Source organism: Giraffa tippelskirchi, chromosome 4, assembly GCF_054371585.1.
Source record: "Giraffa tippelskirchi isolate mGirTip1 chromosome 4, T2T-mGirTip1v1.2.pri, whole genome shotgun sequence".
Taxonomy (NCBI): Eukaryota; Metazoa; Chordata; class Mammalia; order Artiodactyla; family Giraffidae; genus Giraffa; species Giraffa tippelskirchi.
This window is the reverse complement of record NC_137278.1, coordinates 196378497-196640941: the sequence shown is the minus strand read 5'-3', so window position 1 is coordinate 196640941 and position 262445 is coordinate 196378497. Positions and strand designations below refer to the sequence as shown.

At 52.0% G+C, this 262445-nt stretch overlaps 19 protein-coding genes, 2 long non-coding RNA genes and 3 other non-coding genes across 84 annotated transcripts; 16 read left to right on the top strand and 8 right to left on the bottom strand.

Annotated features, from left to right (window-relative positions):
- Positions 1-14044: 14044 nt before the first annotated feature.
- Positions 14045-18947, bottom strand: MLF2 (myeloid leukemia factor 2). 3 transcript variants are annotated; one of them, XM_081588116.1, is made up of 10 exons: positions 18767-18947; positions 18100-18177; positions 17715-17841; positions 17621-17623; positions 17425-17460; positions 16793-16846; positions 16341-16469; positions 16032-16191; positions 15086-15307; positions 14045-14555 (listed from the first exon to the last, which is right to left on the bottom strand). In XM_081588116.1, exons 2-9 carry the CDS (start codon positions 18147-18149, stop codon positions 15120-15122), a joined length of 747 nt encoding a protein of 248 aa, XP_081444242.1. In that variant the 5' UTR covers positions 18150-18177; positions 18767-18947; the 3' UTR covers positions 14045-14555; positions 15086-15119. The 3 variants fall into 3 exon arrangements, with proteins under 3 accessions (XP_081444242.1, XP_081444241.1, XP_081444240.1); XM_081588115.1 differs by lacking the exon at positions 17621-17623 and having other exon boundaries at positions 18100-18329; XM_081588114.1 differs by lacking the exon at positions 17621-17623.
- PTMS (parathymosin) lies at positions 18186-36475 on the top strand. The gene is made up of 8 exons (XM_081590528.1): positions 18186-18201; positions 18714-18815; positions 18905-19120; positions 31671-32125; positions 35241-35312; positions 35487-35565; positions 35691-35752; positions 35928-36475. Exons 1-8 carry the CDS (start codon positions 18186-18188, stop codon positions 35976-35978), a joined length of 1053 nt encoding a protein of 350 aa, XP_081446654.1. The 3' UTR covers positions 35979-36475.
- Positions 36476-37956: 1481 nt separating this feature from the next.
- Positions 37957-44481, top strand: LAG3 (lymphocyte activating 3). Of its 2 annotated transcripts, XM_081588112.1 has the most exons (8): positions 37957-38370; positions 38663-38810; positions 39171-39430; positions 40072-40335; positions 40721-40996; positions 43282-43524; positions 43847-43974; positions 44255-44481. In XM_081588112.1, the coding sequence occupies exons 1-8, from the start codon at positions 38310-38312 to the stop codon at positions 44423-44425; spliced, it is 1551 nt and encodes a 516-aa protein (XP_081444238.1). In that variant the 5' UTR covers positions 37957-38309; the 3' UTR covers positions 44426-44481. The 2 variants fall into 2 exon arrangements, with proteins under 2 accessions (XP_081444238.1, XP_081444239.1); XM_081588113.1 differs by lacking the exon at positions 40072-40335.
- Positions 44482-55127: 10646 nt separating this feature from the next.
- CD4 (CD4 molecule) lies at positions 55128-79403 on the top strand. Of its 3 annotated transcripts, XR_014081650.1 has the most exons (11): positions 55128-55178; positions 62906-63011; positions 63136-63300; positions 72347-72505; positions 73156-73389; positions 74387-74725; positions 75900-76100; positions 76826-76947; positions 77289-77356; positions 77663-78730; positions 78882-79403. XR_014081650.1 is itself a non-coding variant. In XM_081588110.1 (10 exons), the coding sequence occupies exons 2-10, from the start codon at positions 62963-62965 to the stop codon at positions 77691-77693; spliced, it is 1368 nt and encodes a 455-aa protein (XP_081444236.1). In that variant the 5' UTR covers positions 55128-55178; positions 62906-62962; the 3' UTR covers positions 77694-79403. The 3 variants fall into 3 exon arrangements, 2 of the variants coding, with proteins under 2 accessions (XP_081444236.1, XP_081444237.1); XM_081588110.1 differs by having other exon boundaries at positions 77663-79403; XM_081588111.1 differs by lacking the exon at positions 76826-76947 and having other exon boundaries at positions 77663-79403.
- LOC145544818 (uncharacterized) lies at positions 72109-74240 on the bottom strand. Its single transcript, XR_014081651.1, has 2 exons — positions 74096-74240; positions 72109-73985 (listed from the first exon to the last, which is right to left on the bottom strand). It is a non-coding gene; the product is annotated as an uncharacterized LOC145544818 (long non-coding RNA).
- A 1031-nt stretch (positions 79404-80434) lies between the features above and the next one.
- On the top strand, positions 80435-86272 carry GPR162 (G protein-coupled receptor 162). 2 transcript variants are annotated; one of them, XM_081588108.1, is made up of 5 exons: positions 80435-80513; positions 82046-83343; positions 84297-84486; positions 85076-85233; positions 85518-86272. In XM_081588108.1, exons 2-5 carry the CDS (start codon positions 82477-82479, stop codon positions 86067-86069), a joined length of 1767 nt encoding a protein of 588 aa, XP_081444234.1. In that variant the 5' UTR covers positions 80435-80513; positions 82046-82476; the 3' UTR covers positions 86070-86272. The 2 variants fall into 2 exon arrangements, with proteins under 2 accessions (XP_081444234.1, XP_081444235.1); XM_081588109.1 differs by lacking the exon at positions 80435-80513 and adding an exon at positions 80973-80993.
- A 1331-nt stretch (positions 86273-87603) lies between these two features.
- On the top strand, positions 87604-100949 carry P3H3 (prolyl 3-hydroxylase 3). 3 transcript variants are annotated; one of them, XM_081588106.1, is made up of 16 exons: positions 87604-87908; positions 88017-88119; positions 88948-89100; positions 89438-89639; positions 89736-89867; positions 90335-90471; positions 92209-92298; positions 93506-93558; positions 93721-93788; positions 93883-94007; positions 98072-98173; positions 98441-98591; positions 98794-98911; positions 98986-99061; positions 100127-100267; positions 100415-100949. In XM_081588106.1, the coding sequence occupies exons 1-16, from the start codon at positions 87646-87648 to the stop codon at positions 100568-100570; spliced, it is 2070 nt and encodes a 689-aa protein (XP_081444232.1). In that variant the 5' UTR covers positions 87604-87645; the 3' UTR covers positions 100571-100949. The 3 variants fall into 3 exon arrangements, with proteins under 3 accessions (XP_081444232.1, XP_081444231.1, XP_081444233.1); XM_081588105.1 differs by having other exon boundaries at positions 87604-88119; XM_081588107.1 differs by lacking the exons at positions 100127-100267; positions 100415-100949 and adding an exon at positions 99305-99426 and having other exon boundaries at positions 87604-88119.
- A 1093-nt stretch (positions 100950-102042) lies between these two features.
- On the top strand, positions 102043-108461 carry GNB3 (G protein subunit beta 3). Of its 3 annotated transcripts, none has more exons than XM_081588092.1 (10): positions 102043-102130; positions 102356-102445; positions 102708-102746; positions 104536-104642; positions 104741-104804; positions 104921-105083; positions 105161-105227; positions 105317-105518; positions 106855-107071; positions 107849-108461. In XM_081588092.1, the coding sequence occupies exons 2-10, from the start codon at positions 102389-102391 to the stop codon at positions 107953-107955; spliced, it is 1023 nt and encodes a 340-aa protein (XP_081444218.1). In that variant the 5' UTR covers positions 102043-102130; positions 102356-102388; the 3' UTR covers positions 107956-108461. The 3 variants fall into 3 exon arrangements, with proteins under 3 accessions (XP_081444218.1, XP_081444219.1, XP_081444217.1); XM_081588093.1 differs by having other exon boundaries at positions 102078-102130; positions 105161-105224; XM_081588091.1 differs by lacking the exons at positions 102043-102130; positions 102356-102445 and having other exon boundaries at positions 102541-102746.
- Positions 108462-110076: 1615 nt separating this feature from the next.
- On the bottom strand, positions 110077-113383 carry CDCA3 (cell division cycle associated 3). Of its 11 annotated transcripts, none has more exons than XM_081588101.1 (7): positions 113152-113383; positions 112283-112596; positions 111915-112188; positions 111536-111662; positions 111025-111318; positions 110556-110659; positions 110077-110426 (listed from the first exon to the last, which is right to left on the bottom strand). In XM_081588101.1, exons 3-7 carry the CDS (start codon positions 112032-112034, stop codon positions 110274-110276), a joined length of 798 nt encoding a protein of 265 aa, XP_081444227.1. In that variant the 5' UTR covers positions 112035-112188; positions 112283-112596; positions 113152-113383; the 3' UTR covers positions 110077-110273. The 11 variants fall into 11 exon arrangements, with proteins under 11 accessions (XP_081444227.1, XP_081444221.1, XP_081444224.1 ...); XM_081588095.1 differs by having other exon boundaries at positions 111915-112089; XM_081588098.1 differs by having other exon boundaries at positions 111915-112089; positions 113231-113383.
- A 48-nt stretch (positions 113384-113431) lies between these two features.
- USP5 (ubiquitin specific peptidase 5) lies at positions 113432-126910 on the top strand. Of its 10 annotated transcripts, none has more exons than XM_081588086.1 (20): positions 113432-113603; positions 116320-116445; positions 116706-116772; positions 117029-117162; positions 117309-117454; positions 117731-117915; positions 118361-118455; positions 119253-119446; positions 120180-120251; positions 120517-120589; positions 120735-120860; positions 121692-121845; positions 122156-122330; positions 122954-123042; positions 123837-123959; positions 124526-124669; positions 124760-124905; positions 125119-125272; positions 125526-125610; positions 126229-126910. In XM_081588086.1, exons 1-20 carry the CDS (start codon positions 113493-113495, stop codon positions 126320-126322), a joined length of 2493 nt encoding a protein of 830 aa, XP_081444212.1. In that variant the 5' UTR covers positions 113432-113492; the 3' UTR covers positions 126323-126910. The 10 variants fall into 10 exon arrangements, with proteins under 10 accessions (XP_081444212.1, XP_081444209.1, XP_081444210.1 ...); XM_081588083.1 differs by having other exon boundaries at positions 124760-124961; positions 125097-125272; XM_081588084.1 differs by having other exon boundaries at positions 123837-124028.
- Positions 123403-127708, bottom strand: LOC145544814 (uncharacterized). The gene is made up of 2 exons (XR_014081649.1): positions 127638-127708; positions 123403-125341 (listed from the first exon to the last, which is right to left on the bottom strand). It is a non-coding gene; the product is annotated as an uncharacterized LOC145544814 (long non-coding RNA).
- An 84-nt stretch (positions 127709-127792) lies between these two features.
- Positions 127793-131264, top strand: TPI1 (triosephosphate isomerase 1). Of its 2 annotated transcripts, none has more exons than XM_081588080.1 (7): positions 127793-128004; positions 129230-129311; positions 129427-129511; positions 129586-129718; positions 129994-130079; positions 130459-130546; positions 130674-131264. In XM_081588080.1, the coding sequence occupies exons 1-7, from the start codon at positions 127845-127847 to the stop codon at positions 130790-130792; spliced, it is 753 nt and encodes a 250-aa protein (XP_081444206.1). In that variant the 5' UTR covers positions 127793-127844; the 3' UTR covers positions 130793-131264. The 2 variants fall into 2 exon arrangements, with proteins under 2 accessions (XP_081444206.1, XP_081444205.1); XM_081588079.1 differs by having other exon boundaries at positions 127793-128070; positions 129188-129311.
- Positions 131265-131365: 101 nt separating this feature from the next.
- Positions 131366-152130, bottom strand: SPSB2 (splA/ryanodine receptor domain and SOCS box containing 2). Of its 15 annotated transcripts, none has more exons than XM_081588073.1 (4): positions 138280-138396; positions 136011-136106; positions 132722-133469; positions 131366-131760 (listed from the first exon to the last, which is right to left on the bottom strand). In XM_081588073.1, the coding sequence occupies exons 3-4, from the start codon at positions 133383-133385 to the stop codon at positions 131633-131635; spliced, it is 792 nt and encodes a 263-aa protein (XP_081444199.1). In that variant the 5' UTR covers positions 133386-133469; positions 136011-136106; positions 138280-138396; the 3' UTR covers positions 131366-131632. The 15 variants fall into 15 exon arrangements, with proteins under 15 accessions (XP_081444199.1, XP_081444204.1, XP_081444197.1 ...); XM_081588078.1 differs by having other exon boundaries at positions 131366-131757; XM_081588071.1 differs by lacking the exon at positions 138280-138396 and adding an exon at positions 136678-137396.
- Positions 152131-152216: 86 nt separating this feature from the next.
- On the top strand, positions 152217-159668 carry LRRC23 (leucine rich repeat containing 23). Of its 6 annotated transcripts, none has more exons than XM_081588059.1 (8): positions 152217-152419; positions 152911-153083; positions 153168-153277; positions 153725-153978; positions 154799-154929; positions 156487-156623; positions 158557-158854; positions 159433-159668. In XM_081588059.1, exons 2-7 carry the CDS (start codon positions 152961-152963, stop codon positions 158828-158830), a joined length of 1029 nt encoding a protein of 342 aa, XP_081444185.1. In that variant the 5' UTR covers positions 152217-152419; positions 152911-152960; the 3' UTR covers positions 158831-158854; positions 159433-159668. The 6 variants fall into 6 exon arrangements, with proteins under 6 accessions (XP_081444185.1, XP_081444188.1, XP_081444184.1 ...); XM_081588062.1 differs by having other exon boundaries at positions 159429-159668; XM_081588058.1 differs by having other exon boundaries at positions 159344-159668.
- Positions 159669-160015: 347 nt separating this feature from the next.
- Positions 160016-168126, top strand: ENO2 (enolase 2). 3 transcript variants are annotated; one of them, XM_081588055.1, is made up of 12 exons: positions 160016-160127; positions 161259-161358; positions 161808-161903; positions 162033-162091; positions 162387-162456; positions 162923-163056; positions 163281-163503; positions 164378-164575; positions 166157-166358; positions 166620-166728; positions 166890-166948; positions 167256-168126. In XM_081588055.1, exons 2-12 carry the CDS (start codon positions 161274-161276, stop codon positions 167323-167325), a joined length of 1305 nt encoding a protein of 434 aa, XP_081444181.1. In that variant the 5' UTR covers positions 160016-160127; positions 161259-161273; the 3' UTR covers positions 167326-168126. The 3 variants fall into 3 exon arrangements, with proteins under 3 accessions (XP_081444181.1, XP_081444182.1, XP_081444183.1); XM_081588056.1 differs by lacking the exons at positions 160016-160127; positions 162033-162091; positions 162387-162456 and having other exon boundaries at positions 161265-161358; XM_081588057.1 differs by lacking the exons at positions 160016-160127; positions 161259-161358; positions 161808-161903 and having other exon boundaries at positions 162081-162114.
- A 4638-nt stretch (positions 168127-172764) lies between these two features.
- Positions 172765-185093, top strand: ATN1 (atrophin 1). 2 transcript variants are annotated; one of them, XM_081588050.1, is made up of 10 exons: positions 172765-172993; positions 177858-178045; positions 178299-178436; positions 178577-178690; positions 179403-181390; positions 181542-181764; positions 182127-182823; positions 183739-183882; positions 184130-184310; positions 184489-185093. In XM_081588050.1, exons 2-10 carry the CDS (start codon positions 178019-178021, stop codon positions 184520-184522), a joined length of 3546 nt encoding a protein of 1181 aa, XP_081444176.1. In that variant the 5' UTR covers positions 172765-172993; positions 177858-178018; the 3' UTR covers positions 184523-185093. The 2 variants fall into 2 exon arrangements, with proteins under 2 accessions (XP_081444176.1, XP_081444175.1); XM_081588049.1 differs by having other exon boundaries at positions 179400-181390.
- A 675-nt stretch (positions 185094-185768) lies between these two features.
- Positions 185769-187776, top strand: C4H12orf57 (chromosome 4 C12orf57 homolog). Of its 2 annotated transcripts, XM_081588053.1 has the most exons (4): positions 185769-185971; positions 186089-186316; positions 186590-186766; positions 187546-187776. In XM_081588053.1, the coding sequence occupies exons 2-4, from the start codon at positions 186265-186267 to the stop codon at positions 187695-187697; spliced, it is 381 nt and encodes a 126-aa protein (XP_081444179.1). In that variant the 5' UTR covers positions 185769-185971; positions 186089-186264; the 3' UTR covers positions 187698-187776. The 2 variants fall into 2 exon arrangements, with proteins under 2 accessions (XP_081444179.1, XP_081444180.1); XM_081588054.1 differs by lacking the exon at positions 185769-185971 and having other exon boundaries at positions 186110-186316; positions 186590-186679.
- LOC145504074 (U7 small nuclear RNA) lies at positions 185930-185991 on the top strand. The gene has a single exon (XR_014052056.1). It is a non-coding gene; the product is annotated as a U7 small nuclear RNA (small nuclear RNA).
- A 381-nt stretch (positions 187777-188157) lies between the features above and the next one.
- PTPN6 (protein tyrosine phosphatase non-receptor type 6) lies at positions 188158-204013 on the top strand. Of its 2 annotated transcripts, none has more exons than XM_081588051.1 (16): positions 188158-188467; positions 194722-194844; positions 195023-195217; positions 197742-197931; positions 198080-198196; positions 198282-198395; positions 198551-198647; positions 198945-199024; positions 199189-199338; positions 200335-200466; positions 200584-200738; positions 202703-202770; positions 202869-203020; positions 203118-203209; positions 203530-203670; positions 203839-204013. In XM_081588051.1, exons 1-15 carry the CDS (start codon positions 188454-188456, stop codon positions 203642-203644), a joined length of 1794 nt encoding a protein of 597 aa, XP_081444177.1. In that variant the 5' UTR covers positions 188158-188453; the 3' UTR covers positions 203645-203670; positions 203839-204013. The 2 variants fall into 2 exon arrangements, with proteins under 2 accessions (XP_081444177.1, XP_081444178.1); XM_081588052.1 differs by lacking the exon at positions 188158-188467 and adding an exon at positions 194491-194646.
- A 4780-nt stretch (positions 204014-208793) lies between these two features.
- Positions 208794-213434, bottom strand: PHB2 (prohibitin 2). 5 transcript variants are annotated; one of them, XM_081588047.1, is made up of 10 exons: positions 213169-213434; positions 212921-213005; positions 212533-212612; positions 211462-211646; positions 210917-211046; positions 210720-210823; positions 210240-210317; positions 209840-209916; positions 209324-209329; positions 208794-209140 (listed from the first exon to the last, which is right to left on the bottom strand). In XM_081588047.1, the coding sequence occupies exons 1-10, from the start codon at positions 213293-213295 to the stop codon at positions 209113-209115; spliced, it is 900 nt and encodes a 299-aa protein (XP_081444173.1). In that variant the 5' UTR covers positions 213296-213434; the 3' UTR covers positions 208794-209112. The 5 variants fall into 5 exon arrangements, with proteins under 5 accessions (XP_081444173.1, XP_081444172.1, XP_081444171.1 ...); XM_081588046.1 differs by lacking the exon at positions 209324-209329 and having other exon boundaries at positions 208794-209134; positions 209820-209916; XM_081588045.1 differs by lacking the exon at positions 209324-209329 and having other exon boundaries at positions 208794-209134; positions 209828-209916.
- Positions 210409-210652, bottom strand: LOC145504139 (small nucleolar RNA U89). The gene has a single exon (XR_014052120.1). It is a non-coding gene; the product is annotated as a small nucleolar RNA U89 (small nucleolar RNA).
- Positions 213435-213671: 237 nt separating the features above from the next.
- On the top strand, positions 213672-219319 carry EMG1 (EMG1 N1-specific pseudouridine methyltransferase). Of its 2 annotated transcripts, XM_081588041.1 has the most exons (6): positions 213672-213845; positions 217733-217834; positions 217947-218088; positions 218416-218474; positions 218557-218706; positions 219041-219319. In XM_081588041.1, the coding sequence occupies exons 1-6, from the start codon at positions 213681-213683 to the stop codon at positions 219152-219154; spliced, it is 732 nt and encodes a 243-aa protein (XP_081444167.1). In that variant the 5' UTR covers positions 213672-213680; the 3' UTR covers positions 219155-219319. The 2 variants fall into 2 exon arrangements, with proteins under 2 accessions (XP_081444167.1, XP_081444168.1); XM_081588042.1 differs by lacking the exon at positions 218557-218706.
- Positions 219320-219515: 196 nt separating this feature from the next.
- Positions 219516-254111, bottom strand: LPCAT3 (lysophosphatidylcholine acyltransferase 3). 2 transcript variants are annotated; one of them, XM_081588039.1, is made up of 13 exons: positions 253883-254111; positions 225460-225567; positions 224594-224700; positions 223833-223926; positions 223675-223712; positions 223121-223299; positions 222196-222304; positions 221553-221639; positions 221189-221355; positions 220633-220780; positions 220397-220555; positions 220159-220281; positions 219516-219918 (listed from the first exon to the last, which is right to left on the bottom strand). In XM_081588039.1, the coding sequence occupies exons 1-12, from the start codon at positions 254025-254027 to the stop codon at positions 220165-220167; spliced, it is 1458 nt and encodes a 485-aa protein (XP_081444165.1). In that variant the 5' UTR covers positions 254028-254111; the 3' UTR covers positions 219516-219918; positions 220159-220164. The 2 variants fall into 2 exon arrangements, with proteins under 2 accessions (XP_081444165.1, XP_081444166.1); XM_081588040.1 differs by having other exon boundaries at positions 225460-225524.
- Positions 254112-255388: 1277 nt separating this feature from the next.
- TRNAG-CCC (transfer RNA glycine (anticodon CCC)) lies at positions 255389-255461 on the top strand. The gene has a single exon. It is a non-coding gene; the product is annotated as a tRNA-Gly (tRNA).
- The last annotated feature ends 6984 nt before the right edge of the window (positions 255462-262445 follow it).

Below are 262445 nucleotides of genomic sequence, written 5' to 3'. Positions count from 1 at the left end.
TTTATACACAAAAAGCAAAGACAATGTCTCTAGTCAGTATTTGATGTGCGTGCGTGCATGTGTGCTCAGTCGTGTCCGGTTCTTCAGGGCCCCATGGACTGTAGCCTGCCAGGCTCCTCTGTCCATGGGATTCTCCAGGCAAGAATACTGGAGTGAGTTGCCATTTCCTTCTCCAGGGGATCTTCCCGACCCAGGTCTCCCGGATTCCTCTTCTCAAACCCATGTCTCTTGCATCTCCTGCATTGGCAGGCAGATTCTTTACCACTGGCACCACCTGGGAAGCCCGTATTTGATGTGATCTTGTTAAAGAGAAGTGAGAAATTCTCTGCTTAGGTGCATCTTCCAACATGGGTGGAGAGACAGTGTTTGAGAGGGGCAAGTCTAGGCAGTGAGTGAGTTCTCTGTTGCTGTGTAACAAATTACCCTGAAACCTAGTGGCTTAAAACAACACACGGTTATTATCTTGGTTTCTACGGCCCGGAAATCTGCACAACTCAGCACTACAGTTTTCTGCTGAGTTTTCAGGGTTGCTTCCAAGGCTACCTCAGGGTGTTAGTGAGGGTGTCTCAGCTCAGGGTTCCAGTGGGTGGGACTTACTTCCCAGCATAGCCAGTGATTGTCAGCAGGATTCCCTACCTCTGGGTGATCAGGCTGAGGTCCTCACTCCTTGGCTGACTGTAGGTCAGAGGCTGCCCCCTTCATCAGAGCAAGAGCCAGAGACCACCTCAGCAAGGTGAAAGCCCCGTCTTCTGTAACCTAATTGAGAAGAAAACATCCCGTCATTCACCTGTCACCAGGTCCAGCCTCGTGCTCATTAGAAGGCAAGGATCTTTGGAAGGCGTGTTGGAGGTGTCCTACCACAAGCAGTGGTCCACCAGCATCAGAATCATCAGGAGAGCTTTCAAAAATGCATATTGCTGGACCCCACTCACACCCCGGTTCCTACTGAATTTGGATCTCTGCAGTTGGACTGGAAATGGGACTTCACTGCTCATTGACTCAGCTCGGAGCTGTGATGGCCCATTTATGTAAGCAGACTTGCCCACATTAGTGCCACCTTGGATCAGCCAAAAAGGCTTCAACTGTAGGGCCTTGGAGGATGGATGAGAAGGCCAGGGGCACCATCTGAGAGAGAAAAATGAGCAAATGTGAAACTCTTGAGTACAGAACTTATCTGTTCTCTGAGGTTCTTAACTATATGGTAACATAATTGAGCGTGTGGTAAGTACTAAGAAGACACGAAAGCCCTTACCAGAGAATCTACTTCTCATCTGGGGTCAGGGAAGCCTCCTACTGAGGATGTGACCTTTAAACTGAAACTAGATACCCAAGTAGCAGTTAACCTGATAAAGAAAGGGGAGGATGAGCATTCTGAGTGGGAGGAATCGTGGGATGAAGGCCGAGAGCTGGAAAGTTTTCTTCCTGTGACCTGCTTTGGCTCCCTAAAGTGAAATGTGCTGTTTGGGGAATGGGACAGGGAATACAGTCCTATGCTTCTACTAATTGTTCATGTATCCAATCAATGGATAAACATATCTTGACCGAAAAATCTGAAATAATACAAATCGTAATGCATATATTATACTTCTGGGCATTGGGATTTTGGGTGACTTTCATCTTTTTGCCCATCTCTATTTTCCAATCTTTCTATGATAATTGCTAATGAAAAATAGTATTTATTATTATTAAGTACTATTAGTAATGTTTATTAAGCACTTACTGTGATCAACCACTCTTAGTGCTTTATGGATATAAACTCATTTAATACAACAACCTTCTGAGGTTAATATCACTACCATCCGCTTCTAAAGATGACGGACGTGGTACAGAGAAGTCGTCTTAACCTGCCTAGGTCACACAGATTGTAAGTAGAGTAGGCTCACCCCACCCTGTCTCTCTCACAGTCCTGGACAGAACACACAGAGCAGTTATCTGAGATCTGTGGTGAACAGTAAACAAGGCAGGGACGACCCTGGTGGTCCAGTGGTTGGGACCCATGCGCTTTCACTGCTGAGGGCCTGGGGTTCGATCCCTGGGAACTGGGGTCCTGCAAGCCACACAGTGCAACCAGAAAAACCCAAAAAGCAAACAAGCAAACAAAAAGTAAATGGTAGTTGGGAGAAAGACACCAGAATTCAAAGTTCCACTAAAGCAGTGGTGAGTTTTCCTTTCCCACCACCCCTCCAGTATCACCTGGAATGAACTCAAAGGCATCCCAAACCTAGAAGTGCACATCTGGTGTGAGCCGAAAGGCTCCCCTTGGAGCCCTCTGCTGCAGATCTAAGAAAGGGGCTCAGACAGTGGGGGGAAGTCCCCTCTTTATTTTCCCCTCCTCCCTACAGCCCCATGGGACACCAGGGTGGCAGTAGCTATAGCAGCACAGTGATAGCAATGGTGGCGGGGCAGGCACTGAAAACTCTGGGAAGGAGAACACTTCTCTCTGACCATTGGAGCTCTGGTCACAAAAATGTGGAGCAAATACCCCCTTCTTTTTCCTTTCTCTCTTCTCTTATTGCTTGACCCAGACACGTGGTGAGAAATGTCCAGCAGAGGGACTTCCCTGGTGGTCCAGTAGCCAAGACCCCCACTACAGGGGGGGGGCCCAAGTTTGATCCCTAGACAGGGAACTGGATCCTATATGCTGCAACTAAAGATCCAAGTGCCACAACTAAGACCTGGATCAGCCAAATAAATGTTTAAAAAACACACACACACAAAACGTCCAGCAGAGCAGAGAAACTAAAACTCTGACTTTGGGGCCAGAGGATTGGAAAGAGAAGCTCCAGAGAACCAGAAAGTACCAGGAGGTCACAGAAAGAGAAATCAAGAGAGCAGCACAGATAGCTCTGTGCAAACTTCTGGGCTCACCTCTGAGCTGTGCAAGCATGAATCTGACCCTGAACAGCTTACCTGAAGCTTTCTGAACTGAGCTATAGGATGGGCAACTGTCCAGGTCTGACTGGCCACTGGGTGGCACACACATAGGACTGATCCAAATAGCACTGCAAACTGAAAATTAAATTGACATTGGAACCACAGTGCAAAAAAGGCAGGTTACTGCTTGACTCTAACCTGGTTGATCACTTGCTGAAACAGAAGATATTCTCTTTAGTATTTTCATAAGACCCAGAGTCTCGAAACTGTATTCACACTTTCAGGGTATGATCTGAAATTACTCAGCATACAAAGAACTCTCCAGGAAAAGACAGAGATGACAGAGGTTTTGGAAGGCAAAGACTCCAAAGCAGTTAGTATAACTATACTGGAAGAAGAAAGGGAGAATGCTCTTGAAACAAATGAAAATATGTTAATAGAAAGTTTCAGCAAAGAAGTAAAAGATACAAAGAAGAAGTAAATGGAGATTTTAGAACTGAAAAATAGGAATAACCAAAATAAAATCTTTGTTGGATAAGTTTTTTTTTTTGCGTTTTAAACGCTCATGTTTTGTTTGTTTCTCACGTTTTGCTCTGAGTTTCTTTTCCACTATTCTGACACCACCGTCTGCCCGGCACCCGCTTGGATAAGTTTTAATAGCAGAATGAAGATGACAGGTGAAAGCGTGAGTTTGAAGGTAGATCAATATAAATTATGCAATCTTGGGAATTCACTAGTGGTCCAGTGGTTAGGACTTGAGCTTTCACTGCCAGGGCCTGGGTTCGATCCCTGATCAGGGAACAAAGATCCCACAAGCTGAGTGGCACAGCCAAAAAAAAATTTGAAATCTAAACAACAGATGAAAAAAAGATAAAAAACAAAAACAACAAAAAAATGACCAGAGCCTCAGGGCCTGTCGAACAATATTAAAAGGTCTAACATTTGCGTCAACAGATTCTCAGAAGGTGAGGCGAAAAATACAGAACAGAAACATTATTAGAATGGAAAATAATTTAAAAAATAATTTGTGTATATGTATAACTGAATCACCTTGCTGTGCACCTGAAACATTGTAAGTCAATTATAGTTCAATAAAATATATACATTTAGAAAAAAAGAAATCATAGCTAAAAATGTCCCAAATTTGCCAAAAGATAAACATCAGTTCAGTTGCTCAGTCATGTCCAACTCTTTGCGACCCCTTGGACTGCAGCACTCTAGGCCTCACTGTCCATCCCCAACTCCCAGAGTTTACTCAAATTCATGTCCATCAAGTCGGTGATGCCATCCAACCATCTCATCCTCTGTTGTCCCCTTCTCTTCTGCCTTCAATCTTTCCCAGCATCAGGGTCTTTTCAAATGAGTCAGATTGTTGCATCAGGTGGCCAAAGTATTGGAGTTTCAGCTTCAGCATCAGTCCTTCCAATGAATATTCAGGACTGATTTCCTTTAGGATGGACTGGTTGTATCTCCTTGCTGTCCAAGGGACTCTCAAGAGTCTTTTCCAACGCCACAGTTCAAAAGCATCAGTTCTTCCGGGCTCAGCTTTCCTTATAGTCCAACTCTCATATCCATATATGACTATTGGAAAAATCATAGTTTTGACTAGATGGATCTTTGTTGGCAAAGTAATGTCTCTGCTTTTTAATATGCTGTCGAGGTTGGTCATAATTTTCTTCCAAGGAGTAAGCATCTTTTATTCGTGGCTGCAATCACCATCTGGAGTTATTTTGGAGCCCCCAAAAATAAAGTCTGTTGCTGTTTCCACTGTTTCCCCATCTATTTGCCATGAAGTGATGGGAACCGATGCCATGATCTTAGTTTTCTGAATGTTGAGTTTTAAGCCAACTTTTTCACTCTCCTCTTTCACTTTCATCAAGAGGCTCTTTAGTTCTTCACTTTCTGCTATAAGGGTTGCATCATCTGCATATCTGTGGTTATTGTTATTTCTCCCGACAATCTTGATTCCAGCTTGTGCTTCACCCAGCCCAGCGTTTCAACTCATGATGTAGTCTGCAATATAAGTTAAATAAGCAGGGTGACAATATACACCCTTGACGTACTCCTTTCCCTATTTGGAACCAGTCTGTTGTTCTATGTCCAGTTCTAACTGTTGCTTCCTGACCTGCATACAGATTTCTCAAGAGGCAGGTGAGGTGGTCTGGTATTCCCATCTCTTGAAGAACATGCCACAGTTTTCTGTGATCCACACAGTCAAAGGCTTTGACGTAGTCAATAAAGCAGAAGTAGATGTTTTTCTGCAACTCTCTTGCTCTTTCGATGATCCAGTGGAGGTTGGCAATTTGATCTCTGGTTCCTCTGCCTTTTCTAAATCCACCTTGAACATCTGGAAGTTCACAGTTCACATACTGTTGAAGCCTGGCTTGGAGAATTTTGAGCATTACTTTACTAGCGTGTGAGATGAGTGCAGTTGTGTGGTAGTTTGAGCATTCTTTGGCATTGCCTTTCTTTGGGATTGGAATAAAAACTGACCTTTTCCAGTCCTGTGGCCACTATTGAGTTTTCCAAATTTATTGGCATATTGAGTGCAGCACTTTCATAGCATCATCTTCTAAGATTTGAAAGAGCTCAACTGGAATTGCATCACCTCCACTAGCTTTGTTTGTAGTGAGAGCTTCCTAAAGCCCACTTGACTTTGCATTCCAGGATGTCTGGCTCTAGGTGAGTGATCACATCATCATGATTATCTGGGTTGTGAAGATCTTTTTTGTATAGTTCTTCTGTGTATTCTTGCCACCTCTTCTTAATATCTTCTGCTTCTGTTAGGTCCATACTATTTCTGTCCTTTATTGTGCCCATCTTTGCATGAAGTGTTCCCTTAGTATCTCTAATTTTGTTGAAGAGATCTCTAGTCTTTCCCATTCTGTTGTTTTCCTCTATTTCTTTGCACTGATCGCTGAGGAAGGCTTTCTTATCTCTCCTTGTTATTCTTTGGAACTCTGCATTCAAATGGGTTTATCTTTCATTTTCTCCTTTGCCTTTAGCTTCTCTTCTTTTCACAGCTATTTGTAAGGCCTCCTCAGACAACCATTTTGCCTTTTCACATTTCTTTTTTTGAGGATGGTCTTGATCCCTGTCTCCTGTACAATGTCACAAACCTTTGTCCATAGTTCATCAGGCACTCTGTCTATCAGATCTAATCCCTGGAATCTATTTGTCACTTCCACTGTATAATCGTAAGGGATTTGATTTATGTCATACCTGAATGGTCTAGTGGTTTTCCCTACTTTCTTCAAAGATAAACATACAGACTCAAGAAACTTGGTGAGAGCAAACAGGATACACTCAAAGAAATCCATGACCAGACATCATAGTCAAATTGCTGAAAATTAAAGACAGAAAAGCATTCTAAGGCCATTCAGAGAAAGACAATGCATTTCATATACAAAAACATATATCAAAAACAATGAATCAGATTACAGGAGATTTCTCATTAGTGACTACAGAAGCCAGAATAAAGTGGAACAATGCTTAAAGTGCTGAAAGAACACTTTCAACTCTGAATTCTGTATCCAGTGAAAATATCACTCAGGAATGAATGTGGAATAAAGACATTCTTGGGTGGAGGAAAAGTATGAGAACTTGTTACCATCAGATCTACTGTTAAAGAAATGCTAAAGGGTGATCTTGAGACAGAAGAGAAATAACAGAAGAGACTTGAGATGTCAAGAATAAAGGAAAAGGTGCTTCCCTGGTGATCCAGTGGTTAAGAATTTATGCTTCCATTGCCCAGAGTCAATCCCTGTTCAGGGAACTAGGTCCTATATGCCGCAGCTAAGGCCCAGCATAGCTAACTAAATAAATTAACAAATATTAAAAAAAAAAAAAAGTAAAAGGATGGGAAAAGAAGTACCATGCAAATACTAATCAAAAGAAAGATGAGGTGGCTGTAGTAATATCAGACAAATTAACTTTAGAGCAAAGAAAATTACCAGGGATGAAGAACACTGAAGAACAATGATAAAAAGTTGTTTTCCAAGGAGACATAATTCTAAATGTCTCTGTGTCTAACTATGGAGCTTCAAAATACACGAAGCAGAAACTGATACATATCAAGGAGAAAATGGACAAGCCCACAGTTACAGCAAAAAAAAAAAGTCAAAACTGCTCTCCCAGTAATCAACAGAACAAGTAAACAGAAAATCAGTGAATATATATATAGCTGTATATGGCAACCCACTCCAGTACACTTGCCTGGGAAATCCCATAGATGGAGGAGCCTGGTAGGCTACAGTCCATGGGTTTGCAAAGAGTCAGACACAACTGAGCAACTTCACTTCATAGAACTGAATGATGCCATCAAACACCAGGAACTAATTAAAATTTCTAGAACACTCCCACAAGACAGTAGAATACACTTCTTTTTTCTCCAAGTGCACACAGAACATTTACCAAGATAGACTATATCCTGGGTCATAAAATTAACAAATTTAAAAGGTCATACAAAGTATATTTTCTGAGCATAATATAATTAAAACTAGAAATCAGTAACAGAAAGATAAAAAGGAAGTTGCCAAACACTTGGAAATTAAACAACACACTTCTAAACCCAGAGTCCAAAAGTGTAGTCTCAAAAGAAATTAGGAAATATTGTGAACTTAACAAAAAGGAAGATATAAAACATTAAAAATATATGTAATCATTAAAGCAGTGATTATAGGAAAAATTAGTGTATCAAATGCTTGTGTTAGAAAGGCCTAAAGTCAACAATCTGTATTTCTCTACCTTGAGAAGGTACATAAAGATGAGCAAAGGCAAGTAGGAGGAAAACCCAAGAGCAGAACATAATGAATATGAAAACCAAAAAAAAAAAAAATCAATGAAACAAACATTGATTCTTTGAAATGATCAATAAAATTGATAAACCTCTAGCCATATGGAACAAAAAGAAAAAAAAAGAGAAAGTACAGATAACCAATATCAGGAATAAAAGGAGATATCACTGCAAACCCCACAAAGATTAAAGGTTAGTAAAGGAATGCTACAAATAATTCTACACACAAATCCAATAGCTTTGATGAACCAGACCAACTCTGAAAGTCACAAGTTACCAAAACACAACCAAGAAGAGAGATGTAAATACAAATGTACAACCAGAAAACTTTCAGAAAATAGCAGAAGAAAATCTTAGTCACATAGCAAGAGTTCAGCAAAGTGTTTCTGGATATGACACCAAAATCATGATGCATAAAAGAAAAAAAAAAGTGAGAAGTTGGACTTCATCAAAATTTAGAATTTTGCTTTGAAAAAGACAACACCAAAAAGAGGAAAAAACAAACTACAGAATGGGAGAAATTACTTGTAAATCCCTATCTAACAAAAGACTTCTAACCAGAATACATAGGAAAGCTTGAAACTCAACAGTAAGAAAATAGCCCAGGTTTGAAAAAAGAGCTGAAAGCCTTAGACACTTTATCAAAGAGGCTATAATGATGACAAACAAGCACACGAAAGGATGTTCAACACTATTAATCACCAGGGAAATACAAATTAAAACCATGGGGAGATGTTTATAAACATTTCACTGTGCATGAAAGAATACCCACACACCTAATAGAAAGGGCAAAATAAAATAGAAACTGACAATACCAACTACTGGCAAGGATACAAAGCAACTGGAACTCTTCTTACATGGCTGGTGGGATTGCAAAATGGTCCAGCCACTCTGGGAAACAGTTTGGCATTTTCTCACAAAGTTAAATACACACTTCCATATGACCTAGAAATCCCATGCCATTTGACTCCTAAAGAAACTAAAACATGTTCACACACGTGTACATGATTTTTTATGGCAGTTCTATTCATAATTGCCAAAAACTGGAAACAACTGGAATGTTCTTTGACAGATGAATGGATGAACAAACTATAAACACACAGTGAAACAGTACTTGGCAGTAGGGAGGAGTGAACTGTTAATACACACAACAGCATGAGTGCATCTAAAAGGCTTTATGCTGAGTATAAGAGTCACTCTGTAAAGGTTACATAGCATAGCAACACCTTTATTGCTGGTTTGGTTCCGGAGTGAGTCAGATGAATTTTTTGGTTTCCCAGTGCACATAAAAATTATGTTTTCACCATACTATAGTCTATTATATGTGCACTGGCATTATGTCTAAAAATTAATTAATTTAAAGGTGCTTTATTTTAAAATGTTTCATGCCTTAATTTAGAAATGCTTCATCCTTAATTTAAAATGCTTCATCGCTAAAAAATGCTAGCCATCATGAGGGCCTCCAGCAAGTCATAATCTTTTTGCAACAGTAACATCAAAGATCACTGAGCGGGGTGTTCCCAGGCGGTCCAGTGGTTAAAACTTCGCCTCCCAATGCAGGGGATGTGAGTTTGATCCCTGGTCAGGGAACTAAGATCCCACATGACTCTTGGCCAAAAAACCAAAACATAAAGAAAAAATAGTGTTGTAACAAGTTCAATAAAGACTTAAAAAAGCTCACTGGCCACCTTTGCAAGATCACCTTTGCAAGTATAATGATAATGAGAAAGTTTGAATGTTGCCAGAATTACCTTCTCCGGTGGCTCAGCAGTAAAGAATCCACCTGCAATGCAGGAACCAGAGGGGACATGTGTTCCATCCCTGGGTCAGGAAGATCCCTTGGAGGAGGCCATGGCAATCCACTCCAGTATTCTTGCCTAGAGAATTCTATGGACAGAGACACCTGGCAGGCTACAGTCCATAGAGTTGCAAAGAGGTGGCACACTGAAGCAACTTAGCACGGCATAGAGACATGCAGTGAGCAAAATCTGTTGGAAAAAATGGTACCATGGCCTTGCTCAGTGCTGGGCTTCCACAAATGTTCAATTTGTTAAGAAAAAAAAAAAAAACACAAAAGAGCAGAATCTGTGAAGTAAATAAAGCAAAGCACAACAAAACAACGTATGCCTGTGTATCATTTCATTATATGACATTCCGGAAATGGCACATTTGTACCAATGATGAACACATCAGTGATTGCCAAGGGTTAGGATTGGGGGAAGGGAGTGGCCACAAAGGAGCAGCCGAAGAGGTTTTGGGGGTGACGAAACTCTTTTTTAGAAATATCGATGTATGTATGTATTTGATTGTACCAGGTCTTAGTTGCAGCCTGTGGGATCTTTGAACTCTTAGTTGCGGCCTGTGGGATCTATTTCTCTGACCAGGGATTGAACCCAGGTCCCCAGCACTGGAAGCTTGGAGTCTTAACCACTGGACCACCAGGAAGTCCTGTGAGGGAATATTTTGATCCTGATAGTGGTGGTGCTTCCACAAGTCTGCACGGGTTCAAACTCATAGAACCCATGCACAGAAATTTTATTGTATGTTAAAAAATATTGAAAAAAAACCACACAAATAAACCAGACCTACTGGGCCACTGGCATCCATCATTTTAAACACTATGCATGATTTGAGTAAATGTTATAAATTTGAAATAAAAAAAAAAAAACATCAAGGAACGTTCTATTTAAAGGACTCCCGTGGGAAATCATGCTGCACAGCACATTAGTATGGTTTGTGTCTGTCTGGACTTTGAGTCCTGGCTCTTCAGTTCTGCTAGGTAGCTGTATGGGGTTCAACAAGTCACCTGTTACTTAAGCAGTGAAGCAGGAGCAGGGGTTTGGAGGGCATCTATAATTGTTGCTAGGCTGCACTGGAATCCTCTTCAACCTTGAGATTCTGCTTTAGTGGGTCTGGGGTGGTGGTTCTGATCAGCTGCCACTTTGGGGAACATCCAGAGAAGGTGATCTCAAAGGTCTCTTTCAACTCTACAACTGTTACTTATATCATATACTGGCTTTGCTTGGAATTAAGGTCTATCTGTGCCAACTTCCCTGTGAATTGGGAATTGCCCCCACTCCGAATCTAGGCTATCTAAGTTCAGCTATGGTTTTCTTAGACTCTAGTTTTGTTTTCTTTGTTCTTTCTTTTTAAAAGATAAGACTTTTAAAATAATGTTATAGGGCTTCCCAGATGGCGCTAGTGTAAAGAAACTGCTTGCCAATGCAGGAGACGAAAGAGACACAGGTTCGATACCTGGGTTTGGAAGATGTCCTGGAGGAGGGCACGGCAACCCATTCCAGTATTCTTGCCTGGAGAATCCCATGGACGGAGGAGCCTGGCAGGCTACAGTCCATGGTGTTTCAAAGAGTCGGACACAACTGAAGTGACTTAGCACACATTGATTTATTTTTGCCTGTGTTGGGTCATAGTCGCTGTGAGGGCCTTTTTTCTCTAGATGGGGTGATCAGGGGCTACTCTCCAGTTGCAGTGTGGAGGCTTCTCATCCCAGTGGCTTCTCTTGTTGTGGAACAAGGGCTCTAGGACGCTTGGGCTTCAGTAGTTGCGGTTTCCGGGCTCTAGAGTGCAGGCTCAGTAGTTGTGGTGCACGGGCTTACTTGATCTGCAGCATGTGTGATCTTCCAGGACTAGGGATCGAGCGTGTGTCCTGCATTGTCAGGTGGGTGCTCTACCACTGAGCCACCAGGGAAGCCCTAGCTCTGTTTTCTTTCATCAAACCATTTCCCACCTCAGTGTCACCTTGACCTTTCCCCCGGTATTTCTGCTCCTTCTTTTAGAGACTCAACCCCACTCCATGGCCCTTTCTCACACCTGTTTCTCTCCCATCCCCCAGCTTCCTGTGTCCAGATGTCCTAGCCTCAGACCTTCAGACACTTGATTGGTCTCCATCTGGAGAAAACTGACATCTCGGGGATAATTGTTCAGACCCTGCACGCTATCCAGGTGGCAGGTAACAGAGCAGATGAGAAGAACGGGCTGGATGCTGGGAGAAACCAGTGGTTTAGTGGTGTCTGACTCTGCGACCCCCTGGACTGTAGCCCGCCAGTCTCCTCTGTCGATGGGATTCTCCAGGCAAGAATACTGGAGTGAGTTGCCATTTCCTTCTCCAAGGGATCTTCCTGATCCAGAGACTGAACTCGGGTCTCCTGCACTGCAGACAGATTCTATACCGTCTGAGCCACCAGATGGTGGACCAAAGGTGCAGGACAGGGGCAGGGTCACAGGGGCGAAATCAGGCGTCTATCTCACACGCTGAGTCAAATGCATCCTCTGTCCTCACGCTCCCCACTCTCCTAATTCTGAGCTATGAATCCATGTCCCCACTGCCTACAGGGCCTGGAAATAGGCCCATTTTACAAAGCAGGACACCTACGCTGAGAGGTGAAGACTCTTCCCCCAGGCTTGCTCCTGCCGGTCTGTACTCTTAATTTCACCCCTCTCTCTAATTCGTAGTCTCCCACCAAGTCTCAGACTCTTCCACCCTGTCATTTTCTCAGGTGGGGGAAATCGTCCAAGTGAGTCTGGCCACGTCCTCTGGACACCTGGCAGGTCGAGGCTGGGTCATGGCAACTGAGCCATTTCAAAGAGCTGACCCGGAAATGAAACATCAGCATTCCTCCTGAGGGCTTTCCTGCTCCCTGACCCTCACCCACCGTGGCACACAGGTCAGGAAAGTGCCAGGGGGCTGGTTTTAGGGCATTTCACTCAATTTTGCTAGTGCCTAGTTTCCCACCATGTATCTTAGCTGAAGAATACCATCACAGGCCTTGCAAATATGAGCTGGATTTGCAGGGTGGTCATCACCCAGGAGCTGGGAGCAGGGGTGAAAATTGATTTATTCATGTGTCTGAAGCCAGGACCCAAACAGCAATGCTTGTGAAACCCTGGATGACTCACCTGGATTGAAACCAGGGCAACCCTTGGCCTGCTCCAGCCCCCACTTAGAACTGTGCCCAGGAGCGTGGGCACTGGAGCTGGAATCCAGGTTGAGAGGTTGGGCTTGAGCTGCAGCCTGAGACGTTGGAGTGAGAAGGGACACCCACAGCTGCGGTCCAGGCAAGGGAGGTCTTGCCCAAGGCCACATGGCTGGGCTGGTGGCAGAGATGAGCTGAGGAGCCTGGGGGCTCCTTCTACACTCCCATGCTCTTTCACCTGCTGCCTCCTCAGGAGATTGATGACAATTCCTCCACTCCCCAGAGGAAGAAACTAGGGGCAACCTGTGGACAGGGCACAGGTTACACTGGAAATTGAGGACTGGGGATGCTTTGAGCTCCAACAATTCAGCATCCCAGGTGGAGATGAATTCTCTCCTGTTTGACTTCTGGGATTTCTGGATCCATTCCTGGTTGGTTCCTTTGACCATGAAAGTGAATATTCAGTGGCTGGGTGACTAAGACTTAGTACCCAATCTGGACAGGACATCAGTGCCTGGTTGCTGACGAGCTCACTTTCGTCTGCCCATTGAGTGTCTGGATGAATCCACTTGAATCTGTTTCCTGTCAAGGACACAGGAAAATCTCCTTCCCAGAGAGGACCCGGTGCTGTTTCTGCCTTTGATTTATCAACTGACAAAGGCAGCAGATGTTTATAAAGCAGAAACCACCCTCAGACTCTCACAGTCACTCTCCATCACTGGTGAGTTCCCGGAAGGGACAGGGTGACCCATTTGCTGAGCCAGGTCAAGCAGGAGCGAATGTCTTGAGAAATTAGAGCTTCTCAAGCTGGTCCAGAGCTGCTCAGGTTCCAGGCTAGTTTTCTTCCTTGGGCTCAAATTCTCAGTAACTGGGGCTGGAGGGTTTGAAGAATGCTGCTGCAAGTTCCTCCCATTTGAAGACTGGAGTGGGGTCCTTCCTGCTCTGTACCCCAAGTGTTCCTGCCCACAGTCCAGGCAAGAAATGCCCAAGCGACAGGGGGCAGAAAACTTGTCGGACACCTACAGGTGCGCCCTGCCCCCAACTCGAGAGCGAGGAAGCCTGCAGGACAGTCACCGTCAGTCTCACCTCCAACCTAGCCTGGCCACATGCACTGTGGCTTCTCATGAAGCATTGACAGCCCCACTGTGGGACCACTGCAGTGCTGGGCTTGAACGAGTTAAGAAGGCCACACACGGAGACAGAGGGAAGGTAAGGCGACTAGAGAAGGAAATGGCAACCCACTCCAGTATTCTTGCCTGGAAAACAGTTCATGGGGTCGCAGAGTCGGACATGACTCAGCGACTAAACACAAGGTGACTAGGAGACAGGAGGGCTGAAACTGAACATGGAAGAGATCAACAAAGCCAGACACAACACCATAAATCAACTATACTTCAATAAAATACGTTAAAAGAAAAAAAAAGTAAAGCCAGAAGCCTACTTGGTCTTTTTCCCATTCTCCTTTATTTCATAAACACCTAGTTACAAGTTGCACAAATCAAAAAATAAAGGCAGAGAGGGTGTGGGGAAGACCTTTGTGATGTGAAGCAGGTGGGAAGGGAGAAAGGGCTGGGGACAGGTCCTCTCCCTCCACACACAGCCCTGGACGAGGACTGTGGCCCCTACAGTAGGGGATCTGAGGAGGAGGTAGGCAGAGAGCAAGGGTCGCTGGGGCCCCTAAACCCAGAGCTCACCCTCAAAGCCCCTTCAATGCATGGCAGGAGTAGAACAGGGAAGGGAAGGAGATTCAGAGATGGAGTAGCAAAGTGAAAAATCAAGTCATTGTGGTAAAGAGGTTCAAGGAAAGGAAAAGGGGCAGTGAAAGGTTCTCCCTGAGACCCCCAGGGAGGGGCTGGGGCCAGCTTGCCTGTTAATTTAATATTAAATTGGGAGTGGGAGTTGAAGAGGAAAAGTTATCTCAGGGGATGACGTCTCAGCCTCTCAGCCTGTACCTGGAGTGGGAAACAGAAACACACAAATTAAAAGGAAGAAAAGATACAGAAACCAGGAGTTCTGTCTTTCTGCAACAATTAAAACTTCTACTTGGGGGCTTCCCTGGTGGTCCAGTGGCTAGGACTCTGTGTTCCCAATGCAGGGGGGCCCGGGCCCGGGTGCCCTCCCTGGTTGGGGAACTAGATCCCACAGGCCACAACCTAAGACCTGGTGCAGCCAAAATAAACAAACATTAAGGGACTTCCCTGGTGGTCCAGTGGCTAAGACTCTGCGCTCCCATGCAGGGGACCTGGGTTTGATCCCTGGTCAGGGAATTAGATCCCACATGCTACAACTAAAACTTGGTAACAGCCAAAAAAAAAATTTTTTTTTTTTAAATAAATAGAAAAAAAAAGAAAACAAACAACCTCTTCTACCATCCAAGGTGGTGGTTGCTGGGTACCTGGGCTGCTTCTGCCTCAAGGCTGAGTGATGCTAACATAGTACACACCTCACCTCCTCCCGTCCCTGCCCGCCTCGTGGTACTTACAAGAGATACAAGAGAGGCTGAGGGCCCAGGGCCCTCACCAGTCGTAGCGGCGGGACTGTCGGGAGGGGGAGTCCTCGGGTCCCTGTATAGCCAGGCGGGGAGGCCCCTCAGCCCTTCGTCCTCCACCCCCGGAAGCCTCGTGCCTCCGAAATTCCAGAGGGCGCTGCTGCCGGAATCGGGAGGTCTCCCTCCGCCACTCGTCATCAAACGCTGCGGCCTCACCTGAAGAGGACACCGAGACCACTCGGGGCACCTGAGTACCACCCCACTTCACAGGCAGACCCCGCGCCTGAAGCAGGCATGCGCCACAGGCTCTGAGACCAAAACCCAAGGAGAAGGCTGAAAGGCTGTGGGGCAGGGAGGTGGGGGGCAGAGGGGAGAGGGGAGGTTGGAGTCATCATTGTTCCCTGAAGCCAGGAGCAGGAAATCAGGAATGGATACTTAGTTAAGGCGCATAATCCCATACACACTGTAAGTATTTAATAAATGTTGGTTGATTTTAAAGAAATAAAGACAAGAAAGGAAGACACTGACGGAATAGGGTAGATTACTATCAATATCTGACTTAGGTGACAGAGTTTGCCCTCCCTGGTGAGGCCACTGCCTGCACTGACTTAGCCCTAAGCTGACAAAAAGGCTCCGAGTAAGTGCAGAACATGGAGCTCATCCATAACGTTGCCCAAGAAACACGTACAAAGGTCGGGAGCATGCGAGCGGGCTCAGTCCTGTCTCTTTGCAACCCCATGGACTGTAGCCCACCAAGCTCCCCTGTCCATGGGATTTTCTAGGCAAGAATACTGGAGTGGGTTGCCATTTCCTTCTCCAGGGGATCTTCCCGACCCAGGGATCGAAGCAGGGAGAAAAAGCTGCCATTTCTCAGCTCACGGGACCGGGGCTAGGGGCTGGTGGCAGGAAGCCGGCAGGCTGGAGCCGGAAGGGGGCTTACTCTCGTCCAGGTTGATGTAGTCCTGCCGCTCCTCCTGGTCTCCCGTGCGGTGGTTTCGGGAACGCTGGAGGATGTGAGCCCGGTCCCGGATGTGATGCCCGATGGACATCTGCTCCAGCCCGCTGTCGGAGTCGCGCACAGTCCGCCGGGTCTCCCGGATCTGGGGGAGGTGGAGCGCCGCACGCTCAGTGGATCCTTCCAAACCTGGCTAGGCCAGCCCGGAAACACCACCCGGGACCCCCTCTTGAAAACAGCCAGCCAGGCCACCCGACCATGCCTCCCTGAGATAGGAGGAGCCCTCCAGCTCACCCCGCCTGGGGCTGAGCGCATCTCTGACGTCTCTTGGTAGACCTTGGGGGCCCCGTCGCCGGTGTTGGAGTAGGAGATGACAGTGGAGGAAGAGAAGGTCTGGCAATTGCCTCCGGCTGTCATGTGCTCCTGGGGAGGGAAGGGAACAGCAAGGCTGAGTGGGCAGGGGCAGGGTTCTGGAGCAGGGATCTTGCCCTGCAGCCCCGGAGCAAATGTGAGGATTCACCATCACCCACCAAATCCCTCTGAGTCCAAAAATAAGCCAGGCGGACCTGGAGAGACAGAGCCTTAACTGCCCATTTCATGAGATGCCCGCCACTGCTTCCCACACAGGACCCTGCGCTCTCTGGTCCCTTGGTCTTATCTAGCTTGCATGCCTCCGTGAGCATGGCCTTCCCCACTCCCACCTCCAGGGACTCGCAGGGGAGGGGGCGGGGGGACAAGACTCTCACCATGTTGCCGATCATGTCGTTCATCATCCCAAACATGTCCATGAAGCCGCCCGACTGGAGCAGAGAGGAAACTGAGTCAGGTTGCCAAGTTCAGGCTCCCACAGGCCACCTGGCTACATGGTCCCTCTCTCCTCTTCCTTTGCATCTGGCAGCGGCTCTTCCTCATTCCTCGTGAGCAGGAGCAGGACAGGTGTGCCTCTTTCCACGCTTCTCTTCCCGCCCACCCTGCCCTCCTCCTCAGGCTCTGTGGCTACTGGGATCCCATTTTTCTCCTGCCTGCCTGACCTATTTCCTCCTACTTTTAGGAAGCAAGTCCGTGTTACTGGAGTCTAACCTATAAAGGGGTTGGTTCTGAAGCTGTAGAAAAATCTCCTACACATCATCTCTAGTTGGCCCTGCAACAGCACCTCCCTCCTCAAAAGAAGACACCTTGCCAGGCACTTATATCTCCCTAATAGGCATGACTCCTAGAAGTACAGGACTCAGCACACAGCAGGCCCAGAGATCTGTGAGCTTATGAAGACTCTAGGGTTACCCATTAGGCTATATTTCAGAGAGGCAAATTTGGAACTAATATCTAAGGGTTACAGAGCATGTTTGAGATGGAAGGATGCAGTGAGATGAAGACTTACCATTCCCAGCATTCCAAAAGGGGAGACAGTCCCAGCCTACGAGAACATGCCAGGAATAGAAATTAGAGGCCACATGCGACCTCACCTTCCCAAAACAAGCCCATGGCCTCCCTTGCTTGTTTCCATCCTCCTCTCAAAGGAGCATCACAAAGCCTGTCTTCCACACCCCTTTCCCCACTCCTAGAAGGCATGCCACTTGCTAAGTCAGCCAGCATGCAAGAAAAATGAAGCACTGCATTAACCACCCTCCCACCTTTCCTTGAGTCTCAGATTTGTGGCGGCACCATTACCTGCATCCTGCGGCTGGCAGGCCGGGTCCCTGGCAGGTTGCCATCTGTGATGCTGAGGAAGGGGCTATATCCAAAACCCCCTGACAACATCCGGTTCATGTGCTGACGGTGAATGGCAAAGGGGTCCCTGTGCAGGGAGAGTACAGAGCAGATGACAGAAGGGGCAACGGTCAGCACCTCCCCAGGCCACCCCCCCACCACCACCAAAGAAAAGACCCATAGGGAACCAGCGGCACAGACATCCCCTCCAAGTCTAAGCTGGAGCTCAGAGTGGCCACCCAGGTGTGATCTGAGCCCGCAACGGGAGCCGAGGTGTCTGTCTCAAATACTCAGACTGAAGTTGACCGATATGTGCGCTGGAGCAAGAAGGGGAGGGGATACTCACATCAGGAACATGGGGTCCTCGGGCTCCACGTCCCTCATGAAGCGGAACATCCTGATTTCAGCTCCAGGGAGCTCCACACTGCGAAGATGTGGAGGCTCAAAGGTTGGAAGCGGCCAGGCTTTTTGCACATCCGCTCAGGGCAGGGACTCTCAGAGCGTGGTCCCTTACAAACACAATAACTGGCCCCCAAACTCCAGGGAGACCCTTCTCCAGGTGTTCAACATCAGCCTCTAGGGAGAGCAGAGCTCTTCAAACCCTCTCTCCGAAGGAGGACCGTGGAAAATTTTCCCGAGCCTGTTTTCTGCCTCCCCCACTCAGAGCCATCCTCTTCCCAAAGCCATAGCCAAAGGCACACTCCCCCAACCCTCGACGCCACCCTTCCGGATGCGAATCTCAAGTGCCGTCCCTCACCCCCGCTCCATGAATGACCCCAACCACCCCGCTCCCTCCTCACACCCTGGCCGCCGCTAGACCTCCCCCGGGTGGGCCTCACCATCCCCGCCGCTCCTGTCGGCGCCCCCTCACCCCGAACCCTGCTTTCCTGCCGGCTGAGTAGGAGAGGCAGGCTTGACCCGCTCCCCTCCCCGCATCCCAGGCTCCCGGGGACCCTGCAGCCCGGCGGGCCGCTCCCGCCCCGAACTGGCTGCCCGCTCCGCTCGAGCCTCACCGGTCCCCGGTCCGGGCTCAGCGGCCCATCCGGCCGGTCTCGCCTGTCGGTGCGCGGCAGGATCGGGGCTAGCGGCCCGGGACGCGGGACTGGTCCGGGCGTGAGCTCCTCGGCCTCCCGCACCGCCTCCTCTCACAGCTGCCACCTCCGTGCCCCCCCGCGCCGTCGGCCCACGGAGCCCGAACCCCAGCCAGGCCCGGACGGAAGTGACGTCACGATGGGACAGCCCACCCCAGGCCGGGCCTGCGGAGCTCCGCCCACCGGCGGGCGTGGGGCGCACGCGGGGCCTGCTCCTAGGCCTAACTGCTGGGGGCCGCGGGGTCCTCCGGGACTCGGGGAGCGGAGGCCTCATTTGTAACCTTGATTTAGGTTCTGTGGCCCCGAGGAGGCTCCCTGTCAGGGTGTGGGGGAAGGAGCAGCGGAGTCCATCGCCGGGAGGGAAAGAGGAGGGAAGAGGACGGGGGCAGATTCCCCCGGGCAGGGCAGGCTCCCAGTGGGTGACGAGGTGGGGCGGATCCCTGGGGAGAGCTTTCAGCATATTTCTACCGGGGAAGCGTTCATCCCGAGCGGGAGGAAGGACGGCAATTCTGCGGGGGAGGCGCTGGGGCCAGTCCCCTCGGGAGGAGGCGCGTTCCGGGCTGGGGCGGCGTCCTCGGAGTGACGTAGCGGGACAGTGATGCCCAGGTCTTCCTCTGGCTTCGAGAACTCGGGCTGGGGCACGGAGGATCCAGGCTAGGGGTCCGGCCGCCAGATGGCGCCCTTCGGCCGGGCTGGAACTGCAGCCCCCGGGGAACTTGCGTTGGCGAGGCTTTGGGGACCCCCCCCGCCCGCCGCCGCCCCCAGTTACCCTGCTGTGAGGAGTCAGACTGGGGAGAGAGTTCTGAAATCTTTTCATTGAATACCAACCTCCCCTTTCTTTTCTCTGAGTATCCTCAGGAGCTCCCAGTCCGCACTGATCTTTCTTGCCTCTAGTCAAGCAGGTTGGTAGGTAGGTCGAAGGAGAAGAGCTCCCCGTTCACCAAACTCACCCAGGGGCAGAGTTGCGAACAGGCCCAGGAGACCTGCCTCGAAGGCCAAAGGCTGACACTTTAACATACTAAATGTGTTGCATAAAATCCAGCCCAACTGGAGAGAAGGGTCCTCCCCCTGGGTGTCCAGGGATTTGGGCTGTCCGGGCTGGACTTTAGACCGGACTCTTCCAGACGCCAGCTCGCCTGGTTCTTGACACTGGCCGCTAGCCAGGTTTGTGCTCTGTGGGCCTGACAGCCAGAGAGACTTGTTCCCATCTCCAGCACTTCCCTGGAGAGGAAGAGGGGTTGGTCCCTGGTGACTCAGGAAAAGGTGGTAAGAGTGGGGCTTCTCAGGTTTCTTTGGACTTGATTATTATTAAAGAGAGTGGAAAACAAAAAACAAAAAAACAATAGTGGCAACAGAGGGGAACAGAGACAAAGAAATTAGAAGCTGGCAGAATGGCAAAGCCAAAGATAGAATAAAAGAAGATGTGTTTTCCATTGATATTTCTGGGGAATAGACTTAGTAAAAGCTTTTGTCTTCCAAATGCTCCATCTCTGAACAGCCCACCATGCCAGTGCTCCTTTCCTCTTGCCTCCAAACAAAAGCAGTGTGACAAGTGGTTAAGAGCTGTCATGGTGAGAGTTCTGCAGCCCAAACTTAGTGAAGTGTGGGCCTCACCTTCCAGCGTCTCCATCCCCATTTCATCATGTCCAACCTACCCAGAGTTGGATAGGAAATGCAGCTAGTCTTCTAGCCTTCTCCTTTGGTCTTCTTCCATTACCTGGTGTTCTCTGTTGTTGTTTAGCCGCTAAGTCGTGTCCGACTCTTTGCGACCCCATAGACTGTAGCCCACCAGGCTCCTCCGTCCATGGGATTTTTCAGGCAAGAATACTGGAGTGGGCTGCCATTTCCTCTTCCAGGAGATCTTGCCGACCCAGGGACTGATTCTATGTCTCCAGTGTCTCATGTATTGTAGGCAGATTCTTTTCCACTGAGCCATTGGGGAAGGTGCCTAGAGCTCTTTTTATTCTTCCTTCCAAGACTTAAGAATCTGATATCAGGTACTTCACTAGCCATCCAGTGGTTATGACTCTGCTTTCACTGCAGTGGCCATGGGTTCCATCCCTGGTCAGGGAACTAAGGACCCAGTATGCCACAAGGAACAGCAAAACAAAACAGAAAACCCTGATATCAGTCATTTTTACTTTTGCATGATTTTTACTCAGTCACCTCCCCTAAGAATAATTACAAATAACAGTTTAGCATCCATCTATGACACAAAACTCTAAACCTAGGCTTTCTCTCAGGTTAAAAAGAGAGCTTTGAAGAGGTGGGGATGAAGGAGGAAATGCAAGAGTTCATTCTCAGCGTGCCCAGCAATGGACCATATAGGCAGCCATCCACTCCAGGAATTGAAGGAATGTAATTTTACAAGCAACCTTTCTGTCCAGACAGAGTTGGTGTCTGTTTTCCTTCTCTGTCACCTTTCTATTCCTTCCCTTCCCTCCCCCACTCACTGACTTCTCTTCCTTCCTTCCTTCTTTCCCGACTTCCCTCCTTTCTTAAGTATGTGTCTGTCCCGTAAACTCTGATGAACAGAAATTCCTCAGTCATCAGAGTTTCCTGTAGATGATAAAATGTAGGAGGGAGGGTGGGCCCAGTCCCGAGTGAGGCTGAACTCGAAGGGAATAAGCATTGTTGGGAGAAAGAGAAAGTTTCTCCTCACTGCTTTATGTGATGAAGCCAAAGTCTGGAAGTCCTTGAGAGGGGAAAGAAAGGGTTAGTCACTCAGTCATGTCAGACTCATTGTGACTCCATGGGCTATAGCCCGCCAGGCTCCTCTGTCCATGGGATTCTCCAGGCACTAATACTAGAATGGGTTGCCATCTCCTTCTCCAGGGGATCTTCCCAACCCGAACTCAGGTTTCCTGCATTGCAGATGGAATCTTTACCATCTGAGCCACTAGGGAAACTCAGAGGGGAGATCTGGGTCAGAAAAATGCCCTTGTCAGATGTGAGGTCTGGCATCTGGAACAATCCCAGGGCAGTTGGTTTCTGGAGCAGAGTGAGGATGGGGTAATGATGGACTTATGGGACACTGGATTCCAACTTGAGCTAACATGAATGGGTGTGACTGAGTGTATGTGTGTATGTGTATTGGGGGAGGGAGATAAACGCTGACATTGAGCACTGAGTTGCCCCAGGAAGAGAGAGTGAGTTGTATAGTGGACACCAGATCAGAATGAGATTGAAAAATGGCTTAGGAACATTTTTTTAAGTCCAGCTTTTCAGTTTGTTTTATATCCATGTCCACTCAACAAATATTTATTGAATACCTACTGTGTGAGGCTTCCCAGTTGGTGATAGTGGTAAAGAACCCGCCTCCCAATGCTGGCAACATAAGAGACATGGGTTCGAGCCCTGGGTTGGCAAGATTCCTTGGAGGAGGGGATGGAAACCCACTCCAGTATTCTTGCCTGAAGAATCCCATGGACAGAGGAGCCTGGAGGGATACAGTCCATGGGGTCACAAAAAGTCGGACACAACTGAACGACTAACACTTTCATTTTTTACTTTCCGGGGGTTAGAATTCCGTGCTTTTGCTGCTGTGGTCCCAGGTTCAATTCCTGGTTGGAGAACTAAGATTCCCTACAAGCCCTGAGGCACGGCCAAAAACAAATAAACAAAATTTTTAAATGACTCCAGATTTTTTATTTTTTTGATCTGGGCAATCTGAATGAGAAATAAATGACCATTCTGTATCAGGACAGGCCTGAGAACACATGGAAATTACGTCTGGCTAAAATTGTGATCCTGACCACGTGGCTACACAGGGTAACTGAGTGGACAGTCTTCTCTTTATTATGATTTTTTTAATCTATGTATTTTATTTTACGGCCACGGCATGTGGCATCTTAGTTCCCGATGAGGGATCAAACCTATGCTCCTTGCTTTGGAAACGCAGAGTCTTAACCACTGGACCACTAGGGAAGTCCCATAGTCTTCTCTTTAGAATTGAGCCACCTGAAGCAGGAGGAGGGCGACAGGAATATAGGAATCCCAAGGCTAGTTCGACTATCAGATATGAGATGTTGGATCACCTTGGGTAGATATGCTAATATTAATGGTTGGCATGAGCACTGGAGTTTTAAGTCTTAAGAACTTCCTGTTGTCCCTTGATCATTTCAAGGAGCCATCCCTAAGGAGGCCATCTATCTCATGATTAACATGGGCTTTAAGGATTGAAGTTTGTGCTACCTGTGTGGTGAAAAGTGAAAGTGAAAGCCACTCAGTGTGTCTGACTCTTTGCGACCCCATGGACTGTACTGGAGTTGGTAGCCTTTCTCTTCTCCAGGGGATCTTCCCAACCCAGGGATTAAACCCAGGTCTCCCACATTGCAGGCGGATTCTTTGCCGGCTGAGCCACAAGGGAAGCCTGTGTGGTAGTTCCTGTCAATAAACATTTATGAAGCTCCTACTATGTGCCAGGCACAGTGCAAGGTGCTGGGGATGAAAGACAAATAAGACATGGTCTCTGCTCAGCAGGGTTCACAGCCCAGTGAGGTGGCCAACATGGAATCAATGATAATCCAGGATGAAAGCCGCCATAGAAAGATAAAGATGTATATTCAAAGGGGAAAGGTGGTTCAGAAAAGGGAGAGGGTGGCTTGGGAACTGGGGCGGAGCAGCCAGGAGAGCATTCTAATTTTTTGGGGGGGGGCCGCCCCGTGTTCACGTGGGACCTTAGTTCCAAGACCACGGATCAAAACTACACCCACTGCATTGGAAGCATGGGGTCTTAACCACTGGCCTGCCAGGAAGTCCCCAGGAGATCATTTTAGGTTGAAGGTAAGATCAAAGCAAAGGCACTGGGACTCCTCTGGCCATCCAGTGGTTAAGACTTCACGCTTAAATGCAGGGGGCGTGGGTTCTATCCCTGGTTGGGGAACTAAGACCCCACATGCTGTGCAGTATGGCCAAAAAATAAAATAAATTAAAAAAAGAAAAAAGCAAAGGCATAGAGGTAGGCTCCATTGGGGAGGAGCTATGAAGAGATTAAAAAAAAAATGCCAAAGCAAAACTTTTGAGGGAAACTTGGTGAGAGCCAAGGCTACAGAGGTTAAAAGGGACCAGACCTTGAAGAGCTGTGTTTACTTCTGAACTTTATCATTGGCATGGAGAAGCTATCAGGAGGTTTTTATGGAGGGAGATGACAATAGTCTATTTGCATTTTGGGTAGAAAGGCAGTTTATACATTTCAGCAAACATTTCTGAGCTACAATATGCCATATACCGAGGTAGGTGTGAAGATCCAAAAAATTTTTTTTTTAATTTATTTAATTGGAGGCTAATTACTTTACAATATTGTAGTGGTTTTTGCCATACATTGACATGACTCAGCCACAGGTTTACCATGGGTTTAAATTCTTAAATCATGATTGAAAACCCAAATGAATTAACCTTAAAGTCAAGTGAATGATGTTGACCCCTACAGTAGGGGCAAGACTGGGCTTGGAGAGAAGAGAAGGAGCTCAAGGAATCTTTAGAAAGTTAAATGTGAGGGATCTAGGGAGGGAAAGAAGAGGCCATGTCTCAGATGACCCCTTGGCATGAATGAATGGGTGGAGGACAGGACCTTTAACTGAAATAGAAAACCAGAGGAACTGCAGTTGGAAGGTGTGGAGTTGAGGCACTGTGGATGATCCAGGGAGAGAAGACAGAAGAGAATTGGAGTCATGATTTGTGCTCAGTAGCGAAGCAGGCACTGGAGGTATGAGTTTGAGAGTCATTGGGGTTTTTCTTGTTGTTGTTTTCAACGGTTTTTAAATTTATTTATTTCAATTTTTGGCTGTACCCTGCAGCATGTGGGATCTTAGTTCCTTGAACAGGAATGACCAGGGATCAAACCTGCACCCCCTGGATTGGAAGGGGGAGTCTTAACCACTGGACTGCCAAGGAAGTCCTTGAGAGTCATCAGGGTTGGAGGTCTGTGTTGGCAGTGGGACTTAAACCATTGGAGGTGCATGATGGAGTCGCTTAGGGAGACTGAGAACAGGACCCCCGAGACCCAAGCATTGGGGTTTCCCAGGTTCACACTAGTGCTAGAGAACCTGCCTGCCAATGCAGGAGACCTGAGACATGGTTTCAATACCTGGGTTGGGAAGATCCCCTGGAAGAGGGCATGGCAGCCTCCTCCAGTATTCTTGCCTGGAAAATCCTGTAGACAGAGGAGCCTGGTGGGCTACGGTCCATAGGGTCGCACAGAGTCGGCACAAATGAAGCGATTCAGCATGTGTGCATGACCAGATCATCTCCTAATTTCTCAGTAACTTAGGCTCTTTGAGAAAAAGTATGTTAATTCCCCTGAGACCCAAGCCACCTGGAAGGGATCAGTTGACCCGGCAATCGCCTCCTCCTGGTTGTGAAGTCCTCTCTCGGCCTTTTACCTGCTGGGCAAAATAAGCCTCTAGCTGTCACTCCTGGTCCATGTCCCCTAGCCTTTTCTATTTTTTTTTCATGATAATTTAGTTTACCTCTGAATATTTTAAATATAATGGAAACAAATATAACAGTTTTGTTTCAAAACTCGAGGTATCAACAATTAAAAGATGGGGATTTTGTAAAAAAAAAAAAAAAAAGTGGTTTATTGAATACTTACAATGTTTACACCTTTAATATTAACTCCACTTAGTTTTAGAGGATGGAAGTGCACAAAACAAGGAGCTGTTGGAAACATCTTCAAAGTGGGAACCACAGCAGATGGAACTGTGGTGCTAGACCTCCACTCCCAGCGGTGGTGGTAGTTCGGTCACTCAGTCGTGTCTGACTCCTGAGACCCTATGGGCTGCAGCCCCCCAGGCTCCTCTGTCCATGGCATTTCCCAGGCAAGAATATTGAAGTGGGTTGTCATTTCCTTCTCCATCCCCTAGCCTTTTCAATTTCACTTTCCTCTCCTCTGGGTCAGCCACACAGTCTATTTCATCTGTGAAAATGTGGAAATTCTGAGCAAACATGCATCTGTGGTAAAGTTCACGACAAGAATGGCCCACAAGACCCTCCAACACAGCAGCCAGAGTTGCTCTTGACTTTTCTATCTACTGAACACTGGGACAGAGATGGAAAGAGGCAGAAAAAGGAGGTTTAGGACCGAGGTCTGAAGTGGTGCTGCACCATATGGTAGTCACTAGGCACAGGTAATATTTAAATTTAATTAAAATTGGGAATTCCCTGGCAGTCCAGTGGTTAAGACTCAGCAACGTCCCTGGTGTGGCCTGGGTTCAACCCCTAGTCAGAGAACTAAAATCCCACAAGTCAATTAGCACAGCTGGAAAAAAGAAAAAAAGAAAAAAGAATGAGGCAGACTTATTTTAAATAAATAATACATTTAATTAAAATTAAAGTAAAAAAATGCAGTTCTTCAGTTGCACCAGCCACATTTCAAGTCTTCAATAACCACACATGGCTTGTGGCCACTGTATTGGAAACTATAGATATAGAACAGTCCCATCACCATAGAAAATTTTACTGGACAGAGTCAGAAAGCATTTATAAATACTACTTTCTTCTGGACTTTTTTGAAGGCCTGTGAAGGCTTTTGGAAAAGAAGAGGGGAAAATTGGAAGAAGGTAGTCAAAGGTATAAGCTTCCAGTTATAAGGTAAATATGAGGATGTAACATACAATGTGATAAATATAATTAGCAGTGTTGCATGTTATACATGTAAGAGTTCTTATCACAATGAAAAAAAGTTTTTTAATTCGTTAATTTTGTATCTGGATTTGATGATGGATATTCACTATTCACTAAACTTGGCCCTTCCCAGGTGGTAAAGAACCTGCTTGCCAAAGCAGGAGACATATGAGACACGAGTTCAATCCCTGGGTTGGGAAGATCCCCTGGAGGAGGGCATGGCAATCACCCCAGTATTCCTGCCTGGAGAATCCCATGGACAGAGGAATCTGGCGGGCCACAGTCCATGGGGTACAAAAGAGTTGAACACAACTGAATCAACTTAGCACACATGCATGCATGTTCACTAAAATTATTGTGGGTATCATTTCACGATACATGTAAAGTCAAATCATTATGCTGTACGCTGTAAACAAACAGTGCTGGATGTCAATTATATCTCAGTAAAACTGAAAGAAAAAAAGAAGGAAAAGCACACATAAAGGGGAGAAACTGAAAGGAGGGCAGCAGAGAATGGGCCAACAGCGAACTCTAAGTGTAAAAGTGAAGGAGGTCATGAAGGACGGCACAGAGAATAAGAAAAGCCAAAGAATCTAGAGGAGAGCTATGATGATAAAACTGATGATTTTTTTAAAGTTTTTTTAAAACTTTATTCATTTTTGGCTGTGCTGGGTCTCTGTTGCTGCACAAGGGCTTTCTCCAGTTGCAGTGAGCAGGGGCTACTCTTTAGTTGCAGTGCTCAGGCTTCTCTTGTTGCAGAGCATAGGCTCTTAGGTGCATGGGGTCAGTATTTGTGGCACATGGGCTTAGCTGCCCCCAGGCATGCGGAATCTTCCCGACCAGGGATCGAATCCACGTATGCTGCATTGGCAGGCAGATTCTTAACCACTGGACCACCAGGGAAGTCCAAAACCAACAATTTTTGCTAGACAGAAAGTTCATGAGGGAGTAGGAAAGCCATAGAAATTTTGATTGTGATGCTGATATCGTAAAAGACAGACTGACCACCAGGACACCAGTAGTTGCTGAGAAGATCCCAAGTCAGAGAGAGGCCAGCCCATACCCTGATGCATGCCCTGTGCTTCCACAGCTGCTCAAGGAAGGAAAGCTGAGAGCACTCTGAGGCAGAATCGAAGATGTGGTGTCAGGGTTGGGAGGTCAAGGATGTACTGAACTTTTGCTCCTTGGTGCCTAGCCTTGTGCCAGACACCCTTCTCAGGAGAAGGAGACATCAGTAAGGGTTGGGGAGTGAGGAAGGCAGTTTGGAGTTGGGAACAATGGGTCTAGAATCCAGAGAGATCAGGGAGGTACCCCAGAAAAGGAGCACCCCTGGACACGGGATAGGGTGCTGTCCGGTGCAAGACAGTGCTGGATACCTGTCCTTTTTCAGGTTTGTACTTTGAATGACCTCTCCCATCTCTTCCTGGAGGGCAGGGAGGGACCATATCTTTTCCATTCAGCTTTGTGTCTCCACCACACAGCACAAGGGCTCATCACCAAGAGGAAGCAAGCAAGTGCAAAAGTGAAAGTCACTCAGTCGTGTCCGACTCTTTGCGACCCCATGGACTATACAGTCCAAGGAATTCTCCAGACCAGAATACTGGAGTGGGTAGCCATTTCCTTCTCCAGGGGATCTTCCCAACCCAGGGATCAAACCCAGGTCTCCCACATTTCAGGCAGATTCTTTACCAACTGAGCCACCAGGGAAGCCCCATCACCAAGAGGGAGCTCAATAAAAGTTTGCTGAAGTTCAAGAGTTCAAGCTTGCTCTAGATGCCAAAAGCATCTAGAAAACTCAGCACTGTTGTAGTTCACACGGATGCGAGTAGAATATGATGAGGGAGACAAACTGACGGGGCATGTTCCTGACAAACCTGGCTTCATGTTGTCATGAAGATATTTCTTGGGACTTCCCTGGAGGTCCAGCAGTCAAGAATCTGCCTTGCAATGCAGGTTCGATCCCTAGTGGGGGAACTAAGATCTGACATCCTGCAACTACTGAGCCCGGAGAAGCGCAACAAAGATCTAGCACAGCACAGAAAAGAAAGGAAGAAAAAAGAAAGATGATTTTTTTAGGAACACTTCTGCGGGTAACATATTCAAAGCAAACTTGACCAAAGTTAGGCTGGTTGAAATCACTAGTAGTCTGTCTCCTCTTGACTCTGACTCTCCCATCTTGAGTTTTGAAAAAAAAATTTTTTTTTTTTAAACAAAGGAAAAATGAGGAATAGCAAATGAGGTCATTGGGAGTGGAGTGAGATGAAGAGCATAGTGAGGAGTGGAGGGGTCCAGCTTTCAGGTTTCTGTCCTCCCACCCTTGAATGATAGCTAACTAGGCCTTCCTTAGCACTTAAACTAACAGATAAATAGGCAAGCTAGGAAAAAAAAAAACCAGGAAGCTAGAGAGGGGGAAGAATTCACTTAAGAATGAGATGGAAATAGTTGGAGTTGAACATCTTCCACACCGTGGTGAGGGAACTGCTAGGATGTCGGAAGGCAGAGTTTCCAGGGGACTCGGGCCTCCTCTTTTCTCACCTGGCCTCCCTTTTCCCACCTCCAGAAAATGTGTAAGAAGCAGAACTTCCCCCCATTCAACTAGTGGAAAATTCTCTGTTGAGCCATGGAGTAAAAGAACTCTAGGAACAGGGAAGGCTCCACAAGGCCTTCAAAAATGGTGCTCTGGAAAGGAGCAAACAGACAGGCTGGCATCATTTAACTCTTGTGGCCCCACAGGCCCAGAGACCCACCCCAAGGAATAGGAGGTGCGCTTTCAGCACCCCACTCATTCCAAATTCATCCTAAGTGTCCCATCTAGCTTTCCTCTCGTGAACCAAGGCTTCGGGAGACTGATCTGCTGTCCAACCAGGCAGCGAGGGCTAAGGGGTGCTTCTCCCAAGCAGAAAGGGACTTAGATCCAGGCCTTCTGCTTTCTAGATCTTTTTCCTTTGGTCCCTGCGGACCCTAGTGTCCAAACTCTTAGATTCTCAAGGCTCTCCCTTGGGCCTTGGGGCAGGATTCCCATTCTCTGCCTCCCCATATCCCTGGAATTTTCCACTGCAGCTGCCTCCGCTCCCAGACACCCCTCCCTGGGCAAAATTCCCGGCTCCCTCCGCCTCCCCTTCCCTAATCACACCTCGATCCCACCCCTCGGTCCTCAGGCCCAGCCCACAGTCCAACCCACAGCCCACACTAACCCCGGTGGTCCCAGTTAGAGAAATGGGAGGCCAGACCCTTATAGAAGGGTGAGAGGGAGGGTCCCAGGCTCTCTCCGGGGCAGGGAGAAAGGACAGTGGAGGGGCTGGCCCCCTGTGGGGCTGGAGTGGGGGGAGTGGCCCTCCTCAAATCCCCATATAAGGCAGGACAAGCAGTGAGGCTCCTGGATTGGCTGATTCAAATGAGCATTCCACCTGGCAACAGGGTTTCTATTGGCTCTCAGGAAAAATAGGAGGAAGGTGGATGGAGGTTGTTGGTGGCGGTGATTGGAGGGGGGGAGGGGAGTGGAGGTGACCGGAGTGGGGGGCGGTTACCAGGGCAACAGGGTAAGAGCCCAGCAGGGTGTCCGAGACAGCAGGCGGGGCTGCGAGGTGGAGAAGGGGGGAAGAGGAAAGGAGGGTGGGAGGGAGAGGAAAGAGACTGACGGGGAGGGAGCCAGACAGGGAGACTGGTGCGGGGTTGGGGGGGAAGGAGGGGGGAGAGGGAGGTAAATGAAGCCAGAGAGAACAGAGATGGAGAGGGTCAGAGATCGCTAAAGACACCAGCGAGTGTGTCAGAGAAACAGAGAGCGAGAGATGGAAAGATCTGAGCAAGATGGACAGAGTTCGTAAAAAACCTGGGTGGGGCTCCAAGATTTTTGAGGAGTCAGAGACTGAGAAACTGATAGAAGAGTCAGAAGGAGAAATTGGGAAGTGTGGACACCAAAGGACCAAAAGAGGGGGTATTTATGGACTCAAAGACTAAATGGTGCCGATGAGTCGGTTATGTCTTTTTTTATTAAGAAAATGAAAATGATGACTGAGGGACAAATGCAGGAGTGCACATACACCAAAGACATCTTGGTCCAAACCCTAGCCTTCCATTCCATCCATCTTCCCCACGACCTTTGCTACACATCCCAGCTGCTGTCCCCTCCTGAAACTCCAAGCTTCTCAAAATGACCCAAAGAGACTGAGACTGAGGGCAAGGAGCTGAGGGTGCGTGGAACAGCTGTGGGCTGGAAACCCCTGCAGAAGAGGCAGATATTAATATAATCCAAAAAGGCTGGGGAAGCAGAAGAGCCACCAAGAGAGGGAAAATGTGGGAAATAAGGACGTGAAGATGAGTTGAGGAAGATGAGCTAAAGATGCAGGGCCGGTGACAGACTCAGATAAGACAAGAACAGTGTTGTCTGGAGAGAGAGGGAAGGCAAACAGAGATGGGAGGTAGAAGAGGGCAACTGAGGAGTGGAGAAGAGGCGGCAGAAGATGAGAGATGTGAGACACAAATGGATGAGAAGGGATGAGGAGAGATGGAAGGACCAGGCAGAGAAAAGTGAGGTGGAATGGGCAAATAAGAAAGGTCGAAGATGAAAAAGGAGAGAGGAGATTGGAAGGCCTCTGAGTTCCCTCAGATCCTAGACAAGAGCAGGAATGGAGGAACCCAGCCGGGGTCACAAATGTCAGACTCGGGCAGGACGGAGGGTGGGCTGCCTTTTCTGCTCTCCCACCCCCACTCAAGGCCACCCAGAGAACGAAGATGCCGGAGGAGAGGGGAAATCCAGCGAGAAGTGGAAGTAGCTCCCGCCCTCTTCCTCCTCTTTCAGCTTTTGGTTTCTCAAATACCTGCCCGGCCTTTCCATCTGCTTTCCCCCCACCCCATCCCTTAGCAAAATCTCAGGGATTTTTTTTTTGGGGGGGTGTCGGCAGGATCCAGGCCATCCCTCCAGTCCGCCCCCAAAAGCCAGACTCGACGTTCGCAAGCAGTGGGTCGGGATTCGGGGAGATCCCTCCCCGCAGGAACCCCACCCCTTCCCACCTCCGCGCCCCACTCCATTCTCCGAGACCACAGTCTCTCCATTTCCCCCTCCTGCTCTAGTGCTCCCTCCCGCCTCACGCGCGCTCCCTCCCCTCGCTCTCATCCTCCTATCCCCACCTCTCCAACCTCCGCTTTCATCCCCCTCCCCTCTCCTCTCCTCCCAGCTCCCGCCTGCCCCACCCCTGGGAAGCCCCTCCCGTCGGGCAGCGCCGCTTTATAAGCGGGTTCCCTGCCCGGGGGCGGCCGCGGCTGGTCGGCGGCAGCTCTGCGGGTGCGGGGGCGGCGAGCCGAGGACCGAGCGACCGCGGCCGGAGCGCGCCGGCCACCGCCCGCACCGCCCTTCCGCCCGCCCTCCGGACGGCCGCAGCCCTGCGGGTCTCCGCTCCAGACCCACCCCCGCCCCACCCCGCGCGCCTCTGCCGCCTCTTCCTGAGCCCCAGCTTGCCGAGCGGCCGCCGCTGCCGCTGTCGCCGCCGCCGCCGCCACCGCGCCAGGTTCCGGCCGCGGCCAGCCTCTGCCGTCCAGGGCCCTTCCGTCCAGGCCCCGGGACCCCGACTCCCCGCCAGCTCCAGCCCCGGCCCCGGCCCCGGCCCCGGCACCATGTCGGAGAAGAGCGTGGAGGCAGCGGCCGAGTTGAGCGCCAAGGTACGGGCGGGGTCGGCTGCGGCCCGGCACCCGCGCGCCCCCCGGGGTCCGCGCGGTCGTGCGCCCCTGGTCGCCCCCGACGGCCTCACACTGCTGCCCGGGCGCGGGGTTCCCGCGGACCCCACTCCGCCCTCCCCCCGCGCCCCAGCCTGGCGCTGCCTGCCCCGCTCCGCGCGGCTCGCGCCAGCGCCCTCTAGCTTCCCGAGCGCCGCGCGCCCGGCTCCCGGCCCGGCCGCTCCGGCCCCGCGCGGTCCCCACCCCTCTCCGGCCCCGGCTCGCGCGCTTCCACCCCGGCCCGTGCCCGTCGGAGCTCTGCGCGTCTCTTCTACCCTGTCCCCTCCCCCGCGTCCCTCTCCGGTTCCCCGTCCCCCGTCTCCCCTTCCAGTCTGACCTCACGTTCCTCTGCTAAGCGGTTTGAGAGCCTCTGGTGTAAACAGGGCTCTCCCGGGAGGCTGCTCCTCGAGGCCCCTCCCCTCGAGGCCCGACCGTCTCTCGCTCCTCTGCTCAGACAGCTACTGCCTCTATTTTCTCCTTCCATCTGTATCCATTCCTTCCTCCACTGGCCTTCAGCTCTCCTAGTCCCCATAACCGTCCTCCAGCATCTCCCCCCACACTTAAACAATCTTGAATTCCTAAATACCAGAAGGGGACCGGCCATAGCCTTCGAAAAACCTGGGGCTGCTTAGCACTGCATGGCATGGCATCGCGCCGCCCCTGCTCTCATCAGCTCCCTTCCCCGGCCCCATCCCTTCGCCCTTGCCTCTCTTCCAGCCTTCCTCTAATTTCCCTAGGGAACCCGCTGAGTGTCGCTTGGGGAAATTAATTCGGCCAGGGTTTGGGGGCTGGGAGCCCGACCTTGGGCGGGGGTGGCTGCTGAGGAGGTCACAGAGGTCTCCCGGAGGCCGGGGAAGTGAAAGGAGGAACCAGTGGGATTGGAGGCAGTGGGAGAGAGGGGCTCCGTGTGAGAGCTGACAAGGTGTGCCAAGCGGCCCTCCGGTGGCATGTGACTTCACTGAGTAGGTGTCTTTGTGTGTCTGAAATCCAGCGAGTGTGTGGGACTGCCCGTGTCAGTTACATGTGTGCATGCGGAGACGTAGCTGTTCCGGGGCCCTGTTGCTGCTTTGTGAGTGCCGAGTGGCTTCACTGTGCCCTTGTGCTGTCTCGAGAGTGTGTGCCAGAATGTCCAAACACCGGGCCATGTGTCTCCGGATCGCGTGGGCGCCCCTCTGTGCCGTCCGTGTGAATCAGTGTCAGCCTGTGTCAGTGTATGTGCCCGTGCTGAGTAAATGAGGCCAGAGAGCTACTTAGCACAAGACCTAGGTCACATACCCCCCTGGAAAAGGGATCATAAAAGGACAGTGACCAGAAGGACAGGACAGGACAGGACCAGACAGGGTAGGAGAGGGCCCGACCCCTTGGACTTTGGCCTCTGGTAGACTCCCTCCCTCCCTGGCACTCACTCTCCCCCACTGCATTAGCCCCATGAGAAACTTGGGCCAGGGCCACGCAGACCTGGTGCTGGGGCCCCCAGAGAGAAGCCAAGGCTCCCCAGGCCAAGGCTGTAGGGGGAAGCCCACCAGGTAGGAAAAATGCTATAGTGACCATCTGGCAGAGAAATGAGGACAGCAAAGTGGCATGGAGAAACGTAGTTGGAGTGAGAGGAGCTAGTGTTTTGTGTGCCCCATAAAGGGAGAAGGGAATTGAGTGTCCCGCCTGGCCAACCACCCCCACACCAAACCTCTGTCCTACCCCCAACCCTGCTCCAGAAAGGACACACCCTCCCAGGGTGATCCACTCACCCAGAAAACTTCCATCCCCATGGAATCAGATATAGAGTTGCACACCAGTACCAGATCCCATCTGATCATCCAGAGCACCACAGTTCCTGCAAAGGGGTGGGGTGGAGAGAGGACTGGAATCTCAATGGGAAGAACCGGTGTGGTGTCCCCAGAGAGTGGGGACCCTTGTGAGCACCTCTCTCAGCCACATCACATGAAGACATCAAAGGTGTGCCTGCTGGGGTCTTGAGGAGGAGAGAGGGACCAGTGTGTGGAGGGAGGGGACTCCAGGCAGGTACCTTATTCTCACCCGCTTTCCCATCCCACCCACACAGACCTTGTGTCTCTTCCTGTACCATGTCCCATAGACTTCCCCTTCCACGTTTCCCTTACTCTACTCCTCCTGCATCCCCCAGAAATGGTCACTCCTGCCCTTCTACACACCAGTGCACATACCACACCACACACTGTGCCCATGCACACACTCCAGGTGGTCGGGAGGAGGAAGCTCCCTGGGCCAAGAGTGGGCAGAGGTGAGAGGGGGCACCGGGAGTTGTCCCCCGGGGGCTCTCCCTATTCCTGTAGTGTTGGGCCAGGTAGGAGCCTGAAGATGAGGGGGGCACACAGACGGGAGAGAAACAAAGGCTTTCGAAGCTGAGGGGGAAGCAGGAAGGGATGCCCAGGAGAGTCCTCCGGAAAAGGCCCCAGAGGTAGACAAAAGGCAGAGCCGGGCCTGCAGTGGGAGGGGGCAGGCGAAGGAGGGACCTCAGGAGGGGGTGGGGCGTCAGGGCTGCGAGCAGATGGAGGGGGATTTGCTTTGCTGAGCTGAACTCTTCAGCCGGTGAGGCTGGGCAGAGCTTGGTGGGGGTGGTGAGCGATTACCTTGACTGCCTCTCCCCTGGCTTCACTCTTCCTCCTCCCTTGGGGAAGCGGCCTGGTCTCAGCCCCTTTGCGGCAGCGGCGACCCTGGGACCTCTGCTGCGTCTCTGAGCCACCCTTGCCACCGTCTCCATTTTCCACCCCTCTAAGCTTACTGGGGCTTCCCTGGTGGCTCGACGGTAAATAATCTGCCTGCAATGTGGGAGACCTGGGTTCAATCCCTGGGTCGGGAAGCTCCCTGGGAGAAGGGAATGGCAACCCAACTCCAGTATTCTTGCCTGGAGAATCCCATGGACTGAGGAGCCTGACGGGCAACAGTCCACGGGGTTGCAAAGAGTCCGAATGGACCGAGCAACTTAACAGACAAGCTCACTGCAGAGGGAGAAGCAGCTGGAGGGAATTAAGGGCAGCAGATCATGTGTGGCCAGAGGAAGGTGACCTCTTTCTCTCTCTTGTAGGACCTGAAGGAGAAGAAAGAAAAGGTGGAGGAGAAGGCAGGCCGGAAAGAGCGCAAGAAAGAAGTGGTGGAGGTGCGCAGGGGTCACCTGCCCCACTGGGCCCCCAGCCACGTTCCCCCGGGGCCCGCCTTTCCGTGACCCCGCCCATCAACTCGCCCCGGCCCCGCCCAGGCCCCTTGCCATTGGCGGGTACGGCGGGTGGAGGCACTGGGCTAGCCTGACACCTCCCTCTCCCGGTCCCCGCAGGAGGAGGAGAACGGTGCCGAGGAGGAGGAAGAAGAAACTGCCGAGGACGGCGAGGAGGAGGATGAAGGGGACGAGGAAGGTGGGGAGGGGCGGGGAACCGTCAGGATGGGTTTGAAGAACTAAAAGCAGGGCTGAGGGCCGCCACAGGGGGTCTCTGCTGGAGCTTCCAGCCCTTCCCCCAATGACCCATTTCTGGCTCCTCAGATGAGGAAGAAGAAGAAGATGAGGACGAAGGGCCCGCGCTGAAGAGAGCTGCTGAAGAGGAGGTTTGGGCTGGGTTGCGGGCTTGAGGGGCTGTCAGGGATGCAGCAGGGCCGGGAGCCCTTGGATTTGGACCGAGCTGCCGGTGGTTCCGGGGTGCAGGGCGGGGTGGGCTGGAGCAGGACAAGGGGCGGTCCCTCTCCCGGTGGACAGCTACCCCAGCTCTTTCCCTCTCCACAGGATGAAGCGGATCCCAAGCGGCAGAAGACAGAAAATGGGGCGTCGGCATGAGCCCCCTGCCAGTGGGCTGGGGGTGGTGGGAGGCCCCTCGGGGCCCGGAGGTGGGGGTGGGGAGCGCCGCGTGCAACCACTCTTCACCTGGCTCCCTGCTCTGGGCCCCGTGCCGGAGTTGCCGCCCTCTCTCCCCCCAACCTTCTCATGCCGCACCTCCATCCTCACTGCCATCTTCCACCCCCTTACCTGCTCCATCTGAGCTCCCCAGCTGGTCCCCAGTCACTCCCTCCCTCTCCCTCCTCTCTTCCCGCCCTTCCCACAGCCAGCCCCTCCCTTCTTCAATAGCCTCTCCTTCCTAACCTCTGCATCCCAGCCTCACGTCATCCTGCCCTGCCCATCCCTACCCTGCCTGATCCCTGGGTCTCCTCCCTCAGATCCCTTTCTCTCAGCGCCAGGACGGGGTGGGGCCAGGGTTGGGGCCGAGCCCCACAGCTGCCCCCCCTCCCCCTTTTTTGTATAATTTAATAAAGAAACGGTCGCGCTTCTGTTTTTAACCTGTCTCCTGCTTTCCCGGACAGAGCAAGGAGGGTGGCCCAGGGCACATTCTGTCTGGACCCTTCCCCTCTATGAAAAAGCAGCAGTACCTTCCTATCACCCCACCCTCCACCCCCTTAAGAAGATAACTGCTGCACTCCGGGGTGGACAGGGGGCGCTGTGGCTCTGAGAGCCGACTGGCGTCCTGGTTTTGAGTTCCTGGTGATGCTCCTCCCAGCCACACACATCAGCTGTGCTGCGAGCCCACACCAGGCTAGACACTGCTGAGCCCAGTGGAAAGCTACCAAGCCCAACGGTGCTGAGCCAGGCACAGAAGTAGCCTCAGAAACAGGAAGTCCCGCCCCTGAAGTGGGAGAGGGCAGGAGGCCTAAATCTTAGCCTCCTTGGACATAGAGTTGGCTGGCACCGAGCAAGTGAGCTACCTCCTGGTCAAGCCGGGAGAACTCCAGGGCCTCTTGTGGCCCAGGCCTGCTTGAGTTCTGGCTCCTTAGCCTGGGCGGGGTAGGGAGCATGAGTTACCCTCTGGCCTTCTCAGGCTTCCTTTCCTAGTTCTGCCTCACTTTTTCCTGAGTTTGAGCTGCAGGATTCCTGCACGTTTTCTGTATCACCCTCTTAGTTCAGAAGCTCTGGATTGGGAGAGCCTGCTGATTACACAGAGGTCTAATCACAGGAGTGTGTGATTCATTGACACCATTCACCCCAAAAGATGAGAAGACTGGGGACTTCATTGGCGGTCCACTGGTTAAGACTACAGGCTTCCACTGTTGGGGGTGAGGGTTTGATCCCTAGTCGGGGAACTAAGATCCCGCATGCTGCATGGCCAAAAAATAACCAAAAAATAAAGATGAGAAGATATGTATAACTCACCTGGCATCAGGACTACACACACACAATTTCTGTCTTCACACTCCCTGACCTTGGCAAATTGTTTAATCTCTGATCCTGCCTCCGTTTGAGCATCTGTACAATGGGGGATAAGATTAGATTTCATGAGTTACTGTACAAAGTGCCCTGCACTGCAATGCCCAGCACATAATAAAAACACAATACAGTGTAGCTGTTCTATCCCCTGTGCTTGGGGTGCCCTTCAGACCTAACATCTTTTAGAGTACAACAAAACTTCTAGGGGTCACTGATGGGTGGGGAGGCAGGTGGACAGGGTAATGAAGTTCTGGAACATTAAGGGATGAGCACCAAGGGAAAGGCTTGCCAAGAAAGTATGAACCTGGGGCCTGGGGAGACAATTCAGAGATGAGCAAGTGGGTACTTCGAGGCAGAAGTGCCCCCAGGAAAGAGAACAGTCAAGGGTGGGGGAGGGGGAGGGGGCGGTGGGGACACCCAGGACTGAGGAAATAAACAAGGGGAGCGCCACCACAAGGGTGGAGGGTAACGCTGCTGGGAATCAGCCCCCTCAGAGTTTCCACTGCGAAGCGAAACCGTGAGCCCAGGGGTGTTGGGGGGGGCAATGGGGAGGGGAAGTGGGGAAGGTGGAGGGAAGGCAGAAGGACAGCGGCCAGGGCCCTGGGAGCAGTAGAACACCCTCCAGCTCAAGACAGCCACCGTGCCTCCACTCTGCCCACACCCTGCCCTTTCCTGGGGACCCCCACCCCTCCCCTAACCCCCGCCTCAGGCTACCTGATCTGGCTGGCTTTCCTCTAGACTCTAGCTTCTGGCCACTGGTTCCTCCCTCTCTCTCCAGGCTTCCATCCCTCTTTTTTCTAGATTCTCTTCCTCTGACTTCCTCCTTGCAGAACCTCTCTTTCAAACTTTAGTCCTTCCCCACTTTCCGACCTCTTCCCTTCGGAGGGCTGTGTGGTCCAGGCCTCGGGGGAGATGCTGTGGGAGGCTCGGTTCCAGGTCTGGCTGTTTCTGCAACTCCTATGGGCGGCTGCAGGTAAGATGGGGACGACTCTCTGGGAGGGTTGACCTCCAGACCCATAGCTTCCAGGGAGCTCTCGGTGACCACACATATGCCAAGGTCCTTAGATTGGGTGGATTCTCCTATGCCTTCCTTGGGGCCATTTTCAGCCCCCAAAGCCTCTCTTCATCCCCTTGGCAGGGGAGGGGCAGAAACCCAAGGTCTCCCTTCTGCCCAGTTTCTCACTCGGAAAACACGGAGGCTCCTTCTCTGCTTTGAAGTCTCTCGGCTCATGGCCCCTCCCCTTGGCCTCTCTTTTCCTCCCCAGTGGAGGCTCCAGAGCCGGGGGCAGAGGTCCCAGTGGTGTGGGCCCAGGAGGGGGCTCCTGCCAAGCTCCCCTGCAGCCCCACAATCCCCCTCCAGGATCTCAGCCTTCCGCGAACAAGACAAGTCACTTGGCAGCATGTACCAGAGAGGTATGCACCCCAAACTGCGATGACAGGGACCCTCAGATTCAGCGGTAATGGCATCTAGATTTAGGCTCTAAAGTCCAAGCCAGCCCTCTGTAAATATAGAAGCGCCCCCCATTCCTACCCCTCCCCCCATCCTCCGCAGACTGCTACCCTCACACCTGCATCCCCAGGCACGCCTGCCTCTCCGGTAGTGGATGGTGCTGGCCCATTCGGAACGAGGGGACAGGATGGTTGGCAGTTCAGAAATCTTCCCTTTGGGTGGGCTCCCTCATCCTCAAGGTGTGGTTGGACTGCCTCTTCCCCAGGGCTTCTTCCCCTCGGATTTCTCAGTCCCATCTTTCTCTCCCGGTCTCTCCCGTCCAGTGGCTCCGCGGCGCCCACCCCCCGGGGTCCCGGGCCCCGCCGCTACACGGTGCTGAGGCTGGCCCCCGGAGGCCTGCGCATCGGCAGGCTGCCCCTGCAGCCCCGCGTGAAGCTGGAAGAAACGGGCCTCCAGCGCGGGGACTTCTCGCTGTGGCTGCGCCCGGCCCGACGCGCCGATGCCGGCGAGTACCACGCCGCCGTGCGCTTCGGGAACCGCGCCCTCGCCTGCCGCCTCCGTCTGCGCGTGGGCCAGGCGGCGGGTAGGTGGGGGCGGGACGCGGGGAGCGGGGCTGGGAGGAGGGCGCCCGGTATCCCGCCGCCCCGGAGGCAGGAAGGGCAGGGCAGAGGCTTTTTGTGCTTCTAAGGATGCGCCCCAGGCCCTGCCGGAGAGCTTCCAGCTGAGGGGCGGAAGGGGGTGGCGAGCCTGCCTGCAGGGTGGGAGGTGCCCCCAGACAAGCACGTGTGTGGAGGGGGTAGGGCTCGGTGGAGAGATCGTATCACCCCTTGAGCTCTCCTTCCCCCACCTACAGCTAGAGTGCCAGGGTGGAGGAGGGGAGGCACCCCTTGGAGGGGAGACTGAAGGGCTGGAGTGACTCAATTTAGATACCTGTAACTCAGAGAGCGGGCTTAGGGAGATCCTCAAGGAAGGCCTGGAGAAGAGGGTAGCCCAAGCCAAGTGAGCTGGAGGCAGGGGGCGGAGGAAGTAGGCACCGGACTCTTGGGCTTGCATTTGAAGCACCTCCAGGGGCCGGGCTCCGGGCTGGGTAGGTGGCCTGAAGGAGGGTTGGAAGGGAGAAGACAAGGAGATCTACAGCCAGGTGCCTGCTTCCGGGAGCTTCCAGCTTAACTGACCTGTCCTGTTGAGCAAGCGGGCTGATCAACCGTATCTGTCTTTGTCCAGTGACGGCCAGCCCCCCAGGGCCTCTGTGGACCTCCAGTTGGGTCGTCTTGAACTGCTCCTTCAGCCGCCCTGACCTCCCAGCCTCTGTTCATTGGTTCCGGGGCCCAGGCAGAGTCCCTGTTCAGGAGTCCCCCCATCACCACTTAGTTGGAAACTTCCTCTTCCTGCCCCAAATCAGTTCCTTGGACTCTGGGACCTGGGGCTGCAGTCTCACCTACAGAGACGGCTTCAATGTCTCCATCACGTACAACCTGGCTGTTCTGGGTAACTCCTCCAGTCTGCCTTCACACTTGACCACAACCCCTTCCTGCCCCCTGACACCTTCTGCTGACTTCTGAGCCCCCAGATCAAGTCTCCGGCAGCGGATGACACCTGTGATTACTCTGGGCCCCTTTGTCTTTCCCTTTACGGCTTTTCCCCTCAAGCTTTTCCCTTGGCCATCCAGCCTCCCTTGCCAGCCTTTGGTCTCCTGCTACTGGCCCGCATTTGGGCATTCTCAGCATCCTTTGTTCATCCACCTTGTTCTGCTCCTTAGCACCCTTCAAACTGGACCACTTCCTTCGTGTTTCTGCCCGCCTCCCCCGCAAATCTAGTACTCCAGCCCCTCTGTACTCTTCAGCTTTAACTCAGGGTTTCCTTTTCTCCGCAGGCCTAGAGCCCGGAGTCCCTCTGACAGTGTACGCTGGAGCCGGTTCCAAGGTGGAGCTGCCCTGCCGCCTGCCTCTGGGTGTAGGGATCCAGTCTTCTCTCACAGCCACGTGGACCCCGCCCAGAGGAGGCCCCGACCTCCTGGTGGCTGGAGACCAGGGCAACTTTACCCTTCGCCTAGAGGCTGTGGATCAGGCCCAGGCCGGGACCTACACCTGCCGTGTCCACCTGCACGGGCGGCAGCTCAGTGCCACTGTCACTTTGGCAGTCATCACAGGTCAGCAAGTGGGACAAGACAAGAAGGGCAGGTTGGTTTGGCAAAAACTGGGCAAGTCCACCTCATGATGCCAGGCCCCTGGGCACAAGTGTGCGGGCTGCCCCCTTGGCCTCTTCTTTTCTCACCCCCATATAACGAACAGAAACTGAAAATCTCCCCTGAGTCACTGGATGAACGTTCCACTCTTCTGTAAGGGACTCCCCGGCTCTGAATTGAGGGGAGGGTCAGAGAAGTTAGGAGAGATCACAAAAGTTTGAATGGTTCCAAAGAGGTGGAATTTTTATTTTCAGAATTCTTGCCCACTTTGGAGCCAGGGATTGAGTTAAAGTTGCAGGAGGCAATCTGGACTGGGGGGAGTTGATAAATCAGTCCCTTAGTCAGCAAATAGGGCTTCCCTGATAGCTCAGTTGGTAAAGAATCCACCTGCAATGCAGGAGACCCAGTTTGATTCCTGGGTCTGGGAGATCCGCTGGAGAAGGGACAGGCTACCCATTCCAGTATTCTTGGGCTTCCCTGTGGCTCAGCTGGTAAAGAATGTGCCTGCAATGCAGGAGACCTGGGTTTGATCCCTGGGTTGGGAAGATCCCCTGGAGAAGGGAAAAGCTACCCACTTCAATATTCTGGCTTGGAAAATTCCATGGACTGTATAGGCCATGGGGTTGCAAAGAGTCGGGGACATGGCTAAACGACTTTCACAGTCAGCAAATATATACCAATAAGGGCTTTTCAAGACAGTGTAAAACAAACATAGAAAACACCAAACTCAGAAAGTATGTGTTGATTGATCGGTAACTATCACAGCTTGGCGGTATCTGCAGTGCTCATCTGTAGCCACTAAATAGTAGTGCCACATAGGTGGCGCTAGTAGTAAACAAGCCGCCTGCCACTGCAGGACACATAAGAGATGCCGGTTCGATCCCTGGGTCGGGAAGATCCCTTGGAGGAGTACAGAGCAACCCACTCCGGTATTCTTGCCTAGAGAATCCCATGGACAGAGGAGCTTGGCAGACTACGGTCCATAGGGTTGCAAAGAGTCGGACATGACTGAAGCAACTTAGCATGTATGTGTGCACATAGTAGGTGCTTAATAATGTATATTGGTTGAATGAATAAATGAATCTATTAATAAATAACCCATATCTTGAAGACCAGGGCTGAATTTCCACTTGTTTCCCATGTGTCTCTACCTAGATATGGTACCCACACTCAGCCTCACTCTGAACCCCATCTTTTCCTCGTACCCAGTCCTCTTGCTAAGTCACTTCTGCATCAGTAACTCCAGTCATGTTCTACTCATCCTGAAACCTGGCCTCCTTCTTCCTAATCAGTTGCCACAGTCTACCAGTTCTTTCTGTCCAAGGTAGTCTTCTTTTTTATTATTACAAATTAAAAAAATATCCACTCATGTGATTGTGGGGTGTGGGGTCTTTGTTGTGGCATGCCAGCTTCTCTCTAGTTGTGGCATCAGAGCTGAATGGTTGTGGTGCAAAGGGTTAGTTGCCATGTGGGCTCTTAGTTCCCTGACCAGGGATCGAACCTGCGTCCCCTGCATTGGAAGGATGATTCTTAATCACCGGACCACCAGGGAGAAATACTGTTGTCTGTGTTTTACAGAGAAGGAACTTTCTCAAAGCCACACAGCTGGGAAGAGCCAGGTTGGGGCTAAACTAGGGTATCTATGCCATCAAGTCTTCAGGGGCCTGTACAGCATGGTCAGCTCAACGTCCTTCATCAGTTGTCTCCTCCTACCCCCATCCCTCACCACATGGCTTCCAGGTGCTTTGGCTCTAGACCTAGGTATTGAACCCAGGTCTCCTGCATTGTAGGTGGATTCTTTCCCATCTGAGCCACCAGGGATCAGTTGGTCTGTTCTCTAGACATTCAGAAATGGGAATAGGGTTCATTTAGGGGACACAGATGTAAGCCATAGCATGGAGGCAGAAAAAGTGCAAGGTCTTCTGGGGACCAACTCACGTGACTGATATTAGGGGCTCTGAGTCTTTGAATATAAGTCATGAAAAAGAATCTGAAAAGATACCCATTTATGTGATCCCTCCGGGCCAGTTTGAGTTTGAACATTCCCCCCAAGACAGTAGGGAGCCTGGAAAGTTTGGTAGCAGAGTGACCTGACAGAGCTTTGTCCTGAGATTAATTTGGCCTTGACCCCATCTCCTCCCCTCAAGTTCACCCAGTCAGAGCCCAGGTGAATCAAGACTTCGGTGGAAACTATGCTTTCAAGGAAGGGGGTTGGGTCCCCCAAAGATCTCTTCCCTCTATTTTTTCAGTCACTCCCAAGCCCTATGGATCATCTGGCAGCCTGAGAAAACCCTTCTGTGAGGTGACTCCGGCATCTGGACAAGAGCGCTTTGTGTGGAGCCCCCTGGACGAGCGATCTCAGAGGAGTTCCTCAGGCCCCTGGCTGCTGACACCAGACACCAGACGCCTCTCTCAGCCCTGGCAGTGCCGTCTGTACCAGGGGCAGAGGCTTCTCGGGACCGCGGTGTACTTCACCGAGCTGTCTCATCCAGGTCCGAGAGCCCACAGCGCCACAGCCCCGACTCCAGACCAGCCCCCTCCATCCCACTTCCAGACCAACCCCCACCCCCACTCTTCCCTTTCCAACCAGGGAGCTGACTACCAGCTCTTGTCAAGGCCCGACCCACTTCCACCACGAATTAGCTGAGTGACCCTGGACAAGTCCCTTAAACTCTCTGGGTTTCACTGTCTGTAAAATATGGGAATGTGGCTAGATGTCCCTCCAGCCGAGACCCCGTGTGTGTGTGTGTGTGTGTGTGTGTGTGTGTGTGTGTGTGTGTGTGTCTCTGTTCCAATCCTGTCCTCTCTCCGTAGGTGCCCAGCGCTCCGGGACAGCCCTGGGGGCGGGGAGAACAGCTCACCTCCCTCTCCTCATCTTTGGTCTCCTCTTCCTGCTTCTGTTGGTGACTGGAGCCTTTAGCTTTCACCTTTGGAGAAGATGGGTGAGTCGGGAACTCCCCTCCCCAGTCCTTGGCATGCTGTCTGGCACCCCTTCTTCAGGAAGATGAGCAAAGTGGACCCTGAACTTGCCTCAGAGTCCCTCTTCCTGAGCCTCTGCACTCCAGGGATGCCTTGTGCCTGAAGGACCCAAGGAAGGCTCATGGGGGCGGGGGGAGGCTGAGAGGGAGGCCTGGAACCAGATGAGCAGGGCGGGGGCTGGGAAGAATAGCTTATTCCCTTTCTCTTCTTCCTCCTCCTACCCTCTATGTCTTCTTCCCGCAGTGGCGACCCAGAAGATTCTCTGCCTTAGAGCGTGGGACTCACCTCTCTCAGGCTTCGAGCAAAACAGGGGAGCTGGAGCCAGAGCTGGAGCCAGAACCAGACCCGGAGGTAGAACTGGAACCGGAACCTGAGCCGGAGTCTCAGCCACAGTTGCAGCCGGAGCAACCCTGACCTGCAGCAGGCAGCCGCCTGCATCTCAATCCAAATAAACTCCCCATCAGCAGCAAGCCTGAGTCTGGCCCCTTCTTGCCTAGGGGATGTTCTGTCTCTGCCCAGCCTCTGGGGCTTCCTTCTCACACTGGCCTTCTGACCTACTTTCCCCAGCCAGGCTCACATCTTCCCTTTTTCTGTTCCTGGTTTCTTGGAGATTCTCTCTTCCTGGTCTCTCTCTCTCTGTCTTGCTCTTTCTCTCTCCTGGGTAGTCCTTTTCCTGAACGTCAGAGAAGCCCTTACTCCTCCAGCCCGTTCCTCTGTCCTTCCGCTCACGTTGTGCTGGCTGCCCTGGTTTCCTTTATATTTTGCTCTTTTGGCCCCCTCATGCGCGCCTGACCCCCAGCACTGTCTTTGGCCCTCTGGCTGCAACACACACACACACACACATACACTCTTGGAGCAGCCCTGCCAGTCGAGTCCTTTCTGAGAGGGGGGTCTCTCAACCTTTCTGGGTGGCAGCCTCCACCCCACCCCCATGTTCCGCAGCCATGGGCAACCTGTCTGGTCCCAGGCGTGAGAACACACTGCCACCCAGCGGTCACTGTGTGTCACACACCACCGGAGGTCACAGAGCCGGGGCAGATTAGCAGTGCAGGGACCCGGGACCAGGGGCTCAGCAGCCGGTGGGCTGGCTCTGTCTCTGTGGCTGCACTGTCCATGATCTGCAAACAAGCGTGATCCGGCAGCTGTCTCCTGCCTTGTGCACCCTCAGGACACATCACTGGGGCCCCAGGGGAGTACTGGGAACAAGTCCCCAAGTGGGGAAGAAAAGCAGACACTGGCTGCCGCTAAAGCTTCAGAGATCAGGAGACCCGGCTTCTGATCCTAGAGGAGCTGATGTGACCAGAGCTAGTCTCTGAGTCTCAGTTTCTTCACCTGTTAAATGGGATGATGACTCACCCAAAGGAGTTGTTGCAAACATCAGATGATAAAAGGGCCAAGCATCCATTTGTGAAGGAGGAGACCAGCAAGCCTGCCTGTCCCCTTCCGTCTGTCTATCTGTCTAAGAGGGGAATGTTCCTCTGGGGCTTGAGAGACAGTGCTTTAGCAGAGCACATGCATACACACACACACACACAGACACACACACACACACACACACACACACACACGGACTCAGCCCAACCGCATCCAGAGGGACCCAACCCTCCGCCTGCAGTGTGTGGGCACCCAGCCTGGACTCAGGCTGAAGGGTCTGTCACCCTGGCTGAAGGAGAAACACAGGGCAAGTGGGCAGGAGTGGTTGTGCAGCGGTGCACGGATGTGGGTTGTTGCAAAGGGACAGCCTGCTGCTGCCCCTGCCCCCACCTCCTGCCACTTCCCGACCTGGTGTGCCCTGCTCAGTGACACAAACACAAACCATGCAGCTGAAGATCTGCCCTGTGGAGGCACAATGGTCAGAGACTTGGGGACAGAACCGGAAGAGGGGCCTCTTCATGGCTGCGGAGCCCTGGTGGGGAGGGGCATCGGTTTGAGGGCACCTGAGGTTCCCAACCTTAGGATGGTGGTGACCCTTGTCTTGTCACAGGCAGAAGTGCACAAAAGAGGCTCTGGGCTGGCCAGGGACAGTGGCACTGTAAGGAGAGGCCCAAAGTCTCTTTGAGCATCCTGTCAAGCACCATCCCCAACCCGTGCTGGGGGGCTGCCAGGAGACCCAAGATCTGCTCTCTGGGCAGGTTTTAAAGGGGCAGGGGTTTCCTGGAAAGTTCTGTGGGTGGCATTTTCCTCTCTACGGGGTGACACCCTCTTGCCCTTTGGGCTTCTGAGAGGAGTCACTGAGGATTCACGGGCTCCGTGCAGGGACTTCCCCGAGTTCCTGCACAAAGGGGACAGGGAGGGGACAGAGGCCACCTGCTCCTCCACCCATTGAGGAAGAGCAGAGCAGAGGGAGGAAGGAAGAGCAGGCAGGGGGTGGGGGCAGGGGACAGCAGCTCTCCTTTGATTAATTCTCCCCTCCCACTGTCTCTGTGGGGTCTCTCCTAGGGGGTCTCACATTCCTCCTCCTGCCCCTCTGGCCCCCAGCCCCACTCCCCATCCAGCAAGATAAACTTTGACCCTTTTTGTGTACTCTTAGAGCCTTCCAGGGATGCAGGCAAATCCATCCTATATTAGCAAGTCTATCTGCAAACCAACGTTCCAGACTGGAGGGAGGGGAAGGGGCGACCAGGAGGCAGGGAGCCCATGGGGGCTGTGAGGGGAATCAGCTTAGGTCCTTGTTAAAAAGGAAGGGGGGAAGTTCCCTGGTGACCGAGTGGTTAGGATTCCAGGGTTTCACTGTGGTGGCCCGGGTTCAAGACCTGATCTGGGAACTGAGATCCCACAAGCTGCACAACACAGCCAAAAAAAAAAAGAAGGAAGGGAGTGTATTAGTTGTTTATTGTCATGTCACAAGGGTTTCAGAGGTAAAGAATCCACCTGCAATACAGGAGTCACAGGAGATGCAGTTGCCATCCCTGGGTCGGGAAGATCCCCTGGAGGAGAGCATGGCAACCCACTCCAGTATTTTTGCCTGGAGAATCTCATGGACAGAGGAGCCCAGTGGGATACAGTCCACAGAGTTGCAAAGAGTCAGACACAACTGAAGCAACTTAGCTCACATACCCTAGATAGAGTCTGTGCTCTACAACAAGAGAAGCTACTGCCGTGAGAAGCCTGTGGACTGCAACTAGAGAGTAGCCCTGGCTCTCCGAAACTAGAGGAAAGCCACGCAGAAATGAAGACCCAGCACAGCCATAAATAAATTTAAAAAAAAAAAATTTTTTTAAATAGTCCACATAAAAAAAATCTTAAAAACAAAAAGGAGGCAGGAATCGTAGGGGCTGTCTTGCACCCTGCCATCCTGGTGGGGAACAGTGCCTGAAGGAGAAATGGGCGAAGACGGGGAAGAGGCCTCTCTGAGTTCCCCATCCTCAGTCCTGCAGGGACCTGACAGCCCCCTCCAGGTCTGCCATCCAGAGTTCTGGAGGCCAAACAAGGTCCAGGGCTTGGCCAAGTTAAGTGTGTCAGCCGAGAGGCCACCCAGTGCTCCTTCAGGTCAGAGTGTCCCCCACCCTGACGTTGTCTTCTCATCTCCTCCAGACAGGACAGTCCCAGAAAGTTCTCTGCCCCATCTATCTCACCAGCCAGAGGTATTGGGGTTCAGGCTCACACAAAGGAGGTGACTTAGGTTTCCCTGCAAGGCCTCACCCCATGACAGCGCTCGGCCTTTGAAGGGAGGGAGGTTGGGGTGGGGGTTGGGCTCTGCCTGCTCCACTCTGCGGCTGACAGTTTCTTCAGGGCCTGCAGCTGCCAGCTGGCTGGGCCCAAGCTGGGCTCAGAAATGTGCCTGCTCACACCGCCTGTGGGGCAGGAGGCCTGGGAGCCACCCTCCCAGAGTTGCATAAAGTCGGGAGGAATGTGGCCAGGGCGGAGGTGGCTCAGCCTTGCCAGACTCTGCCTCCCTAGGAACGGTTTCGGTGGTGACCCCTCCCCACCTCCCCCTGGCCCCCAGCCTCCCCGCCCTGCCCTACCGCCTTGCAGAGGTTGTGAGTGCAGCTGCAGAGTAACTGGTGAGGAGGTCACCGCAGGACCGCACCTGGGACTTCCGACCTTCGGGCTCTGAGAGCCGCCTTACCCCAGCACTCTGTCAGCAGCCTGGCCTCCATGTCTTGCTCCCCCACCCCGACTTGGCCTTCCCTACCACCTGGAGGGAGACAAAACACACTCAGTAAAAATAGCTTCGTATCAGGAACTGTATCAGGAGATTTCTGGAAATCCCCATGCTCCATTGCTACAGTCATGTGAGGGGGCAGAGAGCTTAACTGTGGCTTCTTCTTCTGTAGAGTGAGGATAGTCGCATTTGCTGAAAAGGTCCAGTGTGTGCTAACAAATGTGAAAGAGCTGTGAAATGGAAAATTTCTCTCTAGGTGTGAGGGATTCTGGTGATGCTGCCTCAGAAGCCCCGGATGCCCTGATGGCCTCACAACCCCTCCACTCCCTCAGCCTCATCCTGGCCTTTTTTCTTTCTTTCTTTTTTAATATTTATTTGTTTATTTACTTGTCTGCACTGGGTCTTTAGTTGTGGCACTTGGGATCTTCAATGATCACTGTGGCATGCAGGATGTTTAGTTTAGCACATGGGGTCTAGTTCCCTGACCAGCGATCGAACCTGGGTGCCCTGCACTGGGGGCAAGGAGTCTGAGCCCCTGGACCACCTTTCTTTTTTCAACTGAAGTATTGTTGATTTACAATATTATATTCATCTCAACAGCATTGTGATACAATATTTTTATAGATTATACTTCATTTAAAGTTATTACAACCTACTGTATAGCTTAGAGCACTCTACTCAGTACCCTGTGATGACCTAAATAGGAAGGAAATTCAAAAAAGAGGGAATGTATGTATATGTATGGGTTCGATCCCTAATCAGGAAGATCCTCTGGAGGAGAGCATGGCAATCCACTCCAGCATTCTTTCCTGGAGAATCTCATGGCCAGAGGAGCCTGGTGGGCTACAATCCATGGGTTGGCATAGAGTCGCACAGAGTCAGACATGACTAAAGTGACTTAGCATATGTGCACTCATGTGTAGGTATAGCTGATTCACTTTGCTGTACAGTAGAAACCAAAACATTGTAAAGCAACTACACTCCGATAAAAAATAATTTTAAAAAGTTATTACAAAATGTTGGTTATATTTCCCTGTGCTATACAATATGTTCTTGTTCCTTATTTATTTAATACATAGTAGTTTGTGTCTTTTAACCCCACATTCCCATCTTGGAGGGCTCCCCCATTCTGGCCTTTCTTACTGCAGAGGAGAGGCAGTAGGGTGAGGGGGCACCATCCAGGGAGGTAAGTTCAAATCTATCAGCTGTGATTACTAGCTTTGTGACTGCAGTTCCCTGGTGGCTCAGCAGTAAAGAATCTGCCTGCAATGCAGGAGACACTGGAGACCTGGGTTTGATACCTGAGTCAGGAAGATCCCCTGGAGGAGGAGGAAGTGGCAACCCATTCCAGTATTCTTGCCAGGAAAATCCCAAGGACAGAGGAGCCTGGTGGTCTACAGTCCATGGGGTTGCAAAGAGTTGGATACGATTGAGCGACTGGGCATGAGCAAGTCTCTTAAAATTTTCAAGCCTCAGTTTCCTTATCTGTATGATCTGGAAAATAATACTTATGCCCGATCACTGATGTAACAATTAAATAAAATACACAATTATGGAAATGTTCTAAATGTTCGATACATTTAGAAAAAACTTGCCGTCTCTTCCCCTTTTCTCTTCCTGTTTGAAAATCCCAAGGACCAATGCCTCAAGAGCCAGGTTCTTCAGGCATCACTTCCTGGGAACCCATCTTCACAGGCAGTCATGGGCCACAGACCTGGGTGGCATCACACGATCTGTCTGGTCCATCAGTTGCAAGATAGTGGGCCCTGAGCTCCATCCATCCCTTAGAAGGCTTTGGGTGATTTATTCAGTGTTAGAACAAAACATAAAATTAGTTGCCAACATCAAAATGAGGAGATATTACATAAATGTCTGGTTTTCCACCTTCTCTTGAAATTTTGGCAGAGGCTGGAGACTCTGGGATCACATTCTGGCACAACCTCCACTGTCAGCTTAGCTGGAGCTGTGTGGTTAGTGGCTGCCCTCATTAGCTGAGGCAGGGCCTCGGTTTACCTCGGTCCTCACCTCTCTCTGCTGTTACCACCAGCCTACTCTTCTCAGCTATAATACCAGCAGGCTCCTACAGACATTTAAGTCTGTGACCCTTATTTCAGCCCCTCTGCATTCATTCAGAAAGTATTGAACAGCCCAGGGCTAGGGGGAGGGAGAAGCAGAGAGTTAGGTTTAAGGTGGACAGAGTTTCAGTAGGGGAAGATAAAAAAGTTTTGGAGATGGATGCCAGTGATGGCTGTATAACAGCATGAAGGTACTTAATGCCCACAGAAGCGAACACGTAAAAATGGTTAAAATGGTAAATTTAATGGGATGTGTATTTACCATCATAAATTTAATATTGATCAATATCAATAAAATTTAGTATCTAAAAAAATATTCAAAAGGAATTCCCTGGTGGTCCAGTAGTTAGGACTCCATGCAGGGGATATGGGTTTGATTCCTGGTCGTGGAACTAAGACTCCACATGATGATGTGTGGAGTGGTAAAAAAATATATATATATACATATATATATATATATATATATATATTCGACCAGAATTAACAGTCTACCAGGCCCAAGACACTCTGCTGGGTGCTAAGACAGACAAGGTCCTCCTGCAGCCCCTGAAGTGAAGTGAAGTGAAGTGGAAGTCGCTCAGTTGTGTCTGACTCTTTGCAACCCCCTGGACTGTAGCCCGCCAGGCTCCTCTGTCTGTGGAATTCTACAGGCAAGAATACTGGAGTGGGTTGCCATGTCCTTCTCCAGGGGATTTCCCCACCCAGGGATTGAACCTGGGTCTCCTGCATTGCAGGCGTTTTTACCGTCTGAGCCACCAGGGAGGAAGTCGGTGCAACAGATACTAAACAAGAATTTCATAATTATTTCACTTGGACAGTTGCTTCCATGGGAGAAGCTACACAGTGTTCTGGGAGATCTTACCATAAGGGGACCTTCATTCAACTGGGGCACCTTGGCATCCTTCTCAGACTATGAGGAGGGGTCACGTGGAGGATGAGGGTGTGGAGCAAGATACAAACAGCTGGTCTTGCTGCTGGGGTCAGTTTGCTGCTCGCCACCCCTACCCCTCACCTCTGGATCACTCACCTCCAGGCTTCCTTCAGAGGAGAAATTAATTTCAGTCTCATTTTGGCCTCTGTTGTATTGAATTTTCTTTTACTTTTACCAGGGCCCAAATGGTTACTGGGATATGGTTTCTGGAAGCTTTTCTCAACTCCCCCCGGTTGAAATAAAGCTCCCCAGGACTTCTCTGGTGGTCCAGTGGTTAGGAATCTGCCTTCCAATGCAGGAGTTATGGGAAACTAGAACCCCACATACTGTGGGGCAACTACTGAGCCTGCGGGCTCTGTAGCCCCTGTGCCTAAAGAGCCCACACACTGCATCTAAGATCTGACACAGTCGAATAAATATTTTTCGAAAAAAGAAAGAAAGATTCCCTATGATAAGCTGCCCTAGCACCCTGTATGTCTCCCTTTGTAGCCCTTCTCCAGTTGTGATGGAATTATTAAATACGTAGGGTCCATGCCATAGGCTTGAGAGTAATCATGCTTGGTTTATTTAGCATCAAATCCCTGGGTTCCTTGGGCTTCCCCTGTGGCTCAATGGTAAAGAATCCGCCTGCAATGCAGGAGAGGGAGGAGACGTAGAAGACACAGAAGACACGAGTTTGATCTTTGGGTGGAGAAGATCCCTTGGAGGAGGGCATGGCAACCCACTCCAGTATTCTTGCCTGGAGAATCCCATGGACAGAGGACCTGGTGGGCTGCAGTCTAGGGGGTCACAAAGAGTATGACAGGACTGAAGCAACTAAGCACAACAGCATACCCTGGGTTCCAGCAGATGCCTCGGGCTGGTAAACATGGCGTGCTTGTTGAATATACAAATGAATGGAGAGAATTGGGCCAGGTCAGGGGTCACAATCTTGAATGGTTACTGGAGCCTGCGAGGTCACATAAATGAGAAAAGCAGGCAGGCGGTATGTAAGATGGATGTTTGCATTCCTGCCCAAAGGAGAACACCCACACTCCCTTGAGGGACATGCCATAGAGCTTGCACCTAACACCTGCACTTACAAACTTATATCCATTAACCAAAATGGCGTCATTCAGGGACTTCCCTGGTGGTCCAGTGGCTAAGACTCCTTGCTGTCAATGTAGGGGACCCAGATTTCATCCCTGGTCAGGGAACCAGATCCCACATGAAGCAACTAAGAGTTTGTACGCCTCAACTGAAGCCCCCGAGTGTTGCGACAAAGACCAGCCCAGGCAAATAAAAAAATATTAAAAAAAAAAGCCTGGAGTCATTTAGCCATACCCAGCTGCAAAGGAGGCTGGGAAATATAATTTAAATATAACATAAATCTGGGCAACTATGAGCTCAGCCAAAAATGGAGGCTTCTATTATCAGGAAGAAGGAGAAAATAGGTTTGGGGGACAACTAAAGGTCTGTGCAGAGAGATAACTAAGACCTGAAGAGTGGATACAAAATTTCCAGATTAGTGGGGTTCTCACTGTGTGATCCATGGGGAACCCTGAGACCCTTTCAGGGAGTCTGCCAGATCAAGCCATTTTCATAAAAATAATAGGACATTATTTGTCCTTGTCACTATGTTGACATTGCAGAGATGTTGCAAAAACAATCTAGGTTAGACTGCTGCCTTAGCACAAACCAAGGCGGTGGCGCCAAATGATGCTAAGGGCATTGTAGTTTCCACTGTCAGGCACTTGCAGCAAAAAAATAAGAAAGAAAAGAAAAAAACTAATGCCAGTTTCGATTTAGAATGCTCTTGATGAAGCAATATATGAGTGAGTGAGTGAAGTCACTCAGTGGTGTCCGACTCTGTGACCCCATGGACTGTAGCAGGCTCCTCCGTCCATGGGATTTTCCAAGCAGGAATACTGGAGTGGATTGCCATTTCCTTCTCCAGGAGATCTTCCCAACCCAGGGATTGAACCCAGGTCTCCCGCACTGTAGGCAGACGCTTTACTGTCTGAGCCACCAGGAAAGTCTGAAGCAGTATATATACTAATGTTATTAACTCTCAACCTTCGGGTATACTGTGTTATGAAAGGAGAAGCAGCAGAAAGCACTTCAGCTGCAACAAAGCACAATGGTTGTCTCAGCAGAAACACTTGTATTAGTTGTTGGAGTTGAAAACTGAACTAGCCACTTTTGTTGGCAGTAGGGGAATGCCATGATGACAGGCGCGTACTGGAATGATCACTCAGGCTGTTGAGCAGATGGTGGTCTGCAGGAAGGCAGGAGGGAGAGACCAGGAGACCAGGGAGAGGCAGGAGCTGTTGACTAAGTGAAGGATGAAGATGGCACCTTGGACTGGAATGGTGGCAGTGGGGCAGAGTAACTCTGACAGACTTCAGAGCTACTTAGAAGGTGATGTCCAGGGGAATTGGGAAACAAATTCTCGGGAGGTGCTGGCTGAGGAATGAGTCAGAGATTACACACAGGGACTTCCCTGGCGGTCCAGGGGTGAAGAATCTGCCTTGCAATGCAGGAGACGCGGGTTCAATCCCTAGTTGGGGAATTAACATCCCACATGTTGCCTGGAGAAGACCCTTGAGAGTCCCTTGGACAGCAAGGAGATCAAATCAGTCAATCTAAAGGAAATCCACCCTGAATAGTCATTTGAAGGACTGATGTTGAAGCTGAAGATCCAATCCTTTGGCCACCCGATGTAAAGAACTGACTCACTGAAAAAGACCCTGATACTGGGAAAGATCGAAAGCAAAAGGAGAAGAGGGCAGCAGAGGATGAGATGGTTGGATGACATCACTAACTCAATGGACACGAGTCTGAGCAAACTCTGGGGATAATTAAGGACCAGGGAGCCTAGCGTACTTAGTCCATGGGGTCGCAGAGCTGGACATGACTTAGCAACTGAACACCAAGGTCATGTGGTATGGCAAAAAAAAACAAGACCAGCAACACAAAAACTCAACCAAACAAACAAAAAAATCAAATTAAAAAAAAAGGGAGAGTGGGGGGCGCTTTCCTGGTGATCCAGTGGTTAAGAATCCGCCTTGCCATGCAGGGGCTGCGGGTTTGATCCCTGGGTGGGGAACTAAGATCCCACAGGCCATGAAGAAACTAGGTGCTCATGCTACAACTCCTGAGCCCGAGAACCATAATGAAAGATCCTGCATGCCCCAACTAAGACCTGAAGTAGCCAGATAAACAAATATTAAAACAGAGATTACACCCAGTTCCTTGGGCCTGCGCTGCCGAGGGGATGGTGGGCCCCTCACTGAGTGGGAAACTTGAACAAGGAGTAGGTTTGGAGGGTAGCAGTACGGAGGCGATGGGTTTGGTTTGGGAAGCTATGCGTTGGGTTTGAGTTTGCTATGTCTGCTGAACATCCAAACGGAGAGACCCCCATCTGGTGCTCATGAGAGATCTGAACCAGAAAGAAATATTTGCAGGTTGGCCAGCAATGAAGGCTCAGAGGAAAGAAGCCCAATCCACGGTCACTCTGGTTGTCTTAGGTGCCCGTTCTTAGTCCAGGCCCTTTCTACCATGTGGGCCCAACTATGATGCCTTTGGTGAGGGAGCCCCGGAAGCACCTGCTGAACAGATATCCTCTGGCCCTGGAGCTAGATGCTGTGTGGGGCTGACCACAGCAGCTATTGTAGATCCTCCATCTGCCTCCCACTTCTTTCCCTGAAGCCCTGGCCAGTGTAATATCACTGATCTAATCAGTATTTTCTTGCTAGCCACCAAAAGCACTTTGACGATTTTTCTTGCCATCCACCGAGAACCCGGGCTCCAGCCGGGTTCCGCTGAATTTTTTCCCTTGACTTTGCCATTTTCTTTCTGACATCTTCCCCAAGAGGCAGGGGGTGGGGACCCCAGCCCTAGGTGGTGACGTTGGGGGCTGGCCCAGGCCTGGGGAGTGGAGGAGACTCGCTACCAGGCTTCCTGTCTCTCCGTCTAAACGTATCTCTGTCTGCAGAAGTAACAGGCATCCTCCCCAACCCTCACAGAGACACACCTGTGCAAGAAGCAGAAGGGAAGAGAGACCCAGGCCGGGAGGTAAGAGGGACAGACCAGGCTTCGTTCCTTTCTGAGGGTCGGGGAGGGGAGGGGAGCGAGGCAGGAGATGTGTTGGCATTACAGGTCTTGCCCAGAGCTCCAGCCACCTTCTCTGGCATTTCCCGAGCCGCACTCTCCCCTTGAAAATGTGAGCTTGCAGAAGCCAAGGGACGCTGCCACGTTTCTCTTCACAGCCCCACTGCACACAGCTCAGTTCCTGGGGTGGAAGGGTGTTTACTCGGACTTGGAGATCAGAGAAGAAATGGGCGCCTGAGGGCCCCAGGCTGAAAAAGGCCACTGGTCATGGGGAGTAGAGGAGATAAAGACAGGGAGAGGGGAAAACCAGGAAAAAAAGAGGAAAGAAGAAATGGCAGAGACATGAAAACAATCCACAAATATTAAAGAGGGAGGAGGCCTAGGAAAAAGAAAGGAAAAGAGAAAACAATATAAAAGCAAGAAAAAGAGAAGTAGAATCTGGTCTAGAGACATTTCTCCCCTCATATTAATTTTCCCAATGACTCGCTCACCAAAAACTCACACCAGAAATCATATTTGCAGCATTTCATAAGCCGTATGACTGATGCAGGCTCCTTCGACTCTCAGTTTATGTTTGTTTCTACACTTTTGTTTGCTTTTCGTGCCTTTTTAGGATTTTTGAACAGTATATCTAAAGATACTTCCACTTTAGCTTTAAAATGATTAATGAGATGATTGAAAGCTAAAATTCCGAGAAAGGGGTGAAACCAAGCTCCTGGGTATGACATGCGGTAAAAGGGAGAGATACGTATTTTTAGGCCACCACGTCATTAGAAAAATTGGTTCTAAGAAATCAGTGTTACGTGTCTCGGTTGCTCTAGAAAAGGAGGCTGGTGGGTGGGTTAGAGAAGGACTTGCAGACCATCCCTGGGCTTGGTGGGGTGCGTGTGGGGGTTACATAGGAGGTGATACCTCTCAAGCAGAACGCTCCAAAGGACCCCAGCCTCCCACCTCCCGGTCCTCAGCCCTCTCCTCCTGAGGCCTCCTTGGCCTCCAGCCCTGTTCCCCAGGGTGTCCACTGTCCTCCCATCCTGGCTGGATTCTGTGTGTGTGTGGATGGGGGCCTCCTCCCTACAGCCAGATCCCTCAGAACAGAAAGGCCCCGTTGTCACTCACTCAAACACTGCGCTCTGGGTGGGACAGCTCTTGCTGAATGTTCGGGATGGGCTTTTCGGGGTGCAGGGCCGAGGGTAGAGCGTGATGCCGGGGAGGTCACCACACTGCGTGTTTGACGATTTCTTGCGCTGTGTAGAGTCTGGGCTGGAACAAAATGGCCGCCCTCCTCACCTCAGAAGAAGGGTTTCCCAGAGAACCGTGGGATGTCTCCCTCCTTCAGTGTGGGGGCCCTCAGGCAGAAGAGGCCCACCTGAGATAAGACTCCCTCGCATCAACCGGTTCTGGGCAGAAGCCCCATAGCCCTTGGGCCCTGATCCTGGCCCTGGCGATGGCATCAAGGAACTGGGTAGACAAGGGCCTGGCCGCTTTAGAGCCTCAGTGAGTCTTGGTTGAATGAAATGCCTTTGATGAGGGTGGGTGTGTGGAGGAGGCAGGCAAGGGGCTGGGGTTTGTGGAATCCTTGGCTGAAGTCGGCTCTGCACCTCTCCGGGGATCGTGGAAGGAGAGGGGGCGCTCCGTTCCCCCCATGTGGGCGGTGGAGGCAAAGGAGAGGATGGTGGAGGTTTGCAGCCACCGAACCACAAGGGTCCCTTCGAGGGACCATGTCTCTAGGAAGTTAATTTCGCAGCAGATGGGGCGCGTGCAGTAGGGGGCACATCCGCGGCGGGCTGGAGGGGGCTGATGGGGGCCGTGTGGAGGAGATAAAAGTGCCTGCGGGACCACAGACCGTCACTGCGGTGGGGCTGTGCCCTCTTCCCCCAGCCCCGAGCCTCGCTTCTCAGCCCTGCCCGGGGTGGGGGGCGGCTGGGGCCCCGAGGGCAAGCAGTGCGTTGCCCCCTTGGCTTCTCCTTGCCTGTCTTTCCATGTCCTGCTCCAGGCCTTTGTCTTGTGTCTCAGAATCTTCTTCCCTTTGCTCTACCTCGTTTGTGCTACCCCGGGCACTGTGTGTGATCGTGAATTGTGTAAATGTAGCTGCTGCTTTAATGAGCTAATCTGAGTCCCTCCCTGCCTTTCTCTTTTCCTCCCATCCTCCCAACATCCTCCCTTGGATCTTCTGTGTGTTCCTCTGAAGAATCTGTCCTTTTTCCTTTGTCCACCCCTCAGCCATCTCCTTGGCATCTATCCTGGGCCCCAGGCTGTAGTCTTCAGGCTCCCTTCACACTGAAGCTTGTGGGAGGCTGCAACCCTCCACCCAGAGGCCAGGATGCTGGTTTCCAGGCCAGGAGGGACTGGAGCTTAGTGGCTGCTGGAGAGAGAAGGGATTCTGAGGGAGAAGAAGCAAGGGGCCCTGCAGGCGAGCCAGGAGAGCCAGAATTGCCTCCTAGCAGAGCTGGAGAGACAGACACAGGCAGCTGAAGGTAGAGGTGAGGGGAAGCACAGATGTGAGCAGAGAAACAGGGAGAGAGAGAGGAGCCAAGGCCGCGGGGACCAGTGGGCCCTCCTGCCGGCCTCAGGACCCTGCGGTGTACACTGTACAGGATGCTACTGTACCGGGGCAGAGCGCTTCTGGGGAGGCTGAGGATGTGGGGATCAAAGGCCAGATCTCTGGGGCGGCAGCGGAAGCCCCAGGCATCAAAGCAAACAGCAGCTGGAAACCCAGAACCTCCTCCACCGACCAAGTTGAACCCTGGGGTGGTGGGTTGGGGCAACACAGGGAACTGGGTGTGGGAAGTGGGCCTTGCACTGAGGCCAGGATCACGGAGTGGGGAGGAAAATTTGGCCACACTTGGGGAGGGACAAGAATGTCCCTAGTCTTGCTCAGATGTGTAAGCTAACTCTGAACCTCAGGGAAAGGCATCTCACATGGAGACTCCCTCACTCTGCTCACCCAGGACACGGTGAGTCTAGGATGAGCGGACAGTGGGACTTACTTTCAGATGTAAGAGTGCCCCGCCCTACTCTCTCACCTCAGCCTCCTGCTGTGTGCCTTGTGGTCCAAGGCCAACTAGTAAACAATTTCACCCATGACTAAGCCTCCCTCTTCCTTTCCTGGAAACTTCCTCCTCTTCCTTCTTCTTTTTTTTTTTTTTTTAAAGATTGATTGATTTATTTTATTTTTTGGCTGTGGTGGGTCTTTGTTGCCACATGCAGGCTTTCTCTAGCTGTGATGAGCGGGGACTACTCTCTAGTTGCGGTGCGTGGGTTTCTTACTGCGATGGCTTCTCTTGTTGCAGAGCTTGGGCTCTAGACATAGGCTCAGAAGTTGTTGCGCACAGGCTTAGTTGCTCCGTGGCACATGGAATCTTTCCAGACCAGAGACCGAACTGTGCCCTTTGCATTGCAAGGCAGATTTTTAACAACTGGACCACCAGGGAAGCCCCCCAAACCTCCTTCTTGACCACTCATCTTCCTATTTACCTTGTTTTAAAAAAAATCGATCAAGTACCTACCAGGCATTAGGCCCTGAGTAGTTCCTCTTTCAGGCAGATGAAGCAACATCAGGTTGGCCCTTTCCCCTTCAGGACTCTGCCCGCTGCTTTGGCATCCGGTGCCTCAACACTTCTTGAAGAGGAGGCCTCCCCTGCACAAACCTCACTAGGAGGGTCAAGCCCTCAGCACGCATTCAAGTGCTGCGTCCTTATCATGGATCAGTGGCCAACAGGAAACGGAATCCATCTCAGATAGTTCAAGACCACCTGCAGAAAGACATGTTGAGGTACCAAATGCCAAAGCAGTGGGCGGAGTCCTGAAGGGGAAAGGGCCAACCTGGTGTTTCTGGAACCCAGTGGGGGCTTGAGTTGCTATTAGGAGGCCACAGCAGGAGCTGTGGTCACCATGGGAAGGAAAGGGCAAGGGAGGGAATACAGCTGATGCCAGAAAATATGCCCTGAGCCAGGAGAGAACAAGGATAAAACACCCCAACCTCTGTCCCTGGCCCTCTCATCTCTTGGGGGTGCTTCTCATTGGCCAACCCCAACCAGGAGCTGAAGGGCAAGGGAGCCTGGGTGACACAGTGTATAAGGTGTGCAGTGGTCAGCCTTCTTGTGAAGAGCAGGGCAGAGATCACGGAGAATGCCTGGGGGTCGAGGGTGTGGGCTTCTCTGGTGGTCAAGTGATTAAGACTCTGTGCTTCCAATGCAGGAGGCACAGGTTTGATCTCTGACTGGGAAATAAGGTCCTACAGGCTTCATGTTGTGGTCAAAAAATTTAAAAAATAAAAGAAAGAAGGTGGGGGAAGTGGGAGGGAGGTTCAAGAGGAAGGGGACATATGTATACCTATGGCTGATTCGTGTTGATGTATGGCAGAAACCAACACAACATTGTAAAGCTATTATCCTCCAATTAAAAATAAATTAATTTTAAAAGGAAAGAAGAAAGAAAAGAGAATGTCTGAGAGGATGGACGCAAGAGTAGGCCGTGTGGATGGGGACGACTTGGCTTCATCCAGGCCAGGTTTGGGTGTGTACAGACACTTTTTAGTAACAGAATTACCATGTTGAGTCCAGAAAAAAGTAATCAGTGATTTCCCCTCTCTGTCCAGTTCAATTTGGTTTAAGTTAACCAAACACATCCCAAGACCTTTCTCTGTGCTCCAAATGGGGCCAGAGGTGGCCTTGCTGGCTGGACCATCATCTCCGGCCTAGAGATCATGTTGGTGAGAGGAGAGTTGTTATTGTTCAGTTGCCCAGTTGTGTCCAACTCTTTGTGACCCCTTGGACTGCAGCACGCCAGGTTTCCCTGTCCCTCACCACCTCCTGGAGTTTGCCCAAGTTCATGTCCATTACATTGATGATGCCATCCACCCATCTCATCCTCTTATGCCCTCTTCTCCTCCTGCCCTCAATCTTTCCCAGCATCAGGTTCTTTTCCAACGGTTCGCATCAGATGGCCAAAGTATTGGAGCTTCAGCTTCAACATCAGTCCTTCCAATGAATATTCAGGGTTGATCTCCCTTAAGATTGACTGTTGGTGGAGGAAAGGCGGGAACTGAAACTATGGTAGAAGGTGGGATGTGCCCATAAGGGGGTCAAGTTCAGAGTGGGAGACTGGGAGTTCAGAGCAGACAGCTCACTGAAAGGTGGTCCCCAGCCAAGAGAAAGACCAGGCTGGGGTGGGGGTGGGGGGAGAAAAGTAGGTCTGGATACTTTTAAAAAACAATTTTTAAAAAAAATTAGTTTATTTTCTATTTTTTAACTTTACAATATTGTATTTGTTTTGCCATACATTGACATTAATCCACCATGGGTGTACATGTTTTCCACTTCCAGAACCCCTCTTCCACCTCCCTCCCGATCCCATCCCTCTGAGTCATCCCGGTGCACCAGCCCCGAGCATCCTGTATCATGCATTGAACCTGGACTGGCGATTCGTTTCACATATGATAATTTACATGCTTGCATACCATTCTCCCATATCATCCTGCCCTCTCCCTCTCCCATAGAGTCCATAATACTGTTCTATTTATCTGTGTCTCTTTTGATGTCTCGCATACAGGGTTATCTTTACCGATTGACTAAATACCATATCTATGTGTTAGTATCCTGTATTGGTGTTTTTCTTTCTGGCTTACTTCACTCTGTATAATAGGCTCCAGTTTCATCCACCTCATTAGAACTGATTCTAACGTATTCTTTTTAATGGCTGAGTAATATTCCATCGTGTATATGTACCACAGCTTCCTTATCCATTCATCTGCTGATGAGCATCTAGGCTGCTTCCATGTCCTGGCTATTATAAACAGTGCTGTGATGAACATTGGGGTACACATGTCTCTTTCAAGTCTGGTTCCCAGACCAGGCTGGGGTGGGGGTGGGGGGAGAAAAGTAGATCTGGATACTTTTAAAAAACAATTGAAGTACAGTTGATTTACAATGTTGTATTAGTTCCTGGTGTACAGCAAAGTGATTCAGTTATATATACTATACTCTTTTTCATATTCTTTTCCATTATGATTTATTACAGGATACTGAATATAGTTTCCTGTGCTATACAGTAACACCTTGTTGTTTATCCAACCTGTATGTAATAGTTTGCCTCTGCTAGTCTCCCAGACTTCCAGTCCAACCCTCCACCACCCCCTCAAAGACACTTGAGCCTGGTCCTGCCTGCCTGCGAGGCACTGTCTGGTGGCCTTCCTTTTGGCTCTACTTCCTCTATGTCATGTGGTCCCCTTACCATCTGATTGAGCTTCCTAAAACTCTCAAAGACCTCGTCACATCTCTACTCCAAAATGAGTAGCGGCTCCCAGCGCCCTGCAGAGCCAAGCCCTAACTCTCTGGCCTGCCCAGCAAGATTCCAGATCAGGCTCCACCCGCCAAGACTTCCCTCCACAGCCACATGCCCCGCTCCGCCCCCACTCTGCAGACTGTGGTGGGATGCCCTCCCCTTTCCTTTCCAGCTGGCTCGGGATTGTCAGACTTGAGAGTGCACCAGTCCCCCAGAGGGTTGTGAACGCAGACGGCTGCACCCAACCCCAGCTCCTGATCCCGGAGGTCTGGGGTGGGCCCCAGAGTTTGCGTGTCTCACAAGTTCTCAGCTGATCACACGTGGAGAATCACTGCTCCAACCCAGTGCCGCCCATTCCTCCAGGTCCACGCAGAGCCCTTCCCTGACCCCCTCCCCTACGGCCCTGTCTGTCTTCCAAGCCCACAGAAACTCCAGAGCATCACCTATTTGCTTGTCCCACTCAGAGGCCTTCTAGGGAATCACCCTCTGCCCTTTCCCTGACCACATCCCTCATGCTGAATCAGACCCCAGGTCCTGGGGGTTTTCTTTCAGAACTCCTCCCTTAAGTCTGTCTCTGAGTTCAGGCCTCATCTTCTCTCACCAGGATTCTTGCAATCCTGCCTCCCATGCTTGACCTCCTCCAGGTCCTCTTCTGCTCAGCAGCTGGAGGGATCCATCCTGTAAGTCTACTCCTGTCCTTCTCTAAGTAAAGCTCCCTCAAGTGCCCAGTTTCATGGCACTCTGGGGCCTTCATGACCTGGCCTGACTCCCTAGTCCCAGTTCCTACCAATTTGCCACCTTCTCTGAGAATTCTTTTCTTCTTTTTAAAAAACTTTAATTCACACCAAAGGCTGTTGACTCATTTTATTTTGTAATTCATTGATTGATTAATTAATTTTTGGCTGTGCTGGGTCTTCATTGTTGTGCACAGACTTTAGTTGCAATGAGTGGGGGCTACCCTCTAGCTGCGGTGTGAGGGTTTCTCATTCTGGTGGCTTTTCTTGTTGTGGAGCACGGGCTGTAGGGCATGTGAGCTTCAGTAGCTATAGCACATGGGCTCAGTGGTTGCAGCTCCCAGGCTCTAGAGCACAGGCTTAATAATTGTGGTGCCAGGGCTTAGTTGCTTCATGGCATGTAGAATCTTCCTGGACCAGGGATTGAACCCATGTCCCTTGCCTTGGCAGGTGGATTCTTAACCACTGGATCATGAGGGAAGTCTTTTGAGAATCCTTTTCTGATTCCCCCTGGCAAAAAACCCACCCCTGGTCCGGGCACAGTATGCATGGCACGTAACCCGTGGGTGTCTTGTTCAGAGGCCTGCACGTCTAGGTTCCCGCCTGGCTGTCTCAGTCATGAAGGGGACCCAGCCAGGTGAACGCCTGCCAACTGCTGATTGTTGTCTCCCCCAGGCCCTGCCCTTTCTTCGGGGGAAGGCTCAGGTCCCTGCCTGCCTCAGCAAAGCCACAATGGGCCCGGGGACCTCTCTTAAGCACCTGTTCTTGGTGCTGCAACTGGGTGAGTGCTCAGACTTGGGGTCAGGGTGCAGGTGGTTTGGGAGGAGGGGCTGGTTGGGGAAATGCCAGGTGGGGGATGGGGCAACCACAGCCTCAAGGCCTGACCCCCCTGTTTTTCCACCTAGTGATGCTCCCAGCTGGCACTCAGGGAAAAACAGTGGTGCTGGGTAAGGCAGAAGACCAGGCAGAGCTGCCCTGCCAGGCTTCCCAGAAGAAGAACATGCCCTTCAGCTGGAGAGATTCTTACCAGTCCAAGATTATGGGGAATCATGGCTCCTTCTTGCACAAAGGTAGGTGGGCCCTGCTCCCTGTTTAGAGAAGAGAGCCCTGGGGATGAACGCCTCTGTGGCAGGGCCCAGCTCATAGTAAACTCTGAGGTTCTGGAGGGTTCTGCCGTCAACCAGAGGGACTCCCCAAGTCCGGAACTGCCCTCTGCCAGCTACTGGTGGGCTAGGGAATGGCTTCTGGTGGTCTATTATAGTATCATTATTCTAATATCAATGGTCTTATTGTAATGGATATTAGACAAATAGCTATCATTTGAAACCCATGATTTCATGAATATTGTTGTTACAGACCAATGATGATACTTTGTTTACTTCCATTAAGAGCAACAGAATGTTTTTTTCCTAGCTTTTTATTTTTTTACTGTATAGCACAGGGAACTTTATTCAATATGCTCTGATAAACCATGATGGAAAAGAATACTTAAAAAGAATGTATGTATATACATGTATAACTGATTCACTTTATTGCACAACAGAAATTAACGAAACGTTGTAAACAACTATACTTCAATTAAGAAAAGAAACTTCCTTCCTGCATGAGCAGGAGTAAAGAGATGTACTCTCATAGAAGCTGAGAGAAGACTACATTTCTACTTACTTTAATTACTTCTCTCTTTTCAACATACACATAGTGTTTAGGTCTAAAGCTGTCCACCTAGTGCCAGTTGGAGCAGTAAACAGTAACTCTTTGAAATAGCCTTTATATGCAGAGCTCATGTCATGGAAACATCAAGATGCCCCTGAACACAGTTTATGGCTTTTTTTAAAATTTTAATTGGAAGCTAATTACTTTACAATATTGTGGTGGTTTTTGTCATACATTCACATGAATCAGCCATGGGTGTACATGTGTTCCCCCATCCTGACCCTCTCCATCCCATTCCTCAGGGTCATCCCAGTGCACCTGTCCTGAGCACCCTGTCTCATGCATCGAACCTAGACTGGAGATCTATTTCACATATGATAATACACATGCTTCAGTGCTATTCTCTCAGATCATCCCACCCTTGCTTCCTCCCACAGAGTCCAAAAGTCTGTTCTTTACATCTGTGTCTCTGTTGCTGTCTCGCATATAGGGTCATCGTTACCATCTTTCTAAATTCCATATATATACGTTAATATACTGTATTGGTGTTTCTCTTTCTGACTTACTTCGCTCTGTATAATAGGCTCCAGTTTCATCCACCCCATTAGAACTGATTCAAATGCATTCTTTTTAATAGCTGAGTAATATTCCATTGTGTATATGTACCACAGCTTTCTTATCCATTCGTCTGCCGATGGACATCTAGGTTGCTTCCATGTCCTGGCTATTGTAAACAGTGCTGCGATGAACATCGGGGTACACGTGTCTTTTTCAATTCTGGTTTCCTCGGTTGTATGCCCAGCGGTGGGATTGCTGGGTCGTGTGGCAGTTCTATTTCCAGTTTTTTTAAGGAATCTCCACACTGTTCTCCCTAGTGGCTGTACTAGTTTGCATTCCCAGCAACAATGTAAGAGGGTTCTTTTTTCTCCTCACCCTTTCCTGCATTTATTGTTTGTAGACTTTTGGATAGCAGCCATTCTGACTGGCATGAGATGGTACCTCATTGTGGTTTTGATTTGCATACACAGAAGAACTGTACAAAAAAGATCTTCACAACCCAGATAATCACGATGGTGTGATCACTCACCTAGAGCCAGACATCCTGGAATGTGAAGTGAAGTGGGCCTTAGAAAGCATCACTACGAACAAAGCTAGTAGAGGTGGTGGAATGCCAATTGAGCTATTTCAAATCCTCAAAGATGATGCTGTGAAAGTGCTGCACTCGATATGCCAGCAAATCTGGAAAACTCAGCAGTGGCCACAGGATTAGAAAAGGTCAGCTTTCATTCCAATCCCAAAGAAAGGCAATGCCAAAGAATGCTCGAACTACCACACAATTGCACTCATCTCACATACTAGCAAAATAATGCTCAAAATTCTCCAAGCCAGGCTTCAGCAGTACGTGAACCGTGAACTTCCAGATGCTCAAGCTGGTTTTAGAAAAGGCAGAGGAACCAGAGATCAAATTGCCAACATCCGCTGGATCATCGAAAAAGTAAGAGAGTTCCAGAAAAACATCTATTTCTGCTTTATTGACTATGCCAAAGCCTTTGACTGTGTGGATCTCAATAAACTGTGGAAACTTCTGAAAGAGATGGGAATACCAGACCACCTGACCTGCCTCTTGAGAAACCTGTATGCAGGTGAGGAAGCAACAGTTAGAACTGGACATGGAACAACAGACTGGTTCCAAATAGGAAAAGGAGTATGTCAAGGCTGTATATTGTCACCCTGCTTATTTAACTTATATGCAGAGTACATCATGAGAAACGCTGGGCTGGAAGAAGCACAAGCTGGAATCAAGATTTCTGGGAGAAATATCAATAACCTCAGATATGCAGATGACACCACCCTTATGGCAGAAAGTGAAGAGGAACTGAGGAGCTTCTTGATGAAAGTGAAAGAGGAGAGTGAAAAAGTTGGCTTAAAGCTCAACGTTCAGAAAACTAAGATCATGGCATCTGGTCCCATCACTTCATGGGAAATAGATAGGGAAACAGTGGAAACAGTGTCAGACTTTATTTTTTTGGGCTCCAAAATCACTGCTGATGGTGATTGCAGCCATGAAATTAAAAGACGCTTGCTCCTTGGAAGGAAGGTTATGACCAACCTAGATAGCTTATTTAAAAGCAGAGACATTACTTTGCCAACAAAGGTCCGTCTAGTCAAGGCTATGGTTTTTCCAGTGGTCATGTATGGATGTGAGAGTTGGACGATGAAGAAAGCTGAGCGCCGAAGAGTTGATGCTTTTGAACTGTGGTGTTGGAGAAGACTCTTGAGAGTCCCTTGGACTGAAAGGAGATCCAACCAGTCCATCCCAAAGATCAGTCCTGGGTGTTCATTGGAAGGACTGATGTTGAAGCTGAAACTCCAATACTTTGGCCACTTCATGCAAAGAGTTGACTCATTGGAAAAGACCCTAATGCTGGGAAGGATTGGGGGCAGGAGGAGAAGGGGATGACAGAGGATGAGATGGTTGGATGGCATCACTAACTCGATGGACATGGGTTTGGGTAAACTCCGGGTGTTGGTGATGGACAGGGAGGCCTGGCGTGCTGCGATTCATGGCGTCGCAAAGAGTCGGACACGACTGAGCAACTGAACTGAACTGATAATGAGTGATGCTGAGCATCTTTTCATGTGTTTGTTAGCCATCTGTATGTCTTTGGAGAAATGTCTGTTTAGTTCTTTGGCCCATTTTTTTATTGGGTTGCTTATTTTTCTGGAATTGAGCTGCAGGAGTTGCTTGTGTATTTTTGAGATTAGTTCTTTATCAGTTGCTTCATTTGCTATTATTTTCTCCTACTCTGAAGGCTGTCTTTTCACCTTGCTTGTAGTTTCCTTTGTTGTGCAAAATCTTTTAAGTTTAATTAGGTCCCATTTGTTCATTTTTGCTTTTATTTCCATTACCCTGGGAGGTGGGTCATAGAGGATCCTGCTATGATTTACGTCAGGGAGTGTTTTGCCTATGTTTTCCTCTAGGAGTTTTATAGTTTCTGGTCTTACATTTAGATATTTAATCCATTTTGAGTTTATTTTTGTGTATGGTATTAGAAAGTGTTCTAGTTTCATTCTTTTACAAGTGGTTGACCAGTTTTCCCAGCAACACTTATTAAAGAGATTGTCATTTCTCCATTGTGTATTCTTGCCTCCTTTGTCAAAGATAAGGTGTCCATAGGTGCGTGGATTTATCTCTGGGCTTTCTATTTTGTTCCATTGATCTATATTTCTGTCTTTGTGCCAGTACCATACTGTTTTGATGACTGTTGCTTTGTAGTATAGCCTGAAGTCAAGCAGGTTGATTCCTCCAGTTCCATTCTTCTTTCTCAAGATTGCTTTGGCTATTCGAGGTTTTTTGTATTTCCATACAAACTGTGAAATTATTTGTTCTAGTTCTCTGAAAAATACCATTGGTAGTTTGATAGGGATTGCATTGAATGTATAGATTGCTTTGGGTAGTATACTTATATGCACTATATTGATTCTTCTGATCCATGAACATGGTATATTTCTCCATCTATTTGTGTCATCTTTGATTTCTTTCATCAGCGTTTTATAGTTTTCTATAGATAGGTCTTTTGTTTCTTTAGGTAGATTTTTCCTGAGTATTTTATTCTTTTCATTGCAATGGTGAATGGAATTGTTTCCTTAATTTCTCTTTCTGTTTTCTCATTGTTATTGTATAGGAATGCAAGGGATTTCTGTGTGATAATTTTATATCCTGCAACTTTACTATATTCATTGATTAATTAATTTATTTTTGGCTGTACTAGGTCATTGTTGCCGCTTGGGCTTTTCTCTAGTTGTCGCGAGTGGGGGGCTACTCTCTAGTTTAGACATGTGGGCTTCTCATTTCACAGGCTTCTCTTGTTGTGGAGCACAGTCTCTAGGCGAGGGCTTCATTAGTTGCGGCTCATGGGCTCTAGAGCACAGGCTCAGTAGTTGTGGCACATGAGCTTAGTTGCTCTGTGGCATGTGGGATCTTCCTGGACCAGAGATCATACCTGTGTCTCTTGCATTGGAAGGCAGATTCTTTACCACTGAGCTACCAGGGAAGCCCTGGAAATTTCTTTAGCAAGCTAAACTTGCAACAACCTAGCAGTTGTACTCCTAGATACTTACCCCTCAGAGAAAGAAAGACTTATGATCACACAGAAATCTGTGTAAAATTGTTGACAGCAGCTTTATTAGTAGTAGCCAACAACTAAAAATAACCTAGATGTCCTTTAATGGGTGAATGGTTGTATACGTGCTATGGACTATTTTTCAGCAGTAAAAAGAATGAACTATAGTTTCAGACCACAACCTAGATGACTCTTCAGAGGATTATGCTGTATGGGAATAAAAAGCCAATCCCACAAAATAACACACTATATAATTTCATTTATGTAACATTCTCAGAATGACAAATTACAGAAATGGAGAACAGATTAGTGATTGGCAGGAGTCAGGGCGATGGGGTCTGGGAGGGAAGAGGATTTGGCTAGAAAAGGGTAACATCTTTATAGTGCTAGAAATGTTCTGCATCTTGAATTGTGTCAATGCCAATATTCTGGCAGCGATACTGTACTATAGTTTTGCAAGCTGTTACCTTTGGGGTGAGCTGGGTCAAGGGTATTCCAGATATTTCTGCACTATTTCTTACGGTTGCATGATTTTCTCAGAAGAAAATGTTTAAAGAATCATCAGAGTAAAATGATTAGCTTTCATAATGTCAAAACAAAACAAACAGAATGAAGAAGCTCCACACACACACACACTTAGAAGGATGTCAAGCACATTTTGTTAAGTGGAAAGTAAGCTATGTATGTATCAATAATAGAGTCCCATTTTAATTTAAAAATTCAACGTGGGGGCTTCCCTGGTGGTCCAATGGCTAAGACTCAGTGTTCCCAATGCAAGGGGCCTGGGTTTGATTCCTGGTCAGGGAACTAGATCCCCCATGTGGCAACTAAGAGCCAGTGTAGCCAAAATAATATTAAATAAAAATAAATACTAAAAAAAAAAAGGAAAATTCAATGTGCGTAAATATATGTCTACACAAACAGAAAAAAGCATGAAGATATCCACACTAAGCTGTTTACTGTAGTATTGAGGGTGGGCAAGGAAGAAGAGAGGTGTTGAGACTGTGAGTCTGTATAATTTTTGTAGTTCAAATAACTAACTGGAAAAGTAAAGATGATCTTAACACAACTAATATACATAACATAACATAAAATACATAAAACTTAACACATATACTTAACACAACATAACATACATAAAAATGTATATTATGAATGTTTTCCATTTCATTGAAAATTATTTATAAATGTAATTTTTAGTGCTCACCTAATAGTCCATCAGGTTAGTATCCTCTACTATGCAGCCATTATCTTTTCATCTAATTTTGCACCCTATTAGGAACACTGTAATTATTATTTTTGTACCCACATTTTGGCTTGAATTTTAAACTTATTAAGGATAAAGTTCTAGAAATGAAATTAAGGATATGAGCTTAAAAAAAATTAGTTGGTGTATACAGCCAGATTGCTTCCAGAAAGGTTCTATTCATTTACAGTAAGTCTAGATAATAATGTCACTGTGTGTGTCTCTCACTGGAGCCCTTGCTGGCACTGAATACTAATATTCAAAACTTTCTCTCTTTTATTTTTTGCTAATTTTAATAATTGAAAAACATATCATTGTTGTTTTAATTTGCATTTCTATGATCGCCTGTGAGCTTGAAACAATGTGCTCTTTTCTAAAAATTCTCACCTCTTTTGTGTCGATGGTTTGTTCTGTTCCTAAGATCTGAACTTCTTCCAGAATGGCTTCCCTTGCCAACTTCCTGATCTCTGACAACAGCAGGATCACTCTCCTGACCACTCCCAATTTCTGAACCAGAGTTGATTTTTACCCCCCTACTTCAAACCCTGATTTCCCCTCAGTCCCTGCCTAGGGCCATTCCTTCCTCTGGAAGTGTTCTTCCGTTTCACCTTCTTTGTTCTCATGGGAACACCGCCATCATTAGCCAAGGCCACCTATCCCTCCCCTGAGTTACAGTGGGAGCTTCCTGGCAATTCCCTTTGCTACTGGTCTCTCCTACTTTGCTTCTCTTCCTCCTACAGCAGCGATGATTCCCAACACAGTGCCAGTCACTCCCTATTCCACTAGGCTAAGCCTGGAAGAGCCTCTGCCAGACGTTCATTCCCTCAGTATGGCTTCCCGCAGCTCCCCAGCAGGACACCTCACACCCAGGTATTCTCCTCACTGCTTTGAGGTGGCTGCCTGTATGACTTTCCTGGAACTTTACCCCCTTCCTAGACATTCTTGCTGCAACACTTTCCTCTAGCTTACTTTTTTTTTAAGAGAAAAATATTTATTTATTTGGCTGTGCCGAGTCTTAGCTGTGGCATGCAGGATCTTCAGTCTCTGTCTGGCCTGCGGGATTTGGAGTTGAGGCAGGCAGAATCTTACTTTAGTTGAGGCATGTGAACTCTTAGTTGTGTCATGTGGGACCTAGTTCCCCAACCAGGGATCGAACCCAGGCCCCCAGCACTGGGAGTGTGGAGTCTTAGCCACCAGATCACCAGGGAAGTCCCCTGCCTACCCTTCTTTTAAGGCTTTGTTCTGTACTGGTCTCCTCCAAGAATTGATCTCAGACTCTCTCACACTCTTAGAAATTTCACAAAGTAGAATCGCTTTTACAAAGTATAGAACAGTCAGGACAAGGGGGTCTTGATGAGATCCAGAAGAGCTTTTAACAGGGAAGCAAGGAGGACAAGTTATTTTAGGGAAAGGGTGTTAGATTTCATTTGTAACCAGTTGAGTTTTGGGGTGACGGCAGGACATCCAGATGAAGTCATTCCTTGGGCCACTGGAAACGTGGGCCCAGGAGGAAGGCGAGAGGTTGGGGCTGGGAGTTATCTGCTGAGCAGACAGGGGATGCAGTGGAAGTTTTTTTTTTTTTTAATATTGATTTTTATTTACTTGTCTGTGCTGGGTCTTAGCTGTGGCATGTTGGATCTAGTTCCCTGCCCAGGGATTGAACTTCCTGCATTGGGAGCTCAGAGTCTTAGCCACTGGACCACCAGGGAAGTCCTGCAACAGACTGAATTTTAACCCTGGCTCTACCACTTACTGGAGTCAAAATTTGAATGGTAGAAAAAGGCATGAAATGAAAAGCTCTCCCACACCTGTCTCATGGGGTTCACTTCCTCTCCCCAGGGACAACCGAGGCGACCATTTCCTTGTGTTCACCTCTAGAAATATTTGTTCGTTTGCAAGATAGATGGATAGACAGATAGAAATATAGGTAGGTAGATGATAAATAACATTCCCCCTCCTTTTCAAACAGTGGTAGCTTTGAAAATATCTTGCTTTATTCAGTTAACAGTGTTTCTTAGATATTATTCCATCTCAGAATATAAACAGCCTCCTCATTCTTCTCTTATAGCATTCCACCGAAAGGGTGAGTCTAACTGATTTGACCTCTTCTTTCATGGTGGACATTTCGTTCTGTATGTGCATTCGTAATTCTGGAAGTATTATAAATTACCTTCCAGGGGAATGGATAAATTGTGAGATTGGGATTGACATATACACACTACTATATATAAAACAGATAGCTAAGAAGGACCTACAGCATAGCACAGGGAACTCTACTCAATACTCTGTAACAATCTGTATGGAAAAAGAATTTTTAAAAAGAGTGGCTATATGTATGTGTATAGCTGAATCACTTTGCTGTACAGGAGAAATTAACACAGCATTTTTAAATCAACTGTACTTCAATAAAATCTTAAAAAATAAGAACAAAACAAATTACTTTCCAAAGAAATTGCATTGTGTTTATGTTCCTGCCGATAATGTGTAAGCAAGAGTTTGGACAACTACTTAATTTCTCTGAGCCTCTGTTTGCTTATCTGTAAGATAAGCAAAATGGTACCTATTTCTCAGACTTGTGACGATTACCTGAGATGATGTGTGTAAAGTGTTGGCCTGTAGGAGCTGGTGGAGCTTCCCAGGTGGCTCAGTGGTAAAGAATCCACCTGCCAATGCAGGAGACTCAGGAGACATGGGTTAGATCCCTGGGTAGGGAAGATCCCCTGGAGGAGGGCACGGCAACCCACTCCAGTATTCTTGCCTGGAGAATCCCGTGGACAGAGGAGCCTGGTGGGCTACAGTCCATGGAGTCTCAAAGAGTCAAACATGACTGAATTGACTTAGCGTACACACATATAGAGGCTGGTGCTCTCTAAGGGAGGTTATGATTTTATTTGGGGTTAGTGAGATGCTGTCCTGGCCAGGTAAAGGAATGTGTTTGGACCTTCTCGCTAGTCTGGGGTTCTTAGATTAGGATGAGGGCAGATTCTATCGGAGATCAGCAACTCAAATCAGAAGTGTCGTGGGCACCATCCTCGCCAGAGATGCGCTGTCTCCAGGGTACCCCAACCTCCTCCATACGGGATCTGCTCCCAGGTAACAGCAAACTGAGCCTTCGAGCGGACTCCAAAAAAAACCTGTGGGACCAAGGATCTTTTCCTCTGATCATCAAGGATCTCCAAGTAACTGACTCGGGGACTTATACCTGTGAAGTGGACAACAAGAAGCTCGAGGTGGAACTGCAGGTGTTCAGACGTGAGTGGGGCAGCCTGGGACCTCCAGCCAACTTCCCTTCCTCCTTGACTCATATCCCTGCACCCAAACTAGGGCCTGAGCTGCTGGCATTTCAACAGTCTGAAGACAGATCAGACAGGCCACTGTGTCTTCTCAGTGCCTCCTCAGGCCTTGGGTCAGGCAAGCAGAGACAGAGACCTGGGGGTGAGCGGGAGGTGCAGGGGCAGAAAGGCAGGAGACAGAGGGAGTGAGGGAGACAAGGAAGAGAGGAGAGCAGGAGGGGAGAGGAAACCCTGCCTTGGGATGGAGGTGGACAGAAGGGAGATGTTGGAACAAGGGTAACTGCAGATTCTCAGATGGCTCAGTGGTAAAGAATCCGCCTGCCAATGCAGGAGACGCAGGTTTGATCCCTGGATCGGGAAGATCCCCTGGAGAAGGAAATGGCAGCCCCCTCTAGTGTTCTTGCCTGGGAAATCCCATGGACAGAGAAGCCTGGTGGGCTACATACAGTCCATGGGGTCACAAAGAGTCGGACACAGCTTAGCGACTGAAACAACAAATGGACAACAGAGCAATACCCTAGGCTTCCTGGCTTCTTCTCTTCTTCTTGGGGAGATGGTGTGTGTGTGTGTGTGTGTGTGTGTGACACAGTTTGCCTGCTCCCCTTACAGTGACTGGCATCTCGGACACCCGTGTTCTGCTGGGACAGAGCCTGACCATGACTTTGGAGAGTCCCCCTGGGAGCAACCCTTCAGTGCAATGGAAGGGTCCAGGGAATAATAGGAAGGGAGACCTCAAGAGCCTGTCACTACCCCAGGTGGGGCTGCAGGACAGTGGTACCTGGATGTGCAATATCTACCAGAGCCAGCAGACACTGGAGATCAAAATACCCATCCTGGTGCTGGGTAAGACGGGCTCTCCCCTCCCCTGCAGGCACCGCCTGCCTGCCAGACCTTCCTCTGCCCTCACTGCTCTGCTCTGGGGGGGTCTGGTGTGGGGGGAAAGGGAGGCTGAAGCCAGGATCCCCTGGAGCAGAAGTCTGCCCTAAGGGACATGCTGGCCCTCTCTTCCTCACAAGCCACTCCTTGGGGGAGTGGACATGGAAGGAGGAAGGGACAGGGGGTGTAAGGATGTCAGGGACCCCAGAGACCCAGGAGGAAGCCCCAAAGGAGGGCTGTCAAGGGCATCTGTCTTCTTGGTTGCCTCAGCTTCCCCCTCCCACCAAGTTGCAAGTCCACTAACTCAGAGATGCTCACAGCAACAAGCCAGCCCTGATGAAACTTGATGTTGCAGGTTCAGAGTCCTGAGTAGGCACTGGGAGGGAAAAAAAAAGAGCCCAGAGGGCAGGTGCTACCCCAGACCCTGTCCTCTGGGTGACTTGCGTGACACACAGGAGGGTAGCATGGTGATGAAGTTTATGGACTCTGTCTGAAATCCTGGCTCTGACTTGACTGTGTGGCCCTGGGCAGGTCACTGAAACTCTGTGCCTTGGTTTCTGCATCTGCAAAATGGGAATGATCTAACCTACCTTGTCGTGTCATGCGGACAAGTAATGTATGACGTGCCCTTATAACAGTGCCTGGCACGTAGTCAGCCAGTGTCTGCGCTTACCTTGAGAAGGGTGACGAATGTTGTACCCATGTGGTACAGGCCCGATGCCCTCTGTGCTCCGGGATCCTGAGGAGGGAGAGGACCCCTGTGGCTGAGCTGTTCTAGGAGGGCTTCTCCGGGGAGGGGGAGCTGCTGTGGCACCTACCTGGAGTGCAGAGCAGAGAGAGGAGAGGAGATGTAGAAGAGAATTGAAGGGCTCGAGTGGCAGCCTAAGTGTTTGGACTCACCTGGCCCCCTTTCCTGCGCCTGCCTCGCCCTGTATGGACCCAGGTTCTCTCCCTCCCCCTCCAGCCTTCCAGAAGGCCCCTGAAACAGTCTATGTGAAGGAGGGGGAGCAGGCGGAGTTTTCCTTCCCACTCACCTTCGAGGATGAAAATCTGAGCGGGGAGCTCAGTTGGCAGCAGGTGAACGGGGATTCTTCCTCCCAACCCTGGGTCACCTTCACCTTGATGAACAGAGATGTGAAGGTGCACAAGACTCACAAGGACCTCAAGCTCCTCGTAGGGGAGAGGCTACCGCTGCGTCTCACTCTGCTGCGGACTTTGCCTCAGTACGCTGGTTCTGGAATCCTGACCCTGGATCTCACCAAGGGGAAGTTGCGTCAGGAAGTGAGCCTCGTGGTGATGAGAGGTGAGGAGCTAGGCTGAGATGGCCAGGGCGGGGTCAGGGGCCAAGGGACCTGGCTCAGGGCCCCTCCAAGTCACGACAGACCCTTCAAGAGGGTGCTTAGGCCCTGGATGCCTGATGGAGCCCATCAAGGGCCCTCTGGTTTGGGGAATTTAAAAAAAAAAAATGTGGTTGTGCTGGGTCTTCATTGTGACATGCAGGGTTTTTCTAAATGAGGCACAAGGACTTCTCTAGAGCATGAGCTCTAGAGCATTGCAAGTCAGTTGTTGCAACTTGAAGGGTTTAGTTGCTCTGCTGCATGTGGGATCTTAGTTCCCTGACCAGGGATCCAACCTGCGTCCCTTGCATTGGGAGGCAGATTCTGAAGTCCCTGGGGGTTGGTTTTGAACTGAGGTTGGAATCCTCTGTCCCTCCCTGACATCCAAGAGCCGGCCTAGGGTGGGCTCCACTAGAATTCCCAAGGGCCTCACTGAGAACCAGGCTCTAGTTCTACCTCTGCTGGGACCCTCTCAGACCCTAACTAAACCCCTCCCTTCTGTGGGTCATTTTTGTCCTGGGGAAGATAACAATATGACGGTGATGGTGACAATATCAGGTGTCATATTGAGTTCTTCCCCTCCTTATCTCCTTAATTATCATAACAACTTCACCAATAATAATGGCTTAGATAGGATGTTTCCTACAAGCCAGGCCCCATTCAAGTGCTCTACGAGTATCTTTCCATTGAACTATTGTGTGGGGCTCTCCCTGGTGGCCCAGGTGGTAGAGAATCTGCGCGCAATGCAGGAGACCTGGGTTTGATCCTGGGTGGGGAAGATTCCCTGGAGAAGGGAATGGCAACCCACTCCAGAATTCTTGTCTGGAGAATCCCATGGACAGAGGAGCCTAGTGGGCTACAGTCCATGGGATCACAAAAAGTCGTTCACCACTGAGCGATTAACACTTCCCTTCAGGTTGGTAAGTAACTTGTTCAGAGACTCACAGATCGTAAGCAGCAGGGCTAGGGTTTAAATCTAAGGTTGTTGGACCTCAAAAGTGGTGTTTCCTCCATTATAACTGTATGAGAATGTGCTCTGAGAGGCTAGCAGAGTGGTGCTGATGTAAAGCATCATCGTCATTGTTCTGTGGAATTCCTGGAGGTCCAGGATCCCGGTCTCAGGCTATTGTCCCTCTGCAGTGACTAAGTCCCCAAACAGTCTGACCTGTGAGGTGCTGGGACCCAGCTCGCCAAGGCTGACCCTGACCTTGAAGATGGGGAACCAGAGTGTGACGCGCTCAAATCAGTCGAAGTCGGTGACAGCGCTGGAGCCTGAGGCTGGGATGTGGCAGTGTCTGCTGAGTGACAAGGGCAAAGTCCTGCTGGAATCCAAGATCGAGGGTGAGTCAGGGTCCACATCCCATGGCCTAACCCTGAGCCCCTGCCTCCTCAGCTGGGGGACCCTCCCAGGGCTGGTGGAGTCCACCCAGCCTCCCAACTGCTCTGAGATGGGTAGGGTGGTAGGTAAGGGGCCCGGAGGACACAGGGGTGATAAAGTGAAATGGGGCGTGGCCCTGGGCTCTTATAGTCCTACAAGTTCCCACTTCCTTAATGTCTACCACTCAGGAATGGAGCTCATCTGACCAAGATCCCCCCTCCCTGGCTCCTCTTCAGACCCAGACATACATGCACACACAAACATACAGACATTCGTGTGGACAGCAAGGGTGGGGACTGTTGGTCTAGCTTCCCAGAAAGCAGAGTGGTGTCCAACCTTAAAACCCCTTCCCCAAGGGAGCTTTGGGGTAGAATGGATACATGTAAATCTATAGCTGAGTTCCTTCCCTCTTCACCTGAAACTGTCACAACATTGTCTTTTTTTAATTTTATTTTTAAACACCAAAAAGTAAAATGTTAAACAACAACAACAACAAAAAGTCTTTCCCCAGCCTTTCCCTTCCAGTCCTGGTGGCCCCTGAGGGGCCCATGCATCCTGCCCGCCTCTCCCAGCCCAAGGACCAGCCCAAGTGTGGCTGGGCAGTGAGACCCTCTCTTCTGGGCCACCTTGTGTGCCCCTTGCCCTGATGGTGGGCAAGGAGCTGAACACGCCTCTCTCTGTCTTGCAGTCTTGCCTCCAGAGCTCACCCAGGCCTGGCCAAAGCTCCTGCTCATGGTGTTGGGGGGAATCATAGGTCTATTGCTTCTCATTGGCTCCTGCATCTTCTGTGTTAAATGCTGGCGCCGCAGGGTGAGTGAGCCCTCCCAGATGTCCTCACGCCCCCATGGGACACTCAAGACCCTGAGGCCGGTCCGGCCACGAGGGTGTCCTGTGTCTGTGACCTGGTTTTCCTCTGGCTCCCTCTGCCCACTGCTCACTCCCTCACTGCTGGCTGGGCCCCGTCCCAGATCCCATGAGGAGGGAGAGAAGGGAAGGCGCAGAGTCAATTCTGGGACAGATGGCCTCCTCGGCCACAGCCCCGGCCTCTCCCCTCCCAGCTTCCCCACCCCACCCCTGCGCCTCTGTTCCAAGGGGCGGCTCCCTTTCAGAGGCCCAGGGCCCTCATGACTCGCCTTCTTCTCCCTGGTCAGCGCCAGGCAGAACGGATGTCTCAAATCAAGAGGCTCCTTAGTGAGAAGAAGACCTGCCAGTGCCCCCAGTAAGGAACTGGGAGGGGGGCAAAGAGGGAGGGGAGGGTGGAGGAGGGAGGAGGGGAGGAGACACAGGCTACAGGGAGGCAGGCTAGAGGGAGGCGGTGCAGAGGAGAGAAGCGGGTGGAGATGGCCCAGGAGGTAGGAAGCAGGCAGGAGGAGGGAGGACCAAGGTGAGGGGCAGGGAGCCTGGGGTGTGGCTGGAAGCCAGTCCTGAGCTGGAAGAGAAAAGTAGGCTCTGGGAACCGCAGAGGGCCTGGAAACCAAAGGTCTGTGAGGCACAGACTTGTTCCTCTTATTCTTCGTCCCTCCAGCCGGCTCCAGAAGACCTACAGTCTCACCTGAGGCCCTGACCAGGAGGAGTTTCTCACCTGCAACCTCCCCACCTGGCTCCACTGCCCCCCAACCCCAGCCCTGCCACATCTCCTATCAGGCCCCTGGGTCTGGGGACCAGATGAATGTAGCCGGGGCCTCTGGCCACCTCCTGCCCTCCTGGTCAAGGGTGCCTTGGGTCTGCTCTTCCAGATGCTCTCCTCCTCTTCCCCACTTTCTTTCTACTCCAACCCTAACCCTTCTCTGATGACTTCTCTCTCAACTCTCTCCCTCACCACTGGCTCGGATCCCGGGCAGCATGAGGGACCAGCCCTGCCTGGCCTGGAGGGTGAGGCTGGGTGTCTGCAGCAAGAAGCCCAAGACTGTCGTTGTAGGGGGAGAGGATCCTGGGACCAGAGAGGGCGGGGACTAGCCCAGGATCACACAGCTAGTCAAGGACAGATTCAGATCCAAAGGTTCCTCCTGACTGCCTGCCAGCAGCATTTCATTCTGCCTGCATCTCACTCTGCCTTGGCAGAACCACAGACTCACATCCTGATCTGGACACAAACAGGCACCCTGGGCACACTTGTGCACAGACATGATTCCTTATCGCCCCAGCAGAACGGCTCTGTTTACAAACCAGTTCCTTTGTTTGTCTATGGGCTTCCCTGGTGGCTCAGACACTAAAGAATCTGCTTGCCAGTGCAGGAGACCCGGGGTTGATCCCTGGGTTGGGAAGATCCCCTGGAGAAGAAAATGGCAACTCACTCCAGTATTCTTGCTTGGAGAATCCCATGGACAGAGGAGCCTGGCAGGCTACTGTCCACAGGGTTGCAAAGAGTCGGACACGACTGACTGACTAACAGTGTGTATTTCAGCCTCACAAAAATCCTGCAAGGCTGGTAGTGACAGGACCGAGACTAGCACCTCCAGTTTATAGACCAGAAACAGAAGGCAGAGAGGTACATGATTGCTTAGGTTCACACAGCTAGTATGTGGACTAGCCCAGGTCTCTTGACTGCTAGTTCCACTGCTATGTCTTGAACAGAGGGACAAATACCATGCAGGTCTCTGCAGCTGGCTGGTCATACATGCCCGGTATGTCCCTTGTCCCTCCATGGGAGCCCTTCCTGGCAGGGAGTTTGCCTCAGAGAGTTCAGGATCAGGCAGGAGGGCCTCCCTGCCTAGAATCCCTCCTTTGTCCCCTGCTGGCTGCAGAATCCTGTTACCAGGGAACAAAACCTGCAGTTCTTCTAATCAGGGCACAGGCCCTGTGGGAGAGAGTGTCCAGTGACCACCACTCACACTCTAGAACCTTCTGGAAGGTGAGTTTTGCCCGGGGGAGGGGTGGGGAGCTGGCTGGAAACTGAACCCTCTGAGGGCACCTCCTATGAAGGGTGATACCCCTGGGCCTCAGTCTCCCCACCCTGCACCCCCTTCTTCCTTCTCCCAAATGACTCAGGATACAAGAAAATCTTGGGGTTACAAATTTGCTTCTTCCTCTTCTCGATCCATTTCTCTCAGGATCCCCAGCTTCCTCTGCCCCACTCTCCTCCCTTCCCTTTCTCATCACCTCCTGCAATCCCTACCCTTTTCCCTTCTTTTCCTTCCAATTTGCCTCTTTCAGGAAGAACACCCAGCTGTCGCCAGGGGTCCCCATGGCTTGCTTGTATTCCTGACCTGTCCCCACCCCTGCCTCCCTGAGCTGAGAGAAAAATACAACAAACTTACTTTAAGGAAGATGCTCTTCATTTGTGTGTGTGTGTGTGTGTGTGAGAGAGAGAGAGAGAGAGAGAAAGGTGGGGAGATATTGCTTGCCAAGTCTCTTCAGTTGTGTCCTACTCTTTGCGACCCCGTGGACTGTAGCCCGCCAGGCTCCTCTCTCCATGGGATACTCCAGGCACTTTCCTGGAGTAGGTTGCCATGCCCTCCTCCAGGGGATCTTCCCGATCTAGGGATGGAATCTTTGAGGGGGAGGCAGAGATGAACTCTTTCCTGGGAATCTGGAATCTTCTGATCTGTGGGTCAGACCCAGAGGACAGGTTGCCAGGTTTCCCTGGGGAAGGAAAAATCCTCTGGAGGTAGTTAGCCATCTCCCCACTCCAAAGGGCCCTGAGTGTGCGTGCGCGTGTGTGTTCCACCGAAGGGGAGAGACTGCAGGGGCCGTGTGTGCGCGCCACGTGAGAAACTGAGATGTGTGCGTGAGAACTGTGTGTGTCCCCCACACAAGTGTGAGTTTGTGTTCCAGGAGGAGGCAGCAGTGTATTGGGGGGAGGTGCATCTTTCCATCCCCCTGTCCCCCCCCCATCCCACGAGCAGCCCCAGCATGGCCACCGCCCCTCACTCCAGCAGCCTCCATCCAGCACACACCCGCGTGAGCCTTCATCCTGGGAGCAGCCCTTACAGATACACTGGGTGACACACGCGTCCTCCTCCCCGGGCCATACCAGCGGCCTCTTGGAGCCTGAGTTTGCGGGGAAAACCGGGTAGGGTGGGGGCAGGACTCGAGCCGGGTCACCAATGAAGCCGGTTCCCTCCCAGCACCTGCCTAGCCCCTCCCCCGCCAGGTCTCCACAGTCCGGTCCCCCGGCCCGCGCTCGCCCCGGTCCCCCCGGGCTGGCCTCCATCCCCACCCAGGGCTGCGGGCAGTGGCGGGACCCCGGGAGAGACGGGCCGGCGGGCATCTAGGGGGCCGAGCCGAGAGGCTGGGACGGGCGGGAGGAGGGAGGCCCCGGGGGAGGAGGGAGGAGGGCTGAGGGCGGCGAGCTGGAGCCGGCAGGCGGCGGGAGCCCGGGCGAGCCGCGTCGCTCGGGTGTGCGGTCTCCATGGCAGTGCTGGGCGCAGCTCGAGGTAAGGCGACCCCGGCCCGCTCCCTCGCGGGCCTCTCCCCTCTCTCCCCGCGCCCCCCCCCCGCCTCGGCTCCTTTCCCCTCCGGCTGGCCCCTCCTCCCCGGCCACCTGCTGTCTCTGCCCTGGAGACCGCGGTGGGTGGCAGGCAGGAGGGAGGAGCCGCCTGACCTTACCCCTTCACCCCGAAGGGCGAGGGACCCCTGTCCGTCCCGGAGTCCCTCCGCACGCCCTCCCACCTTCCTCTGATCTCTCTCCGTCCTTCACCTCCTCTCTCTGTCCTTCACATCCTTCCTGCCTGGCTCCCTCTCTGAGTCCCCGCTGTTTCTTCCCGAGCCCACCCTCTGGACCTGGGTGGGGGTGGGTGGGAAGGGGTCCAAGGCTGTAGTTGGGGGGGTGCGCTCCTGACCAATTCCCTGTATCTTCCTCTGGCTGGCCATTGCCATGGCAACTAGGGTGTACTGGGCTCCCTGGGAAGACAAAGGTGGGGGATGGACGAAGGACCTCAGGGGGAGGGAGCAAGGGTCTAAGGGTCTACAGGAAACAGACTTTCCACTGCTGTGCCCCATTTTTACTCCGTTTACCCCAAAGCCGCTATGCCCATCTTTCCTGCCTCCACTCTATCCAGGGTTTCCTCTTAGCCTCCTCACCGGGGCTCAGTAAGGCTCAGAGTCAACACATCCAGGACACCTTCCTTACCATCAGAGTGAGACGGAGGCTCGGGGCAGGGGAGAAAAGAGTGGGGGTCCACGGGGTGGTGGGGAGTCTGAACCTTATTGAACACCGGGCTTCTCTTCTCAGCCTCCCTCCCCCTGCTCCCTCCCTCCACCCACCCCCGCCTCTCCAGGGGTCTCCCGTTTCCTTCTATTTTCAGATACTATCACTTTGCCCCCTCTTTCTCTCTCTTCTGCTCAAACTCTCCTCCTTCCCCCTGTTTCCCCCTCTTTCCATTTCTGGATGCTTCTGATGTCAGCGGTTTCCCTGCCTTTGGGTTCCCTAACCAACCCCCCTCAGTCCCTGCCTCCTTTCTCCCGTCTTCCCAGATCCCCGGTGAGTGGGAGGGTGTTCGTGCAGGCTTGGGGAGATGGGGCTGAGCATCAGGACCCCTGGATCCAGGAGTCTGGAAAGCGGGGGAGGGGCCATACACCCTATCCCAGTTTCCCGTGAGCCCTCAGGAAGAAACAAGTCGTGCCTCTGCCGACGTGGCTCTGGGGAGAGACTCAGGATGTGAAGATAGCGGTTGAGTAGTATTGAGCAGAGGACAGAAAGAGGGACCTGGGAGGGAGGAAAAATGGCTGACGATGGATGGGAGATGGGAAGTCAGAATACCCTCTTTCCTGGAGGTCTGGAAGGCAGGGCTCTTATCCGTGGGGAGTGTTGGAGTGACCGTCTGGTTTAGGGCAGGAGAGTGTTCTGAACAACCCTGTGACCCTGAGTTACCAGTCGTTTCTATAATTTCAAGAGAAGGGAGGATTCAGAGCCACTTGGAGACCAGCCCAGGCTCTGCCCCTTCCACACCTCATCTCTCCCTTGCAGTGAGTCCAGGAGGCTGAGCACCATCCCCAGGATCCTTGGGGGCATCCAGAAGACCCAGAGTGGTCAAGAACCAGAGGAAGAAGAGAGCTGGAAGTCCTGGCATGAGGACTGGGACTCCCCAGCCAGCCTCCTAGTGGGGGAGCTATCAGCTTGCCTCCCCATTAACGACAAGGATACTTCTGGAAGGGCCCCACCCAACATGGAGGCTGAGGACCACCTCTGCTGACCCTCAGTCTCCTCCCCCGCCCTCCCCACCAGGCCTCAGCTGGGTCAGTCATGCAATGCTGAGCAAGAGGGGCGGCCTAGGGGCGGCCCACCTCATTCCAGGGCAAGGACTGTGGGCGTCATGGGGGTGTGTGTGAGTGGGGCTCCTGGGTGAGACCCAGCCCCCACCCCCAGGAGTTCAAGGGGGGTGGGGGGACCAAGGAAGGATGGCTCCGGGTGGAGCGGGGGCAGAGGAGGCCTCCCTCCGCTCGAACGCACTGTCCTGGCTGGCCTGCGGGCTGCTGGCACTGCTGGCCAATGCCTGGATCATCCTTAGCATCTCGGCCAAGCAGCAGAAGCACAAGCCGCTGGAGCTGCTGCTCTGCTTCCTGGCGGGCACGCACATCCTCATGGCAGCCGTGCCCCTCACCACCTTCGCTGTGGTGCAGCTGCGGCGCCAGGCCTCCTCCGACTATGACTGGAATGAGAGCATCTGCAAGGTCTTCGTGTCCACCTACTACACGCTGGCCCTGGCCACCTGCTTCACTGTGGCCTCCCTCTCCTACCACCGCATGTGGATGGTGCGTTGGCCTGTCAACTACCGCCTCAGCAATGCCAAGAAGCAGGCGCTGCATGCCGTCATGGGCATCTGGATGGTCAGCTTCATCCTCTCCACCCTGCCCTCCATCGGCTGGCACAACAATGGCGAGCGCTACTACGCCCGCGGCTGCCAGTTCATCGTCTCCAAGATTGGCCTGGGCTTTGGTGTCTGCTTCAGCCTCCTGCTGCTTGGGGGCATCGTCATGGGGCTGGTCTGTGTGGCCATCACCTTCTACCAGACGCTGTGGGCCCGGCCCCGGAGGGCTCGACAGGCCCGGAGAGCGGGGGGTGGGGGTGGGGCCAGGGGGAGTGGGCCAGGGGGCTTGGGTACCCGTCCGGCCTTTGAGGTGCCAGCCATTGTGGTGGAGGATGCCCGGGGGAAGCGGCGATCCTCCCTGGACGGCTCCGAGTCGGCCAAGACATCTCTGCAGGTCACCAACTTGGTCAGCGCCATCGTCTTTCTCTATGACTCCCTCACAGGGGTGCCCATCTTGGTGAGACTGGGGTTCCCCCCAACCCACTCTCTCTCTGATATCCAGACCCCAGCATGATCACCTGAACTCTGACTCCATCAGCCACACAAGCAGCTCCATCATCCATCTTCTCATCTGCTCAGCCCCGCTGAGCAGTCGCCACTGTCCTTCTCATCTCCTAGTTCCAGCTATCCCCAGCTCTGTAGCATGTTCTCTGGTGACTAGTACTCAACTCCATCACCTGTGCTTCTGTCCCACTCCCTGTCCTCTGGCTTCATCATCTGTCTTACAGTGTCACTATTCAGCCCTCTAGAACTATCAACCCAGCTGTTAGGCTCCTCTCTCCACCCCCGAATTCCCTCTGGACACAATAGTGTCTTGAGCACCCCTAGGTTGCAACCCCACAGAGCTCACCCCACCCCACCCTCAGCTTTCTGCACCGCTGGGTGTGTGTGCACAGTTGCTCAGTTGTGTCCGACTCTTTGTGACCCCATGGACTGTAGCCTACAGGCTTCTCTGTCCATGGGACTCTCCAGGCAAGAATACTGGAGTGGGTTGCCATGCCCTCCTCCAGGGGGTCTTCCCCACCCAGGGATCGAACTCATGTCTTTTACATCTCCTGCATTGGCAGGCGGGTTCTTTACCACTAGTACCCCCTGGGAAGCCCTGTGCATCCCCCAACTAGTCCTTATTTCTGAATTTCAACTTGTCTTCGAGTTTCCTATGCCACCTCTGCTCCTCCTCTCTAGACCCCTGGGCTTTCTCTCTAGTACTCTCTCCCGATCTTCCTCCCACTCGGTTCTCCATCTTCACTCCAACTTTGCCTCTGTGCTCATCCTATGTGATCTGGGCCATCCGTTCCTGACTTCCTACCTCTCGCCTCCCTCAGCTGCACTAGGATGTGGGGTCTGGGTGAGGAGGAGCCACCTCGACTCTGGGCCCTGACCTGGAGCCCTTCCCCCTCCTCCTGCCAGGTGGTGAGCTTCTTCTCCCTGAAATCGGACTCAGCTCCCCCCTGGATGGTGCTCGCTGTGCTGTGGTGCTCCATGGCACAGACGCTGTTGCTGCCGTCCTTCATTTGGTCCTGCGAGCGCTACCGCGCCGACGTGCGCACGGTGTGGGAGCAGTGCGTGGCTATCATGTCCGAGGAAGACGGCGACGACGGTCAGAGGAGGGGCTGGGCTTTCGCTTTGCCTAGGCATCGGCTCCCTTTCCTGCCCATTTCTACCAGCTCATCTCGGGGGTGGGGACGGGCTGCTCTGGAGTGCCCCCTGCTGGACAGAACCTGCGGTTTCCCCTGGGTGGACTCCTGATTCCCTCACCCCAAGCATCTCGCCGTGCACACCCAATGATTCCTCCACTCTACTCCCCCTGGAAGCCCACACTACCCAGCCCTGCCTCCGCCAGGGAGAGAGACCGAGAAACAGTCCAGAGTCCTAACACAGCCATAAAGGAAAGCTATGGAACCAAGAGGAAGCTAAGCCTCCCGAGAGAGACTTCCCAACTACAGTAGGGAGAGCGCCTGGGGGTGGTTGGGTAACTATTTCAAGTAAGTGTGCCTATGTGTATGAATCACTAGAGATTCAGCACTGAACGCAACAGACACTAGCCACTCTTGCTTCTTCTTGGAGCTCACAGACTAATGGAAACAGGAGGATTCTCCAGGGAGCTTCTCAGGGAGTGGGAGCTCTTAAAGAGGGTGGGGAGGTGGGCATTCCCTGCCTCGAACCACTCTGCCCCTTTTCTCTTCTAGATGGAGGCTGTGATGACTACACGGATGGCCGAGTGTGCAAAGTTCGCTTTGATGCCAACGGGGCCACAGGGCCAGGGGGCAGGGACCCTACCCAAGTAAAGTTGCTACCTGGACGGCACATGCTCTTTCCCCCTCTCGAGAAGGTCCACTACTTACAGGTATGGGACCCGGCAGTACGCGTCCCGTTCCAGGCATCCCCTCACTAATTTTCTCCAGTCTGTTATCCATCACCTCCTCCTCCCTGGCCTGCAGGGCATGGACTGGGAGGTGAAAGGAAGGCCTGGTTAGGGCGGTTCCCCATCAGTCAGACCGCTCTGAACCACGTCTGCCCCTCAGAGGATGTTTTGCAAAAGTCTAGGGGGTGGAGCCACCTTGCAGGTCCCCACTTTGGTCCCCCCTTTGTCCCTGCAGCACCTGAGGGTCTATTTGCTCCTCTCTCCAGGTCCCTCTGTCCCGCCGTCTGTCCCACGATGAGACCAACATCTTCACTACTCCTCGAGCACCAGGCTCCTTTCTGCACAAGTGGTCCTCCTCTGATGACATCCGGGTCCTCCCAGCCCAGAGCCGGGCCCTTGGGAGCCCCGCTGAGCACCTGGGACCAAGGCAGAGGCTGGAGGACGAGGAGGATGAGGAGGAGGCTGGAGGCGGGGGGCTGGCCACCCTCCGCCAGTTCCTGGAGGGTGGGGTTCTGGGCTCAGGTGGGGGACCCCCACGGGGTCCAGGCTTCTTCCGAGAGGAGATCACCACCTTCATTGATGAGACACCTCTGCCTTCTCCAGCCGCCTCACCGGGGCCCTCTCCTCGCCGGCCCAGGCCTCTGGGGATCTCACCCCGCCGACTCTCCCTGGGGTCCCCTGATAGCCGAGCCATTGGACTTCCTTTGGGGCTCAGTGCAGGGCGACGCTGCTCCCTGACAGGAGGTGAAGGGAGCACAAAAGGTTGGGGAGGATCCTGGGGCCCAGGGAACCCTATCTTCCCCCAGCTGACCCTGTGAGCCCAAGTGGGCCTGCTGGACTCAGAGAAGGGGGCCTGGGTGGGGAACACCTTGTTCCATCCCTGAGCCTCCAGACTCTGGGGAGATGGGCAGGAACCAGGGCCCAGGAACGCCGGCTGGCTCCCATCCCAGTCACCAGACACCCGCCTCACCTGCCATTCTCCCTAGCAAAATGTATTAAAGTCGAAGTGTTACCATGGAAACCTGTGTGTCCAGTGTGCTGTGGTGGCAGAGGGGATGGTCAGAGGCTTCGGTGGGTGGAGTGGCTCATGAAGGACTAAATAGAGCAGGGGCAGCGGACGGAGACCCAGAAATAACACCTGGAGAGAGACAAGTATGCAACAGTCACAGAGATGGGCTTCTGGGAGCATCTCGGGCTCGGGTTGGGGGAGCTTGGGGATACACTTGAATTTGCTGGTTTGGGGCGTGAAGGATCTTTGCTGAGATCTGTGAAGGTGGTTTTAGGGGTTGTCTGTCTTTTCCATGGGCTTCCCTGGTGGCTCAGAATGTAAAGAATCTGCCTGCAATGCAGGAGACCTGAGTTTGATCCCTGGGTCGGGAAGATCCTCTGGAGAAGGAAATGGCAACCCACTCCAGTATTCTGGCCTGGAGAATCCCATGGACAGAGGAGCCTGGCAGGCCACATTGGATGCCTCAGCTCTCCTCCTTCCCCCAAATGTGTATGCGCCTACTTTCTGGGCAGGAAAGCGTTTGAGCAGACTTGGTGTCAAGCCTGGAGTTTACCCTCTGCCCTGCAGCATTCTGAGACAGAATAAGAGACACAGATGCATAGAACAATTTTATGGACTCTGAGGGAGAAGGTGAGGGTGGGACGTTCTGGGAGAATAGCATTGAAACATGTATATTATCATATGTGAAACAGAACACCATTCCATGTTCGATGCATGAGAGACAAGGGCTCAGGGCCGGGGCAATGGGATGACCCAGAGGGATGGGATGGGGAGGGAGGTGGGTGGGGGGTCCAGGAAGGGGAACACATGTAAACCCATGGCTGATTCATGTCAATGTATGGCAAAAACTATTACAATATTGTAAAGTAATTAGCCCCCAACTAAAATAAATAAATTTATAAAAAAAATAATAAAAATAAAAAAGTGAAAAAAAAAAATAAAGCTCTTTTTCTTCTGCAAGTGCGGGTGGGTGTGCGGGAGGCTTCCACCCTCCTTTTCCTGGGCCCAGAGTAGAGGAGGGCTCAGTCCATCATAGCGATTCCCTCACGATGGGCCCCCGGAGTTGGAGTCAGAGGTCCTAAGAGGTTCCTCAGGCCTGCTCTCTCCACCGTCTGTTTCTCTCTGGACGCCACCCCGCTTGTCCTAAAGCCCACGTTCTCCACGTTCTGCCGCCGCTGCCGGGCGTCCTCTGACTCGTCTCTCTCTCACGCCTGCCTCTCCGGGTTGGGGCTCGGGTGCATCAGCTAACGGCGGCGCTCCTCCCTCCTCCCCTCCCTCCTCTCCATCCCTCCTTCCTTTCCCCTCCCTCTTCCTTCCCCCTTTTCCTCCCTTTCGCTCTCCGCTCCCGCAGTTCCCTCCTGCAGCCGGCCGGCGGCTCTGGCACGATGCTCCGGCTCCTCCGGTGGCTGCTGCTCCTGTTGCTCCTGCCTCCCCCGGGGTCCCCCGAGCCCCCCGGCCTGGCCCCGCCGTCCCCAGGGGCGCCTCCCCAGGCCCCTGACTTGCTCTACGCGGACGGGCTGCGTGCCTACGCGGCGGGGGCCTGGGCGCCGGCGGTGGCGCTGCTGCGGGAAGCGCTGCGGAGCCGGGCGGCGCTGGGCCGCGCGCGGCGGGACTGCGGCGCGCACTGCGCAGCCGAGCCGGAGGTCTCGCTCCCCGCCGCCCCGGGGCCCGACTCCGGGCCGGGGGCCTGGGAGCCGCTGCTCCTCCGCGCGGCGCTGCGGCGCGCCGAGTGCCTCACCCAGTGCGGGGCGCGGAGGCTGGGCCCCGGGGGCGCGGCGCGGCTCCGCATGGGGAGCGCGATCCGGGACGCCTTCCGCCGGCGGGAGCCCTACAACTACCTGCAGAGGGCTTACTACCAGGTGCGCGGCCCGCCCCGGGCCCCAAGGGTTCTCCTCCCGCTCCCGGGAAGGGGCGGCGAACGGGCGGCGGGACTCGGGTGGGGCTGTGTGCTCAAGACCTCGCCTTTGGAGTCGGTCCTGGCAAACCGCGACTAGTACCTACAGAGTGGGGCACGGCCTCGGAAGGGTGGGAGCAAAGTTGGAAGGGGGTGGAAGCCGATCGAAGATGGAGGGCAGGGGCCTGGAGTTCTAGGAAGTCTTACTGAGACCTACGTGGAGTGACAGCGCCTCTTCCCAGGAATGAAGGGGGCGGGGACAGGGGAGAGAGACGCAGCTGAAGAGAGAGAACTGGGGGGGCGGGTAGGGGGTGAGCGTGAGTCTTGCTTGGGGCAGGAGGGAGCTTTGGGAAAGAAAGAGGAGGTGGGCAAAGCTGAGGGCTCTGGTGTCCGGTCGTGGGACCCTGCCCGGCAACTGGTGCGGTAGCTGTTGCCTACTGACGCCTACGTGGCCGGGGAAGGGGGGCGCCGATCACACACACCTCAGCTCAGGGTCCTAGAGACCTGCGGCTTTTGCTGGCGGCTAGGATCCCCACCTCGCGTGGCTATCACTTTCGCCCTGTCTCTCCAGTGAGGTCCCTCTGCCCACACTCCACCCACTCCAGTCTTTGCGACCCCCTTTCGGTGGCTACCAGCCTCCTGAGAGTCCCCACTTACTGGGGGTCTGGAGGTTGGGTGGTGGGCAGCTCTCACCTACCAGTCTTCCAGAAGGCTCTGGTGGGGATGTTGGGGAGGGGCAGACTCTGACACCCCCGCCCCGGGGGCTGACTCCCCCATCCCTCCTGCGTCTTAGCTGAAGAAGCTGGACTTGGCAGCAGCCGCTGCGCACACCTTCTTTGTGGCAAACCCAGCGCACCTGCAGATGCGGGAGGACATGGCTAAGTACAGACGGATGTCGGGGGTTCGGCCCCAGAGCTTCCGGGACCTGGAGACGCCCCCATATTGGGTGAGACCCTCAGCATGACCTCAGCCCGCCTCCCAGCCTTTGACTGAGGGGATACACAGGCCTCGCTGGGCTGTGCACTGTCTCCTGGGCATCAGGAAATCTGGGTATGTCCTCTGTGACCCTGATGGGAGAGTCCCTCTCTGGGACCTAGTTTTCTTCCTGAGATGTTCTAACATTCGGATTCGCAGGCCTGCCCTGTATTCCCCAAGGTGACCTGAGATCTGGAGTCCAGGTCTCCAATGAGGCCAATGCCCCTCCCCTTCTTTCTATCTCCCAATCTATCTTGGCACCCTTCCCCCCCCACCCCCAGGTGACTGACCTCTCCCCTCCCCAACAGGCAGCCTTTGACACTGGCCTGGAGCATCTTGGGCGCCAGGAGGCAGGCCTGGCACTGCCCTGGCTGGAGGAGGCCCTGCAGGAGAGCCTGGCCCAGGTGGAGAGCTGCCGGGCTGGCTGTGAGGGGCCCGAGGAACAGGAGAGGGAGGCAGAGGAGGAGGAGGGGACCGGGAGCCAGGGGGGCCTGTATGAGGCCATTGCAGGTAAGGGGCTGGGGTTCGGGGAGCGAGGGTCGTGGTACGGTGGGGCCGGGGGAGGCATAGCAATAGCTGAGTGGGTCCCCCGTGTGTCCCCCACAGGGCACTGGACCCGCGTCCTGCAATGCCGGCAGCGCTGTGTGGGGGACGTGGCCACACGTCCTGGTCGCAGCCTCCCTGTTCCGGACTTCCTTCCCACCCAGCTGAGGCGGCTGCACGAGGCTCACGCTCAGGGTCAGTGAGGCGGAAGGGTGAGCCCCGGGTGGATGGACTGGGGCTGGAACCCAGAGTGTGAAGGTCTGTCTCTGATGATACCCGAAGCTCCACCTCTCCATCCTTCCATCTTTCTCTGCATCTGAGTAGGTCGGGGCTCGCTGGGGACCATCACCTGAGAGGACTCTGGCTCTCCACTGTGGGAAGCTCGGAAGCTGGGTCACAGGGCTCCTTCTGTCCTCACTGCTTCTCACTTTCCTTTCTTCTCTCCTCTCTTCCTCCCCTCTGAACTCTGCCCGCACAGCCCAGGTATGTTCCAGGAAGCTTTGGAAAGAAGCAATGGATGAGCCTGTCCGCCGGGTGGGATGGGTCACTGGGAGACCACCTTCAACGGCTCTGCCTCTGTGCCCCGGCTCTTGGCCCTGCCCAGGGGTGACTGGGGTGCTTGGTCTCTGGGCCGCACCCCCACGCTGTTGCTCTGCCCTCAGTGGGGAATCTGTCCCAGGCTATGGAGAATGTCCTGAGCTTCCTGCTCTTCTACCCGGAGGATGAGGCTGCCAAGACAGCTCTGGACCGGTACCAGGCCCAGCTGGGGGAGCCAAGACCTGGCCTCGGGCCCAGAGAGGTACCCCCTACTCACTCACCCTGTGGATGTGTGCTGAGTTGCTCAGTCGTGTCCGACTCTTTGAGACCCCATGGACCGTAGCCCACCAGGCTTCTCTGTCCATGGGATTTCCAGGGCAAGAATACTGGAGTAGGTGGCCATTCCCTTCTCCAACTCACCCTGTGAGGTAGTCCTAAATCAGACAAATACAGTGGAAAAGTCACCTGAACCCACCCCCCATTCTGGCCAAAGGTGACCCTGAGTCCAGCATCTGGCCTTGTCTCCACTCCCTGCTCCCCACCTCAGGCTATCCTTCTTTTTTTTATAACTTATTTCGGCTGCACTGGGTCTTCATGTGGCCCACAGGCTTATCTCCTTGGCACGTGGGTTTTCTCTAGTTGGTGCATGCCTTCTCTTGTTACAGTGTGTGGGCTTAGTTGCCCTGCGGCATGGGGGATCTTAGTTCCCTGACCAGGGATCGAACCCACGTCCTCTGCATTGGAAGGTGGACTGTTTTTTTTAACAGAAACATTACTTTGCTGACAATGGTTTGTACAGTCAAAGTGAAGTGAAAGTGAGTCACTTAGTTGTGTCCCACTCTTTGCGACCCCACTGACAGTAAAGTCCATGGAATTCTCCCAGCCAGAATACTGGAGTGGTAGCCTTTCCCTTCTCCAGGGGATCTTCCCAGCCCAGGGATCGAAACCAGGTCTCCTGCATTGTAGGCGGATTCTTTACCAACTGAGCTATCAGGGAAGCTCTCCTGTATAGTCAAAGCTATGGTTTTTCCAGTAGTCACGTATGGTTGTGAGAGTTGGACCATAAACAAAGCTGAACACCGAAGAATTGATGCTTTCAAACTGTGGTGCTGGAAAAGACTCCTGAGAGTCCCTTGGACTGCAAGGAGATCTAACCAGTCAATCCTAAAGGAAGTTAGTCCTGAATATTCATTGGAAGGACTGATGCTGAAGCTGAAGCTCCAATCCTCTGGCCACCTGATTCGAAGAACTGACTCACTGGAAAAGACCCTGATGCTGGGAAAGATTGAAGACAGGAGGAGAAGGGGACAACAGAGGACAAAGTGGTTAAATGGCATCACTGACTCAATGGATGTAAGTCTGAGCAAGCTCCAGGAGTTGGTGATGGACAGGGAAGCCTGGAGTGCTGCAGTCCATGGAATCACAAAGAGTTGGACACGACTGAACAACTGAACTGAACTGGGTTGTTTATTTGTTTATTTATTTATTTTGGCTGTGCTGATTGCTGCATGGGCTTTGGATGGAACCTGTGTCTCCTCATTGGCAGGCAGATTCTTTTTTTCTGTTAAGATTTTTTTTTTATGTGGACCATTTTTTTAAAAAAGCCTTTATTGAGTGTTACAGTCTTGTTTCTATTTTATGTTTTTTGCATTTTGGCTGCAAGGCAGGTGAGATCTTAGTTTCCCAACTAGGAACTGAACCCTCACTCCCTGTATTGAAAGGTAAAGTCTTAACCACTGGACCACCAGGGAAGTCCCCTGGCTCTACTTCTGAGTCCAAGCCAGCCTTCTTCCCTTGAACTCACCCCTGCTTGCCCCAACGTGTGCACAAGTGGGCACGTGTGTGTACACACACACACACACACAACCCCCAGTCTGAGCTTGGAGACCCTGACTGCTGAGGGAGGAGGGTTGGACAGAGGCGCAGGACCAAGGTTAGGGAGCCTGTGGGCTGCCCTGCTCTCTTCCATCCTTAACTCTCCCCCTCCTGCTGTCACCAGGACATCCAGCGGTTCGTCCTTCGATCCTTGGGGGAGAAGAGACAGCTGTACTATGCCATGGAGCACCTGGGGGCCAGCTTCAAGGATCCCGTGAGTGACCCTGATTCTCCCTCTGGCCGCCCCCAGGAGGGGAACAGCAGCAATGCCCTATGGGATGTGCCACGTCCCTCCTCAACAGCACATCTCATTTCTCCACAACGCCATGAAGCTTGGAGAGGACTCTGTGCCCCAGGGTCACAAGACACAGGCAGGTGCCTGTGGTCACAGGCAGCTTTGGGGTCACGCAGGCCTAGGGGTTGGTCTCTCTGCCGCAGACAAGCTCTGGACCTTCACTGGCTCAGCCTCAACTTCCTTCCCTGTAAAATGGGAACACCATACTTATAGCTCTGTTGAAGCTGTGTCACTTGCTACAAAGTACAGGAAGGTCTACTGCTGGTTTTCGTACTCTTCTTTCTGTGGTAGTTTTGAGGGGAAACTAAAAGGCAGAGGTTATTCTCGCTAGTGCTCCAGCGTCAGGCAGGCTCCCCCAGCCTTCTTGGCTATCTTGCAGTTTTTGAAGCCAATGCTTCCTAACTGGGAGAAAAGGGGCTGTCCCTACTCTGCCCAGTAGGTGTCGCTAGCATCCCTGAGTTGTGGCCGTCAGAGATGTTTGCAGACTCTGCCCTGTCCCCTAATGGACAGTCTCTCTGAGCACCGTCGCTTAAATCCTAACCCTGTCCTTATAGGCTGTGTGACCTTGGGCATGTTACTTTATGTCTTTGTGTCTCAGAGCCCTCAACTGCAAAATGGGCACATTAATACGACCTGTTTGATAAGACTATTGTGAACTTTAAATGATAAGCTCCACATCCGTATAGAAAGCTCTTCTCTGGTGGCTCAGATGGTAAAGCATTTGCCTGCAATGCAGGAGACTCGGGTTCCATCTCTGGGTGGGGAAGATGCCCTGGAGAAGGGAGTGGCAACCTACTCCAGTATTCTTGCCTGGAGAATCCCATGGACAGAGGAACCTGGCGGGCTATAGTCCATGGGGTTGTAGAGTCGGACACGACTGAGCGACTAACGCACATATAAAGCTCTTAAAAAAGCACCTGGCAAACAGTGCTTTGTAAGTTGTTGTTGTTATTATTATTGCGGTATTTGGCCCTGTACCCATGGCTCCTGACAATGAGTCCAGGGCTTCCCCACCTCCACCTTTCCTTCTGGAAGCAGGAGGACCTTGGTACGGTAGCCCATGGTCTATCGTCAAGGACTCAAAGGTGGACTTGGCAGTTGATGGTTCTTTTCCTGACCGTCCCAGGATCCCTGGACACCAGCCGCCTTCATCCCTGAGGCCCTTAGAGAAAAGCTCAGGTAGGAGGGGCCTTGGGGCGGGAGGGGCGTGGCCTGGGTGGAAGGGGCGTGGCCTGGGTGGAAGGGAAGGGGAGGGGTCCTGGGAGGGGTCCTGGGAGGTGGGGTCTGAGAAAATGGGTCTGGGCTGGCCTGTGTTCACTGAACGTATTTCTCACCCCTGAGAGAGGATCAGGAGAAGAGGTCTTGGGACGATGAGCCTCCACAATCGAAGCCCCTGACTCACTGGAAGGGTGAGTTCCTGGGACAGCAGGAGGCAGGAGCCTGGAAGGGGCTGGGTCTGCCCTCGGGGGACCGTCAAGCCCCTGCCCTGTCCCTGCCTCGCAGATGTCCTCCTCATGGAGGGAGTAACCCTGACCCAGGACGCAAGGCAGCTGAATGGGTCAGAGCGAGCCGTGCTGGACGGGCTGCTCACTCCGGCCGAGTGTGGGGTGCTGCTGCAGCTGGCCAAGGTGAGAGGACCTGTAAGGCGGTGGCACAGTGCTACTGGGGGACCCTCAGGCACAGCTGCCTGCCCCCTTGCTCTTGGCCTGTCCCCACTCGCCACCCTCCCCCCTCCCCTGCCCTCTCAGACCCTCCAGTGGGGACTGTGCTCATGTTGCCTCCCTCCTGTGGACAAGTTCCTTTTGTTCTCAACTTAGCTGACATGGGGCTTCCCCAATGACAGCTCAGCGGGTAAAGAATCCACCTGCAATGCAGGAGACACAGGAGGTGCAGGGTCAACCCCTGGAAAGATCCCCTGGAGGAGGAAGTGGCACCCCACTCCAGTATTCTTGCCTGGAGAATCCCATAGACCGAGGAGCCTGGTGGATTACAGTCCAGAGGGTCACAAAGAGTCGGACACGACTGAGCGACTAAGCATGACATGGCATAGCTGGCATGGGCTGGACATTTTACAGAAGTTTGCTAGAAACTGATAGGAAGAACAAAACAAAAAACGTAAATGCATCAAAAAGGGCGGGTGTGCAGGTGAAGATGCCTTGTTTGGCTGAGAGCTTAGTTATTGGCTCTGCAGACACACAGGCTGCTTCTCAATCATCACGTCTCTCCTAGATTGGGCTGAATGATCTGTAGTCACCAGGTTGAGTCTGCCGATATATGAAACTTCAGTCTCACCCTGGGTTTGTTCCTCTCTGAGTCCCTAGAGTGTACTGGAAATACCCAGGTTCCAGGGAGAGGCAGATAAACACAGACTGTGCATTTGGGAACTCAGTGTACAGAGAAGGCATCAGGCATGGAGACATAATCACAGCAGGTGGTGGGTTTGATAAAAGATGTACTCATCCAATTAGAAGCACCAAGATGAAAACCACAGAAGAATTCCTGGAAGGGGTGGCATTTGAGCTTAATCTTAAGCATGAGTTAACCAGACAGCATGAGTTGCCAATATCCGTTGGATCATAGAAAAAGCAAGAGAATTCCAGAAAAACATCTACTTCTGCTTCATTGACTATGCTAAAGCCTTCAACTGTGGAGAAACAACAGCACACTGTGGAAAATTCTTAAAGAGATGGGAATGCCAGACCACCTTACCCGCCTCCTGAGAAACCTGTATGCAGGTCAAGAGGCAAAATCTAGAACCAGACATGGAACAATGGACTGGTTCAAAATTGGGAAAGGAGTACGTCAAGGCTGTATATTGTCAGCCTGCTTATTTAACTTCTATGTAGAGTACATCATGTGAAATGCCAGGATGGATGAAACACAAACTGGAATCAAGATTGTCGGGAGAAATATCAATAACCTCAGATATGCCAATGACGCAACCCTTATGGCAAAAATCGAAAAGGAACTAAAGAGCCTCTTATCGGGACTTCCATGGTGGTCCAATGGCTAAGACTCTGTGCTCCCAGTGCAGGGGTCCCAAGTTCTGTCCGTGCTGAGAATAAGAGTTCACATGCTGCAATGAAAGATCCTGAGTGTCGCAACTAAGACCCAGTTCAGCAAATAAATAAGTAAAAGTATTTTTTAAAAAATAAAGAGCCTCTTATGAAGATAAAAGAGTTGAGTGAAAAAGCTGGCTTAAAACTCAGCATTCAGAAAATGAAGATCATGGCATCCGGGCCCATCACTTCATGGCAAATAGATTGGGAAACAATGGAAACAGTGACAGACTTTATTTTCTTGGGCTCCAAAATCACTGCAGATGGTGACTGCAGCCATGAAATTAAAAGACACTCTTTGGAAGAAAAGCTATGACAAACCTAGGCGGCATATTAAAAACCGGAGACATTACTTTGCCAGTAAAGTTTGGTCTAGTCAAAGCTATGGTTTTTCCAGTAGTCATGTATGGATGTGAGAGTTGGACCATAAAGAAGGTTGAGCACTGAAGTATTGATGCTTTTGAACTGTGGTGCTAGAGAAGACTCCTGAGAGTCCCTTGGACTGTAAGGTGAAAGAGCAGAGTTGATCCAACCAGTCAATCCTAAAAGAAGTTAGTCCTGGATATTCATTGGAAGGACTGATGCTGAAGCTGAAGCTCCAGTACTTTGACCACCTGATTTGAAGAACTGACTCACTGGAAAAGACCCTGGTGCTGGGAAAGATTAAGGCAGGAGGAGAAGGGGACAACAGAGGACAAGATGGTTGGATGGCATCACTGACTTGATGGACATGAGTTTGAGCAAACTCTGGGAGATAGTGAAGGACAGGGAAGCCTGGCATGCTGCAATCCATGGGGTAGCAAAGAGTCAGACTTAACTGAACCACTGAACAACAGCAACAACAACCAGATAGAGAAGGGAGGAAAGTCAGGCTGCAGGGAAGAAGAATAGGAGGGCGGGGTTTGGGAACTGGAGTGGAGCACAGGAATTCAGAGCATGGGCATGCCCAGAGGGAATGTGTGGCCTTGGGCCATGTATTTCAACATCTGTGAGCCTAGTTTCCTCCTGTACAAAATAGGGCTAAACACAGCGGTTTTGTTGTAGGGCTGCTATGAGGATTAAATGAGTCAGTACATGGTAAAGCTCTTTGAAGAATGTGCAAATAGTATGAGTTGTTGCTGTTATCATCAGGCTGTATATTATCCAGGGGCAGGAATGGGGAGGAGGCGCGGGGTGAGAGATGGGTGAGGACCTCTGTACCCTGCCAAGGAGTTTGGGCTCTCTTTGTAGATGGTGGACAGTTTACTGAAGGATTTAAAGAGGGGTGGATTTTTGTCTTCTGCAGAACTCCTAAGTACAGGGTCTGGAGTCTTCGTCTTGTAGGACAGGGAGCGCCCTCTAGTGGCAGAACGGAGAATGCAATGGGACAGGGAAGTAAGGAGGAGCTTTAGGGGTGACAGCCCTAGGATAGGTCTCATTTCAAGGCAATGAAGACGAGGACAGAAGAGAAATATTTAGAAACTCAAAGAAAGAGAATTTAAGGACTAAATCTACGTGTGTGGGGTGCTCAATCTTGTCCAACTCTTTGGGACCCCATGGAGGCACCAGGCTCATTTGTCCATGGGGTTGTCCAGGCAAGAATACTGGAGTGGGTTGCCATTTCCTCCTCCAGGGGATCTTACTGACCCAGGGACTGACCTACATCTCTTACATCTCCTGCATTGGCAGGCGGGTTCTTTACCACTAGCGCCTCAGAGGAAATCTGAGTGATGAAGAAAGAATGAACTCAAGGATAACTCCCCAGTATCAGCTATCCCCTAACCTCTGCCAGGGCACTTGCAAGATTGTAATCCCGCTTTAGTTTCCCATGTAATACATCACTGTCTGAATTGACCTGGTTTGTTTATCTCAAAATATAAAGCCCGTAGTAGCAGGAACTTTTCGTGTTCACAGTTGAGTCCCCAGTGCCTAGAACAGCGCCTGGCACACGCCTGGTGCTCAGTGCCTACCGAATGGATGGATGAATGAATGAAAGCTTGAGTGACTAGGTGGCCTCTCAGAGAAGAGGCTTATATATGGATAACTAGATAGTGGTACTTTGACCTTCAAAAAGCAGACTGAATAGAAAAAAGAAAGAAAAAGCAGACGAAATAGGTGTCTGTAAAGGGTGACGAGAGTTGTGGAGGCAGCTGGGGAATTCGGAGTCAGCATCAAGGGTTCCCACATTCTCCAACAGTGTGTCAGGTGAGAAGGGATGGGAGAGAGATGCGTTGGCTGGTGCCACGTCCCCACCTCAGGTCCGTGAGGACCCGGCTCAACTGTCGAACCTCCTGCCAGGGTCTTGCTCCAGAGAGACTCCTCTGTTCTCAGCACGTCAGAACAAGTGATCGAGCCTTTCCTGCCCCTTTCCCTGCTGTCCTGACCTCCTGGAGCCCCTTCCCCACTGTAGGAAGGTCTCCAGAGTCCTATGCACAGTCCCCTCGGCCAGTGGGGTTCCAGATATTCACCAGGAGTGACCACACAGACATGGAGTTAGTCATTCTCTGGGAAGGGCAGCAGCTCAGAGAACCGCAGGAGCTTCCAGCCTCTTCCAGGGACTGGCTGGTTGGAGGGAAGGCCATTTAGCCCTGTGAGGTGGACAGTAGCCCAGGGCTGGGCAGGGTGACCCCACAGCCAACTCCCTCTCTGCTTAGGATGCAGCTAAGGATGGAGCCAGGTCTGGCTATCGGGGTCGCCGCTCCCCACACACCCCCCACGAACGCTTTGAGGGGCTCACGGTGCTCAAGGCCGCGCAGGTGAGAGGGGACACAGGGCTGGAGAAGAGGGCTGGCCTCTCCTGCCTGCGGAGGGCTCTCCTGGGACTCAGAGGAGTTCTTGGCCCAGGACTGATGGAGATTGTTGTCACAGAGACGATGGAAGGAGCAGTCTGGGCTGACGGGTGGGTTGATGGGGCAGCTGGCTGCTGAGTCCCAAATCGTGGGTGGAGGGCAGTGGAGGTGGGGTAGGGGCTGGGACCAGCCTTACCACACTTCTCCTTCCCCACGCTTTGTTCTCTGCCGCAGCTGGCCCGAGCTGGGGCTGTCGGCAGCCAGGGTGCTCAGCTGCTCCTGGAGGTGAGTGAGCGGGTGCGGAGCCTAACCCAGGCCTACTTCTCCCCCGACCGGCCCCTGCACCTCTCCTTCACCCACCTGGTGTGCCGGAGCGCCATAGAAGGTAACTGCCATAGAAGGTAACCGCCAGGGCCCCCCCCATCTCAGGGCCCCTTGGGGTCCTGCACACCCTCAGCACTCCCGCTGTGTGGATTTCCATCTTCACTGCAGGAGGACTGACTCCCCTACCCAGCGGGGGCTCGGCTGTGACCCTGGATCTACAGGGTGGGTGTGGGTGGGCGCCCACCAGGCCCTTGGCTTCCCAGGGGAGCAGGCGCAGCGCATGGACCTGAGCCACCCGGTGCACGCTGACAACTGTGTCCTGGATCCGGACACCGGGGAATGCTGGCGGGAACCCCCAGCCTACACCTACCGAGACTACAGGTGGGCGGCCCTCCAGGGGTTGGGTGGAGCACCTGGCTGGGGTCTCACTGCCTCCTGTCTTCCTCTCTCCCCAGTGGACTCCTCTACCTCAACGATGACTTCCAGGGAGGGGACCTGTTCTTCACAGAGCCCAATGCCCTCACAGTCACGGTAACTGGGTGCGGGGGAAGGGGCAGCAGGGAGCCCAGCTGTGGGCTCGGGATTCAGAACAGAGGCTGCCCAGAGGCAAATGCAAGGAAATGGCTGGGGCCACCTTTGTTGTTGTTTAGTCGCTAAGTTGTGTCCAACTCTTTGTGACCCCATGGACTGCAGCAGGTCAGGCTTCCCTGTCCTTCACCATCTCCTGGGATTTGCTTGAACTTATGTTCATTGAGTCAACCCTCTCCTTTCCAGCTTCTGCAGCACCTCCCCACTCTTGTCTGTTCAGGGGCTCTCCTAGCCCCTCCCAGGAGACCTCCAAGGGGCCCCTCCAGACCCTGCCTTCAGTGATCCCCTCACTTCCTATAGGAGGGCAGGTGAGGGACTTCCCTGGTTGGTGCTGTGGCTGAGACTCTGTGCTCCCAGTGCAGGAGGCCCAGGTTTGATCCCTGGTCAGGGAACTAGATTCTGCATGCTGCAACTGAAAAATCCCGTGTGCTGTAACTAAAACCCGGTACAGCCAAATAAATAAATAATAAATAAGATAGATATTTTAAAAACTCAAAAATAAATGAATAAAGGAGGGCGGCTGAAGCGCAGGACCCCAAGCCTCTACTCCAGGTAGAAACTCAGGTCTAGGACCAATAGAAGGACCGGAGCGGTGGTTTTTCATTGTGCATTACTCTGCCTTATCCAATTAGCTCCTTCTCTGCTCAGCACCACCAGCTCCCTGTCAACCAAGACCTCTCTGGGGTGGAAAATGTCCCCAAGACCCTGATGCCCAGAACCCAGAGTCTGGTTAGGCAGAGGGTAGGCAGGAGAAGCAGGGCACTGGGGCGGATAGAGTCCCTTCTTCTTTGGCTCCAACTCCTCCAGCCTCCAGTCTGGCATTCGGTGCTCCCAAGTGGAGGCCTGGTTCCCACTTGCCCCAAGATAGTCCCTGAACTAAGGAGGGGACATGGTGGGCAAGAGAGCTGCCACCATCTGAGCCCCTGCCTGGTCCTGCTCCAGGGAGTCAGGGTCGAGGTCTCTGAAGACCTCTCCCTGGAGCTGAATCTGCCACCCTCCCCACCCCAGGCACAGGTTCGTCCTCGCTGCGGCCGCCTCGTGGCCTTCAGCTCTGGCGTGGAGAATCCCCACGGCGTGTGGGCCGTGACTCGGGGGCGGCGCTGTGCCCTGGCACTGTGGCATACCTGGGCCCCTGAGCACAGGGAGCAGGTGAGCAGGTGGTGGGGCGTGGCTGTGGGAGGGGTGGGCATGCTGGCAGGCGAGGGGCAGGGCTGAGATGACCCTGGGAGAGTCCCGGGGCAGGGTGGATGCTGGTCGGGGGGAAATCAGCCTCGACCCTCCTCCTCACCGCCCCAGGAGTGGACGGAAGCCAAAGAGCTGCTGCGGGGGCCGGAGAAGGATGAAGGAGAGGACATGGCCAGCAGGGACCCCGGCCCAGAACCCCCCAGCCGCAGGCTTCCGCGGCTCCAGGACAAGGCTGGGAAGCCGCCTCGCGTTCGAGAGGAGTTGTGAGGGGGCCAGCCCCGCTCCTCGGGGATAAGACCACTTGACTTGTGGAGGGTCTGCCTTGATGCCGGGGGCCCCCGAGAAGCCCCTGTGTGACCGCCGCAGTACAGCGAGCCCTCTATCCCTGTACTCTGCCATCTTGGGGATCACCAGGGCTGCGTAATCCTGGACTCAGAGGACCCTGCACAGACTTAGCCTGGGGACTGGCCTGGGCCTAGCCAGGATGGACCTCCAGGCCGAGGACAGACAGAAGACGGGCAAGGCCGAAGTGGAAAGAACTGGCAGGGGGTAGGGCCCCAGCAGGCGCTGTAAATGAGGAAGATGAGAGGGAGGGTCGCCCACCTGCCCTCCCCAGCCTGTCAATAAATATCCTGATCATCCCTCAGCTGGGGCCAGTCAACTGTATCGTGGTTTCCATGGTGGCCAGAGGTGGGAGAGGCTGTGGCTGGCCTGGGAGGAGACAGGTATCCTGGGCCTCCCGGAGATGGGCCCCTCCAGCCCGTGATTTGTCAGGGAAATCTCAACCACCTGCCTCCCTCATGCAAATGAACCCTGACCCCTGACAGCTGCTCCCTGGGCCTCTTGCTCTAAGCCAGCGTCTTCCCTCTCTGAGCTTGGCTGAGACTTAGGGGCAGCCTGATCCCTCTGCTTCTTGCCTTCACGGCCCCAGCAGAGTCCCACGAGTCGTGAGGGCCCAACACCAGATGTGAGCAGCGGATGGGCTTGCTCTCCACTGCCATCCTCTCTGCACCCAAAGCTGGGCCAGGCCTGTTAGTCCTCCTCTTTGGGTCTCCTGGACCTCTCCCCAACCCCCCAGGATCAGCCCCCGGGGGCAGCTGGTTGGGGTTTGTCCTGAAGAAGGATTATCCAGATCAGTGCCTTCTAATCTCAGCTCCTGCCTGTACCTCCCCATGGTCACCGCAACCCTCTCCCCCACCACCCTGAGCTCGGGAGCACAACTCGGGGTGTTGACAATAGGCCATCTCTCCCGCTCGCTCTCTGGCTCCTGGGCTGGTTGCTAGGTAGGCCCTAACGGCCAATATCATCACCACGGGATGGGGGGCCAGGCCTGGGGGGGACCCTGGAGCATGGTCGGGCTGCTCCTTTGCACCCTCCCAGACCCAACCCTTAATCCTCACAGCTTTGCTCTAATCCCATGGGGCCTGATGCTCTGCTCTCTGCCTGGAGAGGGACTGGCCAGGGAAGCACCCCACCCCTCCTCCCTCCAGGGCTTGTTGTGGGGTGCTGGGGGGGCGCTGTGCCCCTCTGTAGCCCCACACTCCTGCTCCCACCCTCCCCTGGCTGGGCCTAGGTCCCTCTACAAGCCGCACACCTCCCTCCCCATCCTCTGCCCCCCCCCACCCGCCAGCTGATTTCATTTGCCTGACAGTCGTCATTGGCCTTACCCTTCCCTGTCTGCACCCCCCCGCACCCCCCCCAAGGCGGGGCCAGGCCAGGCCAGCTCCTCTGGCAGCAGAGCCGGGGCAGGTGACGGGCGGGTGTTGCGGCTGAGGGAGCCAGAAGGCGCCTGGGGACCAGAGCTGGAAGCCTAAAGTCAGAGCCCAAGTAAGAGGGGCTGGCCTGGCTCTGCCCTCTGGGGCTGAGGGCTGCGGGGGGCGCGGGGGCGGCCGGGACTCCAGATGTGGAGGGGCTGGCAGGGGAGGTGGTGCAGACCACCTAGTCCTGGCCCGATGTAGGGAGGGGACTCCAGCCCCCCATGAGGAGTCTGGTGTGGGATGCGAGGAACAGGAACGTGGGGGTCCCCCTACACACACCCGGTGTCCCCAGCAGGAGACTAAGGAGCCACCCCTCAAGCCGTCTGCCATGGGGGAGATGGAGCAGTTGCGGCAGGAAGCGGAGCAGCTCAAGAAGCAGATCGCAGTAACCCCAGAGCCCTCCCTCCCACCAGTGGACATGGGAAAACCAGGAACCGAATGTGGCCCCCGGGGGAAGGGCTGGCTTCACCCTGACTGATATCTCAGAGACCTCTGACCTGGAAGTGGCCAGAGACTTCCTGAACTTGGAGCTCATATTTGAGATGTGCCCCCCACCCCGCAAAACCCTAGAGCCCCAAACCCACCCACCTAGACACCCGCGCACACACCCTGCCCTTACCCACGCCCATGTCTGCTTTCCCCCCCAGGATGCCAGGAAAGCCTGTGCCGACACTACCCTGGCAGAGGTGAGCCCCCGCCGCCCCCCGACAGGGCCAGAAGGGAGGGATGGAGGGGAGGGGATGGCGTGGGAGCCCCCTGACCAGCCACAGCCTGGCGCCCAAGCTCCGGTACAGTGCGTCCTTGGAATGAGAAATGACATGAATTAATTCATTCAACACTTTGTGAGGTCTGCTATGGGCCAGGCACCGAGTCGGAGACTAGGAAGGCAGACGCTGTCCTCATCCACAAAACAAGAGCGCCAATCCCTCCTGGCTGGCTGGCCAGGATGAAGAGGACTAGGGCTGTTAAACCAGAAGCCCTTGGAGACTAGTTGTTGTTTAGTCGCTCAGTCCTGTCTGACTCTTTTGAGACTCCATGGGCTGTAGCCTGCCAGGCTCCTCTGTCCATGGAACTCTCCAGGCAAGAATACTGGAGTGGGTTGCCATTTCCTTCTCCAGGGGATCTTCCTAACCCAGAGACTGAATCTAAGTCTCCTGTGTGTGCAGGTCGATTCTTTACCACTGAGCCACTTGGAAAGCCCAGGCAAGACTCTAATTACAAACTGACTGATACTGTACTTTGTCAGTCCTGGATGCAATTTTTTTTCACATTTTGACATCCTGGAAATTGAGATACATCCAACAATGATGCCTTACAGTTATAATCGGCAGCGCTTTTTCTTTCTTAGTGATCCATAAAAGAATGGTGTTTCTTGGAGCCGGTGCCATCTTAGATTGAATTAAATGTTAATAATAAGAGTAAACATTTACTGAACATGAGCCAGGCACTGGGCTAAGTTGCTTAAATACATAATTTCATTTAATTTTCCTGACAACTCCATAAGTCTGGTGCTAAAAACTTCATTTTACAGATGGAAAAGGGGGCTCAGAGAGGTTAAGTAACTTGCCTGAGATAATAAAGCAAATAAATGGCAAGTCAGGTCTTTTGACTCTGGAGCCCCAGTCTAATGTCTAGAAGGTCAAAGGAGTCTCAGGGGCATAGGACCCCAAGTTTCAGGAGGGGGCAGTTCAGTGCCATGGTGCTGCTCTGGATACCCACTTAGCGCTGGCCGAGCAGCAGCAGTGGGTGAGGGCAGGCTCCTAGCAGCTGGGTTCGACCAACGTGTGCATATCGTCCCGAGTCCATGTGTGGTGGACTCACACTGGCAGCTTGAATTGGTCAAGGTGGGGGTGTTTACATGACGGAACCTCCCTTCCCCTTCACCTCCACCCCTGGCCCACACAGGAGAGGTGGTGGTTAAACCCTTAGCCACATATCCTGGCCTTGCCTATGTCTGTCTCTACACCCGTCTAAGCCACGCCTGGGCAGGGCTGACTTCTCAGCCCTCAGTTGGGCTGGAGGCCCAACTTTGAGCTGGGCATGGAACAGAAGCTCACACACAATCCTGGCTGAGACGCTGGCGCGTAGGCACGCACCCTCTCACCCTGATTTCTTTATTTGTATCTGTTCTGTGTGGCGTATAGGATCCTAGATCCCCAACCAGGGATTGAATCCATGGTGTCTGCATTTGGAGCACAGAGTCTAATCACGCACAGGGAGATCCGCTCCCCCTGACTTCTGACACCCCCTTTCAGAGCTTCCCTGGTGGCTCAGATAGTAAAGAATCCACCTGCAATGCAGGAGACATGGATTCAATTCCTATGTGGGGAAGATCCCCTGGAGGAGGGCATGGCGACCCACTCCAGTATTCTTGCCTGGAGAATTCCATGAACAGAGGAGCATGGCTGGCTACAGTCCATGGGGTCGCAAAGAGTCGGATATGACTGAACAACTGGGCTAAATAACTTCCTGCAGCTGGTGTCCGGCCTCGAAGTTGTGGGACGCGTGCAGATGCGGACACGGCGGACCTTAAGGGGACACCTGGCCAAGATCTACGCCATGCACTGGGCCACCGACTCTAAGTGAGGCTTAAGAGGCCTAGGCCGGGGGGGAGGGGCAGTAGGGGGAGACAGGCAGGAAAGGAGGGTTGGGTGACACGTGTGTCCTCTCCTCTCCCCAGGCTGTTGGTAAGCGCCTCGCAAGATGGGAAGCTAATCGTGTGGGACACATACACCACCAACAAGGTACCAGCCCAGCCGCCCGGCCCCACTGTCGCCCGCCTTCCTGGGGGCATCCCGCACCCCTCCTGTGCCCCTCACCTGGGAGCTCAGCGCAGGCCCCTGCCACCCCACCCCTGCAGGTCCACGCCATCCCGCTGCGCTCCTCCTGGGTCATGACCTGTGCCTACGCCCCGTCAGGGAACTTCGTGGCCTGTGGGGGGCTGGACAATATGTGTTCCATCTACAGCCTCAAATCCCGGGAGGGCAACGTCAAGGTCAGCCGGGAGCTGTCAGCTCACACAGGTGAGAGGCCGAGGGTACCTGCGGGTTGTGCCTGGCAGCCAGGGCCCTGTCCTAACTGCCCCCACCCCCCGGCCCAGGTTATCTCTCCTGCTGCCGTTTCCTGGACGACAACAACATCGTGACCAGCTCCGGGGACACCACGTGGTGAGGCCCGGGCACCCGTTGGTGTGATGGCTGGGGAGGCGCCTCTGTGCCGGCCTTGCTGGGTGACAGCGTGTCCCCCCACCCTGCAGTGCTCTGTGGGACATCGAGACTGGGCAGCAGAAGACTGTTTTTGTGGGGCACACAGGGGACTGCATGAGCCTGGCCGTGTCCCCTGACTTCAGACTCTTCATCTCGGGGGCCTGCGACGCCAGCGCCAAGCTCTGGGACGTGCGGGAGGGGACCTGCCGGCAGACTTTCACCGGCCACGAGTCAGACATCAACGCCATCTGCGTGAGCCCCCTCTGTGCTTCAGTGCCCTCTGGGGACCACCTCCCCACCCCCACCCCCCACTCAGCCTTTATCCCCTCCCACGGCCCCCTGCTCCTTTCCTTTTGACTTTTCACTCTGAAATAATTTCACTCACAGAAAAGTTGCAAAAATAACAGAACAGTTCCTCTTTGCCCTTCACCCATAGTCACTGTCACCTTTTTGTCACATATGCTTTATGGTTCCGTCTCTGTAGTAGAGGGAGGGAGGGAGGGATGGACAGACACACAGACACACACCCACGTGGATGTAGATATAGATACACTTGGTTATTAATTTTTTCCTTGGGTTCTTTGACAATAAGTTGCAGACCTCACGCCCCTTTAGCCCTTGAATACTTCGGTGTATTGGAGAAGGAAATGGCAACCCCCTCCAGTATTCTTGCCTGGAGAATCCCATGGACAGAGGAGCCCGGTGGTTTTTGGCCCCTTGGGTTGCAAAGTGTTGGACACTACTGAAGCGACTTAGCACATACAGACTTCAATATATACTTCCTAAAATCAAGGCCATTCTCTTCCATAGTCATAGTCTCATTCTTTTTTTTTTTTAACTTTTATAAATTTCTATTATTATGTTGTGATTTTTATTTTTATTTTATTGCCACACGACTTGCAGGATCTTAGTTCCCCTATGCCCACTGCAGTGGAAGAACAGAGTCTTAACGCCCAGACCACCAAGGAATTCCCGGCAGTCTAATTCTTAAAATTAGGAAGTTTAAATTGATGCAATACTATAGTCTACAGTATGTATTAAAATTTCACCAGTTATCTCCAAAATAGCAATGTTTTCTCCGTCCACAAACATGCATCGCATTTCCTTGCCTTGTCTTTTCAGTTTCTTTTAAACTGGAAACCTTTTTTGCCCTTTTCCTGTCTTGGGTGACATTGACACTTTGGACGAGCACAGGCCAGTTTTCTGTAGACTTTCCCTCCATCGGGTTATGAGACGTTTCCTGAGGATGAGATTCAGGATATGCTTGTGTACTTGGCCCTGTGCTGACACGCTAATCCAGAGCCTGGAGATGCTGGCGTCTGGGACAGCCTCCACCTTTCTGACCGTGTGACCCTGGGCATGCTGCCCACCTACTCTCAGCCCTGTGCTGTCCCCTGCCGTGTGGCAGTACTGTGGAGCCAGGCAGGATGTAGGGAGCCCGGCTGCAGCTGGCAGGCCACAGAAGGGATGGGGCGGGAGCCAGAGAGGCTGAGGGAACTGGCCTGGAGCAGGGAGAGGGCGAGGGCTGCCCAGGTCTGAGTCTTGACCCTCCCCCAACTCCCCCCACCCCGGCCACCTGTATCCACAGTTCTTCCCCAATGGAGAGGCTATCTGCACGGGCTCAGACGACGCCTCCTGCCGCCTGTTTGACCTGCGGGCTGACCAGGAGCTGACCACCTATGCCCACGAGAGCATCATCTGTGGCATCACATCCGTGGCCTTCTCGCTCAGCGGCCGCCTGCTCTTCGCAGGCTATGATGACTTCAACTGCAACGTGTGGGACTCCATGAAATGCGAGCGCGTGGGTAAGAACCTGCCCGCCATGGCCACCTGGGCACCCTCTTACTGCTGCTCCCTCATTACTGGCTCACTCTGAGCTCTGCCCCTAGAGCCAGTCCCTTTGGTTCCCAATCCAGAACCATCTCCTCTCAAAGTGAAGTTGCTCTAAGCGGCCCTTCGCCACGGCCCACTGCTGCAGCTGCTCCCCACCAGAGGAGCTCTCTCCGGTCACCTCCAGACCTGTGGATCTGGACCATCTAGTCAGGGCTGGGTTTCAGGGGCCTCCACAGAAGGGAAGGACCACCTTGGGGGCTCTGCAGTGACACGAGTCCAGAGGATGGGATGTGACTGGAGGGCCCTGACCCCAACCTGGGTGCTTCTCTGGGACTGGCCTGGTCTGAGGTTGAATCAGATTGTGTGGCTTCCTCTTTTGGGAGAGGCCGGGTGCCTAGGGAAGAGAACACTGGCCAGAGAGTCAGGATCTAGACCTTAATTCCCCTGCTTACTGTCTGAGTGCCCTTGGCTGAGTCACTTGTCTCGGGGCCTCAGTCTCCATTTGGAAGCCCTCCTTCCCTGTTTTCCCAGTCAAGGTGCCCTTGCTTTTCTCTCAGCAGCTGACACATGTCCAACCCTCCTGTCCCTCACCCACCCCAGATCCACCCCAGATCCTGGATGGGGAGATTGGCCTCGAGTGAAACCCCACCCCTTAGGGCTAATCCGCTTTCTTCATTTAGTCGGATGCCTAACCTCTAACCCCGGGTCCCCAGTGCTGGCCAGGCTGACTCTCCTCCCTTTTTCTTCAGGCATCCTCTCCGGCCACGACAACAGGGTCAGCTGCCTGGGGGTCACAGCTGATGGGATGGCTGTGGCCACTGGTTCCTGGGACAGCTTCCTCAAAATCTGGAACTGAGGAGGCTGGAGGAGGGGATGTAGAAGGCCATGAAGACACTCACTCAGCTGCCCCTCCCCTGCCCAGTTTCTTTAAGGTTTCTTCGAGGTTTTCTCTTCTACACTCCAGCTTTCCCCCTTTGAGGGCAGTGGGGAGTATGGGGAGCGTGCCTTTGGGAGGCAGCATCAGGGACTCATTAGGGGCGGGGGAACTGCCCCATCTCCTCCCAGGCCTCTCCTCTCCATGGTCCTGACAGCTTCTCCCTTTTTGAGCAAGGACAATGGACCCCCACCCCTCCCTAACCCTAACCTTGGCAGGCCTAGCAGGCTTCCTGTCTGAGGCCGCAGGCCCTAGGATTCCTCCCCCAGAGCTACCACCTTTGTCTAGACCTGGTTGGCACAGGGTGCTCGGCCCTGTGACTGTGGCTCTGACACAACTAGGGTCCTGGCCCCCTTCTCCTTCATGCTTTCTCCTTTGTCTACCTTCTTGCTTCTCCTCAAGCACCTGCAATAAAGTGTAGCGCCTTGTATGTGTGTGATGTTTGTCTCTCACCCGCTCCTCTTCTGAAAAGACACAGGTCCCATTTAAGTAATGAAGTATTACAGGCGTGGTGATAGAGGTTGGGTACCAGATAGCTGCAGGCAGAAAGGAGAGTGGAGGCAGAAACTCAAGCCTCAGGGCCAAGGCCTGAGATGGGTCAGGAGGAGAAGGTGGCTGGGGTGGGGTGGGATCTGCACAACAGCTCAACACCGACAGCTCAACACTGCCTGCCTTTGGTGCGTACAAGTGTGTTTTCACAGAAAGGTTATGTTGAGAAAGAATCAGATTACAAGACGCCTATAGAAAGCTAGTCTACATTTTGTCCTAAGGGCAATGGGGAACAACTGAAGAGTTTCGAGCAGAGTAGTAATAATCAGTGATACTTCTTGGGAACATCACCCTCACAGAAATGTAGGTTGATGAAATGGAGGAAGGGGGAGCCTGGAAGGAATGGAGGTAAACAAGGTAGGAGGCAGGTGGCAAGAAATGCAGGAGTGGTAGGACAGAGTGGGGAGGGAAGGGACGGGAAAGAGATTAAAGATATAGCATCACCAGGAGGAAGTGAACAAGGGCTAGGATATGGGATATTCAGAGGGGAAGATTCGAGATGATGGCCAAGGTTAGGGTTTGGCAACCAGGTGGAGAGTGCCGTCATTCACAGGATGAGGGGAGGAGGAGTAACTTTGAGGGAAGAACACACGTTCAACTTCAGACAAGTTGACTCTGAAGTGCCTCTGGGGCAGCTGGATGAAGGTGAGGGTTAGGTACAGAGACCTGAATGTTACCAGAAATCGGGTGAAGGACAGCTGAAGCCCCAGAAGTGGGGGGAAGGGGTGGTGGTGGAATGAATTGGGAGATTGGGATTGACATATATACACTACTGTATATAAGATCAAACCAGTCAATCCTAAAGGAAATCAACCCTGAATATTTGTTGAAAGGACTGATGCTGAAGCTGAAGCTCCAATACTTTGGCCACCTGATGTGAAGAGCTGACTTACTTTCCCTGATGCTGGGAAAGAATGAAGGTAGGAGGAAAAGGGAACGACAGAGGATGAGATGGTAGAATGGCATCACTGACTCAACGGACATGAGTTTGAGCAAACTCCAGGAGACAGTAAAGGACAGGGAAGCCTGGAGTGCTGCAGTCCATGGGATCACAAAGAGTCAGACTTGAGTTGGCGACTGAACAACAGCAACAACAGCAATGTATAAAACAGTTAACTAATGAGAACCTACTGTATAGTACAGGGAACTCTATTCAGTGCTCTGTGGTGACCTGAATGGTAAGAAAATCCAAGGAAGAGGGGATATATGTATATGTATGGCTGATTCACTTTATTGTACAGCAGAAACTGACATGGCGGTGTAAAGCAACTATACTCCAATTAAAAAAAAAAGGCCCCATAATAAACATCCAGGGACAGCAAGAGGAAAGGGCCAAGGACAGCACCCTGGGGAACACTAGGATTTAGGGGAGGTATGTAGATGAGGCTTGGAGGTACCAGCATGGGGGCAGTCAGGCCAGGGAACACAAGCCCCCTGCAGGCTTTCTGCAGACAGGAGACCCAGTGCACGGTTTAAGTATAACACTTAAAAATATAACTTAAAATCACTTGCTTTAATATACAGAAATACGTCAGATACAAAGAAAACCAACGAAGCTCTGAGTCCCAGAGTTGTTGGTTTAGAGGGAGTTAAGAGAACGAACCTTTCCAGTCTCCCAGGGCAAGAAGGGGTGGGAGGACACAGAACACGGCCAGGCCCTTAGGGAGTCTGGTGCTGGAGCCATGCACGGTCTAGTTCTCCACCAAAGGGAAGTGCCGATTTTCCTTGTCATGACCCTGGCCTTGCTCCCAGGCTCGTCCTCCAGTTTTCAGAAGTCGTCCAGTTCCCAGAGCGGCCCCTTCCTTTAGTTCCCTAAAGTTTTCACTCAAGGAAGGCTGCTTACCCTGCAAAAGGCATTGGGCAAGGTGAGGGAGGGCAGGAGGCTGTTCAGGGGAGAGAAGACCAGGTGGGGAAAAGGCCCCCACCTTTACTCTGGGTTTCCTAGTAACAGCTTTCACCCGCTCACCCTTTACCTGTCGTGGGGTCAGAGTCCCAGGGGAGTTATCGTCCTGCAGGACGGTGAGAGGAGACCTCCCTGGCACCTTGCTGTTTGTTTTCCGCCTGCTGTGCTTAGAACCTATGCAGGAGACACAAGAGACATGGGTTTGATCCCTGGGTCAGGACAATCCCTTGGAGGAGGCCATGGCAACCCACTCCAGTATTCTTGCCTGGAGAATCTCATGGACAGAGGAGCCTAGCAGGCTACAGTCCACAGGGTTGAAAAGAGTCAGACACGACATAAGCGAATTAACACACACACACACACACACACACACATACACGCACAGGCACACACACTTAGAACCTCGGGTGAGTAAGGAATTAAAACAAGCAGCCAAGATTAGGAGCTTTCAGGTTATTCCTCCTCCATCCGTCTGTGGACATTATCCCAGAGTGTTCTCCCAGTTGCTCTTCCCCATCCTGTGCCCTTAGATTCTGTACCTGAAGATCGAGGAGTCTCGGGGTCTCGCAAGGGCTTGTCTGAGCCCTGGCTGGCCACAGGCGTTTCTGAGGCATGTCCTGTTTTCTCCTTGGCAAACACCTGCTTGGCAGGGAGCTCAGTCTGACTCCCAGGAGGCACCTGGTCTTCAAGGGAAACCTGGGTGCTCAGAGGCGAGTCCAGTCGAGGAGATGAAGGTGTCTCTAGGGGCAGAGTAGCCTCGGGGGGAAGGCTTAATTTGGGGTCTTCGGTCTCAAATACATCACTCAGTTGTTTCACCAGTGGACTTGGGGGCTCTGGGGAGGATAGAAGTGACATGAGATAGTGACTGTCTGTCACAAATCATTCAGCAAGGAGGAAGGGATACGTGGGCCTTAGGATTCGCACCCTGGTCAGTGAGGGATCGGGAGAAGAGAAGTCACTGAGAGACAGCAAAGTGTTGAGAAAAGAGGGACGTGGGTTCAAAGCAGGAGGATGACAGCAGTACCATAATTCCCCGGGCCCAACACTTACCTCCGCTTGTCTTCATAGGGGTCCGTGCAATGCCAAGGGTAGGGGAGCGGGGATCTGAGTCCTGGGCCAGCTTAGGTCCCTCTACCTGCTCCCCTGCTGGCAGGCTTGGCTGTGGGGAGCTCTCTACCTGTCAGGAACAAAGGCTAGAACGAGTCTGGGCCCTCAATTCTCCCCTCCCAGGTCTGTAGCCTTAGATTCATACTGCAGACGGGAATTGCGAAGGCCATCAGACATTCAGCCTACTTCACCGGGATTGAGAATACAGAAAATAAGGCCTGAAAGGCGAGGAGGGCTGGGGGAAGGGCGAGTTCTCTTAGATTAGGCAGCAACTGCCAAATTGAGACAGATTCGCTGCCTCCTCCATGCCACCCCTGTGTACCTGGATGGGAGTGCGCAGGATGCCGGCGCTGGGTGAACGGGGGTCCGCCACTCTAGCCAGAAGCTTGTTGTGCGGCGGAGGCCGCGCTGGAGTGACTGGGACGCTCTTAGCTGAGCCCATCGCAACCAACAGAAAAAGGATGGGGCAGGGCCCGGCCCGGGAGAGGAGAGGATGCCTGCGAGAAATGACTCAGGTCTGAGCCGTTCGACCTTTGACTCCAGACCATTCCCCCATTCTCCGCTGAGAAACGGCCTGGACGCCGGGCCAGAGTTCTCTGCGGGGATGATGACGAATATAGTAGACAAGGCAACTCCTTCAGGGCCTGCTGGGCCCTCTAATTTATTCACTAATTTATTCAAATCCCTTACCGGGCCCCAATTCCACCTCTGGGTGCAAAGCGGTTCAATCCTCAACTCCCGAAGCTGAGTTTCAAACTTCCCGCCACGCCCCTGCCCTGACCCTATTGGCTGAACCGATGCCGGCTCCTATAGGTCCTCTTTGTGAGTCCCGCCTCCAATGAAGGAAGGCATTGGGCTGCCTGAACGTCTATTATAGGTCCGTGGGGGCCAATAGGCAGCGGCTTGACTTGCCGGGGTGACGCCTCCTTGCTAAGGGGACTTTTGTTCTGTACCAGGCTCCCGGTTGTGAGATTTTGCGGGATGCTAATCTTCGCGTAAGAGACCTTCGGTTTCAAAAAATAGAATCATGAATTAGTACGCTATTATTTACATATCCCGCTGGAGACGGAGTTACGAATATTTTTTTCCTAAGAAAGACAGTAATCCTTATTGGTCGACGGAGTTAGCAATCACTCAACACTAACCCTCTCGAACCCCACCTCATTGGACAGCCCCTTTTCAAATACCAAGACTACTGCTGCTTCTGCTGCCAAGTCGCTTCAGTCGTGTCCGACTCTGTGCGACCCCACAGACGGCAGCCCACCAGGCTCCCCCGTCCCTGGGACTCTTCAGGCAAGAGCACTGAAGTGGGTTGCCATTTCCTTCTCCAATGCATGAAAGGGAAAGTGAAAGTGAAGCTGCTCAGTCGTGTCCAACTCGTAGTGACCCCCTGGACTACAGCCTACCAGGCTCCTCCATCCATGGGATTTTCCAGGCAAGAGGACTAGAGTGGGCTGCCATTGCCTTCTCCATCCAAGACTACAGCTACAGCTGCCCTTTAATTTTCCCATTGGACAGGCCTCCGAGGAAAGTTTCTGGGATTCACTGGTTTAAACAACCGTCAGTTTCTGCTCTTCAGTAGATACGCGCATGCACTGTAGGGTCCCAGAGTCTCGGCAGCAAAACTCCTGGGCCCACCTCGCTGCTCTACGTGCGCTCTGCCCTGGAGGAGTGGGATTGGCTCTTTCGACCATCGATTGCATTAGAAGCGCTTTTCATTGGCGATGGTCAAGAGGCGGGCAGAAGGCGGAGCACTAGGAGGCAGGCTTGGTCCAACTGCCATTCTCGCGCGTCTTCCCTTCGGCGCATGCACCTAACGAGTGGTGCTCATTGGACGGAAGGGTAGGGGGGACTAGAAGCGGTGAGAGCCGCTGTGTGTGGAGGAGCTGGTGCCGGTGTCATGGCGGAGCTGAGTGAGGAGGCGCTGCTGTCAGTATTGCCGACGATCCGGGTCCCCAAGGCTGGAGACCGGGTCCACAAAGACGAGTGCGCCTTCTCCTTCGACACACCGGTAAGCCCATTCCCCACGCCCTCAGCGAGCACGACTTCCATCTCCCTGGTCATTCTGCCGGGGCCTGCAAGGCTTGGGCCACCGCCTCCCTGCGGTGCACCATGGGGCTTGTAGTCTTCCACGCTACTCCTGCCGTTGCTCTGAATTCGCGCGAGCTGTCGTCTGACTACCACTCCCGAAAGCTACTGCGCCCGCCCCACCCGCTCCTGGTTTCTTGGAGCACTGTGGGGATTGTAGTCGTTCACTCCCCTCATTGCCGTTCTGAGCTAGAGGCTCCACCCAGTTGCCGGACTACATCTCCCACGTGGACTCCTGCGAAAGCCTGGGAGTTGGCCTTGCCTGTCGCGCATGGCTCTCCGGGTTTTGTAGTCTCGTGTGGGAGGGATGGGGCGACCCCCCACCACCACCGCTGTTCTGAGCCCGGGTTGGGGTAGTGGGGTGGGGACTGCAGTTCCCAGGCGCCTAGTAGCCTGGAAGTGGCCTTGAAGAAGGCTGGTTCTGAGAAAGGCTGAGTTATAGAGCCTCCACCCATGGTTAATATGGTCAGGGGGCGGGGAGGTGGGTCATTGGGTGGCGGGGGAAGAGGAGAGGAAAGCTCTAGTCGTTTCTCCTTTGAGGTGAATAATGGCCGCAGCCCCCTTTCTTTCTCCTGTCCATCAGAGAGAGCAGAGGGAAACCTTTGGAAAGTATTCCCAGAGAGATGGTTTCTTTCGTGGGGGACACTAAGGCTTCTTTCCTATCCCACTCCCACTCCTGACTAGTTAGACAAAGCCACCACCCACACCGTGCTTCACGTTTGGCAGGCTCCACCCGGTACCTCCCTTCCTGCAGTTCTGCCTTCCTGTGACACCGTCAGGCAGACACAAGCCTCCAGCCAGGCCAGAGCCTGAACTGAGGGCAGCAGCCTGGCTGGGATCCGCCCCCCTCACCACCCCTCCCTCAAGCCGCTGTGGGCCCTGCCCAGGGTGTTCAGCCAGACCAGCTCATGGTTGGGAAAACTGCAAGTCAGAGTGGAAAGGCTTCGTTAATGCATCGCCAGTGCTGAGTATAGCAGGGTGATCTGAGGCCCATTTCAGGGTCATCACTGTGATTTGTGGGTTGCTTGGTTTGCTAGGCTTTGATCTGGGCCTCAGACAACGTGCTGCTTCTCTGAAGTCTGGCTTTGGCAGAACGTAAAGAGGACAGCTGCTCAGAGCAGAACTCTGGGGTTCCCAATCCTTGGTGGAATCAGCATCTTTTACTGGCAACAGAGGAGTTTAATCACTGCAGAGCTCCCACAGGCCTCCCAGTTTATCAAGTGCATGGATAGTGAAGCGCTGTCTTTCTCAGGAAGAAAAGGGTTTTTTCCCCTTAATTATCAACAGATGGTAGAAGTCTCCCTTTCATTTACCTACAGTGGCTCCCTTTCTATACTCCTGTCTCTCTCCTTGGTAATGGTTTGAATAATCCAAAAAGGGTTTTGATCTCATTACACTTTTCTTCTCTCTTCCCTGTCGAGAGGTCTCCATTGGTTGGCTTTGCTAACCAACTTCTGGCATATTTGATTTTCTTTAAATTGGGTTCATGGTAGAAAGAGTTTATGTGACCTCCCTGATGAGAAACGCTCTATTTGTTCATAAATTTTGTAACCCGCACTGTTCTCAGGAGTGGTACAGAGCGCTCTATGGGATGGAGAACTGCCCTATTTTTAATTCCCAGCAGAGAATTATTCAAGGCCACTGAGGCTTTAATTCTAGGAAGAAGATGCCTGTTGTTGCTTGGATCTGAGAGAAGACTCTGTTGTTTCCAATTTCCTCCTCCCCCTTCTCCAGCACCCTCTTCACAAGGGCACTGGTAGACTCGCTCAGGTTGGGGAAAGCCCATGTCCTCTCCTCCGCTGTGATTTACAGTGGACACTTGTCTTTTCCCTGTGTTCTTCCTGGGCTATGTGTATTCTAGCTGTCTCAGAAAGTGTTGCTAGATTGTTCCAGAAAGGGAATGGCTTTGAGGTTGGAGGCTGATGGGCCTTCTTGGAGATTTGGTTGTTTTGAGGGGGGTGGGGTGTGGTGGGAGGCATCTGGGTTGTGGCTGGAGAAGGCTGGGCTTCATGTGCTTGCCAGACGGGGTCCTGGTTTGGCTGTGAGCCCCAAGCAGCACATGGTTCCCTTGGAGCCAGCCTTTAGCAGGAAAGAGGAGATGAAACCAATGTGGGCCAGGTTTTGATCACCTGGTAGAGTGAGGTAAAGGAAAGGTCTGATCTTGCTGGCAAGCCCAGGGATTAGATGTCATGTTCAGATGCTAGTTTCTCTTCTCCAGTCTGGAAGGTTTGCTGAATCTTGGCGGTCAGGTGGGGTTGGTCATGGTGTTCCTGGTTTAGGTTCAGTGTCTGACATGCAGTTCTTCCCAGGTCTGTAGTAGTTGATCCCGACTCACTCTGGATCTCAAGGCTCCAAGAAGGAGATCAAGGGAGTTCTCTGCATTGACTGGAAGAGCAGTGGTGACTGATAGGCATTGCTCAGCCCCGGTGTCCTTGTTGGTTGTTACCAAATCACAGGAGGATGGGAGACTTAGCCATGTACCAGGTCCTGAAAGGCTAATAGGTGACTTGCCAGAGGCCACACAGTGCTTGAGGACAGACCTTGCTTCCTGAAGCCAGCCATTTCTGACCCCAGGTCTTGCCTTCCCCTGGCTAGGCTTCATCCTGCCCGTGTTTCCGCCCCTGCCTCTTGTCCTGTAGGAGTCTGAGGGCGGCCTCTACATCTGCATGAACACATTCCTGGGCTTTGGAAAACAGTATGTGGAGAGACATTTTAACAAGACTGGCCAGCGAGTCTACCTGCACCTCCGGCGGACCCGGCGCCCGGTAGGCAAAACCTGCTGCCCTTCAGGCTCATCCTGCTGGGCCACCAGGTTGAATCTGTCTGTCCCGTCCTGACCTCCCAGGGGCCTCATTTCCACCCCTCCTCGCCTGCTTCTGCTGGGACCATTAAAACTCAGCATGTATGATTTTTTTTTTAGCTCCTTTCTCTTCCGAGATTAACCCACTCCATCCCCGTCCATCCATTGTCCGTTTGTCCCTTCCCTGGTGCTGGGGCTGATCATGCCCTTCCTGCCTCACTATAGAAAGAGGAAGACACGACCGCAGGCACTGGAGACCCTCCCCGCAAGAAACCCACCCGACTGGCCATCGGTGAGCGTCACTGACATCCTGTTCTCTTCCCTGAGCTGGTCTTTCCTGCTCTGAGAGGTGCTAGGAAAGCCCCCAAAGGAGGGGCCTGGTCAGTGGCCCTGGAACCCTGGAGGGGGCAAGGTGAAGCCCTGTATCAGAGGAGGGGAATCCACCTGCGGTAGTCATCCTACCCGCACTCCCTCCCCCATCACCACCCCACCCCCACCCCCCGCTCCCACCCCTCACCCCAGCCCCAGCTCCTTCCTTGTCTCACCAGGTGTCGAAGGCGGGTTTGACCTCAACGAGGAAAAGTTTGAATACGATGAGGATGTAAAGATCGTCATTCTGCCGGATTACCTGGAAATAGCCCGGGATGGGCTGGGGGGACTGCCCGACATGGTCAGAGATCGGGTACAAAACCTTCCTGCCCTACCCAAGATTCTGGGGCAGGCGGGGTCAGAGCAGCAGTGTGGTGGGCAAGCTCCAGGAAAGCTGAAGACCGAGGGGCGGATGGGGCTGGGAACTGGGTCCCGCCTCTGACCCTCTGCTTCCCCCAGGTGACCAGTGCGGTGGAGGCCCTCCTGTCGGCCGACTCGGCCTCCCGCAAGCAGGAGGTGCAGGCCTGGGATGGGGAAGTGCGGCAGGTATCTAAGCATGCCTTCAACCTCAAGCAGCTGGACAACCCTGCTCGGATCCCTCCCTGGTGAGGCCTGCCCCACCCCACCCCCACCTTGGGGCGTGACCCGCAGAGCAGAGCAGGGGCGGGCAGTCACCCTCCTGGGAGTCTGGAGGGAGAGAGGCTCAGGAGCAGGATAAGGAGGGAGACTCGTGGGGAGCTGGACTCGGGGAGGGGACGTCCCAAGGAGAGGAGACGAGAGAGGCCTTGGACCAGCGGAGGAGCTGCAGAGCCCCGTCCGTCCGTCCACCGCTCCCCTAAACCGCTGACCTGTACTCGGCTCATTTTCTTCCCCGGGGTCAGTGGCTGGAAGTGCTCCAAATGCGACATGCGGGAGAACCTGTGGCTCAACCTCACGGACGGCTCCATCCTGTGTGGCCGGCGCTACTTCGATGGCAGCGGGGGCAACAACCACGCCGTGGAGCACTTCCGGGAGACGGGCTACCCGCTGGCCGTCAAGCTGGGCACCATCACCCCAGATGGAGCTGGTACACCCTGCCCCCTCCACGTGGACATCACTGGGTCTGAACCACTACTCATTTCACATGACACGAACAAGACATGAGTCCCGTCTCCTGATAAACAATGAAAATATTGCAGATGAAACAGAACTTTCAGATAGCCCCCCAAAACCCCAGTCCCCTTCCTAGTAGTGACCGTCATTCTCTTGTAAGTAAGAGAGAAAGTCTTCATCCAAACTCACTTCACTCTCGAACCTCCTTCTGCTGGTTGGAGACACAACCAATTCCAGCCCTCGTCCTGTTTGCATCTTCTCTGACAGCCAATCCAAGAAGGGCTCGAGGGAGCCAGGAGGGTTGCCCTCTGGGCTCATCCTGCTGTCCCACCAAGGCCTCTCGGGGCAGGGGGTGGGCCCAGTGATCAGGCGGGGCCTGAACTGCCCTCCCCCGACACTGCTCCTGCCTCCCACACTAGACGTGTACTCGTACGACGAGGATGACATGGTCCTGGATCCCAACCTGGCTGAGCACCTGTCCCACTTTGGTATTGACATGCTGAAGATGCAGAAGGTGAGACCGCCCTCCGCTCAGATTCTCTCGTCCCTGCCCGTCAGGCCCTCCCTCGTTGCCTGAGGCTGAGGCTGAGGCGGCATGGTGGGGAGAGAAGCCACGCTGACCCCAGTTCCCAGGATTCGTGGGCTTCCTGTGAAAAGCCTTGTAGAATCATTTCATCATTCAGCGACCATTACTGAGCGCCTGCTGGGTGCTGGTCACTCTGTGAATGAGGCAGGGGTGGTCCTTGGCTTGTAGGCTTCTACCAGATGAGACGCAGGCGTCCATTGTGTGCTTGTGCAGGTCAGGGAATAACCACAGACTGTAGGCAGAGCTGACAGTTTCCAGCAGGGGCCGCTGGGCCCAGGGGACCGAGGAAGCGGTGCTGGGGTGGAGATCTGAGGGTGAGAAGGGGTGGCTTCAAAATGGAGGAACACTTCAGCTAGAGGATGTCATGTTCATTTCATCCCCTCATGTGGGCAGAGGCCTGCTGCCTGATGGGCCCCTGGAGGTTGCCTGTGGCCTTCCGGAACTTGCACTGGAGGATGCCCAATGGGCCTCCCATGTCAGGGTCCATAATTCAGCACATTCCAGGCTCCAGCTGGCTCTCATCCTAGACTATGTTTTAGAACATAAAAGACACAGGTCTGGGGCTTCCCTGGTGGTCCAGTGGCTAAAAGCCCGTGCTTCCAGTGCAGAGGGCCTGGTTTCAATCCCTGGTCAGGGAAGTAGATTCCACATACCCCAGCTAAGACCTGGCGCAGCCAAACTAAAAAGAAAAAAGACTCAGGTCTGAAGTGCCTCCTCCCGTGCAGACGGACAAGACGATGACAGAGCTGGAGATAGACATGAACCAGCGCATTGGCGAGTGGGAGCTGATCCAGGAGTCAGCGGTGCCACTCAAGCCGCTGTCCGGGCCCGGCTACACCGGCATCCGCAACCTGGGCAACAGCTGCTACCTCAACTCAGTGGTCCAGGTGCTCTTCAGCATCCCCGACTTCCAGAGGAAGTGAGTCCTCCCTCCCCCCGTGGCCAGCTCCCAACCCCAGGCCCTCTCCCTGCAGCCAGCCCCCTGGTTCTGTGCCCTGACCCCCAGCCCTCTCCTAGCAGCCAGCCTCCGGGCGCCCACCTCTGGTGCCCTCAGGACCTCTGTTCTAGCTCAGTCTTGGTTCTTGGTACATGCCGGGGAGCAGGTTGTAAAGTTGCTTATACACAAGCCCACTGGTGGGGCCAGATGCTCAGCCCCAGGGCTCTCCCAGGCCTTCTGATGGACTCAAGGGCCAACAGGTGCTCTTTATTTTGGGCCAGTGACATCAGATGAGTACCTAACGTGGGCATGGTGCATTTGGGGAGAGGGGAGGGCTGGGACATGGAGACAGAAGAAAAGCAAGTTAGGGTTAGGGAAGTGAGCTTCCTGTCTAAATAGGAAGGCCTGAGACACATATGAAAATTTAGAACATATCGACACGTTCTATTCAAAGAACATGAACTGTATTTATTCTTCTGAGTGTCTTCTCCCACCCCATGGCTCTGTCTCGGGGCAGAGGCTGGTGTACCCTGCATCCTGACTGGTTTGGGAAGGGGAGGGAAGGTGGGTTGCTGGAAAGAAGTGGACCCCAAGTGTCAAACACATGTCTCCTCACTCTGGAGGGACCTGTTCCCTGAGCTGGTAGATGACCGCTCCCTTCCCTTTTCTTCTGGGCCTGGCCACAGCCCCTTCAGTGATCTTTCCCTTGGCTCAGGTACGTGGACAAGCTGGAAAAGATCTTCCAGAATGCCCCAACGGACCCCACCCAGGACTTCAGCACCCAGGTGTATGTAGCCGGGCCTGTGTGCCCTCTTTCTCCTCCATGACCCCCTGAAGTGAGCAACAGTGTAGCCTCTGGCCAGCTAGATGCTTTCCGATGGCTGTCTTGCAAGCATGCTGTCTGCCTTGAGTTGGGTTCCCATGGAGCCTAAGGTGGTTCACATTTAAAAGAGTTGTCTAAGGGGGTTTGAGCAGGGGTTGAGTTGGGGAGGTAAGGGGTAGATTGGGGGTGTCAGATGGAAGCTAAATGGTTCTCTTGGGTGATGACACAGGGCCAAGCTGGGCCACGGCCTGCTCTCGGGGGAGTATTCCAAGCCAGCACCAGAGTCGGGCGATGGGGAGCAGGTAACGGAACAGAAGGTGGGTCTGGACCTCCATCCCTCTCAGGCTCTGGAATGGCGGGGAAACAGATCCATCTGGGAGGTGTCTAAAGAACGCTGCTTGGTGGCCTCTTGGGCTCTGGCTGAATGGCTGCCCCGACTCTGCCTAGGAAGTCCAAGATGGCATCGCCCCTCGGATGTTCAAGGCCCTCATTGGCAAGGGTCACCCCGAGTTCTCCACCAACAGGCAGCAGGATGCCCAAGAGTTCTTCCTGCACCTTATCAACATGGTGGAGGTGAGGACAGGGAAGGTGGGAGCGATCTTCACTCGCCTCCCGTCTACCTTCCATTTCGGTTCACTCCCTTCTCCCCACTGCTCACTTGTTCAGCCCCAACCCAGCCCCACCCCAGTGACCCCGAGCACTGAGCCTTTCCTGAGTGTGGTGTTTGCACCTGAGGACACTTGTCAGGCTTGCAGCCTAATGAAGGATACTCCCAAAGGAAATGATAGGCAAGCACTTAGTGCTTAGGGAGAAAGTACAGGGGGCTTCCCTGGTGGTCCAGTGGTTAAGACTTGACCTTCCAGCACAGGGGGTGCAGGATCAATCCCTGGTCAGGAACCTAGGATCCTCCAGGCCAAGAAACCAGAAACAAGCAATATTGTAACAAATTCAACCAAGATTTTTTTTTTTAATATTTATTGACTTGGCTGTGCCGGTCTTAGTTGCGGCACACGGGATCTTTGATCTCTCATTGCAGCATGTGAACTTTGCACATGTGGTATCCAGTTACCCGACCAGGGATCGAACCTGGGCCCCCTGCATTGGGAGTGTGGAGTCTTAGCCACTGGACCACCAGGGAAGTCCCCAGTAAAGACTTTTTTTAAAAAGGGGGTTCACATTAAAAAAAGAAGTACAGGCACTTTCCCACGCAGTCCCGCAGTGCCAGGACGGGCCGGAACTGGCGGGTTGATGAGGGAAGGTTTCTGCTCTGCTCTCCTGTCCCTGCACCTCTTTGTGCTCCTCTCCCTTCCACTCCCCTCTCTCCCTGACCTCCCAGTGACTCTTGTAGGCCCCCGCCCCAGTGCTTGGCTGTCCAGACCTCCCCACCCTGCCTCTTCCCCATAGAGGAATTGCCGGAGCTCCGAAAATCCTAATGAAGTGTTCCGCTTCCTGGTGGAGGAAAAGATCAAGTGCCTGGCCACAGAGAAGGTGAAGTACACCCAGCGAGTGGACTACATCATGCAGCTGCCCGTGCCCATGGACGCGGCCCTGAACAAAGGTGGGCGCTCTGCTCCCCGCTGGGGCCTGGGGTCAGAGGCCTGGCAGTGATGGGGCTCGGGCGCCTTTCAGGAGCAGGGCCCGCGGTGTCCCTGCTTCCCGACCAGGCGGAGGTGTGGGATTGACCTTGCCCACAGCTGGTCAGCTGAGCTGTGCTGAGAAAGAGGCCAGGTCACAGGCAGATGTGTGTCCGGTGGGTTTGGGGAGGCAGAGGAGCTGAGGTAGCCGTGGACTCAGAGGCAGTAGGGCGGGGCTGAGGGAGAATGTGGCTTGGCCCCTCTGAAGGGTCCACCCCCTGCTTCTGTCACCAGAGGAGCTTCTGGAATATGAGGAAAAGAAGCGGCAAGCTGAAGAGGAGAAGCTGCCTCTGCCTGAGCTGGTTCGGGCCCAGGTACCCTTCAGCTCCTGCCTGGAGGCCTACGGCGCCCCTGAGCAGGTGGACGACTTCTGGAGCACGGCCCTGCAGGCCAAGTCAGTCGCCGTCAAGTAAGTCCTGTGGGTCCCAGCCTCTGTCAGGGTCATCCCCGAGATGTGGTCAGCCTCTTTTGTGTTCTTTCATCCCTTTGTGGTCAGAACTCGGGCTTGCATCAGTTGAGGCTGGTAACCTGGGGCCTGAGGGGAACTGAGAGGCCCTGGCAGGAGTGGACTTGGATAACTGCTACATGTTACCTTGACCCATCCCTGCCAGTCTTCATCTCTCTTGGGGTGGATGGGGTCACTTTTCAGGAAGCCTCTGTCTGCTTACTTCCCCAGTGCTGGCAGATCACGGGCACTTAGGAACAGTCGTGGACAGAACTGAGGTTTCTAGCACATAGTCTTACTTTTTGCTAACCCGTCACTGGCGTGAACTTGAGATCTGAGAGAGTGCTTTGGTCTCCGAGATTTCAGCCACCTGCCCCTTTGCTGTTCCTGCCCCTAAGACTTCTCCCCCACCATTCCCCTACTTCCTACCTCCTGCTGTTTGTCTGCAGACACTCTGATGCCTGTCCAGGGCAGGAAAGGAATATGAAATTATCTTCAGGGCAGTTAGTTCTAATTATGAGAGTCTGGACCCAGGTGGGGCTTTCAGGACAGCTTCTCTGGGTACCAGGCCATTCTCTCTTCCCTAGGACCACACGATTTGCCTCATTCCCCGACTACCTGGTCATCCAGATCAAGAAGTTCACCTTCGGCTTGGACTGGGTGCCCAAGAAACTGGGTATGGCGGCCAGGATGAGCAAGGGAGGTTAAGCAGAAAATGCTAGAAAAAGAAGGGGCCTTGACATGTAAACTTCTTCTCCAGCTTTCCTCTGAAAGGGGAAATATTATTAAGATTTCTTTGATTTAAAAAAAATTTTTAACTACCTTTTTTAATTGAAGTATCGTTGACTTACAACATGGTGTTAATTACTGCTGTAGAACAAAGCAATTCAGTTACATTAAATACATATATATTCCTTTTTTAAATTTTTTGTTTGGTTTATCATAGGATATTGAGAACAGTGTGCTGTGCTATACAGTAGGACGTTGTTGTTTAAGACTTCTTTGATTTTATAGTTATGACTTACACAAGCAAAAGTGGTGTTCATAGTTTTACTTTTATACAGTTGGTAAGATGTTTTCATTTTGATAATCTTGAAACAGTTTGTTTTCACGGGTCTCACAGGCCCCTGACGACTTTGTGAACCCCAGAACTAGCTTCATCTCCTGGAGAAGTTGAGCCCCACGGAAGTACAGAATCGTTCCGTGGCACAGTCAGAGACCCCTCCCTGGCTCGTGGCTCATTGGTGGTAGATCTAAGACTGGAATCCTGTTCGCTTGCCCCCCACCCCCCGCACCCAACCTGTGGTTATTTTTATCACACGGTGATGGGTCCCTGCAATGGGTCCTGCCCTGCACATCATCTTATTACAGAGCAGGATGGGGCAGAGGCCTGCGATTCCCAGAGTGCTCTTCCCAGGAGGGCCTCGGGGATCTGCCGAGGTGACCTCTGTCCTGCCGTACGCTTTCTAGACGTGTCCATCGAGATGCCCGAGGAGCTAGACATCTCTCAGCTGAGGGGCACAGGGCTGCAGCCTGGAGAGGAGGAGCTGCCCGACATTGCCCCACCCCTGGTCACTCCGGATGAACCCAAAGGTAGCCTTGGTTTCTATGGCAACGAAGACGAAGACTCCTTCTGCTCCCCTCACTTCTCCTCTCCGACATGTTAGTGACTCTTCTTCCTGCCTGTCTCTTTCCCTTGCTGATGGGGGTCTTCTCTGCCTGCCACCCCTTGACCCTATCCTTTGTGCTCCTCCTGTCCTCCCTTTCAAATTGCCTCTGCCCTCTGGATGGACATGAGGGCTGAGAGGGTACCCCAGCCAGGTTCTCTGTGTGGGTGGAGCAGTGCTGGCTAATTGCCTCTGCCTGTGTTACCTCGTGGGCTGGGGGCGGGGGCGGGGGCTCATACTCCAGAAACAGCCTATTCTGGGAGAATGAACAGGGAAGGGCGTCTCTGGGCTCAGTTCTGTAGACCTTGAGGATAGTGCCAGCCCCACATGAGGTTGTGTTGCCATTTTAGTTCTGGAATAAGGTGCCAGGCTGTGGAGGAAAAAAACGCATGGAATGGGTGGTTGGGAGAGGACTGGGGGGGGGGGCTGTGGGGGAGGGGCAGGGAGTGGCCCAAGGAGTCAGGCCCCTGTGCCCATGCTTCTCCCCTGCAGCGCCCATGTTGGATGAGTCGGTCATCATCCAGCTAGTGGAGATGGGCTTCCCCATGGACGCCTGCCGCAAAGCCGTCTACTATACGGGCAACAGCGGGGCCGAAGCCGCCATGAACTGGGTCATGTCACACATGGACGACCCGGGTAGGCAGGGCTGGGGAGCCAGAGCAGGGGAGGGGGGTGGCAGGCAGGGCCAGCATCTCCCCCAAACACTTGAACCCCTTCCATCCCCAGATTTTGCAAACCCCCTCATCCTGCCTGGCTCCAGCGGGCCCGGCTCCACAAGTGCAGCCGCTGACCCCCCACCAGAGGACTGTGTGACCACCATCGTCTCCATGGGCTTCTCCCGGGACCAGGCCCTGAAAGCCCTGCGGGCCACGGTATGGGCGCCCCCAGCTGAGGACGGGTCCGCTGGGAAGATGGGGGCGGGAGCGAGGTTCCACCCCTCAGGAGCAAGTGAAGACTACCCCTGCGGTTTGGCCAGTCTGGGGCTCCACCCTTTAGTGGCTGTGATGAGGAGCAGAGGTCTTCACTGGGGGTTTCTCAACCCTGACCTTGCTTTTTAAAAAAGTAACACTTCCCTCCTCCCCAAGAACAACAGTTTAGAACGGGCTGTGGACTGGATCTTCAGTCACATTGACGACCTGGATGCAGAAGCTGCCATGGACATCTCGGAGGGCCGCTCAGCTGCCGACTCCATCTCCGAGTCCATACCAGTGGGACCTAAAGTCCGGGATGGTCCTGGAAGTGAGTGTCGCTGGGAGAATCTAGCCAATCTGCTCCACTAGGTCCTCACTGACAGGCGGCTCTGCTTCCCTGGGGAGGGTGCAGAGTCAGAAGTTTCTTTCCATGGACATGACTCCTGAAGCTGGGGTCCTGGGAGGCTGAGATAGACTTGGGCCCAGCCTGTCTGCCGTCCCTGAAATCCCACCCTGGTCATGAGCTGCTGGACACATCCCCCTCCCTCACTGTCTGCTCTGCCCTCTCTCCCCTTCCCTAGAGTATCAGCTCTTTGCCTTCATTAGTCACATGGGCACCTCGACCATGTGTGGTCACTACGTCTGCCACATCAAGAAGGAAGGCAGGTGAGGGGCCAGCACGTGCCTTCTGAATGGGGTGGGGGTGGTGGGAATGGGTAGGGGCATCCTGGAAGACCCTAGAATATTCTTGGGTGGGGGGGAAATATAAGGGACTGCCTGGTGCAGGCCACAATTCACCAGAAATTGATGGAAGGCCTGAGGGCAGAGATGGGCAAATGAGGGCTCCAGGGCTGAATTGGGCCACACGCTTTTATAAATAGTTTTTTAACAACCATGGCCACATTCATTTATGTATCATTTATGGCTATTTTCATGCTGCAGCAGGCAAATTGCATAGCTGCATAGTTGCATAGACCAGATGGCCTGCAAAACCTGAAATATTTCCTGTCTGGCCTTGACAAAGCTTGCTGACCTCTACCTAAAGGGAATAGGTGGGGGTGGGCTGTAAAGACTGCACAGGGGTCTGAAGACACAGAGTAGAAATGACCCTGTGAGATGGGACACTCCCTTCAGACAGGAGGCAGCTGGGCTGAGTTTGGGGGCCCGGGGAGAGAAGGTTGTGAGCCTTTGCCCCCGAACCACCAGGGTCAAGTCCAGGGACCGCGTCAGAAAGACAGACTTGTCGCCTGGGTTGTTCACCCTTCTCCCTACCCCTTTCCCCAGGTGGGTGATCTACAACGACCAGAAAGTGTGTGCCTCTGAGAAGCCGCCCAAGGACCTAGGCTACATCTACTTCTACCAGAGAGTGGCCAGCTAAGAGCCTGCCCTGAGGGCACCCAGGGGACAGACCGCCCAGCATGAGGAATGGGGCTGAGGGATGGACGCCTCCCTGCTTAGTACCCCTTTTCTTTTCGTCCCCAGCAGCAGGGAAGAAGCTACAGGCCAGGAGAGACTGGCCAGGCAAAGCGTGGGGTGGGGGGGGCTCTGGGGAGACCTTGGGAATGGAGTCAGAGAGGGCGGGAGGGGCCGGCCGCCTGTCTGTGAGGAGACTGTTGCTTCCCTGCCCTTGACCCCACAGCGCTTCTGCTTCTCTGTGATTCTGCCTGCCCAGTGTGGAGCGGGCTTGTTCGTGTGTGGGTGTGGGTGTGGGTGTGGGTGTGGGTATGTGTGTGTGTGTGTGGCTTGGGTGTAGCTTTGTGCTGCCTCCTCCACCGAGGGGGCTTCTGTGCCTCCCCTCCCCCTTTGTGTGTGCTCCCCTTGTGGCGGGGCCAGGAAGGATGTGAGGGAAATGGGGAGCCAGTCCCCCCTCGCCCTCCTGCCTCAATGTTTGCCCCACCCTGTCTCTCCCCGTCCTTCTCTGGAAAATGCCAAAATACAGGATGTGAATAAAAGTACAGTGGCTCAAGTGTGTCCTGTTTGATATCTCGGGGGAGACTGTCTTCCCTGGGTTAGCAGGAGGGTCAGGTTTTGAGAACTGCCGGGCCTGCTTCTCCATGCGGCTCTGTGCCCCCTCCCCGCCCCCCTGGCAGGCAGTTCTATACTTTTTACTTTCTATACTTTTTACTGCTCTTGGGAAATTGGGGGCTGAGTGAGGTGCTCACGGGGGCAGGAGAGGGAGGCTGAGGGGTGGGGGCTGTCAGATGCAGGGAAGTGGAGGAAGGTCACATGAGATGGGGCCCAAGTGGGTTCTTCTCGAGTGTCCCCAGGTGCCCAGTGGGGAGTCCTGGGCACCAGGCCTTGCAGCCCTTTGTCTGGCCCTGGCCCACTGGAGCAAAAAGTGAGATACTCCTGGGGGCAGGGCAGACCTCTGAACTGCCTCTTTAGTAGCTGCACTGTGTCCAGCCCACGTGGGCCGTCCCTCCGCATGTGAACCCTGTTACTTGACCAGTTACTATGGGGTTGGGCCGGCCCTGGGTAGGTCAAAGGTGCCTGCTCAGCAGTTAGGGATGTGGCCACTCCGATGGGGGCAGAGGGTTCCTTTTCCCGGAGTTGGAAAGATGCCCCTCACGGCTGTGAGGCCAAGCCTGGGAGTGTAGTGGAGTGTCCGGGCCTTCAGCCAGCCAGCGAGCACCACTGGGGATCCTTCTAGCCCTCCGGGGGTTGGGGGGCTGCAGCCGTGAAGCGAGGATTACCCTGAGCGCAGGACGCACAGTTCGCGCCTTCACCCCAAAGTCAGGCAATTCAGGCTGAAAGGACCTAAGGTGCCCGCGACGGCCGTGGAACGTTGCTACAAGAGAGGGGGTAACGTCAGAACCTCGCAACGCGGGCGGCGGGCGGGGCCGGGGGCAGGGCTGCGGGGGGCGGGGCCGGGGGCAGGGCTCCCGCGGGCCGGGCCAGCCATGGACGAGGACGCAGAGGGGGCGGGTTTCTGCATCTCCGCGCTCTATATAAGCGGCCAGTGGACGCGGGGGCGCGCTGCTCCTGACCTTCAGCGTGCCTGTTCGTTAGCCATGGCCCCGTCCAGGAAGTTCTTCGTGGGGGGGAACTGGAAGATGAATGGGAGGAAGAACAATCTGGGGGAACTCATCAACACTCTGAACGCGGCCAAGGTGCCGGCCGACACGGGTGAGCCCTGGCCGGGGAGGGCCGGGGTGGGCGGTCGGGCGTGGTCGCCCTCTCTGGAACTCTTAGCCCGCGTCCGCGTGGCCCTGCGTGCAAGGCTGGGGTCCAGGGCTGTCGGGATCTGGGCCTGAGCTCCGCGGCCTCTGAACCTGGGGTGTGTCGGCGGGTAAAGGCGGGGCCGCATCTCGCGGTGCTTTCTGGCTGTGGGTTGTGGGGAGGATGGTGGCCCCGGGGCGCAGACGGGGCCTGCACCGGCCGAGGGTGAAAAGTGAGCCCAGCCCCTGCGGGCGATCGGGAGAGGCCGGCGGCGGCCCGGTGCGTGGGGTTGGAGGCTGCGTGCCGGCTTCGGCTGCTGCCTGGGCGCGGGCTCCGTGCGCCGCCGCACGTAGCCCGCCGGAGACTCCTCCCCGCGCCTTGCCGGGGCGGCAGAGCTTCCCTACTGAGCCGCGTCGGCCTCCAGAGCTATCGCTCCGATCCAGTCCGCTCGGCGGCCTGTAGGACTCCGGCCTTCTGCGGAAAGGGGAAGAGCCATTTGGGAATGAGGCGCGCTCTTACCGTTTTCTCCAGCCTAAAAACGGGAAAGCGCAAGGCCTCTATGCTTTGCTGCCACCCACGGCCCGTGTCCTTGCCCCCTCACCCACCTAAGTCACAGAACCTTGGGGCTGATCAAGTGGCATCCCCTTGTGGTTTATTCTCCCAAAGACCCCAGTACAAACCCCAGGAGTTGGCCCCTTCTGCTTTTGCTGAAAATCCTGGCCTGGCCTGGGGGAGGTGGGGATGGGCTATTTTAGAAGGGAGGCGGGGTTGGCCCCCAGAGAATGCTGAGTCTAAGAGGTGCCCAGGCCCAGAATAGCCTGAGGAAATCAGAGCCACAGCTGCTAAAGAGCAGAGGGCAGGGCAAGGGCCATGGCCTCTCAGGGGTACCTGGGAGGCTCAAAGACTTGGGTACAGGCCCAGCCTGGGGTGCAAAGTGGACAGAGATGATCGTGCTGGGGTGAAAAAGGTCAAAAGCAAAACTAAGAAAGTGGTGAAGGTGAGGGGACTCCGGAGCACGGGGTGGGGTCTGGGGAATGAAGATTTCCCTGTGATCTCATCCCGTCTGTCACCATCTCATCCTCAGAGGTGGTTTGCGCACCCCCCACCGCCTACATTGACTTTGCCAGGCAGAAGCTAGATCCCAAGATTGCCGTGGCTGCGCAGAACTGTTACAAAGTGGCCAATGGGGCCTTTACAGGGGAGATCAGGTAAGATGCTGATGGCAGAGGGGTGGGAGGGGGACCCGCAGCCCTCACTGTCCTCATGGAGGGGACAGCGACAGGGTGGGCTCCCTGCTGAACCACAGCTTTTCTCTTCCTTTAGCCCTGGTATGATCAAAGATCTTGGAGCCACATGGGTAGTCCTGGGGCACTCTGAGAGAAGACACGTCTTTGGGGAGTCAGATGAGGTTAGTAACGGGGGGGAGGAGATGAGGGCTGGCTTGTTCCTAGATGGGTGCTCACCAAGTCTGTTCCTCAACAGCTGATTGGGCAGAAAGTGGCCCACGCCCTGGCAGAGGGACTTGGAGTGATTGCCTGCATTGGGGAGAAGTTAGATGAGAGGGAAGCTGGCATCACTGAGAAGGTCGTTTTCGAGCAAACCAAGGTCATCGCAGGTATCTCTCGAGAAAGGGGCCTTTGAGCCTAGCCAGGGCTGTGGAGACACAGAGGTTGGGGTAGGATGCCCTGCAGCCTGAGGCTATCTGGTGCTGATGCAGGAAAGGGGAGGGTGGGAATCCTGTATCCTTCCTATTCCTTCTACTCCTGCCTCTAATGTCACTTCCCTTTAATAGCCACCAGGGGGCAGTAGGCCACCAGCACTCTCATTCTCTGGGAAACAACTCCTTATGTTCTTGTCTTCACCCTGCCACCTGTGATCTCTGTCCCGCAGATAACGTGAAGGATTGGAGCAAGGTTGTCTTGGCCTATGAGCCTGTGTGGGCCATTGGTACCGGCAAGACAGCGACACCCCAACAGGTAACCAAGCCCAGGAGCCCTGTCCTCATCCTCCCTTGTCTTGACAGAACTGGATGGCCACCGAGACCACCTGGGCCAACCCCTCATTAAAAAGACAGGAGAGGGACTTCCCTGGAGGTTAAGCCTCCACTGCACTAGTTTGGCCTAGTCAGGGAACTAAGATCTCGAATGCTACATGTCAATCCTGCACACTACATGTCGAGACTAAATAACTAATAAAAGGAGAAAAGAGAGTTACTTGTCTCAGGATACCCATTCCAGGGCCTGGGTGGGATCGAAGCCCCAGGGTTCTTGCCCGCAAACCACATTGCCTGTCTCCACTGGAGCCCAGGGTTTTTTCCCCAATGAGTGAAGGTCTTAGTCTGGCTTCTTGTTCTAGGCCCAGGAAGTACACGAAAAGCTCCGGGGATGGCTTAAGTCCAACGTCTCTGATGCAGTGGCTCAGAGTGCCCGCATCATTTATGGCGGTAAGTGGGTTTGGCTCCAGCCTGAAATGGGGTGGGCTGAGAACCAGACCGAGCCCTCCTTCAACCTGGAGGTCAGCGTGGAGTAACCCCATCTCATCGCTGACCACTCCTGCTCTCGTCTCCCCAGGTTCTGTGACTGGGGCAACCTGCAAGGAGCTGGCAAGCCAGCCTGATGTGGATGGCTTCCTTGTGGGCGGTGCTTCCCTCAAGCCTGAGTTCGTGGACATCATCAACGCCAAACAATAAGCCCTGTCCATCTCTGCTACCCTTCCTGCCGAGCCAGGAACTAGGTAGCTCAGAAGCCCAGTAACTGTACTACCCCCCAACCTCCACACATGCTTCTCGTGGTGTCGCCTGACCCCTCTCGTCGCCGAATCCAAAGTACCTCTTCCTTTACCATTTACACCCTACCTTGTCATGGTTGGGACCAGAACAATCCCGCCTCCACTTACTGTACCCGTTGGAACTAAATCTGTCACCAAAGTGGCTGCTTCTTGGCTGGGAGGTGGGAGGGTGGTTTGCTCGTGGGTCCCCTCAGTCCCCAGTGAAGACAGGAGAGAGAACCGGTCCTGTCCCGTCTCCCGCCATGAGGCCAAGGGCTGAGAGAAAGCCCTGTCCCCCGCTGAGGCCAGGGCGCTGCTCCCTCCCACGGTGCCAACGCCTGTGTGTGTTGTGTCTAAGCAGTCCCGCGTGTGGGGGAATAAACACCTGGCACTGAGCCCTGTGGTGTGTTCTTCTTCACTGAACTTGCCCCCATCATCTCTTTGCCTTTCTTGAGGCAGCTGGGGGACCCTTGTACCCAAAAATACCACAGACCAGTTTCTACAGCAGCACATCTCTTATAATTTTTACTTACAAAAATGTCTTGTGTACCAGGCTGCCACAGCCTTGACTAATGGCTCCGTCCCTTCCACCCTCTGGGTGGTGGCTCTGGAGCCGTGGCCCTCCTCAGACCTAGGGTGGGGGTGGGACCCAGCCTTGCTTGCCCCCAGCCTCCCTGGCGGTAGGTGGCCAGTTTCGGCCAGCAGTGCCTCCTGCCCCCGAGGGGTGAGTCAAGGCCACAGGGCCACGTGTGGTTCCCCCAGGTCACTGGTAGAGCAGGTAGCGCTTCAGGGCAGGGGGCAGGGGCAGGGCGGAAACGTGGCCTAGCCGGGTGTCCCCCAGGGCGTGGCGCACGCTCAGGCGGCTCAGGTGCAGAAGGGAGTATGGTTCTGCTGGGGGAGAGAAGGAGGGAAGGTGAGTAGGGGTACGGCCTCCAGCCAGAAGTCCTCAAACCACGGGGTCCTGCCTGGGCTCCCTCTGTTCTCCGGCTGCAAGTCCCCTCCCACCACGGTTGAGCGGGAGGCCTAAGGTGCCCTGAAGTTCTGCATCTGCTCTGGGGGAGGCATTACAGATCTCACGCATCCCCAGTCAGAGCTGGGGTAAAGCCCTAAGGCCCTCAAAGCAAGGGGCCAAGGCAGCTCTGACAGTGGGTCTGGCCCAGGCTTTGAATCCAGAGAGGCCTTGGCACTGGGGCTGGTGGAAAAGGCAGGCCCTTTTCACTCTACAATAGTTTCCATGAGCCATGGTGGGGAGAGGTGGCCACCCTCTGCTGAAGACTGCAACTGCAGCAAGGCCTGGCTCCCTGGTTCCCTAAGGAGGCCCCTGCCCGCAGCCCCACCCTGAGGCCTGCCTCCTTCACTGCTCTCCTCCAGGTGCCCCAGCCTCAACGGCTCCTTCCTGGGGTTTGACTGAGGAAGGAAGTAGGTATGTGTCACCGAGTCAGAGCCCAGAGAGCTGGGTACACGCCCCAAGCGCCTGGCACTGCAGGTCCTCTTCCTCCTGGAGTTGGACTCCTAGCCCAGGGCAGATTTAACCCTTTGCGCCTCTTGTTCCAGGGGCTGAGCTGTCCTGGGAAGCCCTAATCCCTGGGGTGTGTCCCTCCGTTCTGAGGACTCACTACCTACTAGCAAGTTGCTTTCGCAACTTTTACTTACTTTTACCTCTAGGACTATTAGGAAGATGAACTTAGGTAACAGCTGTGAAATCCCTTAGCCATTCCTGGCACTGAACTGGATAGGAGATCAGTCAGATGATGGCCCATTCCCTCTGTGGTTGTAAGGTGCTGAGCATCCATCCCAAACCACAGCCACCAGGGACCGAACACAATCGCCCCACACCCATCCCAGGCCTCACCTCTCCTTTCGCCCAGGTAGTTGATGCGGACCTGGCACTGGCCCCAGACTGCGCTTACTGCTGGATAGAGGGTCCTGCCCTTCAGTCCTCGGAAGGCCGGCCCCAGGTAGGTGCCCCCGACAGCGTAGCCCAGAGTTCCCTCTTCCATGTCCAGTACCACCAGCAGCCTCTCTGGCACCTCCAGCGGCTCACCCTGAGGTCCGGGTGGATACTGGGGGGCTCCAGGCCCCTTGCTCTGATGATACAGTTTCCCTCGCCCAATGTCCCAGCCCCACGACTCGCTGTTGCTGCCCAGCAGCGCCGCGTAGTGGTCAGCCTGCAGCGGGGCGAGGGCTGTGGCCACGCCCACCACGGCGTGGGTGCCCCTCTGTTCCCGGGGCCAGCTGATCTCCCAGGCGTGCAGGCCCCTCGAGTAGCCCCTCTTACCCCGGGCCCCATCAGTGCTCTGGGCTACGGGCCGCCGCTCAAAGCACAAGCCCCCTTCCTTGACCTCGATGTTCTCCGAGCAGTCCTTGGGGTTCCAGCCGTGGCGCCGCTGGGCCCCCAGGTCAGGAGGGGGAGCAGACAGCAGCTCCTCCAAGCCCTCGGGACGAGACCGGTCAGGGTACAGGGCCTGTGGGGTGGAGGGGCCGCTGCTGCTCCCTGCCAAGGCCGTCTGGCCCATGGAGGTGAGGAGCTGGACGATTCCCCGAGAGAGGTTTGCTGCGGCGTCTCTCTTCTGAAAGTCGAGCTCCGGGTCGGGATCGACCTAGAGAGGATTTGGGAGAGAAGAAGGGGTGAACCGAGGGATCATCCTGGAGGGGACTCGTCACTCAGTTTCGCACCCATCCTTGTCCCCAGGTTTGCTCACCTCCCCGCTCCTCCCTCTTCGCTCCCCCCAAAGCTCCCAGGCCCATCATTACCCTGCCCTCACCCACCTGTCCGGGTCTCTCGAGACTCTCGAGTTCGCTGCCTTTAGGCCTGCCCAGGGACCGTCCCCTTCGCCCGCTCCGTGCCCCTGTCACCGCCCCCGGATCTCACCCGGCTTCGCGTACCCGGAGGTCGCCGGCCCTCCCGAGGAGCCGAGGCGAAAGTTACCGAAGAGCGCAGGGCGCAGAACCCCGGCCGCTTCCGCCTCCGACCCCGCCCCCAGGCCGCGCCCCGCGCCGGCCCCGCCCACAAAGCTCTCCGGGGCGATTAACCCTTTCGCCGCCGCGGCAGGTCGAGTCGCTCCCCGAGCCCACCCCCCCGGGGGGGGGCCCCTCAGTCAGTCAGTTCAGTCGTTCAGTCGTGTCCGACTCTTTGGGACCCCATGAGTCTCAGCACGCCAGGCCTCCCTGTCCATCCCCAACTCCCGGAGTCCAAAGTATTGGAGTTTCAGCTTCAACATCAGTCTTTCCAATGAACACCCAGGACTGATCTCCTTTAGGGTGGACTGGTTGGATCTCCTTGCAGTCCAGGGGATTCTCAAGAGTCTTCTCCAACACCACAGTTCAAAAGCATCAATGCTTCGGCGCTCAGCTTTCTTCACAGTCCAACTCTCACATCCATACATGACTACTGGAAAAACCATAGCCTTGACTAGACAGACCTTTGTGGGCAAAGTAATGTCTCTGCTTTTAAATATGCTATCTAGGTTGGTCATAATTTTCCTTCCAAGGAGTAAGCAACTTTTAATTTCATGGCTGCAGTCACCATCTGCAGTGATTTTGGAGTCCAAAAAAATAAAGTCTGACACTGTTTCCACTGTTTCCCCATCTGTTTGCCATGAAGTGATGGGACCGGATGCCATGATCTTAGTTTTCTGAATGTTGAGCTTTAAGTCAACTTTTTCACTATCCTCTTTCACTTTCATCAAGAGGCTTTTTAGTTCCTCTTCACTTTCTGCCATAAGGGTGGTGCCATCTGCATATCTGAGGTTATTGATATTTCTCCTGGCAATCTTGATTCCAGCTTGTGCTTCTTCCAGTCCAGCGTTTCTCATGATGTACTCTGCATTAAGTTAAATAAGCAGGGTGACAATATACAGCCTTGTCGTACTCCTTTCCCTATTTGGAACCAGTCTGTTGTTCCATGTCCAGTTCTAACTGTTGCTTCCTGACCTGCATACAGGTCCCCTAGAGGGTAATTAACACTCGGCTGGGGCGGGGCCGTCGGGGCCCGGTGTAGAGGCCACTCACAGGCAGTTAACCTCTGGGCAGCGTGCAGGCCGCCCCCGCCGCCCCCAGGTGGTCTGCCTGGCACTTAGCCCATTCTTGGCCACTAGGGAGTCCGCCCCAGCAGCCCAAGCTCAGAATTAACCCTTTCATGGTATTGTCACTTTGAGGTCCCTGGAGGTCTGTTCTTCAAAAACTTTGAGTCGCCTGGGCAACCAGCTCCTGAGCCCCTCAGGATATGGGACACGAGGTCACAGAAGGACCTCCATTGTGATGCCATCTATTTCCGAGTGCTGCTGATTCTAGGTCATGTTACTGGGCTGATCTTTTTCTGACCTGGGGTGTGAGTCAGCCGACTGAAAGCCTGGGGTTCTGAAATCTGAGTTTCTGGCTCTGAGTGTCAGGTGTCAGAGGTCTGCATGCATCACCCTACACATAAATCCATTGCTGAGCTAGTGGCCTCATCTGGTAGTGTAGTGGTTAAGACCTTGCTTGTGTGTGAAGCTATGGCACTAATTAGCTCTGTGACCTTGGAGAGGTTGCCAAACTTCTCCAGAGCAGTTTTCTCTTAAGTGATATGGGAATAATGATGGTAGTTACTTCACAGGGTTGAGATAATCCAGGCAAAGGCTGCTAGTAGTATGCACTCAACTAAGCATAGCTATTTCTGTTTCCATAACATTTACTAAGGGCCCACTTTATCTTTTTAAAAATACTTATTTATTTGACTGTGTCAGGCCTTAGATGCATCATGAGGAATCTTTCACTGCAGCGCACAGATTCTCTAGTTGCATCGCATGGGCTTAGTTGCTCTGAGACATGTGGGATATTAGTTCCCTAACTAGGGATCGAACCCGTGTCCCTTGCATTGCAAGGTGGATTATTAAGCACTGGGCCACCAGGGAAATCCCAAGTGCCCATTTTATAGAGATGCAATATCCATGGCTCAGCAGTAAATAATCTCCCAATGAGGGAGACACCGATTTGATCCCTGAATTGGGAAGATTCCCTGCAGGAGGAAATGGCAACCCACTCCAGTATTCTTGCCAGGGAAATCCCCATGGACAGAGGCACCTGGAGGGCTACCGTCCATAGGATCGCAAAGAGTTGGACACAACTGAGTGACTTAGCACAATATAAGATAGTGGCAATACCTGCTGTGGAGCCAGGCTGACTGGATGTGAATGCCTGAAGGCTGGTAGGCAGGGGACCTTGGGCCAATACTAACTTCCTCATGCCTGTTTCTCTCTCTGTAAAATGGAGATACTGTTGGTTTATCTACTGCATAGGCTCTAGCGAGGATTCAGTGAGGTTATTCAGTAAAGCACTTAGAACAGTTTCTGGTTCAAATTTAATCATGTATGCTGAGCACTGAGGACTAAGCAGTGAATCCTCAAGGAAGTTACAAGAACATTTATAAAACAGTTTATCATGTGTTAGATAAAATTCTGGGTATCTGGAAGGCACTAGGGGAGTAAAAAGAATAGGACTGCTAACCAGGGATCAAGCAGTTCAGAAAGGAAAGTGTCCTGGAGGAGATGACAGTGGACTGAATCTTTAAGAATGATAGGAGGAGACTTCCCAGGCTGCCCAGTGGTTAAGACTTCATGCTTCCACTGAAGGGGGCAGAGGTTTGATCCCTGGTCAGGGAACTAAGATCCCTCATGCCATACAGTGCGGCCAAAAAAGAAAAAAAAATGACAAGGAATTTATCTGACAAGTGGTTCTGCAGGACAGAGAGTGGATTAGAGTCACTGCATGAAGAAGACATTCAGACTGAGCGGTCAACATAAAAACAACAACAACAACAAAAAACAGGACTTCCCTGGTGGTACAGTGCATAAGACTCTCCCTGCCAATGCAGGGCATACGGGTTCCATCCCAGGTCCTGGAAGATTTCACATGCCATGGAGCAACTAAGCCCATGCGTCACAACCACAGAGGCCCACGTGCCTAGAGCCTGTGCTCCACAACAAGAGCAGCCACTGCAATGAGGAACTCGTGCACTGTAATGAAGACCCAGTGAAACCAAAAAAAAAAAAACCAGAAGCAGTAGTGCATGGAAGACTTCAGGGTTGCTGTAGCGAGAACGGAAGCTTGAGACACAAGCCTAGGGAAGTGGGTGTGAGATCAGGAGGCCTGAGAATGCAAACGTTACCTAGTAGGACAGATGGGTAATGGGGAGCCACATAAGAAAGAAACTGGGGGGGAACATGGTGGAAAACTCCTTTTAGAAAGATCACCCTGGCAGCAATGGAAAGCAGGCTTCAAGGGAAATAGGTGGGAGCGAGGAGATTGGTTCCAGTGGCCCAGGTGACAAAGTGTTGAGAGCCTGGAATAGGGCAGTTGAAATAAGGATGAAAAGAATTCAAGAAACACTGATGAAACGGCAAGATCTGGTGACTGATTAGATGCTAAGGCCAGGAGGAGGAAAGAGAGAAAGGGAGGTTTCCTTTTTTCATTTTGGCCGCGTGGGCGGGGCTTCTCTTGTTGTGGAGCATCAGCTCTAGAGCTTGTGGGCTCAGTGTTAGGGTCCACAAGGGGCTCATAGGCTATAGTTTAAAAGTGGCCCATTGTGGTGACCTGACAAACAAGGGATGAAGTCACAGTGGCCCTATTGCCCTGGTGACATCCTATTTTTCCCTTAAGGCGATAGCCTGTTTTTCCCTGCTGGTGCCAGTTTCTCAAGATTACGTGACCACCCAACTGTCACACCCCTCAGACTACAAGATCCCAGCTGTGGGCTAAAGATAAACTAAGGCCCCCTCCCTTCAGGGCACAATTTCCCATCGATAGGGTATAAGAAGGGTTGGCTGTAAAGGGAGGGCACTGATTTCTCTCTAAAGCCAGTTATTTTCTCTCTTTTATAATAAATCTTTCTCTGCCTGAATGCCCGGCTGTCTCTCTCTTTCTCCACATTCTCCTTACACTCAGTAGATGTGGCGCAAGAATTTTGTTGCCCCGAGTCATGTGGGATCTTAGTTCCCAGACCAGGGGAACCCACTTCCCCTTCATTGCAAGATGGATACTTAACCACTACAGCACCAGGAAAAGCCAAAAGGGAGGTTTCTAGCTGGGAAGACTTTGTCAGAAGGTGGTGCCACAGTGAAGGTGGAGATGACAGAAAGAGGAGCCGTTGGGGACAGGGCCAGGAGGGTGGGAGAAAGAGATGGTGGATTCACTTTAGGATGTGTTTTTGAGGTGCCACAACAACTCAGTGGAACCATCCAGAACATGCTTGACAATGGCAGGCCTGGGGATGGGGGGTGGGGTAGTGAGAAGCCTGGACTAGAGATATAAATACGGGAAGTGTGTCAGCCAGGAGTTGAACTCCGAGAATCAAGAGGGGCCCTTGAGAGAGTGTGCAGAGTAAGAAGACAAGGAGGACACAGCACAACAGACAATTCAAGTCTGGTTACGTACACAACTTTTTGGCCTTTGGCAGCTTTAGTGAGAGAGCACATGTGTGTTGTAGGAGGTGGGGGTCCAAGCTGAAGGTATTTCCTGTATGTCAGACACTGTGCTACATGCTTCACATTTCTAGGGGATGGAGAAGGAAAGGGCCAATTACATCTCATAGTTAAAATTACCCTTGAAAATCCCTTACTTACCCCATCTATTAGGTACAGCAGATGTTGTTCAGTCACTAAATTGCTAAGTTGTGTCAGGCTCTTTGCAGCATATGTTACCTTCATGTAAAATACAATACAGGGCAGTACACATATAATGATGTACAGAATATAATTTTCTTTTCTCTTCTTCTTCTGCCACGCCCCGTGTGGGCTCTTAGTTCTCTGATGAGGGATCAAACCCACACCCCCTGCACTGGAAGCATGGAGTCTTTACCACTGGACCGTCAGGGAAGTCCTTTATATTATTATAATTAAAGAGAAAGAACATATATTAAAAAGAAAGACCCCACATGATGCAATAGAGAGCCAGTATGCTTCAACTAAAATGACACTGCCAAATAAATATTAAAAAAAGAAAAAAAAAGTTATAAACAGAAAGAAAGAAAAAGAAAGATGTGAACCTGAACACTTGTTATCCACACAACCTGGATATTCTTGCCAGTGTGACAACAAAACTAAAGATATGTCTTGGCGGACAGATGCCAAGCCTAATCCAAGGCCAACTCTAGCTCAGTTTGAGAAGCTGAACCTGCTCGGCTGTTGCTGGTTTCAATGCTTCTTCACCAGTTGTTCCCGCTGACTCTTGAACTGCTCAATTTGCTGGTAATAGCTCAAATATCCCACAGTGCTACAAGTAATTTTAACTTTTTAACTTTTTTTTTTTTTTACTGAAATGTAACATATACAAAGTACACTAACCTGAAACTGCTCAGGGAATTTTACATACAGCAAAAAGATGAAAATGTCCAGCATTCTAGACAGCTCCTTCTTGCCCTGACACAACACCCCTAAAGGTACCTCCTACTTGAGCTCTATAGATTAGCTTTACCTCTTCATCAATACTTTAGCCACCTGATGTGAAGAGCTCATTTGAAAAGACCCTGATGCCGGGAAAGATTGAAGGCAGGAGGAGAAGGGGACAACAGAGGATGAGATGGTTGGGTGGCATCACCGACTCAATGGACATGAGTTTGAGTAAACTCCGGGACTTGGTGATGGACAGGGAGGCCTGGTGTGCTGCGGTCCATGCGGTGGCAAAGAGTTGGACACGATTGAGCGACTGAACTGACAGACTGGCTGACTTCATCGATTTCTTGCAAATGAAACAAAATAGTATGTGTTCTTTGTATTCTTTTGTGTCTGACCTGTTTTTTTCTCAACATTATGTCTGTGAGAGTCATCCATGTTGTTGCATGAAATGATAGCTTATTGTTTCCATTGTTTGAGTATTCCATTGTATGCATGGGCTTCCCTGATGGCTCAGCAAGTAAAGAGTCCACCTGAAATGCAGGAGACACAGGAGACTTGTGTCGGGAAGATCCCCTGGAGGAGGAAATGGCAACCTACTCCAGTATTCTTGCCTGGACAAATCCATGGACAGAGGAGCCTGGCAGCCTACAGTCCATGGGGTCACAAAGAGTCAGAAGCAACTGAGCACACGGCACATGCACGATGTATGGATGTACCACAACTGTTTCCATTTTTAGCTACTATGGAGAAAACTACTGTGTACAGTTATCAGGAGTCTTTTGATGGACCTGCTGTTGCTAAGTCGCTTTAGTCATGTCCGACTCTGTGCTAACCCATAGATGGCAGCCCACCAGGCTCTGCCGTCCCTGGGATTCTCCAGGCGAGAATACTGGAGTGGGTTGCCATTTCCTTCTCCAATGCATGAAAGTGAAAAGTGAAAGTGAAGTCGCTCAACCACACGTAATTTTCAGGTTTCTCTCCACAGAGGGATTTTGCTCAGAAATGAAATCATTCAGGTATTTTACAGCATGGAACACTTTAACAAGTTTATGAAAATTTGAGCTGTTCGGTTCTTCCTCTTTATCAGTTTCTCAGCTTTTTATTACTGTTTTTCTGTTCTTCATGTTTTTCAGTTTCTTCCACAGAGCCACCATGATCCACTTGCTAGGCCACTCAAACAGCGAGTTTCACTTCTTTTGTCAATAGGAAACCCTTAAAGTTCTAAACACATTCTTCCCAACATGCAAGAACTGTTTGAGACTTGTTTCCAGGCCTGCTTAATATAAAGGATACAACTGGAAATATTGGAGCATCTTCAAATCTTTCATCTCATGACCACATGAAGCCCAGGATCAGCTCTCACTGGCTTTCAAGGAGGAATCTCAGCCTCACGCATGTGACTTTGAAACAGAAATTCATGCTTACAGCGGAACGAAGGATATGGGTGATGTTAGGGGGAGGAAGACTTCAATGCCTATATGAGCACATTCATAAAGCGTGTGGGACTGCAGAGTGGTACTGCTGCCTGTGAGCAGCAATGACAAAGCCAAGGCCTTTCTCTCTGATGTCCAACTTTGCTTCTAGGATGTAAACTGTAAAAGCAAATCAGGAAAAATGCTGCAACTACCCAGGAGTTTGTATTTGAAATGCTGGCGCACAGAAGAAAAAAAAAAATTTTTTTTTAAGGACACTGGGATTTGTATCTTTGTAGAGCTCTCTGGCTTTATCAAACACAGTGCTGCACTGCCTCCAGGAAAGGAGGTGGAAGAGGTGGTCACAAGGTCATTTTTCTGTTGTTCAGTCGTGTCTGACTCTTTGAGACCCCGTGGATGATAGCCTTCTTTGTCCATGGGATTCCCCAGGCAAGAATACTGGAGAAGGTTGCCATTTCCTTCTCCAGGGAATCTTCCTGACCCAGGGATTGAACCCGAGTCTCCTGCGTTGCAGGTGAATTCTTTACCCCTGAGGCACCAGGAAGCCCCCACAAAGTCTTTCCTCACTTTTAAACTAGGGTCTTGGGCTTCTAGTTTGGAAATATAAAAGCAGTTGGGCAGGTCCCTCTCAGAAGAAAACAACCTCACTATATTCTTTGGCCAATACTTCTTAGTAGTCCTGGGTAGGTTCCACCACAGATACAGCTTCATAAACGGTTGGAACGTATCTGATTTTGAAACCCGTTATGCCATCCTTGGCTAGTTGTGAAATCCTTCCATCCCAACGCTCTCTTGTCTGGCCGAAGTGTGAACTGTGACCAGACTAAGTTTTTCTTTTTCCTTTTCTGCCATGTATGGCCATTGTGAGCCACCTATTTCTGCTTCATTTCTTCCAGGAATAAGTTTAGTGTGTTCCCATTCCTCATTAAAGATTTATCACATGTACTTTGCTGTCCCTGTAACAGTTACAGGAGAACTTGATGACCTGGCATCACATATCTATTGAATCTCAATTGCATGTGTGATTTCTTGAGGTTATACTCCTGTGCCACGTTGGAGCTGGCCCTCCGTAAGTAAGCCTGTTTTCCTCCCGGCGAGGGAAGGGACTGCTGCTTCTTTGGGTGGGCGCCAGATGAAACTGTTAGATTGCCTTCAGGTGGGTCGTGTTATACGGAAAAGAGGCAGCTTAAAACACTAGTTTGAAAAGCAAAACACTAGAACCACAGTCAGGCTCAGGCCCAGGGCCAAGGGCAGAGCCCAGTCCCACCGTTGATGGGGAGCGGTACCTGGAGACCTCCCGCCCTATTTAATCTGAGAATTGGTGTGTTTGTGTGCACGCTCCCGTGCTCAGTCGTGTTCAAGTCTTTGCGACTCCTTGGACTGTTGCCCACCAGCCTCCTCTGTCCATGGAATTCTCCAGGCTATAGTACTGCAGTGAGTTGCCATTTCCTCCTCCAGGGGAAGCTAACCCACATTGGCAGGCGGATTCTTTACCGCTGCGCCCCCAGGGAAGCCCCGAGAATTGTTGAGCTCACTTTAAGTGTGCCTGATGCAACCCCATCACCTCTCATTTAATCCACACAACTAACATGGCCCAGTGTTAACAGATTCGTACACTGGGGCTCGGAAAGGCTAAATGACTTGTCTGTGACTAGAGCTGGTAAATGGCAGCGTCGGGATTCAAAAAATGAGAAGCCACTGCGCCAAACCCAAGGGTGGTGACCAAATGGCGACTGCTGGTAACGCTCCCAGCTCTCCAAGCCAGACGCACCACCCCCGCCTCCGCCAGGGCACGGGTTATGTAACACGCGGGGGCGCGGACTCACGGGGGCGGCGGTCACGTGCGCGGCTACCTGCGCAGGCGCGCGGGCCGGGCGGCCGCAAGGGCTCGCGCGCCCCCTAGCGGCCGCAGCGGTGACGCGGTCTCCGCTCCCCCCGCCCCCGGTTTGCTGCTTTGCAGCTCCCGCCCCCGCCCACATCCCTCAGGCTTTTGAGTCTGGAACATTTTGCGCCGGAACAAAGGCCCCAGGGCGGAACCGAGGGCCTTTAAGCCGCGGCTGTACCTTTGAGCTCCAGAGGGGAGTAGAAGGAGCTGATGCTTCCGCAGATCGGCTCATAGAGGCCAACACCCGGAGTTTCCGTACCTATAAAGGGCTCCCTTCCTCCGTCCCTCAAAAATCTGTCGTTGCCTCCCCATCTCTCTCTTCTTCCTGTGGTCAATGTCGCTCTGTCTAGGGACCCTCCACAGGAGAGTCTGTGACGTCCACCTGGGACGTGCGAGGCCACAAGTCGCAGATAGCCAGGTTATGCTAAAAACTGCAGACTAAAGGAGCTCGCCTGTTATAAAAACCACTCTCTCAAACTCTGCCAGCCTACATCAGCCTGTCATTAAGTCTTGCTTGCCAAGTCAATGCCCGTTTGTTTATCATTGGTAATTTTTAAAAGACTGGCTCAAGTTTGTCTAGTTTTTCTTCACCTTTATGTTAAGGCCTCCACTTTCCAGTGACTCCTAAGTGGGGATACCCGCTGGCTGGTCCTTCCTTTATGTCTCGTCAGGGATTCTCAAAGTGGAGGGAGGAACAGAGGGGATTTTATCTGTAAGGTAAATCCAAACTGAGGGCAAGGTGTCCTTAATTACTTTTGAAAAGCACGTTTACGATTAGTTCTGGGGACATCCCTGGCAGTCCAGTGGTTGGGGCTCTGTGGTCCCAATGCAGGGTACACAGGTTCAATTCCCTGGTCAGGGAATTAGGATCCTGCATGCTGTGCACGAGCCTGGCTTAAGACAGCAAATAAAGATTAAAAAGTTTCTTTTAAAAAGTTATTTAGGAAAATAAAATTGTGGACTTCTCTGGTGATCCAGTGGTTAAGACTCTAAGATTCCACTGCAGGGAGCCAGGGTTTGACTCCTAGGCCAGGAACCAAGAACCCTCACACCGTGTTGTGTGGTCACACATAAAAATTGTGCAAGCACAAAAGACTAGAGATTTCTTCAAGGAAATTAAGAGATACCAAAGGAATATTTCATGCAAAGATAGGCTCGATAAAGGACAGAAATGGTATGGACCTAACAGAAGCAGAAGATATTAAGAAGAGGTGGCAAGAATACACAGAAGAACTATACAAAAAAGATCTTCACGACCCAGATAATCATGATGGTGTGATCACTCACCTAGAGCCAGACATCCTGGAATGTGAAGTAAAGTGGGCCTTAGAAAGCATCACTACGAACAAAGCTAGTGGAGGTGACGGAATTCCAGTTGAGCTATTTCAAATCCTAAAAGCTGATGCTGTGAAAGTGCTGCACTCAATATGCCAGCAAATCTGAAAAACTCAGCAGTGGCCACAGGACTGGAAAAGGTCAGTTTTCGCTCCAATCCCAAAGAAAGGCAATGCCAAAGAATGCTCAAACTACCGCACAATTGCACTCATCTCACATGCTAGTAAAGTAATGCTCAAAATTCTCCAAGCCAGGCTTCAGCAATACGTGAACCGTGAACTTCCAGATGTTCAAGCTGATTTTAGAAAAGGCAGAGGAACCAGAGATCAAATTGCCAACATCTGCTGGATCATCGAAAAAGCAAGAGAGTTCCAGAAAAACATCTATTTCTGCTTTATTGACTATGCCAAAGCCTTTGACTGTGTGGATCACAATAAACTGTGGAAACTTCTGAAAGAGATGGGAATACCAGACCATCTGACCTGCCTCTTGAGAAACCTGTCTGCAGGTCAGGAAGCAACAGTTAGAACTGGACATGGAACCACAGACTGGTTCCAAATAGGAAAAGGAGTACATCAAGGCTGTATATTGTCACCCTGCTTATTTAACTTATATGCAGAGTACATCAAGAGGAATGCTGGGCTGGAAGAAGTACAAGCTGGAATCAAGATTGCTGGGAGAAATACCAGTAACCTCAGAGATGCAGATGACACCACCCTTATGACAGAAAGTGAAGAAGAACTAAAGAGCCTCTTGATGAAAGTGAAAGAGGAGAGTGAAAAAGTTGGCTTAAAGCTCAACATTCAGAAAACTAAGATCATGGCATCTGGTCCCATCACTTCATGGCAAATAGATGGGGAAACAGTGGAAACAGTGACTGTCTTTATTTTTGGGGGCTCCAAAATCACTGCAGATGGTGATTGCAGCCATGAAATCAAAAGACGCTTACTCCTTGTAAGGAAAGTTATGACCAACCTAGATAGCATACTGAAAAGCAGAGACATTACTTGTCCACAAATATCTGTCTAGTCAATTCAGTTCAGTCGCTCAGTCATGTCCAACTCTTTGCGACCTCATGAACCGCAGCACGCCAGGCCTCCCTGTCCATCACCAGCTCCCGGAGTCCACCCAAATCAATGTCCATTGAGTCGGTGATGCCATCCAACCATCTCATCCTTTGTTGTCCCCTTCTCCTCCTGCCCTCAATCTTTCCCAGCATCAGGGTCTTTTCAAACAAGTCAGCTCTTGACTATGGTTTTTCCAGTAGTCATGTATGGGTGTAAGAGTTGGACTATAAAGAAAGCTGAGGGCTGAAGAATTGATGCTTTTGAACTGTGGTGTTGGAGAAGACTCTTGAGAGTCCCTTGGACTGCAAGGAGATCCAACCAGTCCATCCTAAAGGAGATCAGTCCTGGGTGTTTATTGGGAGGACTGATGCTGAAGCTGAAACTCCAATACTTTGACCACCTGATTCAAAGAACTGCCTCATTTGAAAAGACCCTCAGGCTGGGAAAGATTGAGGGTGGGAGGAGAAGGGGATGACAGAGGATGAGATGGTTGGATAGCATCACCAACTCAATGGAAATGAGTTTGGGTGGACTCCGGGAGTTGGTGATGGACAGGGAGGCCTGGTATGCTGCTGTTCGTGGGGTCACAAATAGTCAGACACGACTGAGCGACTGAACTGAACTGATTGTAAAGTAATTAGCCTCCAATTATAATAAATAAATTGATTAAAAAAATAAAATAAATTCCCTGGTAGCTCAGACGGTAAAGAATCCACCTGCAATGTAGGAGACTGGATTTGATCCTTGGGTTGGGAAGATTCACTGGAGAAGGAAATGGCAACCTACTCCAATATTCTTGCCTGGAAAATCCCAGACAGAGGAGCCTTGGCGGGCTGCAGTTCATTGGGTTGCAGAGTCGGATACAACTGAGTGTCTAAGCAGTGGCTTACCAATTTTTCTCTCATATAAAAAATAAGTCTGGGGACTTCCATGGTGATCTTGTTACTGAGACTCTGTGCTCCCAAGGCAGGGGGCCCAAATTCATTTCCTGGCCAGTAAACCAGATTCCACATGCTGAAACTAAGAGTTTGCATGCCACAACTAAAGATCTTGCATCCCACAACGAAGATGGAAGATCCTGCCTACCACCACCAAGACCTGGCTCATCCAAATAAATAAATATAAATAAATATTAAAAAAATAATTCTGGAGATACACAGTTCAGAGCTGGTATGATAGCTTCATAATATTTTCAGTGTTATAGTCTGCTTTCCACTTTTGCAGAAGATGCTTAACATCTTTAGTCATCAGGGAAATGCAAATCAAAACCACAATGAAATACCACTTCACATCCACTAGGATAGCTATAATCAAAAACAAATAATAACAAATGTTGGCCAGGATATGGAGAAATTAGAACCGTCAAAAACTGCTGGTGGAAATGTAATGTAGGGCAGCTACTTTGGAAAAAGCTTGGCAACTTCCTCAAAAGGTTAAATATAGAGTTAACATATGATCCACTTACAATTCCACTTATAGGGAAAAAGCTGCCAACAAACTAAGCTAAAATATCTGAGGTCCAGTTCTATTTGTAATAGATTTTTCAAATGAAAATAGTTTCTTCCTGGGGATTTGCATGTAATATTTTATTTCAGGCTCCTAGCAAAATGCCTGATACATAGTAAGCACTCAATATATACAGTTGAATAAATGAATGAATATATTGAAGCTATAAATATTTTTTGAATTTTTAATTATTTAGTATTGGCCTCACTAGGTCCTTCTTGTTGCACTCAGGCTTTCTCTAGTGGTGGCAAGTGGGATTGCTCTCTTGTCATGGCTCTCCAGTTCTAGAGCATGGGCTCAGTAGTTGTGGTGCACGGGCTTAGTTGCCCGGCAGCATGTGGAATCTTCCTGGACCAGGGATTGAACCCATGTCCCTTGCATTGACAGGCAGATTCTTAACCAGTGGACCACCAGGGGAGCCCAAAACTGTAAATATTTAATGAATGAATGAATGAATATTTAATGTGGCAAAGAATCATGTCCTCCTTTTGAATTCATTAATTACAGCATCAGTTCAGTTCAGTCACTCAGTCATGTCTGACTCTTTGCGACCCCATGGACTGCAGCACAACAGGCCTCCCTGTCCATCACCAACTCCTGGAGTTTACTCCAACTCATGTCCATTGTGTCGTGATGCCATCCAACCATCTCATCCTCTGTCATCCCCTTCTTCCTCCCGCCGTCAATCTTTCCCAGCATCAGGGGCTTTTCAAATGAGTCAGTTCTTTGAATCAGGTGGCCAAAGTATTGTAGTTTCAGCTTCAGCATCAGTCCTTCCAAAGAATATTCAGGACTGATTTCCTTTAGGATGGACTTGTTGGATCTCCTTGCAGTCCAAGGGACTCTCAAGAGTCTTCTCCAACACCACAGTTCAAAAGCATCAATTCTTCAGCCCTCAGCTTTCTTTATAGTCCAATTCTCACATCCATAGAGTTCAATATTTTGATACTCAGTATTATTTTTGTATTGATATTATTTAGTTATATAACTAACAGAAAATATACAGCTACACAAAAATTTCTACATGAATGTTCATAGTAGCATTATTCATGATAGCCAAAAAATGGAAAGAACATGTCTATCAACTGATGAATGAAGAAGTACAATAAAACCTGGTATAAACCAGATATACAATAGAATACTGTTCAGCAATTAAGAAGGTTGAAGTACTGATATGAGCTATAATACAGATGAACCTTGAAAACATGAATAAAAGAAGCCAAACACAAAGAACTGCATGTTGTAAAACTTCATTTATAGAAACTATTTAAGAACAGTTCTTTTTTTTTAACGTTGCTATGATGTTTTATTAGTGGCAGTAAATTGTAACTTATTTCAGCAAGTTTATCATTAATGACAACCATATTACCTAAATATTCTGGATTGAAACAATATTTAAATAAGTTATGTGCTTCATATCTGCATACATTAAAAAGCATTTTATATGATTAAAAAAGACTAAAACAATTTTTCCAATCAATTTTAAGTAAAGCAGACATCACAGAGCTGAAGAATTACACATTTTGCCACAGGTAAGACTATTTTTCAATGACCAAGTATTGTTTATAAGTTAGGCATGGGTGGTCAGTCACTAAGTTGTATCTGACTCTTTGCAATCCCATGGATGGTAGTGGGTTGCCCTTTCCTTCTCCATAAGAACAGTTCTGTTAGTAAGAAAGAAGGGAAGAATGCATATCAAGTAAGCAACTGGCAGTTTCCACCACAATTAATATTCAAATCATAAAGAGCTCCTACAAAGCAATTTTAAAAATTAGTGAATGACTTAGGAACATGAGAAAGGACATGAAAAGATATTTTGTAAAATAAATACAAATACATAGACATATATTAATAAAAAGAAACAACCTTACTGGCAATCAAAAATACAAATTAAAATAATAATTTTGTGGCTATTTGATAATGGCTATTAACAATTGCACTCATCTCACACGCTAGTAAAGTAATGCTCAAAATTCTCCAAGCCAGGCTTCAGCAACACGTGAACCGTGAAATTCCAGATGTTCAAGCTGGTTTTAGAAAAGGCAGAGGAACCAGAGATCAAATTGCCAACATCCGCTGGATCATCGAAAAAGCAAGAGAGTTCCAGAAAAACATCTATTTCTGCTTTATTGACTATGCCAAAGCCTTTGACTGTGTGGATCACAATAAACTGTGGAAAATTCTGAAAGAGATGGAAATACCAGACCACCTGACCTGCCTTTTGAGAAACCTGTCTGCAGGTCAGGAAGCAACAGTTAGAACTGGACATGGAACCATAGACTGGTTCCAAATAGGAAAAGGAGTACATCAAGGCTGTATATTGTCACCCTGCTTATTTAACTTATATGCAGAGTACATCATGAGAAATGCTGGGCTGCAAGAAGCATAAGCTGGAATCAAGAGTGCCAATAACCTCAGATATGCAGATGACACCACCCTTGTGGCAGAAAGTGAAGAGGAACTAAAAAGCCTCTTGATGAAAGTGAAAGAGGAGAGTGAAAAAGTTGACTTAAAGCTCAACATTCAGAAAACTAAGATCATGGCATCCGGTCCCATCACTTCATGGCAAACAGATGGGGAAACAGTGGAAACAGTGTCAGACTTTATTTTTTTGGGCTCCAAAATCACTGCAGATGGTGACTGCAGCCATGAAATTAAAAGACGCTTACTCCTTGGAAGGAAAATTATGACCAACCTAGATAGCATATTAAAAAGCAGAGACATTACTTTGCCAACAAAAGTCCGTCTAGTCAAGGCTATGGTTTTTCCAGTGGTCATGTATGGATGTGAGAGTTGGACTGTGAAGACAGCTGAGCACCGAAGTATTGATGCTTTTGAACTGTGGTGTTGCAGAAGACTCTTGAGAATCCCTTGGACAGCAAGGAGATCCAACCAGTCCATCCTAAAGGAGATCAGTCCTGGGTGTTCATTGGAAGGACTGATGTTGAAGCTGAAACTCCAATACTTTGGCCACCTGGTGCGGAGAGCTGACACATTGGAAAAGACCCTGATGATGGGAAGGATTGGGGGCAGGAGGGGAAGGGGACGAGAGAGGATGAGATGGCTGGATGGCATCACCGACTCCATGGACATGAGTTTGGGTGGACTCTGGGAGTTGGTGATGGACTGGGAGGCCTGGGATGCTGCGATTCATGGGGTCGCAATGAGTCAGACACGACTGAGCGATGGAACTGAACTGAACTGAACTGATTATCAAAACGGGTCTTCCCTGGTGACTCAGCGGTAAAGAATCTACCTGCCAGTGCAGGAGACACGGGTTTAATCCCTGGGTCCGGAAGATCACCTGAAGAAGGAAATGGCAACCCACTCCAGTATTCTTCCCTGGGAAATCCCATGGACAGAGTAACCTGGAGGGCTACAGTCCATGGGATCGTAAAGAGTCTGACATGATTGAGCGACTAAACAGCAGAACTCCTTGGAGGTGGACATGTTTGTCCTTATTTCATAAATGTGAAAATGAAATCTCAGTAAAATGATAAAATGTGCTGAGATACCCAGCTATTGAGTGGTAGAGTAAGTTTGGAGCCTGGTGACTCTGACTTTAAAACTTTGCTAGTACCATGATCATGACAAACTGGAAAGCTCTTAGAGAGATGGGAATACCAGACCATCTTACCTGTCTCCTGAGAAACCTGTGTGCGGGTCAAGAAGCAACAGTTAGAACCCTATATGGAACAACTGATTGATTCAAGATCGAGAAAGGAGTATGACAGGGCTGTCTGCTGTCATCCTGTTTGTTTAACCTATATGCTGAGCACATTGTGAGAAATGCCAGGCTGGATGAGTCACAAGCTGGAATCAAGATAGGTGGGAGAAACATCAACAACCTCAGATATGCAGATGATACAACTCTAATGCTAGAAAGCGAAGAGGAACTAAAGAGTCTCTTGATGAGGGTGAAGGAGGAGAGTGAAAGAGCCGGCTCAAGACTAAATATTAAAAAAACTAAGATCATGCATCTGGCCCCATTACTTCATGGCAAATAGAAGGGGAAAAGGTGGAAATAGTGACAGATTTCCTCTTCTTGGGCTCCAAAATCACTGCGGTCGGTGACTGCAGCCATCAAATCAGAAGATGATTGCTTCTTGGCAGGAAAGCAATGACAAACCTAGACAGTATGTTGAAAAGCAGACACATTACTCTGTCAACAAAGGTTCAAATAGTCAAGGCTATGGTCTTCCCAGTGGTCATGTACAGTTTTTAGAGCTGGACCGTAAAGAAGGAAGAATGCCAAAGAATTGATGTCTTCAAGCTGTGGTGCTGGAGAAGACTCTTGAAAGTCCCTTGGACAGCAGGGAGATCAAACCAGTCAATCTTAAGGGTGATCAACCCTGAATACTTACTGGGAGGACTGATGCTGAAGCTGAAGCTCCAATATTTTGGTCATAGGATGCGCATAGATGACTCATTGGAAAAGTCCCTGATGCTGGGAATGATGGAGGGCAGGAGAAGAGGGTATCAGATGATGAAATGAACATGGGCAAACTCTGGGAGATGGTGAGGGACAGGAGGCCTGGTGTGCTGCAGTACACGGGGTTGCAAAGAGTTGTACAACAACCAGGAGTACATGATACTAAGTGAACAGCTCAGGGCAGGAGGTGATGTTTCCCAATTTTCAACTCCACATCTTCCATCAGACTGCTTTTCCTGTTATATAATCTGTAAGTTAACAATCACATGATATCTTACCTTATGACCTTGCCGTATCTACATCAGATTCTACAGGACTGATAACATTCCCCCTCCCCCTAGGTAGGAATTGTGTCATAAATATTAATCTCTCTGAGCCTTGGTTTCCTCTTCTCCCAAGCAGCTATCTGAGGAGGAGATTCAGTAGCACTTGCAAAGGCATCTCACATGATGTCTGGCAGGAGTGTTCCAGAAATATTTGTTGCATCTCAACCTCTCTTTGCAATATCCTTCAACAAGTCACACAGACTTGAGTGCCTGGGTGTGGCTGTATTGGTTCTTGTCGATGATGATGATGATGTTGATGATCTTAGTTTGACCAGGGATCAAACCTGTGTCCCTTGCAGTGGAGGTGCAGTGTTAACCACTGAACCACCAGGGAAGTCTCTTTATTATTATTTATGTGACTGTGTTGGATGAGGATTATTATCCTAGGCTTCTGTTGGATTTTCTCCCTTCATATCACACAAAAGGTTTGCATCAAAGGATGAGGATGGAATGGTCCCACGCTGGATTCAGCAATCCATAGAGAGCTTCAGCATAAGTCATACTCTTACTCCATCTCTGTCAGTTGGTACCCTTAAGCCTATTCTACAGATGGGAAAGTGGAGTCTTAGGTAAATTGCTGGTAAATTGCTAGTAAATTGCAGATCTGTCAAGACTCCAACGCAGGGCTTAAGATAATATTGGGCCTGGGCGCCTTCCATTCCATGAAGTCCCCTGCCAAAAGTCTACTTGAAAATAATCAATGGGTGGGACCTATGAGAAGGTGGGGGAATCAGACCTTGGTATTTCTAGCTCTTGGTATTTCTCCATCTTTTGCTTCAGGGAATGAGTTGCTTTTGAATTCACAGTATTCCTGCATTGAAGTAGTCTAGTTCCTTAAGGTCTCAGGTGACTTACTGGCTAGCCCCGCCCTCTGCCCCCTCCCCTCTGTGTACTAAATAAGCCACGCCCACTGGCTTTTTAGCCCTGGGCCAATTACCGCACCCCATCCGGGTTCCTAGGACTGGGAGCCTGGGCTCGTCACTAGGCAACTACTGGCCCTCAGGCTTCGCGGCGGATTTTCAAGTCGGTTATTCGCAGCTCCTGTCAACGGCTGCCAGCTGCGGGAGCCTAGGGCCCGGTCCCCCGTTGCCATAACAGCAGTATACAACGCCTCCTTCTCCCTTGCCCTCTACCAGACAGCCCTTCTCTCTCGGGGCCAGACCTCTCCACGACAGCTGCTGGTTGAGCAGAACCAGGGTCTGTGTCCCTTCTGCCAAAGAGGACTGAGTGGGAGGGTTGGAGCCTGCGTGACCGGCTGGTGTCCAGGAGGGGACAGGGAAACGTGGGATGGGAGAGTTGGAAGAAAGGACTGGAGCAGGGGTCAGGGATGGAAAGGGAGGGGAGGCGAGGTGTCAATAGGGGATTCTGGAGAAGAACGTGGCTTCAGGCAGAAGCGGGAAGAACTGGCGAAAGGGGAGCCCAGGAAGCTGGACAGCTAGCTGCTGGAGGAGTTGGAGCCACTGAGAAGGGCTGAAAAGGTCGTGGGGGTCTGGGAAGGCATCCAAGGGGAAGGGATCCTTGGTGGGAAGTATGAAGTGGAGGTTGGGAGTCAAAATGTGATGTTCACAGGGATGAGGAAAGAAGCATGGCTGGCAGGAGATCTGGGGGGTGATGGGGTGATGGGAGGGGTACCCAGTAATGGAGGTGAGGGAGGGAGCATTGGCTAACACCGAGATCGTCTCTCTCAGGGCGGGGACCCAGCCTGATCTGACTCCAGAGCCTTCAGCAGGGAAGACAAATGTCAGATGAAGATGACCTGGAAGACTTCGAGCCAGATCAGGATGATCTGGAAAGAGAAGATGACGAGAAGGAGACAGAGGAGTGGGAGGACTACAGGAAGGAGGGAGAGGAGTCTGAGGATGTGAGAACTTGGAAGCGGTGGGGTCTGGGGTTAAGGGCTGGGGTTGGGCTGGAAAGGCATGCCTGAGTCCACTTCCTCCTACAGTGGATATCCACGCCCCTCACAGAGGACATGATGAAGGAAGGGCTTTCTCTGCTTTGCAAGACGGGTAGTGGACTGGCTCATGCTTATGTCAAGCTGGAGATTAAAGACAGGTGTGTTTATGGGGGACCAGAAGCGGGCCGAGGTTGTGGGACCTAGTCTCCTTTCTCACCCTCCATCCTGGGTGTTTTGGCTGAGTTTGGATCTCTGTCATCCTGGGCCAGCTAGGAGGGAAGGATAGAGTCTACTTCTCAGGACACTGTGACCCCCTGCATCAGAGCTGGCCTGCGGCATTGGAGACCGTAAGGGGATAGGGTGGGGTGGAGATTCCAGCTGGACTCCCTCACTTGTCCTGAGTGCTGGTTCTCAGCCCTTCGCAGACACAAGGTGCCTGCTCACTGTTGAGAACCCACCTACCTTCTCCTTCCCCTCCCCGACTCGCCCATCTGTCAGTCACTCTTCTCTCCACTCTCAGCCATCTTCGCGCTGCCCTCTGCTTTAGCACCTCTGACAGCCCTTGCTGGATTCTTAACCCTGACCCGGCCTCTACCACCCCCTAGGGATCTGACAGACATCCACCTGTTGCGTTCCTACATCCATCTGCGCTACGTGGATGTTTCTGAAAACCACTTGACAGACTTGTCCCCGCTCAATCACCTCACCCACCTGCTCTGGCTCAAGGCCGATGGCAACCAGCTGCGGAGTGCCCAGCTGAACGAACTGCCCTACCTGCAGATCGCCAGCTTTGCCTACAACCAGATCACCGACACGGAGGGCATCTCTCATCCTCGTCTGGCCAGCTTGGATCTCAAAGGTGGGGCCTTAGGATGGGCCTTGCACAATTCCTTCCTCGCCTGGGGCCAATAGCAGTGGGCAGCATGGCCCTTGGCTGTGCGACACAGCAACCTACATTCATTCATTCACTCATTCAGACACCGGTGGCAGTTCACGATGACAGTTCTATGTGCTGGAGATGTAGGAGTGAACAAAACAAAGAAATTCCCTATTCTTGTATAGCTTATGTTCTAGTCAGGGAAGGCAGGCAATAATTGATGACCACAATATTTAATTTTATTTACTTTTTGGCCGCACTATGCAGCATTCAGGATCATAGTTCCCCAAGTAGTGATCGAACCAGTGCCCCTGAGTGGAAGTGTGGAGTCTTAACCACTGAACCACCAGGGAAGTCCCAATGATCATAATAAATAAGTAAATTTTTATATAGCATGTTAAAAGGAGATAAACGCTAAAAAAAGAACCAAAAAAAAAAAAAAGGAGAAAAGTACAATGGAAAAAACAGATCAGGGTAAAGGAAGTGGGTGGGGGGAGGTGGCGATTTCAAACAGGTTGGCTAGGACAAATGTCATTGGGAAGTTGACACCTGAGCGAAGACTTGGAGGAGACGGAGTTAGCTGTATGGATTGTGGGGCACCCCTCATTCATGCCTCAAAGACTTAGGTGGGCACATCCCTTGGGTCCTTGGACCACCAGACCATCGCCCCAAGGCCCCGCGGGTGTTACATCTGGAGCTGGCTCTCCTCGTATCCACCTGGCATTAGAGAAGATGATGCAGAGGCTCTATTGCTGAACGCTTGGGGTGGCCCTCTGAACCCTCACACCCTCCTTCTCCTCAGGGAACCGCATCCACACGGTGACAGGTTTGGATCCCAAAAAACTGATCAGCCTGCACACGCTGGAGCTTCGGGGGAACCAGCTGAACAGCACCCTGGGAATAAACCTCCCTCAGCTGAAGAACCTCTTCCTGGTAGCACCCTGGGTCACAGGGTGGTGGGTGCTGGAAAGGGGGCACTGTCCTGGGGGCCAGGATGCCAGCTTCTAGTAGTTGGTGGTTTAGTCGCCAAGTCGTGTCTGACTCTTGCAATCCTATGGACCGAGGAGTCCGCCAGGCTCCTCTGTCCATGGGATTTTCCAGGTAAGAATATTGGAGCGGGTTGCCATATCCTCCTCCAGGGGATATATCCTCCTTCCTGACCCAGGGATCAAACCCTCTTCTGCACTGCAGGTGGATTCTTTACCACTGACTCACCAGGGAAGCCTGGCTTCTAGTGGACTCATCTACTAACTTCATCATCCTTATGATAGTTGGCATTCTTTCCAAACACCGAGCGTTTGCTTCGTGCCCAATGCTATGAGGATGCAAAATCCAAATAGACAAGGTGTTCACCAACTAATAGGGCTAATAATACACAACGTGTAGATGACATAGAGATAGTTTGCTTTGATATAGGTTGGGACACCATGTGCACAACTGAGGTACAGACATCAGGCTAAGGAGGCCACTTAGGTGTCTAGTCTTTTAATTTTTTTTTTTTTGGCTGGGCCATGCGGCATGTGGGATCTTAGTTTCCCTAACTGGGCTTGAACCCATGTTCCCTGCGCTGGAAGTCTTAACCACTGGACCACTAGGGAAGGTCCTGTGTGTAGTCTTTTAGGCCTTGAGCTTCTTCATTCGAAGATGCCAGCTGAAGCCATGTCTCCTTGTTGGAGCAGTGAGGCTCTCAGGCTGGGAGTTAGTGGAGTGGGTTGAAGCATCTCCTTCATCAGAGGTGGCTATGGTGGGCTGGATAGTAGGGTTTGACTGCTAACCTTTCTCTTGGTTGAAAGCTTCTCCTGAATTCTTTACTATCTACACGGATCTCTACTCACCTCCACTCCCCTTTTGCAACTTCTCTACATCTTAGATTTGCTCTTTTGCAAATCTAAGTAAAGAATCTGCCTGCAATGCGGGAAACCTGGGTTTGATCCCTGGTGGGGAAGATACCCTGGAGAAGGGCATGGCAACCCACTCCAGTATTCTTGCCTGGAGAATCCCCACGGACAGAGGAGCCAGGCGGGCTATAGTCCATGGGGTCTCAAAGAGTTAGACACAACTGAGTGACTAGCACACACACACACACACATACATACATATATAAATATATATATATATATAAAATTCATTATCGGCTGTGCTGGGTCTTCATTGCTTTACTCCACTTGCGGCAAGCAGGGACTACTCTCTAGTTGTGGTGCAAGGGCTTCTCATTGTGGTGGCTTCTGTTGCCTTGGAGCATAGGCTCTAGGGTGCCTGGGCTCAGTTGTTGTGGTTCCCAGGCTCTAGAGCACAGACTCAGTAGCTGTGGCAGGGCAGCTTAGTTGCTCTGCGGCATGTGGGGTCTTCCCTGATCTATGTCTCCTGCACTAGCAGGCAGATTCTTTACCACTGAGCTACCAGGGAAGCCCTGCCACATCTCTTTCTGATTTCTCTTCCTTCTCCCCCCTGCCCCCCTTTCCCAATCTATCTGCTGTATCCTGGGTCTAGGCCCAGAACATGTTGAAGACGGTGGAAGGCTTGGAGAACCTAAGCAATCTCACTACCTTGCATCTTCGAGACAACCAGATTGAGACTCTGAGTGGTTTCTCCAAGGAAATGAAATCATTGCAGTACCTCAACCTAAGGTATGCATTCCTCCAGGCCCACCTCACCCCTACCCCTGACCAGGAGCTACCTTGGACCCTGTGTTTCTCTCTGGTCCCAGTCCCCCAGTTCTAGCCCACTCACAGATTCTCCCCTCATCCTCCGTCCTCACCGCTCCTTTCCTGACTGTCTTTTGCATCAGTCCTAATTGCATGCAGCACTGGAACCTTTGTAGCCCGAGACTCCTGAATCCTATTCATTCCACTCACATACTGAGAAAGTCATATGTGCCAGGCCTTGTGCTGTGCTGGGAACCATCTGAAGAAATCAGAGGTGGTTCCTCTTCTCAAGGGACTCACAGTATGGCTCCATCCAATATAAGTTTCCACTGCTTTTCTCCATCTCCTGGGCCCCAATTCCCCTTCTAATTTCCAGCTTCTCTTCTCCTGAGTCTCCCCTGTAAGGGATGGCCCCATACTGATTTCAAACACAAGGTGTGCTCAGATTTGAGGCAAGGGGAGTCATTAGAAGAAAATCTCTAGATGGAAAGGCACTGAGGATCAGGCGCGACTTTCCTGCAGCAGCTCCTGTCTGATGGGGGATTTTATGTGTGTATCTTTAAGCAAAGATGTAAGGAAATTGCCTGCTTAGTCATCAAGGCCAAATCCTCTTCGAGGATGGCAGTGGAAAGAGAGTCTCCGAGTAAGGAGTGGTGGTTGTACCTTGAAGCCCAGAGTCCTGCCCTGACTCCTGGAATTAGCTCTGCCACCTTGGTCTGCTACAGTGGAGGGCGTATTATTTTCCTGTCAATGGTATGCATGCTAAATTGGTTCAGCTGAGACACCATGGACTATAGTTTACCAGGCTCCTCTGTCCATGGGATTTCCCAGGCAAGAATACTGAAGTGGGTTGCCATTTCCTTCTCCAATTAATGGTATAGATAGGGATAATGGACCTTCCTCAGTGGCTATTAACCAGGGGTGTTTGGAAGTAAGTGTAGGAAGGAGGGTTTGTTTCAGTGACTGGGAGGTGCCTCTGGGGCCAGAGACCTGAAAACAAGGACAGTCCAGCATGCAGGGAATGTTGCACTCCCCATGAGAAACACTGTGCATGGTTCAGCCCCTCCCTTGAGATAGGGCTGAAACATTTAAGCCTTATTTCACAAAGCTGTGGGCCAAGAGCATGAAAATAAACACAGAGTACCATACAATGGGGGCTACCCCAGTGGCTCAGTGGTAAAGAATCTGCACAGGTTCGATACCTGGGTCAGGAAGATCCCCTGGAGAAGGGCATGGTAATCCACTCCAGTATTCTTGCCTGGGAAATCCCATGGATAGAGGAGACTGGTGGGCTACAGTTCATGGGGTCGCACAGAGTCGGCCACGACTGAGTGACTAACACACACTTGAGTTTCCTATAAAATGAAGCTGAGGTTAGGACCTACCCCTCAGGGTGATAGTGAAAATGTCTGTAGCTGAAACAGGGATGGTGGACCACTGAGGGGTGAATAGCTGAAGCAACTGAGCACGCATGCATGCACAGTACAATGAGGCGCTTTGGGGGGAAGCTTATTCTTTGGGCTCCTTCCTGTGGGAGCACCCAGATAGCACCATCTCCATGAGCTTAGAGCCCAGTTCCTTCTCCTCTCTGGTTAGACAGAAGCCTGTCCTTGCAAGGGAGATTCCTCCCTCGTCCCCAGCTACAAGACAGGGTTGAGACCTAGCTTTGCTGTTCCAGAAGGAGACACACGACACATTACAGAATAGACCGTGGGACCAAGGGTTCCCCAGGGTGAAACAGACTGGAGCGGGGTTGCCCAGTACCTCTGTCTGCAGCAAATCCAGCCAGTCCACGGAGGCCATGTTTCTAGAGGAACCGGAGTCCCGTGGGAGATTCGCCCGCGAGGCCCCAGGCCTGGCAGCTGGCCTCTGACACCCGCGTTCCCTGGTGAACCCCTCCTGCCTGCACCGGCAGGGGCAACATGGTGGCCGACCTGGGGGAGCTCGCCAAGCTGCGGGACCTGCCCAGGCTGCGAGCCTTGGTGCTGCTGGAGAACCCGTGCACCGATGAGAACGACTACCGCCAGGAGGCCCTGGTGCAGATTGCTCATCTGGAGCGCCTGGACAAGGACTTCTATGAGGAGGAGGAGCGGGCTGAGGCCGATGAGATCCGGCAGAGGATGAAGGAGGAGCAGGAGCAGGAGGCTGAGGCCGAGCCTGAGTCGGAACTGGACCAGTCATCCACCTAGCAGTTCCCCTGGCCTCCAAAGACAGTAAGGAAGGGGGCGGGGAGGCAGGAAGACTGGCTGAGGAGCTGCTGTAGGGAGGAGGTGGGTGGGGAAGGCAGAGGTGAGGAGAAGACTTGGGGAGACCTGGGTTAGGAGTCACGGGTGTCTCGGGGGGAGGAGAAAGAACCAGAAGGGCTTGGGCGGAGCCGAGAGAGGCAGAGGTGATATATCAGAAAGCCTGAGGAGTAAGCCCCGAGAATGGGGTAGCAGGCAGAGATGAGAGTGTGGCTGGGCAACCACACCTGATGGAAAGGCTCGGTCAGGGGCTTTGGTGGGGTGGGTCAGAGGCAGCGTCTGGGGACTGGGCCTAGGGAAGAAGGCGGGAGAGGAAAATCCTGCACTAAAGAGCCGAGGCTAAAAATGACAGGACAGGGGCAGAAGGAGGCAGAAAGAGACAGAGACTGTGAGCCCAGGGAAGGGTGGCAGCTGGCACTTCAGTGGGGCAGAGGCTCGGCTTCTACCTTCTTCCTCCAGGCGATGGGGGGGGGACACTGGCCCCCAAAACTGAGAAGACCCCGGTTCGGGGGCTCCCCACACTTACACCCCCCCTCATCCGGAGACAGAAGATGCCCACTCTTGTCCCAGACCTGGGAATTCATCACAGCGTGCCGCCCAGGCTCCTCACAGGCACCTGGGCAGCGGTGACTAGGCGGCAAGCAGCCCCCGGGGCAGATCTGGAGGGAGCCAGGCCTGGATGGGCCCCGGGTGCTGCGTGAAGAATCGGCTGCAGAGGAGCTGTGGAGGCGGCAGCCTGGGTGTGAGGAACACTTGGCTTTTCCAATAAAGAGACATTGGGATACTTGGTGTCTAATTCGGTTTGTGAGACACTTGAGTCCTTCGTGGGCTTTCCTGGCTGATCACTGGCGTGAGGCTGACTGTTACTTTCCAGGGGGGTCTGGGTGTGGGTCTGAGCGCGCGTGGGCGGTGGGGGGCCAGGTCCTGGGTGGCCCCCAGCCCCTCCCACGTCGCTCTCCTCTAACCCTCCCCGCCCCATCACATCGGCGCCCCATCACATCGGCGCCCCATCCCATCGGCCCCCCATCCGCGCTCCTGCGTGCGCCTCCGCCGGCGGCTCCTGACTCATTGGGGGCTCCGGGTCACATGCGCCCGCCCGGCCCTATCGGCGCCTCCCCCCGCCCGCCGCCCGCCGCCCGGGAGCCGCAGCCGCCGCCGCCGCCACTCCCGCTCTCTCTGCGCCGCCGCCACCACCACTGCCAGCCCCGCCGCCACCGCCATCGGCTGGCTCCGCAGCCCCGAGGTGAAGCCCCTCCGGCCCCCTCCCCTCGCCGCTGCGCCCCCGCCTCTCTCCCCGGCCTCGCGCATCCCTCGCCCCGCCGCCCTGCGCACCTGCTCCGCCACCCGCGCCTCCCCGGAACCTCTTTTCCCGGCCTCCCCGGGCCGCTTATCTCGGTTTCAGGCCGTCGCCCCCTCGTCATTCGGGCTCCAGGCCTCTCCGCACCTGCGTGTGTCTAACTGCGCCTTTCTCCACCCTTGCGGGCCCCCTCCCTGTGTCCCTCTGCCCCTCCGGTTCCGTCGAAGATAAGCGTTCGGGGTCTCCCGGGACTGTGCGTTTCTACCCTGGCACGTCCCTAGACGTGCATCGGGGAGATGTCTTTCCTCACCCTTTCTCAGCATCCCCAGACTTCCTCGAGACCCCCACGGCCCCTCCTCCCCCGCATCGCCCTCTCTCGTTACAGCGCCGCTCTCCGCCGCACGGGGAGGGGTGGTTGGAGCGGAGAGTCTGTCCAGGGCCCAGGGGAGGACCGGCCCAGCTTTGCCCCTCCCCACGGTCTCCCCTCCTCTTCCCTGCCCACGGCAACCCCCGAGACTGGGGACCCTCGCTCCGGACTCGTCTACATCTCTCAGGAAGAGGCGGGACACACATTTGGAGGGAGATTGGGACCACGGAGTGGGGGCTGGGGTGTTAGCTTGGGTGGGATGGGGGCTCTGGAGGAGAGGCCCCCCGCTGCCCAGACGACCCGTGCTCTTCTTGACGCCAAAGGAGAAGTGCAAGCCTGGCGGCCGTACCGCCCCGAGGAGAGCTGGGGTCGCCCCTCCAACCGGCGGCCGAACTGCTGAGGGGGCGAGGGAGCCACTGCCGCGCCTCTCCCCTCCTCCCTGCGGTGTCCTCCCTTCCCGTCGTTTGATCGTACCCCGCCCCCACTGCAGTGACCTCCCCTTCCTCACTGCATTGACCTTCTCCTCTCCCTACGGGCGGGGGGATCCCTTCTACCACCGGCGACTGCACCCAGCTCCTCCCCACCCCCCACCCACTGCAGTAACCTCTTTCCCGTCGCTCCCAGCCTCCCAGCCTCTGGCCCCTCCCACTGATCTCAGGCTCCACCCCTCTAAGCCTCTTATCTTTCTCCTTCCTTCCCTGACACCCAAGGAGATCCTAGCCATCATGTCCATAGAGAAGATTTGGGCCCGGGAGATTCTGGACTCCCGTGGGAATCCCACGGTGGAGGTGGATCTCCACACTGCCAAAGGTAATGGGCACCTTCCCACAGCCCCGGGGCTGGGTGTACTGGCCTGGGATGGGAGGATTCCCAGTGAGGGTGCCCTGCTGGGCCTGGCTCAGGAGCCTGGCGGAGGGTAGCCCTTCCTTGTCTAGGGGAGCCGAGATAGGCCAGGCTCTGGGTGCTAGTTTAGTGTGTGTGCTCTGTGTGTGCACCATGTGTGCTGCCTGCAAAGCTCCGTTTCTCTGGGGTCCTCCTTGTGTGTGTGGGACCTCAACTGGGTGGATGAGGAGGCCACCGCTTGTGTATCTGCTTCCGTATGTGTGTGTGTGTGTGTGTGTGTGTATGTGTGTGTTAAGGAGCAGTGTGGGGAGCAAGCTGGATGTGCCACAGGAGTGCACAGCTGCAAGGCTGAAGGAATCCCTGGTCCCTGTGCTGTCCTCTCTCTCCATTCTCTTTCCGTGGCATTCCCCTGCCAGGTCTTTTCCGGGCTGCGGTGCCCAGTGGAGCCTCCACAGGTATCTACGAGGCCCTAGAGCTAAGAGATGGGGACAAACAGCGTTATTTGGGCAAAGGTGAGGCCCTTTGTCTTTTCCGGGCTCCCCCGTCGCTCCGCTGGGAGCCTCATGCCCATCCCCAGCCCTCTTCCTGCATGCCTTCCCCTACCTGGTCCCTCCTGGCCTGACCTCTCTGCCTCTCCCCAGGTGTCCTGAAGGCCGTGGACCACATCAACACCACCATTGCCCCAGCCCTCATCAGCTCAGTGAGGCCTGCTCTTTGCTGGGGGTGGGGACAGGATCCTGGAGGGAGCCCTGGATTAGGGGAGGGGGACAAAGAAGGAGAAAGGGCCACCTCTGGGGAGTCATGGTTACCGAGGGAAGGGGGCCCCGCTCCCATAGGGGCTTGAGTCCCCTAATCCAGACAGGCCGCTATCACAGGAACCTGGGGGAACCCTGGTGGATGTGAGCCTGTGTGTGGATGGGGGAGGGGTGCCTGTCTTAGGTGTCTTAGGGTCCAGCTTCCATCCTGGCTCCTGGTGATGGGGCCTCTGCTCACAGGGTCTGTCTGTGGTAGAACAAGAGAAGCTGGACAACCTGATGTTGGACTTGGATGGGACTGAGAACAAGTGTAAGCAGGGGCTGGGAGAGAGTGGGTGTGTGGGGGGCAGAGGGGCACGTGGAACAGACTGAGAAGTGAAGGAGGGAAAGACAGCCGGAGGACTAGCCCTTCTCATAGCCTCCTCCAGTGGGAGGGAGTGACATGAGACAGAAGGGAGAACTCTGCAGCATAAGGGGGGGGTGGAGCTGGCAGCAGAGAGTCTGTGGTCTCAGGGATGTTTACAAGAAGTGAAGCTCGCTGCCCTTTCTGATCACACCCCGCCCCCTGCTATTTGCAGGATAGGATGGATGAAGTGTTGCTGGATTGGGGGGGGATCTCCTTTATGGCTCCTTCGGGGAGTATATGAGATCACACATGTAAAGTGCTTAGGTGACAGTTAGCCTTCAATAAATGCTAGCTATTAAAAAAACAATAGATGAGGGCTGGAAGGGGAAGGGGACATGTTTGCTCAGTGCCTTCCTCTTTAATCTCCCAGCCAAGTTTGGGGCCAATGCCATCCTGGGTGTGTCCCTGGCCGTGTGTAAGGCAGGGGCTGCTGAGCGGGAACTGCCCCTCTACCGACACATTGCCCAGCTGGCCGGGAACTCAGACCTCATCCTGCCTGTGCCGGTGAGCACCATGCCTCTCCCAGGGGTGGGTGGGGAGGGAGCATGAAGCCTTGGGAGGACTGATGGGAGGAGAGTGATTAGGGCAGCTGTAGGGAGAGGACAGGAACCACGGGATGGAGGTTTCTGAGTCTGGAAGCTGGGGCAAGTTTGGGCTCTTGGGTTGACACTCCTAGGGGTGGAGAGGGAAGAGCTCTGTGACTTTTTCTGTCCTCCCATGGCTCCCAGGCCTTCAACGTGATCAACGGTGGCTCTCACGCTGGGAACAAGCTGGCCATGCAGGAGTTCATGATCCTCCCAGTGGGGGCTGAGAGCTTCCGGGATGCCATGCGACTTGGGGCGGAGGTCTACCACACACTCAAGGGTGTCATCAAGGACAAGTATGGCAAGGACGCCACCAACGTGGGGGATGAAGGTGGTTTTGCCCCCAACATCCTGGAGAACAGTGAAGGTGAGACCAAGACCCTACTCCCAGCTCTGTTTTGCTCCAACTCGGGACATCAGGAAGGGCCACACACTTCACTGGGTCCCCAGGAGGCTTCATGAGGCTTTGTGAGGGTCCTTGAGCTACGAGGTCCCAGTCCTCGGAGTGGGTACCAGAGGGCCTAACAAATTCATGTGCAGGCCTAAGAGGACCGCCTTTATCTGCCCAGCTAGATGTGTCAGTATCTGCAAGTTCCCACAGGAGCCCCAGAGGATTTTGGGAGGTGGTCCAGGTGACCTGTGGCATCCATTCTCACCATGGATTCTAGTTTGATGAGATACCCTGAACTCCAAATCTATCCCATCCCCACTCCAATCTCTTAGGCCTGTAGGATCCCTAATTTTTTCCCTGCCCTGGCAGAAACCTTAGAGTGAAGAGAAACTATACAGGCAGGTAGTGTCTGAGAGTTAACTTTTGGGGGCCAAATTGCCTGGATGTGAACCTTGACTTGAAGAGTTACTGGCTGGTGATCTTGCTCACTTAACAGTCTCTGTGCTAGTCTTTCTTATCTGTAAAACAAAAATAACAACAGTATGTACCTCTTAGCATCATTGTGAGGATTAAGTTAGATCATAGGTGTAAAGTGCTGAGGTGACATAGTCAGCCCTCAATAAATGATAGCTATTTAAAAAAACACAACTGTTATTAACAGAATTCCATTCCCCTGCCTTCCTAGAAGGTGGCCGCCTGCTCATCGCAGTCCTGGGAATAACCCCAAAACAACCTTAAGCAGAATTCTTCCCCAGCAACAGCCCTCCACCTCTGCTCTGAATTTCTTTCTTTCTCTCATTCCTCCTTGGCCACCCTTCCTGCTGATGACCCCGCTGTATTCCATCCCCAGCCTTGGAACTGGTGAAGGAAGCCATTGACAAGGCTGGCTACACAGAGAAGATCGTCATTGGCATGGATGTTGCTGCCTCGGAGTTTTACCGCGATGGCAAATATGACTTGGATTTCAAGTCTCCTGCTGATCCTTCCCGATACATCACTGGGGACCAGCTGGGGGCCCTCTACCAGGACTTTGTCAGGGATTATCCTGGTGAGAGTGAGGGAGGGCTGTGGCCGGGGGAGGGCAGAGGGCAGGCAGGGATGTGTTGGGGGAAACTCTGGACCTGGTGAGTGCTGACCCAGGTGCTTCGTAGAGATGTCCTGAGAAGAGCCTGAGAACCAGAGATAGGGTGAAGGGGTTCTCCTGCAGAGGCTGGGCTTTGGGTGTCCTGTGAATGGGCAGGAACCTGTGAGGAATCTGTTCCATTTGCTTTAGATCCTGGTTAAAATCACGATCTCTGAAGCTGCTGGGGTCATGGGGGTGGGTTTGGAAGGACTCAGGCACAATAAGGCTTCCCTGGTGGCTCAGTTGGTAAAGAATCTACCTGCAATGTGGGAAACCTGGGTCCCATTCCTAGGTTGGGAAGATCCCCTGGAGGAGAACATGGCAACCCACCCCAGTATTCTTGCGTGGAGAATTCCAGGGACACAGGAACTGGGGGGCTGCAGTCCATGGGGTCACAAAGAGTCAGATACGATGGAGCAAATAAGCACAGCAGAGGCGCAGTGAGAGGGTGGCTGGAATAAGCGCAGTTCAGGATGTTCAGTTGATAAAACCGGATGCTGGGGAATTCCCTGGTGGTCCAGTGGTTAGGGCTCTGTGCTTTCACTACTGAGGGCACAGGTTCAACCCCTGGTTCAGGAACTAAGATCCCACCAGTCACCAGCTCAGCAAAAAAAAATGAAAACAAAACTGATGCTGAACGGGGCTGGACTGTTGTGTGGGTGAGGAGGAGCTAAAGCACCCTCCCCAGGTCTCCCAGTGACTCTTATCCCTGGAATGGAAGCAATCGGTTTCCATTTCCTGAGACACAGCAAGAAAAAAGAGGCATAAAGTGCAGAATGAAAGGTTTCGAATAGCCATGAGGAGGGGTTCCTGGTAGAAAATAGGAAAATGCAAAGAAAGGTTGTGAGAAAGTTTCTGAACCCTTGTTTTTTTTGAAAGGTTTTGTGAAAAAATCAAGATAAGAATGAGTCAGGGGGAACTTCCCTAATGATCCAGTTGCTAAGATGAGGTGCTCCCAATGCAGGGGGCCCAACCAAGACCCAGCACAGCCAAATAAATAAAAAATAAATATAAATAAAATATTAAGGGGTGGGATGGGGAGGAAGGTCCAAGAGGGAGGGGACATAGGTATATCTGTGGCTGATTCGTGTTGATGTTTGGCAGAAACCAACACAATATTGTAGAGCAGTGTGTATTAGCCCTTCAGTCGTGTCGAACTCTTTGTGACCCCATGAACTGCAGCCCACCAGGCTCCTCCGTCCATGGAATTCTCCAGGCAAGAATACTGGAGTGGGTGCCATTTCCTTCTCCAGGGGATCTTCCCCACCCAGGGATGGAGCCCGGGTCTCCCGCATTTCAGGCAGATTCTTCATTGTCTGAGCTACCCTTCAATTAAAAATAAATAAATTTAATTATAAAAAATAGTAAATAAAAAGAATGGGTCAGGGGAGGCTTATTTCAGAGGGAAGGAGGCTGAGTTGGCCAGGGGATCTGACCTGTCCATGCAAGGACTCTCAGCGGGGCGTTCCCGCCTGACACAGAGCCCCCTCACCGTTCTCCCAACAGTGGTCTCCATTGAGGACCCCTTTGACCAGGACGATTGGGCGGCCTGGTCCAAGTTCACAGCCAATGTGGGGATCCAGATTGTGGGTGATGACCTGACAGTGACCAACCCCAAGCGAATCGAGCGGGCGGTGGAGGAGAAGGCCTGCAACTGTCTGCTGCTGAAGGTCAACCAGATCGGTTCGGTCACTGAAGCCATCCAAGCGTGAGTGCCTCTGGGCCCTCCCCCACTCAACCCGTTTCTGCAGGATGCCTCCTGCCAGCGCCCCAGCCCAGCCTTGCCCACAAGTGCAGAAGGAGGCAGGGAGCCCTGAGTCACCTTCACGGCTCTCTTGGTTCTCCTCCCCCCATGCCCCCCGATTCTCTTTCCTTCTCCTGGACAACTTCCCTCCAGATGTTTCTTGACCAATGTCAGGGCTGGGGAGAGCGTGTGGGCTGGGCTTCACTGCTGCTGCACCGAATGCAGGTGCAAGCTGGCCCAGGAGAACGGCTGGGGGGTCATGGTGAGTCACCGCTCCGGAGAGACTGAGGACACGTTCATCGCTGACCTGGTGGTGGGGCTGTGCACAGGCCAGGTGAGTGCCAGGGAGCCCTCTGTGCAATTGGGGGGTTCTAGGCTCAGGTCGCTCTCCTTCCAGGTGTTTGCAAGCATCATGGCAATTTCAAGGGAGTGTTAGCTCTCCTTCATGAGGTGAAGGGGTGGCTGCTGAGCTGTTTATCTTTTGGGATATTTCAGATCAAGACTGGCGCCCCGTGCCGTTCTGAGCGTCTGGCTAAGTACAACCAGCTCATGAGGTAAGGAAGCCCAGGGAATGGAAACCCAGGGTTCAGAGGGTCACAAGCTATGTGTGTTCACCATTTTGTCTCCAGTGCCCAGGGCCTGGAGGACAGTAGACATCCAGAAAGTATTTGGTTTTGAATGATGGGTTTACAGATGGCCTGATTGATGGCCCATGGAAAGGCAGGGAATGCCCTTACTCAGGCCAGGCCCCAGGAGCAGGTGGTGCGAGGGGCTTGGAGGATGTAGCGGGGGAGCTCCTGGTAAGAGAAGCGGGGTCCTTTTGCTTCACTGACTGTTTCCTTTCTGACTCACCTCTCTCAGAATTGAAGAAGAACTAGGGGATGAAGCTCGCTTCGCGGGACATAACTTCCGCAACCCCAGCGTGCTGTGAGCCCCCTCCCTGCCTGGAGACTTGGAACCCCCTCAGCCCGTCCTCTTCCTGGATCCTCTTCTTTCTGGTCCTGCTCGAAATTTCCACCCTGACACCGGCTGACCCTCCGCGCTGCACCTTGGCTGGTCTAGCCTTGCTGTCTCTGCGCTCCCACCCTCTGGGTTCCGCGCTCTCCGCTCCTCCCTCCTTCCTGTTCTCTCTCCTTTAAAACTGGCCATGGACTGAGGACCGTAAGGGCATCTGTAGAAGACCCATTGGGGTCTGTGTGGAGCGTCTGGGTTGGTTGTCAAGGTGTGTAGAGGGGCCGTGTGTCCTGTGTGCTTTGCGCTGAGTCCATGTTTTCCAGGCTGCATATGAAGCAGGAACTGGGCAGTGCTGAGTGTGAGTGCCGGGGAGGGCTGGCTGCCTGCTCAGGCCTGGTCTAAGGCTCCACTGTATTATTTGTTCATTTATTTATTTTTCATTCATTTTGTTAATGAATCACTTCACCATAACTCCGGGGTCAGAAAACTGGCCTGACTGGAGGGAGGACCATGTGTCTGTATTTCATGTGACTGTAGGTTCTGAGATGGCCTGGGGTTGGGGTCCTGCTGGAACTGGAAGGGTAGCAGAAAGGGGCCTCAATGACGGCTCCTGGGCCAGAGGTGGGGCTGTGTGCCTGGGGACTTGTCCCCTGTCCCTCTCCCCCCAGTCCTAGCTTCCCCGTTCTTCCTCCAGCTGCACCCGTGCCATGTTTCACAGCTGCCAGCACCTCTGTGGCGCTGAAATGAACACTTCCATTAAAGTCTGAGTCACCGTGCATTCCTGTGTCTGAGGAGTCTTACTCTAGTCCACACATGGGGAGAGAAGATGGAGCTCCTAGAAGTGGGTAAAACTGGCTAGCAAAGCTGAGAGGTGGGCTTCCCTGGTGGCTCAGTGGAAGGTGGTAGGTGGCTCACCTACCAGTGAAGGAGACACGGGTTCGATCCTTGATCTGGGAAGATGCCACGTGCCACAGAGCAACTAAGCCCAGTGCACCACAACTACTGAGCCTGTGCTCTAGAGCCCAGGAACCGCAACTACTGAAGCTCGCACGCCTGTGCTCCGCAACAAGGGAAGCCCACATACCGCAAGTAGAGAGTAGCCCCACCAAAAGCCCGGGCAGCAAAGAAGACTCGGCACAGCCAATAAAAAAAAAAAAAAAAAAAGCTGGGGAGGGCACAGAAAGAGGAAGCAATCCAACAAATAAGGTCAGGAGGATGGCACTGCCTATACTTCCCTGGCCAGGTGGGGAGCTCCTTGACCTGCCTTCCCCCTCTCCCTCCTGGGGGTGGGGGGGCGTGTGGAATTAGAATTTTTAGCCTGGGGTCCAAGAATTCCTAAAAGTATCAAACGTATGGGTGCGCATTTTTGGAGAATGGGATCCAAAGTGTCTGCAGATTCACCAAGGCCCTTGACCAGAGAGTTGACGGACCTGGGGACTGGAGGGGCTCCAGTGTACAGGGCCTCTCCCAGATTGAGTCCTGGAGCGCCTGGGATGGGCCAGCACTGTCTGGGCAGCACCCCATGCAAGCTGCAGAGGCCTGAGGACATGTAGCTTCCAGTAAACTGGAAATTCAGGACCTGGGGTGATCAACAGGCCCCTGGCTGGGTGAGCCTGCAAGCAAAGGGCCAGTGTGTGACTGGAGACCCACTATCACACTTCGGCTCCAGCAGAGCCCTAGCACTGAGACAGGAACGCAGGAACTACCTAGGGGCAGGGGGAGGATGAGCCCCCTCTTTGTTGTTTGGTGCCTAAGTGGTGTCTGATTCAGTGACCCCATGGACTGTAGCCTGCCAGGCTCCTCTGTCCATGGGATTTTGCAGGCAAGAATACTGGAATAGGTTGCCATGCCCTCCTCCAGGGGATCCTCCCAACCCAGGGATTGAACCCGCATCTCCTGCATTGGCAGGCGGATTTTTTTTTTTTTTTTTTACCACTGGGCCGCGGTCTAGGGCTCGGCTACCTGGCCCGAGTGGTGGGGAGCTGCGGCCACTAGAGGGAGCCAAGGCTCTGCGGGAGGCCGACAGCACCGGAGCCAGAGCGAGGGTGGGAGGAACCGCAAGGCTGCTCCCTCTGTGGGCCTCCCACTCGGTTTCTACTCTGAGTTCTGGTACTGGGCCCCCTCTGCCATTCTGCCCAGCTCCGGGACTGGAAGAGGATTCCAGCTCTGTACGGGCAAGACCCGTTTCTCTGTTTTCTTTCCCGTATCGCTGACAACTCGGCCCTTTTCAGTCAAAGGGTTTCTCGCCCCAACCTCTGTGCCTCTTCGTTCCAGCGCGGACATCTCAGCTTTCCCTGCTCCCGTGTCCCCTGGCATCCCTTTTTGTTTCCCTTGGGGCACCCCGCGCTTTACTCTGGGGTCCATTACATGCACCTTTCTTCAGTAACTCCTAGGCTGACTCCTGGCTGGAGCCATGTTTCCCAACCTCTGCCCTCTTTCCTCGATGGGTCACCTTCTCATGACCACCTCCCCAAAAAACTCTCAGGTACTGGGGTGGATTGGGTTACATCTCCCCCTCCCTGGGCCTCCCAGGCCCCTCTCTCCACTTTCCTTATGTGCTGTTGCCTGGAAACAGGTGGGTTGTGGGGAGCTGGGGCCAGAGAGGGGGAGCTGGGGTGACCAATGATGGTGGGGTGTGTGTGATGCTCCCTGAAGCTGAACTGAATCCGGCCTTCAGGTCGGGGAGGATCTGGAGGGGAGAGGCCCTGGCTTCTGTTTTCACTCTCCTCTTCTTTTAGGCTCAGATATGTCACCATCCAGGTCAGCGGTAATGAATCTGTCTGCAATGCAGAAGACATGGGTTCCATCCCTGGGTTGGGAAGATCCCCTGGAGAAGGAAATGGCAACCCACTCCAGTATTCTTGCTTGGAGAATCCCATGGACAGAGGAATCTGGAGGGCTACAGTCCATGGTGTCGCAGAATCGGACACGACTTAGGGACGCAACAACATGTCACCATCCTAACTGATCCCTTAGTGGTTAAAAAAAAGGAGGCAGAAGGGCTTAGCCTGGAAGGGAGTTGGGAAGAGCCTGGGCCAGGGCCCAGTGGGGGACTGAGCCTGGGCAGTGCAGCGAGAGAGGAAATGCAATGGGGAGGGGGGAACCTCGGGGAGAGGAGGAGTCTTGGAGCAAAGTTGGGGGTGGGGAGAAGGAGCTGGGGTCCTCCTAGGGTGCAGTGAGCAGCGGGTGGGCAGGGTGGAGTTGTCTGGAAAACCCTGAGGGATAAGGTGGGCCTGGGGTAATAGAGTGAGTGCCAGCTGATTCAAGAGTCTGAAGAGTGGGAATTCATTCCTAGGCCAGGGAAGGCTTCCTGCTCAGGCTCCCGGTGCACGAATCCATTTAGCATTTCTGGGTATTCCTAGAGCTTGGCTGAGCTGGCCTCGGGGAAATAGGAGGTAAAATCTACCAGTTGCTCCATAACCAATCTCCTTCCTTCTCCGGAGGCTGGGTGGTGGTGGGGATCCCACCTTCAGGGCCCACCCTCAGCCTCAAGCCGGCCTGCTGGCACAACTACCCCATCCCCGCCCCAAATCGGGAGTGCTAGTGAGGGCTCCCAATCCCAACTCCAGCTCCAGCTCTTCCTGGTTCCCAGCCTGCCTCCCTCCCATTCTCTGGCCTTCCCAATCTCTGCTGCCAAAAATCACCCAGCGTCTTGGTGTCCTTTGTCCTGAGAGATGTTGCTGCTTGGCGTGGGGCAGGGAGAGAGCCCAGGAGACCCTGGGGGGGTAGGGTGGACTGGGGGTGCTGGTCTCCTGGCTGAAGACTGGGAGTGGCTGGGGACTGTCAGGGGCAGAGGCTGCCTGGAGAGAATCTGTGGTGGAATGGTCTCCACATTAGAATAATAGGGGCACTTGAGGTTGTCTCCACATGGAGCCTAGTCCCCACCCGACCTCCCCCTACAAGTACCATGAGTGATGACTTCAGACAGATTTGAGATGGAAAATGGAGCTACCGCCAGCAAGAGGGCCTGGGGAGGGTGTCCCACTTCCATAAATGAACGTCTTCCCTCTGCCGGCTTGTCCTCCTCATTCCTACCATTGCCTTCTCCTGCTTTCCCTTGCCATGTCCACCAGCTTGTCCTCCTCACAGACTTTCCCTCTTAGGGCCACCAAAGGCCTTGCCTGCTCTTACATTTCCTCCTAATCAGCTTTACTCCCTCCCCCACTTCTATCTCCCTCCTCTTGCCCAAGAAACTCTCCTCAGCTCTTTCAGAACCCGCTCCCCCCACCCCCAATCCAGCCATCCCAGTCTCCCACCTTCCTCTCCCACCCAGAACCCAGTCCCCCTTGGAATCTGCATCTAGCCCCACCTCCTTTATCCTTTCTTAAGGTTCCTCTAGTTTTCCTTCTTTCTCCACAGGACATCTTTAGACTTGTCACTCCTCCAAATTCTTATGCTTCCTGTTCTTTCCCCAACACCCTTCACCCCCAGGCTCTTCACTCTTCCAGAAACCCATCCTCCCGTAAATGTCCCCATCTTGTCAATTTCTTCCCCTCCTTATGACCCCAAACTTCATCCCATTCTCTCACAACTGCCCCCCCAACAAATCTCTTCCGCTACGTGTCTGCCACAGACGCTGTCACCCCAAGCTTCTTTCGCCTCCCCTGGTCACATCTCATTGCCCCCAAGAAGCACCATCCCTCCAACCTCACCCCATCCCCGCGGCTTTGCCACACACCCACAGCCTCCCCCCTCACCTCCGCACACACCCCTAGGCCCCCCAAACTTCTCAAGCCTCCCCCATAACGGCCCGCGCCCGCCTCCTCCCATCTAGCCCTCTCCCGCGCCAGGCCCGCGGGCTCCCCGCATTCCGCCTCGGCGCACCCCTCCCCGCGCCCCGGGCCCCTCGGCCTTGGTCTCGGCCAGCTTGCGCGGCGCCTCCCCCTCTCCGGATCCCCTCCCCCCTCGCGGCTCGCCTCGCGCTCCCTCCCTCGCGGCTCCCTCCCGGCCCCTCTCTCCTCCGTTCCTCCGCGCTCCCTCCTTCTCCCTCTTCCTCCCTTCTCCCATCCCCCTCTCCCAAGCTCCCTCCCTTCGCCGTCCGCTTTCCTGTGCGAGTCGCCGGACGCGCCGCCCAGCCCGCCCGCCCGCAGCCCCGCATCGGGCAGGGGCCTGGGGCCGGGACCCGTTTCGGGGGTACCGGCGGCCTCGGGGAGGGGCCAGGAAGGGGCGAGGGAGACAACCGCCGGGCAGGGGCGGAGGCCGCGGGCGGAGGCCGCCTAAGGGGGCCGGGGATCGCGGCAGTGTGGGCTGCGCCGGGCGGGCGCGGGCGGTGGGCGGGAGGCGGCGGGTCGCAGCCGCGCGGAGAGTCGGCCGGGCAGCGGGGGCGGACGGCGGCGCGGCGGGGGCGGGTGGCGCGGCCCGGGCGTTCCGGGTGGCAGGGGGAGGCGGCGGGCCTGGGGAGGGGCCGAGCGCGAGCGGGGATCGGGATTTGCTCCGGAGGCCGGCGGGCGACCGGGGCCAGGTGGGGTAAGAGGGGGGATGGGGGCCGCCCTCCGGGGGGGTCGGGGCCGCCGCCGCCGCCGTCGCGGCGGCGACTGAAGCCGGGAAGAGGAGAGGGGGGCGGGGGAGCGGCCGCCGCCGCCCCCCGGAGGCGCCGGAGCCCCGAATCCGCTCGGAGCCTGCCAGCCGTCCCGAACTACAACCAGGTAAGCCCTGCTGCCGCCTGGGCCTCGGGCCCGCCGGGGTTCTGGTCCGCGGCTCCCCGCCCCCACCCTTCCCAGTTCCCCCTCCCGCAGCCGCCGCCGCCGCCGCCGCCTCCATTTGTTATTTTTCCGATCTGGTCCCCCACTGCGGGCAATGCCCGGCTTGAAGCTGGGGGCTCAAGGGGTGGGGCCGGCCCCCGAGGAGGGAAGAGGGTCGGGGCACTTGGAGTATCTGGAAGGTAGGGGGAGGTGGGAGGGTCTCAGGAGGAGGGCCAATGGGGCTGGAGGGTAGGCAGGACCCCGAGCCCCAAAGAGGAACCCCGAGGTGGGTGTTTGGCGGAGGAAAAACGGGGTGCCCGGGAGGGGGCTTTGGGGAAAGGCAAAAAGGAATGGAGAGATGGCAGCGAGGTGGGGCATGAGGACTCCAGGAGAAGCCCCAAAGGCCCAGAACCCGAGTGTCAGAGCCTGGGGTTCGGGGTGCCAGGTATAGAAGGGAGGTGGGAAATGGGGAAGGGGTGTGGTAGGTAGATAGAGAGGGTTTGTAGCTGATTGAGGGCGGAGACTGGAACCTGGGGAAACCGGGACCCGCTCCGAGAGGGCCGCCTTTGAGAAGAAAAACCCGGCGTATTCCCCGGGTGGAAGTGGGAAGGTGATGCCTTTGTGACTCAATTTTCTTTCCCCAACTCCGGGTCACCTCTGACCCTGTTTTTCCAATCCCAAGCGTAGGGTACTTCTTGGAGAGGGCCACGCTGGGGTCCAGTAGTGCGGTTCCTTCTGCAAGTGATGAGGAAGACAGGACCCCTGGAGGGAGACTTGGGGGGGAAACGGTTTCTGGGAGGGTGGACTGGAGCAAACTGGGCAATCTTACAGGCACTCCAAACAAGTTGTGACCTCCACCCACAAATCCCCAGAGCACCCACTGCCCCTCTAGCTGTGGTTTCTTTAAGAGGGGGTGGATCTTCATTACTGTTTTGTGCTCAAAGATTTCCCTTTGTGCATGCACTTGTCTCTACTGGGGTAGGTGCTCTTTAAGCTCCCTTCCCTGAGGGTGCCAAAGGAGGACAGGAGTTGCTTTGGCAACTGGAGGGGGAGTGGCTGACAGATGGACCCCTGGGATGGACTCTTGAGGGGCAGGGTCTGCCATTTTGTTGGCATGGCAATGATCCAGCCGATGTCCAAGAGATGGGGGCTCAGAATCTTGACGGGGGCCTCAGCCTTTTACTGTGTCCTTGGGACTCTTGGCTGAGTTCTGGAGGATGTTTCTGGTGCTGCTAGTGGAGAGGAGGTTCCTCGGAGCCTCCACCTGCCTCCATCCAGCTGTCTTTGGGAACAAGTATATATATTCCTTGCAGGTCATGTGTGTTTCTTCAAGTCCTTCCCCTTAGGCATGGTGGGAGGATAGAAACGCTCCTGATCCTAGTTATACCACCTTTGGCAGTTCGTTATTAGAAACTTAAAAAAAAAATGTTATTATTTAATTTTATTTTTGGCTGTGCTAGGTCTTCTTTGTGGCGCGCGGGCTCTTTTTCCTGAATTCGGGCTTTCTTGAGTTGCAGTGTGCCCGCTTCTCATTGCCTCTGGCTTCTCTTGTTGTGGAGCACGGGCTCTAGGGTGCGCAGGCTCAGTAGTTGTGGCATATGAAGCTTAGTTGCCCCATAACATGTGGGATCTTGGTTCCCAGACCAGGGATCAAACTGTGTGCTTTGCATTGGCAGGCAGATTCTTAACCACTGGACCACCAGGTAAGTCCTGGGACTTTTTGTATACAGTAATCTTTTGCTTCTTTGTGCAGATTTTTCTCCCTTTTCTTAAACTTGAGTCTTCCTTCCCAAGTATCCCTTTTCCTCATTCCCAGACAGTCTCCATGGTGACCCCTTCCCTCAGCCAGCATTCGACCTTCAATTTCTCCCACCTTGTAGGCATGGCTGGGCCCTCCATGCCCATCCCAGGTGAGAGTGGCCCAGGGGAGAGGGCTGTGGAACAGCTGGTGTGGTGGGCTTCAGGACCGGAGCCAGGAGACCTAGTTCCTGGTCTAGTCCTGGGTGCACCGCCAAGTAACTGTGACCTTGGGCAAGTCACTTCTCTTTCTTTGAGCCTTGGCCTTACTGACCAAGGGTCACAGATAAGATGGTATCTGAGGTCCCAGTGACAACTGTAGATCCTGAAGCTTAGGCCCTACCTTGTTATCTGCTGGTCTGGGCTGCACTGTTATCTAGGACTGGTTTGTTAGTCTGGAAGTTCTGGAACGAATGGTGGGGGCTGGGCCTACGTTCCTGAAATTTACCCTGCAAGCGCATCCTAGAAAGCCTTGTGCCTCGAGTGTATTCCTTCTGACCTCTATTACATTTCTCCCTTAATTTGTTTTCCTGTTCTTACTTAGAGACTCTTTTTCCTTATTTTTCATGTTTCCACCTCCCCAGTCTGGCCTTGATAATTTTACTTTTGCAGTAAGGTGCTGAAGGTGAAGGTGCTTAGTTTTTTGCAGACACACAGTAAGTGCTTTATAAATTGGAATTACAGTGACTGACTACTAGAACAGGAAGGAGGGTAGTTAGCTCAGCTTGTAAGTGCTAAAAGAGGCTCTCGGCTCAGGAATGTATGTATAACCCAACCCTATCTCCTCCTTTCTTCTGCCACTCCTCCTCCCCAGGGTCACCTACCCTTTTATGACCGCTTTTCTTCTTCAGAGCTACCCATTGATAATTTTATCAGATTTCAACTGATGTAAAAGTTGAGGTGGGGGAGGGGCACACTGGGCTTGCTCTCTTCTTCAGGTACATCCATTCCTGCCTTTCCCTGACTCACCTACGGTGAAGATGGTTCTGTGATAGGAAGGCGAGTATCCTCCTTTATAGGGGCTGCCAAAAGACACACCAGTCACTATCATCTCTCTTGTGCTTTCGTTAAGATTGTTTCCCCCTTTTGTTATGTTGGGTTTTGTTCTTTGGGTTTTGGTGGGAGTGGGTTGACAATATTTGAAAACCAATTTACACTGCAGCTCAAAAATGTGGTAATAGTTGTAGTGGAAGAGAAATGGCTGGCAGACTGGGCAAAGCATCAGTTGTAAGCTCAGACCTGGATTCTGACCCAGCTATTTTGTGACTTTAAGTAGATTTTTAGTAAGTTTCCTGGAAAAGTTAGGCTAACCTCTCACTGCATGCCTCAAGAGGGTTCAGTGGAGGTGAGTGAGAAGGTATTACTCTGTATTCCTTGGGAAAATATGCTGTAGAATGTGGAAATGCTGTTTCCATAGCCAGAGCTTTCAGCTCAGAGTAAGCTAAAGTCAGTGGGTTTAAAGGTCAGCAGCAAAAAGAGACCAGAACACCCATATGTACAGGACATCGCGAGGGATCTAGAAAGGAAGAAAACAATAAGAAGATAGTATTTCGGGGACTTCCCTGGTGGTCCAGTGGTTAAGAATTTGCCTGCCAATGCAGAGGACACAGGTTCAACCCCTGATCCGGGAAGATCCCCCATGCCATGGAGTAACTAGACCTATGAACCACAACTATTTGGCCTCTGCTCCGCAACAAGAGAAGCCAACACGACAAGAAGCCAGGGCACAACCAAAAATAAATAAAAAGAAGATAGTATTTTTTTCTCAAAAGATCTTATGGTAAGTAACATGGAGAGATATGACACTTAGCAGGAAACACAAGTGAAAATGAAAATTGCTAACTATGTAGATAGGTATATATAAGCAAGTATATAGATGTATATAGATTGGCTATGAGGAGCTGCGAGCCCCTGTCTAAACTAGATGGGAGGACAGGCTTACTTATGTATAAACTCAGAGTGTTTGCTCAGTGATCTCCACTGATTTGGTTGGTCAAGTGAAAGCTCTGAGTTTTCCTCCAGCCTTAGGGGACCCAAGCACTAGAGCGGGGGTCTTATGAGACTCGGAATTGAAGTTTGGCACTTTGGGGACACCTCAGTTTGGTCTTGGCGTTGGTAAGGCTACGCGCCTTGCGCTGTTGAATGGAACATTGTTCTCCCACCTACTCTGATGTGAAGAAAGATTCTTTTCATGTCTCTGAGACTGATCTAGGCCTTCTGAGAATTCTCCTCACCAACTTCTAATGAGAGTATAGCTAAGTACTGAAAAAAGAGCATGCGCTTGGCAGTCAGGGGGGTGGGGCTTGATTCTGGCACTGTCTCTAGTTCCTCACTGTGTACTCATCATGTGAAGTTGGGCAAGTCACAATCACAATCTTTGATCCTCAGTCTCCTCACCTATATAATGGGAATAATAAGACTACCTCCTTTTTAGGGTTGGGCTTCCCCAGTGGCTCAGCTGGTAAAGAATCCGCCTGCAATGTGGGAGACCTGGGTTCGATCCCTGGATTGGGAAGATCCCCTGGAGAAGGGAATGGCTACCCACTCCAGTATTCTGGCCTGGAGAATTCCCTGGACTCTATAGTCCATAGGGTCACAAAGAATCGGACACGACTGAGCGACTTTCACTTTCAGGGATGGTTGTAAATATGAAATGAAATTGGGCTTTATGTCAACTAAGGGCTTGACATAAAGAAGGCACTCAATAAATCAGTAATACTGCAGGTACATTTCTTTGTGCTCCTTTTGTAAGGCTCTGTGGAATTTCGTGTGCACACATATTTCCAAGGGGGAAGTAGTGTGATCTGAATCGGGGCGTATAGAAACATCTGTGCTTTCTGCCTTCCCAAGAGATGAAGGGGATGACATTGCCAGCAGAGGTTCCCTCACTTACTGACAGCTGGAGTGGCCCATGGGCAAGCCAGCAGTGTGTCATGGCCAGGCTGCCCACTCAGCCCCTTGACAAGTGCAGTAGTACCCCCTTCAGACTCTGTTCTCCAGTTCGGAGAATCTGATGGTCTTTTTCCAACAGGCTTCACTGCAGACAGACCCTGCAAGTTCCAGGTGCTGAAAACTTGGAGAGCCTGCTTCTTGCTTCCCAGGCCGTAGCTAGGGGGAACTTAGGGTGAAGCAGAGAAGTTTCTGTATCCAGCTGCCCGGGCAGAGGAGAATGGGGTCTCCACAGCCTGAAGAATGAAGACACGACAGAATAAAGACTCAGTAAGTAGGAGCTAAAATGAGAGACACAGAAGGCCATGGTCAGGGAAGATTCTGGCCTGTCCCAGTGCTCCGCTCACCCCGGCCACCCTCCTCGACTCTTTCCTCCCTCCTTTCTTCCTCCCCTGACAGCTGAGCCTGGCTTTGAACCCCATCCTTCCGCGACAGCCACTGGAGGGGAATAGAAAGGAGGCACAGGATGAAGTGAGGTATAATGTAGAAAACTGCATCATCTGCTCACTTCCTTCTCCCTCAGATGTCAATGAGGAGTGGACGGAAGAAAGAGGCCCCCGGGCCCCGGGAAGAGCTGAGACCGAGGGGCCGGGCCTCCCCTGGCGGGGTCAGCACGTCCAGCAGCGATGGCAAAGCCGAGAAGTCTAGGCAGACGGCCAAGGTATTCTGTCCCCACGTCCTGCCACAGGATGCCCGGGCACCAGGGCTGACGGTGTATGTGTGTGCTGGGGGGAGCTTCCTGTCTGGCCTAGGGCACTGGTGGAGCTTGGGAGTACAGGATAGGAATTTTCTTTCTAACAGAAAGCCCGAGTAGAGGAAGCCTCCACCCCAAAGGTCAGCAAGCAGGGCCGGAGTGAAGAGATCTCAGAGAGCGAAAGTGAGGAGACCAATGCACCAAAAAAGACCAAAACTGAGGTGGGATACCCTTGTCGCCATCATGACCCATTTTCTTGACATTCTTTCACCCAAACTTTCTTTCACTCACAATTCTTACTTTAATTTTGTCTGCAATATGAGAGAAAAGTCTTATCCAAGTACTTATGAAAGTGGCCTGTCTGGATGTCAGTCAGGTCTTTAGGGCTCTGGCCAGAGTGTCAGGTGCCCAGGCAGAGCCAAAGAGGAATGGGTAGAGTGTGGGGGATTCTAGCCTCTCCCTTTCTAGGGCCTGGTTTTCAGGCAGGGTCTGGGGAGGAGATCCAGGGTGAGAAGTCTTAGGAGGAGGAACGAGTTAGTCATAAAGAGCATGCAGAAGCGGTCTTTTTAAGAACCAGTGGTTTCTGGGATGTTTAATGAGAAGGGTAGATGAGATGAGAGGATGGCAGATGGGCTGGTGGAAGATAAGGATTTGAGTTCAATTGTGGAATGGGAGGAGATGCTAGAGATGGATGCCTGAGGAAGGAACTGGGTTTGCCCCAAGGGAACGTGGATGCCTGCTAGGGAGCAGCGGAGAGACTGTGAGAGTGGAGGATCCCCAGATGGCCAGGCGGTGGGCTTGAGCAAGAGTACTCTTCACATCGTGGTGCAGTGGTGTGCTGTGGATGGGAAATCATTCTGTGCCAGCGAGGCCCCAAATCCAGGGGAGGCAAGAAAAGCAAAGGCCACCATGGCTCTCCCTCTTGTGCAGCAGGAGCTGCCCCGGCCCCAGTCTCCCTCCGATCTGGACAGTCTGGATGGGCGGAGTCTCAATGACGATGGCAGCAGCGACCCCAGGGACATCGACCAGGACAACCGGAGCACATCTCCTAGCATCTACAGCCCTGGAAGCGTGGAGAATGACTCCGACTCATCTTCTGGCCTGTCCCAGGGCCCGGCCCGCCCCTATCACCCACCTCCACTCTTCCCTCCCTCCCCTCCACCACCTGATAGCACCCCCCGACAGCCAGAGCCTGGCTTTGAACCCCACCCTGCTGTGACACCCACTGGATATCATGCTCCCATGGAGCCCCCCACATCTCGGATGTTCCAGGCTCCTCCAGGGGCTCCTCCCCCTCATCCACAGCTCTACCCTGGGGGCTCTGGTGGGGGGGTTTTGTCTGGACCCCCACTGGGTCCCAAGGGGGGCGGGGCTGCCTCTTCAGTGGGGGCCCCTAGTGGGGGTAAGCAGCACCCCCCACCCACCACCCCCATTTCAATATCAAGCTCTGGGGCTGGTGGTGCTCCCCCAACGAAGCCGCCTAACACTCCAGTCGGTGGTGGAAACCTACCGTCTGCACCACCACCAGCCTCCTTCCCCCACGTGACACCAAACCTGCCTCCCCCACCTGCCCTGAGACCCCTTAACAATGCATCGGCCTCTCCTCCTGGCCTGGGGGCCCAGCCACTACCTGGGCATCTCCCCTCCCCCCATGCCATGGGGCAGAGCATGGGTGGACTTCCTCCTGGCCCGGAGAAGGGCCCCACTCTTGCTCCTTCACCCCATCCTCTGCCCCCTGCGTCCTCCTCTTCAGCCCCTGCTCCCCCAATGAGGTATCCTTACTCATCCTCTACTAGCAGCTCTGCAGCAGCTGCCTCTTCCAGTTCTTCTGCCTCTGCCTCCCAGTACCCCGCTTCCCAGGCACTGCCCAGCTATCCCCACTCCTTCCCTCCCCCGACCAGCCTCTCTGTCTCCAATCAGCCCCCCAAGTATACGCAGCCTTCTCTCCCATCCCAGGCTGTGTGGAGCCAGGGTCCCCCCCCACCTCCTCCCTATGGCCGCCTCTTAGCCAACAGCAGTGCCCACCCAGGTCCCTTCCCTCCTTCAGCTGGAGGCCAGGCCACGGCCCACCCATCAGCCCCAACACATCACCACCACCACCAGCAGCAGCAGCAGCAGCAGCAGCAACCACCACCACATCACGGGGGCTCTGGGCCCCCTCCCCCTGGAGCATATCCTCACCCCCTGGAGAGCGGTGGTTCCCACCACACACACCCCTATGCCATGTCTCCCTCCCTGGGGTCTCTGAGACCCTATCCACCAGGGCCAGCACACCTGCCCCCACCTCACAGCCAGGTATCCTACAGCCAAGCAGGTCCCAACGGACCCCCAGCCTCCTCTTCTTCCAATTCCTCTTCCTCCTCTCAAGGGTCCTACCCGGGTTCACACTCCTCTCCTTCCCAGGGCCCCCCAGGGGCGCCCTACCCCTTCCCACCGGTGCCTCCGGTCACCACCTCCTCGGCCACACTTTCCACCGTCATTGCCACAGTGGCTTCCTCGCCAGCAGGCTACAAGACAGCCTCCCCACCTGGGCCGCCGCCATATGGCAAGCGAGCCCCGTCTCCAGGGGCCTACAAGACAGCCACTCCACCTGGATACAAGCCGGGGTCGCCGCCCTCCTTCCGAACGGGGACCCCACCGGGCTACCGAGGCGCCTCGCCGCCCGCAGGCCCAGGGACCTTCAAGCCGGGCTCGCCCACCGTGGGGCCCGGGCCGCTGCCGCCTGCGGGGCCCTCCGGCCTGTCATCCCTGCCCGCACCGCCTGCGGCCCCCGCCTCTGGGCCGCCCCTGAGCGCCACGCAGATCAAACAGGAGCCGGCGGAGGAATATGAGACCCCCGAGAGCCCGGTGCCCCCGGCCCGCAGCCCCTCGCCCCCTCCCAAGGTGGTAGATGTGCCCAGCCATGCCAGCCAGTCGGCCAGGTGAGCGCCGGGGCGGGGGTTGGGGGTGGCGGGCGCGGGACGGGTCCCGCGTTCGTGTGATGCTTTTCAAAGTACTCCAGGCCCTGATCTCGGCCGCCGGTGGGGGTGCCGCTCGCAGGGGCTGAGCGCGCTCTACCTCGGCGCCCGGCAGGTTCAACAAACACCTGGACCGCGGCTTTAACTCGTGCGCGCGCAGCGACCTGTACTTCGTGCCACTGGAGGGCTCCAAGCTGGCCAAGAAGCGGGCCGACCTGGTAGAGAAGGTGCGGCGCGAGGCCGAGCAGCGCGCGCGCGAAGAAAAGGAACGCGAGCGCGAGCGGGAACGCGAGAAGGAACGCGAGCGCGAGAAGGAGCGCGAGCTGGAACGCAGCGTGGTGAGTGCGTCACTGCGCGCGCCGCCCGCCTTGGGGCCGCCCTCTACGCGACTCAGGGAGGTTCGGGGCGGGGCTTGCGCCACCTGTCGGACGGGAGGAGCCATGGTAACCCAGGAAATGGAGACCGGAGGATTCCAGCGGCAGGAATTGCATCCCTGGGCTGAAGAAAGGCAAGCTCAGGTCACAGTACTCGTGGATCGTAGGAAGAGCATCTCTCCTCCGTAGGAAGAGAAAGGGCAGGGAAATCCCTGGTAGGCCGAGTTACAGTAAGCTGAGTCTTTAGGCATTCAGATGCTGAGACAAATGAGCATCTGAGGACCCGGACCTGCCTTGTTGACCCCGCGTCTCCCTGTGTCCCACAGAAGTTGGCTCAAGAGGGCCGTGCTCCGGTGGAGTGCCCATCTCTCGGCCCAGTGCCCCATCGCCCTCCATTTGAGCCGGGCAGTGCTGTGGCTACAGTGCCCCCCTACCTGGGCCCCGACACTCCAGCCCTACGCACCCTCAGTGAATACGCCCGGCCCCACGTGATGTCTCCTGGCAATCGCAACCATCCGTTCTACGTGCCCCTGGGGGCAGTGGACCCGGGGCTCCTGGGTTACAATGTCCCGGCCTTGTACAGCAGTGACCCAGCAGCCCGGGAGAGGGAGCGGGAAGCCCGTGAACGAGACCTGCGTGACCGCCTCAAGCCTGGCTTTGAGGTGAAGCCCAGTGAGCTAGAACCCCTACATGGGGTCCCTGGGCCAGGCCTGGATCCCTTCCCCCGGCATGGGGGCCTGGCTCTGCAGCCCGGCCCCCCAGGCTTGCACCCTTTCCCCTTCCATCCGAGCCTGGGGCCCCTGGAGAGAGAACGTCTAGCGCTGGCAGCTGGGCCCGCCCTGCGGCCTGACATGTCCTATGCGGAGCGTCTGGCGGCTGAGAGGCAGCACGCGGAAAGGGTGGCCGCCCTGGGCAATGACCCGCTGGCGCGGCTGCAGATGCTCAACGTGACCCCCCATCACCACCAGCACTCCCACATCCACTCTCACCTGCACCTCCACCAGCAGGATGCCATCCACGCAGGTGAGACTCCCTCGTCCTTAGCCAGGCCCTTTGAGATCACCTTGCACCCTGGCAAGCCATCGGGCGCTTCTGTTGCTCAGGCCTGGACTTCCCACCCCGCGTCTGGCCTGAGCCGCTCTCCTGAGATTGCTGCCCTGGTCTTTTTGCCTCCCCAGCCTGTCTCTTCCTACCCTAGCCCTACTGCAGAGACCCTGCCCCACACTCCAGCCCCGTTCAGGTCTGGCATCTCCCCACCCCCCCCACCCCCCCGCCACGGTAGAAGCGGAGGTGGAAACCTTTAAAGGAGTGCGACCTTCCTCCCCTCACAGCCTCTGTTCCCAAGCCCTTCTCGTAACTATTTTCTTGCTCCTCTGGGTTCAGCTCTATTGTTTCTTGACATCTTCTCCATCCAGGCAGAGGTGTTTCATGTTCCTCTCCGAATCTATAGATCTGTGACCTTCTAGAAAGAGCCCTGTGGGTCAGGCTGTGGGATCACAAGTGACAATGAGCTTTATTCACAATGAGTCTTTCCACCATTTTTCTAATTGTCAGAACACTGCCCCATCTAGCCTTACAGTCACATTCATTCTAGGCTCCTTCTGCTCTCTCTTTTAAGTTCCTCCCTGTCTCATTTCCTAAACTTCCTTTTCTCTTCCATCTAATCTCGGTAGTCCACTCCCTCCCTATTCCTCAGGTCCCTCTGAGAACTGGAATCTCCTGTCCTCTGCCATCCGTCCATCTGTCCCTCCTGCAGTAGGGTCTTACCCTGTCCATCTCTCAGACCCCTAGCCCCTCCACTGATGCATTTTTTGATTCACTGGATCACCCTGTGTTTGATCGTCCACCTCTCTTCCCAGGCATGGAGCCCTTCACCCAACTGCATGGTTTTCCCCAAACCTGCCTTCTGTTGACACCTTCCTCTTCTCTACCCTCCAGCCTCTGCCTCGGTGCACCCTCTCATTGACCCCTTGGCCTCAGGGTCTCACCTTACCCGGATCCCCTACCCAGCTGGGACCCTCCCCAACCCCCTTCTTCCTCACCCTCTGCACGAGAACGAAGTTCTTCGTCACCAGCTCTTTGGTAAGGATGGAGGTTGGGGGTGGAGACGGTGGAGTAAGTTAGGTGCTGGAATCAGTCTGATTGGGCTTGGGGAGAGGTGAGGAGGTGGCAGGAGGAACTGGGAATGGGAGCAGGACGGCTGAGGCCCTGGCCGAGAGGCACAGATGTTAATCACCTAAGTTGATTAGTGGCGGTTCCTCTGTATGTACAGTGTCTGGCCATCTGAGTACCTCATCAGTCACATGGCCCCTGCCCTTCCTGCCCACAGCTGCTCCATACCGGGACCTGCCAGCCTCCCTCTCTGCCCCGATGTCGGCAGCTCACCAGCTGCAGGCCATGCACGCGCAGTCGGCTGAGTTGCAGCGCTTGGCGCTGGAGCAGCAGCAGTGGCTGCACGCCCATCACCCGCTGCACAGTGTGCCGCTGCCCGCCCAGGAGGACTACTACAGGTACCACAGAGTGCCCGGGACCCAGCGGAGGGGACCTGGCGGAGGGGATGCACCCCAGCCCACCAGGGGTGGATGTGGCCCCCGTGGGAGGGGACCCATCCTCAGTGAGCGGGGCCGGGTCAGGATGGACCTCAGTCTCTCTCCCCCCAACCCCTTGTTCTGCCCCCTCTTCCCCCAGTCATCTGAAGAAGGAAAGCGACAAGCCGCTGTAGGACCTGCGATCGAGAGAGCACCATGACCCCTGCCTCTGGACCCAGGAGGCCTCCCTCCCCGCCTGCCACTCAGAGCCTCCGGGGTGTGGCTCAGGCCCCAGCCTCGGGCCTCTGGGCAGGAGGGAGGAAGGGACAGATGCAAGGCTGAGGCTCCTGTGGTGTGCGGAGGCAGGGAGGGGGTGGGTGGGGGCAGAAAGCGCACAGTATCTTGGACCGGGTCCCTCTCCCTTGGCCCCCGACTTTCTTCCTCCCCCACGTCCAACCCCCCCCCCACACCGTGGCCGCTGCCCGCCCACCCCCCCTCACCCCTCACCCCTTACCCCTCACCCCTGGTGTGATTATTTCATCTGTTAGCTGTGGCTGTTTTGCGTAGCATCGTGTGCCACCCCTGCCCCTCCCCCTCCCCCTCCCCCGCCGCCCACACCCCGGGTGCGCGCCCCCACTGCGATGTATGCCCCTTGCCCCTCCCCCACATTAATAATTTATATATATAAATATCTATATGACGCTCTTTAAAGAACATCCCAAACGAAACCAACCAAACAAAAACATCCTCACGACTCCCCAGGAAGATGTCTATGGCTGTTTCTTTGTGGGCTGCGGGGCGTGGGTGGCAGGGGTGGGGGGTGTGGGTCTCGGCGCAGTGACACCTCGAGAGAAAGCCGTGCGACTTCCCAGAGACCAGCCCGGAAGTCGGTAGGGACGCTGGCGAGTTGGAGAAGGGACTCACAAAGAGCAGGGGTCCTGGAGCCCTGGCTCCGCTATAAGGGGGTGCCGGGGCAAATCCCAAAGCTGGGCAGTCAGGATGCCGGTGTCCCAGGACAGCTCTAAGGAACTACGCAGACTCGGGAGGCGTTTCTGCCACTGGTCCCACAGCTAGGAGCCTTCGGGGACTCTAATCCTTTCGGTTGAGTAACTAGAAATGGTGATACAGCGGAGGTGCAAGAGGCGTGGCTGCAATAAGTTTAGAACCCAGGTGTCTTAACCACCCTAAGGTTGCGGGGAGAGGGAGTGGGGGACAATTTCAAACGCCCAGAAGGGAGGGGAAATTAGAGGGCGTTAGCTCACACTTCGACGCAGGACCATTTTAGGAAAGCGCGGGAGCCGCCGAGCTCTTTTTTTTGCAGTGAAGCCCTGTCTGCGTTCTTAAAAACTAAAGGGGGAGTGACTGGCTTCCTCCTCAGCCAATCGGTATCGAGTCATTTGCATAGGCCCCCATCCAACGTTCACAAACTCTATCCACGAAGGACTTAAGGGAGTTCTTTAGAACATGGTCTTCCCCTCCGAAAGTCGCAGTGTGCCTCGTTATCTGTACAGCAGCAGGAGCTAGGACCCGGCCGTCGGGGCTCACCCTCACCGACAGCGGGGTTGTTGGCTATGCCGCGCTCTCTCCGGCGATTATGCGCGCAGTGTTACAGCTCTTTTAGAATTTGTCTAGCAGGTTTTCCGGTTCGTACCGGAAAACCCCTCCCACATGAGTCGTTATCAACAATAGAGTGATGTTTGGGTGGAAAACTGAGGTTTTTCTCCTGATACGGAGTTTTTTTTTTTTTTTTCTTGTTTAAGGCTGTTTGGCCAGTTTCTGGCGGAGAAGATCGAGGAGGTTGGGACTCATGTCTGGAAATTTCCGACTCCGTTTGATGTAGCTTCCCGTTCGCCTCCTCTCTGCGCCGGGAGGACCGTGCTAAGAGCCGGTTCGTTTCTCGACAGCTCGTGGTTGCCGCACGTGCATCTTTTGTCCCATGGCGTCCGCCTCGGCTCAGTCTGCGGCCCTGAGCGCCGAGCAGGCCAAGGGTGAGAAGTCTCCCATTTGGCGGGGGGGGCTAAGGGCGCTGGGCGAGCGGTGTGAGTGCATTCACTGGAAAGTGGAGGCCCGCGGGACCATCCTCTCTTCAGAGGGGCCTCAATGTCCTCAGCGAGGAGTTGGGGGGCAGAGCTCATCGGGTTGTTATGGCTTCAGTTCACTAATCTGCTGCCCTTTTCGTTGCGCCCTCGGCCGCGCGGGTCGGCCGGACTCGGATGCCCACGCGCGGCGGCGACTCCTCCCTGGGTTGCATCTGCGCACAGTGGTCCTGGCCGAGGTGATCCAGGCGTTCTCGGCGCCGGAGAATGCCGTTCGCATGGACGAGGCTCGGGACAACGCGTGCAACGACATGGGCAAAATGCTGCAATTTGTGCTGCCCGTGGCCACGCAGATTCAGCAGGAGGTTATTAAAGCCTACGGCTTCAGCTGCGACGGGGAAGGTGGGTCGGACGGGAGCCGGTGGTGGACTGGGTCGAGCAGAGGGCGTTGGATCTGTAGGGTCCCTGAGCCGTTGTCCCCTTTTTTGCCACACGGCGGCAGCCACAGTCTAACAGTGTTGGCACTCAGAGCCCAGGGTCTGCTGTGAACTTGGGCCAAGAGAGGTTCTTAAGTGCATGTTGTAGTTACCATTAATTACACTGTTATTCCGTTTTAAGAAGAGGAGTCAGGCTCTGCTAGTAAACCAGTGCTGGAGGCCACAGCAGAACTTCCTATGAGTCCCATTTTGATGGCTTTTAGTGAGATGTCTATATGACCACACACTTCTTCAGCCTCCTCCTCCCCCCAAAGTGTTTCAGCTAATCTGAGGGGTGGCAGTTCGGTTTCTTGGGTGAGATCACCGAGTTTTCCAAGAGTGTATGATTCCGCCCAGCTGGCCCATGATCCTCCTGGGTCCTGGTTATAGACTGGCGATCTCGTTCTGGTGGGTATGCATCCTTCGGGCTTTTGTGACTAAACTGCTAAAATGGTTAATCTGATTCTGGGAAGCACACTGCTTTAGGATGTTTTCATTGACTGCATCCCATCCAGTCGTGCCTGGTGTAGACCAGGAAATAGTTTATCCAGACCACGCAGGGCATTGTCTGGGTCTTGTTTTGGAGACAGCTACCTGGCCAGAGGGGAAGCAGCCATCCACTCCCATTTCAAGCTGCCCCCTCCTGCCATCTTGGGCACATCCGTCCCCTGTGGGTGTGGACTGATGCTTCATTCCCCTTTGCAGGTGTTCTTAAGTTTGCACGCCTTGTCAAGTCTTACGAAGCCCAGGATCCCGAGATTGCCAGCCTGTCTGGGAAGCTGAAGGCGCTGTTCCTGCCGCCCATGACCCTGCCGCCCCACGGGCCTGCTTCGGGTGGCAGTGTGGCCGCCTCCTGAGGGCTGGCCCTCCTGTGACACTGCTGGGGAAGGGAAGACTTTATTGTACTGCAGGATAATAAATGTGCCTGTGACTTAATGTTGATGTATGTTTTTTGTGACCCTGACAGCCTCTACGTCCTGCCTGATTCTCTCTTGCCTTTTAGGCTGTCCCATTTCCCTGTCCAGATCTTTCCTGTGTTCCTGCAGGGCTGGACCGGCTCCAGGGCAGAGTGGGAGGATGGGCCGGCCCCTCAACCCCCCTGGGTGGGGGGCCTGCACAGGCTTCACCCTCTTTGAGCAGTGGGGCTTTCTGGACTTTTCCTGAGGCCCCTCGGCTTCTGTGCCTCTGGAGACTTCCCCATTGGCTGGTGCTCCCTTGGTCAGGGTGACTTCCTGGGCTTTGCCCGTAGCACCCAGCTTCCTGTGGCTCGGTTGGCTGGCGGGTCAGGTGGAGTTCCAGGTGGCTCCTCCCTTCCCCGCAGAGGGAGGCGGGGGACAGGCAGGCAGCGTTGGGCTGGCGCTGGACTGCCAAGTGGGACTGGAGGGAGAAGCCAGCTGCTGAGGCCAGCTCCGCCCCCCCATCCCTTTTCCGGGGTTATTTAGTCCAGGGGCTTGTCCCTGTGGTGCCTCTGGCCTGGAGGGCAGCATCGAGAGGAAAGTGGCTGGTTTCTGAGCATTCTTCCTCACCTGGCTTGGGCCCCTGCACAGCTGCGCCACGGGACTCAACCCTGCCCCCTGTGCCTTCTGCCTGGGACTCCCCACCCCTCTGGGGAAATGCTGTCCCATGGGTAAGTCCCCTGCTCCATCTGGGTAACGGGGCTCCTGTTCATTTGAGAGGGAGGGGCGGGGATCCTGCTCACTCCTGACAGGTGCATGACCATGAGTGCGACCTGCCCCTGCCCCCTCCCCGGGTCACTTCCCCCACAAGATGCCAGAACTCCAGCCTCGTTCATGCCCCTCTGCCCCACCTCCCCTTCTCTAGCACTTTCTCCCTGGCAGATGCATATTTATTCTCACCAAATTTCTCTCTTTGCCCTCTGGCCCCCTGCTTCTGTCTTCTGCTAAGGACACATCCTCTAGGGAGCTGAATGTCACCTGAAACACTACACATCTGAAAGGCAGACCTTAGAAATATCCCCTAGTTCCACTCAACGTCCCAAATTCTTCATTCTGATCTCCCTCAGTTTCCCTTTACTCCTCTGCATCAATTCATTCAGATACTGTTAAGTATCTATTGTATGCTGGTGCTTTTTAGTTTTTAAATTTTTTTTAAAGATTTTTCTTAAATATGGACCATTTTTAAAGTCTTTATTGAATTTGTTACAATATTGCTTCTGTTTTATGTTTTGGTTTTTTTTGGCCCCAAGTCACGTGGGATCTTAGCGCCCCAGTCAGGGACAAACCTACACCCCAGGTATTGGAAGGTGAGGTCCTAACCACTGGATGGCCAGGGAAGTCCTGCCAGGTGCTTTTTAAGTTGCTGCCAATACTGTAGCAAACAAGAGAGACAGTTCCTGCCTTCACGGAGCTTCATGCCAGTGGAGGGGGACAGAATGCCAAAGGAACCCATTAAATAGGTTAATTGCAGGGTCTCAGAAGTGTTACCCAGAAAATAAACCAGCTTCACATGCTAATAAGTGACTGGGGTGCCAGTGGCATCACTGGCTGGAGGGGCCAGGGAAGGCTTTCCTGAGTCGGTGACACAGGAGCTGAGACCTGGATAAGGAGGAAGAATCAGGCTCCAGTGCTTCTGGCAGAGGGAATAGCCAGTGTAAAGGCCCTGCTGTGGGAATAAACTGAATGATGGGGCCTGGGGGCAGAGTTGGCCAGTGAGGACAGAGGAGGGCTGGGTCACGTGGGGCCTTGCTGGAGTTTGGATACTACAGTGAGGACCTGCTGGGCGTCTTGGTGAGTTGGTAGGTTGGTCGCCCCAAGTCCAGTAAGTTCTTGCTTCTTATTTTCACATCTGCTCTTGGGGTGTGCCTGCCTCCCTCAGTGCACCCCTTGTCTCCTTCAGCCCCAATGTCAAGGTTCTTTTAAAAAAAAATAATTTATTTAAGATTTGTATTTATTTATAAATTATTAATGTATTTAGAAAGAAATTATCTATTGATAGATTTATTTATAATTAAATTATTAATATATTTATGTGTAAACAAATATTTTATTGGTAGGTTTATTTATTTATAAATAATTTGTTTATTGATAGATTTATTTTTATATAAATACATTTATTTGTTAGTTGTGGCATGTGGGATCTAGTTCCCTGACCAGAGGTTGAGCCTGATCCCCCTGCACTGGGAGCGAGGAGTCTTAACCAGGTCCCTGCTGTCAAGGTTCTCATTGGGTCTTCTGGTCCCCGATCCCTTCCACGCTCCTGCCAGATGGTTGGCAAGTCCTTTCCTGGGACAGAATCCTTCCTTGGTTCCTCAGCTTGGCCTCGTGAGACCCTCTGCCAAGGATCCCAGCCTCTCAGAGAAGCTCAGCTCAGCCATAGGGCCCGGCTCACAGATGGCGCTATGCTCGTTGGTCCCGTGCCAGCCCCCCAGGGGCCTCTGAGGGAGGAGCACCCCCCACCCCGCCCTCGTCATGGGCTGTGCCCACGTCCTGCCTCCTCCTCCCGCAGTGGGTGGTGCAGTGGGAAGGACAGTGGACTCGTCAGATGTCAGACGGCCTTGGTTTGTTGCCTTCCCCCTTCCTAGCTTGTGACCTTGGTCAAGTTACTTCTCTGAGCCTTAGTTTTTGTTTCTAAAGTTGAGCTAACATGGACTTCCCTGGTGGTCTAGTGGTTAAGAATCCACCTGCCAAGGCAGGGGACATGGGTTTGATCCTTGGTCTGGGTAGGTTCCACACGTTGAAGGGCAACTAAGCCCTTGGGCCACAACTACTGAGCCTTTGAGCCCCAGAACCTGTGCTCTGCAAAAAGAGAAGCCACAGCACTGAGAAGCCCATACACCTCAACTAGAGAAAGACCACAAGCAGCAGGGAAGACCCAGAACAGCTAAAAATAAATAAATAAAAATAAAATTGGGCTAACAGGACCTACTCGGAGAAGGCAACGGCACCCCACTCCAGTACTCTTGCCTGGAAAATCCCATGGACGGAGGAGCCTGGTAGGCTACAGTCCATGGGGTCGCTAAGAGTCGGACACGACCGAAGCGACTTAGCAGCAGCAGCAGCAGCAGCAGGACCTACTAAATAGGGTTGGCATGTACATTAATAATGTCACATAAAAGCTGTTCATACTAAAAACCTACTTCATATAGGCTTTTTACATCAGCATTTGGGAAATATTGTTGAGCCCATTTATCAGGTAGGGATACTGAGGCCCAGGGAACTTCAAGAGCTTTCTAGAGATTACTTTGTTTGCTCTTCCAGACTGCCTTTCTGCATCCCCGTTGATCTTCATCTCTGCCTTTATCTCCTTGCTTCCCAAGTGAGTAATTTTCTCTTCTGAATTAGTAGGCCCTTACTTTTTTAACTCTCAGCTTCCTTGAGCCTGTTTACCTCCCTTTAAAAAAAAAATGGGGAAAATAATTCCTAGATCTGGTGGTCCAGTGCTTAAGAATCCACCGGCCAAAGCGGGGGACACGGATTTGATCCCTGGTCCGGGAAGATCCCATTTGCAGAGGGGCAACTAAGACCGTGGGCCACAACCACTGAGCCCTGAGGGATGTCTGAGGCCCAAATGGGAGTGTGTGTGTGTGCACGCGCAAGTGCTCTGTGAACTCCAGAGCACTTATGCCAAGGAAAGTGTGGTGCTTCTTATTTATTTTCTTGCCAAGGGACAGTAGAGACTGTACATACCATCCATGTGTCTGTCTGCCTTCTGACTTGACACCCTTCAGAGAAATTCCTGTCTCTTTCATGGTCAGGAGTTTCTGGGTGCCTAGTTAGTTTCTTTTTTAAAACTCCAGAGGGAGAGTGGCTTGTGGCCACAGTACAGGGGGTGTTGGGTGCTACGTAGGGACCTGCAACTTTGTGTGTGGTTGGGATGCTGTGTCCACGTGTGGGTGTTTGCACCTGACTATGTACGTGTATAGATGGATGTGGGTGATGAGGTTGCCTTTAGTGGGACTGTGTGTGCATAAGTGGATGCTCGTGCGTGTGCACGCGCACGTGTGTGTATACTCATCTGGATGTGACAAACAGGGTGTGCCTGGGTAGAACTGGGCCTGGGCTTGTGACCATGTACATGCATGGGTCCGGATGAACATGGTCATTTGACACATGCTCTGTGTGAGGCATGGTGCTAAGTTTTAACCACTTGGAGGTGAGCCAGACCAGCAGTAAACCTCCTACGCTGGAGGTGAGGGCCCCCTGTAGTGGAGGTGATGGTGTCCAGTCTCTTCCTGCCCCCTGCTGTGAGAGAGTGTTAAAGTCTTTCAGGGCTACTGTCTAAGATAGAGGTAGTCAGTGTTAGACCATGAGATAAATAGACCAAGCAGGGTCTCTAGAAACCCTTTCTGGGGGTGGGGAGTGTGAAGAATTGATATTCAAAAAATGATAAAGTAGCCAACATAAGAAAATAGACTTTTACTGGGCTTGAATAGTTGGTTATTTATTTTTCCTTCTTTTTTGAGGCATAGCATACATAATGTGCTAGAATACTGAACATCACATTTACTTCATCTGTGTACACACCACTCAGATGTGCTACCCCAGAAATTTCCATCTCCCAGTCAGTTTACTTATTTTAATGAAGCGACTACATGCCTATGCTACAATCTTCAGAAAGGTGGACTGGAAGGACTTCCCTGGTGGTCCAGTGGCTAAGACTCCAGGCCCCCAAGGCAGGGGGCCTGGGAGAGATGCCTGCTCAGGGAAGTAGATCCCACATGCAGCAACTGAAGATTCTGCAGGCTGCAATGAAGCTCAAAGATCCTGCATGTCACAACTAAGACTTGGTGCAGCCAATTAAATAAGTAATAATATTACTTATATTATGTATTACTTAATAATACAAAAATATTAAAAAAATAAAGGTGGAAGGAGAGAGAAGGAAAGGTCCCTCCCAGCCCTTTCCTCCAGCTACCCGCTCTGGTCCCTTCCCTAGGGAAGCCACTCACAAGGTTTCTTGTGTATCTTTTTTTTTTTAAATTTTGGTTGTGCCCCAGGGCTTGTGGAATCTTAGTTCTCCGACCAGGGATCGAACCCTTGCACTCTGCAGTGGAAGAGTCCTAGCCACTGGACCCCCAGGGAAGTTCCCTCTTGTGTATCTTGCATTGGGCTTCTTTCCTCTTGCTTTGGTTTGGCGGTATGTTTGTATTTGGAATTAGATGGAATATCACAAGCTTTTAGTGTTTAGGGCCTCCCCAAGTGAATGGGCCCTGAGAACAGGCCATGGCAGTGTCTGGATGCCCTACTGCAGCCCAGGAGATAGGCCCCTGGTCAGAGTCCTGTGCTCCGTCGGATTCAGACCAGACCCCCTCAGCAAGAACCTACAATTCAGACTCTGGTGGATCCACCCATAGGGCTGGCGGCTCTGGCCCCACCTGCTTTCCATTCCACTTCTCACCTGACTGCAGGGTTGGGGCACGGTGGATAGCCTAAAGGCCGAGGACAAGAAGCAGAGAAGGTACCAGTTGGACAGGGCTGCTCCAGGGTCATTTTGTCCATCCCTCTGTCCCAGGGCACCTATTCAGATGTGTGTGTCGAGGGAGGGTTTCTATCCCTCTAAGAGGCATCTGCCCAGCCTAAACAGTTAGGAAACTGCCCCCTCCCACTTTGGCCTGAGTGGAAGAGTCTCTCAACCTCTGTTCGTTTTTTTTTTTATTTTTATTTATTTATTTATTTGGCTGCACTGAGTCTTAGTTGTAGCATATGGGATCTAGTTCCCTGACCAGATATCAAACCTGGGCCCCCTGCGTTGGGAGCAGAGTCTTAGCCACTGGACTCCTAGGGAAGTGCCCCCCTCCCCAACCTTTTTAACTTTTTCTTTTATTTTTTAAAATTTATTGATTTATTTAGCTGTGTCCAGTTTTAGTTGCAGTACACAGGATCTTCCATTGTGGTACACAGATTTAGTTGTGGCACAGGCTCAGGTGCTCCACAGCATGTGGGATCTTAGCTCTCCGCCCAGTGATCGAACCTGTGACGCCTGCCTGCCTTGCAAGGCAGATTCTTAACCGCTGGACCATCAGGGAAGTCCTTTAACTTTTTATTTTATATTGGACTGCAATTCCAACCTCTGTTCTCTGGAGTCCCGAGGCCTGACATATAGTAGCTAAATCACTAGCTTTGGAGCCAGGCCGCCTGGTTTGCACTCTGGTTTGCCATTTACTGAACGTGTGGCCCCGGGGCTCCCTTCATGCCCAGAGTCTCAGGTTCCTTGTCTGGAAAATGGGAATAATGAAGTTACCTGCTTCACAGGGCTACTGTGAGGACATATCAGATAAGGCAGGTAAATACCGCCCCGCACAGTGCCTTGTTGTCTAGGCAGACTCTGCTAATGATAGTTGCCACCCTCACCATTATTATTGGTTTGGACCAAGGAAGGCTGCATGGAGCAGGAAGAGATGGCGCATGACTGTGTGGGTTCCCATGGACCAAGCATGAGCTGGCCCGGGGCGCTGGAGGCTCACGTGTGTCCTTATTTGGGTGGTCGTGTGTGGAGGGCCACCCTCCCCAGGCCTTCGATAGCAGGCGTGTGGGAAGTGGGTCCTGTCCCCACCCCCACTGCCACCCCATGCTTCTCCCCGCTCTGCCCTAAAACGAGAAGTGAGTGAGTTCCCCCAAGGGGTCGGCCGCGCCCCTTCCTGTCCCCGCCCTGCCGGCTGCCCCAGGCCAGTGGAGTGGCAGCCCCAGAAGCAGGACAGGACGGTGCTGGGTGGCGAGGTGGCCTGGGCGCTGAGAGCCGCCAGAGCTTAGCCCCAGCATCCCCTGCCTGCCCAGACTCAGCGGAACCACCCCGTTGCCTGCACGCCTTCACCCCCCTCCCCGCCCCGGGCACCCCCAGGATGGTGAGGTAAGGGCCGGGTAGGCAGGAGGCAGGGCGCCCCAGGGCCCTGGGGCCTCTCCTCACCACCCTCCCGGCCCCCAGGTGGTTTCACCGAGACCTCAGTGGGCTGGATGCAGAGACCCTGCTCAAGGGCCGAGGGGTCCATGGAAGCTTCCTGGCACGGCCCAGCCGCAAGAACCAGGGTGACTTCTCCCTCTCCGTCAGGTAGGTGGCCTGCGGCTCCAGCCGGGGGTGGGGTGCCAGCCCTTGGCTGCTCATTTCGCTTCCCCAGGCCCCTGGGTGTATCCACCCCAACCCTGCCCGGGACCCCCACCCACCCCCTACCCCCACCCGACCTCCACTCTCCCATCCACTGGCCTCACCACCACCCGGTGCCCTGCAGGGTCGGGGACCAGGTGACTCATATTCGGATCCAGAACTCTGGGGACTTCTACGACCTGTATGGAGGGGAGAAGTTCGCGACGCTGACGGAGCTGGTGGAGTACTACACGCAGCAGCAGGGCGTCCTACAGGACCGAGACGGCACTATCATCCACCTCAAGTACCCGCTGAACTGCTCAGACCCCACCAGTGAGAGGTGAGGGGCTTCGCTCCCTAGCCTGCCCCACGGAGAGGTGGGCTGGCCTCCCCGCCTTCGGCCTCTTCCCTCTGTGTGATCCGCGGGCCCCCTTTCCATCAACCCCTAGGAAGCAAGAGAAGGTTGCCTGGCCCTTCTCCAGGGTCCCTGTCCACCCGCGCCCCAGGCCCTACCAGTGCCAGAGAGGCCTCTCCTCGTGGCTGTGTCTCCCAAATGGCCGGCTCTGTTGTTAGAAAGCTCTTCTTGCCTGGGACAGAATCTGACCTCTTGTAACTGTTCCCTCCCCAGCATGGGTTCCTATGGTTGAGGAGGAGCGTAGGGGTCAGCATGTATGACATGTAGCCTCATCTCAGTGTCGCCTGAGAATGGGTCTGCCCTCTGGGGCTGGCTAGCGCTGGACTAGTCCCTTGACCAGATCCACATCATTGAAAACTGTGTCATAGGGGTGCAAGGGCCTTGTATCTGGGCACAGGACAATACTCTAAGCATTTCCTGCCCATCTTTCTGGTTTCAAAGATATGGTCCCCAGAACTGGGCTGGCTACTCCCCAGGTGGTCTCCCCAAAGTGTGAGCAGACCCAAAGACTCTGCATTTTATGGGCGGGTGGGGGGTGTCTCATTTTCCAGCTGTGTCTCCATGATAGCTGTGTCTCCTATAATTAGGGGAAGGGCAGCTGAACAACTCTGGGTTGTTATGGGGGCTTTTTGGGGAACACTCCTAGGGCCAAGCCAACTTGTCCTTGTCCTATATTTGTGCATCAATTGTTGAAATGATTCTGAACCTGGATTATCTCAGCTTTCGGTCATTCTGAGATGCATGCCTCCCAGCTTGCATCCATATTTTGTTCAAGTCACTGTTTGAGACTGAGAACTGGATGAGGCTGGGATAAAGGCCCCAGACCCACACCTGGAGACCCTTTTTCCCATGAACATGCAGCCAGGGATCCATTTCTGGTGAAGCTGCCTCCCCTAGGAGGGAAGCACTTGGATGCCCTTGCTCGTGACTGTCCTTCCCTGGTGTTCACTGCCTCTCACCCTCTTCCTGCACCCCATCTGCCATATTCATGGGGATTTTCCGCCCAGATCCTCTTGAGCTCTTCATGACCTGGCCTCCTCCTTGTCCACAGCCAGGGTCCGGCCTACTGGCTGCTGCCAGAGGATGGGTGGATGCAGGGGTGGTTGAGGATGGAGCTGGAAGAGGGATGGAGCTGAGAGGACCTCCTGGGGCTTGGGGTCAGGGTTCAAATTGTGGCTGGAAGAGGTCAGGGACAGAGGGACTCAAGACCAGGGCAGCTGACTTAAAGAGGGGCTTTTGGTTCCCCATACTGGGATGCCTGGATTCACTCTTGACCCTGGGAACATGTGCAGGAGGCTCTTTCTCCCAACCTCCGCTCTGGTTTGCTCTGGTTCTTGGTCTTGGCAGCTGCCCCTCCTCCTCTGGGGGGAATTTGCATTTGTCCCCTCAATGGCTAGCTCTTTGCCTGTGGTCAGCCTGACATTTGCATGGAGACTTCCTCATCCTGGGGGGCCTGGGGGAAGAGGGTTAGACCCTTCCCCTCTGCTTGGGGGCCCTGGCCTATCCTTGGGCGGTGGGATATGGGGCCCCGGGGGTGCTGCACTGGGCTCGGGACTCTGGAGGTCTCCAAGCTGCAGTCTCCTCCGGGCCGCAGTACGATGGGGTGGGACAGACTGGCCCCCTCCCTCCTTCCCCCCATTCCTGCGGTTGGAAAATGCCCCCCTTCCCCTGTCCCTGGGCTGAGGAAACCTCACAACCTCACTTCTCACTCTCTCCCCAGAAGGAGTTTTGTGTTTTTTCCATCACGTGGTTTCCTGTGGGGCTGGGCATTGCGGGGCTGCAGTTTCCTCCTGGGAAGGGGGTGTGTTTTGGGGAAAGGTCCTAGTTCTGCTTTCTGTCCCTCTAAGCCCCTTGAGCCTCCCCCCCCCAACATCGAACCCCAGCAGCCCCTTCAGTGACATCATCTGGGAGCACCCCAAAGCCCCCAAACCACTATTCATCCCGCAGGCTTGTCCACCTTCCCGACCCCCAGGGGGACTTCTCCCCATCTCCCCTCCCTTGTGACTTCCGTCTCTCCCAACACCATTGCTGTCTGTGGTTTGGCCTCCGTCTGCATTTCTGCTTCCCTTGCCTAGCCCTGTCTTTCATGGAGACTCTTCCTGGGTTTCACCCCTCTGAACATTCTGGATGTGGCTGCCTTTCTGCCTGTGTCTTAAACTTGCAGAGGTGGGCTTACTTAGAAGTCCTGAGGCTTGCCACTTATCAGCCAGGTCCTTGGGCTAGCGTGCAACTGCCCAGCCTCAGTTTCCTCATCTGTAGAATGGGTAGTACCTACCTCTCACGTTTCTGTGAGAGTGACGGACCTACTCATAGTGGCGGATTTGAGAGCGTGTAGCAGAGCTCAGTTCAGCACATGGCAGGTGCCCAATTTCCCTGCCCCCTCCCTGAGCATCTGCCCAGCTCCCGCCCCCGGCCTCAGTCTCACCTCCCCGGATGCTGCCTTCCCTAGGTGGTACCATGGCCACATGTCTGGAGGGCAGGCAGAGACTTTGCTGCAGGCCAAGGGGGAGCCCTGGACCTTCCTTGTGCGTGAGAGCCTCAGCCAGCCTGGAGATTTTGTGCTGTCCGTGCTCAGCGACCAGCCCAAGGCTGGCCCCGGCTCCCCGCTCAGAGTCACCCATATCAAAGTCATGTGTGAGGTAAGGCCTCTGGGCAGCAGGGAGGCACCCCTCTGGCGGTCCCCTCTGTGCCCACAGCCTTGCCCGTGGGGAGGGGCAGCCTGGGCTTTGGTCCGAGCCTGGGGGTCCAGGTAGGGAGACTGAGGTGGCCTGACTTGGCACCCCTCAGGGCGGACGCTACACAGTGGGGGGTTCAGAGACCTTCGACAGCCTCACGGACCTGGTGGAGCATTTCAAGAGGACGGGGATCGAGGAGGCCTCCGGGGCTTTCGTCTACCTGCGGCAGGTGAGGGGTGGGCCTGGCTGCCCCCTCCCATCCCCTGAGCCTCTGAGCTCTAGAGGTGGCTGACTTCTGGCCTCCCCCACCCCAGCCATACTATGCCACGAGGGTGAACGCGGCTGACATTGAGAACCGGGTCTTGGAACTGAACAAGAAGCAGGAGTCAGAGGAGACAGCCAAGGCCGGCTTCTGGGAGGAGTTTGAGGTTTGTGATGGGACCAGCAGGGTGAAGGGCGTGGGGTCCCAGGCAGACCCCATCCTCTCACTCCCCACCCCCCCGTTAGTCTGCCCCACGACCTCTATACCCGTGGACACCCCTCTTACGGGCCGGGGGCTCCATTTCCCCGACTCGTCCCACAGAGTCTGCAGAAGCAGGAGGTGAAAAACTTGCATCAGCGGCTGGAAGGGCAGCGGCCAGAAAACAAGAGCAAGAACCGTTACAAGAACATCCTTCCGTGTGAGCGCCCTGGGCAGCCTCCAGCCCGCCCCTGACTCAGGCAGCGTCCACCCATCTCAGACAGTCCCCTTCCCCAGCTCTGAAGGGCGACCCCTCTTCCTCCAGGCTCCCAGAGGATCCCCTCATACCCCACCCCACCCCCTTCTTCCTCTAAAACCTCCAGCCCACACAGATCCCTCCACCCAGGTGGGTCCCCCACCCTAGCCTGCCCACAGGGCTTCTGGGCAAGGATGGACTGGGAGCTCAAGAAGGGCTTCTGACCCAGGCCCTTCTTGCTTCCTTTCTGCCCATTCCCAGTTGACCACAGTCGAGTGGTCCTGCAGGGACGTGACAGTAACATCCCTGGGTCTGACTACATTAACGCCAATTACGTGAAGGTCGGTGTGTTTGCTGGTCATGGTGGGGTGGGGGCAGGAAATGGGCCCCGGCTCCTGGGGTTGCTGGGTCCAGAGACATCGGGTGAAGCCAGAGCTGTTGCCATGGGTGAGTGGGTGGGTGGATGAGGGGCTCAGAGCCCTGCTCATCTCTGCACTCTGTCCAGAACCAGCTGCTAGGCCCCGATGAGAACGCTAAGACCTACATCGCCAGCCAGGGCTGCCTGGAGGCCACGGTCAACGACTTCTGGCAGATGGTGTGGCAGGAGAACACCCGCGTCATTGTCATGACCACCCGGGAGGTGGAGAAGGGCCGGGTAGGCTGAGCCCCATGCTGCCCCCACCCCCAGGACTGCACCACCACCATTAAGCTGGAGAGACACTTAGGGGGCACCTCAGAGGGCAAGGGCCCGACCTCCTTGGGGAACTGAGGCAGAAGTCTGAGTACACGATGACTCCCAGGTCTCTGCTTCCCATCCGGGACTCCCCTGACCACCAGACCCCAATTTCCAGAGGCCTCCATCCCTTTAGTGTCCCCCCGCCCCATGCCCACCTGTCCCCCTCGGGGTAGTAGCCCCTCCTCTCCACTCAGCCTCATTACTCTCTCTGAGGTTGGCCCCAAACCCTCACCCCATGGGCAGTCTGCACCCTCGCATGGCACCCTCTGCCCTGGAGGGGCTGTGACCTGTGCAGAAGTGTGTGACCTCTGCGTCAGGCTGTCCCCCCGAGGACCCTGATACTCAGGCCTGGTGGCTGCCCTCCAGTCCTCACCTCCTACCTGCCAGGTTCCTTCAGGTTTCTGTGCCTCTGCAGGAGCTCATTTCTCCTAGGAAGTGACTTCCTCTCTCCTCCCTATCTCTGCCCGACAGACTGCTCATTTTTTCAAAGACCCAGCTCACATGCTCCCTCCTCTGTGAAGCCATCTCTGATTTCCTCCATTACCTACAGGGAGAGTTAGTCTCTGTCTTCCCCCCACCCCCCGCCCCGGGCTCCTCAGTGGCTCAGTTCCCTGGCTCACCCTGCTCTCTGTGAGCTCCTGGAGGCACTGGTGCACCGGGCTGTGTCTTCCTTGTGTCCATAACTCCATCCTGGTTGGCGTGGCTTCAGGTGCGAGGCCTGTACCGGCCCGCGCGCGCAGAATGACTTGTTGAGCGGCTGGTCAGGTCTCACCACCTGGAGCATGCTGAGCCAAGACCTAAACCTCTGACTTTCGGCCAGTTCACCCATTCATCCATCAGATGCTGCAGGGCCAGCACCGGGCACTCAGGCCCTGCCTCTGTGCCTCACTTCTCCCCTCCCCCCTCTCTTTTCAGAACAAATGTGTGCCATACTGGCCAGAAGTGGGCAGTCAGCGTGTTTACGGACCCTACACTGTAACCAATTGCGGGGAACATGACACAGCTGAGTACAAACTCCGAAACTTACAGGTCTCCCCGCTGGAAAATGTGAGTGTCCTCTGCCCCTGCCCCAGGCTGGGGGCCCTGCTCATGCTCCTCCTGGGCTGGGTAGAATGAAGCCACACAGGGGGAGCAGGGCGCACTGACCCTATGTCCTCCACCCAGGGGAACCTGATTCGGGAGATTTGGCACTACCAGTACCTGAGCTGGCCTGATCACGGGGTCCCCAGCGAGCCTGGGGGTGTTCTCAGCTTCCTGGACCAGATCAACCAGCGGCAGGAGAGTCTGCCTCATGCAGGGCCCATCATCGTGCATTGCAGGTGAGAGTGACAATGATGATGATATCGGTGATAATAATCCAAGTAGTAGTTGGCAAGTGAGTACCGCCAAGCTCCCTGCACTGTTGTAAGCAATTTACACGTGAACGCATTTAATGTCTCCCGCCCCCCTCCACCTCTTCTGGGTTCCCTGATGGTTCCAGATCCACGGGTGGAACTTAGCTTGAACCAAGCCCATGGCTTGATCCTGTGCCTGGCGTGGGGAGCCTCCATAGAGATGTAGCGTCTGGTCCAGTCTAGTCCAACCTGCCACATGCAAATGAGGAAATGGGTCAAGCCTCTTGTCAGGTCACTGCTGGTCTGTTGGGGGAGCCTAGAGCAGGGCTCACGGTAGACCCAGGTCCTGGTCACTCCTGTTTTTTCACACATGCCTACCCACGGTCTTTCTCCTTGGGGTCGGTGTGGCTCCCCATCTCTTCTCTTTACTGGCTGCAGCCATGGGGGGAGGGGTGCCGAGACCTCTTCATGCTGCTCCTATTTCTCCCTTCCTGCCAATGCCCCCAGCTCAGCCCCTCGGCTCATGCACCATTAGGTCCACTGGAGCTCCCCATGTTCATGATCGGGAGACCCTGCTAAGCTGGGGAGTTGAGGGGTCAGCAATGAGCAGCAGGGGCCCCAGCAGGCTACCTGGCCTGGGTGGAGGGGAGGGAGTAGGCAGAGGTTGCTGGACAGATATAGCTTCTGTAAATTCCAGCTCCTCCACTCCCTGGCTGTGTGATCTCAGACAAATGACTTCACGTCTCTGATTCTCAGATTCCTTATCTGTAAAGTCAATGTCTAATGGGGTTGTGGTGAATGTGAGACCCTCTCACTGTGTCTGGAGTACAGTAAATGCTCCAGAAGGGGGGTCGTTCATGTTTTGATATCTCCCGTGGTGAGGGGGGTGGTGTCTGTCTCCTTCCCTTCCCTTCCTGCTCCCTCCATGTGACCCAGGCTCTGAGGGCTAGGACTTCCTCCTTCTGCCCACCAGCCTTTGTGTGTCCTGGGGCAGGGCCGCATGGGCTGAGCCTGGAGGTACCCCCACGTGCCGCCTCAGGGACTCTACCTCCAGGGAGAGGCCCATTGCCAAGAATGACCCCGCTGCCCGTGCCCCCCCCCCCCCGCCACCTTCTTGAAATCCCCATGGCCTTAATTTAGACATTACAGGAAGGAAGTGGGTGAGAGGGTGTTATTTTTAACAATCTGGGTTTGAAATTAGACAGTGCGACTTGGGGCATCGGCCTGACTGGCCTAGTGGAGGAGGTGGAACTGGGGTCTCTGTGGGGCCTTGAGGCTGCTGGGGTCTGTGTGCTCAGGGGGTGGCGGCAGAGGGTGGGGAGAAGGGGAGACCTCCTGTTGGCTGCTCCCCCAAGTCTCCTGAGCCCAGTGGCCTCGTGGCCCGCCGGCGGGGGAGCTGTCCTCACCCTGCTGCCAGGACCTGAAGAAAAAGGGAGATGCAGCCTTGCAGAAAGATGGTCCTCATGCGAGGAGGGCAGTCTGGCTCCAGCCAAGGCTGTGGGAGAGGGCCCAGGAGGCCAGGGTGCCAGGGTAGTAGGCAGGACAGGTGGGATGGGGTCCCAGGTTTCCTGGGGTGGTGGGGGGCAGAGGGAGAAGTGGAAGCAGGCGGTGGGGCTGGGAAGGACTAGGATGGGCTTCGGGGAGCAGCATCTTAGCGCTTGAGTGCAAGGGCCTCCCCCCAAATCCCTTGGCTGGAGGGATGAGCATGGGTGCAGAGTCGGGCAAACCCCTGCCCTGCCTGCCCCACCCCCACCGCACTGACCCAGCCAGGTTCCTGCATCTTGTGTCACTGCCCTTTCCCTAAGCCCCGCCCCTGTCTTCTGCCCTTTCCCTAAGCCCCAGCCCTGCCTTCTGCCCGCTCCCTAAGCCCCGGCCCTGCGGGCGCCGTTTGAGCCCCTGGTTCCTGGCCTAAGCGGGCTGGGTCTCTCACTCACTCCTTCTCTCCCCAGCGCCGGCATCGGCCGCACAGGCACCATCATTGTCATCGACATGCTCATGGAGAGCATCTCCACCAAGGGTGAGGGTGACCGGTGGGGGACGCTGGGACTGGTGGGCGAGAAGCCCCCTGCCTCCGCCTCTGCTCGGGCCTTGACATCCGGCTGCCCTCTCGGCCAGGTCTGGACTGTGACATCGACATCCAGAAGACCATCCAGATGGTGCGGGCCCAGCGCTCGGGCATGGTGCAGACGGAGGCGCAGTACAAGTTCATCTACGTGGCCATCGCCCAGTTCATCGAGACCACCAAGAAGAAGTTGGAGGTCATGCAGGTGCGGGCAGAGTGGGGCCTGGCTGGGCTGAGGGGGCCAGTGGGTGTCATGGGGTGCTGCTGGGATCACCGGCCTCCCACCCCATCTCTCCCCGCAGTCCCAGAAGGGCCGGGAATCAGAATACGGGAACATCACCTACCCGCCAGCCATGAAGAACGCCCATGCCAAGGCCTCCCGCACCTCCTCCAAGTGAGTGGCCCCTGCCTAGCCCGATCCTTCCTTTCCAGAGAGGTTCGGGTTCAAGTATAAGCTTGGTTCTTACAACCTGTGTTCACAAGTGTCTCCTGAGTGCCCTTCCATGAGGGGCCTGGGCTGAGTATACTGATGTGTGAGATGGAGCCTCTGCCCCTAGGAGCTTCTAGTCTAGTGTCAGGATGCTGTCAGGGCTGGTGTTCTCGCTTTCCTGGCCTCAGTTTGCTCACCTGTGAGATGAGGTGACCCCGTGTCACCCCAGGCTGGTGCTGGGGAACCCTGCCCCTGTCTCCTGACCCACTGGCCCCACCCTGCAGACACAAGGAGGATGTGTATGAGAATGTGCACAGTAAGAACAAGAAGGAGGAGAAGGTGAAGAAACAGCAGTCAGCGGACAAGGAGAAGAACAAGGGCTCCCTGAAGAGGAAGTGAGCCGAGCCGGTCCTGGGGCGGCCATGGTACGGCCCTTCCCTGGCCTGTCCCTGGGGCCCCCCAGCTGGGCTTTCTGTCCTGGATAGAGGGGGTGGCTGTGGCCTCACCCTGCCTTCCCAACCCCACCAGACCTGCATCTTGTCCCCCACTCCAGGTCCAACCCCACCTTATCCTTTCCTCCCTTCCCTTTGCAGCCTCAGCCTCCAGTGGATGACCCACAGCCTGAACCTTGGAGCAACACCCCCTATTCTATTGTAATTTAAATGGCCGTGTCCCCAACTCCCTCTCCTGGGATCCTGTATATAGCCCAGCAAGGCCCCAGGCAGGGCCAGGCCGTTCTCTTGTAAATAAAGCCTCTAGATCACTGTGTGTGGGTCTCTAACTGTGTGCCTGGCAGGAGGGGGAGGCAGGCAGGGAGACTTCACAGTCTAACAGGTGAGTGTGAGCACGGGCCAGGTCTGGCTGTCTCTTCCCTTTCTTTATAGTGGAGGGTGATCCTGCCAGGGTGGTTGTGAAGAGCACTGAGATCAGGGATGATGATATATATAACTGGTAACAATAATTCATCACACTTTTTTTTTTTTTTTACACGTTATATTTATTGGATTGCACTGGGTCTTAGTTGCAGCATGAAGAATGTTTAGTTGCATCAAGTGAACTGTTAATTGCAGCGAGTGAGATCTATATCCTTGACCAGGGATGGAATCTGGGCCCCGTGCAATGAAAGTATGAAGTCTTAACCACTGGACCACTGGGGAAATCCTAATTCATTACACTCTTGGCATGTGTCTGGTGCGGTTTAAGAGACTAGAAGCACTGTGGACTTCCCTGGTGGTCCAGTGGTTAAGACTCTGAGATTCCAATGCAAGAGATAGAGGTTGGATCCCCGGTCAGGGAACTAAGATCCTACAGGTCATGTGGTGTGGCCAAAAAAAATGTAAAAAACAAGACTCCTCAAAATAGAACAAAACCAAGACTAAAAGTATTGAACCGAGGTACCTGTATCATTCCAATTTTACAGTGGGACAAACTGAGACACAGAGAGATTAAATAACTTGCTCGAGGCCACAGGACTGTTGAGCAGTGAAACTAAGATTTTAACTCAGGCCTTTGGGCCCCAGAGCCTGCATTCCTGGAAACGCAGCCAGGGTCACCCCGAGGCGGACACAACCACATTCTCTGGCCTGACTTCTGGGTCCAAGTGCTAAGAAGATGGATCAAGGGCATTTAGTACAGGCCCAGAGCCAACCTGCCTGCTGTCCCTGCCCTCCGGATGCCTGGTGCTCTCAGGACCACTCGGCTCCTCCCTTCCTGGGGCCACTGCTACCTTTTGGCTCTTGGTCAGAGTCTTAGTTTTTAAAATAATGTATTTATTTGATATCTGGTTGTGCTCGGTCTTCATCGCTGCTAGGGGTTTTCTCTAGTTGTGGCGAGTGGGGGTTACTCTCTAGCTGCGGTGTGTGGGCTTTTCATGGTGACAGTCTTGTTGTGGGACATGGGCCCTAAAGCATTCAGGCTTCAGTAGTTGCACCACGTGAGCTCAGTAATTTCGGCTCACGGGCTCTAGAGCACAGGCTCAGTAGTTGTGGCACGTGGGCTTCGTTGTCCCGTGGCATGTAGGATTTTCCTGGTCCAGGGATCAAACCTGTGTCCATTGCATTGGCAGGTGGATTCTTCACCACTGAGCCACCAGGCTTCCCTAGTTTTATTTTTGATCACTTTATGTGTGTCCGCAGTGGACAACAATGATTCCTGCTTCATGTTAAAGCTTTATGTTGATTGAAAATGCTGATCTCCTGGGGAGTTGAGCCTCAGAGAGCCCCACTTGGTAAGGCCCGGTTCCCTGCCGCTGGGCCGGCTGAGACTGGGTGGTCATTTGCTCAGTGGACACTTTCTGTATTGAGCGTCCCCATGTCCCCGGCACTGGAGCAGTGCTGGGGCGAGATGGTGGATCCAATTGTTCCTGTCGTTGTGGATTTGAGGAGACTGGTGGGGAAGGCAGATCCAGAAACAGTCCACAAACAGAGAATAAGTACAGGCAAGAATTAAGAAGGAAGCAAACACAGGTGGGCTCCCCAGGTGGTAAAGAACCCACCTGCTAGTGCAGGAGACATAAGAGACTTGGGTTCGATCCCTGGGTCAGGAAGATCCCCACTCCAGTATTCTTGCCTGGAGAATCTCATGGACAGAGGGGGCCTGGCAGGCAACAAAAGAGTGGGACACCGCTGAAGCAACTTGGCAAGCACACAAACAAGGGTGGAGGCAGAGAGCTGGGATTGGGCAACTCAGCAGGCAGCTCAGCTCCCTGGAGCCGTCACCCTCCAGGGGGTGCGAGGGTGGAGCATCACCTGTGGGCCTCAGGGCCCCTCTCCCAGCAACCCTTTCATCCCAGCTGAGCTGCACAAAAGAAAGGCTGGTCCCACCCCTCGAACTGCCCTGGGCTAATTGCTGGAGGCTGGGACTTGGCTTCTCCTGGGCTTCGAGGTGGGTCCAGGGGTGGCTCTGCCTGGTGAGGTGCCTGGTCCTTCTGAAGAGTCGAGTGAGGGACTGCAGGCAGGGCTGCAGAAGCCCTCAGAATTCCAGTTGGCCGGGTCAGTGCAGAGGTTCCTGGCCAGGAACTCAGGACTCTTGGCAGGGGCCCCAACACTAAGGGTGAGGACAGGGAGGTGCCCCTTGGAGAAACCCCTGCCCTCCGTAGGCCAGGATGTTCTGGGCAGGGGTAGAACCCAGTCCCTGCCGAGCTGAGCCCCCTCTGACCTCAGGATCTCTGGCAGAGGACTCAGGGGAAAGGGCTGGTGGTGGAGCAGGAGCGGCTGTGGGGCGAGGCCCAAGGAGGAAGGCGAAGGGGCCCAAAGGCAGCCCTGTCCTTTGTTCCTCTGGCAACAAGACCTCCCTGGCCTGGGCCCCAGATCCAAGGAGGCAGGTAGCAGAGGAGAGACTGCGGCAAAGGCTGGGGGCCTCTGGTGGGGTGACTAGGCCTGGGAGGAGGTGCCTGTGGCTGGCACTGGGAGGGAAGGGGTTAAGCCAGCGGGGTGCAGCCTATGGCCGGCGGACACACCTGTGCGCAGGGGCGGCGGGCGGGGCCCAGGTGAGGAGCCTGCGCTGCCCAGCAGGAGAGAAGGAAGAAGGAAGAGTGGAGGCCAGGGCGGCTCCGAGGCCTTGAATCTTGGGCCTTGATTCCCCTTGCTCTCCGCGGCCCATGCTCTCTGGGGGCCAGGCGGCCTGGTGACAGGTAAAGACCACTGGGAGAGGGGTCCTGGGGCCAGGTTAGGGACTGCTGAGGGGGTTTGAGGGCGGGGAGCTGGTGTGTGGGGGCAGAGACTGGCTTTGGGGGTGGTGGGGAAGGGGCTCCGGGTGGAGAAGAGATGGTCAGGGGGCTTGCGAAGTTCTGCCTGGGCCTCAGTGGATCAACAACCCAGGGTGGGGCTGGTGGCCGCTGCAGGCTCACCCGGAAGTGTCCCCAGGGACGCGGGTGGTGGGGGATGGGGGCCTGGGCCTAGGGCTGGCCCTGGATGGGTGGCAGGGTGGGGGCCCCCGTCTTACCCAGCAGTGTTTGGGTGCTGGTTGGGAGTCTCTAATACTGCCGGGTAATGATGGAGGCCCCTGTCTCAGTGCCAGCGACGTCCACCGCCTCAGGGGCTCCCTGAGCACAGCTGCTGGCGTCCCCACTCCCAAACCTCCCCTCCCAGCCCTGGTGGCCCCCTCTTCTTGAGTGGAGGGTGCCTCGAGAGAGATGGCTCTTGGCTGGCTGGCTGCCTGCCCACAGAAGGGACACAATGGCCCCAGCCCCTCCCCCAACCCAGTGGGATTTGTCATCTGGAGGATCTAGGACCCACAGCTGACCTGGAGTTCAGGATTGGCTGGTAGACCTTCAAGAGACTTCAGCTGGCCCATCGCCAGGGTCCCTGGAGTGACTGGCCAGCTCCAGCCTGGACGTCTGTGACCGGCTCTGGGTCCATCTTCCAGCACAGTGTTGGATGGTCTAATGGTGAAGCTCCTAACACTGTCTGGTAAAGATGGCCCCCGGCTGGTGCCCTCGGCAATGACCTTCAGGGAGGCCTGAAGACTACGGAGGCCTCCGGACCAGCAACCTCTGACCTTTACCCTTGGGGAGGTGGGGGAAGTCACTAGGAAAGGGAAACAATGGGAGGAATCAAAATGGCTGCCTCAAAGCCCCAGGGGATCTGGACACACCTGCTGGTTCTCTGGGCACCTCCATCCCCTTCCTGCTTCGGGGCAGTGAAGGAAATCAAAGTGTGGATCGGACTCTGGCTGGTTCACCTCTCCCCTGGAGCTCCCAGCTCCTTAGGGCTTTGTCTCCCTGTCCCTTTCATGACAGTGAGCAGGGGGCAGTTATTCTAATTTCTTCAGAAGCCGCGAAGCAGCTGAAGGTGAGCCCCGGCTCTCTCACCTCCTCACCAGGAACTCCCTGACTTCTGCACACACTTCCGCCCCAGGTGCCAGGCATCCTCCGGTTTCCACCCTTCCCTGTCTCCCTTAATACAATGGATGGGACATGGGTGAGGTGGTACGTGGGCACAGTCAGTGGGCTCCTTTCTCTGCCGCTCAGTGAGGGCGGCATTGAGGAGGGAGGAGGCGCCTGGTCTGCTGGGTGGGGGTGGGGGCAGGGCTGTGGGAGTGAAGCCCACCTCCCGAGGACAAGCCCTGGCTGAGAAGTGCGGGCAGCCAGGGCAGTTGACACGATCCGCAGGGCGGGGTTTGAGCCCCTGGCGAGCTCAAGTGGTCTCCCCACAGTTGCGTGGTGCCTTGTTACCAAGGAAGCAGCTCCTGTTGGGATCATCAGATTTTTGGTCTAGCTCAGCAAAGCCACAGCTGCTCCGGTCTTAGAAAAGGAGATGTTGGTAAACAAAGGGGAGATGCGGTTTAGGAGGGCGGGGCGGGGAGTGCAGCTGGGCCCGGACCCCAAAGCCCGCGGTTCCCTCCCTGGTCCTGTTTTGGATCCGGCTCTGCGGGCTTCCAGGGTGAGAGCAGCTGGCCTGGCGCTCCCGACCTGCCCTCGCCGGCGTCCTCGCGCCCCCTGCTGGCAGAGACGGAGAAGGACCCGGGAGTGCGCGGTGTGCGCGTGCGCATGTTTGCTTCCCCATGCGTGCCTCCCTGGCCACTCAAACAAACACCGGGAAGCTTTGACTTCAGCTTCAGTAATAAAAATTTATTGAGAATTCCTGGGGTGGTGGTTATCGCCTCCGGACCACGAGGGAGGAATCAACACCGTAGCAAATCACTGAGAAATCAACACTGTCCCATCACCCCTGGCCAACACAGGGAGGAAAGTCATTGCCCCAGAAGTGGTCAGTCTTTGTTCATCAGAAGGGTTGGGAGGAGCGATGCAGAGGGACCATCTCATGATAGCGGGGTGGAGGTGGGGTGGGCCCCAAGGTGACTCCTCAAACACCAGGGCAGAAACAGATCCACTTCCTCCCTGGAGGCAGAGTTCTTGGTCACCAGGCTCATTTCTTACCCTTGATGAGACTGTCACTGGAAATGAGACAGATGGTGACATGATTAGGGGACCACCTGTGACAGGCAGAGCATCTCAGGCCACTCCCTCCTCCCCGGCCATGGGTGTGTGGGTGGGGAGGTGAGAAAGGGGAGCTGGAGGGGAAAAGGCAGGTACTGGGAGATAAATCCCGCAGCAACAAGGTTGTGTCCACTACTTACCTTCCCCTGTGGACACCAGGTCACCACATGAACAGGAAACACAGAAAGACAAAAGGTACATGTGATTGACAAGTTTCAGGCCTCACTCAGCTCTAAACCCCACTTCCCTCCCAAGAGAAAAAGGCAAGCCTGCTGGAAGCTGGAGTCTCAGCCTCTGGGAAGGAAGAGACTCGCTCCTGCAGCCACTGCCAGGTCTCGCCTCTGCCCTCCTAGCGTCCTTCGGTGCCCAGAGCAGCTCCCCAGGACAAGGACTGAGTATCTTTCACTGCTTTTCAGTGAAAGGGAACTTTACAATTAAAGCGCTTTTTACACGAACAATCCTATTTGATCTCATAAAATCAATCCTGTGAGACTCAAGGTCGGAATTATCAACCACCCACTCTTCTAACTTTGATCCAGAGAAATGGTGTTTTCCAGGGTCATATGAGTAGGCTGGTAACAGGCTCCAGAGCCCCAGCAGCCAGACTCTGGCCCCTGAGCTGTGTGGAGGACCCACGTGAAGGCCCTGTCTCTTACCGGGTGAAACTTTCATCCTGTAGGTTGAGCACGAGGTTGTCAGCAGTGAGATAGATACGATTCTGTGAGGTGGCGATCTACAGGGCAGGAAATGAGACAGATGTTTGCATCAGGCAAAAAAGACCTTGATTCCTACCTGTGCAATTCAATAACCACTGACGGAACACCTGGGGGTTAGAACAGGGATGCTGGGATGAGCGCCCTGGTTTCTGTGCTCACTCAGGGATCCAAAGCAACGAGCAACGGTAATGGGTTAGGTCCACAAGAGGCATGAACAGAAGGGCAGGGGAGCCCAGGGGAGTAATTTTTAATGAGAGGAAAAGTGTCAGACAAGCCAATTTGAACAGAAATATGAACAAGCAAGATTCTACTTCCCTCCCTTCAGTGTGTGCACACTCACCGTCTTGGAGATGTTCTGGGCTGCCCGGATCTTGCGCAGCTTGATATAACCTGGGTTCTTGCTCAGGGCCTCTCCCAGGTGAGCAGGATGCGGTTAAGGGGCCACACAAGGCCAGATCTCAATCAGGGCCCTGTCCTGACTACTCCCCCGGCTCGGCTCTCCCCTGGGCTGTCAGATCCAAGGTTGCGCTCATGTGGCTAGTGCCCAGCCCCACCTGTCGGCCTCCCTGCTGCCTGCTGCTGGGAACTGGAGGCAGCAGCGGAGGTGAGGCGAGGCCAGCTGTGCTGTTGATCTGCCTCATGGCAGGGAGCCAGCCCTAGGGTGCCCCACCAAGCTTTCAGATCCCACTCGGAACCCCCGCCCCCAGGGGTCGAAGGGCACGGGTCGCATTCGCCTTAAGTCTCATCAGCCAGCCTACAGGGGAGGATGCGGAGGGGCGTGCCCCGGGCCTGCGCTGGGAGCGCTTCTGCGGAAGGATATCATCCGTGCTGCCTCGGCCTCACCCTCCGCCTGCACGATCTTCTGCCGCTGTTCCTGCTTCGCCTTCTCCACCAGGAACTGGGCGCGCTGGGCCTCCTGCTGGGCTGTGGCAGGAGAAAATCTGGGTCATGGGGATGCGAGGCGGCGGGAACGCCGTCGCGCCTGCCTGCTTCCTCGGACGCCCTCGCCTCACTCACCCACTTGTTTGGCTTCCACAGCAGCCGTGTACTCGCGGCTAAAGCTCAGCTCAGTGATGGCTACGTCATCCAGGATGAGGCTGAAGTCCTTGGCCCTCTCTGTCAGCTCCCGTCGGATCAACAAGGACACCTGGGGGGCGGGGGCGGACGGGAGAGGGGCGTTGAGGGGGCCGGAGAACTGAAAGGAAGGCGTGCTGCCGTGACCACGGGAATCCCAGATCTTCGGAACACCGCAGGGGCACACTGACACTCTCCAAGTTCCTCACTGGGCCCGCCGAGCTGGAGAGGCCTCGGTCACATGGACTCCTAAGCTCCACTCTTTCCAAAACCATGTGTGCGCGTCTAGACCACGGTTCTCCCTCCCCACCTAACACTAACCAGGCCCAGCTCTCGTTCCCCACACTGGCCATCAGCACGGCTTTTTGGGTGGATGGGACCTCGGGTTACAGTCCTTTCCTAATAGGCTGCCTTTCCTAAAAGCCCGTCCGCGGAGCTTCGGAGGGAAATGCTGACGCTGTGGGAGGGAAGGGAAGCTGGAGTCAGACCTGGGCCCGCTGGGTGATCAGCTGGGAGGCGTTGAACTTGGCCACCACGCTCTTGAGCACCTCGTTGACAATGGACGGCAATACTCGCTCCTCGTAGTCCAGCCCCAGGCGCTGGTACATGCTGGGCAGCTCCATGGCATTGGGTCGGGACAGCACGCGCAGGGAGATGTTCACCATCTGCAGGTCTAAGAGAGAGGTCAGCAGTGGCTGGGCGAGGCCATGGGGGCTCACCTGGCCTCTCGGCAAAGCCGCCCTCCCCAGGCATTTTCTCCTGTGCGCGCTTGTAGGGCAATGCCCTGTGGCCCAGAACGGCCTTGGGCGGAGGGGAGTGAGGAGGCTGACCAGAGGTGACTCAGCAGCACAGGCCAAGTGCATACTTGTCTATGGTCAAGTCTTCTCTACCCACAGCCCCACCTCCAGAAAAGCTGTTGTTGGTTGGTTTTTTTGACGCTTCACTGGAAGTTGTTACACTGTATCGTTATCACCCGTCTCCTGAACTAGATGGCAAGGACTTGAGAACAAAGACTGTTTTGTGAATCCTTTATTTTTAAGGCCTAGGGTTTTGGGAATTTAAGCAACCTTCACTAAAGATAATGCAAAAAAGTACATTACAAGTGAGCTACTTGCCTCATTGTGTGTGTGTGTGTCAGTGTGTCTGTGAAGGGTTGATCTGGGGAATCTCAAAGGCACAACATCTGTGAATGGTCTAGGAGGGAATAGGTGCCCTAGGGAACAGGTGAAGAGTGGGACCAAGTTTCCCCAGAACAGAATGTACCAGTAGATTAATAAATCAAACAGTTAAAGAAAGGTTTTAAAGTGAGGCTTTGACCTAGGTAGTGAGTAAGACAAAAGACAAACAATGCTCTGAGTTTACATTAGGGGGAGGAACAGTTGAAAACGAGCAAATGCACATCATGTCCAGAATGTACTGCTTTAATCCCTGGAGCAGGTGCTTTTATTACACCTTGTTTGCAGAAGTGGAAGCCCAGGAGATCTGACACTACCATCTTCCCCAGTCTCTGACCAGGCTCCCATGTTTACTGTCAGGGACGCCCCAGTGCCGAGACCTACCTTTGGAGCCTGTGGGTGAGGAAATTTTTCGGGGTCTGGCCCGAATGTCATAGATGATGGGGTACTGGAACCAGGGGATCCTGGAGGGGAGGGAACAGGGATAGGGGTTAGGAAGCTGCGATTTCACTAGTTCTGCCCGGTTTTCCTTCACCACGTGTTTCTTGGCCTGCTCCTCCTCTTAATGACCACGGTCAAGGAGAAATTCTCTTCTCCCTTCGGAAAACAACAGTATGTGCTGCTAGAGATTTGGGCAGCACCACTGTTCGGGGAGATGGGGTGAAGAGGGGAAAGGGCAGCGCTGAATCTCGCTGTAAGTCTTACTACAGGTACTGGTGGGTCGACGTTCAAGGGTGAAGGGTCAGGGTCAGTCAGCTCTGCCCGCCATTACCTGAAGTGAAGGCCCTCCGCCAGAATGGTGTCCTGCTGCACGCCTCCGATCCGATTAAAGAAAATGGCTCTGTGCCCTCCTTCCACTGCAGGGAGAGGGGTGGGGGTCAGTCCAGGCCGGGCTCAGAGTACGTGCCAGCTTCTGGTGGGGCGGGGTGAGGGGCTGGGTGAGCGCGGGGCCCCGGCGGAGGTGGGAAGGGGTCTAGGGAAGGTTGGCGGGTGTCCGGAGAGCGGGCGCAGGTTGCTCACCGGTGAACACCGATTCTCGGATGCCGTAGGCCACGGCGCCGGCCCCTAGCAGTAGCTTCAGCGCCGTGCCCATGCCCCGGGGCCCGGAGGGCAGCCGTCCCGCTAAGTCCTTCAAGTTCTGGGCCATGTTCGGTCCTGAGGCCGGCGGCACCAGTGGTAAGAAGAGGGTGCCGGCCCGCCTCCACCGCGCTCCCGCTTAGGGATGGCACCCTTCACACGAGGGTCCGGGCCCCAGGTGCTTGCGGGAGAAAGGGCACCGGAAGTGCGCTCCCTTCTAAACCCTCCCCGCAGCCCACGGCGGACCGGAGATGCGCGCACAGGAAGTACGCATCCGGAAGTCCAGCCCCTTTCTGGAACCCTGCCCTCCCAGAGAGGCTTCGCGAGCGCCAGACCCGGAGCCGTCGCCATTTCCGAGCGCCCACTTTCGAAATGGCAGACGGAAGGAAGCTGGCGATTGGGGCGAGCTCGAGGCCAATTTAAGGCCGTTACACAATTTCCGATCCGGATGCAAGATGGCTGCGCCCAGTGGTGCATTCCAACCTCGTGAGCGCCGGGATGCGGAGCAGGAAGACTGGGATGCTGTAGCGCCCAAGCGGCCCCGACTTGGGGCGGGAAGCAAGATCGGAGGCCGTAGGCTCATTGTGGTGCTTGAAGGAGCCAGTCTGGAGACAGTCAAGGTAGTCTTGGACTAGGAGATGGAGAGCTAGTGGGTCGATAGGATGGGATCCGGTGTGGTGAGGGTGGTGGGCTCAGGGGGTGATGAATGGAGAATGCAGAGACGGGTGAAACATGCTTTTGGAGAAGGAGTGGCCTAATCGACTGCCTCTTCGTTTAGCATCCTGAGTTGGCAGTACTCGTTTTCTTTGCTCTTGAATTTCTGTGCTGCTCACATCCTTGCTTCCGATTGATTTACCAGGATTCTGTGATAACCCTAACCCCAAAGTCGTTTTAGGGGAGAGGTTTCGTCCCTCGCGTCGTTCCTCGGTTCATCCGAAGACAAGTTTACTGGGCAAAGGGGAAAGGTAATTACTGTAGCTCAGTCAGTCAGTTCAGTCGCTTAGTCGTGTCCGACTCTTTGCGACCCCATGAACTACAGCACGCCAGGCCTCCCTGTCCATCACCAATTCCCGGAGTCCACCCAAACCCGTGTCCATTGAGTCGGTGATGCCATCTAACCATCTCATCCTCTATCGTCCCCTTCTCCTGCCCTCAATCTTTCCCAGCATCAGGGTCTTTTCCAGTGAGTCAGCTCTCCGCACCAGGTGGCCAAAGTATTGGAGTTTCAGCTTCAACATCAGTCCTTCCAATGAACACCCAGGACTGATCTCCTTTAGGATGGACTGGTTGGACCTCCTTGCAGTCCAAGGGACTCTCCAGAGTCTTCTCCAACACCACAGTTCAAAAGCATCAATTCTTTGGCGCTCAGCTTTGTTTATAGTCGAAATCTCACATCTATACGTGACTACTGGAAAAACCATAGCCTTGACTAGAGGGACCTTTGTTGGCAAAGTGATGTCTCTGCTTTTTAATATGCTGTCTAGATTGGTCATAACTTTCCTTCCAAGGAGCAAGCGTCTTTTAATTTTATGGCTGCAGTCACCACCTGCAGTGATTCTGGAGCCCAGAAAAATAAAGTCAGCCACTGTTTCTACTGTTTCCCCATCTATTTGCCATGAAGTGATGGGACCGGATGCCATGATCTTATTTTTTTTTTTCTGAATGTTGAGCTTTAAGCCAACTTTTTCACTCTCCTCTTTCATTTTCATCAAGAGACTCTTTAGGTCAGTCGGCCCACCCTTTTATTTGTAAGGACTTAGTGTTTTGATTCATTGAAATGTGTCTGTCAGTCTCCTTTATTACTGCTATACATTTCAAAACACTGCGTGGATCAGGTTATCATTAATACGTTCACATCTTTATCTTCTCCCAAATAAATCCGGCAGTTCCCTGTCTTAAAACTTTATGCAGTGTTCTCATCCCTTTTGACATTGTTTCTCTTGCCCTTTAGAGCTAAACTTGTCCATTGAGTAGAGCCAGAAGAAATAGCACAAGTTGAGAAGTCAGACCTGAATTTTAACCGAGGTTCTTACACTTATTTTAAGCGTCTGATTATTGAGAAAAATTTGTAGTCAGTTTGTAGAACGCAGTTAATACTTTGCGGGGGGATTGTAATGAAAGTACTTTAAAAGTAGTACATTTCCGTAGTAATCTAGGCGCAATTCTTTTCCACCTTTCTTTTCTCAGCCACTGTGGCACTTTATTAAGCTTGCAGTTTAGAAAACTTTTTAAATGACCAGCTAATCAGGTTTCCTTTCATTTTCTTCTATAATTGATATTTCCAACCTAATTATGGGTTCACATATTCATCTCTCCAGCCTGTTAGTTCTCAGATTCACTTAACCACTTCGTTTCCTGGTATGTCCTGTGGGGATGATGGTATTTGTACCTATTTTACTGGATTGTTGGGAGGATTAGAGGAGTTAATGTGTATAAAGGATTTAGAATAATCTTTGTCACTTGGAATTAGTTGTTACTGATTCAGGTAACTTATTAAGAAGCTCAAAAGGTTGTGGCTAAATTAAAGTTCCTAGAACATACTCCAGAGTAGATTAGGCCAGTTGTCATTAATGATACTCCAAGGGTGATAAAATCCATTGCTAAAGTTGAAGCTGAAGGTTGAAGTCTTCGTACTGTTAGCTTTTGTCTTCCTTGTGCTGGTACCTCTTGCTTCTGCCACCCTCATCAGCCTGCTCTATTTCTTCTTTTTTTAAAAAAAATATTTGTTTGGCCGTGGTTGGTCGTAGTTGTGACACATGAGATCTTCACTGCGGCATGCCGGATCTAGGTCCCCCACCAGGGATCTAATCTGGGCCCCTGCATTGGGAGTGTAGAGTCTTAGTCACTGGACCACCAGGGAAGTCCCCTCTCCATTTATTCTTTGTATTCAAGCCTCACTGGCCTCCTCTAAGCTCTTTGAAAGCACCTTAGCCATTGCAGATAATGTTGTTTAACTGCAAGCACCCTTTACTCAGCTCTTTGCCTCATTAATTCCTAATGTTTATTCATTGGACAATTATTGAGTCTATTATGTTACTCATTCTTCAATTATTAAATTTTACTCTCGCATAGAAATGATTCCCTTCCTGGTATAAATCAGGTCCTCATAATCCTTTAGTGAACCATTTAGTTTTCCTTCAGGTTAATCACAATTTGAAGTAAATATTCATGTGGTTGGTTGTCTTTTCCACTAGAAGGCTATAATAAGGACAGAGAATAAGGTTTTAAAAATTCTTATATCTCCAGTACCTACTACAGAATACACATGGTATTCATTCTTTGATTATTCTAATTAGTGGTTTTCAAGCTTATTAACCACAGCCCACAATAAAAAGAAAAAAATTACACTGTGAGCCAGTGTACACTCAGGTATATGAAGGAGAAAGTTTCATAGTCCTTTACCTACCACGACTGCATTTGAATTACTTGGATGTTTTCTGTTCTATTCCATTAAAAGAACAAAACCTTGGTTATAACTTACTAATGAGTCAAAACTAGATTCATCTATTCAAGAGGTTCTTTTTTTTCTATAATTAAGAATGTCCTTGGAATAGGAAATGGCAACCCACACCAATATTCTTGCCTAGGAAGTCCCATGGACAGAGGAGCCTGGTGGGTTACAGTCCATGGGGTCACAGAGTTGGACACAACTGAGCATGCACATACGTACACGAGTGTTCCATGGACTTAATTCTTGGCCCTTTGTTTTTGTTCTCTGTGACATTTTTATGTCACTTACTCAGTTAATTTCAAAATCTATATGCCTCTTCCCCTAAACTATTTGAAGTCATAGCTCAAAATGTTGCCATACATACAAATGTTGTATTGATACATAAGAACTTAGCCTTTCAAAACTGTATTTGTACTTAAAACTTTTTACTGACCACCCTAATGCTCTTCAGGGCTCCAATTTGCAATTGTTTCTTTTAGCTGTTGCTCACACACCTTAAACCTGGAGCCACCCCCTTTTCTTTTACTTCTGAGAATGTTCCTTGGTTACACTACCTCTGGCCTCATTAGTTTTCACACTTCCTCCTGTTCACATTTGCAGCTCTTCACATTGTGCATGCTTGTTTTAAGCAGACAGAGGGTAGTGACCATGTATGTTTTGCCCAGTGTGCATGTAATGCTTTTGTGGTAAACAAGCCTTCAGCCTTGCTCACTAACCTAACTTTTGCCTGGTTCTAGAACCCCTCACTGGCTTTGCCTGATACCCATAGGTTTTAAAATTAGATCCAGTTTAGAGTATGGAATCACAGGCTGCCCTCTTCCTCCCTCTTCTCTCCAAGATCAGTGATGGGGGTGGGGGTGGGGAAGATGTGGGCACAGAGGATTCCCTGCAGGATTTGGGGGCCCCACCCCAAGTGTCTGATGTATAGATCTGGGGTGGGCCTGAGAATCTGACTGTTCAGCAAGTTTTCAGATGCTGCTGGTTTGGGGACCCCTCTTTTGAGAACCGGCATCCCAGGGAGAAGCAGCTTATGTAGCTCTTGTTTCCCCTTCTCAGGTGGGGAAGACGTATGAGCTGCTCAACTGTGACAAGCACAAGTCCATGTTGTTGAAGAATGGCCGGGACCCTGGGGAAGTGAGGCCAGACATAGCTCACCAGGTAACTCCAGGGGCGGAGCTCAGGCCCTGGGGCCTCTGGATGGAAGGTAAGGCAGCTGTGGGGCTTCTCTTCCATCCTGACTGTGCCCTGGTCTCCACTCCACCTCCCTCAGAGTTTACTGATGCTGATGGACAGTCCCCTGAACCGGGCGGGCTTGCTCCAGGTTTACATCCACACGCAGAAGAATGTGCTGATTGAAGTGAACCCCCAGACTCGAATTCCCAGAACCTTTGACCGCTTTTGTGGCCTCATGGGTGAGAGAGAAACTTGGCAGAATTGATGGAGGGAGGAAGAGGAAAGGGAATAAAGTGTGGAGTTTTTATGTGGGGGAGGGGTCATGTGACTGATTCCAGAACCAGGGGTCTGTACTTCCCTTGTGCGTGGGTTCCCGGCTGCAGAGAAGGGAGGGGGGCTGTCACTGCACAACCAGCCTTGTGCTTGGCAGCTACTTGTTGGGAACATCTCAGTTGTGTGGATACACGGGATACGTGGAACCCAGCTCACCTAAAGGTTTGCTGGTTGAATCACTGGGCACGAGAAGCCGGGTCTACCTAGCTCTGAACTCGGTTTTTCTGTCCTAGTTCAGCTTTTACACAAACTCAGCGTTCGAGCGGCTGATGGCCCCCAGAAGCTCTTGAAGGTGAGGTGTTGTTACCTACTGGTTGAAGGTGGTGTTCTGGGAATGTTTCTGGGGCTGATTTTTATTTATTTTTTTTCTTTAGGTGATTAAGAATCCAGTGTCAGACCACTTCCCAGTTGGGTGTATGAAGATTGGCACTTCTTTTTCCATCCCGGTTGTCAGTGATGTGCGAGAGCTGGTGCCCAGCAGTGACCCCATTGTCTTTGTGGTGGGGGCCTTTGCCCATGGCAAGGTAAGGCCTGGGCTCAACTCTCAGATTCTTCACGGAGCAGAAACTTAGCACAGAATCCCGAGAGCACTCAGCATTTTGATGATCCTTAGGAGTTGGGAGGTAGAGGGTAAGGAAAAAGCCCTCAGCTTTTACCCACCTCCACCCATGGCAGGAGGTGGAGCCCCTGGCGCATCCTGTGAGGAACGCTGAGGTGTGCATCATGGTTGGAGCTAGGCCTTCATCCTTTGCCCACGCTGGTAGTAAACAGCGCTGTGAGATGGCAGTTTTTCTGCCCTAAAGAAGGGCTGAACCTGTGATGGAGTGACCGAGCTGCTGACGGATGCTCTTTCCTCAGGTGGACGTGGAGTACACAGAGAAGATGGTGTCCATCAGCAACTACCCACTCTCTGCTGCCCTCACCTGTGCAAAAGTCACCACTGCCTTTGAAGAAGCATGGGGGGTTGTCTGACAGCAGAGCCGGGTCCCGACAGACACTGCAGACCCGAAGACACGTTGCTTCCCGCCCCTATCCTCAGTCGACTGCTGGAAGACCCTCCTCCCGGCACCCAGACTGGGGTCTGCGAAGTCCAGGCTGTATGCCTGCTGTTTATTTTATAAACATTGTTCTTGTAAACCTGGTTGTCCTCTGAGCGTTCCTAAACTCGGCAGCATCTGATGGTGTGACCTGGTGTAACCCCTCAGACCTTAGGAAGACCCGTGAGGTTATGGTGTTTGCAGTCTGGCGCCCTAAACGAGGGAGCCCTGATTGTTTCAGCCATGGCATGCGTAGAGGGCTGTGTTTGAAAGAAAGTAGCCAGGGGTGCCAGCCGTGAAAAACCAAACAAACTGAAGTGATTTTATGTGGTACAGTCAGTCCAAGGTAGAAAAGTGGAGCAGGCGGGGCCTTGCCCCTCCCTTCCCCCCATGGGGGGGCGGAGGCAGTGGCACGGATACAATCATAGTAAATTGGCAGAAGAAAAACACAAGTTCCTGGCTAGAGGGGGAAGAGATAAGGCAACGTGCATGGGGGAGCCCAGAGGAGGGACATAGGCCCCTCTGCTCCTCCCATGAGAGTTTCCCCTTTGGCCCCAAATGGAGATGTAGCCGGTGGCAGAGGCACAGCTGGGGAGCCCCGTCTTCCCACACCCTGGCTTCTGGTTCTTTGTGCTCCAGGGTGGAGGAGTGCTGCGAAGGGAGGCGGGTCGTCGGTGTGCCAGTCCTGCTGTGGGCCACCTGCGAGGGGAGAGAGCGGAGGGCCGGTCGGCGTCACCTCCTGGTCCCCGGGCCCCAGCCTTTCCAGCTCCCTCCAGGCACCTCTGAGAGCAGTCAGTGCCCCATACTGTGTGTCTGGAAGCTGGCCCTGTGAGGTTGATCCCATCTTCCCAGGACTATCCGCCCCCGCCCCACCCCATAGTCCATGGCTGTCTTCTGTGACCTGGTAGTTTACGCTCTGTTGTAGGGACGTGTACTTACCAGGGATTACTCCATTTTCTTTAACTTCTCTTTCCTCGGCACCATCACTTTACGGACGTAAGGCAATATGAATAGTAGACTCAAGAAGAAGACGTGGCCAAGGAAATAGATGGACTTGTACACCTGTGGGGACACGCAGCCTCCGCGGTAGACGACAGCCTAGAACTGTCCCCCTCCCCGCCGCCCATCTGACCTCTCAGCAGTCCCTTCCCCTCCTGGCGGGTAGGCCCCTGGCTACCTTCATCCACTTGTCCCACGTGAAGAGGCAGAAAGCGGTCATTGAGTAACCCATGAAGAGCCAGTGGATAGTCTGCTGCACCAGATAGTAGAGGGGCTGCAGGACGGTGATGGAGGCCAACCTGCTCAGGACTGGGCTGTCTCGAATCAAGCTGGCAGCCTGGGGAGGAAGGAACGGGCTCACTCAACCTTGCTCCTCTCCTCAGGCTCCCTCTGCCCGCCATCCTGAAGGCTCACCTGTCTCTCCACAATAACAATGAGGAACTCCATCTGGAAGCAGACCAGGTACCCTGAGTGGAGGCCGTGCCAGAGCGCCAAGAATAGCAACGAGAGGCCCTGGGATAGAAGTTTATTTCCAAGGAACTTGAGTCGTTTGAAGAAGTAGCTGGAGGGAAGGGTGAGAGAAGATGAGCCTCAGATCCATCCTGCGTCCTGGCGCCCCCAGTGGGGCGGGAAGGCAGTGTGCTCCGGTCACTTTTGAATGAAAGGCAGCCAAGCTGATGAGTCACGGTTTAGACAGAGAACAGACTGAATGACGGGCTCAGCTGGGGCCCCGCTTGGTACAATGGATGATGACGGGTGGCCTGCCTGGCGCTGAGGCTGCAGCAGAGAGTGGGGTATCCAGGCCGCTAACTACCTTGTTTCTGTTTTTGAAACAATAGGGATGGTTTTGGGGGCATTGAGTTGGGGACAAGAGTGGGCATGGCTGGGGGTGTGACAGTGCCTGAAGGGGTCCACCTGAAGTGGGTAAAGATGAAGAAGTGATGTGACACATCCTGCCCTGGGTGCTTACCGGGCCACCCAGGCATTGGTGTTGATGTTGAAGGAAGCAATGGTGCCCGTGAAGCGGGGGTTGGTTTCAAAGAGCCACACCTTCATGTTGGCGCAGGCATCCCACTTGGCTGTCCCATACTCGTCGAAGCCATTGAAGCCCAGCCCCGTCAGAATGCACACGCCTTCCTGAGGGAGCCAGGCCGTGAGTGTCCCACCGCCACCCGGCTCCCACTCCTGGCAGGTGGTCTGTGATCCCGCCCCTCTACCCCCCAACAGGTTCGTCCCCTGTGGCCCCGCCCCCTCTACCCCTCACCCCTGGCAGGGGACCCCACCCCTGTCTACCCCGCAGCTGGTCTCCTGTGAACCCACCCCTCTCTCCTCACCGTGACCAGCCAACAGGTGACATATTTGTACAGCACGAACTTGCCCCAGAGCAGCATGTACATGCAGCGGAACCAGAAGCTGCCGTTCTTGAGAGAAGAGAACGTGGGTGGGTTAGGGACGCCGCCAGGCCAGAAGGCCTGCCTTGTCCTCTCTCTCACACGTGCGGCTGACTACTCTGCAATAGGCTAAGGGGAACCCCTCGGAGAGGCCCCGAGACAGCGGGGCCTCACTTCCTCTCCTAAAGTGGGGGGCACTTGGGACACTGGCGGCTGGGGGCTTTTACGTCCACGTTCATCATCAGTGAAGGAGATGGAGCCGAGTTAGCCCCTCTCCCCCAGTCCTGAGCTCCTAGTGCCCATCTGCCCAGGGCCGGAGGGGCTTGGCGGGGTCGCCTGTCTGTTAAAGACAATGAGCCCAAGCTGAACTGCAAGGGGAGGTTGGGGTGCTGACGTGCACCCGGCATGGCCCTGTGCCCGAAAGGTTGTGCAGCACTGGCTGATGGATGCCAGCTCTCAGATCTAGAGCCAAACCAACAGGCAATTGTGGGTGGTGCTCCCACCTCTCGGCTATCTACGGGGGTCCTGGCCTGGCCACTGAGTATCTCTGGTGCAGTCATGCTGCTGCTGCTGACGAAGCACTCACTTCGTAGTCATCGCTGAGGAGATAGTCTTCAGTGATGTGGGGGCTGAGCAGGGTGTAGCCCACTAGGTAGACCAGGCCCAGGGCCAGGCGCCGGAGAGCAGGTATGGTGCTGGAAAGGGACAAGTGGGGTCACAGCGGGTGATGGCAGAGGCCCCTCCCTCGGCCCTTCTCGAGGGCAAGTGCTGCCTCGGCTGGGCAGGAGGATGGAGCGTGCAAACCCTGAGTCTGGGTGCTTCCCCTCAGGTCCAGCGGACCTCTGGGTCTCCCCGGTGTGCTCGGGCTACGTGGGGACTGAAAGCCCAATGCAGAGCCTAGCTTTGGATCTGCTCCCTTCTCTCTTGGCTGGATCGATGCTCAGACACAGGCTGGCCAAAGTTCTCAGCAAAGGGGTCTGCCTGGTAACTTTATCAGTTTTCTGATTCCTGGTGGCTCAGATGGTAAAGTATCTGCCTGAAATGTGGGAGACCCAGGTTCGATCCCTGGGTGGGGAAGACTCTCTGGAGAAGGAAATGCAACCCACTCCAGTGTTCTTGCCTGGAGAATCCCATGGACCGAGGAGCCTGGCGGGCTACAGTCCATGGGACTGTGAAATATATAGATTTTGATATATTTATCAACATTTTTTAAACTGGGAAAGTGAGTTTTAAAGGCAGGGACATGACTGCTTCAGGCAAAATCCTATGGCATAAAAGTGTATTTTGACGTTTGTACCACAGGGTTGGGAGGGATGGTGGGAAGTGACCCAAGCTGACAAGTGCCCACTCCCCACAGTGAGCAGGCATGGAGCGCCGGTCACAGGGCAAGGGCCTGGCCCTCGGCAGAGAATGTGGCTGGCCAGCCGGCCGGCCTTTGGGACGTCACTTCAGAAGCGGCTTAGTGTCAGGTGAGAGGCCTGAATGGAGGTCTTGATGAAGGGGGCGATTACCTGTTTGGTATCTTTCCTGGGACGTCGGTCAGTTCTCCCCGCACCAACTTCATGTAGTGGTTCATGGAGAACTGGGGCCCTACCAGGAAGGCTCCATAGAAGTAGGAGAAGCCAGCGACTTCCAGCAGGGAGGGGACACCCCGTATGGCGTATATCTGCTGCTCGGAGGACAGGGATTTCTGTGCCGAGAAGAGAACGAAGAGTTCAGGACTCCCAAGAGCCAGTGTGAAGGCTCCCCGCCCTGGTGCCCCACTGAACTGGGTTCTTCAAACAGAACCTCTTTGAGGGGATGACAGTAGAGAGGAGTTGGTGCTTCAGGGGGAAGTGGGTGTGTCGGGGGGGAAGTTCAGCCGCAGCCGGCTGCTGTCCTCTTCTGAGGCCCTCACTGGCCGTATCTCTGGGCTGTGAGCAAAAGCTGGACCCAGGCAGTCAGAAATGGTGATCACACCACCCGGCCCGAGGGTGGGAGGGGAGGCCCCGCCCCTGATGATAACAGCCATCCTCCTCCCTTTGGGTTAAACTCCTTCACCTCTCTGCAGAGGAAAGGTACTTACCTGATCCTTCCCTCCATCATAGTAGTCGATGGCCAGACCTGAGCAGAGAGAGAAGGTGTGGGTGGAGCGGAGGGAGGGGGCCCAGGATGCAGCCTGTGGACTGAGGGTGGGTGGGAGGATGGGAGGGGCGTGGGTGTCAGAGGGGACCCACCACTCACCAATCAGCTTCAAGGTCAGGACACAGTGTGGCATCGTCCACTTGATGTCGTAGGTGCCGGTGGCCGTGTTGTAATATCCGGCCAGAAGGTAGCCCTAGGAGAGGGGCGAGTATTTATTTATTCCATCACTATGGTGCATCTCCCCCTGCTCTGAAATCCAAGGTGTTCTTTCACTTTTTCCTTTCTCTTGCTCTAGAAACTGAACATGTAAAGGGGAAGTGATGTCCTCAAGGTTTCTCAGCAAAATGAGGGCTAAACTGAATATTTAAAGGATTAAAAAATAAAAATAAAAAAAATTGTGTTTTTGGCCTCACTGTACGGCCTGCGGGATCCCAGCTCCCCAACCAGGGATTGAACCCAGGGCCCTGGACCCTCGGCAGTGAGAGCACGGAGCCCCAGGGGCTACCAGGGACTTTCCCAGACTGACAGTATAGATGCTTACATCGTGCAGCTCCTTCCAAGTGGGTCTCCCACCTTGACTTTCAGGGACTCCCCTTGTGGACAGACGGCTGTGCTAATCCTGGCAGGCTCAAGAACCCCGACGGTGGGGTCCAGGGCAGAGGGCCGGTGGCCGCCCCTTGGTGAGGCGGGCGGCCTGCAGGGGGCGCTCCCAGGGCCTCTGGACACTGACCCAGAGCCTCGCATCTGAGGGTCGCTGTGGATCTCCCGGTCCGTGGCTTCTTCGCCATCCCAGCCCCCGTCCTCCCCCCGCCCCCAGCCGGGCCGGCTGTGACTTGAGCTGCCCTGGGAGAGACGTTTACCATCTGGACGCAGAAGGTGGTGAGCACGGCGGTGATGGTTCGGCCCATCAGCCGGAGGATGAGGAACTGCAGCACGATGCAGAGCAGGGAGTGGTAGAGCTGGGTTCCTGGGTGTGGAGCAGACAGCACATTGTTGCCTGTTTCCCCCCACCCCCCTTGCATTCCCACCCTTCCTGACACTTCTGAACACAAGGAGAATATATACAGGAAAAAAAAAACTTTGGTATTTGCATCTTTTTTCTTTTTAAGGAGCCTCCTGATTTGGAGAAAGGGAAGGAAATTAACTGTATAAAAATACTGGACTGCCAGGGAGCTCCTGTATTTCTGGATGTTGGGCCTAAGGGATGCTCCTGGGGGAACTGCTTGGGTCTGTAGGCCAGTTCCAGCCCCAGCAGAGACAAACTGGTGGCTCTCTGTGGATGGCATCTGGTAAGGGTTGCTTTGTGGTTTTCGTCACTAAGTCGTGTCCGACTCTTTTGCGACCAACCCTATGGAGTGTAGCCCACCAGGCTCTGTCCATGGGACTTCCCAGGCAAGAATACTGGAGTGGGTTGCCATTTCCTTCTCCAGGGGATCTTCCCAACCCAGGGATGGAACACTCGTCTCCTGCGCTGGCAGGTAGGTTCTTTACTGCTGAGCCACCAGGGAAGTCCCTCTGGTAAGGGTAAACATTCTCAAAATGCTTTTGTCTGGGAGAGAAATGTACATGAAGGGAGAAGCTAAGCTGTGTTCCTGCCCATAAAACCCTCTCTTTACTCCCACAGCATCACAACTTCCCTCTCCATCAGATTCCCTCTAGGACGTTTTGTTTGGGTCTGTTCCTTCTCAGGCTCCCTGTAATTGTGGTGTTAACTCGGTTCACTCACCAAAGTTATAATAAGCGATTGAGAGGCCCGTAAAGGTGTGGAAAAGGTGGATGAGGTAGCTGTCCCTGTAGAAAAGGTAACGCCGATAAAATAAAGCGAAGGGGTAACCTGGATGGGGAGAAAGAGCAATAGAGGGTTACTCATGCCTGGGGCCCTCCCAGGTTTGTTCTGGAAGTTGATCTGGCATAACACCCAGCCTAGAGAGGAAAAAAAACATGCATACTAAGGATGTCTACAAAGACAGTAACAGCATTCCTACTTATCAAAAGCAGCCTCTTTGTAAATATAAATTTAACAAGGGAGATATTAATTTTATATTGAGGCAATACAAACTAGGTCCTATGAAGAGATTTCCTTTGCCACTTATTAATATTGCTAGGAACTTTCTCTTGCATTTTTCTTAGAAGATATAAGGGAATGAGGGTGCCCAACTGTGTCCAGAAATGCCATTTTACTCCTTGATGATCTATTATAATTCCATCACTAGCAGAGTATTGTCAGTCACATTATTAAGAGGATAAACACAAACCATCCTTGGCTGCAGATGGGGTTGCTGTTGGCATACACAGTTGTACAGCAGCTAGTAGGTGGGTACTCCTCATACACTTGAGGTCTGGGCACTGCCCAAGCTAATAAATCCATTTAGGTATACTGGAAAAATGTCTTCTGAAGCCATGATTCAGGGTATGGTCCTGGGGTTTTACTTGTTTTATTGCAGACTCACAGCCAGTGTTCCTCACATCAGCCATCATGAAATCTGGCTGATGGGCTTGGCAACCTTCCTTCTGTAGTGCATGAGCAGAGAGTTGGGGTCCCATCCTTTTGGAAGGATGCTTTACCCAGTCTATCATTGCATAATTAGTGTTCTTGAGTTGGTCATGGTTTATAGCTGCTGCAATTCTTGCATTTTTGGCCGTACCTCAGGGCTTGTGGGATCTTTGTTCCCGGACCAGAGATTGAACCCAGGCCCCCAGCAGTGGAAGCTTGGAGTCCTAACCACTGGACTGCCAGGGAAGTCCCTGCAATTCTTAACTTTTCAATTGTAAGCTGCAGGTAGTTTATCACTGGTGATATTAGTTGTGAGTTTGGTTAACTGCAAGGCTTAGATGAGCGTCATACATAAAGTGCTGAATTAAGTGAATGAGTAAATGGATAATCATGTTATACGTTAGCTGATGTTCTCCTAGTTATTTTTCCCATAATCTTTTTTTTTTAATACTTATGATCACACGGACTTCTCTGGTGGTCCAGTGGCTAAGACTCTGGGTTCCAAATGTAGGGGGCCCAGGTTCGATCCCTGGTCAAGGAACTAGATCCCACATGCTGCAACTAAAGATGCTATGTGCTGGAATTAAGATCCAGCACAGCCAAATAAATAAATAATAATAATAATAATAAAAAACAACTTCTGATCACAACCTGTATACTTATGTATCCTAGTTTTTTCACACAACAGTGTATCAGACATTTATCTTCTTCGCGGTGGCAGGATCTATTGGTGTCCTTTGAATGCTGCTCTCATAATGGGCTAGGCTCTTTATCAAATATATAGCTTCATGCAAACAGTTGATTCTGTAGATAATTCTGTGGATGACTGGCTCATTTGCTCATTCATTCATCCGACAGATGTTTATTATGTGCCCACTACATGCCAAGCGTTGTTTATGGAGCACAGAATGAGGGAGGGGGTGGTGTGGAATGGTTTATGTTCTAGCCACCAAAGGTGAAGTGATGTAAGGCTGCTAGTTGAGGGGTGGGAGGCAACTGTGACCCTTTCAGTCAGATGAATGAGTAAAAGAATACGACAAGCCTCATATGTACCACGTGGGCAGAAATCTTGTGGGACTATCAGCAAGTACTGCTAAGAACCAGAGCCAGGTACTAGAAAGTATATATAAACACCCAAATGCCTTACATCTTTTGTCTTTTATTTTTAATGTTTTAGGAATAGGGGCATAAATGAACAAAAACAACAAATAGGGTGGATCTTAATTACCTAGAGTACTCATAAAAAAGTTCCGGACAGCCAAGAGTTTACCCTTTAAAGCACTTAAAGGGTTAAAAACCTTTAACCAATTGAAATCACTGAAACCCTTCCTCATTTGGGATGCTTGAAGTGAAAAAACACAACACACGTTACTCCGCCTCCTTAAATTGAATATAACTGGACATTTTCTCGGTGATCTGGGTCATAACTGTTCTAAAGGCACGATGGCTTTAGGACCTATTGGGGTATGCCCACACTGTCCTACATTCTGAGTCCTTATATCCAGTTTCCATACTTTTCTGCCCCTTTCTTTGCTATTCAGGGATCTATAGTCACTTATTGATCTTTCAATGCTAAGAGTAGTCTCTCTTCCTATTTCTAATTTACAGCAGGACTTAGAAGTCTTAACTTTGTTTTAAAGGTGCAAAACAGACAGACAAGATCTAAGACAAGAACAAGGGCCTTGGTGTCTTCCTTGCAGACTTAGTGCCCAGCCCTTGTAACAGCTGTTCTGGCATTCAAGGCCCTTTCTCTGTCTCCTATTTTCAGGTGTATTTGGGGTGTGTTGAGTCGGGTGAGGAGTTCCATGCAGGTGAAGTCTGATTGCGCACCAGGAAATGCACCGATAAGGAGATGGAGTAATGGGAGAAAAAGAGTGCAGCAGGCCAGGTTACCAAGGACAGGAAGATCATCAGAGAGAACATCGGAGCCTCCGGGCTCTGGAAGCCGCCAAGGGGAAGAAGGAGCTGTGCTGGGCGAGTTGCTGTGACAACCTGGAGCTGGTCATCAACACGGTACCCTGCTTCCCGCTGCTGCTCAGCTCGGCAGGCTTCGGAGCCTGGCTGCCATTCACCCCATTGGGGATGTGCTGTTTGGGGGGAGGGTGTCATCCTACAAGCTGCTTCTGAGTCTCAGTGCTGCTGTGTGGGAGCCGACACTCGATACAGTGGCTACAGTCACCTGAAGAATCTCTAACAGAAACCAACAGAAGCAGCTCTCACGTGCCCACCCACCCGTCAGTCTGATGCAGTAGGTCTGGGTGGCCCTAGTGAGCAGCCGGGGCTGAGAAGCTCTACCTTCCTAAACCCTCATGCAGGGCAGGTCCTGGGGAGAAAACCCTGAGCTCGATGACTAGGGGCTGCTGTTTTCCCTTAATGGCACCCAACAGGCAGACGTTTGCTCTCTAAACCCGGTCTGGAGGCTTTTTAGAGCTTGTGTGGCCACCACACTGGAACAGTTTCTTCTATTTGATTGATTGTTTAAAGGGGGACCCTGGGGACTTCCCTGGTGGTCCAGTGACTAAGACTCTGTGCTCCCAATTCAGGGGGCCGGGGTTCGATCCCTGGTCAGGGAACTAGATTCCACAAGCAGCAACTAAGAGATTGCTTGCCACAACTAAAACCTGGCACAGCCAAATAAATAAATAAATATAAAAAAATTAATAAAGGAGGACCCTGCAGAAACTTATTGGCGGATGAAGGTTGAAGATCAAACCTGCACCCTAAACCTGGGATTCCCAAACTATATGGGTACATGCCGAGAGCAGACTGGAAGGCACTCACTATGCTGTGACCCTACAGCAGACTGCTGGGAGGCACTCAACTTGGCCCCTTCAGGCAGGGGTCCCCAACCTCCGGGATCCAATGATCTGAGGTGGAACTGATGTAATAATAATATTAATAGAAATAAAATGCACAATAAATGTAATGTGCTTGAGTCAGCCTGAAACTACCCTCTACCCCTCACTGCCTTGGTCTTGGGAGAAAACCGTCTTCCAAGAAACTGCTCCCTGGTGTCCAAAAAGTTGGGGATCGCTGCCTTCAAGGATCCCAGTAGTTACAACATGGAGTGTGTACCCAGCTGGTCCCCCCAGCTCATCACCGGACGTTTCCTCAGGCCCCACTGCCGTCTGAGTCAGAAACTCGGATCTACTAACTGAGATCGCTAGTGGAGTTCCTCCCTCTCTGAGATCTAAGAGTTGTGAAATTACTCATTAATCCTAAAGGGTCCTGAAGTTCCATGTGAAAAAAAATAAAAATGGACTGCTTTCATTCAAGTCTGATGAATTTCTTTGTCTCTCATCCCGTATCACTATTTCTGGGCTCTGTGGGAATATGATATGACCCTGTTTGATCAGGCAATGGTTCATGTGACCCTGATGAAGAGGAAACAGAGCATGTTTTGGCAGGTGTGAGGAAGAAGACAGAACTAGAACTGCTATGTGTTGCCTTAGCCAGGTATTGACACTGGTTTTACCAACAAGAAGACAACCACCTCCAACACCACACCAAGAGTTCAGAGAACACCATCAGTATATATACAGTAGCGGCTGTCAAATGTTTTGGTCTCAGCACTGCTGTTTTAAAAATCATGAAAAAAAAAACTGAAATAGAGTTAATTTACAATGTGGTGTTAGCTTTAGGTATACACAAACTGATTCAGTTTTATATATATATGTGTGTGTATGTATATATATATATATTCTTTTTTAGATTCTTTCCCATTATAGGTTATTATTATGTATCTACCTGTGCTATACAGGAGGTCCTTGTTAATTAGCATCACTTTACACTCTTAAAAGCCTTCCACTGCAGGGGCCATAGGTTTGATCCCTGTTTGGGGAACTAAGATCCCATATGCCATGCGGCACAGGCAAAAGAAAAAAAAAATAAAAGTTTAAAAATTCATGAAAAAAATAATAAACCTACTACACATTAATATAAATAATGTACTCTTAAGGAAAACAGCTATATTTTCTAAGTCAACCATTTAAATAAAAACTAAACCATTTAATGAAAAGAATGGGATTTTTTTTACAAATATCTAGCCTTTGCTAAATAGAAGAAGGCTAGATGCTCGAAACTGCTTCTGAATTCAGTTTGTTGTGATATGTCATTTAGGCCAAAATATAAGAAAAAAAAATCTGGCTTCACAAAGATATACAGCTGGAAAGAGAATCTTAATAGTCTTTTCAGATAATTTTGGATATTCTGTCTTTGATAACATACAGAAAATCAAAACTCAGCAAATAAGTAGTTTCTTAAAGGTTAGTTGTAACATGGAATCTGAAATCATATCAATGAGCTTTTCACACTGTTACATTAAAACCCATGGGTCTCTCATGAGCTATAAATAGATCTTTTAGCCAGGCCTGGTTTTTTAACAGTGTGCATTGGTCATTGGGAAAATATTGGTTCACTGAGTTAGGGAGAGCTTTCAAATCTTGAGACATCCTTATAATACAATATCGAAAAAAAAATCACATTTCTTAGTATTACCATTGATTTTCAGCAGAGAAGTCTTTATAAAATGGGAAGTTGTCTAGCTCATGGTAGCAAATACAAGTTTTGCAAAATTCAAATTTTCACTTGAAAGGTTGGAATTTATCATTGATTACAAACACTGTCAGTTATTTTCCTTGAAGTGACAGGCTCACTTTGCACATTTCCAAGAAACTATCTGCCAAATGCCCAGTCTAAATAACCAGTTTGTCTATCAGTCATTCTTTCACGTGAAAATGGTGTTCTGTGAAAGAGAAGCTGTCAGTTCAACATGCAGTTTGAGCCAGTGCACAGGTGCTTTGCCTTGAGACACTTCTGCTTTGGTACAGAGGGTGTTCCATGCACGTGTCTCATTTCTTCAAACAGAATGTTAAAAAGACATGAACTCAGGGTTGAGATTTTATGCTTCATCCAGGACACTCTTTGGTTGTTGTTCAGTTGCTCAGTTGTATCTGACTCTTTGCGACCCTATGGACTGCAGCACGCCAGGCTTCCCTGTCCTTCCCTATCTCCTGGAGTTTGTTCAAATTCATGTCCATTGAGTCAGTGATGTCATCCAACCATCTCATCCTCGATCGCCCCCGCCTTCTCCTCCTGCCCTCAATCTTTCCCAGTCTTTTCCAATGAGTGGGCAGTGGATGGATTTGCACACACACACACCCCCGCCTTGTTTTTTTTAGCATTTATATTTTGGCAGCATTGCATCTTTGTTGTGGCACTCGGACTTAGTAGTTAAGGCTCAAGTCCTTCTCTACTTGTGGCACATGGGCTTAGCTGCCCCTAGGCATGTGGGATTTCACTTTCCGGACCAGAGATCAAGCCCGTGTGCCCTGCACTAGAAGGCGGATTCTTAACCACTGCATTGCTAGGGAAGTCCTGGATCTGCCCTTTCTTGACCGACTGCGTGGTGGTGAAGAATGTAGGGTATGCTGGTTCAGTTTGGTGTCTGCACCTTCACTCATGCTTAGGGACCAGCAGAGTTTTACCCACCATCGCTTCTGCACTGTCAAGTGCCAATGACAAAAACAAATAACATTTTAAGTTTACTCTGAAAATAACTTTAAAGTTCTCAGAGACCCGTAGGAGTTCATAGACTACACTTGGAGAAATGCTGACACGGAATGGTGTTTTGGCTTAATCTTCCCGGATAAAGCACCCTAAATCAACAGGCTTTTCTTCCTCCCTCCTTTCCTCAACTGCTCCTTCTGTACTTTTTTTTTAAAAAATTATTTATTTGGCAGCACTGAGTCTCAGTTTCAGCGTGTGGGATCCAGTTCCCTGACCAGGGATTGAACCTGGGCTCCCAGACTAGGAGGGCGGAGTCTTAGCCACCATACCACTAGGGAAGTTCCTCCTTCTATATTTTCTCTTTTTTTGGAAAGTTTCTTTGTCCTTGGTTTTGAGATATCAGTTCCCCTCTTTTTTTCTTATTCTATTGAGATGTATTTCACATACCATCAAATTCATCAGAGTGTAGAACGCAGTGGCTTTTAGTACATTCATAAGGTTGTATAATGTCCCCACTGGAATGTCTAAATTCCAGCATGTTTTCACCCTCAGCCCCCCACAAGAAACCCCATCCCTGTTAGTGGTCACTCTCCAGGCCTTGGTGACAAAGTCACTGTCTGACTCTACAGATTTGCCTGTTCTGGGTATTTCGTAAAAACGGAGTCATACCATACGTGGCCTTTTGTATCTAGCTTCTTTCACTCAGTGTCACGTTTTTGAGGTTCATTTATGCTGTACCATGTAGCAGTACTCCATTATTTTTTATGGCTGAATAATATTCCTTCGTTTGGACAGATCATACTTCATTTATCCAACCATCAGTTGATGGACATCTTGGTGGTTTCCTCTTTGAGGGTATTAAGAAGAAGGCTGCTGTGAACATTCCTGTACCACTTTTCGTGTGGTGTATGTTTTCTGTTCTCTTGGGTATGTACCTAGGAGTGGACCATATGGCTCATTTACCCACTGAGTAGCACTTCTCGGTTGGTGGTGCAGATCAGTTTTTAAAATTTCCCATCTGCTGTGGACCAATACTTCAGTAAAGTACAAAGTCATGGGCTTGGATGATGTGGCACTATTGAACTGCTGTGAAAATTCCTAAATGTTCACTCTCACTCTGCGCTTGCTTTGAGCTTTGACTTGGCAAAGGGTGGTGACAAATTGCACCAACCTCTCCTTCTTTGCCTCTTTCACTGAAGGCTTTTTCTTCCGACTCCTAAACACAGCTGACCTCCAGAGTCAGTCCCGACCCTCTGCTATGCTCTCTACACCATCTTGTTAGAAACCCCATCTACTCTCATGTAACTCAACGTGATCTTTATGCCAAAGACAACCTCACATCTTTAATCCTGACCTCTCAGGTTTCAGTTCCCCATTTCCTACTTCCTAGTGGGGCATTTTCAGTTTGATATCTTGCACCATCTCTAATTCTGTGTAAATAAGACATGGGCTTTCCCCTGAAGCAGGCTTCTCTCAGCTTGCATTGATTAATGATGTTACTGCTCTCTGGGCCACACAGCGACATTCAAAGGCTTGAAGTTGTCTCCATCTCTTCCCTTTCTCCTCAGTGCCCATATCTAGTCACCAAATCCTGGTTTGTTTTTGTTTTGGCCGCACCACAAGGCTTGCAGGATCTTAGTTCCCCAACCAGGGATTGAACCCATGCTCCCTGCAGTGGAAGTCCAGAGTTCTCAGCCACAAGGACCGCCAGGGATTTCCCCCACCAAATCCGGTCGATTCCTCCTTTCCAATGTCTCTCGCCACCATCACATCCCCTTCTTTCCCATGCTACATCTGCAGGGAAGGCCCTCAAGTGCTCCCCCTTCAAGTCTTGCCACCACCTCATCTCTGCCTGTACCTGCATCCTCCGACATCCTCCACCAGGGGGCTCTCCCTGCCACTCCTGCTCAGAAGCCATCAGTGTGACTCTACCTGACCACTCCACACAGCACCAGCTCCCAAGTCCAAGATTCAGGGTCTACCTTCTAAACTACATTTCTGGGCAAAGCCTTCTCCCTTCTCCTCCAGCTAACTGATATGCTAGTTTCTGCTGAAACATGCCTTGTGTCGGGAATGCCATGGTGGTCCACAGGTTAGGACTCTGCGCTCTCACTGCCGAGGGCCCTTCAGAGTTCAATCCCTGGTCAGGGAACTAAGATCCCACACGGAATGTGGTGTGGCCAAAAAAAGAAAAACCCAACCAAACACAAAACCACAACCCCCACACACACACACACAAAATCCAAACAAAACATGTCTTACGTCTTTCATCTCTAGACCTTCACTCATGCCAGTCCCTTTGGGTGGGACACCTTCTTCAACCACCCCGCTAACCAAGTGAAGTCTTACCCATTCTTGAAACACACTCAGTTTAAGTGTCTCCTTCTTTAGGGTTACTGTAGACCACAATTAATTCATGACCCTGCACATCATGGACTCATGCCTTAAATACATGGTGCTTAGGACAAAGACTCATTTGGCAAAATCATTATGCAATACAAGTTGCCATTCCTTACACTTCTGTTCCATATTAAAACTATCACAAGTTCACAATCTCTTTTCCTAAAGTCCTTCTGTGTCTTTGGATCTCCCATAGCATGCTATCCTGCGTACTTCATTTTCTGATGGGTTGACCTACGGTAATTGACACTTAATAGCGGTTTGAGTGTCAGTTTCCTCATCTGTAAAATGGGGACAGGACCTGCTCCAATGATTATTGTACGGACTAAAGGGGATAATGCACATAAAGTAGTCAGCACAGCCTAAAATACTGTAAGTAGTCACAAAGTCACACACACACACACATGCAGATTCACATAGAGGGAGTCAGTAAACTAGGTCCTATCTGAGAAATTCTGGTGAAAGTGGTATCAGGGGTTCCGAATCTAATTTTCGTTCCATGTGACAATCAAATGACTGAGGGATTTTCTTCCATCTTCACTTTAAAAGAAGAGTCATTGTGTATTTATTTTAGAAAGATACTGACTCTGGCTTGCCAAGAAACACTTTTTCTAAAATGCAACATACGGTTAAATTAAGGCACTGGATGGTTGGAACACCAACTCTGAGGTTAAGATGAGATTTGACAGCCTGAATCCCAGTTCTGCTACTTACTAGTTGTCCCCTTAGGCTGGTTGATGAGTTACCGCTTCTGGTCCTCAGTTTCACTAGTAGAGTATCTAGGTCCTGACTCATATTTCAACCTGGCCCATATCAGATGCTCAGTGAATGTGAGATGGCATCAACCTCTCCTTTAACAGAGGCCTGGCCAGCGACCTCAACCAATCACCTGGCTTCAAACACCGTGAGTGCCGATAGCTCCTGCATGTCCACCTCCCGCCGTCGAGGCTCTCCCCTGAACTTCACACTCGTGTGCAATGTGGAGTGGGTACCCACCTAATGGACACCTCAGACATAACAGGCCCCAAACTCAACTGCTGATGTCCTTCTCTCAGCAAGCCTGCTCCTCCCCAGGCTTCCTCATTTCAGCAAAGCCTTCTGCTCAGCCCTTCTGCTTGCTCAAGGCTGAGGCCCTGCCACCTTCTCCTCCTCCTGACCCCCTCTCTCCCCACCCCTGGCAACCCCATCTGTCAGCAAACCCTGTCTGTTCTACCTGCAAAGTGAACCCAGAGTCTGACCACTTCTTCCCCTGGTCCACGCCGGCGCCATCCCTGGCCTGTATTATTACTGTCGTCTCCTGACTCATCTCCCCCAGGGCCTTCAGTCACGCTCTGCTCTGCAGGAGCTGAAGTCCAACCAGAATGCCAGACTGAGCTGCTCGCCCCTCCCCCCGCCGCTCTCTGACTCATCTCTGACTCTGGGCTGCCCTTCCTGGAATGGCAGGCTTGTGCAAACCTTAGAGCCTTCACATCAATATGTTCCTGGCCTGGGATGCTCTTTCCCCGATGAGCTCAAGTCCCTCCAGCGCTTCAGGTTTTTACTGAAATGTCACCTTATTGGCGGGGCCTTCCCTGACCGTGGTATCTTGAGATTGCACATGTTGCCCCACCCTGTATGCCACCAACACACACTTCCTGTTTTTCTTTCCTACTTCATCTTTCCTATTTCCCCTTGGCACTTACTACTCTTCCACATGCTGTATATTCTACTTATTAGTCTTCGAAGGCAAGATTTTTGTCTCTTTTCCCTCCACTGTACCGCAAGTGCCTTATAGAGTTCCTGGTACAAAAAAGTTCTCAAAAATATTTGTTGAATGGATGAGAGAATAAAAGAATGAATGAAAAGTATTTGAATGAACAAATACTCTGTATCCTAGGGAGTGAATAAAATATGTATTGAGCATCCATTATGTGGTCAGCAATGCATTAGGCAAAAGGAGACTATGGTAGGGTTGTAAGAGATGCTTTCAGACTCTGAAGGAGCATTTTAGAGAGAAAAGAATACCAAGCAATGATGTTGTGTAAATGCTAACTGATGGAAAAGCCAATGTTGTAGAGGTTGGAGAAGACAAAAGGTCAATAATGAACAGAGCAGTCACGATGAGCAAAGAAACAAGGGAAAGGAGTTCCAAGGGAGAATTGTATACCAAAGACCCAGAGGCAGGAGAGGGCATGGAGCAGTCATGTCACAGACCAGGCTGACCACAAGACTGGGCAGGAAGGTTTGGAAAACCAGACAGAGTCAGAATTTGATACAATAGGGAAAATAATCAAGAGGATTCGACTTCCCTGGTGGCTCAGAGGTAAAGAATCTGCCTGTGCCAATGCAGGAAATATGGGTTTGATTCCTGGGCTAGGAAGATCCCACATGCATGGAGCAACTAAGCCCACGTGCCACAACTACTGAGCCTGGGCTCTAGAGCCCTGGAGCCACAACTACTGAGTCTACGTGCTACAACTACTGAAGCTTGAAAGCCCCAGAGCCCATGCTCTGCACAAAAGAAGCCACTGCAATGAGAAGCCGAGAAATGCAACTGGAGAGTAGCCTCCACTCGCTGCAACGAGAGAAAAGCCTGTGTAGCAATGAAGACCCAATGCAGCCAAAAATAAACTGAGCTCATCACTTCTGTTTCCGGTCTACCCATTTCTGCCTTGGCCCTCAGCAATGTGGTAACATACCCCCAGCCCAGGCCAACTCACCCTCACCTCTTGTGAGAAGATCTGGTTCACAGAGTCAACAGGCTCCTTAGAGTAAAATGACCGAAACTGATCTCAAACTCAAAATTCATGCTTATGGTCAGAGGTAAAGGGATGGGAGACAGCGGATCTCCCCGCAAAAGGTTATGTCCGTCCATCACTGCTCTTAGGGATAGTTCACTGACAAAATTATGGCAACTCTGGAATTTCTAACTAAAAAAGATGGTTGGAAAAACCTGTTTCAGCCTTATATCATCTGGATGCTGAAATTTTTCTAAACTATGAAATGTTCCCACAGATAATGGGTATTTTGCTTTGGAGAATGGAAGGCCACTTTCAGGATCAAGTTTCAGTTCAATTTTCCTAAGAATCACAGACTAGAATGTAAAACAGGACTGCTTTTGAACATGGCTTATTTGTATTATTTACTTATCTTTGGCCACGTGGCATGTGGGATCTTAGGTCCCCCTTCATTGGAAGGTCTCCCTTCATTGGAAGGTCTCCCTTCATTGGAAGTGCAGAGTCTTAACCACTAGATGGCCAGGGAAGTGGCCGTCTAATGGCTTATTGGTATTGACAGTTTATTTTTTATCACATATTTCCACATGCTAGCTTTATCATGATTATTTCCACTGTGAAGAATTGCCACTCAACATTTCTTTTCTTTCACCAAAGTGGAAATTCTTCATACTGAAGAACTATACAGAGGAAAGGAAGACAAATGGAGATAGGAAGGAGAGTGAAGCCCTGTGTGACTCTGGCTCTTTGCGGTGACAGGTAACTGGTTGGTTACTGACCACGCTGTCAGCTGGGGGAACACTGGGACATTATGGACCTGGAGGTGGGGTGACGCTCACCTCTGGAATTTGTTCACAGTGGTCCTGCCTCTATTCAGCAGATTAAGCCTTCTTGATGGTATGTCCAAGGTGCCAACACACCTGCCCTACTCCGACAGTCCTGTATGGCTCAGGCTGAGTCACATGCTGAATGGTTATTCATGGGATTCAGATTCTTTGAACCCACGAAACCTTATAAATCACTGACTCCAAACCCTTCATTAACGAGAGAAGAAAGCAAAGTCCAAAGGGGCTAACTGGCTTGCCTCAGGTTAATAAAGCAGAGCCCCAGTTAGAACCCGTATCACTTGATTTCTATGCTGATACTCCTGTCACATGCCTTGGCACCTGGCAGTGGCCGGCAACTACATCACTAATCACTGTTGTTGTTCAGTCACTCAGTCGTGTCCGACTCTTTTCGACCTCGTGGGCTGTAGCCTGCCAGGCTCCTCTGTCCATGGGATTCTCCAGGCAAGAACACTGGAGTGGGTTGCCATTTCCTTCTCCAGGGGATCTGCCCGACCCAGGGACTGAACCTGCATTGCGGTGGATTTGTTACCACTGAGCCACCAGGGAAGCCTCACTAGTCACTAGCTGTGCACTTTTAAAGCTACGGCTATGTTATTCTCTGATTCTCTGTTCACAGACACACACATGCCCCTGACTGCTTATCATCCTACCTGAAACCATTTGAAAACTTCATCTCTGCTAAATTTAGGTACTCCTTGTTCTTTCTTTCTTCATCAGTTCTTGGGGACTTCCCCTGCCTATCGTCTTAGGGTGCGATTCATTTCTGAAAGGGACCTCCAGCTGAGTATCTTAAACGTTTTCATGACTGTAGCAAAGAATTCAGGGACAAATGATCAAAATGTCCTCGGAATAAGAACAGAGGGGGAGTTTTAAGGGTAAACTAGTAAATGGCTGTTACCTGTGAGAAAGGCAAAAGGCTCTTATGAAGGTCAAAAAGTTTTTTTTTTTTAATGGGAATTCCCTGGAGGTCCAGTGGTTAGGACTTGATGCTCTCCATGTTGAGACCTCAACTTCAAACCTTGGCTGGGGAACTAAAATCTCATAAGCCGAGTGGAATGGTGTGATCAAAAAAGAAAAGGAAATATTAGTTTTTTTAGTCACTTAACCCAAACAACCTAAACCTGAACTGCACCCAAAGTCCCATCAAAAGTCAGTTTTTTATTGTTCCACTCAAGCCAGGGGCTCTTAGCAGTTAACAGGTAAGGCCATGTTAAGATTAGTGCCAACGATACAAGCTGGCAATCGTGTGTGCAAACTGGTGCTGAGGCTGAGAAGTTATGATGTTATGATGAGACAACAGACTGACCTTGAAGCCACATTTTCTTGTATGACCCTACCGGGAAGAGGTATTCACTGGCTTCTGAGCCTAGGAAAAGTCAGCACCCCACACCCCACCCCCGCCACCGGGGTCAGGGGCCAGCCCTCAGGACTACCTCAAGCCTGATCAGATGCTCAGAACTATTTGTGAATGTTTGTCTGCACTATTACAGTCTTTTCTGTACTATTACAGATTGTGCAAATGGTCACATAGTTTTTTTGTTATGACAAAAATTTATAGACTGAAAGAATGTTAAGGCTGCTGACTAGCAAGCTAGTCGCTAGTCACTGTTGATTAGTAGAACAGGACAACAGATGTTGACCGACCCTCAGGCGCTTGAACACACTGAAATGCCTTTCCTAGCAAAGATAGCAGCCTGATGCGTACATTCAGAGTGGTTTTTTTTTTTTTTTAATCACATTTCAAATCTTTGTAAATTAGCAAACCACTTGGTGGCAACTTCTAGCCAGATTATCTGATTCGAGCTAGACTCAGGAATGAAGAGTAATATGGCTTAGAAATTGACATTTGCCGCTTGGGCAAATCACTTAAGATTCTTTGTACCTTGATTTCTTCACGTCTAAGGTAGGGATGTAAAGAAAAGAATGTGGCCCCCAATTCCAGTTCTTCAAGGACCACACCAGCAGCCACTGCAGCTGCCCACCAACGGCGGACCTAGGGGGAAATGCAGGATGGAGAAAAACTGGGAGGATTCTGTGCTTTGGATACTGGCCTAGATACTTCAGATGTGTATCTAAGGGACAGTTGCAACGAGTCCAGATTCTTGCGTCTTCACATACACAGAAAAGCACTAAAATCATTAACTTGAAACATCTGCTCTTTGTGACTGGTGGTAATCTTTTGATGCTCAAAGTGTGTGTTAGCTACTCAGTCGTGTTCAACTCTTTGCGACCCTATGGACTGTAGCCCGCTACTGGCTGCTCTATCCATGGCATTCTCCAGGGGAATCTTCCTGACCCAGGGATTGAACCCCGTCTCCTGCACTGCAGGCAGATTCTTTACTGTCTGATCCATCAGGGAAGCCTCTCTGAAGCTCAACTACATGCTTTTTTCCAAGCAAAAAAAATTCACATATTAATATATCCCTTATCTCTTTGGAGCCTTCCTCAGAGCCATCCAAGAGGCTGTCTTCCAGGCTATATTCCTCAGTAAAATCCCTGAATAAAACTTAACTTGCCATTTTTAGGTTGTGCATTTTTCTTTCAGTCAAGAGGGAAAATATGAGCTATCTTGCAGGCTGCTGTGCAGATTATAAGAGAAAATATCTGTAAAAAAGCATCAAATATGTACTTCCTTGAGGCCACTTAAAAAATATTTACATATGAGCAAATATTTTATACAAGCATATCTATACCTAACTTCTTAAAATCTGAGTAAGCTATTTTAACCAGTTTTAAGACATACACTCTCAGGCTCAAGCCTCTAGCCTTGAGCTAGGGGTGGGAAATTTTGGCCTTCGCCCATTTTGATCTGATTTTAACTAAATTAAGTCTATAGCAAGTTTCAAAAATAAAACTCTGAGTTGCCCCCAGTACTCTCAGGAAGAAGGCAATTTGCCTCGAAGTTCATTCAGCTTCATTTGGTCTGAGGCCCTTCCTCTGCACGGGTCTGTTTAAGGCCTGGGTGTGTGTGTATAGGGGTGGAGGTGGGAGCTAGCAACATGCTCACATGGTCATACATTTAGCAACGTGCTCACGTTGTCATGGTCATACATTGTCATGGTCATACATTGTTATAAAATGTGTAAGATAGTTTTGAATTCTTTTTCTTAAAGAAGGTCACCAAGATTATAGAATTTTCAGGTCCCACAAATCCTGGATTATTCAAAAAAAAAAAAAAAATCAACCACTACAACAAAACTAGGCATTTGTTGTCATTGTCGTTCAGTTGTTAAGTGGTGTCCGACTCTTTGCAACCCCACGGGCTGCAGCGTGCCAGGCTTCCCTGTCCTTCACCGTCTCCTGGAGTTTGTTCTTCATGTCCATTGAGTCTGTGATGCCGTCCAACTATCTCATCCTCTGCCATAAGATCTTACAAAACATCCTGAACGAACATTTGGGCCAACTCAGTATTTCAGACTCGGGATGCCTGTTTAAGTCCAGGAAGGGAAGGAGTGCTGAAGTCACCTACCAGAGACGTGTATCAGCTGGGAGCACAGGCTCAGCACAGGTCAGGGAGTGAGGCGGAGGGCTGGCCAGGCCTGCAGAGCCCCCAGCCTCATCTTCTCTGCTCTGTCCTGTCTGCCCCTCCTCTCACTTCTTATCTTTCTTTTGTGTCTTGTGTTACTGCTTCCTCCTCTTCTTTCCCTGTTATAAAGGCCTGAAATCTTCTATTCCCCACTTCTCACTCTTCTTGGCTTTTATACTTCATGGTTCTCTCTCAAAAATCTCGAACTAGTATGTGGCAGCCTGAGTTTTTTTCCCCCTTTTGATTCCTGGTACTGGTTTTCAGTGGAGAAACTCGAGTTCTTCACTCCTGTTGTGACCTGATCTGGCCAGGGGTTGCCCCAAGGCTGCCAAGTGGCTAACTAGCTTTACACAACCCTCCCAAAAAACTTGTCTTGGTAATTTCTCTCCCTCGTGTGAAGAGCTGCCAAATCTAGGCTTGTAAGTACAAACAAAGTAGGTGAGACTTCTTTCCAGCAAGTGAAACAATAAACTCTTCCTGAACCAGCTGGGATTCTAACAGGAGAAAAGACAATAGTATCACACCCTCTAACTGAATCTATGAATCCGAACGGGTGTGGTTATTTCTTGGGTTCTGTTTCTCTACCTTTGTGAGCATACGCAGTCACTCTTTATTCTTCATGTCTGCAGATTTGGTGAATTTTAGTCCATTCGCAATGCTGTGCAACCATGCCCACTACTAATGCCCCAATATCTCCATCACCCTAACCAGAAACCCCACACCTCTCAGCTGTCACCCCCAATTCAACCCTTCTCTCATCCCCACCAACCACCAATCTACTTTCTGTCTTTATGGATTTGCCTATTCTGGGCATCTCACATAAATGGAAGCAGACATTACGTGGCCATTTGTGTCTGGCTTCTTTTGCTCAGCACCATGTTTTCAAAGTTCATCCACGCTGTAGGAAGTATCAGTACTTCATTCCTTTTTATGGCTGAATATTCCATTTTATGAATATTAATATTTCGTTTATCCATTTGTCAGTTGGGTCATCCACTGTTTGTCAATGATAATAATGCAATGAATATGTGTGTACAGGTTTTTGTGTGAACATATACATCAACTCTTTTGAGTACATAATTAGGGGTGGAACTGCTGGGTCCTACTATAACTGCTTAACTTTGAGAAACTGCCAAACTGCTTTCTTCAGGGTCTGCACTGTCTGACGTTCCCACCAACCATGCTGAGGATTCCAATTCCCCCACATCTTCACCAACATTTGTTTACTCCTTTTTTTGGTTACAGCCATCCTGGCAGGTGTGAAGTGGTATGTCATTATGACTTTGATCTGCATTTCCAAAGACTAAAGATGTTGAGCATCCTTCCATGCGCTTATTGGCCATTTGCATGTCTTCTTTAGACAAATGTCTATTCGTATTCTTTGCCCATTTTTAAACTGAGTTGTCCTTTTATTGTTGAGTTATAAGAATTATTGATACATTCTGGGTACTAGACTCTTACCAGATAAATGATTTACAAGCATTTTCTCTCTCTCTCTTTTTCTTTTCTGCTTCTCATTTCTTTTCACTTGCTTTATAGTATCCTTTGATGCAAAAAAGTTTAAAATTATGATGAAGTTCACATTATTCCTGACCGTGCATGCTGAAAAAAAATCCAGTTTCTTTATCAGCATCTCAATATTACGTGAAGATTTGAGAAGAACTTTAAAAACTATTTAAAATTTTGTATTTTATTTCTTTATTCTGGTCGCACTCTGCAGCATGCCAGGATCTTAGTTCCCCAACCAGGGATCAAACCCACACTCCCTGCACTGGAAGTATGGAGTCTTAACCTTGGACTGCCAAGGGAAAGTCCCCAAGTTAGGTATTTTAGAATGTAATAAAAGCACATATACCTTAAAAATATAAAACTAGATTAAGACTTGAAGAAGTTTGAAGCTTCTGGTGAGATGATGACCTGGCTCCCTATAATTACTGTTTGGCTCTTAGTATAAATAATACAAATGCATGCTATCTAGGAGGGCTTCCCAGGTGGCTCAGCGGTAAAGAATCTGCCTCCAATGCTGGAAACGTAGGAGATGCGGGTTCGATCCTTGGGTCAGGAAGGTCTCCCAGAGGAGGGCATGGTATACCCACTCCAGTATTCTTGCTTGGAGAATCTCCATGGACAAAGGAGCCTGAGGGGCTGCAGTCTATAAGGTCGCACAGAGTTGGACACTGAAGTGACTGAGCACGCATGCTATGTAGGAATTCCTAGGTTTTGCTTTTGTTTCCTTTCAGAAGAACTAATGAAGAACTAAAACATGAGGTCAAATTATTCTTTAGCTAAAGAACGAGGGTTTCTAGTAGCCCTTCTGGTTCAATATTTTTAACTGGGGCCATGTATATTGTATTCCAACTATAATCAATCTTTTCCACCAGTGTCTGAGGTATACACCATGGGAGCCTTAAAGGGTGCTGTTCCAGCTGGCCTCTGTTTGCTGGCTGGCAAACAGAAGTTTTATATTTGTGGACAGTAATCCAGAATGGTGTCCAAGCCCATCTGAGTTTAGAATCGCTATCACAGCAGAAACTGGAAACCTCAAGGGCTATAAGCCATTGAGCACGTCTACATGGAAGCCACTTCTCATTACAGCGCATACAAATACACAGCGACCAGAACTCAGCCTTCTGGGATCTCATATCCTCCTCAGATTTGCACACAACATACTCACATGAGTTCTCTCTTGTTTTTTATAGTGAGCTCTTAGTTGCCTACAAAATTACTATCTTACCACTTATAATTTTGTGTAGCAGGTATGACCATGTATGCTCTTCTTATAGAAATGCCATAGCAATATGACAGATACTTGATACTGAAAAGCATCTTTAATTGACAAAACCTTTTTATTTTTAATTTAAACTTAGCCTGTGGTTAGTGTGGGATATTTAAACTGTCCACTCGACTTCATGCGAATCAAGAACAAAACCTGAGTCTTATCACTTTTGGCCTGAACTTCTCTCTGCTTTCTGACAAACTGTCCCTACAATTAGAATGCAATAACATTTCTATCAGCAGTCTCTATTGCTAACAATTATGGTACATGAGGTTCTCAGATGGACTCCTTCATTCAGGGTGTCCAGAGTTTCACGAGTCTCACTTATGTTCAAAACCACTGCTTGAACAGGGAGGAACTCAGATTTAAAAAGCAATCCAGGGACATCCCTGGTGGTCCAGTGGTTAAGACTCCATGCTCCCAATGTAGGGGGTGTGGATTCAATCCCTGGTTGGGTAACTAAGATCCCACATGCCCCACATGCTGCACAATGCAGCCAAAAAATAAATAAAATAAAAAGCTATCCATTTTAAGCCAAAAGGAAATCCTTATCCAGAAATTACTCATCCTTAATTTTAGTGTCTTACTTGCCACCTTCCCCATTCTAGCTTTGAAAATAGGGAGAAATAAAGATGCATCTTTTGGGATACACAAATCTTAAGCTTTGAGGTCCCTAGGAAGCTATTATTGCTTCACCAAGAGAACTTTAGGTGGGCCCTAAATCTCCTTGCCATTGACTTCAGTAACTGCAGGGAAAATGTCAACACCTTTCAGCCCCCACCTTAAAAACTCTGCTTGAGGAGGACAATTCACCTAGAACTTCATGAGGGCATCTAATTTTTGTTAGAGCTACAGGTCACAACAGAAGGCCTGGAGAGATTATCATCTCTATTATTTATCTGATAATAGACAGATTATCAGATATCTCATGTTCCCAAAGACCAATTTAACTAAAGATGAGGTAATGAGTTAAGCACTGTATCTGATAAATAATTTTTTAAATTATATTTAATTCATAACAAGCAGCAATAGTTTGAAACAGAATACAAAATTTACCTGCATTTTAAAAAATAATATAGTCATCAAAGAGCTTTCTTATTTGATAAGAAATCAGGGCTTATCTATCTGACAAGAGATGATAATGATATAATAATGTCATTAGTACATTAATCCTATGATTCAGTAATAATAATAATATTTGGAGATGTTAGCAAATGGGGAAACCTAAGCTATAAAGAATCTGAGAGCATTTTGTTTATTCCAAAGATCGTAGGAATACAAGTTTAAGGTACTATGGGGGACATCAACTGTTACAAAAAAGGGACTTGAAGCCACACATCAAGCCGGTGGTCCTCAGACATGAGGGGAAGCATATAACAGAGAGAGCTGTTAAAACATGGATCACGGGCCTCATCCTGAGAGTCTCTCGTTTAGTCCCTCCTGAGAACCTGATTGCCTAACAAGTTCCTAGCAGGTCTGATGCTGCTGGTCCCAAGACCACACTTGGAGTCTCCCTACAAAGGAAGGAGATGAATATCTACTGAGGGGAGGGAGAGAACAATTATTTAAACCTATCCTGGGTCAGGCTTGGCCAAGGATCGATACAGTCCATCTCACTTCTTTCTCACACTTGGCCAGAGCAGAATGAGAGCAAAGGGTCTGCCTAGGCAGTTCTCTAGAAATAAGCAAGCTCTTTGATGACTATATCATTTTAAAAAATGCAGGTCGATTCTGTATTCTGTTTCAAAATATTGCTGCTTGTTATTAATTAAATATAATTTAAAAATATGTATCAGATACAGTGCTTAACTCTTAACTTCAATTCTTTAGTCAAACTAGCCTTTGGGAACATGAGGAAAAGGATGGCTGAAGCTTAGTAACTGGTCGATGGTGAAAGAGTTGGCACATATTTAATCTTATAATTATTTTGTGGCTGCAGTTATTTTTGTGCATATATGTGCTTAATCACTGGATGGCCAGGGAAATCCCCAAATCTAATCTTAATTAATTTTAGAATCCTGTACCCAGGCCTGCAGGTCTGTAAAGAGGCCTGTCCTGCCAGCTGCCTCGGTCACCCACCCCCCATCCCCGTGCCCTGAAGACTCAATCATGCTCTCCTCTGCTGCTCCTTTATGGAACCTCTGGTGTCCCAGCTAAGCTGGACTGCCTGCTGTTCCTCAGGGCTTCCTCACTTTTTCTGCTCTCCACATACATGCTCATTATCCTTTGTCGCTGAAAAGTTCCCCTTTCCATCTCCACCTGACTAGAAGCTTCCATGCCTTTTAAGGTCTAGCTGAAATGCCATTTCCTTTTTGAAGACCGAACCCCATTTTTAAAAGGCTGCTGGACGAACTCCTTCAGTGAGTTCCCATGGCTGCCCAGACAGATTTCATGTCAGTGGGCATGTAATTGCTTTGTAAATTACCCTGTGTATAGAATCTCATGGGCCCTGTTTTACACATGTCTCTGCTAAGAAATGGGCTTCCCAGGTGGCGTAGGAGTAAAGAATCTAGCTGCCAATGCAGGAGACACTAAAGAGGCAGGTTCAATTCCTGGGTCAGGAAGATTCCCTGGAGTTGGAAATAGCAACCGACTTCAATATTCTTGCCTGGAAAATTCTATGGACAGAGGAGCCTGGTGGGCTACAGTCTGTGGGATCACAAAGAGTTAGACATGACTGAGTGACTCAGCACCCATGCACACTGCAAAGAAATGGTTCTGTTTGACATTAAAGTTATATTGGCATTCAAACATGAAGTTTTGTGCAATGTAAGATATTGGAGTGTAGATTAAAAAGTTGGAAAAATATATTTAAAAGAAATCCACAGCAGGAAGCTTTAGGTTATGATGAAATTTGTGGCTATGACTTAGAATAAAGATAAAAGTCTAAAATGAAGAATGGACCTAGCCTTTTGGGATGAGATGAGGCCTTGAAAGTCTTTAGGATAATCTCCTCACTTCACAGTCATAGAATTTTTGGACCGTGCTTTGTATTATGGTCAGAAGTCTCATTTGTCTCATTAACGCTGCTTAGTTTCCACCGTGCCTAGCTGTGGGCTCTTCATTTTGCTACTTGAAAAAAAAAAGCTTTTGGCTCTGAATGATGGATTTAGTTGTGAAGGGCCAGGCCTGCCTCTGGTCCAAAGGGAGCTGAACTGTGGGACTTCCTTTGATTTTAAAGGTTGCTAACCATAGTGGTGCTGATTCTGAAGCTCTAAGGAATGCGTCCTCACCCCCAGGTGCCACTTTAGATGAGTCTACCAGCCAAGCCACAGTAGTGGCCAAGCCTGAAGGAGGAGCTTGTGCTAGATGGGGTGGCCATCTGCTCCATTTGGCTGACGCCACCTTTGGCTGCCGAGAGGTACCTAACATGCTGATTACGTCTTGGTTCAGTCATGTAGAAAGAAAAGAGTAGACGATACCAAGGGCCTTTGTCTCTCCCATCCCACACGCTCCTCCCAGTCCCATGGTGGTAAAGAGCAGGGGTTTCAGAGGTGGGCAGAAACGGGTATGAGCTGGAGGTCCCAGGTTCCTATCTGCACAAGGAAGCTAATAAGAGGACTGTAAATAACTTAGGGGTAATTGGCAGGCCAGGCGGGGTATTATTGAGAGCTTTATAAATGTCAGCTACCAATGCCATTATCAACACACTCTAGATTCTCTTCCCTCTCTGTAAGAGTCTCTCGGTGGCATTTCAGTCCCTCCCTGATTCAATTATGATACCACTGAAAAGTGAAAGTGTTAGTAGGGTTGTGTCTGACTCTTTGTGACCCCATGGACTGTAGCCCCCTAGGCTCCTCTGTCCATGGGATTCTCCAGGCAAGGATGCTGGAATGGGTAGCCATTCCCTTTTCCAATATTGACTTCTAAAACCATTATCGGATGGGGAACACATGTAAACCCATGGCTGATTCATGTCAATGTATGGCAAAAACCACTACAATACTGTAAAGTAATTAGCCCCCAACTAAAATAAAGAAATTTATTAAAAAAAAAAACAAACCATTATCGTTATCAACTGTTATCAACCATTATCAACTATTTTCAAGCTCAAGACTAGGCTTCACAAGACAAGCTGGAGGTGCCCTTGGAACCTAAAGCCAGTCCCAAAACTAGGTCATTTCCTGGCACTGAACAACATCTAACCCTCACTTGACCGCTCCACATTTGTGAAAGTCACCGTCACCTTTTCAGCTCCCCTGGCAGAAGGACTGAGCTTGTTTTTTTTTCCCCCAACTATTACACTTCTTTCTCTCTCAGGCAATCAGTTGCCAAGTCATTCATCCACACTTTCACTTATTCAGCAAATATTTATTGGGCCTTTTCCACAAGCCAGGTACTGTATTCAACTGATGAACAGAACTTAAACGATTGCTGCCCTCATCTGCAAATATATAATCATGCGTTGGCATGCGTACTCATTCAGAAGGGGATTTCAGTCCGGAGGAGAAAGTACAACAGGGCACATAACTTAAAAGGAGAGGCAGGAAAGGACTCTGCGAGGAAGTGACAATCTGAACTGAGGTCCGAAAGAGGAAAAGACTTGGTGAGGTGGGTAATGAGCACAGAGTGCTCTTGGCAGCCGGATCAGCAGGTACCATGGCTCAGGTGGGAAGGGCCTGATGCCTTTTCTGAGGAACTGAGGCAAGGCCATGTGGCCACAAGGCTGTGAACTTGCTTGGGTCGAGGCTGGAGTGGGAGATTCCCAGGGGTGTATGGAACCCCTGGTGGGGGCTGAGCCAAGAGAGGCATGGGGTCGGGTCACCTGGCTGCACCGGGGAGAACAGACTGGGTGGACAGGAAGAAACTATAGAGACCTATCCAGGGGCTATTCAGGCAGTTCTGGTGACAGATGGTCAGTGGCTGTGATGATGGAGGGAAGGAGTGTATCTGAGGCACAATTTGGAGGTGGTGCTGATAGAACTCAGTGACTGGGGTGAAGGCAGAGTGAGAGGAGGAGGTGATAAGGCTGGTTCCTGGGTTTCTGGCACATGCAGCTGTGTAGATGAAAAGTAGTCACAGAATCTATCTTCCAAACTACTCTGTACTCCTGGATCCGCTCCCAGGACAGTGCTGGCCCATTGCTCTCCTTTCAAGTATCTGCGAGGGCTCCTGATTACCTGCTTCACTAAGCACACACTTCTTCCCTTGGCTTTCAAGGATCCACAGCCTACATTTCCAGTCTTTTTTTGCCATGGGGCATGTGGGATCTTAGTTCGCTGACCAGGGATCGAGCCCACACCTCTTGCACTGAAAGTTCGGAGTCTTAACCACTAGACCAACAGGGAAGTCCCTTCCAGTCCTATTTTCTACCACTTCTTTACTTAGGTCCTGCTTCATTCCAACTGGACCACTTCCTGTTCCTGGAATGTGTCACCACACGCCCTTGCCTTCATCCCTATTCCTCACCATCTCAGTCTGCGGAAACCCTATTCGACTTTCAAAGTTCATTAAAGGTCCTGTCGTTAAACCTCATAAAGCTCTGGGAATCTCTGCTGGCACTTAGAGTGCTGCCTGTTATTGTGGTTATGAGAGTACTTATTGCGTGCCTGTTCCTTGCCCCCAACAGACCACAGGTCATACCTTCGGGTGCCCACCCCCATTATTCATCCTGTACCACTGCCCTTTCTTTTGCAGGGCCAAGCACAGTGCTTCACCCACAACAGGTACATTTTGCTGAATTTATTTGGAACAATTCATGTTGCTAATGATGCTAAGGAACAAGGAGACCTGAGTTGTTGAATTGGAGATGTTTTCCAGTGGCATCTGCCAGCACCAGAGCTCACAGCAAAATTTATCTTCCACCAAACTCCTGGCAATCAGACGCAAGACAGACACACACATGCCTCTCTTGACAGCGTCCTCTGCCTGTTTGAAATTCTCCAGTGCAGCAGAGCTCATAAACTTACCTTTTCCTTGCAGCACCTAATATCAAAAAATTATAGCCTCTAACTCAAGAGTTTTAAAACTGTTTGCTGTGACCCATTAGTGGGTCTTGAAATCAATTTAGTAGGTTATAAATGATACTAAAAAATAAAACAGAAAATAGATAAGCACACTACCTATATTCAGGATGAGTAATGTTTCCTGAAACTTCTGTTTCCAGTGCAAGTATACATCTGTGTGTTTACTGGGTCATGATGTAAAATGTTATTTCTCACCACGGGCCCCAGCTCAAAAGGTTTGAAGGCTACTGCTGAGTAGACGAAGATCGGCACACAACTCAAACAGGGAAAGATGTTAGGGAACCAGTAATGAGACTATCTAACTAAAACAGTGAGACATTCATATTTTATCCCTTTAAAATGTGAATGTCTGATATACTCAACTCTTCTGTCAGAGGACCTGCGTTTCAGTGCTTTTAACCAAAATTAATCTCGTTAGTTGTTCAAGCTGGTTTTAGAAAAGGCAGAGGAACCAGAGATCAAATTGCCAATATCTGCTGGATCATCGAAAAAGCAAGAGAGTTCCAGAAAAACATCTATTTCTGCTTTATTGACTATGCCAAAGCCTTTGACTGTGTGGATCACAATAAACTGTGGAAAATTCTGAAAGAGATGGGAATACCAGACCATCTGATCTGTCTCTTGAGAAACCTGTATGCAGGTCAGGAAGCAACAGTTAGAACTGGACATGGAAAAACAGACTGGTTCCAAATAGGAAAAGGAGTATGTCAAGGCTGTATATTGTCACCCTACTTATTTAACTTATATGCAGAGTATATCATGAGAAACGCTGGGCTGGAAGAAACACAAGCTGGAATCAAGACTGCTGGGAGAAATATCAATAACCTCAGATATGCAGATGACACCACCCTTATGGCAGAAAGTGAAGAAGAACTAAAGAGCCTCTTGATGAAAGTGAAAGAGGAGAGTGAAAAAGTTGGCTTGAAGCTCAACGTTCAGAAAACTAGGATCATGGCATCTGGTCCCATCACTTCATGGGAAATAGATGGGGAAACAGTGGAAACAGTGTCAGACTTTATTTTTTTGGGCTCCAAAATCACTGCTGATGGTGATTGCAGCCATGAAATTAAAAGACGCTTACTCCTTGGAAGGAGGGTTATGGCCAACCTAGATAGCATATTTAAAAGCAGAGACATTACTTTGCCAACAAAAGTCCGTCTAGTTAAGCTATGGTTTTTCCAGTAGTCATGTATGGATGTGAGAGTTGGACGGTGAAGAAAGCTGAGCACCACAGAATTGATGCTTTTGAACTGTGGTGTTGGAGAAGACTCTTGAGAGTCCCTTGGACTGCAAGGAGATCCAATCAATCCATCCTAAAGGAGATCAATCCTGGGTGTTCATTGGAAGGACTGATGTTGAAGCTGAAACTCCAATACTTTGGCGACCTCATGAGAAGAGTTGACTCATTGGAAAAGACCCTAATGCTGGGTAGGATTGGGGGCAAGAAGAGAAGGGGACGACAGAGGATGAGATGGTTGGATGGCGTCGCTGACTCGATGGACATGGGTTTGCGTAGACTCCGGGAGTTGGTGATGGACAGAGAGGCCTGGCGTGCTGCAATTCATGGGGTCGCAAAGAGTCGGACACAACTGAGCGACTGAACTGAACTGATCTCGTTAGTAGAAAGTGAGTCAGAAATTGTTTCCAACTACAGGCCTTTTGGTACCTCAGGCAAGGATTTCCTCCAGTATCCCAGTTCCCCAGGAGAGGTGGTTCAGGAACTCCATTGCTGAAAGGCTACTGGTTTCTAGGTTACAATACACAAAGTGATGATACTTTTGTAGGAGAAGCATATTTACAACCAGAAAAATGTACCCTTTCTTCCACGCACTTGTCAACAAGCTTATCAATGTATGTTTCTGTGTATGTATATAACCTAAACCTAGAAAATACAATCCTATATATCCACATGTGAAACTTAGGGCTGATCAATTTTGGGGTCAATGTGAACCCAAATTGACCTAAAAATGAGATATACTATGAGTTACTGAAGGCAATGACACATGTGGGCCAGGAAGGGGGGATGTGGGCCATGGTACGTTGGGCAAGGGGGCTTAGGAGTGTGATGGATGTATTATACCAAGTTTTTATTACCTTGATGCTTGGTGGTAATGAGAGGATGAGGTTAGAGGGGTAGGCTATGGAGAAAACAACTTTCTAGACAGGTGTATGCCCCATGATAGTACACAGTAGTCCACTACAAGTGTATAGGCTGTATTTGATTATGTCATCACTAAAAAGACAGACTCCAAGCCTAATTCTAGCCGCAGCTCCATTTAACAGGTTGTCCCTTATCATTTGTTGCTCCTTGTGTTACAATCTCCACTTACAGTTGAGACATCAACAGCTAGCTTCCTAATGAATGAAATATAAACACTCTTAATTGTCAACTATAATCCCAACAAATAACTAGGCCTGGAAACAAGGGCGAAGAAGTAGGAAGTTCAAAGCTGTTGTGGTGCAAAGAACCCTAGATTGAAGTACTGAAAAATTTGGGTTAGATCTGGGTGACAGCAAGTAAGTTCCACAACCTAAGGTTCCTGCCACCTCTAAAATTTTGTAATTCTACAAGGGAGGGTAAAGGTGATCTTTATCTGGAAGATAGAAAGTGTTTTGGCTTGATGTGCGATGGGCAAATGACAATGATATTACCCAAGGTTGTTTAAATATGAATTAATGCCTTTCCCATTATCTATCGGATTAGCACCCTTTAGGTGATATTACATGTGTTTCTATCGACTACTGGATAAATTCCAAATTTCTTACCAGCATTTAAGGCTTTCCACATCTGCCCAACTTTATCTCAAATTTTTTGTGGTTCAGACCTGCTCCTGCACCCACCCTCCCCCAGAAGTCTTGTTTAATTCTTCACCACCCCTACTCTCCTAGCTAAAGTCCCATAACCTTCATAAAGCCTTCCAACTGCTCAAATATTTCCAACATGCTTCCAACATGCTCTCAGCTAATGACCTTTGAATTCCTACCCGACTTTATAGCAATCCTATCAGATAGGCATTATTATGCTCATTTGATAAGTAAGGAAACTAAAGGCCCAGAGAAGTTAAGTGGTTCGCCCAGCATCCTAGTTTGTGAGCAGCAGGACTGATCTGTTTGCCCTCCAAGTCCACACACTTTTTTTTTTCTTACTGTGCCATGCTGCTTCGTCTTATTAAAAAAACCATAGAGGAAGGATGCAGTAAAAAAGCCCATAAACCAGTTACAATACAGTTTGTTGTGACATAAATGCAAATATACCACATCCTTTGAACCCCGTGTGTAAAACACGCTTGGGGTAGCGTGAATAGTTTTTAAGAAGTTGCCAGCCCTGTTTTCCAAGCCTAGTACTAAAATGATATTCTACGGTACATGACAGGTGGGTGGCTAAGGACAAGAAAAAGCAGTATGGTTAAAAGAAGAAATTAGAAACGGGACAAAAAGATGAGAGTGTAATATAAGCTGGCAATGCACACAAGAGACACAGAATATGCAAGCATGGACTGTGGGGCTGAGCGGGTCCATAGGACTAAAATATCTAAGTTAGGGAGCCTATACCTGCCAACGAGAAGCGCGCGTGTCTGAGGGTTGATATTAATAACAGCAGTACACATGGACAGAGAGTAGAACTCAAGAGAGAGACAAATAAGGACAGGTCGTGGGGACACAGGGCAGAGCATGACAGGATGAGGGTGGTGGCGCCCAATGAGGGGCCAGAAGGGTACAAGAGGGGTCGAAGGGAAAGGTGAAGAGGTTCAGAGGGTACAGTGCCCCCAGACTCCAGAATAGTGTCATCTTCCTCTCCACAGCTGGTTGGTGTGTGCGAGGATTCACATCCGCACCCCGAAAAGCCCTCCCGGTGGCTCCGGGAAGAGGGCGAGGTCACATCCCCGTCCCCCGGGGACTCCGCGAGGGGTCCTTACCTAGGAAGATGGAGATGATGAGCCGCAGCGCCTGTTCTGACGCGCCCAGGGACGTCGCCAACTTGCTAAGGCTCAGGTCTTGGAAACCCCACCGCAGCCCCCTCGTCAGCTCCGCTTCCATGTCCCCCTCGGCTGCGGACGCCATCTTAGCTCCGGGCGTCCCCCAGGGACCCCTCTGCTCCGCGCACCCCGAATGTGGGCACAGCGCTGGAGCTTCACCCCCAATTCCGGCCCGGAGCCCGCCCACGGCGTGCGCATTGGCTACGGACCCGCCCAGAGGCTCCGGGCTCAGCCGGTCATTGGTCAGCCCGGGACGGGGGCGGGGCCTCACGCGGCAAGGTAGGCCGGGGGCGGGGCCTCATATTTGTAAAGCAAAGGTGACTCCGCCCGAGAAAGAACGCGGGGCAGGCCGGGGGCGGGGCTTGGAACCGGGAACCAGACCCGCGATTGGAAAAGTAAGAAGCCATCGGCGGAGGACTGTACAACTCAGTTCTAACAGCTCGGGGGAGGAGTCGGGGCGGGCGAGAGTCCGACCGGCTCGTGCGCTGCATCCCTATTGGCTGAGACGGAGCAGGCGAGAGTCGGGGCGGGGGGGGCTGTCACCCGACCGCGAGGTTACTCTCGGTCGCCGGCCCGCCGGGGTTACTGGGGCATGTAACGGGAGGGCGCGAATTCCTGCGGCGGCCTCGCGAGCGCCCCCTAACGGCGCCGCGGCTGTTCTTGAACCGTTAGACACGCCGCCTTCCCTCCCAGACCGAGAGGACCACCCCTGCTCCCCCAGCACTCTCTACCTGCTCCTTTGATTTCCTGTAACTTCCTATATTAAAACGTTGCCTTCCTCCGAGAGGCGATGAAATTAAGCTACGCTGATTTCACCGTTAGGCTTTTCATTAAAAATTAAACTAGTTTGTCACTAAGTAATACAGGTTCAAGATCAAAGTGCAAAGAGGATAGAAATTGGAGACAAAAGTCCTTTCGTCCCACCTTGCTTCTCCTTCTTACTTCCAGTGTTCGGATCAGACTAACAAAAATGTGCCAGGGCCTGTGCTGGGCTCTGAGCCCAAAGCTATGGAGTGGAGATGGTACACGGACATATAAGGTGTTAATAACCGTGTAATTAATTGCAAGGGAAGGCAAGTGCTCTGAAGGAAAAGAAGAATGTTCCGTGAGAATATGTAACAAAGGAACGCCAAGTTTTCAGTGATCACTGGAATTCGTGGAGCATTCTTGCACAAGTGCAGCTTATACTTCTATAGCACTTTGCACTTTATGCAGCACTAATAGTCATATTATTTCACTTAATTGATTATGAAACAGGTTATTTACAGACACAGGGGCTTGGAGAAATTAAGCAACCTGCTAAGTTCCTTACCCATTAAGTGGCAGAGACAGAATGGAAACCTAGGTGTGTTAAAGTTCACCTCTCTCCTTTTCGAGGGGAGACAAAATGAAAGAAAAAAGAATCGGAGAAGTCAAGAGTAATATAATTTCCCCCTTACAGGGACTTCCCTGGTGGTCCAGTGGCTAAGACGCTGCCCTCCCAATGCAGAGGACCCAGGTTCCATCCCTGGTCAGGGAGGTAGATCCTGGCTACCACAACTAAAAGGTCCCGTGTGCCCCAACGAGAATGAAAGATCCTGCTAGCAAAAAAGACCTAGTGCAGTCAAAAAAACTGAAACATGTGCACAGCTGAGTCTGGTGTATTCCTTCCTGTCCTTCAGAGGTCCTCTCCTTTGGTACTTATCAATCCCATGCCTATTTTTATACTTTATACAATGTATATATCCAGAAACAATTGTAATATAGTTTTGCATGCTTTTAAACTTTATAATTACAGCAGAATGTATCATTTTGCAACTTGTTTTTATGATTAACATCTTTATTGAGGCAGATTCATGTTTTTATAGGTAGCTGTAATACAGTCGTTTTAACTGTGATGTAACATTGCCCTGTATGATTATGCCACTTTTCATGATCATGTTGAGGAGTACTTGGATTATTTCCTATTGATGTATTTCTTTTATTACAAACATTGCTGCTGTGGACATTCTCCTTTAAGCAACAGTGAAAGTTTCTCAAGGAGTGTAACTCCAAAGTTTTTTTTTTTTTTGACTGGAATCTATTGCTCAGGGGTAAAGAATCCACCTGCCAAAGCAGGAGATGTGGGTTTGATCCTGAGGTGGGAAGATCTCCTGGAGAAGGAAATGACCACCCACTCCAGTATTCTTGCCTGGGACGTCCCATGGACAGAGGAGCCTGGTGTGCTACAGTCCATGGGATCACATAAGAGTTGGACACAACTTAGCAACTAAACAACAACTACTGTAGGAAACATGTTGCTATCCAGTATACACATGTGTTCATACACTACATAACAAATACGTATAGTACTCACACTATATGCACATATCACACACTGCCATGCTATGTATATGTTCTCTGATACTTTCTGTTCTAATTCATGAAAAAAATTATCAGGATCCACTAACTTGATGTCACTGCTTGCTAGTAGTTCATGATTCTCAGTGTTGGAAACACCCCTCTAGGGTTTATAACCAGGAGAGGAATCATGAGTGGTAAGGTTTGCTCACCTTCAATTTTACTAGATTTTACCTAATTGAAGTGTTTGGCTAAATGTTAAGACCCTTAAAACCTTTGATTTTCTGAATAAGTAAAATATATTTATTAAAGCATCCAGTCAGCTAGACCCTGTGTAAAAACAGAAGGAGTCAGTTTCTTCTTTATATCCAACTCAGTAATGTGTCTGCCCTTTCTCACACCTCTGGTGTTCCAAGGCAAGGGTCAGTGCGGCAGGAGGCTGTGTCTCCGCTGACACAAAAGGCACCTGTTTACCTTCCCCCTCAGGCACTTGATTGGCTGCATTCCCTTCATTCTTCCTACTGTTTCAAGGAAGCACCTGTTCAGTTATACTGGCTGATGAGCTGCTGATTGGGAGAAGATTGGGATTCTAGGACCTCTCACTTTATAATTAAGCACATTCGTGGGAGGCTTAGTAAGTCAGGTTCTGTGCTGATCCCTAGATGCAAAGATGGCTGAGATAGCCCTGCCCACAGGAAGTTCTGTGTCGAGACATGGAAAGATATTTAGAAACCAGAGTGGCAGTGTTTGTATAGAAATAAGCATAATGTATTAGTGAAATCCATCATTTCTTATGACTACTTTTCCCTGCGCCCCCCTTCCTTTTTTTCTTTATCAATTTCAGTATTTCCTTCTACTCCCTTTCCTCTGACTCCTTGACCTCTATTATCTAATACTATCTGCAAGGCTTCCCATCTTAAAGTTAGTTAGCCGCTCAGGCTCAGTCGTGTCTAACTCTTTGTGACCCCATGGACTACATACAGCCTGCCAGGCTTCTCTGTCCATAGGATTCTCCAGGCAAGAATACTGGAGTGGGTTGCCATTTCCTCCTCCAGGGGATCTTCCCAACCCAGGGATCGAACCGGGGTCTCCCACATTGCAGGCAGATTCTTTATCCTCTGAGCTAGCAGGGAAGCCTTCCCACCTTAAAACACCCTCCTTTTCCCTGAGGTGTCTGCCCTCTTTTCCTTTCCCTCCCTCCCTACTTGTGGAGAACCTGTCTTTTCGGAGTTCACTCAATATCCAGGTATGGATTTACAACCTCTCAACCCTTGGCGGTAAGCTTCGGACCCTGTGATTAGTTATGGCCGATGGACTGTATGCAGAAATGAAGTGTCATTTCCTGGCCAAGGAGGTGAAGGATCAGGATGACTCCGAAATTTCTCTCTTCTCTTGATAGTAGCACATATGGAGGACAAGTGTTCTGAGATGGAAGAAGCCACTCAACCTGCTTCTTGCTCAACGTTTAGCTTGAATGAAAAATAAACACTTGTGAAAGCCAAAGATTTAAAGTTATGGCAAAAACTACTACAATATTATAAAGTAATTAGCCCCCAACAAAAATAAATAAATTTATTAAAAAAAAATAAAGTTATTGCTTTAACTTTCCTGGACTAATACACGGGACTAATACACCAGTCTTTATCCCTGTTAGAACTTGGTGTTTTTTGTGAAACTATTCACTCAAAGATCAACTATTCCTTAGTGGTTACATGTACCTTCCACCTGAAACTGAGCTGGACCTTGTGAGGCTCCCGGGCACAGTATGGCGGCCTTTCTGTCCCCTATGTCTTTTCTTTTTTAAAGAATAATTTTATTTATTTGCTTTCGGTTGTGTGGGGTCTTTGTTGCTTTCAGGACTTTTCTCTAGTTGCGGCAAGCAGGGGCTACTCTCCAGTTGCAGTGTGCGTGCTTCTCCTTGCGGTGGCTTCTTTTGCTGTGGAGCACAGGCTATAGGGCACATGAGCTCAATAGTTGGTGGCTCCTGGGCTCTAGAGCACAGGCTCAAGAATTGGGGCACACGGGCTTAGTTGCTCCACGGTACGTGGGATCTTGCCGGATCAGAGATCGAATCCAAGGTCTTCAGCAGTGGCAGGCAGATTCTTTCCCACTGAGCCACCGGAGAAGCTCTGTCCCCCATCGCTTGTAGGCAAGACTCCAGCTTCCATGACCTTCCCTGAGCTCCAAAAGGTGGATTCAAACAGTTGCTGATTGAGGGAGACACAACTAAGGAAACCACCTGAGGCCAGATCAAAGGGATCAGAGAAACTCATCAAGATTAGGAGACCCACCACCAGAGGTGAGATTAAGGGAGTGAAAGCCCTGCTCACATTCTAATCTTATCAGACACCCCACCTTTGACCCACTGTCATAAAAAGCCTCCTCCAGTTTTCTGGAGTTGAGACACATAGTTTTTCAAGGCAGAACCCCAGTGTATCTCCCTTTGCCTGACAAGTAATAAAGCCATCCTTTTCTATTTCACCCAAAACTCTGCCTCCAGGATTTGATTTGGCACCAATTAACAGAGAGGCCGAGCTTCTCTGTCTCATATTTTTTTTAATAACTTTTTTTATTTTTTGGCCTTGCCATGCATCCTGTGTAATCTCAGAACCCTGACCAGGGATTGAACCCATGGCTCTGGCAATGAAAGCTCAGAGTCCTAACCACTGGACAACTTGGGAATTCCCTGTCTCATATTCTTTTTTTCCACCACAGCCCTCTTGATTTCATGGATGAACTCTGCTATATTAACTTTCTGAGAACACGAATTAGGGATTTGGGGGGATTTTTTAAATTGTTGCTTATATTTCTTCTTTTATTCTCAGTATTTTTCCTTTTCCCTGTGGGTTTTTGCTTTCTGTATATCTCTTTTAGGGCTTCCCTTGTAGCTCTTTACCAACTGAGCTATCAGGTTGGACTATAAAGAAAGCTGAGCGCTGAAGAATTAATGCTTTTGAAATGTGGTGTTGGAGAAGACTCTTGAGAATCCCTTGGACTACAAGGAGATCCAACCAGTCCATCCTAAAGGAGATCAGTCCTGGGTGTTCATTGGAAGGACTGATGTTGAAGCTGAAACTCCAATACTTTGGCCACCTGATTCGAAGAACTGATTCATTTGAAAAGACCCTGAAGCTGGGAAAGATTGAGGGCAGGAGGAGAAGGGGATGACAGAGGATGAGATGGTTGGATGGCATCATCGACTCGATGGACATGGGTTTGGGTGGACTCTGGGAGTTGGTGATGGACAGGGAGGCCTGGTGTGCTGCGGTTCATGGGGTCGAAAAGAGTTGGACACGACTGAGTGAATGAACTAAACTGAACTGAAGGCCAATTTTGTTTCATCTATAATCCCCACTCACCCCCACCTCCACCCCTAGAATTTTATTTTATTTTAATTTTATTTTCCAGAATTCTCCTGACCAGAGATTAAGCTCATGCCACCTGAAGTGGAAGCGTGAAGTCTTAACCACTGGGCAAGTCCCACCCTTCACTGTTTTTGTTTTTTTTTTTAAAGCAAATAGGTTTCCCTAAAAAATGGGACTTTAAACTCGGTGATTACACACGTCATGGGTTTGGGTAGACTCCACAAGTTGGCGATGGACAGGGAGGCCTGGCATGCTGCTGTTCATGGGGTTGCAAAGAGTCGGACACGAGTGAGAGACTGAACTGAACTTGTAGCTCAGCTGGTAAAGAATCTGCCTGCAATGCGGAAGACCTGGGTTTGATCCTTGGGTTGGGAAGATCTCCTGGAAAAGGGAAAGGCTACCCACTCCAGTATTCTGGCCTGGAGAATTCCAAGGACTGTATAGTCCATGGGGTTGCAAAGAGTCGGACATGACTGAGTGACTTTCACTTTCACTTTCTTTCACTTTATCTGTTTTAAGATGCTGGTCATCCTTTCATATACAAACAAGGCATTACAAAGTTGATTGGATGTATGGGCTGTAAATAGGACCTGTTGCCAGGTGAATTTCCCTGAAATTGAGAGGTGGCAAGAATACACAGAAGAACTGTACAAAAAAGATCTTCACGACCCAGATAATCACGATGGTGTGATCACTCACGTAGAGCAAGACATCCTGGAACGTGAAGTCAAGTGGGCCTTAGAAAACATCACTACAAACAAAGCTAGTGGAGGTGATGGAATTCCAGTTGAGCTATTTCAAATCCTCAAAGATGATGCTGTGAAAGTGCTGCACTCGATATGTCAGCAAATCTGGAAAACTCAGCAGTGGTCACAGGACTGGAAAAGGTCAGTTTTCATTCCAATCCCAAAGAAAGACAATGCCAAAGAATGCTCAAACTACCGCACAATTGCACTCATCTCACACGCTAGTAAAGTAATGCTCAAAATTCTCCAAGCCAGGCTTCAGCAATACATGAACCGTGAACTTCCAGATATTCAAGCTGGTTTTAGAAAAGGCAGAGGAACCAGAGATCAAATTGCCAACATCTGCTGGATCATCCAAAAGCAAGAGAGTTCCAGAAAAACATCTATTTCTGCTTTATTGACTACGCCAAAGCCTTTGACTGTGTGGATCACAATAAACTGTGGAAAATTCTGAAAGAGTTGGGAATACCAGACCATCTGACCTGTCTCTTGAGAAACCTGTATGCAGGTCAGGAAGCAACAGTTAGAACTGGACATGGAACAACAGACTGGTTCCAAATAGGAAAAGGAGTATGTCAAGGCTGTGTATTGTCACCCTACTTATTTAACTTATATGCAGAGTACATCATGAGAAACGCTGGGCTGGAAGAAACACAAGCTGGAATCAAGATTGCCGGTAGAAATATCAATAACCTCAGATATGCAGATGACACCACCCTTATGGCAGAAAGTGAAGAAGAACTAAAGAGCCTCTTGATGAAAGTGAAAGAGGAGAGTGAAAAAGTTGCCTTAAAGCTCAACGTTCAGAAAACTAAGATCATGGCATCTGGTCCCATCACTTCATGGGAAACAGATGGGGAAACAGTGGAAACAGTGTCAGACTTTTATTTTTGGGCTCCAAAATCACTGCTGATGGTGATTGCAGCCATGAAATTAAAAGACGCTTACTCCTTGGAAGGAAGGTTATGACCAACCTAGATAGCTTATTTAAAAGCGGAGACATTATTTTGCCAACAAAGGTTCGTCTAGTCAAGGCTATGGTTTTTCCAGTGGTCATATATGGATGTGAGAGTTGGACGATGAAGAAAGCTGAGCGCCGAAGAATTGATGCTTTTGAACTGTGGTGTTGGAGAAGACTCTTGAGAATCCCTAAGACTACAAGGAGATCCAACCAGTCCATCCTAAAGGAGATCAATCCTGGGTGTTCATTGGAAGGACTGATGTTGAAGCTGAAACTCCAATACTTTGGCCACCTCATGAGAAGAGTTGACTCATTGGAAAAGACCCTAATGCTGGGAAGAATTGAGGGCAAGAGGAGAAGGGGATGACAGAGGATGAGATGGTTGGATGGCATCACTAACTCGATGGGCATTGGTTTGGGTAAACTCTGAAAGTTGGTGATGGATAGGGAGGCCTGGCGTGCTGCAGTTCGTGGGGTCACAAAAAGTCGGACACGACTGAGCAACTGAACTGAACTGGGAACCCTTTGACAGAGAAACTTCTAGATGTCAATAGGTGGAGGGTTTATTCTCTAGGATTATTCAACCTCTTCTGAGAGGAACTTGGGTATGGCATAAACCCTCTTGGAGGAGGTCTCCATTAACCCCACTATAGAGCTGCCAGAACTTACATAGTACTGGGACATAGACTCTTGGAGGGCACAAACAGAAACTTGTGCACCAGGACCCAGGAGAAAGGAGCAGTGACCCCACAAGAGACTGACCCAGAATTGCCTGTGAGTGTCCAGAAGTCTCCAGTGGAGGCGTGGGTTGGTGGTGGCCTGCTGCAGGGTTGGGGGCACTGAGTGTAGCAGTACATGCATGGGATCTTTTGAAGGAGGTCAGCATTATCTTCATTACCTTCACCATAGTTTGGCCCCAGGTAAATAGCAGGGAGGGAACACAGCTCCACCCATCAACAGAAAATTGGATTAAAGGTTTGCTGAGCATGGCCCTGCCTATCAGAACCAGACCGGTTTCCCCCTCAGTCAGTCTCTCCCATCAGGAAGCTTCCATAAACGTCTTATCCTTTTCTATCAGAGAGCAGACAGACTGAAAATCACAATCACAGAAA

Bases quoted from the DNA above. Each gene is read 5' to 3' on its own strand.
- LRRC23 (XM_081588059.1), top strand. From the start codon at position 152,961: ATGTCAGATGAAGATGACCTGGAAGACTTCGAGCCAGATCAGGATGAT. The intron at 153,084-153,167 runs GTGAGAACTTGG...TTCCTCCTACAG, and splicing joins AGGGAGAGGAGTCTGAGGAT to TGGATATCCACGCCCCTCAC. The intron at 153,278-153,724 runs GTGTGTTTATGG...ACCACCCCCTAG, and splicing joins AAGCTGGAGATTAAAGACAG to GGATCTGACAGACATCCACC.
- TPI1 (XM_081588079.1), top strand. From the start codon at position 127,845: ATGGACGAGGACGCAGAGGGGGCGGGTTTCTGCATCTCCGCGCTCTAT. The intron at 128,071-129,187 runs GTGAGCCCTGGC...TCTCATCCTCAG, and splicing joins CAAGGTGCCGGCCGACACGG to AGGTGGTTTGCGCACCCCCC. The intron at 130,547-130,673 runs GTAAGTGGGTTT...TCGTCTCCCCAG, and splicing joins TGCCCGCATCATTTATGGCG to GTTCTGTGACTGGGGCAACC.
- PHB2 (XM_081588047.1), bottom strand. From the start codon at position 213,295: ATGGCCCAGAACTTGAAGGACTTAGCGGGACGGCTGCCCTCCGGGCCC. The intron at 211,647-212,532 runs GTAGGTCTCGGC...CCTCTCTCTTAG, and splicing joins CTCACCCACAGGCTCCAAAG to ACCTGCAGATGGTGAACATC. The intron at 210,318-210,719 runs ATATCCTTCCGC...CATCCTGCTCAC, and splicing joins AGGCCGAGGCAGCACGGATG to CTGGGAGAGGCCCTGAGCAA.
- EMG1 (XM_081588041.1), top strand. From the start codon at position 213,681: ATGGCTGCGCCCAGTGGTGCATTCCAACCTCGTGAGCGCCGGGATGCG. The intron at 218,089-218,415 runs GTGAGAGAGAAA...TTTCTGTCCTAG, and splicing joins CCGCTTTTGTGGCCTCATGG to TTCAGCTTTTACACAAACTC. The intron at 218,475-218,556 runs GTGAGGTGTTGT...TTTTTTCTTTAG, and splicing joins GCCCCCAGAAGCTCTTGAAG to GTGATTAAGAATCCAGTGTC.
- P3H3 (XM_081588105.1), top strand. From the start codon at position 87,646: ATGCTCCGGCTCCTCCGGTGGCTGCTGCTCCTGTTGCTCCTGCCTCCC. The intron at 98,174-98,440 runs GTGAGAGGGGAC...TCTCTGCCGCAG, and splicing joins CGGTGCTCAAGGCCGCGCAG to CTGGCCCGAGCTGGGGCTGT. The intron at 98,912-98,985 runs GTGGGCGGCCCT...CTCTCTCCCCAG, and splicing joins TACACCTACCGAGACTACAG to TGGACTCCTCTACCTCAACG.
- C4H12orf57 (XM_081588053.1), top strand. From the start codon at position 186,265: ATGGCGTCCGCCTCGGCTCAGTCTGCGGCCCTGAGCGCCGAGCAGGCC. The intron at 186,317-186,589 runs GTGAGAAGTCTC...ATCTGCGCACAG, and splicing joins GAGCGCCGAGCAGGCCAAGG to TGGTCCTGGCCGAGGTGATC. The intron at 186,767-187,545 runs GTGGGTCGGACG...TCCCCTTTGCAG, and splicing joins CTTCAGCTGCGACGGGGAAG to GTGTTCTTAAGTTTGCACGC.
- CD4 (XM_081588110.1), top strand. From the start codon at position 62,963: ATGGGCCCGGGGACCTCTCTTAAGCACCTGTTCTTGGTGCTGCAACTG. The intron at 63,301-72,346 runs GTAGGTGGGCCC...ATCTGCTCCCAG, and splicing joins TGGCTCCTTCTTGCACAAAG to GTAACAGCAAACTGAGCCTT. The intron at 76,101-76,825 runs GTGAGTCAGGGT...TCTGTCTTGCAG, and splicing joins GCTGGAATCCAAGATCGAGG to TCTTGCCTCCAGAGCTCACC.
- ATN1 (XM_081588049.1), top strand. From the start codon at position 178,019: ATGAAGACACGACAGAATAAAGACTCA. The intron at 178,437-178,576 runs GTATTCTGTCCC...TCTTTCTAACAG, and splicing joins AGTCTAGGCAGACGGCCAAG to AAAGCCCGAGTAGAGGAAGC. The intron at 183,883-184,129 runs GTAAGGATGGAG...TCCTGCCCACAG, and splicing joins TCTTCGTCACCAGCTCTTTG to CTGCTCCATACCGGGACCTG.
- LAG3 (XM_081588112.1), top strand. From the start codon at position 38,310: ATGCTGTGGGAGGCTCGGTTCCAGGTCTGGCTGTTTCTGCAACTCCTA. The intron at 38,371-38,662 runs GTAAGATGGGGA...TTTCCTCCCCAG, and splicing joins ACTCCTATGGGCGGCTGCAG to TGGAGGCTCCAGAGCCGGGG. The intron at 43,975-44,254 runs GTGAGTCGGGAA...TTCTTCCCGCAG, and splicing joins TTCACCTTTGGAGAAGATGG to TGGCGACCCAGAAGATTCTC.
- MLF2 (XM_081588116.1), bottom strand. From the start codon at position 18,149: ATGTTCCGCTTCATGAGGGACGTGGAGCCCGAGGACCCCATGTTCCTG. The intron at 17,842-18,099 runs GTGAGTATCCCC...CTCCCTGCACAG, and splicing joins GAGGACCCCATGTTCCTGAT to GGACCCCTTTGCCATTCACC. The intron at 16,847-17,424 runs GTAAGTCTTCAT...TCTCTGCTCCAG, and splicing joins CTTTTGGAATGCTGGGAATG to TCGGGCGGCTTCATGGACAT.
- PTPN6 (XM_081588051.1), top strand. The intron at 199,025-199,188 runs GTCGGTGTGTTT...CACTCTGTCCAG, and splicing joins TTAACGCCAATTACGTGAAG to AACCAGCTGCTAGGCCCCGA. The intron at 200,739-202,702 runs GTGAGAGTGACA...TTCTCTCCCCAG, and splicing joins CCCATCATCGTGCATTGCAG to CGCCGGCATCGGCCGCACAG.
- SPSB2 (XM_081588064.1), bottom strand. From the start codon at position 152,039: ATGCAGGAATACTGTGAATTCAAAAGCAACTCATTCCCTGAAGCAAAA. The intron at 133,470-151,958 runs GTCTGATTCCCC...AATCCTCTCTAG, and splicing joins CAAGAGCTAGAAATACCAAG to GTCGATCCCGACCCGGAGCT. The intron at 131,761-132,721 runs GTGAGGCCTGGG...TCTCTCCCCCAG, and splicing joins CTACCTGGGCGAAAGGAGAG to CAGAACCATACTCCCTTCTG.
- GNB3 (XM_081588091.1), top strand. From the start codon at position 102,603: ATGTGCCCCCCACCCCGCAAAACCCTAGAGCCCCAAACCCACCCACCT. The intron at 104,643-104,740 runs GTGAGGCTTAAG...TCCTCTCCCCAG, and splicing joins CACTGGGCCACCGACTCTAA to GCTGTTGGTAAGCGCCTCGC. The intron at 105,519-106,854 runs GTGAGCCCCCTC...CTGTATCCACAG, and splicing joins CAGACATCAACGCCATCTGC to TTCTTCCCCAATGGAGAGGC.
- ENO2 (XM_081588055.1), top strand. From the start codon at position 161,274: ATGTCCATAGAGAAGATTTGGGCCCGGGAGATTCTGGACTCCCGTGGG. The intron at 162,092-162,386 runs GTGAGGCCTGCT...CTCTGCTCACAG, and splicing joins CCCCAGCCCTCATCAGCTCA to GGTCTGTCTGTGGTAGAACA. The intron at 164,576-166,156 runs GTGAGAGTGAGG...TTCTCCCAACAG, and splicing joins CTTTGTCAGGGATTATCCTG to TGGTCTCCATTGAGGACCCC.
- USP5 (XM_081588081.1), top strand. From the start codon at position 113,493: ATGGCGGAGCTGAGTGAGGAGGCGCTGCTGTCAGTATTGCCGACGATC. The intron at 116,446-116,705 runs GTAGGCAAAACC...GCCTCACTATAG, and splicing joins TCCGGCGGACCCGGCGCCCG to AAAGAGGAAGACACGACCGC. The intron at 117,916-118,360 runs GTACACCCTGCC...CTCCCACACTAG, and splicing joins CATCACCCCAGATGGAGCTG to ACGTGTACTCGTACGACGAG.
- PTMS (XM_081590528.1), top strand. The intron at 18,816-18,904 runs GTGCGCGGCAGG...CTCCTCTCACAG, and splicing joins CCGGCCGGTCTCGCCTGTCG to CTGCCACCTCCGTGCCCCCC. The intron at 35,753-35,927 runs GTTTGGGCTGGG...CCCTCTCCACAG, and splicing joins AGAGAGCTGCTGAAGAGGAG to GATGAAGCGGATCCCAAGCG.
- CDCA3 (XM_081588094.1), bottom strand. From the start codon at position 113,295: ATGCAATCGATGGTCGAAAGAGCCAATCCCACTCCTCCAGGGCAGAGC. The intron at 111,663-111,914 runs GTACACAGGGGT...TGTTCCTGACAG, and splicing joins TCCTGCGCACTCCCATCCAG to GTAGAGAGCTCCCCACAGCC. The intron at 111,319-111,535 runs GTAAGTGTTGGG...TATCCTCCCCAG, and splicing joins CCCTATGAAGACAAGCGGAG to AGCCCCCAAGTCCACTGGTG.
- GPR162 (XM_081588108.1), top strand. From the start codon at position 82,477: ATGGCTCCGGGTGGAGCGGGGGCAGAGGAGGCCTCCCTCCGCTCGAAC. The intron at 83,344-84,296 runs GTGAGACTGGGG...TCCTCCTGCCAG, and splicing joins TCACAGGGGTGCCCATCTTG to GTGGTGAGCTTCTTCTCCCT. The intron at 85,234-85,517 runs GTATGGGACCCG...TCCTCTCTCCAG, and splicing joins AGAAGGTCCACTACTTACAG to GTCCCTCTGTCCCGCCGTCT.
- LPCAT3 (XM_081588039.1), bottom strand. From the start codon at position 254,027: ATGGCGTCCGCAGCCGAGGGGGACATGGAAGCGGAGCTGACGAGGGGG. The intron at 224,701-225,459 runs GTGAGTGAACCG...CTCCACACCCAG, and splicing joins AATCGCTTATTATAACTTTG to GAACCCAGCTCTACCACTCC. The intron at 223,713-223,832 runs GTGAGTGGTGGG...CTCTCTGCTCAG, and splicing joins CCTGACCTTGAAGCTGATTG to GTCTGGCCATCGACTACTAT.